Source organism: Rhynchophorus ferrugineus, unplaced genomic scaffold (genome assembly GCF_030347505.1).
Source record: "Rhynchophorus ferrugineus isolate W39M unplaced genomic scaffold, kcgeb_rfMv2 rfM10, whole genome shotgun sequence".
Lineage (NCBI taxonomy): Eukaryota > Metazoa > Arthropoda > Insecta > Coleoptera > Curculionidae > Rhynchophorus > Rhynchophorus ferrugineus.
The window spans coordinates 20,447,444-20,735,801 of record NW_027472589.1 but is presented as its reverse complement, the minus strand read 5'-3'; positions in this window follow the sequence as shown (position 1 = coordinate 20,735,801).

The following is a 288,358-nucleotide window of genomic DNA, read 5'->3' as shown; positions in this document are numbered from 1 at the left end:
TGCTAATTACGTTGCCGATTGCCAAATTGCATTATCTCTTATAGTTTCCGAGATATGGACTATCGACATCTTGCAATATTGGCTCTGCTTCTAACTTGGGCCAGAATTGTAAAATGGTCTTATGAATTAGCGATTTCGTTGTAATTCACATTCCAAGTAATATTCGGCATGCTAATTACACTGCCGATGGCCAAATTGCATTATCTCTTATAGTTTCCGAGATATGGACTATCGACATCTTGCAATATTGGCTCTGCTTCTAACTTGGGCCAGAATTGCAAAATGGTCTTATGAATTAGCGATTTCGTTGTAATTCACATTCCAAGTAATATTCGGCATGCTAATTACGTTGCCGATTGCCAAATTGCATTATCTCTTATAGTTTCCGAGATATGGACTATCGACATTTTACAATATTTGCTCTGCTTCTAACTTGGGTCAAAATTGTAAAATGGTCTTATGAATTAGCAATTTCGCTCCAATTCACATTCCAAGTAATATTCGGCATGCTAATTACGTTGCCGATTGCCAAATTGCATTATCTCTTATAGTTTCCGAGATATGGACTATCGACATTTTGCAATATTGGCTCTGCTTCTAACTTGGGCCAGAATTGTAAAATGGTCTTATGAATTAGCGATTTCGTTGTAATTCACATTCCAAGTAATATTCGGCATGCTAATTACGTTGCCGATTGCCAAATTGCATTATCTCTTATAGTTTCCGAGATATGGACTATCGACATCTTGCAATATTGGCTCTGCTTCTAACTTGGGCCAGAATTGTAAAATGGTCTTATGAATTAGCGATTTCGTTGTAATTCACATTCCAAGTAATATTCGGCATGCTAATTACGTTGCCGATTGCCAAATTGCATTATCTCTTATAGTTTCCGAGATATGGACTATCGACATTTTACAATATTTGCTCTGCTTCTAACTTGGGTCAAAATTGTAAAATGGTCTTATGAATTAGCAATTTCGCTCCAATTCACATTCCAAGTAATATTCGGCATGCTAATTACGTTGCCGATTGCCAGATTGCATTATCTCTTATAGTTTCCGAGATATGGACTATCGACATCTTGCAATATTGGCTCTGCTTCTAACTTGGGCCAGAATTGTAAAATGGTATTATGAATTAGCGATTTCGTTGTAATTCACATTACAAGTAATATTCGGCATGCTAATTACGTTGCCGATTGCCAAATTGCATTATCTCTTATAGTTTCCGAGATATGGACTATCGACATCTTGCAATATTGGCTCTGCTTCTAACTTGGGCCAGAATTGCAAAATGGTCTTATGAATTAGCGATTTCGTTGTAATTCACATTCCAAGTAATATTCGGCATGCTAATTACGTTGCCGATTGCCAAATTGCATTATCTCTTATAGTTTCCGAGATATGGACTATCGACATTTTACAATATTTGCTCTGCTTCTAACTTGGGTCAAAATTGTAAAATGGTCTTATGAATTAGCAATTTCGCTCCAATTCACATTCCAAGTAATATTCGGCATGCTAATTACGTTGCCGATTGCCAAATTGCATTATCTCTTATAGTTTCCGAGATATGGACTATCGACATTTTGCAATATTGGCTCTGCTTCTAACTGGGCCAGAATTGTAAAATGTTCTTATGAATTAGCGATTTCGTTGTAATTCACATTCCAAGTAATATTCGGCATGCTAATTACGTTGCCGATTGCCAAATTGCATTATCTCTTATAGTTTCCGAGATATGGACTATCGACATCTTGCAATATTGGCTCTGCTTCTAACTTGGGCCAGAATTGTAAAATGGTCTTATGAATTAGCGATTTCGTTGTAATTCACATTCCAAGTAATATTCGGCATGCTAATTACGTTGCCGATTGCCAAATTGCATTATCTCTTATAGTTTCCGAGATATGGACTATCGACATTTTACAATATTTGCTCTGCTTCTAACTTGGGTCAAAATTGTAAAATGGTCTTATGAATTAGCAATTTCGCTCCAATTCACATTCCAAGTAATATTCGGCATGCTAATTACGTTGCCGATTGCCAGATTGCATTATCTCTTATAGTTTCCGAGATATGGACTATCGACATCTTGCAATATTGGCTCTGCTTCTAACTTGGGCCAGAATTGTAAAATGGTATTATGAATTAGCGATTTCGTTGTAATTCACATTACAAGTAATATTCGGCATGCTAATTACGTTGCCGATTGCCAAATTGCATTATCTCTTATAGTTTCCGAGATATGGACTATCGACATCTTGCAATATTGGCTCTGCTTCTAACTTGGGCCAGAATTGTAAAATGGTCTTATGAATTAGCGATTTCGTTGTAATTCACATTCCAAGTAATATTCGGCATGCTAATTACACTGCCGATGGCCAAATTGCATTATCTCTTATAGTTTCCGAGATATGGACTATCGACATTTTACAATATTGGCTTTTCTTCTAACTTGGGTCAAAATTCTAAATTGGTCTTATGAATTAGCGATTTCGCTCCAGTTCACATTCCAAGTAATATTCGGCATGCTAATTACGTTGCCGATTGCCAAATTGCATTATCTCTTATAGTTTCCGAGATATGGACTATCGACATCTTGCAATATTGGCTCTGCTTCTAACTTGGGCCAGAATTGTAAAATGGTATTATGAATTAGCGATTTCGTTGTAATTCACATTACAAGTAATATTCGGCATGCTAATTACGTTGCCGATTGCCAAATTGCATTATCTCTTATAGTTTCCGAGATATGGACTATCGACATCTTGCAATATTGGCTCTGCTTCTAACTTGGGCCAGAATTGTAAAATGGTCTTATGAATTAGCGATTTCGTTGTAATTCACATTCCAAGTAATATTCGGCATGCTAATTACACTGCCGATGGCCAAATTGCATTATCTCTTATAGTTTCCGAGATATGGAGTATCGACATTTTACAATATTGGCTTTTCTTCTAACTTGGGTCAAAATTCTAAATTGGTCTTATGAATTAGCGATTTCGCTCCAGTTCACATTCCAAGTAATATTCGGCATGCTAATTACGTTGCCGATTGCCAAATTGCATTATCTCTTATAGTTTCCGAGATATGGACTATCGACATTTTACAATATTGGCTCTTCTACTAACTTGGGTCAAAATTGTAAAATTGTCTTATGAATTAGCGATTTCGCTCCAGTTCACATTCCAAGTAATATTCGGCATGCTAATTACGTTGCCGATTGCCAAATTGCATTATCTCTTATAGTTTCCGAGATATGGACTATCGACATCTTGCAATATTGGCTCTGCTTCTAACTTGGGCCAGAATTGTAAAATGGTCTTATGAATTAGCGATTTCGTTGTAATTCACATTCCAAGTAATATTCGGCATGCTAATTACGTTGCCGATTGCCAAATTGCATTATCTCTTATAGTTTCCGAGATATGGACTATCGACATCTTGCAATATTGGCTCTGCTTCTAACTTGGGCCAGAATTGCAAAATGGTCTTATGAATTAGCGATTTCGTTGTTATTCACATTCCAAGTAATATTCGGCATGCTAATTACGTTGCCGATTGCCAAATTGCATTATCTCTTATAGTTTCCGAGATATGGACTATCGACATTTTACAATATTTGCTCTGCTTCTAACTTGGGTCAAAATTGTAAAATGGTCTTATGAATTAGCAATTTCGCTCCAATTCACATTCCAAGTAATATTCGGCATGCTAATTACGTTGCCGATTGCCAGATTGCATTATCTCTTATAGTTTCCGAGATATGGACTATCGACATCTTGCAATATTGGCTCTGCTTCTAACTTGGGCCAGAATTGTAAAATGGTATTATGAATTAGCGATTTTGTTGTAATTCACATTACAAGTAATATTCGGCATGCTAATTACGTTGCCGATTGCCAAATTGCATTATCTCTTATAGTTTCCGAGATATGGACTATCGACATCTTGCAATATTGGCTCTGCTTCTAACTTGGGCCAGAATTGCAAAATGGTCTTATGAATTAGCGATTTCGTTGTAATTCACATTCCAAGTAATATTCGGCATGCTAATTACACTGCCGATGGCCAAATTGCATTATCTCTTATAGTTTCCGAGATATGGACTATCGACATTTTACAATATTGGCTTTTCTTCTAACTTGGGTCAAAATTCTAAATTGGTCTTATGAATTAGCGATTTCGCTCCAGTTCACATTCCAAGTAATATTCGGCATGCTAATTACGTTGCCGATTGCCAAATTGCATTATCTCTTATAGTTTCCGAGATATGGACTATCGACATTTTACAATATTGGCTCTTCTACTAACTTGGGTCAAAATTGTAAAATGGTCTTATGAATTAGCGATTTCGCTCCAGTTCACATTCCAAGTAATATTCGGCATGCTAATTACGTTGCCGATTGCCTAATTGCATTATCTCTTATAGTTTCCGAGATATGGACTATCGACATTATACAATATTGGCTCTTCTTCTAACTTGGGTCAAAATTGTAAAATGGTCTTATGAATTAGCGATTTCGCTCCAGTTCACATTCCAAGTAATATTCGGCATGCTAATTACGTTGCCGATTGCCAAATTGCATTATCTCTTATAGTTTCCGAGATATGGACTATCGACATCTTGCAATATTGGCTCTGCTTCTAACTTGGGCCAGAATTGTAAAATGGTCTTATGAATTAGCGATTTCGCTCCAATTCACATTCCAAGTAATATTCGGCATGCTAATTACGTTGCCGATTGCCAAATTGCATTATCTCTTATAGTTTCCGAGATATGGACTATCGACATCTTGGAATATTGGCTCTGCTTCTAACTTGGGCCAGAATTGTAAAATGGTCTTATGAATTAGCGATTTCGTTGTAATTCACATTCCAAGTAATATTCGGCATGCTAATTACGTTGCCGATTGCCAAATTGCATTATCTCTTATAGTTTCCGAGATATGGACTATCGACATTTTACAATATTGGCTCTTCTTCTAACTTGGGTCGAAATTGTAAAATGGTCTTATGAATTAGCGATTTCGCTCCAGTTCACATTCCAAGTAATATTCGGCATGCTAATTACGTTGCCGATTGCCAAATTGCATTATCTCTTATAGTTTCCGAGATATGGACTATCGACATCTTGCAATATTGGCTCTGCTTCTAACTTGGGCCAGAATTGTAAAATGGTATTATGAATTAGTGATTTTGTTGTAATTCACATTACAAGTAATATTCGGCATGCTAATTACATTGCCGGTTGCCAAATTGCATTATCTCTTATAGTTTCCGATATATGGACTATCGACATCTTGCAATATTGGCTCTGCTTCTAACTTGGGCCAGAATTGTAAAATGGTCTTATGAATTAGCGATTTCGTTGTAATTCACATTCCAAGTAATATTCGGCATGCTAATTACACTGCCGATGGCCAAATTGCATTATCTCTTATAGTTTCCGAGAAATGGACTATCGACATTTTACAATATTGGCTTTTCTTCTAACTTGGGTCAAAATTCTAAATTGGTCTTATGAATTAGCGATTTCGCTCCAGTTCACATTCCAAGTAATATTCGGCATGCTAATTACGTTGCCGATTGCCAAATTGCATTATCTCTTATAGTTTCCGAGATATGGACTATCGACATCTTGCAATATTGGCTCTGCTTCTAACTTGGGCCAGAATTGTAATATGGTCTTATGAATTAGCGATTTCGCTCCAATTCACATTCCAAGTAATATTCGGCATGCTAATTACGTTGCCGATTGCGTAATTGCATTATCTCTTATAGTTTCCAAGATATGGACTATCGACATCTTGCAATATTGGCTCTGCTTCTAACTTGGGCCAGAATTGTAAAATGGTCTTATGAATTAGCGATTTCGTTGTAATTCACATTCCAAGTAATATTCGGCATGCTAATTACGTTGCCGATTGCCAAATTGCATTATCTCTTATAGTTTCCGAGATATGAACTATCGACATCTTGGAATATTGGCTCTGCTTCTAACTTGGGCCAGAATTGTAAAATGGTCTTATGAATTAGCGATTTCGTTGTAATTCACATTCCAAGTAATATTCGGCATGCTAATTACGTTGCCGATTGCCAAATTGCATTATCTCTTATAGTTTCCGAGATATGGACTATCGACATTTTACAATATTGGCTCTTCTTCTAACTTGGGTCGAAATTGTAAAATGGTCTTATGAATTAGCGATTTCGCTCCAGTTCACATTCCAAGTAATATTCGGCATGCTAATTACGTTGCCGATTGCCAAATTGCATTATCTCTTATAGTTTCCGAGATATGGACTATCGACATCTTGCAATATTGGCTCTGCTTCTAACTTGGGCCAGAATTGTAAAATGGTATTATGAATTAGCGATTTTGTTGTAATTCACATTACAAGTAATATTCGGCATGCTAATTACGTTGCCGATTGCCAAATTGCATTATCTCTTATAGTTTCCGAGATATGGACTATCGACATCTTGCAATATTGGCTCTGCTTCTAACTTGGGCCAGAATTGTAAAATGGTCTTATGAATTAGCGATTTCGTTGTAATTCACATTCCAAGTAATATTCGGCATGCTAATTACACTGCCGATGGCCAAATTGCATTATCTCTTATAGTTTCCGAGATATGGACTATCGACATCTTGCAATATTGGCTCTGCTTCTAACTTGGGCCAGAATTGCAAAATGGTCTTATGAATTAGCGATTTCGTTGTAATTCACATTCCAAGTAATATTCGGCATGCTAATTACGTTGCCGATTGCCAAATTGCATTATCTCTTATAGTTTCCGAGATATGGACTATCGACATTTTACAATATTTGCTCTGCTTCTAACTTGGGTCAAAATTGTAAAATGGTCTTATAAATTAGCAATTTCGCTCCAATTCACATTCCAAGTAATATTCGGCATGCTAATTACGTTGCCGATTGCCAAATTGCATTATCCCTTATAGTTTCCGTGATATGGACTATCGACATTTTGCAATATTGGCTCTGCTTCTAACTTGGGCCAGAATTGTAAAATGGTCTTATGAATTAGCGATTTCGTTGTAATTCACATTCCAAGTAATATTCGGCATGCTAATTACGTTGCCGATTGCCAAATTGCATTATCTCTTATAGTTTCCGAGATATGGACTATCGACATCTTGCAATATTGGCTCTGCTTCTAACTTGGGCCAGAATTGTAAAATGGTCTTATGAATTAGCGATTTCGTTGTAATTCACATTCCAAGTAATATTCGGCATGCTAATTACGTTGCCGATTGCCAAATTGCATTATCTCTTATAGTTCCCGAGATATGGACTATCGACATTTTACAATATTTGCTCTGCTTCTAACTTGGGTCAAAATTGTAAAATGGTCTTATGAATTAGCAATTTCGCTCCAATTCACATTCCAAGTAATATTCGGCATGCTAATTACGTTGCCGATTGCCAGATTGCATTATCTCTTATAGTTTCCGAGATATGGACTATCGACATCTTGCAATATTGGCTCTGCTTCTAACTTGGGCCAGAATTGTAAAATGGTATTATGAATTAGCGATTTCGTTGTAATTCACATTACAAGTAATATTCGGCATGCTAATTACGTTGCCGATTGCCAAATTGCATTATCTCTTATAGTTTCCGAGATATGGACTATCGACATCTTGCAATATTGGCTCTGCTTCTAACTTGGGCCAGAATTGCAAAATGGTCTTATGAATTAGCGATTTCGTTGTAATTCACATTCCAAGTAATATTCGGCATGCTAATTACGTTGCCGATTGCCAAATTGCATTATCTCTTATAGTTTCCGAGATATGGACTATCGACATTTTACAATATTTGCTCTGCTTCTAACTTGGGTCAAAATTGTAAAATGGTCTTATGAATTAGCAATTTCGCTCCAATTCACATTCCAAGTAATATTCGGCATGCTAATTACGTTGCCGATTGCCAAATTGCATTATCTCTTATAGTTTCCGAGATATGGACTATCGACATTTTGCAATATTGGCTCTGCTTCTAACTGGGCCAGAATTGTAAAATGTTCTTATGAATTAGCGATTTCGTTGTAATTCACATTCCAAGTAATATTCGGCATGCTAATTACGTTGCCGATTGCCAAATTGCATTATCTCTTATAGTTTCCGAGATATGGACTATCGACATCTTGCAATATTGGCTCTGCTTCTAACTTGGGCCAGAATTGTAAAATGGTCTTATGAATTAGCGATTTCGTTGTAATTCACATTCCAAGTAATATTCGGCATGCTAATTACGTTGCCGATTGCCAAATTGCATTATCTCTTATAGTTTCCGAGATATAGACTATCGACATTTTACAATATTTGCTCTGCTTCTAACTTGGGTCAAAATTGTAAAATGGTCTTATGAATTAGCAATTTCGCTCCAATTCACATTCCAAGTAATATTCGGCATGCTAATTACGTTGCCGATTGCCAGATTGCATTATCTCTTATAGTTTCCGAGATATGGACTATCGACATCTTGCAATATTGGCTCTGCTTCTAACTTGGGCCAGAATTGTAAAATGGTATTATGAATTAGCGATTTCGTTGTAATTCACATTACAAGTAATATTCGGCATGCTAATTACGTTGCCGATTGCCAAATTGCATTATCTCTTATAGTTTCCGAGATATGGACTATCGACATCTTGCAATATTGGCTCTGCTTCTAACTTGGGCCAGAATTGTAAAATGGTCTTATGAATTAGCGATTTCGTTGTAATTCACATTCCAAGTAATATTCGGCATGCTAATTACACTGCCGATGGCCAAATTGCATTATCTCTTATAGTTTCCGAGATATGGACTATCGACATTTTACAATATTGGCTTTTCTTCTAACTTGGGTCAAAATTCTAAATTGGTCTTATGAATTAGCGATTTCGCTCCAGTTCACATTCCAAGTAATATTCGGCATGCTAATTACGTTGCCGATTGCCAAATTGCATTATCTCTTATAGTTTCCGAGATATGGACTATCGACATTTTACAATATTGGCTCTTCTACTAACTTGGGTCAAAATTGTAAAATTGTCTTATGAATTAGCGATTTCGCTCCAGTTCACATTCCAAGTAATATTCGGCATGCTAATTACGTTGCCGATTGCCAAATTGCATTATCTCTTATAGTTTCCGAGATATGGACTATCGACATTATACAATATTGGCTCTTCTTCTAACTTGGGTCAAAATTGTAAAATGGTCTTATGAATTAGCGATTTCGCTCCAGTTCACATTCCAAGTAATATTCGGCATGCTAATTACGTTGCCGATTGCCAAATTGCATTATCTCTTATAGTTTCCGAGATATGGACTATCGACATCTTGCAATATTGGCTCTGCTTCTAACTTGGGCCAGAATTGTAAAATGGTCTTATGAATTAGCGATTTCGCTCCAATTCACATTCCAAGTAATATTCGGCATGCTAATTACATTGCCGATTGCCAAATTGCATTATCTCTTATAGTTTCCGAGATATGGACTATCGACATCTTGGAATATTGGCTCTGCTTCTAACTTGGGCCAGAATTGTAAAATGATCTTATGAATTAGCGATTTCGTTGTAATTCACATTCCAAGTAATATTCGGCATGCTAATTACGTTGCCGATTGCCAAATTGCATTATCTCTTATAGTTTCCGAGATATGGACTATCGACATTTCACAATATTGGCTCTTCTTCTAACTTGGGCCAGAATTGTAAAATGGTCTTATGAATTAGCGATTTCGCTCCAATTCACATTCCAAGTAATATTCGGCATGCTAATTACGTTGCCGATTGCCAAATTGCATTATCTCTTATAGTTTCCGAGATATGGACTATCGACATCTTGGAATATTGGCTCTGCTTCTAACTTGGGCCAGAATTGTAAAATGGTCTTATGAATTAGCGATTTCGTTGTAATTCACATTCCAAGTAATATTCGGCATGCTAATTACGTTGCCGATTGCCAAATTGCATTATCTCTTATAGTTTCCGAGATATGGACTATCGACATTTCACAATATTGGCTCTTCTTCTAACTTGGGTCGAAATTGTAAAATGGTCTTATGAATTAGCGATTTCGCTCCAGTTCACATTCCAAGTAATATTCGGCATGCTAATTACGTTGCCGATTGCCAAATTGCATTATCTCTTATAGTTTCCGAGATATGGACTATCGACATCTTGCAATATTGGCTCTGCTTCTAACTTGGGCCAGAATTGTAAAATGGTATTATAAATTAGTGATTTTGTTGTAATTCACATTACAAGTAATATTCGGCATGCTAATTACATTGCCGATTGCCAAATTGCATTATCTCTTATAGTTTCCGATATATGGACTATCGACATCTTGCAATATTGGCTCTGCTTCTAACTTGGGCCAGAATTGTAAAATGGTTTTATGAATTAGCGATTTCGTTGTAATTCACATTCCAAGTAATATTCGGCATGCTAATTACACTGCCGATGGCCAAATTGCATTATCTCTTATAGTTTCCGAGAAATGGACTATCGACATTTTACAATATTGGCTTTTCTTCTAACTTGGGTCAAAATTCTAAATTGGTCTTATGAATTAGCGATTTCGCTCCAGTTCACATTCCAAGTAATATTCGGCATGCTAATTACGTTGCCGATTGCCAAATTGCATTAACTCTTATAGTTTCCGAGATATGGACTATCGACATCTTGCAATATTGGCTCTGCTTCTAACTTGGGCCAGAATTGTAAAATGGTCTTATGAATTAGCGATTTCGCTCCAATTCACATTCCAAGTAATATTCGGCATGCTAATTACGTTGCCGATTGCCAAATTGCATTATCTCTTATAGTTTCCAAGATATGGACTATCGACATCTTGCAATATTGGCTCTGCTTCTAACTTGGGCCAGAATTGTAAAATGGTCTTATGAATTAGCGATTTCGTTGTAATTCACATTCCAAGTAATATTCGGCATGCTAATTACGTTGCCGATTGCCAAATTGCATTATCTCTTATAGTTTCCGAGATATGAACTATCGACATCGTGGACGAACCTGGCTCTGCTTCTAACTTGGGCCAGAATTGTAAAATGGTCTTATGAATTAGCGATTTCGTTGTAATTCACATTCCAAGTAATATTCGGCATGCTAATTACGTTGCCGATTGCCAAATTGCATTATCTCTTATAGTTTCCGAGATATGGACTATCGACATTTTACAATATTGGCTCTTCTTCTAACTTGGGTCGAAATTGTAAAATGGTCTTATGAATTAGCGATTTCGCTCCAGTTCACATTCCAAGTAATATTCGGCATGCTAATTACGTTGCCGATTGCCAAATTGCATTATCTCTTATAGTTTCCGAGATATGGACTATCGACATCTTGCAATATTGGCTCTGCTTCTAACTTGGGCCAGAATTGTAAAATGGTATTATGAATTAGCGATTTTGTTGTAATTCACATTACAAGTAATATTCGGCATGCTAATTACGTTGCCGATTGCCAAATTGCATTATCTCTTATAGTTTCCGAGATATGGACTATCGACATCTTGCAATATTGGCTCTGCTTCTAACTTGGGCCAGAATTGTAAAATGGTCTTATGAATTAGCGATTTCGTTGTAATTCACATTCCAAGTAATATTCGGCATGCTAATTACACTGCCGATGGCCAAATTGCATTATCTCTTATAGTTTCCGAGATATGGACTATCGACATCTTGCAATATTGGCTCTGCTTCTAACTTGGGCCAGAATTGCAAAATGGTCTTATGAATTAGCGATTTCGTTGTAATTCACATTCCAAGTAATATTCGGCATGCTAATTACGTTGCCGATTGCCAAATTGCATTATCTCTTATAGTTTCCGAGATATGGACTATCGACATTTTACAATATTTGCTCTGCTTCTAACTTGGGTCAAAATTGTAAAATGGTCTTATGAATTAGCAATTTCGCTCCAATTCACATTCCAAGTAATATTCGGCATGCTAATTACGTTGCCGATTGCCAAATTGCATTATCTCTTATAGTTTCCGAGATATGGACTACCGACATTTTGCAATATTGACTCTGCTTCTAACTTGGGCCAGAATTGTAAAATGGTCTTATGAATTAGCGATTTCGTTGTAATTCACGTTCCAAGTAATATTCGGCATGCTAATTACGTTGCCGATTGCCAAATTGCATTATCTCTTATAGTTTCCGAGATATGGACTATCGACATCTTGCAATATTGGCTCTGCTTCTAACTTGGGCCAGAATTGTAAAATGGTCTTATGAATTAGCGATTTCGTTGTAATTCACATTCCAAGTAATATTCGGCATGCTAATTACGTTGCCGATTGCCAAATTGCATTATCTCTTATAGTTTCCGAGATATGGACTATCGACATCTTGCAATATTGGCTCTGCTTCTAACTTGAGCCAGAATTGTAAAATGGTCTTATGAATTAGCGATTTCGCTCCAATTCACATTCCAAGTAATATTCGGCATGCTAATTACGTTGCCGATTGCCAAATTGCATTATCTCTTATAGTTTCCCAGATATGGACTATCGACATCTTGCAATATTGGCTCTGCTTCTAACTTGGGCCAGAATTGCAAAATGGTCTTATGAATTAGCGATTTCGTTGTAATTCACATTCCAAGTAATATTCGGCATGCTAATTACGTTGCCGATTGCCAAATTGCATTATCTCTTATAGTTTCCGAGATATGGACTATCGACATTTTACAATATTTGCTCTGCTTCTAACTTGGGTCAAAATTGTAAAATGGTCTTATGAATTAGCAATTTCGCTCCAATTCACATTCCAAGTAATATTCGGCATGCTAATTACGTTGCCGATTGCCAGATTGCATTATCTCTTATAGTTTCCGAGATATGGACTATCGACATCTTGCAATATTGGCTCTGCTTCTAACTTGGGCCAGAATTGTAAAATGGTATTATGAATTAGCGATTTTGTTGTAATTCACATTACAAGTAATATTCGGCATGCTAATTACGTTGCCGATTGCCAAATTGCATTATCTCTTATAGTTTCCGAGATATGGACTATCGACATCTTGCAATATTGGCTCTGCTTCTAACTTGGGCCAGAATTGTAAAATGGTCTTATGAATTAGCGATTTCGTTGTAATTCACATTCCAAGTAATATTCGGCATGCTAATTACACTGCCGATGGCCAAATTGCATTATCTCTTATAGTTTCCGAGATATGGACTATCGACATTTTACAATATTGGCTTTTCTTCCAACTTGGGTCAAAATCCTAAATTGGTCTTATGAATTAGCGATTTCGCTCCAGTTCACATTCCAAGTAATATTCGGCATGCTAATTACGTTGCCGATTGCCAAATTGCATTATCTCTTATAGTTTCCGAGATATGGACTATCGACATCTTGCAATATTGGCTCTGCTTCTAACTTGGGCCAGAAATTTAAAATGGTCTTATGAATTAGCGATTTCGCTCCAATTCACATTCCAAGTAATATTCGGCATGCTAATTACGTTGCCGATTGCCAAATTGCATTATCTCTTATAGTTTCCAAGATATGGTCTATCGACATCTTGCAATATTGGCTCTGCTTCTAACTTGGGCCAGAATTGTAAAATGGTCTTATGAATTAGCGATTTCGTTGTAATTCACATTCCAAGTAATATTCGGCATGCTAATTACGTTGCCGATTGCCAAATTGTATTATCTCTTATAGTTTCCGAGATATGGACTATCGACATTTTACAATATTGGCTCTGCTTCTAACTTGGGTCAAAATTGTAAAATGGTCTTATGAATTAGCAATTTCGCTCCAATTCACATTCCAAGTAATATTCGGCATGCTAATTACGTTGCCGATTGCCAAGTTGCATTATCTCTTATAGTTTCCGAGATATGGACTATCGACATTATACAATATTGGCTCTTCTTCTAACTTGGGTCAAAATTGTAAAATGGTCTTATGAATTAGCGATTTCGCTCCAGTTCACATTCCAAGTAATATTCGGCATGCTAATTACGTTGCCGATTGCCAAATTGCATTATCTCTTATAGTTTCCGAGATATGGACTATCGACATTTTACAATATTGGCTCTTCTTCTAACTTGGGTCAAAATTGTAAAATGGTCTTATGAATTAGCGATTTCGCTCCAGTTCACATTCCAAGTAATATTCGGCATGCTAATTACGTTGCCGATTGCCAAATTGCATTATCTCTTATAGTTTCCGAGATATGGACTATCGACATTATACAATATTGGCTCTTCTTCTAACTTGGGTCAAAATTGTAAAATGGTCTTATGAATTAGCGATTTCGCTCCAGTTCACATTCCAAGTAATATTCGGCATGCTAATTACGTTGCCGATTGCCAAATTGCATTATCTCTTATAGTTTCCGAGATATGGACTATCGACATCTTGCAATATTGGCTCTGCTTCTAACTTGGGCCAGAATTGTAAAATGGTCTTATGAATTAGCGATTTCGCTCCAATTCACATTCCAAGTAATATTCGGCATGCTAATTACGTTGCCGATTGCCAAATTGCATTATCTCTTATAGTTTCCGAGATATGGACTATCGACATCTTGGAATATTGGCTCTGCTTCTAACTTGGGCCAGAATTGTAAAATGGTCTTATGAATTAGCGATTTCGTTGTAATTCACATTCCAAGTAATATTCGGCATGCTAATTACGTTGCCGATTGCCAAATTCCATTATCTCTTATAGTTTCCGAGATATGGACTATCGACATTTTACAATATTGGCTCTTCTTCTAACTTGGGTCGAAATTGTAAAATGGTCTTATGAATTAGCGATTTCGCTCCAGTTCACATTCCAAGTAATATTCGGCATGCTCATTACGTTGCCGATTGCCAAATTGCATTATCTCTTATAGTTTCCGAGATATGGACTATCGACATCTTGCAATATTGGCTCTGCTTCTAACTTGGGCCAGAATTGTAAAATGGTCTTATGAATTAGCGATTTCGTTGTAATTCACATTCCAAGTAATATTCGGCATGCTAATTACACTGCCGGTGGCCAAATTGCATTATCTCTTATAGTTTCCGAGATATGGACTATCGACATTTTAGAATATTGGCTTTTCTTCTAACTTGGGTGAAAATTCTAAATTGGTCTTATGAATTAGCGATTTCGCTCCAGTTCACATTCCAAGTAATATTCGGCATGCTAATTACGTTGCCGATTGCCAAATTACATTATCTCTTATAGTTTCCGAGATATGGACTATCGACATCTTGCAATATTGGCTCTGCTTCTAACTTGGGCCAGAATTGTTAAATGGTCTTATGAATTAGCGATTTCGCTCCAATTCACATTCCAAGTAATATTCGGCATGCTAATTACGTTGCCGATTGCCAAATTGCATTATCTCTTATAGTTTCCAAGATATGGACTATCGACATCTTGCAATATTGGCTCTGCTTCTAACTTGGGCCAGAATTGTAAAATGGTCTTATGAATTAGCGATTTCGTTGTAATTCACATTCCAAGTAATATTCGACATGCTAATTACGTTGCCGATTGCCAAATTGCATTATCTCTTATAGTTTCCGAGATATGGACTATCGACATTTTACAATATTGGCTCTGCTTCTAACTTGGGTCAAAATTGTAAAATGGTCTTATGAATTAGCAATTTCGCTCCAATTCACATTCCAAGTAATATTCGGCATGCTAATTACGTTGCCGATTGCCAAGTTGCATTATCTCTTATAGTTTCCGAGATATGGACTATCGACATTATACAATATTGGCTCTTCTTCTAACTTGGGTCAAAATTGTAAAATGGTCTTATGAATTAGCGATTTCGCTCCAGTTCACATTCCAAGTAATATTCGGCATGCTAATTACGTTGCCGATTGCCAAATTGCATTATCTCTTATAGTTTCCGAGATATGGACTATCGACATTTTACAATATTGGCTCTTCTTCTAACTTGGGTCAAAATTGTAAAATGGTCTTATGAATTAGCGATTTCGCTCCAGTTCACATTCCAATTAATATTCGGCATGCTAATTACGTTGCCGATTGCCAAATTGCATTATCTCTTATAGTTTCCGAGATATGGACTATCGACATTATACAATATTGGCTCTTCTTCTAACTTGGGTCAAAATTGTAAAATGGTCTTATGAATTAGCGATTTCGCTCCAGTTCACATTCCAAGTAATATTCGGCATGCTAATTACGTTGCCGATTGCCAAATTGCATTATCTCTTATAGTTTCCGAGATATGGACTATCGACATCTTGCAATATTGGCTCTGCTTCTAACTTGGGCCAGAATTGTAAAATGGTCTTATGAATTAGCGATTTCGCTCCAATTCACATTCCAAGTAATATTCGGCATGCTAATTACGTTGCCGATTGCCAAATTGCATTATCTCTTATAGTTTCCGAGATATGGACTATCGACATCTTGGAATATTGGCTCTGCTTCTAACTTGGGCCAGAATTGTAAAATGGTCTTATGAATTAGCGATTTCGTTGTAATTCACATTCCAAGTAATATTCGGCATGCTAATTACGGTGCCGATTGCCAAATTGCATTATCTCTTATAGTTTCCGAGATATGGACTATCGACATTTTACAATATTGGCTCTTCTTCTAACTTGGGTCAAAATTGTAAAATGGTCTTATGAATTAGCGATTTCGCTCCAGTTCACATTCCAAGTAATATTCGGCATGCTAATTACTTTGCCGATTGCCAAATTGCATTATCTCTTATAGTTTCCGAGATATGGACTATCGACATTTTACAATATTGGCTCTTCTTCTAACTTGGGTCAAAATTGTAAAATGGTCTTATGAATTAGCGATTTCGCTCCAGTTCACATTCCAAGTAATATTCGGCATGCTAATTACATTGCCGATTGCCAAATTGCATTATCTCTTATAGTTTCCGAGATATGGACTATCGACATCTTGCAATATTGGCTCTGCTTCTAACTTGGGCCAGAATTGTAAAATGGTCTTATGAATTAGCAATTTCGCTCCAATTCACATTCCAAGTAATATTCGGCATTCTAATTACGTTGCCGATTGCCAAATTGCATTATCTCTTATAGTTTCCGAGATATGGACTATCGACATCTTGCAATATTGGCTCTGCTTCTAACTTGGGCCAGAATTGTAAAATGGTCTTATGAATTAGCGATTTCGCTCCAATTAACATTCCAAGTAATATTCGGCATGCTAATTACGTTGCCGATTGCCAAATTGCATTATCTCTTATAGTTTCCGAGATATGGACTATCGACATCTTGCAATATTGGCTCTGCTTCCAACTTGGGCCAGAATTGTAAAATGGTCTTATGAATTAGCGATTTCGTTGTAATTCACATTCCAAGTAATATTCGGCATGCTAATTACGTTGCCGATTGCCAAATTGCATTATCTCTTATAGTTTCCGAGATATGGACTATCGACATCTTGCAATATTGGCTCTGTTCTAACTTGGGCCAGAATTGTAAATTGGTCTTATGAATTAGCGATTTCGTTGTAATTCACATTCCAAGTAATATTCGGCATGCTAATTACGTTGCCGATTGCCAAATTGCATTATCTCTCATAGTTTCCGAGATATGGACTATCGACATTTTACAATATTGGCTCTGCTTCTAACTTGGGTCAAAATTGTAAAATGGTCTTATGAATTAGCAATTTCGTTCCAATTCACATTCCAAGTAATACTCGGCATGCTAATTACGTTGCCGATTGCCAAATTGCATTATCTCTTATAGTTTCCGAGATATGGACTATCGACATCTTGCAATATTGGCTCTGCTTCTAACTTGGGCCAGAATTGTAAAATGGTCTTATGAATTAGCGATTTCGCTCCAATTAACATTCCAAGTAATATTCGGCATGCTAATTACGTTGCCGATTGCCAAATTGCATTATCTCTTATAGTTTCCGAAATATGGACTATCGACATCTTGCAATATTGGCTCTGCTTCCAACTTGGGCCAGAATTGTAAAATGGTCTTATGAATTAGCGATTTCGTTGTAATTCACATTCCAAGTAATATTCGGCATGCTAATTACGTTGCCGATTGCCAAATTGCATTATCTCTTATAGTTTCCGAGATATGGACTATCGACATCTTGCAATATTGGCTCTGTTCTAACTTGGGCCAGAATTGTAAATTGGTCTTATGAATTAGCGATTTCGTTGTAAATCACATTCCAAGTAATATTCGGCATGCTAATTACGTTGCCGATTGCCAAATTGCATTATCTCTCATAGTTTCCGAGATATGGACTATCGACATTTTACAATATTGGCTCTGCTTCTAACTTGGGTCAAAATTGTAAAATGGTCTTATGAATTAGCAATTTCGTTCCAATTCACATTCCAAGTAATACTCGGCATGCTAATTACGTTGCCGATTGCCAAATTGCATTATCTCTTATAGTTTCCGAGATATGGACTATCGACATCTTGCAATATTGGCTCTGTTCTAACTTGGGCCAGAATTGTAAATTGGTCTTATGAATTAGCGATTTCGTTGTAATTCACATTCCAAGTAATATTCGGCATGCTAATTACGTTGCCGATTGCCAAATTGCATTATCTCTTATAGTTTCCGAGATATGGACTATCGACATCTTGCAATATTGGCTCTGCTTCTAACTTGGGCCAGAATTGTAAAATGGTCTTATGAATTAGCGATTTCGCTCCAATTCACATTCCAAGTAATATTCGGCATGCTAATTACGTTGCCGATTGCCAAATTGCATTATCTCTTATAGTTTCCGAGATATGGACTATCGACATCTTGCAATATTGGCTCTGCTTCTAACTTGGGCCAGAATTGTAAAATGGTCTTATGAATTAGCGATTTCGTTGTAATTCACATTCCAAGTAATATTCGGCATGCTAATTACGTTGCCGATTGCCAAATTGCATTATCTCTTATAGTTTCCGAGATATGGACTATCGACATCTTGCAATATTGGCTCTGTTCTAACTTGGGCCAGAATTGTAAATTGGTCTTATGAATTAGCGATTTCGTTGTAATTCACATTCCAAGTAATATTCGGCATGCTAATTACGTTGCCGATTGCCAAATTACATTATCTCTCATAGTTTCCGAGATATGGACTATCGACATTTTACAATATTGGCTCTGCTTCTAACTTGGGTCAAAATTGTAAAATGGTCTTATGAATTAGCAATTTCGTTCCAATTCACATTCCAAGTAATACTCGGCATGCTAATTACGTTGGTGATTGCCAAATTGCATTATCTCTTATAGTTTCCGAGATATGGACTATCGACATCTTGCAATATTGGCTCTGTTCTAACTTGGGCCAGAATTGTAAATTGGTCTTATGAATTAGCGATTTCGTTGTAATTCACATTCCAAGTAATATTCGGCATGCTAATTACGTTGCCGATTGCCAAATTGCATTATCTCTTATAGTTTCCGAGATATGGACTATCGACATCTTGCAATATTGGCTCTGCTTCTAACTTGGGCCAGAATTGTAAAATGGTCTTATGAATTAGCGATTTCGTTGTAATTCACATTCCAAGTAATATTCGGCATGCTAATTACGTTGCCGGTTGCCAAATTGCATTATCTCTTATAGTTTCCGAGATATGGACTATCGACATCTTGCAATATTGGCTCTGCTTCTAACTTGGGCCAGAATTGTAAAATGGTCTTATGAATTAGCGATTTCGTTGTAATTCACATTCCAAGTAATATTCGGCATGCTAATTACGTTGCCGATTGCCAAATTGCATTATCTCTTATAGTTTCCGAGATATGGACTATCGACATCTTGCAATATTGGCTCTGCTTCTAACTTGGGCCAGAATTGTAAAATGGTCTTATGAATTAGCGATTTCGTTGTAATTCACATTCCAAGTAATATTCGGCATGCTAATTACGTTGCCGATTGCCAAATTGCATTACCTCTTATAGTTTCCGATATATGGACTATCGACATTTTACAATATTGGCTCTTCTTCTAACTTGGGCCAAAATTGTAAAATGGTCTTATGAATTAGCGATTTCGCTCCAGTTCACATTCCAAGTAATATTCGGCATGCTAATTACGTTGCCGATTGCCAAATTGCATTATCTCTTATAGTTTCCGAGATATGGACTATCGACATCTTGCAATATTGGCTCTGCTTCTAACTTGGGCCAGAATTGTAAAATGGTCTTATGAATTAGCGATTTCGCTCCAATTCACATTCCAAGTAATATTCGGCATGCTAATTACGTTGCCAATTGCCAAATTGCATTATCTCTTATAGTTTCCGAGATATGGACTATCGACATCTTGCAATATTGGCTCTGCTTCTAACTTGGGCCAGAATTGTAAAATGGTCTTATGAATTAGCGATTTCGTTGTAATTCACATTCCAAGTAATATTCGGCATGCTAATTACGTTGCCGATTGCCAAATTGCATTATCTCTTATAGTTTCCGAAATATGGACTATCGACATTTTACAATATTGGCTCTGCTTCTAACTTGGGCCAAAATTGTAAAATGGTCTTATGAATTAGCAATTTCGCTCCAATTCACATTCCAAGTAATATTCGGCATGCTAATTACATTGCCGATTGCCAGATTTCATTATCTCTTATAATTTCCGAGATATGGACTATCGACATCTTGCAATATTGGCTCTGTTTCTAACTTGAGCCAGAATTGTAAAATGGTCTTATGAATTAGAGATTTCGTTGTAATTCACATTCCAAGTAATATTCGGCATGCTAATTACGTTGCCGATTGCCAAATTGCATTATCTCTTATAGTTTCCGAGATATGGACTATCGACATTTTACTATATTGGCTCTTCTTCTAACTTGGGTCAAAATTGTAAAATGGTCTTATGAATTAGCGATTTCGCTCCAGTTCACATTCCAAGTAATATTCGGCATGCTAATTACGTTGCCGATTGCCAAATTGCATTATCTCTTATAGTTTCTTTACTAATTTGGGCCCAAGTTAGAAGCAGAGCCTAAGGTGTAAATAATCGATAGTCCATATCTCGGAAACTATAAGAGATAATGCAATTTGGCAACCGGCAATGTAATTAGCATGCCGAATATTACTTGGAAGGTGAATTGGAACGAAATCGCCAATAGATAAGACCATTTTACAATTTGGGCCAAAGTTAGAAGCAGAGCCTAAGGTGTAAATTATCGATAGTCCATATCTCGGAAACTATAAGAGATAATGCAATTTGGCAACCGGCAATGTAATTAGCATGCCGAATATTACTTGGAATGTGAATTGGAACGAAATCGCCAATAGATAAGACGATTTTACAATTTGGGCCCAAGTTAGAAGCAGAGCATAAGGTGTAAATTATCGATAGTCCATATCTCGGAAACTATAAAAGATAATGCAATTTGGCAACCGGCAATTTAATTAGCATGCCGAAAATTACTTGGAATGTGAATTGGAACGAAATCGCCAATAGATAAGACCATTTTACAATTTGGGCCCAAGTTAGAAGCAGAGCCTAAGGTGTAAATTATCGATAGTCCATATCTCGGAAACTATAAGAGATAATGCGATTTGGCAACCGGCAATGTAATTAGCATGCCGAATATTACTTGGAATGTGAATTGGAACGAAATCGCCAATAGATAAGACCGTTTTACAATTTGGGCCCAAGTTAGAAGCAGAGCCTAAGGTGTAAATTATCGATAGTCCATATCTCGGAAACTATAAGAGATAATGCAATTTGGCAACCGGCAATGTAATTAGCATGCCGAGTATTACTTGGAATGTGAATTGGAACGAAATCGCCAATAGATAAGGCCATTTTACAATTTGGGCCCAAGTTAGAAGCAGAGCCTAAGGTGTAAATTATCGATAGTCCATATCTCGGAAACTATAAGAGATAATGCAATTTGGCAACCGGCAATGTAATTAGCATGCCGAATATTACTTGGAATGTGAATTGGAACGAAATCGCCAATAGATAAGACCATTTTACAATTTGGGCCCAAGTTAGAAGCAGAGCCTAAGGTGTAAATTATCGATAGTCCATATCTCGGAAACTATAAGAGATAATGCAATTTGGCAACCGGCAATGTAATTAGCATGCCGAATATTACTTGGAATGTGAATTGGAACGAAATCGCCAATAGATAAGACCATTTTACAATTTGGGCCCAAGTTAGAAGCAGAGCCTAAGGTGTAAATTATCGATAGTCCATATCTCGGAAACTATAAGAGATAATGCAATTTGGCAACCGGCAATGTAATTAGCATGCCACATATTACTTGGAATGTGAATTGGAACGAAATCGCCAATAGATAAGACCATTTTACAGTTTGGGCCCAAGTTAGAAGCAGAGCCTAAGGTTAAAAATAATCGATAGTCCATATCTCGGAAACTATAAGAGATAATGCAATTTGACAACCGGCAATGTAATTAGCATGCCGAATATTACTTGGAATGTGAATTGGAACGAAATCGCCAATAGATAAGACCATTTTACAATTTGGGCCCAAGTTAGAAGCAGAGCCTAAGGTGTAAATTATCGATAGTCCATATCTCGGAAACTATAAGAGATAATGCAACTTGGCCACCGGCAATGTAATTAGCATGCCGAATATTACTTGGAATGTGAATTGGAACGAAATCGCCAATAGATAAGACCATTTTACAATTTGGGCCCAAGTTAGGAGCAGAGCCTAAGGTGTAAATTATCGATAATCCATATCTCGGAAACTATAAGAGATAATGCAATTTGGCAACCGGCAATGTAATTAGCATGCCGAATATTACTTGGAATGTGAATTGGAACGAAGTCGCCAATAGATAAGACCATTTTACAATTTGGGCCCAAGTTAGAAGCAGAGCCTAAGGTGTAAATTATCGATAGTCCATATCACGGAAACTATAAGAGATAATGCAATTTGGCAACCGGCAATGTAATTTGCATGCCGAATATTACTTGGAAAGTGAATTGGAACGAAATCGCCAATAGATAAGACCATTTTACAATTTGGGCCCAAGTTAGAAGCAGAGCCTAAGGTGTAAATTATCGATAGTCCATATCTCGGAAACTATAAGAGATAATGCAATTTGGCAACCGGCAATTTAATTAGCATGCCGAATATTACTTGGAATGTGAATTGGAACGAAATCGCCAATAGATAAGACTATTTTACAATTTGGGCCCAAGTTAGAAGCAGAGCCTAAGTTGTAAATTATCGATAGTCCATATCTCGGAAACTATAAGAGATAATGCAATTTGGCAACCGGCAATTTAATTAGCATGCCGAATATTACTTGGAATATGAATTGGAACGAAATCGCCAATAGATAAGACCATTTTAAAATTTGGGCCCAAGTTAGAATCAGAGCCTAAGGTGTAAATTATCGATAGTCCATATCTCGGAAACTATAAGAGATAATGCAATTTGGCAACAGGCAATGTAATTAGCATGCCGAATATTACTTGGAATGTGAATTGGAACGAAATCGCCAATAGATAAGGCCATTTTACAATTTGGGCCCAAGTTAGAAGCAGAGCCTAAGGTGTAAATTATCGATAGTCCATATCTCGGAAACTATAAGAGATAATGCAATTTGGCAACCGGCAATGTAATTAGCATGCCGAATATTACTTGGAATGTGAATTGGAACGAAATCGCCAATAGATAAGACTATTTTACAATTTGGGCCCAAGTTAGAAGCAGAGCCTAAGTTGTAAATTATCGATAGTCCATATCTCGGAAACTATAAGAGATAATGCAATTTGGCAACCGGCAATGTAATTAGCATGCCGAATATTACTTGGAATGTGAAGTGAAACGAAATCGCCAATAGATAAGACCATTTTACAATTTGGGCCCAAGTTAGAAGCAGAGCGTAAGGTGTAAATTATCGATAGTCCATATCTCGGAAACTATAAGAGATAATGCAATTTTTCAACCGGCAATGTAATTAGCATGCCGAATATTACTTGGAATGTGAATTGGAACGAAATCGCCAATAGATAAGACCATTTTACAATTTGGGCCCAAGTTAGAATCAGAGCCTAAGGTGTAAATTATCGATAGTCCATATCTCGGAAACTATAAGAGATAATGCAATTTGGCAAACGGCAATGTAATTAGCATGCCGAATATTACTTGGAATGTGAATTGGAACGAAATCGCCAATAGATAAGACCATTTTGCAATTTGGGCCCAAGTTAGAAGCAGAGCCTAAGGTGTAAATTATCGATAGTCCATATCTCGGAAACTATAAGAGATAATGCAATTTGGCAACCGGTAATGTAATAAGCATGCCGAATATTACTTGAAATGTGAATTGGAACGAAATCGCCAATAGATAAGACCATTTTACAATTTGGGCCCAAGTTAGAAGCAGAGCCTAGGGTGTAAATTATCGATAGTCCATATCTCGGAAACTATAAGAGATAATGCAATTTGGCAACCGGCAATATAATTAGCATGCCGAATATTACTTGGAATGTGAATTGGAACGAAATCGCCAATAGATAAGACCATTTTACAATTTGTTCCCAAGTTAGAAGCAGAGCCTAAGGTGTAAATTATCGATAGTCCATATCTCGGAAACTATAAGAGATAATGCAATTTGGCAACCGGCAATGTAATTAGCATGCCGAATATTACTTGGAATGTGAAGTGAAACGAAATCGCCAATAGATAAGACCATTTTACAATTTGGGCCCAAGTTAGAAGCAGAGCGTAAGGTGTAAATTATCGATAGTCCATATCTCGGAAACTATAAGAGATAATGCAATTTTTCAACCGGCAATGTAATTAGCATGCCGAATATTACTTGGAATGTGAATTGGAACGAAATCGCCAATAGATAAGACCATTTTACAATTTGGGCCCAAGTTAGAAGCAGAGCCTAAGGTGTAAATTATCGATAGTCCATATCTCGGAAACTATAAGAGATAATGCAATTTGGCAACCGGCAATGTAATTAGCATGCCGAATATTACTTGGAATGTGAATTGGAACGAAATCGCCAATAGATAAGACTATTTTACAATTTGGGCCCAAGTTAGAAGCAGAGCCTAAGTTGTAAATTATCGATAGTCCATATCTCGGAAACTATAAGAGATAATGCAATTTGGCAACCGGCAATGTAATTAGCATGCCGAATATTACTTGGAATGTGAAGTGAAACGAAATCGCCAATAGATAAGACCATTTTACAATTTGGGCCCAAGTTAGAAGCAGAGCGTAAGGTGTAAATTATCGATAGTCCATATCTCGGAAACTATAAGAGATAATGCAATTTTTCAACCGGCAATGTAATTAGCATGCCGAATATTACTTGGAATGTGAATTGGAACGAAATCGCCAATAGATAAGACCATTTTACAATTTGGGCCCAAGTTAGAATCAGAGCCTAAGGTGTAAATTATCGATAGTCCATATCTCGGAAACTATAAGAGATAATGCAATTTGGCAAACGGCAATGTAATTAGCATGCCGAATATTACTTGGAATGTGAATTGGAACGAAATCGCCAATAGATAAGACCATTTTGCAATTTGGGCCCAAGTTAGAAGCAGAGCCTAAGGTGTAAATTATCGATAGTCCATATCTCGGAAACTATAAGAGATAATGCAATTTGGCAACCGGTAATGTAATAAGCATGCCGAATATTACTTGAAATGTGAATTGGAACGAAATCGCCAATAGATAAGACCATTTTACAATTTGGGCCCAAGTTAGAAGCAGAGCCTAGGGTGTAAATTATCGATAGTCCATATCTCGGAAACTATAAGAGATAATGCAATTTGGCAACCGGCAATATAATTAGCATGCCGAATATTACTTGGAATGTGAATTGGAACGAAATCGCCAATAGATAAGACCATTTTACAATTTGTTCCCAAGTTAGAAGCAGAGCCTAAGGTGTAAATTATCGATAGTCCATATCTCAGAAACTATAAGAGATAATGCAATTTGGCAACCGGCAATGTAATTAGCATGCCGAATATTACTTGAAATGTGAATTGGAACGAAATCGCCAATAGATAAGACCATTTTACAATTTGGGCCCAAGTTAGAAGCAGAGCCTAAGGTGTAAATTATCGATAGTCCATATCTTGGAAACTATAAGAGATAATGCAATTTGGCAACCGGCAATGTAATTAGCATGCCGAATATTACTTGGAATGTGAATTGTAACGAAATCGCCAATAGATAAGACCATTTTGCAATTTGGGCCCAAGTTAGAAGCAGAGCCTAAGGTGTAAATTATCGATAGTCCATATCTCGGAAATTATAAGAGATAATGCAATTTGGCAACCGGCAATGTAGTTAGCATGCCGAATATTACTTGGAATGTGAATTGGAACGAAATCGCCAATAGATAAAACCATTTTACAATTTGGGCCCAAGTTAGAAGCAGAGCCTAAGGTGTAAATTATCGATAGTCCATATCTCGGAAACTATAAGAGATAATGCAATTTGGCAACCGGCAATGTAATTAGCATGCCGAATATTACTTGGAATGTGAATTGGAACGAAATCGCCAATAGATAAGACCATTTTACAATTTGGGCCCAAGTTAGAAGCAGAGCCTAAGGTGTAAATTATCGATAGCCCATATCTCGGAAACTATAAGAGATAATGCAATTTGGCAACCGGCAATGTAATTAGCATGCCGAATATTACTTGGAATGTGAATTGGAACGAAATCGCCAATAGATAAGACCATTTTACAATTTGGGCCCAAGTTAGAAGCAGAGCCTAAGGTGTAAATTATCGATAGTCCATATCTCGGAAACTATAAGAGATAATGCAACCTGGCCACCGGCAATGTAATTAGCATGCCGAATATTACTTGGAATGTGAATTGGAACGAAATCGCCAATAGGTAAGACCATTTTACAATTTGGGCCCAAGTTAGAAGCAGAGCCTAAGGTGTAAATTATCGATAGTCCATATCTCGGAAACTATAAGAGATAATGCAATTTGGCAACCGGCAATGTAATTAGCATGCCGAATATTACTTGGAATGTGAATTGGAACGAAATCGCCAATAGATAAGACCATTTTACAATTTGGGCCCAAGTTAGAAGCAGAGCCTAAGGTGTAAATTATCGACAGTCCATATCTCGGAAACTATAAGAGATAATGCAATTTCGCAACCGGCAATGTAATTAGCATGCCGAATATTACTTGGAATGTGAATTGGGACGAAATCGCCAATAGATAAGACCATTTTACAATTTGGGCCCAAGTTAGAAGCAGAGCCTAAGGTGTAAATTATCGATAGTCCATATCTCGGAAACTATAAGAGATAATGCAATTTGGCAACCGGCAATGTAATTAGCATGCCGAATATTACTTGGAATGTGAATTGGAACGAAATCGCCAATAGATAAGACCATTTTACAATTTGGGCCCAAGTTAGAAGCAGAGCCTAAGGTGTAAATTATCGATAGTCCATATCTCGGAAACTATAAGAGATAATGCAATTTGGCAACCGGCAATGTAATTAGCATGCCAAATATTACTTGGAATGTGAATTGGAACGAAATCGCCAATAGATAAGACCATTTTACAGTTTGGGCCCAAGTTAGAAGCAGAGCCTAAGGTTAAAAATAATCGATAGTCCATATCCCGGAAACTATAAGAGATAATGCAATTTGGCAACCGGCAATGTAATTAGCATGCCGAATATTACTTGGAATGTGAAGTGAAACGAAATCGCCAATAGATAAGACCATTTTACAATTTGGGCCCAAGTTAGAAGCAGAGCCTAAGGTGTAAATTATCGATAGTCCATATCTCGGAAACTATAAGAGATAATGCAATTTGGCAACCGGCAATGTAATTAGCATGCCGAATATTACTTGGAATGTGAATTGGAACGAAATCGCCAATAGATAAGACCATTTTACAATTTGGGCCCAAGTTAGAAGCAGAGCCTAAGGTGTAAATTATCGATAGTCCATATCTCGGAAACTATAAGAGATAATGCAATTTGGCAACCGGCAATGTAATTAGCATGCCGAATATTACTTGGAATGTGAATTGGAACGAAATCGCCAATAGATAAGACTATTTTACAATTTGGGCCCAAGTTAGAAGCAGAGCCTAAGTTGTAAATTATCGATAGTCCATATCTCGGAAACTATAAGAGATAATGCAATTTGGCAACCGGCAATGTAATTAGCATGCCGAATATTACTTGGAATGTGAAGTGAAACGAAATCGCCAATAGATAAGACCATTTTACAATTTGGGCCCAAGTTAGAAGCAGAGCGTAAGGTGTAAATTATCGATAGTCCATATCTCGGAAACTATAAGAGATAATGCAATTTTTCAACCGGCAATGTAATTAGCATGCCGAATATTACTTGGAATGTGAATTGGAACGAAATCGCCAATAGATAAGACCATTTTACAATTTGGGCCCAAGTTAGAATCAGAGCCTAAGGTGTAAATTATCGATAGTCCATATCTCGGAAACTATAAGAGATAATGCAATTTGGCAAACGGCAATGTAATTAGCATGCCGAATATTACTTGGAATGTGAATTGGAACGAAATCGCCAATAGATAAGACCATTTTGCAATTTGGGCCCAAGTTAGAAGCAGAGCCTAAGGTGTAAATTATCGATAGTCCATATCTCGGAAACTATAAGAGATAATGCAATTTGGCAACCGGTAATGTAATAAGCATGCCGAATATTACTTGAAATGTGAATTGGAACGAAATCGCCAATAGATAAGACCATTTTACAATTTGGGCCCAAGTTAGAAGCAGAGCCTAGGGTGTAAATTATCGATAGTCCATATCTCGGAAACTATAAGAGATAATGCAATTTGGCAACCGGCAATATAATTAGCATGCCGAATATTACTTGGAATGTGAATTGGAACGAAATCGCCAATAGATAAGACCATTTTACAATTTGTTCCCAAGTTAGAAGCAGAGCCTAAGGTGTAAATTATCGATAGTCCATATCTCAGAAACTATAAGAGATAATGCAATTTGGCAACCGGCAATGTAATTAGCATGCCGAATATTACTTGGAATGTGAATTGGAACGAAATCGCCAATAGATAAGACCATTTTACAATTTGGGCCCAAGTTAGAAGCAGAGCCTAAGGTGTAAATTATCGATAGTCCATATCTTGGAAACTATAAGAGATAATGCAATTTGGCAACCGGCAATGTAATTAGCATGCCGAATATTACTTGGAATGTGAATTGTAACGAAATCGCCAATAGATAAGACCATTTTGCAATTTGGGCCCAAGTTAGAAGCAGAGCCTAAGGTGTAAATTATCGATAGTCCATATCTCGGAAATTATAAGAGATAATGCAATTTGGCAACCGGCAATGTAGTTAGCATGCCGAATATTACTTGGAATGTGAATTGGAACGAAATCGCCAATAGATAAAACCATTTTACAATTTGGGCCCAAGTTAGAAGCAGAGCCTAAGGTGTAAATTATCGATAGTCCATATCTCGGAAACTATAAGAGATAATGCAATTTGGCAACCGGCAATGTAATTAGCATGCCGAATATTACTTGGAATGTGAATTGGAACGAAATCGCCAATAGATAAGACCATTTTACAATTTGGGCCCAAGTTAGAAGCAGAGCCTAAGGTGTAAATTATCGATAGCCCATATCTCGGAAACTATAAGAGATAATGCAATTTGGCAACCGGCAATGTAATTAGCATGCCGAATATTACTTGGAATGTGAATTGGAACGAAATCGCCAATAGATAAGACCATTTTACAATTTGGGCCCAAGTTAGAAGCAGAGCCTAAGGTGTAAATTATCGATAGTCCATATCTCGGAAACTATAAGAGATAATGCAACCTGGCCACCGGCAATGTAATTAGCATGCCGAATATTACTTGGAATGTGAATTGGAACGAAATCGCCAATAGGTAAGACCATTTTACAATTTGGGCCCAAGTTAGAAGCAGAGCCTAAGGTGTAAATTATCGATAGTCCATATCTCGGAAACTATAAGAGATAATGCAATTTGGCAACCGGCAATGTAATTAGCATGCCGAATATTACTTGGAATGTGAATTGGAACGAAATCGCCAATAGATAAGACCATTTTACAATTTGGGCCCAAGTTAGAAGCAGAGCCTAAGGTGTAAATTATCGACAGTCCATATCTCGGAAACTATAAGAGATAATGCAATTTCGCAACCGGCAATGTAATTAGCATGCCGAATATTACTTGGAATGTGAATTGGGACGAAATCGCCAATAGATAAGACCATTTTACAATTTGGGCCCAAGTTAGAAGCAGAGCCTAAGGTGTAAATTATCGATAGTCCATATCTCGGAAACTATAAGAGATAATGCAATTTGGCAACCGGCAATGTAATTAGCATGCCGAATATTACTTGGAATGTGAATTGGAACGAAATCGCCAATAGATAAGACCATTTTACAATTTGGGCCCAAGTTAGAAGCAGAGCCTAAGGTGTAAATTATCGATAGTCCATATCTCGGAAACTATAAGAGATAATGCAATTTGGCAACCGGCAATGTAATTAGCATGCCAAATATTACTTGGAATGTGAATTGGAACGAAATCGCCAATAGATAAGACCATTTTACAGTTTGGGCCCAAGTTAGAAGCAGAGCCTAAGGTTAAAAATAATCGATAGTCCATATCCCGGAAACTATAAGAGATAATGCAATTTGGCAACCGGCAATGTAATTAGCATGCCGAATATTACTTGGAATGTGAAGTGAAACGAAATCGCCAATAGATAAGACCATTTTACAATTTGGGCCCAAGTTAGAAGCAGAGCGTAAGGTGTAAATTATCGATAGTCCATATCTCGGAAACTATAAAAGATAATGCAATTTGGCAACCGGCAATGTAATTAGCATGCCGAATATTACTTGGAATGTGAATTGGAACGAAATCGCCAATAGATAAGACCATTTTACAATTTAGACCCAAGTTAGAAGCAGAGCCTAAGGTGTAAATTATCGATAGTCCATATCTCGGAAACTATAAAAGATAATGCAATTTGGCAACCGGCAATGTAATTAGCATGCCGAATATTACTTGGAATGTGAATTGGAACGAAATCGCTAATAGATAAGACGATTTTACAATTTGGGCCCAAGTTAAAAGCAGAGAATAAGGTGTAAATTATCGATAGTCCATATCTCGGAAACTATAATAGATAATGCAATTTGGCAACCGGCAATTTAATTAGCATGCCGAATATTACTTGGAATGTGAATTGGAACGAAATCGCCAATAGATAAGACCATTTTACAATTTGGGCCCAAGTTAGAAGCAGAGCCTAAGGTGTAAATTATCGATAGTCCATATCTCGGAAACTATAAGAGATAATGCAATTTGGCAACCGGCAATGTAATTAGCATGCCGAATATTACTTGGAATGTGAATTTGAACGAAATCGCCAATAGATAAGACCATTTTAAAATTTGGGCCCAAGTTAGAAGCAGAGCCTAAGGTGAAAATTATCGATAGTCCATATCTCGGAAACTATCAGAGATAATGCAATTTGGCAACCGGCAATGTAATTAGCATGCCGAATATTACTTGGAATGTGAATTGGAACGAAATCGCCAATAGATAAGACCATTTTACAATTTGGGCCCAAGTTAGAAGCAGAGCCTAAGATGTAAATTATCGATAGTCCATATCTCGGAAACTATAAGAGATAATGCAATTTGGCAACCGGCAATGTAATTAGCATGCCGAATATTACTTGGAATGTGAATTGGAACGAAATCGCCAATAGATAAGACCATTTTACAATTTGGGCCCAAGTTAGAAGCAGAGCCTAAGGTGTAAATTATCGACAGTCCATATCTCGGAAACTATAAGAGATAATGCAATTTCGCAACCGGCAATGTAATTAGCATGCCGAATATTACTTGGAATGTGAATTGGGACGAAATCGCCAATAGATAAGACCATTTTACAATTTGGGCCCAAGTTAGAAGCAGAGTCTAAGGTGTAAATTATCGATAGTCCATATCTCGGAAACTATAAGAGATAATGCAATTTGGCAACCGGCAATGTAATTAGCATGCCGAATATTACTTGGAATGTGAATTGGAACGAAATCGCCAATAGGTAAGACCATTTTACAATTTGGGCCCAAGTTAGAAGCAGAGCCTAAGGTGTAAATTATCGATAGTCCATATCTCGGAAACTATAAGGGATAATGCAATTTGGCAACCGGCAATGTAATTGGCATGCCAAATATTACTTGGAATGTGAATTGGAACGAAATCGCCAATAGATAAGACCATTTTACAGTTTGGGCCCAAGTTAGAAGCAGAGCCTAAGGTTAAAAATAATCGATAGTCCATATCCCGGAAACTATAAGAGATAATGCAATTTGGCAACCGGCAATGTAATTAGCATGCCGAATATTACTTGGAATGTGAATTGAAACGAAATCGCCAATAGATAAGACCATTTTACAATTTGGGCCCAAGTTAGAAGCAGAGCCTAAGGTGTAAATTATCGATAGTCCATATCTCGGAAACTATAAAAGATAATGCAATTTGGCAACCGGCAATGTAATTAGCATGCCGAATATTACTTGGAATGTGAATTGGAACGAAATCGCCAATAGATAAGACCATTTTAAAATTTGGGCCCAAGTTAGAAGCAGAGCCTAAGGTGTAAATTATCGATAGTCCATATCTGGGAAACTATAAGAGATAATGCAATTTGGCAACCGGCAATGTAATTAGCATGCCGAATATTACTTGGAATGTGAATTGGAACGAAATCGCCAATAGATAAGACCATTTTACAATTTGGGCCCAAGTTAGAAGCAGAGCCTAAGGTGTAAATAATCGAGAGTCCATATCTCGGAAACTATAAGAGATAATGCAATTTGGCAACCGGCAATGTAATTAGCATGCCGAATATTACTTGGAATGTGAATTGGAACGAAATCGCCAATAGATAAGACCATTTTACATTTTGGGCCCAAGTTAGAAGCAAAACCTAAGGTGTAAATTATCGATAGTCCATATCTCGGAAACTATAAAAGATAATGCAATTTGGCAACCGGCAATGTAATTAGCATGCCGAATATTACTTGGAATGTGAATTGGAACGAAATCGCCAATAGGTAAGACCATTTTACAATTTGGGCCCAAGTTAGAAGCAGAGCCTAAGGTGTAAATTATCGATAGTCCATATCTCGGAAACTATAAGAGATAATTCAATTTGGCAACCGGCAATGTAATTAGCATGCCAAATATTACTTGGAATGTGAATTGGAACGAAATCGCCAATAGATAAGACCATTTTACCATTTGGGCCCAAGTTAGAAGCAGAGCCTAAGGTGTAAATTATCGATAGTCCATATCTCGGAAACTATAAGAGATAATGCAATTTGGCAACCGGCAATGTAATTAGCATGCCGGATATTACTTGGAATGTGAATTGGAACGAAATCGCCAATAGATAAGACGATTTTACAATTTGGGCCCAAGTTAGAAGCAGAGCCTAAGGTGTAAATTATCGATAGTCCATATCTCGGAAACTATAAGAGATAATGCAATTTGGCAACCGGCAATGTAATTAGCATGCCGAATATTACTTAGAATGTGAATTGGAACGAGATCGCTAATAGATAAGACCATTTTACAATTTGGGCCCAAGTTAGTAGCAGAGCCTAAGGTGTAAATTATCGATAGTCCATATCTCAGGAACTATAAGAGATAATGCAATTTGGCAACCGGCAATGTAATTAGCATGCCGAATATTACTTGGAATGTGAATTGGAACGAAATCGCCAATAGATAAGACCATTTTACAATTTGGGCCCAAGTTAGAAGCAGAGCCTATGGTGTAAATTATCGATAGTCCATATCTCAGAAACTATAAGAGATAATGCAATTTGGCAACCGGCAATGTAATTAGCATGCCGAATATTACTTGGAATGTGAATTGGAACGAAATCGCCAATAGATAAGGCCATTTTACAATTTGGGCCCAAGTTAGAAGCAGAGCCTAAGGTGTAAATTATCGATAGTCCATATCTCGGAAACTATAAAAGATAATGCAGTTTGGCAACCGGCAATGTAATTAGCATGCCGAATATTACTTGGAATGTGAATTTGAACGAAATCGCCAATAGATAAGACCATTTTACAATTTGGGCCCAAGTTAGAAGCAGAGCCTAAGGTGTAAATTATCGATAGTCCATATCTGGGAAACTATAAGAGATAATGCAATTTGGCAACCGGCAATGTAATTAGCATGCCGAATATTACTTGGAATGTGAATTGGAACGAAATCGCCAATAGGTAAGACCATTTTACAATTTGGGCCCAAGTTAGAAGCAGAGCCTAAGGTGTAAATTATCGATAGTCCATATCTCGGAAACTATAAGAGATAATGCAATTTGGCAACCGGCAATGTAATTAGCATGTATAGCATATCTCTTATAGTTTCCGAGATATGGACTATCGACATTTTACAATATTGGCTCTTCTTCTAACTTGGGCCAAAATTGTAAAATGGTCTTATGAATTAGCGATTTCGCTCCAGTTCACATTCCAAGTAATATTCGGGATGCTAATTACGTTGCCGATTGCCAAATTGCATTATCTCTTATAGTTTCCGAGATATGGACTATCGACATCTTGCAATATTGGCTCTGCTTCTAACTTGGGCCAGAATTGTAAAATGGTCTTATGAATTAGCGATTTCGCTCCAATTCACATTCCAAGTAATATTCGGCATGCTAATTACGTTGCCGATTGCCAAATTGCATTATCTCTTATAGTTTCCGAGATATGGACTATCGACATCTTGCAATATTGGCTCTGCTTCTAACCTGGGCCAGAATTGTAAAATGGTTTTATGAATTAGCGATTTCGCTCCAATTCACATTCCAAGCAATATTCGGCATGCTAATTACGTTGCCGATTGCCAAATTGCATTATCTCTTATAGTTTCCGAGATATGGACTATCGACATCTTGCAATATTGGCTCTGCTTCTAACTTGGGCCAGAATTGTAAAATGGTCTTATGAATTAGCGATTTCGTTGTAATTCACATTCCAAGTAATATTCGGCATGCTAATTACGTTGCCGATTGCCAAATTGCATTATCTCTTATAGTTTCCGAGATATGGACTATCGACATCTTGCAATATTGGCTCTGCTTCTAACTTGGGCCAGAATTGTAAAATGGTCTTATGAATTAGCGATTTCGTTGTAATTCACATTCCAAGTAATATTCGACATGCTAATTACGTTGCCGATTGCCAAATTGCATTATCTCTTATAGTTTCCGAGATATGGACTATCGACATCTTGCAATATTGGCTCTGCTTCTAACTTGGGCCAGAATTGTAAAATGGTCTTATGAATTAGCGATTTCGCTCCAATTCACATTCCAAGTAATATTCGGCATGCTAATTACGTTGCCGATTGCCAAATTGCATTATCTCTTATAGTTTCCGAGATATGGACTATCGACATCTTGCAATATTGGCTCTGCTTCTAACTTGGGCCAGAATTGTAAAATGGTCTTATGAATTAGCGATTTCGTTGTAATTCACATTCCAAGTAATATTCGGCATGCTAATTACGTTGCCGATTGCCAAATTGCATTATCTCTTATAGTTTCCGAGATATGGACTATCGACATCTTGCAATATTGGCTCTGCTTCTAACTTGGGCCAGAATTGTAAAATGGTCTTATGAATTAGCGATTTCGTTGTAATTCACATTCCAAGTAATATTCGACATGCTAATTACGTTGCCGATTGCCAAATTGCATTATCTCTTATAGTTTTCGAGATATGGACTATCGACATCTTGCAATATTGGCTCTGCTTCTAACTTGGGCCAGAATTGTAAAATGGTCTTATGAATTAGCGATTTCGCTCCAATTCACATTCCAAGTAATATTCGGCATGCTAATTACGTTGCCGATTGCCAAATTGCATTCTCTCTTATAGTTTCCGAGATATGGACTATCGACATCTTGCAATATTGGCTCTGCTTCTAACTTGGGCCAGAATTGTAAAATGGTCTTATGAATTAGCGATTTCGTTGTAATTCACATTCCAAGTAATATTCGGCATGCTAATTACATTGCCGGTTGCCAAATTGCATTATCTCTTATAGTTTCCGAGATATGGACTATCGATAATTTACACCTTAGGCTCTGCTTCTAACTTGGGCCCAAATTGTAAAATGGTCTTATCTATTGGCGATTTCGTTCCAGTTCATCCATCGATCCATGGACGAACCTAATATTCGGCATGCTAATTACATTGCCGGTTGCCAAATTGCATTATCTCTTATAGTTTTCGAGATATGGACTATCGATAATTTACACCTTAGGCTCTGCTTCTAACTTGGGCCCAAATTGTAAAATGGTCTTATCTATTGGCGATTTCGTTCCAATTCACATTCCAAGTAATATTCGGCATGCTAATTACATTGCCGGTTGCCAAATTGCATTATCTCTTATAGTTTCCGAGATATGGACTATCGATAATTTACACCTTAGGCTCTGCTTCTAACTTGGGCCCAAATTGTAAAATGGTCTTATCTATTGGCGATTTCGTTCCAATTCACATTCCAAGTAGTATTCGGCATGCTAATTACATTGCCGGTTGCCAAATTGCATTATCTCTTATAGTTTCCGAGATATGGACTATCGATAATTTACACCTTAGGCTCTGCTTCTAACTTGGGCCCAAATTGTAAAATGGTCTTATCTATTGGCGATTTTGTTCCAATTCACATTCCAAGTAATATTCGGCATGCTAATTACATTGCCGGTTGCCAAATTGCATTATCTCTTATAGTTTCCGAGATATGGACTATCGATAATTTACACCTTAGGCTCTGCTTCTAACTTGGGCCCAAATTGTAAAATGGTCTTATCTATTGGCGATTTCGTTGCAATTCACATCCCAAGTAATATTCGGCATGCTAATTACATTGCCGGTTGCCAAATTGCGTTATCTCTTATAGTTTCCGAGATATGGACTATCGATAATTTACACCTTAGGCTCTGCTTCTAACTTGGGCCCAAATTGTAAAATGGTCTTATCTATTGGCGATTTCGTTCCAATTCACATTCCAAGTAATATTCGGCATGCTAATTACATTGCCGGTTGCCAAATTGCATTATCTCTTATAGTTTCCGAGATATGGACTATCGATAATTTACACCATAGGCTCTGCTTCTAACTTGGGCCCAAATTGTAAAATGGCCTTATCTATTGGCGATTTCGTTCCAATTCACATTCCAAGTAATATTCGGCATGCTAATTACATTGCCGGTTGCCAAATTGAATTATCTCTTATAGTTTCCGAGATATGGACTATCGATAATTTACACCTTAGGCTCTGCTTCTAACTTGGGCCCAAATTGTAAAATGGTCTTACCTATTGGCGATTTCGTTCCAATTCACATTCCAAGTAATATTCGGCATGCTAATTACATTGCCGGTTGCCAAATTGCATTATCTCTTATAGTTTCCGAGATATGGACTATCGATAATTTACACCTTAGGCTCTGCTTCTAACTTGGGCCCAAATTGTAAAATGGCCTTATCTATTGGCGATTTCGTTCCAATTCACATTCCAAGTAATATTCGGCATGCTAATTACATTGCCGGTTGCCAAATTTCATTATCTCTTATAGTTTCAGAGATATGGACTATCGATAATTTACACCTTAGGCTCTGCTTCTAACTTGGGCCCAAATTGTAAAATGGCCTTATCTATTGGCGATTTCGTTCCAATTCACATTCCAAGTAGGTTCGGCATGCTAATTACATTGCCGGTTGCCAAATTGCATTATCTCTTATAGTTTCCGAGATATGGACTATCGATAATTTACACCTTAGGCTCTGCTTCTAACTTGGGCCCAAATAGTAAAATGGTCTTATCTATTGGCGATTTCGTCCCAATTCACATTCCAAGTGATATTCGACATGCTAATTACATTGCCGGTTTCGAAATTGCATTATCTCTTATAGTTTCCGAGATATGGACTATCAATAATTTACACCTTAGCCTCTGCTTCTAACTTGGGCCCAAATTGTAAAATGGTCTTATCTATTGGCGATTTCGTCCCAATTCACATTCCAAGTGATATTCGGCATGCTAATTACATTGCCGGTTTCGAAATGGCATTATCTCTTATAGTTTACGAGATATGGACTATCAATAATTTACACCTTAGGCTCTGCTTCTAACTTGGGCCCAAATTGTAAAATGGTCTTATCTATTGGCGATTTCGTTGCAATTCACATTCCAAGTAATATTCGGCATGCTAATTACATTGCCGGTTGCCAAATTGCATTATCTCTTATAGTTTCCGAGATATGGACTATCGATAATTTACACCTTAGGCTCTGCTTCTAACTTGGGCCCAAATTGTAAAATGGTCTTATCTATTGGCGATTTCGTTCCAATTCACATTCCAAGTAATATTCGGCATGCTAATTACATTGCCGGTTGCCAAATTGCATTATCTCTTATAGTTTCCGAGATATGGACTATCGATAATTTACACCTTAGGCTCTGCTTCTAACTTGGGCCCAAATTGTAAAATGGTCTTATCTATTGGCGATTTCGTTCCAATTCACATTCCAAGTAATATTCGGCATGCTAATTACATTGCCGGTTGCCAAATTGCATTATCTCTTATAGTTTCCGAGATATGGACTATCGATAATTTACACCTTAGGCTCTGCTTCTAACTTGGGCCCAAATTGTAAAATGGTCTTACCTATTGGCGATTTCGTTCCAATTCACACTCCAAGTAATATTCGGCATGCTAATTACATTGCCGGTTGCGAAATTGCATTATCTCTTATAGTTTCCGAGATATGGACTATCAATAATTTACACCTTAGGCTCTGCTTCTAACTTGGGCCCAAATTGTAAAATGGTCTTATCTATTGGCGATTTCGTTCCAATTCACATTCCAAGTAATATTCGGCATGCTAATTACATTGCCGGTTGCCAAATTGCATTATCTCTTATAGTTTCCGAGATATGGACTATCGATAATTTACACCTTAGGCTCTGCTTCTAACTTGGGCCCAAATTGTAAAATGGTCTTATCTATTGGCGATTTCGTTCCAATTCACATTCCAAGTAATATTCGGCATGCTAATTACATTGCCGGTTGCCAAATTGCATTATCCCTTATAGTTTCCGAGATATGGACTATCGATAATTTACACCTTAGGCTCTGCTTCTAACTTGGGCCCAAATTGTAAAATGGTCTTATCTATTGGCGATTTCGTTCCAATTCACGTTCCAAGTTATATTCGGCATGCTAATTACGTTGCCGATTGCCAAATTGCATTCTCTCTTATAGTTTCCGAGATATGGACTATCGACATCTTGCAATATTGGCTCTGCTTCTAACTTGGGCCAGAATTGTAAAATGGTCTTATGAATTAGCGATTTCGTTGTAATTCACATTCCAAGTAATATTCGGCATGCTAATTACATTGCCGGTTGCCAAATTGCATTATCTCTTATAGTTTCCGAGATATGGACTATCGATAATTTACACCTTAGGCTCTGCTTCTAACTTGGGCCCAAATTGTAAAATGGTCTTATCTATTGGCGATTTCGTTCCAATTCACATTCCAAGTAATATTCGGCATGCTAATTACATTGCCGGTTGCCAAATTGAATTATCTCTTATAGTTTCCGAGATATGGACTATCGATTATTTACACCTTAGGCTCTGCTTCTAACTTGGGCCCAAATTGTAAAATGGTCTTACCTATTGGCGATTCCGTTCCAATTCACATTCCAAGTAATATTCGGCATGCTAATTACATTGCCGGTTGCCAAATTGCATTATCTCTTATAGTTTCCGAGATATGGACTATCGATAATTTACACCTTAGGCTCTGCTTCTAACTTGGGCCCAAATTGTAAAATGGTCTTATCTATTGGCGATTTCGTTCCAATTCACATTCCAAGTAATATTCGGCATGCTAATTACATTGCCGGTTGCCAAATTGCATTATCTCTTATAGTTCCCGAGATATGGACTATCGATAATTTACACCTTAGGCTCTGCTTCTAACTTGGGCCCAAATTGTAAAATGGTCTTATCTATTGGCGATTTCGTTCCAATTCACATTCCAAGTAATATTCGGCATGCTAATTACATTGCCGGTTGCCAAATTTCATTATCTCTTATAGTTTCAGAGATATGGACTATCGATAATTTACACCTTAGGCTCTGCTTCTAACTTGGGCCCAAATTGTAAAATGGTCTTATCTATTGGCGATTTCGTTCCAATTCACACTCCAAGTAGTATTCAGCATGCTAATTACATTGCCGGTTGCCAAATTGCATTATCTCTTATAGTTTCCGAGATATGGACTATCGATAATTTACACCTTAGGCTCTGCTTCTAACTTGGGCCCAAATAGTAAAATGGTCTTATCTATTGGCGATTTCGTTCCAATTCACATTCCAAGTAATATTCGGCATGCTAATTACATTGCCGGTTGCCAAATTGCATTATCTCTTATAGTTTCCGAGATATGGACTATCGATAATTTACACCTTAGGCTCTGCTTCTAACTTGGGCCCAAATTGTAAAATGGTCTTATCTATTGGCGATTTCGTTCCAATTCACGTTCCAAGTTATATTCGGCATGCTAATTACGTTGCCGATTGCCAAATTGCATTATCTCTTATAGTTTCCGAGATATGGACTATCGACATCTTGCAATATTGGCTCTGCTTCTAACTTGGGCCAGAATTGTAAAATGGTCTTATGAATTAGCGATTTCGTTGTAATTCACATTCCAAGTAATATTCGGCATGCTAATTACATTGCCGGTTGCCAAATTGCATTATCTCTTATAGTTTCCGAGATATGGACTATCGATAATTTACACCTTAGGCTCTGCTTCTAACTTGGGCCCAAATTGTAAAATGGTCTTATCTATTGGCGATTTCGTTCCAATTCACATTCCAAGTAATATTCGGCATGCTAATTACATTGCCGGTTGCCAAATTGAATTATCTCTTATAGTTTCCGAGATATGGACTATAGATTATTTACACCTTAGGCTCTGCTTCTAACTTGGGCCCAAATTGTAAAATGGTCTTACCTATTGGCGATTTCGTTCCAATTCACATTCCAAGTAATATTCGGCATGCTAATTACATTGCCGGTTGCCAAATTGCATTATCTCTTATAGTTTCCGAGATATGGACTATCGATAATTTACACCTTAGGCTCTGCTTCTAACTTGGGCCCAAATTGTAAAATGGTCTTATCTATTGGCGATTTCGTTCCAATTCACATTCCAAGTAATATTCGGCATGCTAATTACATTGCCGGTTGCCAAATTGCATTATCTCTTATAGTTCCCGAGATATGGACTATCGATAATTTACACCTTAGGCTCTGCTTCTAACTTGGGCCCAAATTGTAAAATGGTCTTATCTATTGGCGATTTCGTTCCAATTCACATTCCAAGTAATATTCGGCATGCTAATTACATTGCCGGTTGCCAAATTTCATTATCTCTTATAGTTTCAGAGATATGGACTATCGATAATTTACACCTTAGGCTCTGCTTCTAACTTGGGCCCAAATTGTAAAATGGTCTTATCTATTGGCGATTTCGTTCCAATTCACACTCCAAGTAGTATTCAGCATGCTAATTACATTGCCGGTTGCCAAATTGCATTATCTCTTATAGTTTCCGAGATATGGACTATCGATAATTTACACCTTAGGCTCTGCTTCTAACTTGGGCCCAAATAGTAAAATGGTCTTATCTATTGGCGATTTCGTCCCAATTCACATTCCAAGTGATATTCGGCATGCTAATTACATTGCCGGTTTCGAAATTGCATTATCTCTTATAGTTTCCGAGATATGGACTATCAATAATTTACACCTTAGGCTCTGCTTCTAACTTGGGCCCAAATTGTAAAATGGTCTTATCTATTGGCGATTTCGTCCCAATTCACATTCCAAGTGATATTCGGCATGCTAATTACATTGCCGGTTTCGAAATTGCATTATCTCTTATAGTTTACGAGATATGGACTATCAATAATTTACACCTTAGGCTCTGCTTCTAACTTGGGCCCAAATTGTAAAATGGTCTTATCTATTGGCGATTTCGTTGCAATTCACATTCCAAGTAATATTCGGCATGCTAATTACATTGCCGGTTGCCAAATTGCATTATCTCTTATAGTTTCCGAGATATGGACTATCGATAATTTACACCTTAGGCTCTGCTTCTAACTTGGGCCCAAATTGTAAAATGGTCTTATCTATTGGCGATTTCGTTCCAATTCACATTCCAAGTAATATTCGGCATGCTAATTACATTGCCGGTTGCCAAATTGCATTATCTCTTATAGTTTCCGAGATATGGACTATCGATAATTTACACCTTAGGCTCTGCTTCTAACTTGGGCCCAAATTGTAAAATGGTCTTATCTATTGGCGATTTCGTTCCAATTCACATTCCAAGTAATATTCGGCATGCTAATTACATTGCCGGTTGCCAAATTGCATTATCTCTTATAGTTTCCGAGGTATGGACTATCGATAATTTACACCTTAGGCTCTGCTTCTAACTTGGGCCCAAATTGTAAAATGGTCTTACCTATTGGCGATTTCGTTCCAATTCACACTCCAAGTAATATTCGGCATGCTAATTACATTGCCGGTTGCGAAATTGCATTATCTCTTATAGTTTCCGAGATATGGACTATCAATAATTTACACCTTAGGCTCTGCTTCTAACTTGGGCCCAAATTGTAAAATGGTCTTATCTATTGGCGATTTCGTTCCAATTCACATTCCAAGTAATATTCGGCATGATAATTACATTGCCGGTTGCCAAATTGCATTATCTCTTATAGTTTCCGAGATATGGACTATCGATAATTTACACCTTAGGCTGTGCTTCTAACTTGGGCCCAAATTGTAAAATGGTCTTATCTATTGGCGATTTCGTTCCAATTCACATTCCAAGTAATATTCGGCATGCTAATTACATTGCCGGTTGCCAAATTGCATTATCTCTTATAGTTTCCGAGATATGGACTATCGATAATTTACACCTTAGGCTCTGCTTCTAACTTGGGCCCAAATTGTAAAATGGTCTTATCTATTGGCGATTTCGTCCCAATTCACATTCCAAGTGATATTCGGCATGCTAATTACATTGCCGGTTGCGAAATTGCATTATCTCTTATAGTTTCCGTGATATGGACTATCAATAATTTACACCTTAGGCTCTGCTTCTAACTTGGGCCCAAATTGTAAAATGGTCTTATCTATTGGCGATTTCGTTCCAATTCACATTCCAAGTAATATTCGGCATGCTAATTACATTGCCGGTTGCCAAATTGCATTATCTCTTATAGTTTCCGAGATATGGACTATCGATAATTTACAGCTTAGGCTCTGCTTCTAACTTGGGCCCAAATTGTAAAATGGTCTTATCTATTGGCGATTTCGTTCCAATTCACACTCCAAGTAATATTCGGCATGCTAATTACATTGCCGGTTGCGAAATTGCATTATCTCTTATAGTTTCCGAGATATGGACTATCAATAATTTACACCTTAGGCTCTGCTTCTAACTTGGGCCCAAATTGTAAAATGGTCTTATCTATTGGCGATTTCGTTCCAATTCACATTCCAAGTAATATTCGGCATGCTAATTACATTGCCGGTTGCCAAATTGCATTATCTCTTATAGTTTCCGAGATATGGACTATCGATAATTTACACCTTAGGCTGTGCTTCTAACTTGGGCTCAAATTGTAAAATGGTCTTATCTATTGGCGATTTCGTTCCAATTCACATTCCAAGTAATATTCGGCATGCTAATTACATTGCCGGTTGCCAAATTGCATTATCTCTTATAGTTTCCGAGATATGGACTATCGATAATTTACACCTTAGGCTCTGCTTCTAACTTGGGCCCAAATTGTAAAATGGTCATATCTATTGGCGATTTCGTCCCAATTCACATTCCAAGTGATATTCGGCATGCTAATTACATTGCCGGTTGGGAAATTGCATTATCTCTTATAGTTTCCGTGATATGGACTATCAATAATTTACACCTTAGGCTCTGCTTCTAACTTGGGCCCAAATTGTAAAATGGTCTTATCTATTGGCGATTTCGTTCCAATTCACATTCCAAGTAATATTCGGCATGCTAATTACATTGCCGGTTGCCAAATTGCATTATCTCTTATAGTTTCCGAGATATGGACTATCGATAATTTACAGCTTAGGCTCTGCTTCTAACTTGGGCCCAAATTGTAAAATGGTCTTATCTATTGGCGATTTCGTTCCTATTCACATTCCAAGTTATATTCGGCATGCTAATTACATTGCCGGTTGCCAAATTGCATTATCTCTTATAGTTTCCGAGATATGGACTATCGATAATTTACACCTTAGGCTCTGCTTCTAACTTGGGCCCAAATTGTAAAATGGTCTTATCTATTGGCGATTTCGTTCCAATTCACATTCCAAGTAATATTCGGCATGCTAATTACATTGCCGGTTTCCAAATTGCATTATCTCTTATAGTTTCCGAGATATGGACTATCGATAATTTACACCTTAGGCTCTGCTTCTAACTTGGGCCCAAATTGTAAAATGGTCTTATCTATTGGCGATTTCGTTCCAATTCACACTCCAAGTAATATTCGGCATGCTAATTACAATGCCGGTTGCGAAATTGCATTATCTCTTATAGTTTCCGAGATATGGACTATCAATAATTTACACCTTAGGCTCTGCTTCTAACTTGGGCCCAAATTGTAAAATGGTCTTATCTATTGGCGATTCCGTTCCAATTCACATTCCAAGTAATATTCGGCATGCTAATTACATTGCCGGTTGCCAAATTGCATTATCTCTTATAGTTTCCGAGATATGGACTATCGATAATTTACACCTTAGGCTCTGCTTCTAACTTGGGCCCAAATTGTAAAATGGTCTTATCTATTGGCGATTTCGTTCCAATTCACATTTCAAGTAATATTCGGCATGCTAATTACATTGCCGGTTGCCAAATTGCATTATCTCTTATAGTTTCCGAGATATGGACTATCGATAATTTACACCTTAGGCTCTGCTTCTAACTTGGGCCCAAATTGTAAAATGGTCTTATCTATTGGCGATTTCGTTCCAATTCACATTCCAAGTAATATTCGGCATGCTAATTACATTGCCGGTTGCCAAATTGCATTATCTCTTATAGTTTCCGAGATATGGACTATCGATAATATACACCTTAGGCTCTGCTTCTAACTTGGGCCCAAATTGTAAAATGGTCTTCTCTATTGGCGATTTCGTTCCAATTCACATTCCAAGTAATATTCGGCAGGCTAATTACATTGCCGGTTGCCAAATTGCATTATCTCTTATAGTTTCCGAGATATGGACTATAGATAATTTACACCTTAGGCTCTGCTTCTAACTTGGGCCCAAATTGTAAAATGGTCTTATCTATTGGCGATTTCGTTCCAATTCACATTCCAAGTAATATTCGGCATGCTAATTACATTGCCGGTTGCCAAATTGCATTATCTCTTATAGTTTCCGAGATATGGACTATCGATAATTTACACCTTAGGCTCTGCTTCTAACTTGGGCCCAAATTGTAAAATGGTCTTCTCTATTGGCGATTTCGTTCCAATTCACATTCCAAGTAATATTCGGCATGCTAATTACATTGCCGGTTGCCAAATTGCATTATCTCTTATAGCTTCCGAGATATGGACTATCGATAATTTACACCTTAGGCTCTGCTTCTAACTTGGGCCCAAATTGTAAAATGGTCTTATCTATTGGCGATTTCGTTCCAATTCACATTCCAAGTAATATTCGGCATGCTAATTACATTGCCGGTTGCCAAATTGCATTATCTCTTATAGTTTCCGAGATATGGACTATCGATAATTTAAACCTTAGGCTCTGCTTCTAACTTGGGCCCAAATTGTAAAATGGTCTTCTCTATTGGCGATTTCGTTCCAATTCACATTCCAAGTAATATTCGGCATGCTAATTACATTGCCGGTTGCCAAATTGCATTATCTCTTATAGTTTCCGAGATATGGACTATCGATAATTTACACCTTAGGCTCTGCTTCTAACTTGGGCCCAAATTGTAAAATCGTCTTATCTATTGGCGATTTCGTTCCAATTCACATTCCAAGTAATATTCGGCATGCTAATTACATTGCCGGTTGCCAAATTTCATTATCTCTTATAGTTTCAGAGATATGGACTATCGATAATTTACACCTTAGGCTCTGCTTCTAACTTGGGCCCAAATTGTAAAATGGTCTTATCTATTGGCGATTTCGTTCCAATTCACACTCCAAGTAGTATTCAGCATGCTAATTACATTGCCGGTTGCCAAATTGCATTATCTCTTATAGTTTCCGAGATATGGACTATCGATAATTTACACCTTAGGCTCTGCTTCTAACTTGGGCCCAAATAGTAAAATGGTCTTATCTATTGGCGATTTCGTCCCAATTCACATTCCAAGTGATATTCGGCATGCTAATTACATTGCCGGTTTCGAAATTGCATTATCTCTTATAGTTTCCGAGATATGGACTATCAATAATTTACACCTTAGGCTCTGCTTCTAACTTGGGCCCAAATTGTAAAATGGTCTTATCTATTGGCGATTTCGTCCCAATTCACATTCCAAGTGATATTCGGCATGCTAATTACATTGCCGGTTTCGAAATTGCATTATCTCTTATAGTTTACGAGATATGGACTATCAATAATTTACACCTTAGGCTCTGCTTCTAACTTGGGCCCAAATTGTAAAATGGTCTTATCTATTGGCGATTTCGTTGCAATTCACATTCCAAGTAATATTCGGCATGCTAATTACATTGCCGGTTGCCAAATTGCATTATCTCTTATAGTTTCCGAGATATGGACTATCGATAATTTACACCTTAGGCTCTGCTTCTAACTTGGGCCCAAATTGTAAAATGGTCTTATCTATTGGCGATTTCGTTCCAATTCACATTCCAAGTAATATTCGGCATGCTAATTACATTGCCGGTTGCCAAATTGCATTATCTCTTATAGTTTCCGAGATATGGACTATCGATAATTTACACCTTAGGCTCTGCTTCTAACTTGGGCCCAAATTGTAAAATGGTCTTATCTATTGGCGATTCCGTTCCAATTCACATTCCAAGTAATATTCGGCATGCTAATTACATTGCCGGTTGCCAAATTGCATTATCTCTTATAGTTTCCGAGATATGGACTATCGATAATTTACACCTTAGGCTCTGCTTCTAACTTGGGCCCAAATTGTAAAATGGTCTTATCTATTGGCGATTTCGTTCCAATTCACATTTCAAGTAATATTCGGCATGCTAATTACATTGCCGGTTGCCAAATTGCATTATCTCTTATAGTTTCCGAGATATGGACTATCGATAATTTACACCTTAGGCTCTGCTTCTAACTTGGGCCCAAATTGTAAAATGGTCTTATCTATTGGCGATTTCGTTCCAATTCACATTCCAAGTAATATTCGGCATGCTAATTACATTGCCGGTTGCCAAATTGCATTATCTCTTATAGTTTCCGAGATATGGACTATCGATAATTTACACCTTAGGCTCTGCTTCTAACTTGGGCCCAAATTGTAAAATGGTCTTCTCTATTGGCGATTTCGTTCCTATTCACATTCCAAGTAATATTCGGCAGGCTAATTACATTGCCGGTTGCCAAATTGCATTATCTCTTATAGTTTCCGAGATATGGACTATCGATAATTTACACCTTAGGCTCTGCTTCTAACTTGGGCCCAAATTGTAAAATGGTCTTATCTATTGGCGATTTCGTTCCAATTCACATTCCAAGTAATATTCGGCATGCTAATTACATTGCCGGTTGCCAAATTGCATTATCTCTTATAGTTTCCGAGATATGGACTATCGATAATTTACACCTTAGGCTCTGCTTCTAACTTGGGCCCAAATTGTAAAATGGTCTTCTCTATTGGCGATTTCGTTCCAATTCACATTCCAAGTAATATTCGGCATGCTAATTACATTGCCGGTTGCCAAATTGCATTATCTCTTATAGCTTCCGAGATATGGACTATCGATAATTTACACCTTAGGCTCTGCTTCTAACTTGGGCCCAAATTGTAAAATGGTCTTATCTATTGGCGATTTCGTTCCAATTCACATTCCAAGTAATATTCGGCATGCTAATTACATTGCCGGTTGCCAAATTGCATTATCTCTTATAGTTTCCGAGATATGGACTATCGATAATTTAAACCTTAGGCTCTGCTTCTAACTTGGGCCCAAATTGTAAAATGGTCTTCTCTATTGGCGATTTCGTTCCAATTCACATTCCAAGTAATATTCGGCATGCTAATTACATTGCCGGTTGCCAAATTGCATTATCTCTTATAGTTTCCGAGATATGGACTATCGATAATTTACACCTTAGGCTCTGCTTCTAACTTGGGCCCAAATTGTAAAATCGTCTTATCTATTGGCGATTTCGTTCCAATTCACATTCCAAGTAATATTCGGCATGCTAATTACATTGCCGGTTGCCAAATTTCATTATCTCTTATAGTTTCAGAGATATGGACTATCGATAATTTACACCTTAGGCTCTGCTTCTAACTTGGGCCCAAATTGTAAAATGGTCTTATCTATTGGCGATTTCGTTCCAATTCACACTCCAAGTAGTATTCAGCATGCTAATTACATTGCCGGTTGCCAAATTGCATTATCTCTTATAGTTTCCGAGATATGGACTATCGATAATTTACACCTTAGGCTCTGCTTCTAACTTGGGCCCAAATAGTAAAATGGTCTTATCTATTGGCGATTTCGTCCCAATTCACATTCCAAGTGATATTCGACATGCTAATTACATTGCCGGTTTCGAAATTGCATTATCTCTTATAGTTTCCGAGATATGGACTATCAATAATTTACACCTTAGGCTCTGCTTCTAACTTGGGCCCAAATTGTAAAATGGTCTTATCTATTGGCGATTTCGTCCCAATTCACATTCCAAGTGATATTCGGCATGCTAATTACATTGCCGGTTTCGAAATTGCATTATCTCTTATAGTTTACGAGATATGGACTATCAATAATTTACACCTTAGGCTCTGCTTCTAACTTGGGCCCAAATTGTAAAATGGTCTTATCTATTGGCGATTTCGTTGCAATTCACATTCCAAGTAATATTCGGCATGCTAATTACATTGCCGGTTGCCAAATTGCATTATCTCTTATAGTTTCCGAGATATGGACTATCGATAATTTACACCTTAGGCTCTGCTTCTAACTTGGGCCCAAATTGTAAAATGGTCTTATCTATTGGCGATTTCGTTCCAATTCACATTCCAAGTAATATTCGGCATGCTAATTACATTGCCGGTTGCCAAATTGCATTATCTCTTATAGTTTCCGAGATATGGACTATCGATAATTTACACCTTAGGCTCTGCTTCTAACTTGGGCCCAAATTGTAAAATGGTCTTATCTATTGGCGATTTCGTTCCAATTCACATTCCAAGTAATATTCGGCATGCTAATTACATTGCCGGTTGCCAAATTGCATTATCTCTTATAGTTTCCGAGATATGGACTATCGATAATTTACACCTTAGGCTCTGCTTCTAACTTGGGCCCAAATTGTAAAATGGTCTTACCTATTGGCGATTTCGTTCCAATTCACACTCCAAGTAATATTCGGCATGCTAATTACATTGCCGGTTGCGAAATTGCATTATCTCTTATAGTTTCCGAGATATGGACTATCAATAATTTACACCTTAGGCTCTGCTTCTAACTTGGGCCCAAATTGTAAAATGGTCTTATCTATTGGCGATTTCGTTCCAATTCACATTCCAAGTAATATTCGGCATGCTAATTACATTGCCGGTTGCCAAATTGCATTATCTCTTATAGTTTCCGAGATATGGACTATCGATAATTTACACCTTAGGCTGTGCTTCTAACTTGGGCCCAAATTGTAAAATGGTCTTATCTATTGGCGATTTCGTTCCAATTCACATTCCAAGTAATATTCGGCATGCTAATTACATTGCCGGTTGCCAAATTGCATTATCTCTTATAGTTTCCGAGATATGGACTATCGATAATTTACACCTTAGGCTCTGCTTCTAACTTGGGCCCAAATTGTAAAATGGTCTTATCTATTGGCGATTTCGTCCCAATTCACATTCCAAGTGATATTCGGCATGCTAATTACATTGCCGGTTGCGAAATTGCATTATCTCTTATAGTTTCCGTGATATGGACTATCAATAATTTACACCTTAGGCTCTGCTTCTAACTTGGGCCCAAATTGTAAAATGGCCTTATCTATTGGCGATTTCGTTCTAATTCACATTCCAAGTAATATTCGGCATGCTAATTACATTGCCGGTTGCCAAATTGCATTATCTCTTATAGTTTCCGAGATATGGACTATCGATAATTTACAGCTTAGGCTCTGCTTCTAACTTGGGCCCAAATTGTAAAATGGTCTTATCTATTGGCGATTTCGTTCCAATTCACACTCCAAGTAATATTCGGCATGCTAATTACATTGCCGGTTGCGAAATTGCATTTTCTCTTATAGTTTCCGAGATATGGACTATCAATAATTTACACCTTAGGCTCTGCTTCTAACTTGGGCCCAAATTGTAAAATGGTCTTATCTATTGGCGATTTCGTTCCAATTCACATTCCAAGTAATATTCGGCATGCTAATTACATTGCCGGTTGCCAAATTGCATTATCTCTTATAGTTTCCGAGATATGGACTATCGATAATTTACACCTTAGGCTGTGCTTCTAACTTGGGCCCAAATTGTAAAATGGTCTTATCTATTGGCGATTTCGTTCCAATTCACATTCCAAGTAATATTCGGCATGCTAATTACATTGCCGGTTGCCAAATTGCATTATCTCTTATAGTTTCCGAGATATGGACTATCGATAATTTACACCTTAGGCTCTGCTTCTAACTTGGGCCCAAATTGTAAAATGGTCTTATCTATTGGCGATTTCGTCCCAATTCACATTCCAAGTGATATTCGGCATGCTAATTACATTGCCGGTTGCGAAATTGCATTATCTCTTATAGTTTCCGTGATATGGACTATCAATAATTTACACCTTAGGCTCTGCTTCTAACTTGGGCCCAAATTGTAAAATGGTCTTATCTATTGGCGATTTCGTTCCAATTCACATTCCAAGTAATATTCGGCATGCTAATTACATTGCCGGTTGCCAAATTGCATTATCTCTTATAGTTTCCGAGATATGGACTATCGATAATTTACAGCTTAGGCTCTGCTTCTAACTTGGGCCCAAATTGTAAAATGGTCTTATCTATTGGCGATTTCGTTCCTATTCACATTCCAAGTTATATTCGGCATGCTAATTACATTGCCGGTTGCCAAATTGCATTATCTCTTATAGTTTCCGAGATATGGACTATCGATAATTTACACCTTAGGCTCTGCTTCTAACTTGGGCCCAAATTGTAAAATGGTCTTATCTATTGGCGATTTCGTTCCAATTCACATTCCAAGTAATATTCGGCATGCTAATTACATTGCCGGTTGCCAAATTGCATTATCTCTTATAGTTTCCGAGATATGGACTATCGATAATTTATACCTTAGGCTCTGCTTCTAACTTGGGCCCAAATTGTAAAATGGTCTTATCTATTGGCGATTTCGTTCCAATTCACACTCCAAGTAATATTCGGCATGCTAATTACATTGCCGGTTGCGAAATTGCATTATCTCTTATAGTTTCCGAGATATGGACTATCAATAATTTACACCTTAGGCTCTGCTTCTAACTTGGGCCCAAATTGTAAAATGGTCTTATCTATTGGCGATTCCGTTCCAATTCACATTCCAAGTAATATTCGGCATGCTAATTACATTGCCGGTTGCCAAATTGCATTATCTCTTATAGTTTCCGAGATATGGACTATCGATAATTTACACCTTAGGCTCTGCTTCTAACTTGGGCCCAAATTGTAAAATGGTCTTATCTATTGGCGATTTCGTTCCAATTCACATTCCAAGTAATATTCGGCATGCTAATTACATTGCCGGTTGCCAAATTGCATTATCTCTTATAGTTTCCGAGATATGGACTATCGATAATTTACACCTTAGGCTCTGCTTCTAACTTGGGCCCAAATTGTAAAATGGTCTTCTCTATTGGCGATTTCGTTCCAATTCACATTCCAAGTAATATTCGGCAGGCTAATTACATTGCCGGTTGCCAAATTGCATTATCTCTTATAGTTTCCGAGATATGGACTATCGATAATTTACACCTTAGGCTCTGCTTCTAACTTGGGCCCAAATTGTAAAATGGTCTTATCTATTGGCGATTTCGTTCCAATTCACATTCCAAGTAATATTCGGCATGCTAATTACATTGCCGGTTGCCAAATTGCATTATCTTTTATAGTTTCCGAGATATGGACTATCGATAATTTACACCTTAGGCTCTGCTTCTAACTTGGGCCCAAATTGTAAAATGGTCTTCTCTATTGGCGATTTCGTTCCAATTCACATTCCAAGTAATATTCGGCATGCTAATTACATTGCCGGTTGCCAAATTGCATTATCTCTTATAGCTTCCGAGATATGGACTATCGATAATTTACACCTTAGGCTCTGCTTCTAACTTGGGCCCAAATTGTAAAATGGTCTTCTCTATTGGCGATTTCGTTCCAATTCACATTCCAAGTAATATTCGGCATGCTAATTACATTGCCGGTTGCCAAATTGCATTATCTCTTATAGTTTCCGAGATATGGACTATCGATAATTTACACCTTAGGCTCTGCTTCTAACTTGGGCCCAAATTGTAAAATCGTCTTATCTATTGGCGATTTCGTTCCAATTCACATTCCAAGTAATATTCGGCATGCTAATTACATTGCCGGTTGCCAAATTGCATTATCTCTTATAGTTTCCGAGATATGGACTATCGGTAATTTACACCTTAGGCTCTGCTTCTAACTTGGGCCCAAATTGTAAAATTGTCTTATCTATTGGCGATTTCGTTCCAATTCACATTCCAAGTAATATCCGGCATGCTAATTACATTGCCGGTTGCCAAATTGAATTATCTCTTATAGTTTCCGAGATATGGACTATCGATAATTTACACCTTAGGCTCTGCTTCTAACTTGGGCCCAAATTGTAAAATGGTCTTACCTATTGGCGATTTCGTTCCAATTCACATTCCAAGTAATATTCGGCATGCTAATTACATTGCCGGTTGCCAAATTGCATTATCTCTTATAGTTTCCGAGATATGGACTATCGATAATTTACACCTTAGGCTCTGCTTCTAACTTGGGCCCAAATTGTAAAATGGTCTTATCTATTGGCGATTTCGTTCCAATTCACATTCCAAGTAATATTCGGCATGCTAATTACATTGCCGGTTGCCAAATTGCATTATCTCTTATAGTTTCCGAGATATGGACTATCGATAATTTACACCTTAGGCTCTGCTTCTAACTTGGGCCCAAATTGTAAAATGGTCTTATCTATTGGCGATTTCGTTCCAATTCACACTCCAAGTAATATTCGGCATGCTAATTACATTGCCGGTTGCGAAATTGCATTATCTCTTATAGTTTCCGAGATATGGACTATCAATAATTTACACCTTAGGCTCTGCTTCTAACTTGGGCCCAAATTGTAAAATGGTCTTATCTATTGGCGATTCCGTTCCAATTCACATTCCAAGTAATATTCGGCATGCTAATTACATTGCCGGTTGCCAAATTGCATTATCTCTTATAGTTTCCGAGATATGGACTATCGATAATTTACACCTTAGGCTCTGCTTCTAACTTGGGCCCAAATTGTAAAATGGTCTTATCTATTGGCGATTTCGTTCCAATTCACATTTCAAGTAATATTCGGCATGCTAATTACATTGCCGGTTGCCAAATTGCATTATCTCTTATAGTTTCCGAGATATGGACTATCGATAATTTACACCTTAGGCTCTGCTTCTAACTTGGGCCCAAATTGTAAAATGGTCTTATCTATTGGCGATTTCGTTCCAATTCACATTCCAAGTAATATTGGGCATGCTAATTACATTGCCGGTTGCCAAATTGCATTATTTCTTATAGTTTCCGAGATATGGACTATCGATAATTTACCCCTTAGGCTCTGCTTCTAACTTGGGCCCAAATTGTAAAATGGTCTTCTCTATTGGCGATTTCGTTCCAATTCACATTCCAAGTAATATTCGGCAGGCTAATTACATTGCCGGTTGCCAAATTGCATTATCTCTTATAGTTTCCGAGATATGGACTATCGATAATTTACACCTTAGGCTCTGCTTCTAACTTGGGCCCAAATTGTAAAATGGTCTTATCTATTGGCGATTTCGTTCCAATTCACATTCCAAGTAATATTCGGCATGCTAATTACATTGCCGGTTGCCAAATTGCATTATCTCTTATAGCTTCCGAGATATGGACTATCGATAATTTACACCTTAGGCTCTGCTTCTAACTTGGGCCCAAATTGTAAAATGGTCTTATCTATTGGCGATTTCGTTCCAATTCACATTCCAAGTAATATTCGGCATGCTAATTACATTGCCGGTTGCCAAATTGCATTATCTCTTATAGTTTCCGAGATATGGACTATCGATAATTTACACCTTAGGCTCTGCTTCTAACTTGGGCCCAAATTGTAAAATGGTCTTCTCTATTGGCGATTTCGTTCCAATTCACATTCCAAGTAATATTCGGCATGCTAATTACATTGCCGGTTGCCAAATTGCATTATCTCTTATAGTTTCCGAGATATGGACTATCGATAATTTACACCTTAGGCTCTGCTTCTAACTTGGGCCCAAATTGTAAAATCGTCTTATCTATTGGCGATTTCGTTCCAATTCACATTCCAAGTAATATTCGGCATGCTAATTACATTGCCGGTTGCCAAATTGCATTATCTCTTATAGTTTCCGAGATATGGACTATCGGTAATTAACACCTTAGGCTCTGCTTCTAACTTGGGCCCAAATTGTAAAATTGTCTTATCTATTGGCGATTTCGTTCCTATTCACATTCCAAGTAATATCCGGCATGCTAATTACATTGCCGGTTGCCAAATTGAATTATCTCTTATAGTTTCCGAGATATGGACTATCGATAATTTACACCTTAGGCTCTGCTTCTAACTTGGGCCCAAATTGTAAAATGGTCTTACCTATTGGCGATTTCGTTCCAATTCACATTCCAAGTAATATTCGGCATGCTAATTACATTGCCGGTTGCCAAATTGCATTATCTCTTATAGTTTCCGAGATATGGACTATCGATAATTTACACCTTAGGCTCTGCTTCTAACTTGGGCCCAAATTGTAAAATGGTCTTATCTATTGGCGATTTCGTTCCAATTCACACTCCAAGTAATATTCGGCATGCTAATTACATTGCCGGTTGCGAAATTGCATTATCTCTTATAGTTTCCGAGATATGGACTATCAATAATTTACACCTTAGGCTCTGCTTCTAACTTGGGCCCAAATAGTAAAATGGTCTTATCTATTGGCGATTTCGTCCCAATTCACATTCCAAGTGATATTCGGCATGCTAATTACATTGCCGGTTTCGAAATTGCATTATCTCTTATAGTTTCCGAGATATGGACTATCAATAATTTACACCTTAGGCTCTGCTTCTAACTTGGGCCCAAATTGTAAAATGGTCTTATCTATTGGCGATTTCGTCCCAATTCACATTCCAAGTGATATTCGGCATGCTAATTACATTGCCGGTTGCCAAATTGCATTATCTCTTATAGTTTCCGAGATATGGACTATCGATAATTTACACCTTAGGCTCTGCTTCTAACTTGGGCCCAAATTGTAAAATGGTCTTATCTATTGGCGATTTCGTTCCAATTCACACTCCAAGTAATATTCGGCATGCTAATTACATTGCCGGTTGCGAAATTGCATTATCTCTTATAGTTTCCGAGATATGGACTATCAATAATTTACACCTTAGGCTCTGCTTCTAACTTGGGCCCAAATAGTAAAATGGTCTTATCTATTGGCGATTTCGTCCCAATTCACATTCCAAGTGATATTCGGCATGCTAATTACATTGCCGGTTTCGAAATTGCATTATCTCTTATAGTTTCCGAGATATGGACTATCAATAATTTACACCTTAGGCTCTGCTTCTAACTTGGGCCCAAATTGTAAAATGGTCTTATCTATTGGCGATTTCGTCCCAATTCACATTCCAAGTGATATTCGGCATGCTAATTACATTGCCGGTTTCGAAATTGCATTATCTCTTATAGTTTACGAGATATGGACTATCAATAATTTACACCTTAGGCTCTGCTTCTAACTTGGGCCCAAATTGTAAAATGGTCTTATCTATTGGCGATTTCGTTCCAATTCACATTCCAAGTAATATTCGGCATGCTAATTACATTGCCGGTTGCCAAATTGCATTATCTCTTATAGTTTCCGAGATATGGACTATCGATAATTTACACCTTAGGCTCTGCTTCTAACTTGGGCCCAAATTGTAAAATGGTCTTACCTATTGGCGATTTCGTTCCAATTCACACTCCAAGTAATATTCGGCATGCTAATTACATTGCCGGTTGCGAAATTGCATTATCTCTTATAGTTTCCGAGATATGGACTATCAATAATTTACACCTTAGGCTCTGCTTCTAACTTGGGCCCAAATTGTAAAATGGTCTTATCTTTTGGCGATTTCGTTCCAATTCACATTCCAAGTAATATTCGGCATGCTAATTACATTGCCGGTTGCCAAATTGCATTATCTCTTATAGTTTCCGAGATATGGACTATCGATAATTTACACCTTAGGCTCTGCTTCTAACTTGGGCCCACATTGTAAAATGGTCTTATCTATTGGCGATTTCGTCCCAATTCACATTCCAAGTGATATTCGGCATGCTAATTACATTGCCGGTTGCGAAATTGCATTATCTCTTATAGTTTCCGAGATATGGACTATCAATAATTTACACCTTAGGCTCTGCTTCTAACTTGGGCCCAAATTGTAAAATGGTCTTATCTATTGGCGATTTCGTTCCAATTCACATTCCAAGTAATATTCGGCATGCTAATTACATTGCCGGTTGCCAAATTGCATTATCTCTTATAGTTTCCGAGATATGGACTATCGATAATTTACACCTTAGGCTCTGCTTCTAACTTGGGCCCAAATTGTAAAATGGTCTTATCTATTGGCGATTTCGTCCCAATTCACATTCCAAGTGATATTCGGCATGCTAATTACATTGCCGGTTGCGAAATTGCATTATCTCTTATAGTTTCCGAGATATGGACTATCAATAATTTACACCTTAGGCTCTGCTTCTAACTTGGGCCCAAATTGTAAAATGGTCTTATCTATTGGCGATTTCGTTCCAATTCACATTCCAAGTAATATTCGGCATGCTAATTACATTGCCGGTTGCCAAATTGCATTATCTCTTATAGTTTCCGAGATATGGACTATCGATAATTTACACCTTAGGCTCTGCTTCTAACTTGGGCCCAAATTGTAAAATGGTCTTATCTATTGGCGATTTCGTTCCAATTCACATTCCAAGTAATATTCGGCATGCTAATTACATTGCCGGTTGCCAAATTGCATTATCTCTTATAGTTTCCGAGATATGGACTATCGATAATTTACACCTTAGGCTCTGCTTCTAACTTGGGCCCAAATTGTAAAATGGTCTTATCTATTGGCGATTTCGTTCCAATTCACACACCAAGTAATATTCGGCATGCTAATTACATTGCCGGTTGCGAAATTGCATTATCTCTTATAGTTTCCGAGATATGGACTATCAATAATTTACACCTTAGGCTCTGCTTCTAACTTGGGCCCAAATTGTAAAATGGTCTTATCTATTGGCGATTCCGTTCCAATTCACATTCCAAGTAATATTCGGCATGCTAATTACGTTGCCGATTGCCAAATTGCATTCTCTCTTATAGTTTCCGAGATATGGACTATCGACATCTTGCAATATTGGCTCTGCTTCTAACTTGGGCCAGAATTGTAAAATGGTCTTATGAATTAGCGATTTCGTTGTAATTCACATTCCAAGTAATATTCGGCATGCTAATTACATTGCCGGTTGCCAAATTGCATTATCTCTTATAGTTTCCGAGATATGGACTATCGATAATTTACACCTTAGGCTCTGCTTCTAACTTGGGCCCAAATTGTAAAATGGTCTTATCTATTGGCGATTTCGTTCCAATTCACATTCCAAGTAATATTCGGCATGCTAATTACATTGCCGGTTGCCAAATTGAATTATCTCTTATAGTTTCCGAGATATGGACTATCGATAATTTACACCTTAGGCTCTGCTTCTAACTTGGGCCCAAATTGTAAAATGGTCTTACCTATTGGCGATTTCGTTCCAATTCACATTCCAAGTAATATTCGGCATGCTAATTACATTGCCGGTTGCCAAATTGCATTATCTCTTATAGTTTCCGAGATATGGACTATCGATAATTTACACCTTAGGCTCTGCTTCTAACTTGGGCCCAAATTGTAAAATGGTCTTATCTATTGGCGATTTCGTTCCAATTCACATTCCAAGTAATATTCGGCATGCTAATTACATTGCCGGTTGCCAAATTGCATTATCTCTTATAGTTCCCGAGATATGGACTATCGATAATTTACACCTTAGGCTCTGCTTCTAACTTGGGCCCAAATTGTAAAATGGTCTTATCTATTGGCGATTTCGTTCCAATTCACATTCCAAGTAATATTCGGCATGCTAATTACATTGCCGGTTGCCAAATTTCATTATCTCTTATAGTTTCAGAGATATGGACTATCGATAATTTACAACTTAGGCTCTGCTTCTAACTTGGGCCCAAATTGTAAAATGGTCTTATCTATTGGCGATTTCGTTCCAATTCACACTCCAAGTAGTATTCAGCATGGTAATTACATTGCCGGTTGCCAAATTGCATTATCTCTTATAGTTTCCGAGATATGGACTATCGATAATTTACACCTTAGGCTCTGCTTCTAACTTGGGCCCAAATAGTAAAATGGTCTTATCTATTGGCGATTTCGTCCCAATTCACATTCCAAGTGATATTCGGCATGCTAATTACATTGCCGGTTTCGAAATTGCATTATCTCTTATAGTTTACGAGATATGGACTATCAATAATTTACACCTTAGGCTCTGCTTCTAACTTGGGCCCAAATTGTAAAATGGTCTTATCTATTGGCGATTTCGTTGCAATTCACATTCCAAGTAATATTCGGCATGCTAATTACATTGCCGGTTGCCAAATTGCATTATCTCTTATAGTTTACGAGATATGGACTATCGATAATTTACACCTTAGGCTCTGCTTCTAACTTGGGCCCAAATTGTAAAATGGTCTTATCTATTGGCGATTTCGTCCCAATTCACATTCCAAGTGATATTCGGCATACTAATTACATTGCCGGTTGCCAAATTGAATTATCTCTTATAGTTTCCGAGATATGGACTATCGATAATTTACACCTTAGGCTCTGCTTCTAACTTGGGCCCAAATTGTAAAATGGTCTTATCTATTGGCGATTTCGTTCCAATTCACATTCCAAGTAATATTCGGCATGCTAATTACATTGCCGGTTGCCAAATTGAATTATCTCTTATAGTTTCCGAGATATGGACTATCGATAATTTACACCTTAGGCTCTGCTTCTAACTTGGGCCCAAATTGTAAAATGGTCTTACCTATTGGCGATTTCGTTCCAATTCACATTCCAAGTAATATTCGGCATGCTAATTACATTGCCGGTTGCCAAATTGCATTATCTCTTATAGTTTCCGAGATATGGACTATCGATAATTTACACCTTAGGCTCTGCTTCTAACTTGGGCCCAAATTGTAAAATGGTCTTATCTATTGGCGATTTCGTTCCAATTCACATTCCAAGTAATATTCGGCATGCTAATTACATTGCCGGTTGCCAAATTGCATTATCTCTTATAGTTCCCGAGATATGGACTATCGATAATTTACACCTTAGGCTCTGCTTCTAACTTGGGCCCAAATTGTAAAATGGTCTTATCTATTGGCGATTTCGTTCCAATTCACATTCCAAGTAATATTCGGCATGCTAATTACATTGCCGGTTGCCAAATTTCATTATCTCTTATAGTTTCAGAGATATGGACTATCGATAATTTACAACTTAGGCTCTGCTTCTAACTTGGGCCCAAATTGTAAAATGGTCTTATCTATTGGCGATTTCGTTCCAATTCACACTCCAAGTAGTATTCAGCATGCTAATTACATTGCCGGTTGCCAAATTGCATTATCTCTTATAGTTTCCGAGATATGGACTATCGATAATTTACACCTTAGGCTCTGCTTCTAACTTGGGCCCAAATAGTAAAATGGTCTTATCTATTGGCGATTTCGTCCCAATTCACATTCCAAGTGATATTCGGCATGCTAATTACATTGCCGGTTTCGAAATTGCATTATCTCTTATAGTTTACGAGATATGGACTATCAATAATTTACACCTTAGGCTCTGCTTCTAACTTGGGCCCAAATTGTAAAATGGTCTTATCTATTGGCGATTTCGTTGCAATTCACATTCCAAGTAATATTCGGCATGCTAATTACATTGCCGGTTGCCAAATTGCATTATCTCTTATAGTTTACGAGATATGGACTATCGATAATTTACACCTTAGGCTCTGCTTCTAACTTGGGCCCAAATTGTAAAATGGTCTTATCTATTGGCGATTTCGTCCCAATTCACATTCCAAGTGATATTCGGCATACTAATTACATTGCCGGTTGCCAAATTGAATTATCTCTTATAGTTTCCGAGATATGGACTATCGATAATTTACACCTTAGGCTCTGCTTCTAACTTGGGCCCAAATTGTAAAATGGTCTTATCTATTGGCGATTTCGTTCCAATTCACATTCCAAGTAATATTCGGCATGCTAATTACATTGCCGGTTGCCAAATTGAATTATCTCTTATAGTTTCCGAGATATGGACTATCGATAATTTACACCTTAGGCTCTGCTTCTAACTTGGGCCCAAATTGTAAAATGGTCTTACCTATTGGCGATTTCGTTCCAATTCACATTCCAAGTAATATTCGGCATGCTAATTACATTGCCGGTTGCCAAATTGCATTATCTCTTATAGTTTCCGAGATATGGACTATCGATAATTTACACCTTAGGCTCTGCTTCTAACTTGGGCCCAAATTGTAAAATGGTCTTACCTATTGGCGATTTCGTTCCAATTCACACTCCAAGTAATATTCGGCATGCTAATTACATTGCCGGTTGCGAAATTGCATTATCTCTTATAGTTTCCGAGATATGGACTATCAATAATTTACACCTTAGGCTCTGCTTCTAACTTGGGCCCAAATTGTAAAATGGTCTTATCTTTTGGCGATTTCGTTCCAATTCACATTCCAAGTAATATTCGGCATGCTAATTACATTGCCGGTTGCCAAATTGCATTATCTCTTATAGTTTCCGAGATATGGACTATCGATAATTTACACCTTAGGCTCTGCTTCTAACTTGGGCCCAAATTGTAAAATGGTCTTATCTATTGGCGATTTCGTTCCAATTCACATTCCAAGTAATATTCGGCATGCTAATTACATTGCCGGTTGCCAAATTGCATTATCTCTTATAGCTTCCGAGATATGGACTATCGATAATTTACACCTTGGGCTCTGCTTCTAACTTGGGCCCAAATTGTAAAATGGTCTTATCTATTGGCGATTTCGTTCCAATTCACATTCCAAGTAATATTCGGCATGCTAATTACATTGCCGGTTGCCAAATTGCATTATCTCTTATAGTTTCCGAGATATGGACTATCGATAATTTACACCTTAGGCTCTGCTTCTAACTTGGGCCCAAATTGTAAAATGGTCTTCTCTATTGGCGATTTCGTTCCAATTCACATTCCAAGTAATATTCGGCATGCTAATTACATTGCCGGTTGCCAAATTGCATTATCTCTTATAGTTTCCGAGATATGGACTATCGATAATTTACACCTTAGGCTCTGCTTCTAACTTGGGCCCAAATTGTAAAATCGTCTTATCTATTGGCGATTTCGTTCCAATTCACATTCCAAGTAATATTCGGCATGCTAATTACATTGCCGGTTGCCAAATTGCATTATCTCTTATAGTTTCCGAGATATGGACTATCGGTAATTTACACCTTAGGCTCTGCTTCTAACTTGGGCCCAAATTGTAAAATTGTCTTATCTATTGGCGATTTCGTTCCAATTCACATTCCAAGTAATATCCGGCATGCTAATTACATTGCCGGTTGCCAAATTGAATTATCTCTTATAGTTTCCGAGATATGGACTATCGATAATTTACACCTTAGGCTCTGCTTCTAACTTGGGCCCAAATTGTAAAATGGTCTTACCTATTGGCGATTTCGTTCCAATTCACATTCCAAGTAATATTCGGCATGCTAATTACATTGCCGGTTGCCAAATTGCATTATCTCTTATAGTTTCCGAGATATGGACTATCGATAATTTACACCTTAGGATCTGCTTCTAACTTGGGCCCAAATTGTAAAATGGTCTTATCTATTGGCGATTTCGTTCCAATTCACACTCCAAGTAATATTCGGCATGCTAATTACATTGCCGGTTGCGAAATTGCATTGTCTCTTATAGTTTCCGAGATATGGACTATCAATAATTTACACCTTAGGCTCTGCTTCTAACTTGGGCCCAAATAGTAAAATGGTCTTATCTATTGGCGATTTCGTCCCAATTCACATTCCAAGTGATATTCGGCATGCTAATTACATTGCCGGTTTCGAAATTGCATTATCTCTTATAGTTTCCGAGATATGGACTATCAATAATTTACACCTTAGGCTCTGCTTCTAACTTGGGCCCAAATTGTAAAATGGTCTTATCTATTGGCGATTTCGTCCCAATTCACATTCCAAGTGATATTCGGCATGCTAATTACATTGCCGGTTGCCAAATTGCATTATCTCTTATAGTTTCCGAGATATGGACTATCGATAATTTACACCTTAGGCTCTGCTTCTAACTTGGGCCCAAATTGTAAAATGGTCTTATCTATTGGCGATTTCGTTCCAATTCACACTCCAAGTAATATTCGGCATGCTAATTACATTGCCGGTTGCGAAATTGCATTATCTCTTATAGTTTCCGAGATATGGACTATCAATAATTTACACCTTAGGCTCTGCTTCTAACTTGGGCCCAAATAGTAAAATGGTCTTATCTATTGGCGATTTCGTCCCAATTCACATTCCAAGTGATATTCGGCATGCTAATTACATTGCCGGTTTCGAAATTGCATTATCTCTTATAGTTTCCGAGATATGGACTATCAATAATTTACACCTTAGGCTCTGCTTCTAACTTGGGCCCAAATTGTAAAATGGTCTTATCTATTGGCGATTTCGTCCCAATTCACATTCCAAGTGATATTCGGCATGCTAATTACATTGCCGGTTTCGAAATTGCATTATCTCTTATAGTTTACGAGATATGGACTATCAATAATTTACACCTTAGGCTCTGCTTCTAACTTGGGCCCAAATTGTAAAATGGTCTTATCTATTGGCGATTTCGTTCCAATTCACATTCCAAGTAATATTCGGCATGCTAATTACATTGCCGGTTGCCAAATTGCATTATCTCTTATAGTTTCCGAGATATGGACTATCGATAATTTACACCTTAGGCTCTGCTTCTAACTTGGGCCCAAATTGTAAAATGGTCTTACCTATTGGCGATTTCGTTCCAATTCACACTCCAAGTAATATTCGGCATGCTAATTACATTGCCGGTTGCGAAATTGCATTATCTCTTATAGTTTCCGAGATATGGACTATCAATAATTTACACTTTAGGCTCTGCTTCTAACTTGGGCCCAAATTGTAAAATGGTCTTATCTTTTGGCGATTTCGTTCCAATTCACATTCCAAGTAATATTCGGCATGCTAATTACATTGCCGGTTGCGAAATTGCATTATCTCTTATAGTTTCCGAGATATGGACTATCAATAATTTACACCTTAGGCTCTGCTTCTAACTTGGGCCCAAATTGTAAAATGGTCTTATCTATTGGCGATTTCGTTCCAATTCACATTCCAAGTAATATTCGGCATGCTAATTACATTGCCGGTTGCCAAATTGCATTATCTCTTATAGTTTCCGAGATATGGACTATCGATAATTTACACCTTAGGCTCTGCTTCTAACTTGGGCCCAAATTGTAAAATGGTCTTATCTATTGGCGATTTCGTCCCAATTCACATTCCAAGTGATATTCGGCATGCTAATTACATTGCCGGTTGCGAAATTGCATTATCTCTTATAGTTTCCGAGATATGGACTATCAATAATTTACACCTTAGGCTCTGCTTCTAACTTGGGCCCAAATTGTAAAATGGTCTTATCTATTGGCGATTTCGTTCCAATTCACATTCCAAGTAATATTCGGCATGCTAATTACATTGCCGGTTGCCAAATTGCATTATCTCTTATAGTTTCCGAGATATGGACTATCGATAATTTACACCTTAGGCTCTGCTTCTAACTTGGGCCCAAATTGTAAAATGGTCTTATCTATTGGCGATTTCGTTCCAATTCACATTCCAAGTAATATTCGGCATGCTAATTACATTGCCGGTTGCCAAATTGCATTATCTCTTATAGTTTCCGAGATATGGACTATCGATAATTTACACCTTAGGCTCTGCTTCTAACTTGGGCCCAAATTGTAAAATGGTCTTATCTATTGGCGATTTCGTTCCAATTCACACTCCAAGTAATATTCGGCATGCTAATTACATTGCCGGTTGCGAAATTGCATTATCTCTTATAGTTTCCGAGATATGGACTATAAATAATTTACACCTTAGGCTCTGCTTCTAACTTGGGCCCAAATTGTAAAATGGTCTTATCTATTGGCGATTCCGTTCCAATTCACATTCCAAGTAATATTCGGCATGCTAATTACGTTGCCGATTGCCAAATTGCATTATCTCTTATAGTTTCCGAGATATGGACTATCGACATCTTGCAATATTGGCTCTGCTTCTAACTTGGGCCAGAATTGTAAAATGGTCTTATGAATTAGCGATTTCGTTGTAATTCACATTCCAAGTAATATTCGGCATGCTAATTACATTGCCGGTTGCCAAATTGCATTATCTCTTATAGTTTCCGAGATATGGACTATCGATAATTTACACCTTAGGCTCTGCTTCTAACTTGGGCCCAAATTGTAAAATGGTCTTATCTATTGGCGATTTCGTTCCAATTCACATTCCAAGTAATATTCGGCATGCTAATTACATTGCCGGTTGCCAAATTGAATTATCTCTTATAGTTTCCGAGATATGGACTATCGATAATTTACACCTTAGGCTCTGCTTCTAACTTGGGCCCAAATTGTAAAATGGTCTTACCTATTGGCGATTTCGTTCCAATTCACATTCCAAGTAATATTCGGCATGCTAATTACATTGCCGGTTGCCAAATTGCATTATCTCTTATAGTTTCCGAGATATGGACTATCGATAATTTACACCTTAGGCTCTGCTTCTAACTTGGGCCCAAATTGTAAAATGGTCTTATCTATTGGCGATTTCGTTCCAATTCACATTCCAAGTAATATTCGGCATGCTAATTACATTGCCGGTTGCCAAATTGCATTATCTCTTATAGTTCCCGAGATATGGACTATCGATAATTTACACCTTAGGCTCTGCTTCTAACTTGGGCCCAAATTGTAAAATGGTCTTATCTATTGGCGATTTCGTTCCAATTCACATTCCAAGTAATATTCGGCATGCTAATTACATTGCCGGTTGCCAAATTTCATTATCTCTTATAGTTTCAGAGATATGGACTATCGATAATTTACAACTTAGGCTCTGCTTCTAACTTGGGCCCAAATTGTAAAATGGTCTTATCTATTGGCGATTTCGTTCCAATTCACACTCCAAGTAGTATTCAGCATGCTAATTACATTGCCGGTTGCCAAATTGCATTATCTCTTATAGTTTCCGAGATATGGACTATCGATAATTTACACCTTAGGCTCTGCTTCTAACTTGGGCCCAAATAGTAAAATGGTCTTATCTATTGGCGATTTCGTCCCAATTCACATTCCAAGTGATATTCGGCATGCTAATTACATTGCCGGTTTCGAAATTGCATTATCTCTTATAGTTTACGAGATATGGACTATCAATAATTTACACCTTAGGCTCTGCTTCTAACTTGGGCCCAAATTGTAAAATGGTCTTATCTATTGGCGATTTCGTTGCAATTCACATTCCAAGTAATATTCGGCATGCTAATTACATTGCCGGTTGCCAAATTGCATTATCTCTTATAGTTTACGAGATATGGACTATCGATAATTTACACCTTAGGCTCTGCTTCTAACTTGGGCCCAAATTGTAAAATGGTCTTATCTATTGGCGATTTCGTCCCAATTCACATTCCAAGTGATATTCGGCATGCTAATTACATTGCCGGTTTCGAAATTGCATTATCTCTTATAGTTTACGAGATATGGACTATCAATAATTTACACCTTAGGCTCTGCTTCTAACTTGGGCCCAAATTGTAAAATGGTCTTATCTATTGGCGATTTCGTTGCAATTCACATTCCAAGTAATATTCGGCATGCTAATTACATTGTCGGTTGCCAAATTGCATTATCTCTTATAGTTTACGAGATATGGACTATCGATAATTTACACCTTAGGCTCTGCTTCTAACTTGGGCCCATATTGTAAAATGGTCTTATCTATTGGCGATTTCGTTCCAATTCACATTCCAAGTAATATTCGGCATGCTAATTACATTGCCGGTTGCCAAATTGAATTATCTCTTATAGTTTCCGAGATATGGACTATCGATAATTTACACCTTAGGCTCTGCTTCTAACTTGGGCCCAAATTGTAAAATGGTCTTACCTATTGGCGATTTCGTTCCAATTCACACTCCAAGTAATATTCGGCATGCTAATTACATTGCCGGTTGCGAAATTGCATTATCTCTTATAGTTTCCGAGATATGGACTATCAATAATTTACACCTTAGGCTCTGCTTCTAACTTGGGCCCAAATTGTAAAATGGTCTTATCTATTGGCGATTTCGTTCCAATTCACATTCCAAGTAATATTCGGCATGCTAATTACATTGCCGGTTGCCAAATTGCATTATCTCTTATAGTTTCCGAGATATGGACTATCGATAATTTACACCTTAGGCTCTGCTTCTAACTTGGGCCCAAATTGTAAAATGGTCTTATCTATTGGCGATTTCGTCCCAATTCACATTCCAAGTGATATTCGGCATGCTAATTACATTGCCGGTTGCGAAATAGCATTATCTCTTATAGTTTCCGTGATATGGACTATCAATAATTTACACCTTAGGCTCTGCTTCTATCTTGGGCCCAAATTGTAAAATGGTCTTATCTATTGGCGATTTCGTTCCAATTCACATTCCAAGTAATATTCGGCATGCTAATTACATTGCCGGTTGCCAAATTGCATTATCTCTTATAGTTTCCGAGATATGGACTATCGATAATTTACAGCTTAGGCTCTGCTTCTAACTTGGGCCCAAATTGTAAAATGGTCTTATCTATTGGCGATTTCGTTCCTATTCACATTCCAAGTTATATTCGGCATGCTAATTACATTGCCGGTTGCCAAATTGCATTATCTCTTATAGTTTCCGAGATATGGACTATCGATAATTTACACCTTAGGCTCTGCTTCTAACTTGGGCCCAAATTGTAAAATGGTCTTATCTATTGGCGATTTCGTTCCAATTCACATTCCAAGTAATATTCGGCATGCTAATTACATTGCCGGTTGCCAAATTGCATTATCTCTTATAGTTTCCGAGATATGGACTATCGATAATTTACACCTTAGGCTCTGCTTCTAACTTGGGCCCAAATTGTAAAATGGTCTTATCTATTGGCGATTTCGTTCCAATTCACACTCCAAGTAATATTCGGCATGCTAATTACATTGCCGGTTGCGAAATTGCATTATCTCTTATAGTTTCCGAGATATGGACTATCAATAATTTACACCTTAGGCTCTGCTTCTAACTTGGGCCCAAATTGTAAAATGGTCTTATCTATTGGCGATTCCGTTCCAATTCACATTCCAAGTAATATTCGGCATGCTAATTACATTGCCGGTTGCCAAATTGCATTATCTCTTATAGTTTCCGAGATATGGACTATCGATAATTTACACCTTAGGCTCTGCTTCTAACTTGAGCCCAAATTGTAAAATGGTCTTATCTATTGGCGATTTCGTTCCAATTCACATTTCAAGTAATATTCGGCATGCTAATTACATTGCCGGTTGCCAAATTGCATTATCTCTTATAGTTTCCGAGATATGGACTATCGATAATTTACACCTTAGGCTCTGCTTCTAACTTGGGCCCAAATTGTAAAATGGTCTTATCTATTGGCGATTTCGTTCCAATTCACATTCCAAGTAATATTCGGCATGCTAATTACATTGCCGGTTGCCAAATTGCATTATCTCTTATAGTTTCCGAGATATGGACTATCGATAATTTACACCTTAGGCTCTGCTTCTAACTTGGGCCCAAATTGTAAAATGGTCTTCTCTATTGGCGATTTCGTTCCAATTCACATTCCAAGTAATATTCGGCAGGCTAATTACATTGCCGGTTGCCAAATTGCATTATCTCTTATAGTTTCCGAGATATGGACTATCGATAATTTACACCTTAGGCTCTGCTTCTAACTTGGGCCCAAATTGTAAAATGGTCTTATCTATTGGCGATTTCGTTCCAATTCACATTCCAAGTAATATTCGGCATGCTAATTACATTGCCGGTTGCCAAATTGCATTATCTCTTATAGTTTCCGAGATATGGACTATCGATAATTTACACCTTAGGCTCTGCTTCTAACTTGGGCCCAAATTGTAAAATGGTCTTCTCTATTGGCGATTTCGTTCCAATTCACATTCCAAGTAATATTCGGCATGCTAATTACATTGCCGGTTGCCAAATTGCATTATCTCTTATAGCTTCCGAGATATGGACTATCGATAATTTACACCTTAGGCTCTGCTTCTAACTTGGGCACAAATTGTAAAATGGTCTTATCTATTGGCGATTTCGTTCCAATTCACATTCCAAGTAATATTCGGCATGCTAATTACATTGCCGGTTGCCAAATTGCATTATCTCTTATAGTTTCCGAGATATGGACTATCGATAATTTACACCTTAGGCTCTGCTTCTAACTTGGGCCCAAATTGTAAAATGGTCTTCTCTATTGGCGATTTCGTTCCAATTCACATTCCAAGTAATATTCGGCATGCTAATTACATTGCCGGTTGCCAAATTGCATTATCTCTTATAGTTTCCGAGATATGGACTATCGATAATTTACACCTTAGGCTCTGCTTCTAACTTGGGCCCAAATTGTAAAATCGTCTTATCTATTGGCGATTTCGTTCCAATTCACATTCCAAGTAATATTCGGCATGCTAATTACATTGCCGGTTGCCAAATTGCATTATCTCTTATAGTTTCCGAGATATGGACTATCGGTAATTTACACCTTAGGCTCTGCTTCTAACTTGGGCCCAAATTGTAAAATTGTCTTATCTATTGGCGGTTTCGTTCCAATTCACATTCCAAGTAATATCCGGCATGCTAATTACATTGCCGGTTGCCAAATTGAATTATCTCTTATAGTTTCCGAGATATGGACTATCGATAATTTACACCTTAGGCTCTGCTTCTAACTTGGGCCCAAATTGTAAAATGGTCTTACCTATTGGCGATTTCGTTCCAATTCACATTCCAAGTAATATTCGGCATGCTAATTACATTGCCGGTTGCCAAATTGCATTATCTCTTATAGTTTCCGAGATATGGACTATCGATAATTTACACCTTAGGCTCTGCTTCTAACTTGGGCCCATATTGTAAAATGGTCTTATCTATTGGCGATTTCGTTCCAATTCACATTCCTAGTAATATTCGGCATGCTAATTACATTGCCGGTTGCCAAATTGCATTATCTCTTATAGTTTCCGAGATATGGACTATCGATAATTTACACCTTAGGCTCTGCTTCTAACTTGGGCCCAAATTCTAAAATGGTCTTATCTATTTTCGATTTCATTCCAATTCACATTCCAAGTAATATTCGGCATGCTAATTACATTGCCGGTTGCCAAATTGCATTATCTCTTATAGTTTCCGAGATATGGACTATCGATAATTTACACCTTAGGCTCTGCTTCTAACTTGGGCCCAAATTCTAAAATGGTCTTATCTATTTTCGATTTCATTCCAATTCACATTCCAAGTAATATTCGGCATGCTAATTACATTGCCGGTTGCCAAATTGCATTATCTCTTATAGTTTCCGAGATATGGACTATCGATAATTTACACCTTAGGCTCTGCTTCTAACTTGGGCCCATATTGTAAAATGGTGTTATCTATTGGCGATTTCGTTCCAATTCACATTCCAAGTAATATTCGGCATGCTAATTACATTGCCGGTTGCCAAATTGCATTATCTCTTATAGTTTCCGAGATATGGACTATCGATAATTTACACCTTAGGCTCTGCTTCTAACTTGGGCCCAAATTCTAAAATGGTCTTATCTATTTTCGATTTCATTCCAATTCACATTCCAAGTAATATTCGGCATGCTAATTACATTGCCGGTTGCCAAATTGCATTATCTCTTATAGTTCCCGAGATATGGACTATCGATAATTTACACCTTAGGCTCTGCTTCTAACTTGGGCCCAAATTGTAAAATGGTCTTATCTATTGGCGATTTCGTTCCAATTCACATTCCAAGTAATATTCGGCATGCTAATTACATTGCCGGTTGCCAAATTTCATTATCTCTTATAGTTTCAGAGATATGGACTATCGATAATTTACACCTTAGGCTCTGCTTCTAACTTGGGCCCAAATTGTAAAATGGTCTTATCTATTGGCGATTTCGTTCCAATTCACACTCCAAGTAGTATTCAGCATGCTAATTACATTGCCGGTTGCCAAATTGCATTATCTCTTATAGTTTCCGAGATATGGACTATCGATAATTTACACCTTAGGCTCTGCTTCTAACTTGGGCCCAAATAGTAAAATGGTCTTATCTATTGGCGATTTCGTCCCAATTCACATTCCAAGTGATATTCGGCATGCTAATTACATTGCCGGTTTCGAAATTGCATTATCTCTTATAGTTTCCGAGATATGGACTATCAATAATTTACACCTTAGGCTCTGCTTCTAACTTGGGCCCAAATTGTAAAATGGTCTTATCTATTGGCGATTTCGTCCCAATTCACATTCCAAGTGATATTCGGCATGCTAATTACATTGCCGGTTTCGAAATTGCATTATCTCTTATAGTTTACGAGATATGGACTATCAATAATTTACACCTTAGGCTCTGCTTCTAACTTGGGCCCAAATTGTAAAATGGTCTTATCTATTGGCGATTTCGTTGCAATTCACATTCCAAGTAATATTCGGCATGCTAATTACATTGCCGGTTGCCAAATTGCATTATCTCTTATAGTTTCCGAGATATGGACTATCGATAATTTACACCTTAGGCTCTGCTTCTAACTTGGGCCCAAATTGTAAAATGGTCTTATCTATTGGCGATTTCGTTCCAATTCACATTCCAAGTAATATTCGGCATGCTAATTACATTGCCGGTTGCCAAATTGCATTATCTCTTATAGTTTCCGAGATATGGACTATCGATAATTTACACCTTAGGCTCTGCTTCTAACTTGGGCCCAAATTGTAAAATGGTCTTATCTATTGGCGATTTCGTTCCAATTCACATTCCAAGTAATATTCGGCATGCTAATTACATTGCCGGTTGCCAAATTGCATTATCTCTTATAGTTTCCGAGATATGGACTATCGATAATTTACACCTTAGGCTCTGCTTCTCACTTGGGCCCAAATTGTAAAATGGTCTTACCTATTGGCGATTTCGATCCAATTCACACTCCAAGTAATATTCGGCATGCTAATTACATTGCCGGTTGCGAAATTGCATTATCTCTTATAGTTTCCGAGATATGGACTATCAATAATTTACACCTTAGGCTCTGCTTCTAACTTGGGCCCAAATTGTAAAATGGTCTTATCTATTGGCGATTTCGTTCCAATTCACATTCCAAGTAATATTCGGCATGCTAATTACATTGCCGGTTGCCAAATTGCATTATTTCTTATAGTTTCCGAGATATGGACTATCGATAATTTACACCTTAGGCTGTGCTTCTAGCTTGGGCCCAAATTGTAAAATGGTCTTATCTATTGGCGATTTCGTTCCAATTCACATTCCAAGTAATATTCGGCATGCTAATTACATTGCCGGTTGCCAAATTGCATTATCTCTTATAGTTTCCGAGATATGGACTATCGATAATTTACACCTTAGGCTCTGCTTCTAACTTGGGCCCAAATTGTAAAATGGTCTTATCTATTGGCGATTTCGTCCCAATTCACATTCCAAGTGATATTCGGCATGCTAATTACATTGCCGGTTGCGAAATTGCATTATCTCTTATAGTTTCCGTGATATGGACTATCAATAATTTACACCTTAGGCTCTGCTTCTAACTTGGGCCCAAATTGTAAAATGGTCTTATCTATTGGCGATTTCGTTCCAATTCACATTCCAAGTAATATTCGGCATGCTAATTACATTGCCGGTTGCCAAATTGCATTATCTCTTATAGTTTCCGAGATATGGACTATCGATAATTTACAGCTTAGGCTCTGCTTCTAACTTGGGCCCAAATTGTAAAATGGTCTTATCTATTGGCGATTTCGTTCCAATTCACATTCCAAGTTATATTCGGCATGCTAATTACATTGCCGGTTGCCAAATTGCATTATCTCTTATAGTTTCCGAGATATGGACTATCGATAATTTACACCTTAGGCTCTGCTTCTAACTTGGGCCCAAATTGTAAAATGGTCTTATCTATTGGCGATTTCGTTCCAATTCACATTCCAAGTAATATTCGGCATGCTAATTACATTGCCGGTTGCCAAATTGCATTATCTCTTATAGTTTCCGAGATATGGACTATCGATAATTTACACCTTAGGCTCTGCTTCTAACTTGGGCCCAAATTGTAAAATGGTCTTATCTATTGGCGATTTCGTTCCAATTCACACTCCAAGTAATATTCGGCATGCTAATTACATTGCCGGTTGCGAAATTGCATTATCTCTTATAGTTTCCGAGATATGGACTATCAATAATTTACACCTTAGTCTCTGCTTCTAACTTGGGCCCAAATTGTAAAATGGTCTTATCTATTGGCGATTCCGTTCCAATTCACATTCCAAGTAATATTCGGCATGCTAATTACATTGCCGGTTGCCAAATGGCATTATCTCTTATAGTTTCCGAGATATGGACTATCGATAATTTACACCTTAGGCTCTGCTTCTAACTTGGGCCCAAATTGTAAAATGGTCTTATCTATTGGCGATTTCGTTCCAATTCACATTTCAAGTAATATTCGGCATGCTAATTACATTGCCGGTTGCCAAATTGCATTATCTCTTATAGTTTCCGAGATATGGACTATCGATAATTTACACCTTAGGCTCTGCTTCTAACTTGGGCCCAAATTGTAAAATGATCTTCTCTATTGGCGATTTCGTTCCAATTCACATTCCAAGTAATATTCGGCAGGCTAATTACATTGCCGGTTGCCAAATTGCATTATCTCTTATAGTTTCCGAGATATGGACTATCGATAATTTACACCTTAGGCTCTGCTTCTAACTTGGGCCCAAATTGTAAAATGGTCTTATCTATTGGCGATTTCGTTCCAATTCACATTCTAAGTAATATTCGGCATGCTAATTACATTGCCGGTTGCCAAATTGCATTATCTCTTATAGTTTCCGAGATATGGACTATCGATAATTTACACCTTAGGCTCTGCTTCTAACTTGGGCCCAAATTGTAAAATGGTCTTCTCTATTGGCGATTTCGTTCCAATTCACATTCCAAGTAATATTCGGCATGCTAATTACATTGCCGGTTGCCAAATTGCATTATCTCTTATAGCTTCCGAGATATGGACTATCGATAATTTACACCTTAGGCTCTGCTTCTAACTTGGGCCCAAATTGTAAAATGGTCTTATCTATTGGCGATTTCGTTCCAATTCACATTCCAAGTAATATTCGGCATGCTAATTACATTGCCGGTTGCCAAATTGCATTATCTCTTATAGTTTCCGAGATATGGACTATCGATAATTTACACCTTAGGCTCTGCTTCTAACTTGGGCCCAAATTGTAAAATGGTCTTCTCTATTGGCGATTTCGTTCCAATTCACATTCCAAGTAATATTCGGCATGCTAATTACATTGCCGGTTGCCAAATTGCATTATCTCTTATAGTTTCCGAGATATGGACTATCGATAATTTACACCTTAGGCTCTGCTTCTAACTGGGGCCCAAATTGTAAAATCGTCTTATCTATTGGCGATTTCGTTCCAATTCACATTCCAAGTAATATTCGGCATGCTAATTACATTGCCGGTTGCCAAATTGCATTATCTCTTATAGTTTCCGAGATATGGACTATCGGTAATTTACACCTTAGGCTCTGCTTCTAACTTGGGCCCAAATTGTAAAATTGTCTTATCTATTGGCGATTTCGTTCCAATTCACAATCCAAGTAATATCCGGCATGCTAATTACATTGCCGGTTGCCAAATTGAATTATCTCTTATAGTTTCCGAGATATGGACTATCGATAATTTACACCTTAGGCTCTGCTTCTAACTTGGGCCCAAATTGTAAAATGGTCTTACCTATTGGCGATTTCGTTCCAATTCACATTCCAAGTAATATTCGGCATGCTAATTACATTGCCGGTTGCCAAATTGCATTATCTCTTATAGTTTCCGAGATATGGACTATCGATAATTTACACCTTAGGCTCTGCTTCTAACTTGGGCCCATATTGTAAAATGGTCTTATCTATTGGCGATTTCGTTCCAATTCACATTCCAAGTAATATTCGGCATGCTAATTACATTGCCGGTTGCCAAATTGCATTATCTCTTATAGTTTCCGAGATATGGACTATCGATAATTTACACCTTAGGCTCTGCTTCTAACTTGGGCCCAAATTCTAAAATGGTCTTATCTATTTTCGATTTCATTCCAATTCACATTCCAAGTAATATTCGGCATGCTAATTACATTGCCGGTTGCCAAATTGCATTATCTCTTATAGTTTCCGAGATATGGACTATCGATAATTTACACCTTAGGCTCTGCTTCTAACTTGGGCCCAAATTGTAAAATGGTCTTATCTATTGGCGATTTCGTTCCAATTCACATTCCAAGTAATATTCGGCATGCTAATTACATTGCCGGTTGCCAAATTGCATTATCTCTTATAGTTTCCGAGATATGGACTATCGATAATTTACACCTTAGGCTCTGCTTCTAACTTGGGCCCAAATTGTAAAATCGTCTTATCTATTGGCGATTTCGTTCCATTTCACATTCCAAGTAATATTCGGCATGCTAATTACATTGCCAGTTGCCAAATTGCATTATCTCTTATAGTTTCCGAGATATGGACTATCGATAATTTACACCTTAGGCTCTGCTTCTAACTTGGGCCCAAATTGTAAAATGGTCTTATCTATTGGCGATTTCGTCCCAATTCACATTCCAAGTGATATTCGGCATGCTAATTACATTGCCGGTTGCGAAATTGCATTATCTCTTATAGTTTCCGAGATATGGACTATCAATAATTTACACCTTAGGCTCTGCTTCTAACTTGGGCCCAAATTGTAAAATGGTCTTATCTATTGGCGATTTCGTCCCAATTCACATTCCAAGTGATATTCGGCATGCTAATTACATTGCCGGTTGCGAAATTGCATTATCTCTTATAGTTTCCGAGATATGGACTATCAATAATTTACACCTTAGGCTCTGCTTCTAACTTGGGCCCAAATTGTAAAATGGTCTTATCTATTGGCGATTTCGTTCCAATTCACATTTCAAGTAATATTCGGCATGCTAATTACATTGCAGGTTGCCAAATTGCATTATCTCTTGTAGTTTCCGAGATATGGACTATCGATAATTTACACCTTAGGCTCTGCTTCTAACTTGGGCCCAAATTGTAAAATGGTCTTATCTATTGGCGATTTCGTTCCAATTCACATTCCAAGTAATATTCGGCATGCTAATTACATTACCGGTTGCCAAATTGCATTATCTCTTATAGTTTCCGAGATATGGACTATCGATAATTTACACCTTAAGCTCTGCTTCTAACTTGGGCCCAAATTGTAAAATGGTCTTATCTATTGGCGATTTCGTTCCAATTCACATTCCAAGTAATATTCGGCATGCTAATTACATTGCCGGTTGCCAAATTGCATTATCTCTTATAGTTTCCGAGATATGGACTATCGATAATTTACACCTTAGGCTCTGCTTCTAACTTGGGCCCATATTGTAAAATGGTCTTATCTATTGGCGATTTCGTTCCAATTCACATTCCAAGTAATATTCGGCATGCTAATTACATTGCCGGTTGCCAAATTGCATTATCTCTTATAGTTTCCGAGATATGGACTATCGATAATTTACACCTTAGGCTCTGCTTCTAACTTGGGCCCATATTGTAAAATGGTCTTATCTATTGGCGATTTCGTTCCAATTCACATTCCAAGTAATATTCGGCATGCTAATTACATTGCCGGTTGCCAAATTGCATTATCTCTTATAGTTTCCGAGATATGGACTATCGATAATTTACATCTTAGGCTCTGCTTCTAACTTGGGCCCAAATTGTAAAATGGTCTTATCTATTGGCGATTTCGTTCCAATTCACATTCCAAGTAATATTCGGCATGCTAATTACATTGCCGGTTGCCAAATTGCATTATCTCTTATAGTTTCCGAGATATGGACTATCGATAATTTACACCTTAGGCTCTGCTTCTAACTTGGGCCCAAATTCTAAAATGGTCTTATCTATTTTCGATTTCATTCCAATTCACATTCCAAGTAATATTCGGCATGCTAATTACATTGCCGGTTGCCAAATTGCATTATCTCTTATAGTTTCCGAGATATGGACTATCGATAATTTACACCTTAGGCTCTGCTTCTAACTTGGGCCCAAATTGTAAAATGGTCTTGTCTATTGGCGATTTCGTTCCAATTCACATTCCAAGTAATATTCGGCATGCTAATTACATTGCCGGTTGCCAAATTGCATTATCTCTTATAGTTTCCGAGATATGGACTATCGATAATTTACACCTTAGGCTCTGCTTCTAACTTGGGCCCATATTGTAAAATGGTCTTATCTATTGGCGATTTCGTTCCATTTCACAATCCAAGTAATATTCGGCATGCTAATTACATTGCCGGTTGCCAAATTGCATTATCTCTTATAGTTTCCGAGATATGGACTATCGATAATTTACACCTTAGGCTCTGCTTCTAACTTGGGCCCAAATTGTAAAATGGTCTTATCTATTGGCGATTTCGTCCCAATTCACATTCCAAGTGATATTCGGCATGCTAATTACATTGCCGGTTGCGAAATTGCATTATCTCTTATAGTTTCCGAGATATGGACTATCAATAATTTACACCTTAGGCTCTGCTTCTAACTTGGGCCCAAATTGTAAAATGGTCTTATCTATTGGCGATTTCGTTCCAATTCACATTTCAAGTAATATTCGGCATGCTAATTACATTGCAGGTTGCCAAATTGCATTATCTCTTGTAGTTTCCGAGATATGGACTATCGATAATTTACACCTTAGGCTCTGCTTCTAACTTGGGCCCAAATTGTAAAATGGTCTTATCTATTGGCGATTTCGTTCCATTTCACATTCCAAGTAATATTCGGCATGCTAATTACATTACCGGTTGCCAAATTGCATTATCTCTTATAGTTTCCGAGATATGGACTATCGATAATTTACACCTTAAGCTCTGCTTCTAACTTGGGCCCAAATTGTAAAATGGTCTTATCTATTGGCGATTTCGTTCCAATTCACATTCCAAGTAATATTCGGCATGCTAATTACATTGCCGGTTGCCAAATTGCATTATCTCTTATAGTTTCCGAGATATGGACTATCGATAATTTACACCTTAGGCTCTGCTTCTAACTTGGGCCCAAATTTTAAAATGGTCTTATCTATTGGCGATTTCGTTCCAATTCACATTCCAAGTAATATTCGGCATGCTAATTACATTGCCGGTTGCCAAATTGCATTATCTCTTATAGTTTCCGAGATATGGACTATCGATAATTTACACCTTAGGCTCTGCTTCTTGGGCCCAAATTGTAAAATGGTCTTATCTATTGGCGATTTCGTTCCAATTCACACTCCAAGTAATATTCGGCATGCTAATTACATTGCCGGTTGCGAAATTGCATTATCTCTTATAGTTTCCGAGATATGGACTATCAATAATTTACACCTTAGGCTCTGCTTCTAACTTGGGCCCAAATTGTAAAATGGTCTTATCTATTGGCGATTTCGTTCCAATTCACATTCCAAGTAATATTCGGCATGCTAATTACATTGCCGGTTGCCAAATTGCATTATCTCTTATAGTTTCCGAGATATGGACTATCGATAATTTACACCTTAGGCTCTGCTTCTAACTTGGGCCCAAATTGTAAAATGGTCTTATCTATTGGCGATTTCGTTCCAATTCACATTCCAAGTAATATTCGGCATGCTAATTACATTGCCGGTTGCCAAATAGCATTATCTCTTATAGTTTCCGAGATATGGACTATCGATAATTTACACCTTAGGCTCTGCTTCTAACTTGGGCCCAAATTGTAAAATGGTCTTATCTATTGGCGATTTCGTTCCAATTCACATTCCAAGTAATATTCGGCATGCTAATTACATTGCCGGTTGCCAAATTGCATTATCTCTTATAGTTTCCGAGATATGGACAATCGATAATTTACACCTTAGGCTCTGCTTCTAACTTGGGCCCAAATTGTAAAATGGTCTTCTCTATTGACGATTTCGTTCCAATTCACATTCCAATTAATATTCGGCATGCTAATTACATTGCCGGTTGCCAAATTGCATTATCTCTTATAGTTTCCGAGATATGGACTATCGATAATTTACACCTTAGGCTCTGCTTCTAACTTGGGCCCAAATTGTAAAATGGTCTTATCTATTATCGATTTCGTTCCAATTCACATTCCAAGTAATATTCGGCATGCTAATTACATTGCCGGTTGCCAAATTGCATTATCTCTTATAGTTTCCGAGATATGGACTATCGATAATTTACACCTTAGGCTCTGCTTCTAACTTGGGCCCAAATTGTAAAATGGTCTTCTCTATTGGCGATTTCGTTCCAATTCATATTCCAAGTAATATTCGGCATGCTAATTACATTGCCGGTTGCCAAATTGCATTATCTCTTATAGTTTCCGAGATATGGACTATCGATAATTTACACCTTAAGCTCTGCTTCTAACTTGGGCCCAAATTGTAAAATGGTCTTATCTATTGGCGATTTCGTTCCAATTCACATTCCAAGTAATATTCGGCATGCTAATTACATTGCCGGTTGCCAAATTGAATTATCTCTTATAGTTTCCGAGATATGGACTATCGATAATTTACACCTTAGGCTCTGCTTGTAACTTGGGCCCAAATTGTAAAATGGTCTTACCTATTGGCGATTTCGTTCCAATTCACATTCCAAGTAATATTCGGCATGCTAATTACATTGCCGGTTGCCAAATTGCATTATCTCTTATAGTTTCCGAGATATGAACTATCGATAATTTACACCTTAGGCTCTGCTTCTAACTTGGGCCCAAATTGTAAAATGGTCTTATCTATTGGCGATTTCGTTCCAATTCACATTCCAATTAATATTCGGCATGCTAATTACATTGCCGGTTGCCAAATTGCATTATCTCTTATAGTTTCCGAGATATGGACTATCGATAATTTACACCTTAGGCTCTGCTTCTAACTTGGGCCCAAATTGTAAAATGGTCTTATCTATTGGCGATTTCGTTTCAATTCACATTCCAAGTAATATTCGGCATGCTAATTACATTGCCGGTTGTCAAATTGCATTATCTCTTATAGTTTCCGAGATATGGACTATCGATAATTTACACCTTAGGCTCTGCTTCTAACTTGGGCCCAAATTGTAAAATGGTTTTATCTATTGGCGATTTCGTTCCATTTCACATTCCAATTAATATTCGGCATGCTAATTACATTGCCGGTTGCCAAATTGCATTATCTCTTATAGTTTCCGAGATATGGACTATCGATAATTTACACCTTAGGCTCTGCTTCTAACTTGGGCCCAAATTGTAAAATGGTCTTATCTATTGGCGATTTCGTTTCAATTCACATTCCAAGTAATATTCGGCATGCTAATTACATTGCCGGTTGTCAAATTGCATTATCTCTTATAGTTTCCGAGATATGGACTATCGATAATTTACACCTTAGGCTCTGCTTCTAACTTGGGCCCAAATTGTAAAATGGTCTTATCTATTTGCGATTACGTTCCAATTCACATTCCAAGTAATATTCGGCATGCTAATTACATTGCCGGTTGCCAAATTGCATTTTCTCTTATAGTTTCCGAGATATGGACTATCGATTATTTACACCTTAGGCTCTGCTTCTAACTTGGGCCCAAATTGTAAAATGGTCTTATCTATTGGCGATTTCATTCCAATTCACATTCCAAGTGATATTCGGCATGCTAATTACATTGCCGGTTGCCAAATTGAATTATCTCTTATAGTTTCCGAGATATGGACTATCGATAATTTACACCTTAGGCTCTGCTTCTAACTTGGGCCCAAATTGTAAAATGGTCTTATCTATTGGCGATTTCGTTTCAATTCACACCCCAAGTAATATTCGGCATGCTAATTACATTGCCGGTTGCGAAATTGCATTATCTCTTATAGTTTCCGAGATATGGACTATCAATAATTTACACCTTAGGCTCTGCTTCTAACTTGGGCCCAAATTGTAAAATGGTCTTATCTATTGGCGATTTCGTTCCAATTCACATTCCAAGTAATATTCGGCATGCTAATTACATTGCCGGTTGCCAAATTGCATTATCTCTTATAGTTTCCGAGATATGGACTATCGATAATTTACAAATTAGGCTCTGCTTCTAACTTGGGCCCAAATTGTAAAATGGTCTTATCTATTGGCGATTTCGTTCCAATTCACATTCCAAGTAATATTCGGCATGCTTATTACATTGCCGGTTGCCAAATTGCATTATCTCTTATAGTTTCCGAGATATGGACTATCGATAATTTACACCTTAGGCTCTGCTTCTAACTTGGGCCCAAATTGTAAAATGGTCTTCTCTATTGGCGATTTCGTTCCAATTCACATTCCAAGTAATATTCGACATGCTAATTACATTGCCGGTTGCCAAATTGCATTATCTCTTATAGTTTCCGAGATATGGACTATCGATAATTTACACCTTAGGCTCTGCTTCTAACTTGGGCCCAAATTGTAAAATGGTCTTATCTATTGACGATTTCGTTCCAATTCACATTCCAAGTAATATTCGGCATGCTAATTACATTGCCGGTTGCCAAATTGCATTATCTCTTATAGTTTCCGAGATATGGACTATCGATAATTTACACCTTAGGCTCTGCTTCTAACTTGGGCCCAAATTGTAAAATGGTCTTCTCTATTGGCGATTTCGTTCCAATTCACATTCCAAGTAATATTCGGCATGCTAATTACATTGCCGGTTGCCAAATTGCATTATCTCTTATAGTTTCCGAGATATGGACTATCGATAATTTACACCTTAGGCTCTGCTTCTAACTTGGGCCCAAATTGTAAAATGGTCTTCTCTATTGGCGATTTCGTTCCAATTCACATTCCAAGTAATATTCGGCATGCTAATTACATTGCCGGTTGCCAAATTGCATTATCTCTTATAGTTTCCGAGATATGGACTATCGATAATTTACACCTTAGGCTCTGCTTCTAACTTGGGCCCAAATTGTAAAATGGTCTTATCTATTGACGATTTCGTTCCAATTCACATTCCAAGTAATATTCGGCATGCTAATTACATTGCCGGTTGCCAAATTGCATTATCTCTTATAGTTTCCGAGATATGGACTATCGATAATTTACACCTTAGGCTCTGCTTCTAACTTGGACCCAAATTGTAAAATGGTCTTCTCTATTGGCGATTTCGTTCCAATTCACATTCCAAGTAATATTCGGCATGCTAATTACATTGCCGGTTGCCAAATTGCATTATCTCTTATAGTTTCCGAGATATGGACTATCAATAATTTACACCTTAGGCTCTGCTTCTAACTTGGGCCCAAATTGTAAAATGGTCTTATCTATTGGCGATTTCGTTCCAATTCACATTCCAAGTAATATTCGGCATGCTAATTACATTGCCGGTTGCCAAATTGAATTATCTCTTATAGTTTCCGAGATATGGACTATCGATAATTTACACCTTAGGCTCTGCTTCTAACTTGGGCCCAAATTGTAAAATGGTCTTCTCTATTGGCGATTTCGTTCCAATTCACATTCCAAGTAATATTCGGCATGCTAATTACATTGCCGGTTGCCAAATTGCATTATCTCTTATAGTTTCCGAGATATGGACTATCAATAATTTACACCTTAGGCTCTGCTTCTAACTTGGGCCCAAATTGTAAAATGGTCTTATCTATTGGCGATTTCGTTCCAATTCACATTCCAAGTAATATTCGGCATGCTAATTACATTGCCGGTTGCCAAATTGAATTATCTCTTATAGTTTCCGAGATATGGACTATCGATAATTTACACCTTAGGCTCTGCTTCTAACTTGGGCCCAAATTGTAAAATGGTCTTACCTATTGGCGATTTCATTCCAATTCACATTCCAAGTAATATTCGGCATGCTAATTACATTGCCGGTTGCCAAATTGCATTATCTTTTATAGTTTCCGAGATATGGACTATCGATAATTTACACCTTAGGCTCTGCTTCTAACTTGGGCCCAAATTGTAAAATGGTCTTATCTATTGGCGATTTCGTTCCAATTCACATTCCAAGTAATATTCGGCATGCTAATTACATTGCCGGTTGCCAAATTGCATTATTTCTTATAGTTTCCGAGATATGGACTATCGATAATTTACACCTTAGGCTCTGCTTCTAATTTGGGCCCAAATTGTAAAATGGTCTTATCTATTGGCGATTTCGTTCCAATTCACATTCCAAGTAATATTCGGCATGCTAATTACATTGCCGGTTGCCAAATTGCATTATCTCTTATAGTTTCCGAGATATGGACTATCGATAATTTACACCTTAGGCTCTGCTTCTAACTTGGGCCCAAATTGTAAAATGGTCTTATCTATTGGCGATTTCGTTCCAATTCACACTCCAAGTAATATTCGGCATGCTAATTACATTGCCGGTTGCGAAATTGCATTATCTCTTATAGTTTCCGAGATATGGACTATCAATAATTTACACCTTAGGCTCTGCTTCTAACTTGGGCCCAAATTGTAAAATGGTCTTATCTATTGGCGATTTCGTTCCAATTCACATTCCAAGTAATATTCGGCATGCTAATTACATTGCCGGTTGCCAAATTGCATTATCTCTTATAGTTTCCGAGATATGGACTATCGATAATTTACACCTTAGGCTCTGCTTCTAACTTGGGTCCAAATTGTAAAATGGCCTTATCTATTGGCGATTTCGTTCCAATTCACATTCCAAGTAATATTCGGCATGCAAATTACATTGCCGGTTGCCAAATTGCATTATCTCTTATAGTTTCCGAGATATGGACTATCGATAATTTACACCTTAGGCTTTGCTTCTAACTTGGGCCCAAATTGTAAAATGGTCTTATCTATTGGCGATTTCGTTCCAATTCACATTCCAAGTAATATTCGGCATGCTAATTACATTGCCGGTTGCCAAATTGCATTATCTCTTATAGTTTCCGAGATATGGACTATCGATAATTTACACCTTAGGCTCTGCTTCTAACTTGGGCCCAAATTGTAAAATGGCCTTATCTATTGGCGATTTCGTTCCAATTCACATTCCAAGTAATATTCGGCATGCTAATTACATTGCCGGTTGCCAAATTGCATTATCTCTTATAGTTTCCGAGATATGGACTATCGATAATTTACACCTTAGGCTCTGCTTCTAACTTGGTTCCAAATTGTAAAATGGTCTTATCTATTGGCGATTTCGTTCCAATTCACATTCCAAGTAATATTCAGCATGCTAATTACATTGTCGGTTGCCAAATTGCATTATCTCTTATAGTTTCCGAGATATGGACTATCGATAATTTACACCTTAGGCTCTGCTTCTAACTTGGGCCCAAATTGTAAAATGGTCTTATCTATTGGCGATTTCGTTCCAATTCACATTCCAAGTAATATTCGGCATGCTAATTACATTGCCGGTTGCCAAATTGCATTATCTCTTATAGTTTCCGGGATATGGACTATCGATAATTTACACCTTAGGCTCTGCTTCTAACTTGGGCCCAAATTGTAAAATGGTCTTATCTATTGGCGATTTCGTTCCAATTCACACTCCAAGTAATATTCGGCATGCTAATTACATTGCCGGTTGCAAAATTGCATTATCTCTTATAGTTTCCGAGATATGGACTATCAATAATTTACACCTTAGGCTCTGCTTCTAACTTGGGCCCAAATTGTAAAATGGTCTTATCTATTGGCGATTTCGTTCCAATTCACATTCCAAGTAATATTCGGCATGCTAATTACATTGCCGGTTGCCAAATTGCATTATCTCTTATAGTTTCAGAGATATGGACTATCGATAATTTACACCTTAGGCTCTGCTTCTAACTTGGGCCCAAATTTTAAAATGGTCTTATCTATTGGCAATTTCGTTCCAATTCACATTCCAAGTAATATTCGGCATGCTAATTACATTGCCGGTTGCCAAATTGCATTATCTCTTATAGTTTCCGAGATATGGACTATCGATAATTTACACCTTAGGGTCTGCTTCTAACTTGGGCCCAAATTGTAAAATGGTCTTATCTATTGGCGATTTCGTTCCAATTCACATTCCAATTAATATTCGGCATGCTAATTACATTGCCGGTTGCCAAATTGCATTATCTCTTATAGTTTCCGAGATATGGACTATCGATAATTTACACCTTAGGCTCTGCTTCTAACTTGGGCCCAAATTGTAAAATGGTCTTATCTATTGGCGATTTCGTTCCAATTCACATTCCAAGTAATATTCGGCATGCTAATTACATTGCCGGTTGTCAAATTGCATTATCTCTTATAGTTTCCGAGATATGGACTATCGATAATTTACACCTTAGGCTCTGCTTCTAACTTGGGCCCAAATTGTAAAATGGTCTTATCTATTTGCGATTTCGTTCCAATTCACATTCCAAGTAACATTCGGCATGCTAATTACATTGACGTTTGCCAAATTGCATTATCTCTTATAGTTTCCGAGATATGGACTATCGATAATTTACACCTTAGGCTCTGCTTCTAACTTGGGCCCAAATTGTAAAATGGTCTTATCTATTGGCGATTTCATTCCAATTCACATTCCAAGTAATATTCGGCATGCTAATTACATTGCCGGTTGCCAAATTGAATTATCTCTTATAGTTTCCGAGATATGGACTATCGATAATTTACACCTTAGGCTCTGCTTCTAACTTGGGCCCAAATTGTAAAATGGTCTTACCTATTGGCGATTTCGTTCCAATTCACATTCCAAGTAGTATTCGGCATGCTAATTACATTGCCGGTTGCCAAATTGCATTATCTCTTATAGTTTCCGAGATATGGACTATCGATAATTTACACCTTAGGCTCTGCTTCTAACTTGGGCCCAAATTGTAAAATGGTCTTATCTATTGGCGATTTCGTTCCAATTCACATTCCCAGTAATATTCGGCATGCTAATTACATTGCCGGTTGCCAAATTGCATTATCTCTTATAGTTTCCGAGATATGGACTATCGATAATTTACACCTTAGGCTCTGCTTCTAACTGGGGCCCAAATTGTAAAATGGTCTTATCTATTGGCGATTTCATTCCAATTCACATTCCAAGTGATATTCGGCATGCTAATTACATTGCCGGTTGCCAAATTGAATTATCTCTTATAGTTTCCGAGATATGGACTATCGATAATTTACACCTTAGGCTCTGCTTCTAACTTGGGCCCAAATTGTAAAATGGTCTTACCTATTGGCGATTTCGTTCCAATTCACATTCCAAGTAATATTCGGCATGCTAATTACATTGCCGGTTGCCAAATTGAATTATCTCTTATAGTTTCCGAGATATGGACTATCGATAATTTACACCTTAGGCTCTGCTTCTAACTTGGGTCCAAATTGTAAAATGGTCTTATCTATTGGCGATTTCGTTCCAATTCACATTCCAAGTAATATTCGGCATGCTAATTACATTGCCGGTTGCCAAATTGCATTATCTCTTATAGTTTCCGAGATATGGACTATCGCTAATTTACACCTTAGGCTCTGCTTCTAACTTGGGCCCAAATTGTAAAATGGTCTTATCTATTGGCGATTTCGTTCCAATTCACATTCCAAGTAATATTCGGCATGCTAATTACATTGCCGGTTGCCAAATTGCATTATCTCTTATAGTTTCCGAGATATGGACTATCGATAATTTACACCTTAGGCTCTGCTTCTAACTTGGGCCCAAATTGTAAAATGGTCTTCTCTATTGGCGATTTCGTTCCAATTCAAATTCCAAGTAATATTCGGCATGCTAATTACATTGCCGGTTGCCAAATTGCATTATCTCTTATAGTTTCCGAGATATGGACTATCGATAATTTACACCTTAGGCTCTGCTTCTAACTTGGGCCCAAATTGTAAAATGGTCTTATCTATTGGCGATTTCGTTCCAATTCACATTCCAAGTAATATTCGGCATGCTAATTACATTGACGGTTGCCAAATTGCATTATCTCTTATAGTTTCCGAGATATGGACTATCGATAATTTACACCTTAGGCTCTGCTTCTAACTTGGGCCCAAATTGTAAAATGGTCTTATCTATTGGCGATTTCGTTCCAATTCACATTCCAATTAATATTCGGCATGCTAATTACATTGCCGGTTGCCAAATTGCATTATCTCTTATAGTTTCCGAGATATGGACTATCGATAATTTACACCTTAGGCTCTGCTTCTAACTTGGGCCCAAATTGTAAAATAGTCTTATCTATTGGCGATTTCGTTCCAATTCACATTCCAAGTAATATTCGGCATGCTAATTACATTGCCGGTTGTCAAATTGCATTATATCTTATAGTTTCCGAGATATGGACTATCGATAATTTACACCTTAGGCTCTGCTTCTAACTTGGGCCCAAATTGTAAAATGGTCTTATCTATTTGCGATTTCGTTCCAATTCACATTCCAAGTAATATTCGGCATGCTAATTACATTGCCGGTTGCCAAATTGCATTATCTCTTATAGTTTCCGAGATATGGACTATCGATAATTTACACCTTAGGCTCTGCTTCTAACTTGGGCCCAAATTGTAAAATGGTCTTATCTATTGGCGATTTCATTCCCATTCACATTCCAAGTAATATTCGGCATGCTAATTACATTGACGGTTGCCAAATTGAATTATCTCTTATAGTTTCCGAGATATGGACTATCGATAATTTACACCTTAGGCTCTGCTTCTAACTTGGGCCCAAATTGTAAAATGGTCTTACCTATTGGCGATTTCGTTCCAATTCACATTCCAAGTAGTATTCGGCATGCTAATTACATTGCCGGTTTCCAAATTGCATTATCTCTTATAGTTTCCGAGATATGGACTATCGATAATTTACACCTTAGGCTCTGCTTCTAACTTGGGCCCAAATTGTAAAATGGTCTTATCTATTGGCGATTTCGTTCCAATTCACATTCCAAGTAATATTCGGCATGCTAATTACATTGCCGGTTGCCAAATTGCATTATCTCTTATAGTTTCCGAGATATGGACTATCGATAATTTACACCTTAGGCTCTGCTTCTAACTTGGGCCCAAATTGTAAAATGGTCTTATCTATTGGCGATTTCATTCCAATTCACATTCCAAGTGATATTCGGCATGCTAATTACATTGCCTTTTGCCAAATTGAATTATCTCTTATAGTTTCCGAGATATGGACTATCGATAATTTACACCTTAGGCTCTGCTTCTAACTTGGGCCCAAATTGTAAAATGGTCTTACCTATTGGCGATTTCGTTCCAATTCACATTCCAAGTAGTATTCGGCATGCTAATTACATTGCCGGTTGCCAAATTGCATTATCTCTTATAGTTTCCGAGATATGGACTATCGATAATTTACACCTTAGGCTCTGCTTCTAACTTGGGCCCAAATTGTAAAATGGTCTTATCTATTGGCGATTTCGTTCCAATTCACATTCCAATTAATATTCGGCATGCTAATTACATTGCCAGTTGCCAAATTGCATTATCTCTTATAGTTTCCGAGATATGGACTATCGATAATTTACACCTTAGGCTCTGCTTCTAACTTGGGCCCAAATTGTAAAATAGTCTTATCTATTGGCGATTTCGTTCCAATTCACATTCCAAGTAATATTCGGCATGCTAATTACATTGCCGGTTGTCAAATTGCATTATATCTTATAGTTTCCGAGATATGGACTATCGATAATTTACACCTTAGGCTCTGCTTCTAACTTGGGCCCAAATTGTAAAATGGTCTTATCTATTTGCGATTTCGTTCCAATTCACATTCCAAGTAATATTCGGCATGCTAATTACATTGCCGGTTGCCAAATTGCATTATCTCTTATAGTTTCCGAGATATGGACTATCGATAATTTACACCTTAGGCTCTGCTTCTAACTTGGGCCCAAATTGTAAAATGGTCTTACCTATTGGCGATTTCGTTCCAATTCACATTCCAAGTAGTATTCGGCATGCTAATTACATTGCCGGTTTCCAAATTGCATTATCTCTTATTGTTTCCGAGATATGGACTATCGATAATTTACACCTTAGGCTCTGCTTCTAACTTGGGCCCAAATTGTAAAATGGTCTTATCTATTGGCGATTTCGTTCCAATTCACATTCCAAGTAATATTCGGCATGCTAATTACATTGCCGGTTGCCAAATTGCATTATCTCTTATAGTTTCCGAGATATGGACTATCGATAATTTACACCTTAGGCTCTGCTTCTAACTTGGGCCCAAATTGTAAAATGGTCTTATCTATTGGCGATTTCATTCCAATTCACATTCCAAGTGATATTCGGCATGCTAATTACATTGCCTTTTGCCAAATTGAATTATCTCTTATAGTTTCCGAGATATGGACTATCGATAATTTACACCTTAGGCTCTGCTTCTAACTTGGGCCCAAATTGTAAAATGGTCTTACCTATTAACGATTTCGTTCCAATTCACATTCCAAGTAATATTCGGCATGCTAATTACATTGCCGGTTGCCAAATTGCATTATCTCTTATAGTTTCCGAGATATGGACTATCGATAATTTACACCTTAGGCTCAGCTTCTAACTTGGGCCCAAATTGTAAAATGGTCTTATCTATTGGCGATTTCGTTCCAATTCACATTCCAAGTAATATTCGGCATGCTAATTACATTGCCGGTTGCCAAATTGCATTATCTCTTATAGTTTCCGAGATATGGACTATCGATTATTTACACCTTAGGCTCTGCTTCTAACTTGGGCCCAAATTGTAGAATGGTCTTATCTATTGGCGATTTCGTCCTAATTCACATTCCAAGTGATATTCGGCATGCTAATTACATTGCCGGTTGCGAAATTGCATTATCTCTTATAGTTTCCGAGATATGGACTATCAATAATTTACACCTTAGGCTCTGCTTCTAACTTGGGCCCAAATTGTAAAATGGTCTTATCTATTGGCGATTTCGTTCCAATTCACATTCCAAGTAATATTCGGCATGCTAATTACATTGCCGGTTGCCAAATTGCATTATCTCTTATAGTTTCCGAGATATGGACTATCGATAATTTACACCTTAGGCTCTGCTTCTAACTTGGGCCCAAATTGTAAAATGGTCTTATCTATTGGCGATTTCGTTCCAATTCACATTCCAAGTAATACTCGGCATGCTAATTACATTGCCGGTTGCCAAATTGCATTATCTCTTATAGTTTCCGAGATATGGACTATCGATAATTTACACCTTAGGCTCTGCTTCTAACTTGGGCCCAAATTGTAAAATGGTCTTATCTATTGGCGATTTCGTTCCAATTCACATTCCAAGTAATATTCGGCATGCTAATTACATTGCCGGTTGCCAAATTGCATTATCTCTTATAGTTTCCGAGATATGGTCTATCGATAATTTACACCTTAGGCTCTGCTTCTAACTTGGGCCCAAATTGTAAAATGGTCTTATCTATTGGCGATTTCGTTCCAATTCACATTCCAAGTAATATTCGGCATGCTAATTACATTGCCGGTTGCCAAATTGCATTATCTCTTATAGTTTCCGAGATATGGACTATCGATAATTTACACCTTAGGCTCTGCTTCTAACTTGGGCCCAAATTGTAAAATGGTCTTATCTATTGGCGATTTCGTTCCAATTCACACTCCAAGTAATATTCGGCATGCTAATTACATTGCCGGTTGCGAAATTGCATTATCTCTTATAGTTTCCCAGATATGGACTATCAATAATTTACACCTTAGGCTCTGCTTCTAACTTGGGCCCAAATTGTAAAATGGTCTTATCTATTGGCGATTTCGTTCCAATTCACATTCCAAGTAATATTCGGCATGCTAATTACATTGCCGGTTGCCAAATTGCATTATCTCTTATAGTTTCCGAGATATGGACTATCGATAATTTACACCTTAGGCTCTGCTTCTAACTTGGGCCCAAATTGTAAAATGGCCTTATCTATTGGCGATTTCGTCCCAATTCATATTCCAAGTAATATTCGGCATGCTAATTACATTGCCGGTTGCGAAATTGCATTATCTCTTATAGTTTCAGAGATATGGACTATCGATAATTTACACCTTAGGCTCTGCTTCTAACTTGGGCCCAAATTGTAAAATGGTCTTATCTATTGGCAATTTCGTTCCAATACACATTCCAAGTAATATTCGGCATGCTAATTACATTGCCGGTTGCCAAATTGCATTATCTCTTATAGTTTCCGAGATATGGACTATCGATAATTTACACCTTAGGCTCTGCTTCTAACTTGGGCCCAAATTGTAAAATGGTCTTATCTATTGGCGATTTCGTTCCAATTCACATTCCAAGTAATATTCGGCATGCTAATTACATTGCCGGTTGCCAAATTGCATTATCTCTTATAGTTTCCGAGATATGGACTATCGATAATTTACACCTTAGGCTCTGCTTCTAACTTGGGCCCAAATTGTAAAATGGTCTTATCTATTGGCTATTTCGTTCCCATTCACATTCCAAGTAATATTCGGCATGCTAATTACATTGCCGGTTGCCAAATTGCATTATCTCTTATAGTTTCCGAGATATGGACTATCGATAATTTACACCATAGGCTCTGCTTCTAACTTGGGCCCAAATTGTAAAATGGTCTTATCTATTGGCGATTTCGTTCCAATTCACATTCCAAGTAATATTCGGCATGCTAATTACATTGCCGGTTGTCAAATTGCATTATCTCTTATAGTTTCCGAGATATGGACTATCGATAATTTACACCTTAGGCTCTGCTTCTAACTTGGGCCCAAATTGTAAAATGGTCTTATCTATTTGCGATTTCGTTCCAATTCACATTCCAAGTAACATTCGGCATGCTAATTACATTGACGTTTGCCAAATTGCATTATCTCTTATAGTTTCCGAGATATGGACTATCGATAATTTACACCTTAGGCTCTGCTTCTAACTTGGGCCCAAATTGTAAAATGGTCTTATCTATTGGCGATTTCATTCCAATTCACATTCCAAGTAATATTCGGCATGCTAATTACATTGCCGGTTGCCAAATTGAATTATCTCTTATAGTTTCCGAGATATGGACTATCGATAATTTACACCTTAGGCTCTGCTTCTAACTTGGGCCCAAATTGTAAAATGGCCTTACCTATTGGCGATTCCGTTCCAATTCACATTCCAAGTAGTATTCGGCATGCTAATTACATTGCCGGTTGCCAAATTGCATTATCTCTTATAGTTTCCGAGATATGGACTATCGATAATTTACACCTTAGGCTCTGCTTCTAACTTGGGCCCAAATTGTAAAATGGTCTTATCTATTGGCGATTTCGTTCCAATTCACATTCCAAGTAATATTCGGCATGCTAATTACATTGCCGGTTGCCAAATTGCATTATCTCTTATAGTTTCCGAGATATAGACTATCGCTAATTTACACCTTAGGCTCTGCTTCTAACTTGGGCCCAAATTGTAAAATGGTCTTATCTATTGGCGATTTCGTTCCAATTCACATTCCAAGTAATATTCGGCATGCTAATTACATTGACGGTTGCCAAATTGCATTATCTCTTATAGTTTCCGAGATATGGACTATCGATAATTTACACCTTAGGCTCTGCTTCTAACTTGGGCCCAAATTGTAAAATGGTCTTCTCTATTGGCGATTTCGTTCCAATTCACATTCCAAGTAATATTCGGCATGCTAATTACATTGCCGGTTGCCAAATTGCATTATCTCTTATAGTTTCCGAGATATGGACTATCAATAATTTACACCTTAGGCTCTGCTTCTAACTTGGGCCCAAATTGTAAAATGGTCTTATCTATTGGCGATTTCGTTCCAATTCACATTCCAAGTAATATTCGGCATGCTAATTACATTGCCGGTTGCCAAATTGAATTATCTCTTATAGTTTCCGAGATATGGACTATCGATAATTTACACCTTAGGCTCTGCTTCTAACTTGGGCCCAAATTGTAAAATGGTCTTACCTATTGGCGATATCGTTCCAATTCACATTCCAAGTAATATTCGGCATGCTAATTACATTGCCGGTTGCCAAATTGCATTATCTCTTATAGTTTCCGAGATATGGACTATCGATAATTTACACCTTAGGCTCTGCTTCTAACTTGGGCCCAAATTGTAAAATGGTCTTATCTATTGGCGATTTCGTTCCAATTCACATTCCAATTAATATTCGGCATGCTAATTACATTGCCGGTTGCCAAATTGCATTATCTCTTATAGTTTCCGAGATATGGACTATCGATAATTTACACCTTAGGCTCTGCTTCTAACTTGGGCCCAAATTGTAAAATAGTCTTATCTATTGGCGATTTCGTTCCAATTCACATTCCAAGTAATGTTCGGCATGCTAATTACATTGCCGGTTGTCAAATTGCATTATATCTTATAGTTTCCGAGATATGGACTATCGATAATTTACACCTTAGGCTCTGCTTCTAACTTGGGCCCAAATTGTAAAATGGTCTTATCTATTTGCGATTTCGTTCCAATTCACATTCCAAGTAATATTCGGCATGCTAATTACATTGCCGGTTGCCAAATTGCATTATCTCTTATAGTTTCCGAGATATGGACTATCGATAATTTACACCTTAGGCTCTGCTTCTAACTTGGGCCCAAATTGTAAAATGGTCTTACCTATTGGCGATTTCGTTCCAATTCACATTCCAAGTAGTATTCGGCATGCTAATTACATTGCCGGTTTCCAAATTGCATTATCTCTTATTGTTTCCGAGATATGGACTATCGATAATTTACACCTTAGGCTCTGCTTCTAACTTGGGCCCAAATTGTAAAATGGTCTTATCTATTGGCGATTTCGTTCCAATTCACATTCCAAGTAATATTCGGCATGCTAATTACATTGCCGGTTGCCAAATTGCATTATCTCTTATAGTTTCCGAGATATGGACTATCGATAATTTACACCTTAGGCTCTGCTTCTAACTTGGGCCCAAATTGTAAAATGGTCTTATCTATTGGCGATTTCATTCCAATTCACATTCCAAGTGATATTCGGCATGCTAATTACATTGCCTTTTGCCAAATTGAATTATCTCTTATAGTTTCCGAGATATGGACTATCGATAATTTACACCTTAGGCTCTGCTTCTAACTTGGGCCCAAATTGTAAAATGGTCTTACCTATTAGCGATTTCGTTCCAATTCACATTCCAAGTAGTATTCGGCATGCTAATTACATTGCCGGTTGCCAAATTGCATTATCTCTTATAGTTTCCGAGATATGGACTATCGATAATTTACACCTTAGGCTCAGCTTCTAACTTGGGCCCAAATTGTAAAATGGTCTTATCTATTGGCGATTTCGTTCCAATTCACATTCCAAGTAATATTCGGCATGCTAATTACATTGCCGGTTGCCAAATTGCATTATCTCTTATAGTTTCCGAGATATGGACTATCGATAATTTACACCTTAGGCTCTGCTTCTAACTTGGGCCCAAATTGTAGAATGGTCTTATCTATTGGCGATTTCGTCCTAATTCACATTCCAAGTGATATTCGGCATGCTAATTACATTGCCGGTTGCGAAATTGCATTATCTCTTATAGTTTCCGAGATATGGACTATCAATAATTTACACCTTAGGCTCTGCTTCTAACTTGGGCCCAAATTGTAAAATGGTCTTATCTATTGGCGATTTCGTTCCAATTCACATTCCAAGTAATATTCGGCATGCTAATTACATTGCCGGTTGCCAAATTGCATTATCTCTTATAGTTTCCGAGATATGGACTATCGATAATTTACACCTTAGGCTCTGCTTCTAACTTGGGCCCAAATTGTAAAATGGTCTTATCTATTGGCGATTTCGTTCCAATTCACATTCCAAGTAATATTCGGCATGCTAATTACATTGCCGGTTGCCAAATTGCATTATCTCTTATAGTTTCCGAGATATGGACTATCGATAATTTACACCTTAGGCTCTGCTTCTAACTTGGGCCCAAATTGTAAAATGGTCTTATCTATTTGCGATTTCGTTCCAATTCACATTCCAAGTAATATTCGGCATGCTAATTACATTGCCGGTTGCCAAATTGCATTATCTCTTATAGTTTCCGAGATATGGTCTATCGATAATTTACACCTTAGGCTCTGCTTCTAACTTGGGCCCAAATTGTAAAATGGTCTTATCTATTGGCGATTTCGTTCCAATTCACATTCCAAGTAATATTCGGCATGCTAATTACATTGCCGGTTGCCAAATTGCATTATCTCTTATAGTTTCCGAGATATGGACTATCGATAATTTACACCTTAGGCTCTGCTTCTAACTTGGGCCCAAATTGTAAAATGGTCTTATCTATTGGCGATTTCGTTCCAATTCACACTCCAAGTAATATTCGGAATGCTAATTACATTGCCGGTTGCGAAATTGCATTATCTCTTATAGTTTCCCAGATATGGACTATCAATAATTTACACCTTAGGCTCTGCTTCTAACTTGGGCCCAAATTGTAAAATGGTCTTATCTATTGGCGATTTCGTTCCAATTCACATTCCAAGTAATATTCGGCATGCTAATTACATTGCCGGTTGCCAAATTGCATTATCTCTTATAGTTTCCGAGATATGGACTATCGATAATTTACACCTTAGGCTCTGCTTCTAACTTGGGCCCAAATTGTAAAATGGCCTTATCTATTGGCGATTTCGTCCCAATTCATATTCCAAGTAATATTCGGCATGCTAATTACATTGCCGGTTGCGAAATTGCATTATCTCTTATAGTTTCAGAGATATGGACTATCGATAATTTACACCTTAGGCTCTGCTTCTAACTTGTGCGCAAATTGTAAAATGGTCTTATCTATTGGCAATTTCGTTCCAATTCACATTCCAAGTAATATTCGGCATGCTAATTACATTGCCGGTTGCCAAATTGCATTATCTCTTATAGTTTCCGAGATATGGACTATCGATAATTTACACCTTAGGCTCTGCTTCTAACTTGGGCCCAAATTGTAAAATGGTCTTATCTATTGGCGATTTCGTTCCAATTCACATTCCAAGTAATATTCGGCATGCTAATTACATTGCCGGTTGCCAAATTGCATTATCTCTTATAGTTTCCGAGATATGGACTATCGATAATTTACACCTTAGGCTCTGCTTCTAATTTGGGCCCAAATTGTAAAATGGTCTTATCTATTGGCGATTTCATTCCAATTCACATTCCAAGTGATATTCGGCATGCTAATTACATTGCCTTTTGCCAAATTGAATTATCTCTTATAGTTTCCGAGATATGGACTATCGATAATTTACACCTTAGGCTCTGCTTCTAACTTGGGCCCAAATTGTAAAATGGTCTTACCTATTAGCGATTTCGTTCCAATTCACATTCCAAGTAGTATTCGGCATGCTAATTACATTGCCGGTTGCCAAATTGCATTATCTCTTATAGTTTCCGAGATATGGACTATCGATAATTTACACCTTAGGCTCAGCTTCTAACTTGGGCCCAAATTGTAAAATGGTCTTATCTATTGGCGATTTCGTTCCAATTCACATTCCAAGTAATATTCGGCATGCTAATTACATTGCCGGTTGCCAAATTGCATTATCTCTTATAGTTTCCGAGATATGGACTATCGATAATTTACACCTTAGGCTCTGCTTCTAACTTGGGCCCAAATTGTAGAATGGTCTTATCTATTGGCGATTTCGTCCTAATTCACATTCCAAGTGATATTCGGCATGCTAATTACATTGCCGGTTGCGAAATTGCATTATCTCTTATAGTTTCCGAGATATGGACTATCAATAATTTACACCTTAGGCTCTGCTTCTAACTTGGGCCCAAATTGTAAAATGGTCTTATCTATTGGCGATTTCGTTCCAATTCACATTCCAAGTAATATTCGGCATGCTAATTACATTGCCGGTTGCCAAATTGCATTATCTCTTATAGTTTCCGAGATATGGACTATCGATAATTTACACCTTAGGCTCTGCTTCTAACTTGGGCCCAAATTGTAAAATGGTCTTATCTATTGGCGATTTCGTTCCAATTCACATTCCAAGTAATATTCGGCATGCTAATTACATTGCCGGTTGCCAAATTGCATTATCTCTTATAGTTTCCGAGATATGGACTATCGATAATTTACACCTTAGGCTCTGCTTCTAACTTGGGCCCAAATTGTAAAATGGTCTTATCTATTTGCGATTTCGTTCCAATTCACATTCCAAGTAATATTCGGCATGCTAATTACATTGCCGGTTGCCAAATTGCATTATCTCTTATAGTTTCCGAGATATGGTCTATCGATAATTTACACCTTAGGCTCTGCTTCTAACTTGGGCCCAAATTGTAAAATGGTCTTATCTATTGGCGATTTCGTTCCAATTCACATTCCAAGTAATATTCGGCATGCTAATTACATTGCCGGTTGCCAAATTGCATTATCTCTTATAGTTTCCGAGATATGGACTATCGATAATTTACACCTTAGGCTCTGCTTCTAACTTGGGCCCAAATTGTAAAATGGTCTTATCTATTGGCGATTTCGTTCCAATTCACACTCCAAGTAATATTCGGAATGCTAATTACATTGCCGGTTGCGAAATTGCATTATCTCTTATAGTTTCCCAGATATGGACTATCAATAATTTACACCTTAGGCTCTGCTTCTAACTTGGGCCCAAATTGTAAAATGGTCTTATCTATTGGCGATTTCGTTCCAATTCACATTCCAAGTAATATTCGGCATGCTAATTACATTGCCGGTTGCCAAATTGCATTATCTCTTATAGTTTCCGAGATATGGACTATCGATAATTTACACCTTAGGCTCTGCTTCTAACTTGGGCCCAAATTGTAAAATGGCCTTATCTATTGGCGATTTCGTCCCAATTCATATTCCAAGTAATATTCGGCATGCTAATTACATTGCCGGTTGCGAAATTGCATTATCTCTTATAGTTTCAGAGATATGGACTATCGATAATTTACACCTTAGGCTCTGCTTCTAACTTGTGCGCAAATTGTAAAATGGTCTTATCTATTGGCAATTTCGTTCCAATTCACATTCCAAGTAATATTCGGCATGCTAATTACATTGCCGGTTGCCAAATTGCATTATCTCTTATAGTTTCCGAGATATGGACTATCGATAATTTACACCTTAGGCTCTGCTTCTAACTTGGGCCCAAATTGTAAAATGGTCTTATCTATTGGCGATTTCGTTCCAATTCACATTCCAAGTAATATTCGGCATGCTAATTACATTGCCGGTTGCCAAATTGCATTATCTCTTATAGTTTCCGAGATATGGACTATCGATAATTTACACCTTAGGCTCTGCTTCTAACTTGGGCCCAAATTGTAAAATGGTCTTATCTATTGGCTATTTCGTTCCCATTCACATTCCAAGTAATATTCGGCATGCTAATTACATTGCCGGTTGCCAAATTGCATTATCTCTTATAGTTTCCGAGATATGGACTATCGATAATTTACACCATAGGCTCTGCTTCTAACTTGGGCCCAAATTGTAAAATGGTCTTATCTATTGGCGATTTCGTTCCAATTCACATTCCAAGTAATATTCGGCATGCTAATTACATTGCCGGTTGCCAAATTGCATTATCTCTTATAGTTTCCGAGATATGGACTATCGATAACTTACACCTTAGGCTCTGCTTCTAACTTGGGCCCAAATTGTAAAATGGTTTTATCTATTGGCGATTTCGTTCCAATTCACATTCCAAGTAATATTCGGCATGCTAATTACATTGCCGGTTGCCAAATTGCATTATCTCTTATAGTTTCCGAGATATGGACTATCGATAATTTACACCTTAGGCTCTGCTTCTAACTTGGGCCCAAATTGTAAAATGGTCTTATCTATTGGCGATTTCGTTCCAATTCACATTCCAAGTAATATTCGGCATGCTAATTACATTGCCGGTTGCCAAATTGCATTATCTCTTATAGTTTCCGAGATATGGACTATCGATAATTTACACCTTAGGCTCTGCTTCTAACTTGGGCCCAAATTGTAAAATGGTCTTATCTATTGGCGATTTCGTTCCAATTCACATTCCAAGTAATATTCGGCATGCTAATTACATTGCCGGTTGCCAAATTGCATTATCTCTTATAGTTTCCGAGATATGGACTATCGATAATTTACACCTTAGGCTCTGCTTCTAACTTGGGCCCAAATTGTAAAATGGTCTTATCTATTTGCGATTTCGTTCCAATTCACATTCCAAGTAATATTCGGCATGCTAATTACATTGCCGGTTGCCAAATTGCATTATCTCTTATAGTTTCCGAGATATGGTCTATCGATAATTTACACCTTAGGCTCTGCTTCTAACTTGGGCCCAAATTGTAAAATGGTCTTATCTATTGGCGATTTCGTTCCAATTCACATTCCAAGTAATATTCGGCATGCTAATTACATTGCCGGTTGCCAAATTGCATTATCTCTTATAGTTTCCGAGATATGGACTATCGATAATTTACACCTTAGGCTCTGCTTCTAACTTGGGCCCAAATTGTAAAATGGTCTTATCTATTGGCGATTTCGTTCCAATTCACACTCCAAGTAATATTCGGAATGCTAATTACATTGCCGGTTGCGAAATTGCATTATCTCTTATAGTTTCCCAGATATGGACTATCAATAATTTACACCTTAGGCTCTGCTTCTAACTTGGGCCCAAATTGTAAAATGGTCTTATCTATTGGCGATTTCGTTCCAATTCACATTCCAAGTAATATTCGGCATGCTAATTACATTGCCGGTTGCCAAATTGCATTATCTCTTATAGTTTCCGAGATATGGACTATCGATAATTTACACCTTAGGCTCTGCTTCTAACTTGGGCCCAAATTGTAAAATGGCCTTATCTATTGGCGATTTCGTCCCAATTCATATTCCAAGTAATATTCGGCATGCTAATTACATTGCCGGTTGCGAAATTGCATTATCTCTTATAGTTTCAGAGATATGGACTATCGATAATTTACACCTTAGGCTCTGCTTCTAACTTGTGCGCAAATTGTAAAATGGTCTTATCTATTGGCAATTTCGTTCCAATTCACATTCCAAGTAATATTCGGCATGCTAATTACATTGCCGGTTGCCAAATTGCATTATCTCTTATAGTTTCCGAGATATGGACTATCGATAATTTACACCTTAGGCTCTGCTTCTAACTTGGGCCCAAATTGTAAAATGGTCTTATCTATTGGCGATTTCGTTCCAATTCACATTCCAAGTAATATTCGGCATGCTAATTACATTGCCGGTTGCCAAATTGCATTATCTCTTATAGTTTCCGAGATATGGACTATCGATAATTTACACCTTAGGCTCTGCTTCTAACTTGGGCCCAAATTGTAAAATGGTCTTATCTATTGGCGATTTCATTCCAATTCACATTCCAAGTGATATTCGGCATGCTAATTACATTGCCTTTTGCCAAATTGAATTATCTCTTATAGTTTCCGAGATATGGACTATCGATAATTTACACCTTAGGCTCTGCTTCTAACTTGGGCCCAAATTGTAAAATGGTCTTACCTATTGGCGATTTCGTTCCAATTCACATTCCAAGTAGTATTCGGCATGCTAATTACATTGCCGGTTGCCAAATTGCATTATCTCTTATAGTTTCCGAGATATGGACTATCGATAATTTACACCTTAGGCTCAGCTTCTAACTTGGGCCCAAATTGTAAAATGGTCTTATCTATTGGCGATTTCGTTCCAATTCACATTCCAAGTAATATTCGGCATGCTAATTACATTGCCGGTTGCCAAATTGCATTATCTCTTATAGTTTCCGAGATATGGACTATCGATAATTTACACCTTAGGCTCTGCTTCTAACTTGGGCCCAAATTGTAGAATGGTCTTATCTATTGGCGATTTCGTCCTAATTCACATTCCAAGTGATATTCGGCATGCTAATTACATTGCCGGTTGCGAAATTGCATTATCTCTTATAGTTTCCGAGATATGGACTATCAATAATTTACACCTTAGGCTCTGCTTCTAACTTGGGCCCAAATTGTAAAATGGTCTTATCTATTGGCGATTTCGTTCCAATTCACATTCCAAGTAATATTCGGCATGCTAATTACATTGCCGGTTGCCAAATTGCATTATCTCTTATAGTTTCCGAGATATGGACTATCGATAATTTACACCTTAGGCTCTGCTTCTAACTTGGGCCCAAATTGTAAAATGGTCTTATCTATTGGCGATTTCGTTCCAATTCACATTCCAAGTAATATTCGGCATGCTAATTACATTGCCGGTTGCCAAATTGCATTATCTCTTATAGTTTCCGAGATATGGACTATCGATAATTTACACCTTAGGCTCTGCTTCTAACTTGGGCCCAAATTGTAAAATGGTCTTATCTATTTGCGATTTCGTTCCAATTCACATTCCAAGTAATATTCGGCATGCTAATTACATTGCCGGTTGCCAAATTGCATTATCTCTTATAGTTTCCGAGATATGGTCTATCGATAATTTACACCTTAGGCTCTGCTTCTAACTTGGGCCCAAATTGTAAAATGGTCTTATCTATTGGCGATTTCGTTCCAATTCACATTCCAAGTAATATTCGGCATGCTAATTACATTGCCGGTTGCCAAATTGCATTATCTCTTATAGTTTCCGAGATATGGACTATCGATAATTTACACCTTAGGCTCTGCTTCTAACTTGGGCCCAAATTGTAAAATGGTCTTATCTATTGGCGATTTCGTTCCAATTCACACTCCAAGTAATATTCGGAATGCTAATTACATTGCCGGTTGCGAAATTGCATTATCTCTTATAGTTTCCCAGATATGGACTATCAATAATTTACACCTTAGGCTCTGCTTCTAACTTGGGCCCAAATTGTAAAATGGTCTTATCTATTGGCGATTTCGTTCCAATTCACATTCCAAGTAATATTCGGCATGCTAATTACATTGCCGGTTGCCAAATTGCATTATCTCTTATAGTTTCCGAGATATGGACTATCGATAATTTACACCTTAGGCTCTGCTTCTAACTTGGGCCCAAATTGTAAAATGGCCTTATCTATTGGCGATTTCGTCCCAATTCATATTCCAAGTAATATTCGGCATGCTAATTACATTGCCGGTTGCGAAATTGCATTATCTCTTATAGTTTCAGAGATATGGACTATCGATAATTTACACCTTAGGCTCTGCTTCTAACTTGTGCGCAAATTGTAAAATGGTCTTATCTATTGGCAATTTCGTTCCAATTCACATTCCAAGTAATATTCGGCATGCTAATTACATTGCCGGTTGCCAAATTGCATTATCTCTTATAGTTTCCGAGATATGGACTATCGATAATTTACACCTTAGGCTCTGCTTCTAACTTGGGCCCAAATTGTAAAATGGTCTTATCTATTGGCGATTTCGTTCCAATTCACATTCCAAGTAATATTCGGCATGCTAATTACATTGCCGGTTGCCAAATTGCATTATCTCTTATAGTTTCCGAGATATGGACTATCGATAATTTACACCTTAGGCTCTGCTTCTAACTTGGGCCCAAATTGTAAAATGGTCTTATCTATTGGCTATTTCGTTCCCATTCACATTCCAAGTAATATTCGGCATGCTAATTACATTGCCGGTTGCCAAATTGCATTATCTCTTATAGTTTCCGAGATATGGACTATCGATAATTTACACCATAGGCTCTGCTTCTAACTTGGGCCCAAATTGTAAAATGGTCTTATCTATTGGCGATTTCGTTCCAATTCACATTCCAAGTAATATTCGGCATGCTAATTACATTGCCGGTTGCCAAATTGCATTATCTCTTATAGTTTCCGAGATATGGACTATCGATAACTTACACCTTAGGCTCTGCTTCTAACTTGGGCCCAAATTGTAAAATGGTTTTATCTATTGGCGATTTCGTTCCAATTCACATTCCAAGTAATATTCGGCATGCTAATTACATTGCCGGTTGCCAAATTGCATTATCTCTTATAGTTTCCGAGATATGGACTATCGATAATTTACACCTTAGGCTCTGCTTCTAACTTGGGCCCAAATTGTAAAATGGTCTTATCTATTGGCGATTTCGTTCCAATTCACATTCCAAGTAATATTCGGCATGCTAATTACATTGCCGGTTGCCAAATTGCATTATCTCTTATAGTTTCCGAGATATGGACTATCGATAATTTACACCTTAGGCTCTGCTTCTAACTTGGGCCCAAATTGTAAAATGGTCTTATCTATTGGCGATTTCGTTCCAATTCACATTCCAAGTAATATTCGGCATGCTAATTACATTGCCGGTTGCCAAATTGCATTATCTCTTATAGTTTCCGAGATATGGACTATCGATAATTTACACCTTAGGCTCTGCTTCTAACTTGGGCCCAAATTGTAAAATGGTCTTATCTATTGGCGATTTCGTTCCAATTCACATTCCAATTAATATTCGGCATGCTAATTACATTGCCGGTTGCCAAATTGCATTATCTCTTATAGTTTCCGAGATATGGACTATCGATAATTTACACCTTAGGCTCTGCTTCTAACTTGGGCCCAAATTGTAAAATGGTCTTATCTATTGGCGATTTCGTTCCAATTCACATTCCAAGTAATATTCGGCATGCTAATTACATTGCCGGTTGCCAAATTGCATTATCTCTTATAGTTTCCGAGATATGGTCTATCGATAATTTACACCTTAGGCTCTGCTTCTAACTTGGGCCCAAATTGTAAAATGGTCTTATCTATTGGCGATTTCGTTCCAATTCACACTCCAAGTAATATTCGGCATGCTAATTACATTGCCGGTTGCGAAATTGCATTATCTCTTATAGTTTCCGAGATATGGACTATCAATAATTTACACCTTAGGCTCTGCTTCTAACTTGGGCCCAAATAGTAAAATGGTCTTATCTATTGGCGATTTCGTCCCAATTCACATTCCAAGTGATATTCGGCATGCTAATTACATTGCCGGTTTCGAAATTGCATTATCTCTTATAGTTTACGAGATATGGACTATCAATAATTTACACCTTAGGCTCTGCTTCTAACTTGGGCCCAAATTGTAAAATGGTCTTATCTATTGGCGATTTCGTTGCAATTCACATTCCAAGTAACATTCGGCATGCTAATTACATTGCCGGTTGCCAAATTGCATTATCTCTTATAGTTTCCGAGATATGGACTATCGATAATTTACACCTTAGGCTCTGCTTCTAACTTGGGCCCAAATTGTAAAATGGTCTTATCTATTGGCGATTTCGTTCCAATTCACATTCCAAGTAATATTCGGCATGCTAATTACATTGCCGGTTGCCAAATTGCATTATCTCTTATAGTTTCCGAGATATGGACTATCGATAATTTACACCTTAGGCTCTGCTTCTAACTTGGGCCCAAATTGTAAAATGGTCTTATCTATTGGCGATTTCGTTCCAATTCACATTCCAAGTAATATTCGGCATGCTAATTACATTGCCGGTTGCCAAATTGCATTATCTCTTATAGTTTCCGAGATATGGACTATCGATAATTTACACCTTAGGCTCTGCTTCTAACTTGGGCCCAAATTGTAAAATGGTCTTACCAATTGGCGATTTCGTTCCAATTCACACTCCAAGTAATATTCGGCATGCTAATTACGTTGCCGATTGCCAAATTGCATTATCTCTTATAGTTTCCGAGATATGGACTATCGACATTTTACAATATTGGCTCTGCTTCTAACTTGAGCCAGAATTGTAAAGTGGTCTTATGAATTAGCGATTTCGCTCCAGTTCACATTCCAAGTAATATTCGGCATGCTAATTACGTTGCCGATTGCCAGATTGCATTATCTCTTATAGTTTCCGAGATATGGACTATCGACATCTTGCAATATTGGCTCTGCTTCTAACTTGAGCCAGAATTGTAAAGTGGTCTTATGAATTAGCGATTTCGCTCCAGTTCACATTCCAAGTAATATTCGGCATGCTAATTACCTTGCCGATTGCCAAATTGCATTATCTCTTATAGTTTCCGAGATATGGACTATCGACATCTTGCAATATTGGCTTTGCTTCTAACTTGGGCCAGAATTGTAAAATGGTCTTATGAATTAGCGGTTTCGTTGTAATTCACATTCCAAGTAATATTCGGCATGCTAATTACGTTGCCGATTGCCAAATTGCATTATCTCTTATAGTTTCCGAGATATGGACTATCGACATCTTGCAATATTGGCTCTGCTTCTAACTTGGGCCAGAATTGTAAAATGGTCTTATGAATTAGCGATTTCGTTGTAATTCACATTCCAAGTAATATTCGGCTTGCTAATTACGTTGCCGATTGCCAAATTGCATTATCTCTTATAGTTCCGAGATATGGACTATCGACATTTTACAATATTGGCTCTGCTTCTAACTTGGGTCAAAATTGTAAAATGGTCTTATGAATTAGCAATTTCGCTCCAATTCACATTCCAGGTAATATTCGGCATGCTAATTACGTTGCCGATTGCCAGATTGCATTATCTCTTATAGTTTCCGAGATATGGACTATCGACATCTTGCAATATTGGCTCTGCTTCTAACTTGAGCCAGAATTGTAAAATGGTCTTATGAATTAGCGATTTCGCTCCAGTTCACATTCCAAGTAATATTCGGCATGCTAATTACGTTGCCGATTGCCAAATTGCATTATCTCTTATAGATTCCGAGATATGGACTATCGACATCTTGCAATATTGGCTCTGCTTCTAACTTGGGCCAGAATTGTAAAATGGTCTTATGAATTAGCGATTTCGCTCCAATTCACATTCCAAGTAATATTCGGCATGCTAATTACGTTGCCGATTGCCAAATTGCATTATCTCTTATAGATTCCGAGATATGGACTATCGACATCTTGCAATATTGGCTCTGCTTCTAACTTGGGCCAGAATTGTAAAATGGTCTTATGAATTAGCGATTTCGCTCCAATTCACATTCCAAGTAATATTTGGCATGCTAATTACGTTGCCGATTGCCAAATTGCATTATCTCTTATAGATTCCGAGATATGGACTATCGACATCTTGCAATATTGGCTCTGCTTCTAACTTGAGCCAGAATTGTAAAATGGTCTTATGAATTAGCGATTTCGCTCCAGTTCACATTCCAAGTAATATTCGGCATGCTAATTACGTTGCCGATTGCCAAATTGCATTATCTCTTATAGATTCCGAGATATGGACTATCGACATCTTGCAATATTGGCTCTGCTTCTAACTTGGGCCAGAATTGTAAAATGGTCTTATGAATTAGCGATTTCGCTCCAATTCACATTCCAAGTAATATTCGGCATGCTAATTACGTTGCCGATTGCCAAATTGCATTATCTCTTATAGTTTCCGAGATATGGACTATCGATATCTTGCAATATTGGCTCTGCTTCTAACTTGGGCCAGAATTGTAAAATGGTCTTATGAATTAGCGATTTTGTTGTAATTCACATTCCAAGTAATATTCGTCATGTTAATTACGTTGCCGATTGCCAAATTGCATTATCTCTTATAGTTTCCGAGATATGGACTATCGACATCTTGCAATATTGGCTCTGCTTCTAACTTGGGCCAGAATTGTAAAATGGTCTTATGAATTAGCGATTTCGTTGTAATTTACATTCCAAGTAATATTCGGCATGCTAATTACACTGCCGATGGCCAAATTGCATTATCTCTTATAGTTTCCGAGATATGGACTATCGATAATTTACACCTTAGGCTCTGCTTCTAACTTGGGCCAGAATTGTAAAATGGTCTTATGAATTAGCGATTTCGTTGTAATTCACATTCCAAGTAATATTCGGCATGCTAATTACATTGCCGGTTGCCAAATTGCATTACCTCTTATAGTTTCCGAGATATGGACTATCGATAACTTACACCTTAGGCTCTGCTTCTAACTTGGGCCCAAATTGTAAAATGGTCTTATCTATTGGCGATTTCGTTCCAATTCACATTCCAAGTAATATTCGGCATGCTAATTACATTGCCGGTTGCCAAATTGCATTATCTCTTATAGTTTCCGAGATATGGACTATCGATAATTTACACCTTAGGCTCTGCTTCTAACTTGGGCCCAAATTGTAAAATGGTCTTATCTATTGGCGATTTCGTTCCAATTCACATTCCAAGTAATATTCGGCATGCTAATTACATTGCCGGTTGCCAAATTGCATTATCTCTTATAGTTTCCGAGATATGGACTATCGATAATTTACACCTTAGGCTCTGCTTCTAACTTGGGCCCAAATTGTAAAATGGTCTTATCTATTGGCGATTTTGTTCCAATTCACATTCCAATTAATATTCGGCATGCTAATTACATTGCCAGTTGCCAAATTGCATTATCTCTTATAGTTTCCGAGATATGGACTATCGATAATTTACACCTTAGGCTCTGCTTCTAACTTGGGCCCAAATTGTAAAATGGTCTTATCTATTGGCGATTTCGTTCCAATTCACATTCCAAGTAATATTCGGCATGCTAATTACATTGCCGGTTGCCAAATTGCATTATCTCTTATAGTTTCCGAGATATGGTCTATCGATAATTTACACCTTAGGCTCTGCTTCTAACTTGGGCCCAAATTGTAAAATGGTCTTATCTATTGGCGATTTCGTTCCAATTCACACTCCAAGTAATATTCGGCATGCTAATTACATTGCCGGTTGCGAAATTGCATTATCTCTTATAGTTTCCGAGATATGGACTATCAATAATTTACACCTTAGGCTCTGCTTCTAACTTGGGCCCAAATAGTAAAATGGTCTTATCTATTGGCGATTTCGTCCCAATTCACATTCCAAGTGATATTCGGCATGCTAATTACATTGCCGGTTTCGAAATTGCATTATCTCTTATAGTTTACGAGATATGGACTATCAATAATTTACACCTTAGGCTCTGCTTCTAACTTGGGCCCAAATTGTAAAATGGTCTTATCTATTGGCGATTTCGTTGCAATTCACATTCCAAGTAACATTCGGCATGCTAATTACATTGCCGGTTGCCAAATTGCATTATCTCTTATAGTTTCCGAGATATGGACTATCGATAATTTACACCTTAGGCTCTGCTTCTAACTTGGACCCAAATTGTAAAATGGTCTTATCTATTGGCGATTTCGTTCCAATTCACATTCCAAGTAATATTCGGCATGCTAATTACATTGCCGGTTGCCAAATTGCATTATCTCTTATAGTTTCCGAGATATGGACTATCGATAATTTACACCTTAGGCTCTGCTTCTAACTTGGGCCCAAATTGTAAAATGGTCTTATCTATTGGCGATTTCGTTCCAATTCACATTCCAAGTAATATTCGGCATGCTAATTACATTGCCGGTTGCCAAATTGCATTATCTCTTATAGTTTCCGAGATATGGACTATCGATAATTTACACCTTAGGCTCTGCTTCTAACTTGGGCCCAAATTGTAAAATGGTCTTACCTATTGGCGATTTCGTTCCAATTCACACTCCAAGTAATATTCGGCATGCTAATTACGTTGCCGATTGCCAAATTGCATTATCTCTTATAGTTTCCGAGATATGGACTATCGACATTTTACAATATTGGCTCTGCTTCTAACTTGAGCCAGAATTGTAAAGTGGTCTTATGAATTAGCGATTTCGCTCCAGTTCACATTCCAAGTAATATTCGGCATGCTAATTACGTTGCCGATTGCCAGATTGCATTATCTCTTATAGTTTCCGAGATATGGACTATCGACATCTTGCAATATTGGCTCTGCTTCTAACTTGAGCCAGAATTGTAAAGTGGTCTTATGAATTAGCGATTTCGCTCCAGTTCACATTCCAAGTAATATTCGGCATGCTAATTACCTTGCCGATTGCCAAATTGCATTATCTCTTATAGTTTCCGAGATATGGACTATCGACATCTTGCAATATTGGCTTTGCTTCTAACTTGGGCCAGAATTGTAAAATGGTCTTATGAATTAGCGGTTTCGTTGTAATTCACATTCCAAGTAATATTCGGCATGCTAATTACGTTGCCGATTGCCAAATTGCATTATCTCTTATAGTTTCCGAGATATGGACTATCGACATCTTGCAATATTGGCTCTGCTTCTAACTTGGGCCAGAATTGTAAAATGGTCTTATGAATTAGCGATTTCGTTGTAATTCACATTCCAAGTAATATTCGGCTTGCTAATTACGTTGCCGATTGCCAAATTGCATTATCTCTTATAGTTCCGAGATATGGACTATCGACATTTTACAATATTGGCTCTGCTTCTAACTTGGGTCAAAATTGTAAAATGGTCTTATGAATTAGCAATTTCGCTCCAATTCACATTCCAGGTAATATTCGGCATGCTAATTACGTTGCCGATTGCCAGATTGCATTATCTCTTATAGTTTCCGAGATATGGACTATCGACATCTTGCAATATTGGCTCTGCTTCTAACTTGAGCCAGAATTGTAAAATGGTCTTATGAATTAGCGATTTCGCTCCAGTTCACATTCCAAGTAATATTCGGCATGCTAATTACGTTGCCGATTGCCAAATTGCATTATCTCTTATAGATTCCGAGATATGGACTATCGACATTTTACAATATTGGCTTTTCTTCTAACTTGGGTCAAAATTGTAAATTGGTCTTATGAATTAGCGATTTCGCTTCAGTTCACATTCCAAGTAATATTCGTCATGCTAATTACGTTGCCGATTGCCAAATTGCATTATCTCTTATAGTTTCCGAGATATGGACTATCGACATCTTGCAATATTGGCTCTGCTTCTAACTTGGGCCAGAATTGTAAAATGGTCTTATGAATTAGCGATTTCGCTCCAATTCACATTCCAAGTAATATTCGGCATGCTAATTACGTTGCCGATTGCCAAATTGCATTATCTCTTATAGTTTCCGAGATATGGACTATCGACATCTTGCAATATTGGCTCTGCTTCTAACTTGGGCCAGAATTGTAAAATGGTCTTATGAATTAGCGATTTCGTTGTAATTCACATTCCAAGTAATATTCGGCATGCTAATTACGTTGCCGATTGCCAAATTGCATTATCTCTTATAGTTTCCGAGATATGGACTATCGACATTTTACAATATTGGCTCTTCTTCTAACTTGGGTCAAAATTGTAAAATGGTCTTATGAGTTAGCGATTTCGCTCCAGTTCACATTCCAAGTAATATTCGGCATGCTAATTACGTTGCCGATTGCCAAATTGCATTATCTCTTATAGTTTCCGAGATAAGGACTGTCGACATCTTGCAATATTGGCTCTGCTTCTAACTTGGGCCAGAATTGTAAAATGGTCTTATGAATTAGCGGTTTCGTTGTAATTCACATTCCAAGTAATATTTGGCATGCTAATTACGTTGCCGATTGCCAAATTGCATTATCTCTTATAGTTTCCGAGATATGGACTATCGACATCTTGCAATATTGGCTCTGCTTCTAACTTGGGCCAGAATTGTAAAATGGTCTTTTGAATAAGCGATTTCGTTGTAATTCACATTCCAAGTAATATTCGGCATGCTAATTACGTTGCCGATTGCCAAATTGCATTATCTCTTATAGTTCCGAGATATGGACTATCGACATTTTACAATATTGGCTCTGCTTCTAACTTGGGTCAAAATTGTAAAATGGTCTTATGAATTAGCAATTTCGCTCCAATTCACATTCCAGGTAATATTCGGCATGCTAATTACGTTGCCGATTGCCAGATTGCATTATCTCTTATAGTTTCCGAGATATGGACTATCGACATCTTGCAATATTGGCTCTGCTTCTAACTTGAGCCAGAATTGTAAAATGGTCTTATGAATTAGCGATTTCGCTCCAGTTCACATTCCAAGTAATATTCGGCATGCTAATTACGTTGCCGATTGCCAAATTGCATTATCTCTTATAGTTTCCGAGATATGGACTATCGATAATTTACACCTTAGGCTCTGCTTCTAACTTGGGCCCAAATTGTAAAATGGTCTTACCTATTGGCGATTTCGTTCCAATTCACACTCCAAGTAATATTCGGCATGCTAATTACGTTGCCGATTGCCAAATTGCATTATCTCTTATAGTTTCCGAGATATGGACTATCGACATTTTACAATATTGGCTCTTCTTCTAACTTGGGTCAAAATTGTAAAATGGTCTTATGAGTTAGCGATTTCGCTCCAGTTCACATTCCAAGTAATATTCGGCATGCTAATTACGTTGCCGATTGCCAAATTGCATTATCTCTTATAGTTTCCGAGATATGGACTGTCGACATCTTGCAATATTGGCTCTGCTTCTAACTTGGGCCAGAATTGTAAAATGGTCTTATGAATTAGCGGTTTCGTTGTAATTCACATTCCAAGTAATATTTGGCATGCTAATTACGTTGCCGATTGCCAAATTGCATTATCTCTTATAGTTTCCGAGATATGGACTATCGACATCTTGCAATATTGGCTCTGCTTCTAACTTGGGCCAGAATTGTAAAATGGTCTTATGAATAAGCGATTTCGTTGTAATTCACATTCCAAGTAATATTCGGCATGCTAATTACGTTGCCGATTGCCAGATTGCATTATCTCTTATAGTTTCCGAGATATGGACTATCGACATTTTACAATATTGGCTCTTCTTCTAATTTGGGTCAAAATTGTAAAATGGTCTTATGAGTTAGCGATTTCGCTCCAGTTCACATTCCAAGTAATATTCGGCATGCTAATTACGTTGCCGATTGCCAAATTGCATTATCTCTTATAGTTTCCGAGATATGGACTGTCGACATCTTGCAATATTGGCTCTGCTTCTAACTTGGGCCAGAATTGCAAAATGGTCTTATGAATTAGCGATTTCGTTGTAATTCACATTCCAAGTAATATTCGGCATGCTAATTACGTTGCCGATTGCCAAATTGCATTATCTCTTATAGTTTCCGAGATATGGACTATCGACATCTTGCAATATTAGCTCTGCTTCTAACTTGGGCCAGAATTGTAAAATGGTCTTATGAATTAGCGATTTCGTTGTAATTCACATTCCAAGTAATATTCGGCATGCTAATTACGTTGCCGATTGCCAAATTGCATTATCTCTTATAGTTTCCGAGATATGGACTATCGACATCTTGCAATATTGGCTCTGCTTCTAACTTGGGCCAGAATTGTAAATTGGTCTTATGAATTAGCGATTTCGTTGTAATTCACATTCCAAGTAATATTCGGCATGCTAATTACGTTGCCGATTGCCAAATTGCATTATCTCTTATAGTTTCCGAGATATGGACTATCGACATTTTACAATATTGGCTCTGCTTCTAACTTGGGTCAAAATTGAAAAATGGTCTTATGAATTAGCGATTTCGCTCCAATTCACATTCCAAGTAATATTCGGCATGCTAATTACGTTGCGGATTGCCAAATTGCATTATCTCTTATAGTTTCCGAGATATGGACTATCGACATCTTGCAATATTGGTTCTGCTTCTAACTTGGGCCAGAATTGTAAAATGGTCTTATGAGTTAGCGATTTCGTTGTAATTCACATTCCAAGTAATATTCGGCATGCTAATTACGTTGCCGATTGCCAAATTGCATTATCTCTTATAGTTTCCGAGATATGGACTATCGACATCTTGCAATATTGGCTCTGCTTCTAACTTGGGCCAGAATTGTAAAATGGTCTTATGAATTAGCGATTTCGTTGTAATTCACATTTCAAGTAATATTCGGCATGCTAATTACGTTGCCGATTGCCAAATTGCATTATCACTTATAGTTTCCGAGATATGGACTATCGACATCTTGCAATATTGGCTCTGCTTCTAACTTGGGCCAGAATTGTAAAATGGTCTTATGAATTAGCGATTTCGTTGTAATTCACATTCCAAGTAATATTCGGCATGCTAATTACGTTGCCGATTGCCAAATTGCATTATCTCTTATAGTTTCCGAGATATGGACTATCGACATTTTACAATATTGGCTCTGCTTCTAACTTGGGTCAAAATTGTAAAATGGTCTTATGAATTAGCAATTTCGCTCCAATTCACATTCCAAGTAATATTCGGCATGCTAATTACGTTGCCGATTGCCAGATTGCATTTTCTCTTATAGTTTCCGAGATATGGACTATCGACATCTTGCAATATTGGCTCTGCTTCTAACTTGAGCCAGAATTGTAAAATGGTCTTATGAATTAGCGATTTCGTTGTAATTCACATTCCAAGTAATATTCGGCATGCTAATTACGTTGCCAATTGCCAAATTGCATTATCTCTTATAGTTTCCGAGATATGGACTATCGACATTTTACAATATTGGCTCTTCTTCTAACTTGGGTCAAAATTGTAAAATGGTCTTATGAATTAGCGATTTCGCTCCAGTTCACATTCCAAGTAATATTCGGCATGCTAATTACGTTGCCGATTGCCAAATTGCATTATCTCTTATAGTTTCCGAGATATGGACTATCGACATCTTGCAATATTGGCTCTGCTTCTAACTTGGGCCAGAATTGTAAAATGGTCTTATGAATTAGCGATTTCGCTCCAATTCACATTCCAAGTAATATTCCGCATGCTAATTACGTTGCCGATTGCCAAATTGCATTATCTCTTATAGTTTCCGAGATATGGACTATTGACATTTTACAATATTGGCTCTGCTTCTAACTTGGGTCAAAATTGTAAAATGGTCTTATGAATTAGCAATTTCGCTCCAATTCACATTCCAAGTAATATTCGGCATGCTAATTACGTTGCCGATTGCCAAATTGCATTATCTCTTATAGTTTCCGAGATATGGACTATCGACATTTTACAATATTGGCTCTGCTTCTAACTTGGGTCAAAATTGTAAAATGGTCTTATGAATTAGCAATTTCGCTCCAATTCACATTCCAAGTAATATTCGGTATGCTAATTACGTTGCGGATTGCCAAATTGCATTATCTCTTATAGTTTCCGAGATATGGACTATCGACATCTTGCAATATTGGTTCTGCTTCTAACTTGGGCCAGAATTGTAAAATGGTCTTATGAGTTAGCGATTTCGTTGTAATTCACATTCCAAGTAATATTCGGCATGCTAATTACGTTGCCGATTGCCAAATTGCATTATCTCTTATAGTTTCCGAGATATGGACTATCGACATCTTGCAATATTGGCTCTGCTTCTAACTTGGGCCAGAATTGTAAAATGGTCTTATGAATTAGCGATTTCGTTGTAATTCACATTTCAAGTAATATTCGGCATGCTAATTACGTTGCCGATTGCCAAATTGCATTATCTCTTATAGTTTCCGAGATATGGACTATCGACATCTTGCAATATTGGCTCTGCTTCTAACTTGGGCCAGAATTGTAAAATGGTCTTATGAATTAGCGATTTCGTTGTAATTCACATTCCAAGTAATATTCGGCATGCTAATTACGTTGCCGATTGCCAAATTGCATTATCTCTTATAGTTTCCGAGATATGGACTATCGACATTTTACAATATTGGCCCTTCTTCTAACTTGGGTCAAAATTGTAAAATGGTCTTATGAATTAGCGATTTCGCTCCAGTTCACATTCCAAGTAATATTCGGCATGCTAATTACGTTGCCGATTGCCAAATTGCATTATCTCTTATAGTTTCCGAGATATGGACTATCGACATCTTGCAATATTGGCTCTGCTTCTAACTTGGGCCAGAATTGTAAAATGGTCTTATGAATTAGCGGTTTCGCTCCAATTCACATTCCAAGTAATATTCGGCATGCTAATTACGTTGCCGATTGTCAAATTGCATTTTCTCTTATAGTTTCCGAGATATGGACTATCGACATCTTGCAATATTGGCTCTGCTTCTAACTTGGGCCAGAATTGTAAAACGGTCTTATGAATTAGCGATTTCGTTGTAATCCACATTCCAAGTAATATTCGGCATGCTAATTACGTTTCCGATTGCCAAATTGCATTATCTCTTATAGTTTCCGAGATATGGACTATCGACATTTTACAATATTGGCTCTTCTTCTAACTTGGGTCAAAATTGTAAAATGGTCTTATGAATTAGCGATTTCGCTCCAGTTCACATTCCAAGTAATATTCGGCATGCTAATTACGTTGCCGATTGCCAAATTGCATTATCTCTTATAGTTTCCGAGATATGGACTATCGACATCTTGCAATATTGGCTCTGCTTCTAACTTGGGCCAGAATTGTAAAATGGTCTTATGAATTAGCGGTTTCGCTCCAATTCACATTCCAAGTAATATTCGGCATGCTAATTACGTTGCCGATTGTCAAATTGCATTTTCTCTTATAGTTTCCGAGATATGGACTATCGACATCTTGCAATATTGGCTCTGCTTCTAACTTGGGCCAGAATTGTAAAATGGTCTTATGAATTAGCGATTTCGTTGTAATCCACATTCCAAGTAATATTCGGCATGCTAATTACGTTTCCGATTGCCAAATTGCATTATCTCTTATAGTTTCCGAGATATGGACTATCGACATTTTACAATATTGGCTCTTCTTCTAACTTGGGTCAAAATTGTAAAATGGTCTTATGAATTAGCGATTTCGCTCCAGTTCACATTCCAAGTAATATTCGGCATGCTAATTACGCTGCCGATTGCCAAATTGCATTATCTCTTATAGTTTCCGAGATATGGACTATCGACATCTTGCAATATTGGCTCTGCTTCTAACTTGGGCCAGAATTGTAAAATGGTCTTATGAATTAGCGATTTCGTTGTAATTCACATTCCAAGTAATATTCGGCATGCTAATTACGTTGCCGATTGCCAAATTGCATTATCTCTTATAGTTTCCGAGATATGGACTATCGACATCTTGCAATATTGGCTCTGCTTCTAACTTAGGCCAGAATTTTAAAATGGTCTTATGAATTAGCGATTTCGTTGTAATTCACATTCCAAGTAATATTCGGCATGCTAATTACGTTGCCGATTGCCAAATTGCATTATCTCTTATAGTTTCCGAGATATGGACTATTGACATTTTACAATATTGGCTCTGCTTCTAACTTGGGTCAAAATTGTAAAATGGTCTTATGAATTAGCAATTTCGCTCCAATTCACATTCCAAGTAATATTCGGCATGCTAATTACGTTGCCGATTGCCAAATTGCATTATCTCTTATAGTTTCCGAGATATGGACTATTGACATTTTACAATATTGGCTCTGCTTCTAACTTGGGTCAAAATTGTAAAATGGTCTTATGAATTAGCAATTTCGCTCCAATTCACATTCCAAGTAATATTCGGCATGCTAATTACGTTGCCGATTGCCAAATTGCATTATCTCTTATAGTTTCCGAGATATGGACTATCGACTACAATATTGGCTCTGCTTCTAACTTGGGTCAAAATTGTAAAATGGTCTTATGAATTAGCAATTTCGCTCCAATTCACATTCCAAGTAATATTCGGTATGCTAATTACGTTGCGGATTGCCAAATTGCATTATCTCTTATAGTTTCCGAGATATGGACTATCGACATCTTGCAATATTGGTTCTGCTTCTAACTTGGGCCAGAATTGTAAAATGGTCTTATGAGTTAGCGATTTCGTTGTAATTCACATTCCAAGTAATATTCGGCATGCTAATTACGTTGCCGATTGCCAAATTGCATTATCTCTTATAGTTTAAGAGATATGGACTATCGACATCTTGCAATATTGGCTCTGCTTCTAACTTGGGCCAGAATTGTAAAATGGTCTTATGAATTAGCGATTTCGTTGTAATTCACATTTCAAGTAATATTCGGCATGCTAATTACGTTGCCGATTGCCAAATTGCATTATCTCTTATAGTTTCCGAGATATGGACTATCGACATCTTGCAATATTGGCTCTGCTTCTAACTTGGGCCAGAATTGTAAAACGGTCTTATGAATTAGCGATTTCGTTGTAATTCACATTCCAAGTAATATTCGGCATACTAATTACGTTGCCGATTGCCAAATTGCATTATCTCTTATAGTTTCCGAGATATGGACTATCGACATTTTACAATATTGGCTCTTCTTCTAACTTGGGTCAAAATTGTAAAATGGTCTTATGAATTAGCGATTTCGCTCCAGTTCACACTCCAAGTAATATTCGGCATGCTAATTACGTTGCCGATTGCCAAATTGCATTATCTCTTATAGTTTCCGAGATATGGACTATCGACATCTTGCAATATTGGCTCTGCTTCTAACTTGGGCCAGAATTGTAAAATGGTCTTATGAATTAGCGATTTCGCTCCAATTCACATTCCAAGTAATATTCGGCATGCTAATTACGTTGCCGATTGTCAAATTGCATTTTCTCTTATAGTTTCCGAGATATGGACTATCGACATCTTGCAATATTGGCTCTGCTTCTAACTTGGGCCAGAATTGTAAAATGGTCTTTTGAATTAGCGATTTCGTTGTAATCCACATTCCAAGTAATATTCGGCATGCTAATTACGTTTCCGATTGCCAAATTGCATTATCTCTTATAGTTTCCGAGATATGGACTATCGACATTTTACAATATTGGCTCTTCTTCTAACTTGGGTCAAAATTGTAAAATGGTCTTATAAATTAGCGATTTCGCTCCAGTTCACATTCCAAGTAATATTCGGCATGCTAATTACGTTGCCGATTGCCAAATTGCATTATCTCTTATAGTTTCCGAGATATGGACTATCGACATCTTGCAATATTGGCTCTGCTTCTAACTTGGGCCAGAATTGTAAAATGGTCTTATGAATTAGCGATTTCGTTGTAATTCACATTCCAAGTAACATTCGGCATGCTAATTAAGTTGCCGATTGCCAAATTGCATTATCTCTTATAGTTTCCGAGATATGGACTATCGACATCTTGCAATATTGGCTCTGCTTCTAACTTGGGCCAGAATTGTAAAATGGTCTTATGAATTAGCGATTTCGTTGTAATTCACATTCCAAGTAATATTCGGCATGCTAATTACGTTGCCGATTGCCAAATTGCATTATCTCTTATAGTTTCCGAGATATGGACTATCGACATCTTGCAATATTGGCTCTGCTTCTAACTTGGGCCAGAATAGTAAAATGGTCTTATGAATTAGCGATTTCGTTGTAATTCACATTCCAAGTAATATTCGGCATGCTAATTACGTTGCCGATTGCCAAATTGCATTATCTCTTATAGTTTCCGAGATATGGACTATCGACATCTTGCAATATTGGCTCTGCTTCTAACTTAGGCCAGAATTTTAAAATGGTCTTATGAATTAGCGATTTCGTTGTAATTCACATTCCAAGTAATATTCGGCATGCTAATTACGTTGCCGATTGCCAAATTGCATTATCTCTTATAGTTTCCGAGATATGGACTATTGACATTTTACAATATTGGCTCTGCTTCTAACTTGGGTCAAAATTGTAAAATGGTCTTATGAATTAGCAATTTCGCTCCAATTCACATTCCATGTAATATTCGGCATGCTAATTACGTTGCCGATTGCCAAATTGCATTATCTCTTATAGTTTCCGAGATATGGACTATCGACATCTTGAAATATTGGCTCTGCTTCTAACTTGCGCCAGAATTGTAAAATGGTCTTATGAATTAGCGATTTCGTTGTAATTCACATTCCAAGTAATATTCGGCATGCTAATTACGTTGCCGATTGCCAAATTGCATTATCTCTTATAGTTTCCGAGATATGGACTATCGACATCTTGCAATATTGGCTCTGCTTCTAACTTGGGCCAGAATTGTAAAATGGTCTTATGAATTAGCGATTTCGTTGTAATTCACATTCCAGGTAATATTCGGCATGCTAATTACGTTGCCGATTGCCAAATTGCATTATCTCTTATAGTTTCCGAGATATGGACTATCGACATTTTACAATATTGGCTCTGCTTCTAACTTGGGCCAAAATTGTCAAATGGTCTTATGAATTAGCAATTTCGCTCCAATTCACATTCCAAGTAATATTCGGCATGCTAATTACGTTGCCGATTGCCAGATTGCATTATCTCTTATAGTTTCCGAGTTATGGACTATCGACATCTTGCAATATTGGCTCTGCTTCTAACTTGAGCCAGAATTGTAAAATGGTCTTATGAATTAGCGATTTCGTTGTAATTCACATTCCAAGTAATATTCGACATGCTAATTACGTTGCCGATTGCCAAATTGCATTATCTCTTATAGTTTCCGAGATATGGACTATCGACATTTTACAATATTGGCTCTTCTTCTAACTTGGGTCAAAATTGTAAAATGGTCTTATGAATTAGCGATTTCGCTCCAGTTCACATTCCAAGTAATATTCGGCATGCTAATTACGTTGCCGATTGCCAAATTGCATTATCTCTTATAGTTTCCGAGATATGGACTATCGACATCTTGCAATATTGGCTCTGCTTCTAACTTGGGCCAGAATTGTAAAATGGTCTTATGAATTAGCGATTTCGCTCCAATTCACATTCCAAGTAATATTCGGCATGCTAATTACACTGCCGATGGCCAAATTGCATTATCTCTTATAGTTTCCGAGATATGGACTATCGACATTTTACAATATTGGCTCTTCCTATAACTTGGGTCAAAATTGTAAATTGGTCTTATGAATTAGCGATTTCGTTGTAATTCACATTCCAAGTAATATCCGGCATGCGAATTACGTTGCCGATTGCCAAATTGCATTATCTCTTATAGTTTCCGAGATATGGACTACCGACATTTTACAATATTGGCTCTGCTTCTAACTTGGGTCAAAATTGTAAAATGGTCTTATGAATTAGCAATTTCGCTCCAATTCACATTCCAAGTAATATTCGGCATGCTAATTACGTTGCCGATTGCCAAATTGCATTATCTCTTATAGTTTCCGAGATATGGACTATCGACATCTTGCAATATTGGCTCTGCTTCTAACTTGGGTCAAAATTGTAAAATGGTCTTATGAATTAGCAATTTCGCTCCAATTCACATTCCAAGTAATATTCGGCATGCTAATTACGTTGCCGATCGCCAAATTGCATTATCTCTTATAGTTTCCGAGATATGGACTATCGACATCTTGCAATATTGGCTCTGCTTCTAACTTGGGCCAGAATTGTAAAATGGTCTTATGAATTAGCGATTTCGTTGTAATTCACATTCCAAGTAATATTCGGCATGCTAATTACGTTGCCGATTGCCAAATTGCATTATCTCTTATAGTTTCCGAGATATGGACTATCGACATTTTACAATATTGGCTCTGCTTCTAACTTGGGTCAAAATTGTAAAATGGTCTTATGAATTAGCAATTTCGCTCCAATTCACATTCCAAGTAATATTCGGCATGCTAATTACGTTGCCGATTGCCAGATTGCATTATCTCTTATAGTTTCCGAGATATGGACTATCGACATCTTGCAATATTGGCTCTGCTTCTAACTTGAGCCAGAATTGTAAAATGGTCTTATGAATTAGCGATTTCGCTCCAGTTCACATTCTAAGTAATATTCGGCATGCTAATTACGTTGCCGATTGCCAAATTGCATTATCTCTTATAGTTTCCGAGATATGGACTATCGACTTCTTGCAATATTGGCTCTGCTTCTAACTTGGGCCAGAATTGTAAAATGGTCTTATGAATTAGCGATTTCGCTCCAATTCACATTCCAAGTAATATTCGGCATGCTAATTACGTTGCCGATTGCCAAATTGCATTATCTCTTATAGTTTCCGAGATATGGATTATCGATATCTTGCAATATTGGCTCTGCTTCTAACTTGGGCCAGAATTGTAAAATGGTCTTATGAATTAGCGATTTTGTTGTAATTCACATTCCAAGTAATATTCGGCATGCTAATTACGTTGCCGATTGCCAAATTGCATTATCTCTTATAGTTTCCGAGATATGGACTATCGACATCTTGCAATATTGGCTCTGCTTCTAACTTGGGCCAGAATTGTAAAATGGTCTTATGAATTAGCGATTTCGTTGTAATTCACATTCCAAGTAATATTCGGCATGCTAATTACAATGCCGATGGCCAAATTGCATTATCTCTTATAGTTTCCGAGATATGGACTATCGACATTTTACAATATTGGCTTTTCTTCTAACTTGGGTCAAAATTGTAAATTGGTCTTATGAATTAGCGATTTCGCTCCAGTTCACATTCCAAGTAATATTCGGCATGCTAATTACGTTGCCGATTGCCAAATTGCATTATCTCTTATAGTTTCCGAGATATGGACTATCGACATCTTGCAATATTGGCTCTGCTTCTAACTTGGGCCAGAATTGTAAAATGGTCTTATGAATTAGCGATTTCGCTCCAATTCACATTCCAAGTAATATTCGGCATGCTAATTACGTTGCCGATTGCCAAATTGCATTATCTCTTATAGTTTCCGAGATATGGACTATCGACATCTTGCAATATTGGCTCTGCTTCTAACTTGAGCCAGAATTGTAAAATGGTCTTATGAATTAGCGATTTCGTTGTAATTCACATTCCAAGTAATATTCGGCATGCTAATTACGTTGCCGATTGCCAAATTGCATTATCTCTTATAGTTTCCGAGATATGGACTATCGACATTTTACAATATTGGCTCTGCTTTTAACTTGGGTCAAAATTGTAAATTGGTCTTATGAATTAGCAATTTCGCTCCAATTCACATTCCAAGTAATATTCGGCGTGCTAATTACGTTGCCGATTGCCAGATTGCATTATCTCTTATAGTTTCCGAGATATGGACTATCGACATCTTGCAATATTGGCTCTGCTTCTAACTTGAGCCAGAATTGTAAAATGGTCTTATGAATTAGCGATTTCGTTGTAATTCACATTCCAAGTAATATTCGGCATGCTAATTACGTTTCCGATTGCCAAATTGCATTATCTCTTATAGTTTCCGAGATATGGACTATCGACATCTTGCAATATTGGCTCTGCTTCTAACTTGGGCCAGAATTGTAAAATGGTCTTATGAATTAGCGATTTCGCTCCAATTCACATTCCAAGTAATATTCGGCATGCTAATTACGTTGCCGATTGCCAAATTGCATTATCTCTTATAGTTTCCGAGATGTGGACTATCGACATCTTGCAATATTGGCTCTGCTTCTAACTTGGGCCAGAATTGTAAAATGGTCTTATGAATTAGCGATTTCGTTGTAATTCACATTCCAAGTAATATTCGGCATGCTAATTACGTTGCCGATTGCCAAATTGCATTATCTCTTATAGTTTCCGAGATATGGACTATCGACATTTTACAATATTGGCTCTTCTTCTAACTTTGGTCAAAATTGTAAAATGGTCTTATGAGTTAGCGATTTCGCTCCAGTTCACACTCCAAGTAATATTCGGCATGCTAGTTACGTTGCCGATTGCCAAATTGCATTATCTCTTATAGTTTCCGAGATATGGACTGTCGACATCTTGCAATATTGGCTCTGCTTCTAACTTGGGCCAGAATTGTAAAATGGTCTTATGAATTAGCGATTTCGTTGTAATTCACATTCCAAGTAATATTCGGCATGCTAATTACGTTGCCGATAGCCAAATTGCATTATCTCTTATAGTTTCCGAGATATGGACTATCGACATCTTGCAATATTGGCTCTGCTTCTAACTTGGGCCAGAATTGTAAAATGGTCTTATGAATTAGCGATTTCGTTGTAATTCACATTCCAAGTAATATTCGGCATGCTAATTACGTTGCCGATTGCCAAATTGCATTATCTCTTATAGTTTCCGAGAACTGGACTATCGACATCTTGCAATATTGGCTCTGCTTCTAACTTGGGCCAGAATTGTAAAATGGTCTTATGAATTAGCGATTTCGTTGTAATTCACATTCCAAGTAATATTCGGCATGCTAATTACGTTGCCGATTGCCAAATTGCATTATCTCTTATAGTTTCCGAGATATGGACTATCGACATTTTACAATATTGGCTCTGCTTCTAACTTGGGTCAAAATTGTAAAATGGTCTTATGAATTAGCAATTTCGCTCCAATTCACATTCCAAGTAATATTCGGCATGCTAATTACGTTGCCGATTGCCAAATTGCATTATCTCTTATAGTTTCCGAGATATGGACTATCGACATCTTGCAATATTGGTTCTGCTTCTATCTTGGGCCAGAATTGTAAAATGGTCTTATGAGTTAGCGATTTCGTTGTAATTCACATTCCAAGTAATATTCGGCATGCTAATTACGTTGCCGATTGCCAAATTGCATTATCTCTTATAGTTTCCGAGATATGGACTATCGACATCTTGCAATATTGGCTCTGCTTCTAACTAGGGCCAGAATTGTAAAATGGTCTTATGAATTAGCGATTTCGTTGTAATTCACATTCCAAGTAATATTCGGCGTGCTAATTACGTTGCCGATAGCCAAATTGCATTATCTCTTATAGTTTCCGAGATATGGACTATCGACATCTTGCAATATTGGCTCTGCTTCTAACTTGGGCCAGAATTGTAAAATGGTCTTATGAATTAGCGATTTCGCTCCAATTCACATTCCAAGTAATATTCGGCATGCTAATTACGTTGCCGATTGCCAAATTGCATTATCTCTTATAGTTTCCGAGATATGGACTATCGACATCTTGCAATATTGGCTCTGCTTCTAACTTGGGCCAGAATTGTAAAATGGTCTTATGAATTAGCGATTTCGTTGTAATTCACATTCCAAGTAATATTCGGCATGCTAATTACGTTGCCGATTGCCAAATTGCATTATCTCTTATAGTTTCCGAGATATGGACTATCGACATTTTACAATATTGGCTCTGCTTTTAACTTGGGTCAAAATTGTAAATTGGTCTTGTGAATTAGCAATTTCGCTCCAATTCACATTCCAAGTAATATTCGGCGTGCTAATTACGTTGCCGATTGCCAAATTGCATTATCTCTTATAGTTTCCGAGATATGGACTACCGACATTTTACAATATTGGCTCTGCTTTTAACTTGGGTCAAAATTGTAAATTGGTCTTATGAATTAGCAATTTCGCTCCAATTCACATTCCAAGTAATATTCGGCATGCTAATTACGTTGCCGATTGCCAAATTGCATTATCTCTTATAGTTTCCGAGATATGGACTATCGACATTTTACAATATTGGCTCTGCTTTTAACTTGGGTCAAAATTGTAAATTGGTCTTATGAATTAGCAATTTCGCTCCAATTCACATTCCAAGTAATATTCGGCGTGCTAATTACGTTGCCGATTGCCAAATTGCATTATCTCTTATAGTTTCCGAGATATGGACTATCGACATTTTACAATATTGGCTCTGCTTTTAACTTGGGTCAAAATTGTAAATTGGTCTTATGAATTAGCGATTTCGCTCCAATTCACATTCCAAGTAATATTCGGCATGCGAATTACGTTGCCGATTGCCAAATTGCATTATCTCTTATAGTTTCCGAGATATGGACTACCGACATTTTACAATATTGGCTCTGCTTCTAACTTGGGTCAAAATTGTAAAATGGTCTTATGAATTAGCAATTTCGCTCCAATTCACATTCCAAGTAATATTCGGCATGCTAATTACGTTGCCGATTGCCAAATTGCATTATCTATTATAGTTTAAGAGATATGGACTATCGACATCTTACAATATTGGCTCTGCTTCTAACTTGGGCCAGAATTGTAAAATGGTCTTATGAATTAGCGATTTCGCTCCAATTCACATTCCAAGTAATATTCGGCATGCTAATTACGTTGCCGATTGCCAAATTGCATTATCTCTTATAGTTTCCGAGATATGGACTATCGACATCTTGCAATTTTGGCTCTGCTTCTAACTTGGGCCAGAATTGTAAAATGGTCTTATGAATTAGCGATTTCGTTGTAATTCACATTCCAAGTAATATTCGGCGTGCTAATTACGTTGCCGATAGCCAAATTGCATTATCTCTTATAGTTTCCGAGATATGGACTATCGACATCTTGCAATATTGGCTCTGCTTCTAACTTGGGCCAGAATTGTAAAATGGTCTTATGAATTAGCGATTTCGCTCCAATTCACATTCCAAGTAATATTCGGCATGCTAATTACGTTGCCGATTGCCAAATTGCATTATCTCTTATAGTTTCCGAGATATGGACTATCGACATCTTGCAATATTGGCTCTGCTTCTAACTTGGGCCAGAATTGTAAAATGGTCTTATGAATTAGCGATTTCGTTGTAATTCACATTCCAAGTAATATTCGGCATGCTAATTACGTTGCCGATTGCCAAATTGCATTATCTCTTATAGTTTCCGAGATATGGACTATCGACATTTTACAATATTGGCTCTGCTTTTAACTTGGGTCAAAATTGTAAATTGGTCTTATGAATTAGCAATTTCGCTCCAATTCACATTCCAAGTAATATTCGGCGTGCTAATTACGTTGCCGATTGCCAGATTGCATTATCTCTTATAGTTTCCGAGATATGGACTATCGACATCTTGCAATATTGGCTCTGCTTCTAACTTGAGCCAGAATTGTAAAATGGTCTTATGAATTAGCGATTTCGTTGTAATTCACATTACAAGTAATATTCGGCATGCTAATTACGTTTCCGATTGCCAAATTGCATTATCTCTTATAGTTTCCGAGATATGGACTATCGACATCTTGCAATATTGGCTCTGCTTCTAACTTGGGCCAGAATTGTAAAATGGTCTTATGAATTAGCGATTTCGTTGTAATTCACATTCCAAGTAATATTCGGCATGCTAATTACAATGCCGATGGCCAAATTGCATTATCTCTTATAGTTTCCGAGATATGGACTATCGACATTTTACAATATTGGCTTTTCTTCTAACTTGGGTCAAAATTGTAAATTGGTCTTATGAATTAGCGATTTCGCTCCAGTTCACATTCCAAGTAATATTCGGCATGCTAATTACGTTGCCGATTGCCAAATTGCATTATCTCTTATAGTTTCCGAGATATGGACTATCGACATCTTGCAATATTGGCTCTGCTTCTAACTTGGGCCAGAATTGTAAAATGGTCTTATGAATTAGCGATTTCGCTCCAATTCACATTCCAAGTAATATTCGGCATGCTAATTACGTTGCCGATTGCCAAATTGCATTATCTCTTATAGTTTCCGAGATATGGACTATCGACATCTTGCAATATTGGCTCTGCTTCTAACTTGAGCCAGAATTGTAAAATGGTCTTATGAATTAGCGATTTCGTTGTAATTCACATTCCAAGTAATATTCGGCATGCTAATTACGTTGCCGATTGCCAAATTGCATTATCTCTTATAGTTTCCGAGATATGGACTATCGACATTTTACAATATTGGCTCTGCTTTTAACTTGGGTCAAAATTGTAAATTGGTCTTATGAATTAGCAATTTCGCTCCAATTCACATTCCAAGTAATATTCGGCGTGCTAATTACGTTGCCGATTGCCAGATTGCATTATCTCTTATAGTTTCCGAGATATGGACTATCGACATCTTGCAATATTGGCTCTGCTTCTAACTTGAGCCAGAATTGTAAAATGGTCTTATGAATTAGCGATTTCGTTGTAATTCACATTCCAAGTAATATTCGGCATGCTAATTACGTTTCCGATTGCCAAATTGCATTATCTCTTATAGTTTCCGAGATATGGACTATCGACATCTTGCAATATTGGCTCTGCTTCTAACTTGGGCCAGAATTGTAAAATGGTCTTATGAATTAGCGATTTCGCTCCAATTCACATTCCAAGTAATATTCGGCATGCTAATTACGTTGCCGATTGCCAAATTGCATTATCTCTTATAGTTTCCGAGATGTGGACTATCGACATCTTGCAATATTGGCTCTGCTTCTAACTTGGGCCAGAATTGTAAAATGGTCTTATGAATTAGCGATTTCGTTGTAATTCACATTCCAAGTAATATTCGGCATGCTAATTACGTTGCCGATTGCCAAATTGCATTATCTCTTATAGTTTCCGAGATATGGACTATCGACATTTTACAATATTGGCTCTTCTTCTAACTTTGGTCAAAATTGTAAAATGGTCTTATGAGTTAGCGATTTCGCTCCAGTTCACACTCCAAGTAATATTCGGCATGCTAGTTACGTTGCCGATTGCCAAATTGCATTATCTCTTATAGTTTCCGAGATATGGACTGTCGACATCTTGCAATATTGGCTCTGCTTCTAACTTGGGCCAGAATTGTAAAATGGTCTTATGAATTAGCGATTTCGTTGTAATTCACATTCCAAGTAATATTCGGCATGCTAATTACGTTGCCGATAGCCAAATTGCATTATCTCTTATAGTTTCCGAGATATGGACTATCGACATCTTGCAATATTGGCTCTGCTTCTAACTTGGGCCAGAATTGTAAAATGGTCTTATGAATTAGCGATTTCGTTGTAATTCACATTCCAAGTAATATTCGGCATGCTAATTACGTTGCCGATTGCCAAATTGCATTATCTCTTATAGTTTCCGAGAACTGGACTATCGACATCTTGCAATATTGGCTCTGCTTCTAACTTGGGCCAGAATTGTAAAATGGTCTTATGAATTAGCGATTTCGTTGTAATTCACATTCCAAGTAATATTCGGCATGCTAATTACGTTGCCGATTGCCAAATTGCATTATCTCTTATAGTTTCCGAGATATGGACTATCGACATTTTACAATATTGGCTCTGCTTCTAACTTGGGTCAAAATTGTAAAATGGTCTTATGAATTAGCAATTTCGCTCCAATTCACATTCCAAGTAATATTCGGCATGCTAATTACGTTGCCGATTGCCAAATTGCATTATCTCTTATAGTTTCCGAGATATGGACTATCGACATCTTGCAATATTGGTTCTGCTTCTATCTTGGGCCAGAATTGTAAAATGGTCTTATGAGTTAGCGATTTCGTTGTAATTCACATTCCAAGTAATATTCGGCATGCTAATTACGTTGCCGATTGCCAAATTGCATTATCTCTTATAGTTTCCGAGATATGGACTATCGACATCTTGCAATATTGGCTCTGCTTCTAACTAGGGCCAGAATTGTAAAATGGTCTTATGAATTAGCGATTTCGTTGTAATTCACATTCCAAGTAATATTCGGCGTGCTAATTACGTTGCCGATAGCCAAATTGCATTATCTCTTATAGTTTCCGAGATATGGACTATCGACATCTTGCAATATTGGCTCTGCTTCTAACTTGGGCCAGAATTGTAAAATGGTCTTATGAATTAGCGATTTCGCTCCAATTCACATTCCAAGTAATATTCGGCATGCTAATTACGTTGCCGATTGCCAAATTGCATTATCTCTTATAGTTTCCGAGATATGGACTATCGACATCTTGCAATATTGGCTCTGCTTCTAACTTGGGCCAGAATTGTAAAATGGTCTTATGAATTAGCGATTTCGTTGTAATTCACATTCCAAGTAATATTCGGCATGCTAATTACGTTGCCGATTGCCAAATTGCATTATCTCTTATAGTTTCCGAGATATGGACTATCGACATTTTACAATATTGGCTCTGCTTTTAACTTGGGTCAAAATTGTAAATTGGTCTTATGAATTAGCAATTTCGCTCCAATTCACATTCCAAGTAATATTCGGCGTGCTAATTACGTTGCCGATTGCCAAATTGCATTATCTCTTATAGTTTCCGAGATATGGACTACCGACATTTTACAATATTGGCTCTGCTTTTAACTTGGGTCAAAATTGTAAATTGGTCTTATGAATTAGCAATTTCGCTCCAATTCACATTCCAAGTAATATTCGGCATGCTAATTACGTTGCCGATTGCCAAATTGCATTATCTCTTATAGTTTCCGAGATATGGACTATCGACATTTTACAATATTGGCTCTGCTTTTAACTTGGGTCAAAATTGTAAATTGGTCTTATGAATTAGCAATTTCGCTCCAATTCACATTCCAAGTAATATTCGGCGTGCTAATTACGTTGCCGATTGCCAAATTGCATTATCTCTTATAGTTTCCGAGATATGGACTATCGACATTTTACAATATTGGCTCTGCTTTTAACTTGGGTCAAAATTGTAAATTGGTCTTATGAATTAGCAATTTCGCTCCAATTCACATTCCAAGTAATATTCGGCATGCTAATTACGTTGCCGATTGCCAAATTGCATTATCTCTTATAGTTTCCGAGATATGGACTACCGACATTTTACAATATTGGCTCTGCTTCTAACTTGGGTCAAAATTGTAAAATGGTCTTATGAATTAGCAATTTCGCTCCAATTCACATTCCAAGTAATATTCGGCATGCTAATTACGTTGCCGATTGCCAAATTGCATTATCTATTATAGTTTAAGAGATATGGACTATCGACATCTTACAATATTGGCTCTGCTTCTAACTTGGGCCAGAATTGTAAAATGGTCTTATGAATTAGCGATTTCGCTCCAATTCACATTCCAAGTAATATTCGGCATGCTAATTACGTTGCCGATTGCCAAATTGCATTATCTCTTATAGTTTCCGAGATATGGACTATCGACATCTTGCAATTTTGGCTCTGCTTCTAACTTGGGCCAGAATTGTAAAATGGTCTTATGAATTAGCGATTTCGTTGTAATTCACATTCCAAGTAATATTCGGCGTGCTAATTACGTTGCCGATAGCCAAATTGCATTATCTCTTATAGTTTCCGAGATATGGACTATCGACATCTTGCAATATTGGCTCTGCTTCTAACTTGGGCCAGAATTGTAAAATGGTCTTATGAATTAGCGATTTCGCTCCAATTCACATTCCAAGTAATATTCGGCATGCTAATTACGTTGCCGATTGCCAAATTGCATTATCTCTTATAGTTTCCGAGATATGGACTATCGACATCTTGCAATATTGGCTCTGCTTCTAACTTGGGCCAGAATTGTAAAATGGTCTTATGAATTAGCGATTTCGTTGTAATTCACATTCCAAGTAATATTCGGCATGCTAATTACGTTGCCGATTGCCAAATTGCATTATCTCTTATAGTTTCCGAGATATGGACTATCGACATTTTACAATATTGGCTCTGCTTTTAACTTGGGTCAAAATTGTAAATTGGTCTTATGAATTAGCAATTTCGCTCCAATTCACATTCCAAGTAATATTCGGCGTGCTAATTACGTTGCCGATTGCCAGATTGCATTATCTCTTATAGTTTCCGAGATATGGACTATCGACATCTTGCAATATTGGCTCTGCTTCTAACTTGAGCCAGAATTGTAAAATGGTCTTATGAATTAGCGATTTCGTTGTAATTCACATTACAAGTAATATTCGGCATGCTAATTACGTTTCCGATTGCCAAATTGCATTATCTCTTATAGTTTCCGAGATATGGACTATCGACATCTTGCAATATTGGCTCTGCTTCTAACTTGGGCCAGAATTGTAAAATGGTCTTATGAATTAGCGATTTCGCTCCAATTCACATTCCAAGTAATATTCGGCATGCTAATTACGTTGCCGATTGCCAAATTGCATTATCTCTTATAGTTTCCGAGATATGGACTATCGACATCTTGCAATATTGGCTCTGCTTCTAACTTGGGCCAGAATTGTAAAATGGTCTTATGAATTAGCGATTTCGTTGTAATTCACATTCCAAGTAATATTCGGCATGCTAATTACGTTGCCGATTGCCAAATTGCATTATCTCTTATAGTTTCCGAGATATGGACTATCGACATTTTACAATATTGGCTCTTCTTCTAACTTTGGTCAAAATTGTAAAATGGCCTTATGAGTTAGCGATTTCGCTCCAGTTCACACTCCAAGTAATATTCGGCATGCTAGTTACGTTGCCGATTGCCAAATTGCATTATCTCTTATAGTTTCCGAGATATGGACTGTCGACATCTTGCAATATTGGCTCTGCTTCTAACTTGGGCCAGAATTGTAAAATGGTCTTATGAATTAGCGATTTCGTTGTAATTCACATTCCAAGTAATATTCGGTATGCTAATTACGTTGCCGATAGCCAAATTGCATTATCTCTTATAGTTTCCGAGATATGGACTATCGACATCTTGCAATATTGGCTCTGCTTCTAACTTGGGCCAGAATTGTAAAATGGTCTTATGAATTAGCGATTTCGCTCCAATTCACATTCCAAGTAATATTCGGCATGCTAATTACGTTGCCGATTGCCAAATTGCATTATCTCTTATAGTTTCCGAGATGTGGACTATCGACATCTTGCAATATTGGCTCTGCTTCTAACTTGGGCCAGAATTGTAAAATGGTCTTATGAATTAGCGATTTCGTTGTAATTCACATTCCAAGTAATATTCGGCATGCTAATTACGTTGCCGATTGCCAAATTGCATTATCTCTTATAGTTTCCGAGATATGGACTATCGACATTTTACAATATTGGCTCTTCTTCTAACTTTGGTCAAAATTGTAAAATGGTCTTATGAGTTAGCGATTTCGCTCCAGTTCACACTCCAAGTAATATTCGGCATGCTAGTTACGTTGCCGATTGCCAAATTGCATTATCTCTTATAGTTTCCGAGATATGGACTGTCGACATCTTGCAATATTGGCTCTGCTTCTAACTTGGGCCAGAATTGTAAAATGGTCTTATGAATTAGCGATTTCGTTGTAATTCACATTCCAAGTAATATTCGGCATGCTAATTACGTTGCCGATAGCCAAATTGCATTATCTCTTATAGTTTCCGAGATATGGACTATCGACATCTTGCAATATTGGCTCTGCTTCTAACTTGGGCCAGAATTGTAAAATGGTCTTATGAATTAGCGATTTCGTTGTAATTCACATTCCAAGTAATATTCGGCATGCTAATTACGTTGCCGATTGCCAAATTGCATTATCTCTTATAGTTTCCGAGAACTGGACTATCGACATCTTGCAATATTGGCTCTGCTTCTAACTTGGGCCAGAATTGTAAAATGGTCTTATGAATTAGCGATTTCGTTGTAATTCACATTCCAAGTAATATTCGGCATGCTAATTACGTTGCCGATTGCCAAATTGCATTATCTCTTATAGTTTCCGAGATATGGACTATCGACATTTTACAATATTGGCTCTGCTTCTAACTTGGGTCAAAATTGTAAAATGGTCTTATGAATTAGCAATTTCGCTCCAATTCACATTCCAAGTAATATTCGGCATGCTAATTACGTTGCCGATTGCCAAATTGCATTATCTCTTATAGTTTCCGAGATATGGACTATCGACATCTTGCAATATTGGTTCTGCTTCTATCTTGGGCCAGAATTGTAAAATGGTCTTATGAGTTAGCGATTTCGTTGTAATTCACATTCCAAGTAATATTCGGCATGCTAATTACGTTGCCGATTGCCAAATTGCATTATCTCTTATAGTTTCCGAGATATGGACTATCGACATCTTGCAATATTGGCTCTGCTTCTAACTAGGGCCAGAATTGTAAAATGGTCTTATGAATTAGCGATTTCGTTGTAATTCACATTCCAAGTAATATTCGGCGTGCTAATTACGTTGCCGATAGCCAAATTGCATTATCTCTTATAGTTTCCGAGATATGGACTATCGACATCTTGCAATATTGGCTCTGCTTCTAACTTGGGCCAGAATTGTAAAATGGTCTTATGAATTAGCGATTTCGCTCCAATTCACATTCCAAGTAATATTCGGCATGCTAATTACGTTGCCGATTGCCAAATTGCATTATCTCTTATAGTTTCCGAGATATGGACTATCGACATCTTGCAATATTGGCTCTGCTTCTAACTTGGGCCAGAATTGTAAAATGGTCTTATGAATTAGCGATTTCGTTGTAATTCACATTCCAAGTAATATTCGGCATGCTAATTACGTTGCCGATTGCCAAATTGCATTATCTCTTATAGTTTCCGAGATATGGACTATCGACATTTTACAATATTGGCTCTGCTTTTAACTTGGGTCAAAATTGTAAATTGGTCTTATGAATTAGCAATTTCGCTCCAATTCACATTCCAAGTAATATTCGGCGTGCTAATTACGTTGCCGATTGCCAAATTGCATTATCTCTTATAGTTTCCGAGATATGGACTACCGACATTTTACAATATTGGCTCTGCTTTTAACTTGGGTCAAAATTGTAAATTGGTCTTATGAATTAGCAATTTCGCTCCAATTCACATTCCAAGTAATATTCGGCATGCTAATTACGTTGCCGATTGCCAAATTGCATTATCTCTTATAGTTTCCGAGATATGGACTATCGACAATTTACAATATTGGCTCTGCTTTTAACTTGGGTCAAAATTGTAAATTGGTCTTATGAATTAGCAATTTCGCTCCAATTCACATTCCAAGTAATATTCGGCGTGCTAATTACGTTGCCGATTGCCAAATTGCATTATCTCTTATAGTTTCCGAGATATGGACTATCGACATTTTACAATATTGGCTCTGCTTTTAACTTGGGTCAAAATTGTAAATTGGTCTTATGAATTAGCAATTTCGCTCCAATTCACATTCCAAGTAATATTCGGCATGCTAATTACGTTGCCGATTGCCAAATTGCATTATCTCTTATAGTTTCCGAGATATGGACTACCGACATTTTACAATATTGGCTCTGCTTCTAACTTGGGTCAAAATTGTAAAATGGTCTTATGAATTAGCAATTTCGCTCCAATTCACATTCCAAGTAATATTCGGCATGCTAATTACGTTGCCGATTGCCAAATTGCATTATCTATTATAGTTTAAGAGATATGGACTATCGACATCTTGCAATATTGGCTCTGCTTCTAACTTGGGCCAGAATTGTAAAATGGTCTTATGAATTAGCGATTTCGCTCCAATTCACATTCCAAGTAATATTCGGCATGCTAATTACGTTGCCGATTGCCAAATTGCATTATCTCTTATAGTTTCCGAGATATGGACTATCGACATCTTGCAATTTTGGCTCTGCTTCTAACTTGGGCCAGAATTGTAAAATGGTCTTATGAATTAGCGATTTCGTTGTAATTCACATTCCAAGTAATATTCGGCGTGCTAATTACGTTGCCGATAGCCAAATTGCATTATCTCTTATAGTTTCCGAGATATGGACTATCGACATCTTGCAATATTGGCTCTGCTTCTAACTTGGGCCAGAATTGTAAAATGGTCTTATGAATTAGCGATTTCGCTCCAATTCACATTCCAAGTAATATTCGGCATGCTAATTACGTTGCCGATTGCCAAATTGCATTATCTCTTATAGTTTCCGAGATATGGACTATCGACATCTTGCAATATTGGCTCTGCTTCTAACTTGGGCCAGAATTGTAAAATGGTCTTATGAATTAGCGATTTCGTTGTAATTCACATTCCAAGTAATATTCGGCATGCTAATTACGTTGCCGATTGCCAAATTGCATTATCTCTTATAGTTTCCGAGATATGGACTATCGACATTTTACAATATTGGCTCTGCTTTTAACTTGGGTCAAAATTGTAAATTGGTCTTATGAATTAGCAATTTCGCTCCAATTCACATTCCAAGTAATATTCGGCGTGCTAATTACGTTGCCGATTGCCAGATTGCATTATCTCTTATAGTTTCCGAGATATGGACTATCGACATCTTGCAATATTGGCTCTGCTTCTAACTTGAGCCAGAATTGTAAAATGGTCTTATGAATTAGCGATTTCGTTGTAATTCACATTACAAGTAATATTCGGCATGCTAATTACGTTTCCGATTGCCAAATTGCATTATCTCTTATAGTTTCCGAGATATGGACTATCGACATCTTGCAATATTGGCTCTGCTTCTAACTTGGGCCAGAATTGTAAAATGGTCTTATGAATTAGCGATTTCGCTCCAATTCACATTCCAAGTAATATTCGGCATGCTAATTACGTTGCCGATTGCCAAATTGCATTATCTCTTATAGTTTCCGAGATATGGACTATCGACATCTTGCAATATTGGCTCTGCTTCTAACTTGGGCCAGAATTGTAAAATGGTCTTATGAATTAGCGATTTCGTTGTAATTCACATTCCAAGTAATATTCGGCATGCTAATTACGTTGCCGATTGCCAAATTGCATTATCTCTTATAGTTTCCGAGATATGGACTATCGACATTTTACAATATTGGCTCTTCTTCTAACTTTGGTCAAAATTGTAAAATGGTCTTATGAGTTAGCGATTTCGCTCCAGTTCACACTCCAAGTAATATTCGGCATGCTAGTTACGTTGCCGATTGCCAAATTGCATTATCTCTTATAGTTTCCGAGATATGGACTGTCGACATCTTGCAATATTGGCTCTGCTTCTAACTTGGGCCAGAATTGTAAAATGGTCTTATGAATTAGCGATTTCGTTGTAATTCACATTCCAAGTAATATTCGGTATGCTAATTACGTTGCCGATAGCCAAATTGCATTATCTCTTATAGTTTCCGAGATATGGACTATCGACATCTTGCAATATTGGCTCTGCTTCTAACTTGGGCCAGAATTGTAAAATGGTCTTATGAATTAGCGATTTCGTTGTAATTCACATTCCAAGTAATATTCGGCATGCTAATTACGTTGCCGATTGCCAAATTGCATTATCTCTTATAGTTTCCGAGATATGGACTATCGACATCTTGCAATATTGGCTCTGCTTCTAACTTGGGCCAGAATTGTAAAATGGTCTTATGAATTAGCGATTTCGTTGTAATTCACATTCCAAGTAATATTCGGCATGCTAATTACGTTGCCGATTGCCAAATTGCATTATCTCTTATAGTTTCCGAGATATGGACTATCGACATTTTACAATATTGGCTCTGCTTCTAACTTGGGTCAAAATTGTAAAATGGTCTTATGAATTAGCAATTTCGCTCCAATTCACATTCCAAGTAATATTCGGCATGCTAATTACGTTGCCGATTGCCAAATTGCATTATCTCTTATAGTTTCCGAGATATGGACTATCGACATCTTGCAATATTGGTTCTGCTTCTATCTTGGGCCAGAATTGTAAAATGGTCTTATGAGTTAGCGATTTCGTTGTAATTCACATTCCAAGTAATATTCGGCATGCTAATTACGTTGCCGATTGCCAAATTGCATTATCTCTTATAGTTTCCGAGATATGGACTATCGACATCTTGCAATATTGTCTCTGCTTCTAACTAGGGCCAGAATTGTAAAATGGTCTTATGAATTAGCGATTTCGTTGTAATTCACATTCCAAGTAATATTCGGCATGCTAATTACGTTGCCGATTGCCAAATTGCATTATCTCTTATAGTTTCCGAGATATGGACTATCGACATCTTGCAATATTGGCTCTGCTTCTAACTTGGGCCAGAATTGTAAAATGGTCTTATGAATTAGCGATTTCGTTGTAATTCACATTCCAAGTAATATTCGGCATGCTAATTACGTTGCCGATTGCCAAATTGCATTATCTCTTATAGTTTCCGAGATATGGACTATCGACATTTTACAATATTGGCTCTGCTTCTAACTTGGGTCAAAATTGTAAAATGGTCTTATGAATTAGCAATTTCGCTCCAATTCACATTCCAAGTAATATTCGGCATGCTAATTACGTTGCCGATTGCCAGATTGCATTATCTCTTATAGTTTCCGAGATATGGACTATCGACATCTTGCAATATTGGCTCTGCTTCTAACTTGAGCCAGAATTGTAAAATGGTCTTATGAATTAGCGATTTCGTTGTAATTCACATTCCAAGTAATATTCGGCATGCTAATTACGTTGCCGATTGCCAAATTGCATTATCTCTTATAGTTTCCGAGATATGGACTATCGACATTTTACAATATTGGCTCTTCCTCTAACTTGGGTCAAAATTGTAAATTGGTCTTATGAATTAGCGATTTCGTTGTAATTCACATTCCAAGTAATATTCGGCATGCGAATTACGTTGCCGATTGCCAAATTGCATTATCTCTTATAGTTTCCAAGATATGGACTACCGACATTTTACAATATTGGCTCTGCTTCTAACTTGGGTCAAAATTGTAAAATGGTCTTATGAATTAGCAATTTCGCTCCAATTCACATTCCAAGTAATATTCGGCATGCTAATTACGTTGCCGATTGCCAAATTGCATTATCTCTTATAGTTTCCGAGATATGGACTACCGACATTTTACAATATTGGCTCTGCTTCTAACTTGGGTCAAAATTGTAAAATGGTCTTATGAATTAGCAATTTCGCTCCAATTCACATTCCAAGTAATATTCGGCATGCTAATTACGTTGCCGATTGCCAAATTGCATTATCTATTATAGTTTAAGAGATATGGACTATCGACATCTTACAATATTGGCTCTGCTTCTAACTTGGGCCAGAATTGTAAAATGGTCTTATGAATTAGCGATTTCGCTCCAATTCACATTCCAAGTAATATTCGGCATGCTAATTACGTTGCCGATTGCCAAATTGCATTATCTCTTATAGTTTCCGAGATATGGACTATCGACATCTTGCAATTTTGACTCTGCTTCTAACTTGGGCCAGAATTGTAAAATGGTCTTATGAATTAGCGATTTCGTTGTAATTCACATTCCAAGTAATATTCGGCGTGCTAATTACGTTGCCGATAGCCAAATTGCATTATCTCTTATAGTTTCCGAGATATGGACTATCGACATCTTGCAATATTGGCTCTGCTTCTAACTTGGGCCAGAATTGTAAAATGGTCTTATGAATTAGCGATTTCGTTGTAATTCACATTCCAAGTAATATTCGGCATGCTAATTACGTTGCCGATTGCCAAATTGCATTATCTCTTATAGTTTCCGAGATATGGACTATCGACATTTTACAATATTGGCTCTGCTTCTAACTTGGGTCAAAATTGTAAAATGGTCTTATGAATTAGCAATTTCGCTCCAATTCACATTCCAAGTAATATTCGGCATGCTAATTACGTTGCCGATTGCCAGATTGCATTATCTCTTATAGTTTCCGAGATATGGACTATCGACATCTTGCAATATTGGCTCTGCTTCTAACTTGAGCCAGAATTGTAAAATGGTCTTATGAATTAGCGATTTCGCTCCAGTTCACATTCTAAGTAATATTCGGCATGCTAATTACGTTGCCGATTGCCAAATTGCATTATCTCTTATAGTTTCCGAGATATGGACTATCGACATCTTGCAATATTGGCTCTGCTTCTAACTTGGGCCAGAATTGTAAAATGGTCTTATGAATTAGCGATTTCGCTCCAATTCACATTCCAAGTAATATTCGGCATGCTAATTACGTTGCCGATTGCCAAATTGCATTATCTCTTATAGTTTCCGAGATATGGACTATCGATATCTTGCAATATTGGCTCTGCTTCTAACTTGGGCCAGAATTGTAAAATGGTCTTATGAATTAGCGATTTTGTTGTAATTCACATTCCAAGTAATATTCGGCATGCTAATTACGTTGCCGATTGCCAAATTGCATTATCTCTTATAGTTTCCGAGATATGGACTATCGATATCTTGCAATATTGGCTCTGCTTCTAACTTGGGCCAGAATTGTAAAATGGTCTTATGAATTAGCGATTTTGTTGTAATTCACATTCCAAGTAATATTCGGCATGCTAATTACGTTGCCGATTGCCAAATTGCATTATCTCTTATAGTTTCCGAGATATGGACTATCGACATCTTGCAATATTGGCTCTGCTTCTAACTTGGGCCAGAATTATAAAATGGTCTTATGAATTAGCGATTTCGTTGTAATTCACATTCCAAGTAATATTCGGCATGCTAATTACAATGCCGATGGCCAAATTGCATTATCTCTTATAGTTTCCGAGATATGGACTATCGACATCTTGCAATATTGGCTCTGCTTCTAACTTGGGCCAGAATTGTAAAATGGTCTTATGAATTAGCGATTTCGCTCCAATTCACATTCCAAGTAATATTCGGCATGCTAATTACACTGCCGATGGCCAAATTGCATTATCTCTTATAGTTTCCGAGATATGGACTATCGACATTTTACAATATTGGCTCTTCTTCTAACTTGGGTCAAAATTGTAAATTGGTCTTATGAATTAGCGATTTCGTTGTAATTCACATTCCAAGTAATATTCGGCATGCGAATTACGTTGCTGATTGCCAAATTGCATTATCTCTTATAGTTTCCGAGATATGGACTATCGACATCTTGCAATATTGGCTCTGCTTCTAACTTGGGCCAGAATTGTAAAATGGTCTTATGAATTAGCGATTTCGTTGTAATTCACATTCCAAGTAATATTCGGCATGCTAATTACGTTGCCGATTGCCAAATTGCATTATCTCTTATAGTTTCCGAGATATGGACTATCGACATCTTGCAATTTTGGCTCTGCTTCTAACTTGGGCCAGATTTGTAAAATGGTCTTATGAATTAGCGATTTCGTTGTAATTCACATTCCAAGTAATATTCGGCATGCTAATTACGTTGCCGATTGCCAAATTGCATTATCTCTTATAGTTTCCGAGATATGGACTATCGACATCTTGCAATATTGGCTCTGCTTCTAACTTGGGCCAGAATTGTAAAATGGTCTTATGAATTAGCGATTTCGTTGTAATTCACATTCCAAGTAATATTCGGCATGCTAATTACGTTGCCGATTGCCAAATTGCATTATCTCTTATAGTTTCCGAGATATGGACTATCGACATTTTACAATATTGGCTCTGCTTCTAACTTGGGTCAAAATTGTAAAATGGTCTTATGAATTAGCAATTTCGCTCCAATTCACATTCCAAGTAATATTCGGCATGCTAATTACGTTGCCGATTGCCAGATTGCATTATCTCTTATAGTTTCCGAGATATGGACTATCGACATCTTGCAATATTGGCTCTGCTTCTAACTTGGGCCAGAATTGTAAAATGGTCTTATGAATTAGCGATTTCGTTGTAATTCACATTCCAAGTAATATTCGGCATGCTAATTACGTTGCCGATTGCCAAATTGCATTATCTCTTATAGTTTCCGAGATATGGACTATCGACATTTTACAATATTGGCTCTGCTTCTAACTTGGGTCAAAATTGTAAAATGGTCTTATGAATTAGCAATTTCGCTCCAATTCACATTCCAAGTAATATTCGGCATGCTAATTACGTTGCCGATTGCCAGATTGCATTATCTCTTATAGTTTCCGAGATATGGACTATCGACTTCTTGCAATATTGGCTCTGCTTCTAACTTGGGCCAGAATTGTAAAATGGTCTTATGAATTAGCGATTTCGCTCCAATTCACATTCCAAGTAATATTCGGCATGCTAATTACGTTGCCGATTGCCAAATTGCATTATCTCTTATAGTTTCCGAGATATGGATTATCGATATCTTGCAATATTGGCTCTGCTTCTAACTTGGGCCAGAATTGTAAAATGGTCTTATGAATTAGCGATTTTGTTGTAATTCACATTCCAAGTAATATTCGGCATGCTAATTACGTTGCCGATTGCCAAATTGCATTATCTCTTATAGTTTCCGAGATATGGACTATCGACATCTTGCAATATTGGCTCTGCTTCTAACTTGGGCCAGAATTGTAAAATGGTCTTATAAATTAGCGATTTCGTTGTAATTCACATTCCAAGTAATATTCGGCATGCTAATTACAATGCCGATGGCCAAATTGCATTATCTCTTATAGTTTCCGAGATATGGACTATCGACATTTTACAATATTGGCTTTTCTTCTAACTTGGGTCAAAATTGTAAATTGGTCTTATGAATTAGCGATTTCGCTCCAGTTCACATTCCAAGTAATATTCGGCATGCTAATTACGTTGCCGATTGCCAAATTGCATTATCTCTTATAGTTTCCGAGATATGGACTATCGACATCTTGCAATATTGGCTCTGCTTCTAACTTGGGCCAGAATTGTAAAATGGTCTTATGAATTAGCGATTTCGCTCCAATTCACATTCCAAGTAATATTCGGCATGCTAATTACGTTGCCGATTGCCAAATTGCATTATCTCTTATAGTTTCCGAGATATGGACTATCGACATCTTGCAATATTGGCTCTGCTTCTAACTTGGGCCAGAATTGTAAAATGGTCTTATGAATTAGCGATTTCGTTGTAATTCACATTCCAAGTAATATTCGGCATGCTAATTACGTTGCCGATTGCCAAATTGCATTATCTCTTATAGTTTCCGAGATATGGACTATCGACATTTTACAATATTGGCTCTGCTTTTAACTTGGGTCAAAATTGTAAATTGGTCTTATGAATTAGCAATTTCGCTCCAATTCACATTCCAAGTAATATTCGGCGTGCTAATTACGTTGCCGATTGCCAGATTGCATTATCTCTTATAGTTTCCGAGATATGGACTATCGACATCTTGCAATATTGGCTCTGCTTCTAACTTGAGCCAGAATTGTAAAATGGTCTTATGAATTAGCGATTTCGTTGTAATTCACATTCCAAGTAATATTCGGCATGCTAATTACGTTTCCGATTGCCAAATTGCATTATCTCTTGTAGTTTCCGAGATATGGACTATCGACATCTTGCAATATTGGCTCTGCTTCTAACTTGGGCCAGAATTGTAAAATGGTCTTATGAATTAGCGATTTCGCTCCAATTCACATTCCAAGTAATATTCGGCATGCTAATTACGTTGCCGATTGCCAAATTGCATTATCTCTTATAGTTTCCGAGATATGGACTATCGACATCTTGCAATATTGGCTCTGCTTCTAACTTGGGCCAGAATTGTAAATTGGTCTTATGAATTAGCGATTTCGTTGTAATTCACATTCCAAGTAATATTCGGCGTGCTAATTACGTTGCCGATAGCCAAATTGCATTATCTCTTATAGTTTCCGAGATATGGACTATCGACATCTTGCAATATTGGCTCTGCTTCTAACTTGGGCCAGAATTGTAAAATGGTCTTATGAATTAGCGATTTCGTTGTAATTCACATTCCAAGTAATATTCGGCATGCTAATTACGTTGCCGATTGCCAAATTGCATTATCTCTTATAGTTTCCGAGATATGGACTATCGACATTTTACAATATTGGCTCTGCTTCTAACTTGGGTCAAAATTGTAAAATGGTCTTATGAATTAGCAATTTCGCTCCAATTCACATTCCAAGTAATATTCGGCATGCTAATTACGTTGCCGATTGCCAGATTGCATTATCTCTTATAGTTTCCGAGATATGGACTATCGACATCTTGCAATATTGGCTCTGCTTCTAACTTGAGCCAGAATTGTAAAATGGTCTTATGAATTAGCGATTTCGCTCCAGTTCACATTCTAAGTAATATTCGGCATGCTAATTACGTTGCCGATTGCCAAATTGCATTATCTCTTATAGTTTCCGAGATATGGACTCTGCTTCTAACTTGGGCCAGAATTGTAAAATGGTCTTATGAATTAGCGATTTCGCTCCAATTCACATTCCAAGTAATATTCGGCATGCTAATTACGTTGCCGATTGCCAAATTGCATTATCTCTTATAGTTTCCGAGATATGGACTATCGATATCTTGCAATATTGGCTCTGCTTCTAACTTGGGCCAGAATTGTAAAATGGTCTTATGAATTAGCGATTTTGTTGTAATTCACATTCCAAGTAATATTGGGCATGCTAATTACGTTGCCGATTGCCAAATTGCATTATCTCTTATAGTTTCCGAGATATGGACTATCGATATCTTGCAATATTGGCTCTGCTTCTAACTTGGGCCAGAATTGTAAAATGGTCTTATGAATTAGCGATTTTGTTGTAATTCACATTCCAAGTAATATTCGGCATGTTAATTACGTTGCCGATTGCCAAATTGCATTATCTCTTATAGTTTCCGAGATATGGACTATCGACATCTTGCAATATTGGCTCTGCTTCTAACTTGGGCCAGAATTATAAAATGGTCTTATGAATTAGCGATTTCGTTGTAATTCACATTCCAAGTAATATTCGGCATGCTAATTACAATGCCGATGGCCAAATTGCATTATCTCTTATAGTTTCCGAGATATGGACTATCGACATTTTACAATATTGGCTTTTCTTCTAACTTGGGTCAAAATTGTAAATTGGTCTTATGAATTAGCGATTTCGCTCCAGTTCACATTCCAAGTAATATTCGGCATGCTAATTACGTTGCCGATTGCCAAATTGCATTATCTCTTATAGTTTCCGAGATATGGACTATCGACATCTTGCAATATTGGCTCTGCTTCTAACTTGGGCCAGAATTGTAAAATGGTCTTATGAATTAGCGATTTCGCTCCAATTCACATTCCAAGTAATATTCGGCATGCTAATTACACTGCCGATGGCCAAATTGCATTATCTCTTATAGTTTCCGAGATATGGACTATCGACATTTTACAATATTGGCTCTTCTTCTAACTTGGGTCAAAATTGTAAATTGGTCTTATGAATTAGCGATTTCGTTGTAATTCACATTCCAAGTAATATTCGGCATGCGAATTACGTTGCTGATTGCCAAATTGCATTATCTCTTATAGTTTCCGAGATATGGACTATCGACATCTTCCAATATTGGCTCTGCTTCTAACTTGGGCCAGAATTGTAAAATGGTCTTATGAATTAGCGATTTCGTTGTAATTCACATTCCAAGTAATATTCGGCATGCTAATTACGTTGCCGATTGCCAAATTGCATTATCTCTTATAGTTTCCGAGATATGGACTATCGACATCTTGCAATTTTGGCTCTGCTTCTAACTTGGGCCAGATTTGTAAAATGGTCTTATGAATTAGCGATTTCGTTGTAATTCACATTCCAAGTAATATTCGGCATGCTAATTACGTTGCCGATTGCCAAATTGCATTATCTCTTATAGTTTCCGAGATATGGACTATCGACATCTTGCAATATTGGCTCTGCTTCTAACTTGGGCCAGAATTGTAAAATGGTCTTATGAATTAGCGATTTCGTTGTAATTCACATTCCAAGTAATATTCGGCATGCTAATTACGTTGCCGATTGCCAAATTGCATTATCTCTTATAGTTTCCGAGATATGGACTATCGACATTTTACAATATTGGCTCTGCTTCTAACTTGGGTCAAAATTGTAAAATGGTCTTATGAATTAGCAATTTCGCTCCAATTCACATTCCAAGTAATATTCGGCATGCTAATTACGTTGCCGATTGCCAGATTGCATTATCTCTTATAGTTTCCGAGATATGGACTATCGACATCTTGCAATATTGGCTCTGCTTCTAACTTGGGCCAGAATTGTAAAATGGTCTTATGAATTAGCGATTTCGTTGTAATTCACATTCCAAGTAATATTCGGCATGCTAATTACGTTGCCGATTGCCAAATTGCATTATCTCTTATAGTTTCCGAGATATGGACTATCGACATTTTACAATATTGGCTCTGCTTCTAACTTGGGTCAAAATTGTAAAATGGTCTTATGAATTAGCAATTTCGCTCCAATTCACATTCCAAGTAATATTCGGCATGCTAATTACGTTGCCGATTGCCAGATTGCATTATCTCTTATAGTTTCCGAGATATGGACTATCGACATCTTGCAATATTGGCTCTGCTTCTAACTTGAGCCAGAATTGTAAAATGGTCTTATGAATTAGCGATTTCGCTCCAGTTCACATTCTAAGTAATATTCGGCATGCTAATTACGTTGCCGATTGCCAAATTGCATTATCTCTTATAGTTTCCGAGATATGGACTATCGACTTCTTGCAATATTGGCTCTGCTTCTAACTTGGGCCAGAATTGTAAAATGGTCTTATGAATTAGCGATTTCGCTCCAATTCACATTCCAAGTAATATTCGGCATGCTAATTACGTTGCCGATTGCCAAATTGCATTATCTCTTATAGTTTCCGAGATATGGATTATCGATATCTTGCAATATTGGCTCTGCTTCTAACTTGGGCCAGAATTGTAAAATGGTCTTATGAATTAGCGATTTTGTTGTAATTCACATTCCAAGTAATATTCGGCATGCTAATTACGTTGCCGATTGCCAAATTGCATTATCTCTTATAGTTTCCGAGATATGGACTATCGACATCTTGCAATATTGGCTCTGCTTCTAACTTGGGCCAGAATTGTAAAATGGTCTTATAAATTAGCGATTTCGTTGTAATTCACATTCCAAGTAATATTCGGCATGCTAATTACAATGCCGATGGCCAAATTGCATTATCTCTTATAGTTTCCGAGATATGGACTATCGACATTTTACAATATTGGCTTTTCTTCTAACTTGGGTCAAAATTGTAAATTGGTCTTATGAATTAGCGATTTCGCTCCAGTTCACATTCCAAGTAATATTCGGCATGCTAATTACGTTGCCGATTGCCAAATTGCATTATCTCTTATAGTTTCCGAGATATGGACTATCGACATCTTGCAATATTGGCTCTGCTTCTAACTTGGGCCAGAATTGTAAAATGGTCTTATGAATTAGCGATTTCGCTCCAATTCACATTCCAAGTAATATTCGGCATGCTAATTACGTTGCCGATTGCCAAATTGCATTATCTCTTATAGTTTCCGAGATATGGACTATCGACATCTTGCAATATTGGCTCTGCTTCTAACTTGGGCCAGAATTGTAAAATGGTCTTATGAATTAGCGATTTCGTTGTAATTCACATTCCAAGTAATATTCGGCATGCTAATTACGTTGCCGATTGCCAAATTGCATTATCTCTTATAGTTTCCGAGATATGGACTATCGACATTTTACAATATTGGCTCTGCTTTTAACTTGGGTCAAAATTGTAAATTGGTCTTATGAATTAGCAATTTCGCTCCAATTCACATTCCAAGTAATATTCGGCGTGCTAATTACGTTGCCGATTGCCAGATTGCATTATCTCTTATAGTTTCCGAGATATGGACTATCGACATCTTGCAATATTGGCTCTGCTTCTAACTTGAGCCAGAATTGTAAAATGGTCTTATGAATTAGCGATTTCGTTGTAATTCACATTCCAAGTAATATTCGGCATGCTAATTACGTTTCCGATTGCCAAATTGCATTATCTCTTGTAGTTTCCGAGATATGGACTATCGACATCTTGCAATATTGGCTCTGCTTCTAACTTGGGCCAGAATTGTAAAATGGCCTTATGAATTAGCGATTTCGCTCCAATTCACATTCCAAGTAATATTCGGCATGCTAATTACGTTGCCGATTGCCAAATTGCATTATCTCTTATAGTTTCCGAGATATGGACTATCGACATCTTGCAATATTGGCTCTGCTTCTAACTTGGGCCAGAATTGTAAATTGGTCTTATGAATTAGCGATTTCGTTGTAATTCACATTCCAAGTAATATTCGGCATGCTAATTACGTTGCCGATTGCCAAATTGCATTATCTCTTATAGTTTCCGAGATATGGACTATCGACATTTTACAATATTGGCTCTTCTTCTAACTTTGGTCAAAATTGTAAAATGGTCTTATGAGTTAGCGATTTCGCTCCAGTTCACACTCCAAGTAATATTCGGCATGCTAGTTACGTTGCCGATTGCCAAATTGCATTATCTCTTATAGTTTCCGAGATATGGACTGTCGACATCTTGCAATATTGGCTCTGCTTCTAACTTGGGCCAGAATTGTAAAATGGTCTTATGAATTAGCGATTTCGTTGTAATTCACATTCCAAGTAATATTCGGCATGCTAATTACGTTGCCGATAGCCAAATTGCATTATCTCTTATAGTTTCCGAGATATGGACTATCGACATCTTGCAATATTGGCTCTGCTTCTAACTTGGGCCAGAATTGTAAAATGGTCTTATGAATTAGCGATTTCGTTGTAATTCACATTCCAAGTAATATTCGGCATGCTAATTACGTTGCCGATTGCCAAATTGCATTATCTCTTATAGTTTCCGAGATATGGACTATCGACATCTTGCAATATTGGCTCTGCTTCTAACTTTGGCCAGAATTGTAAAATGGTCTTATGAATTAGCGATTTCGTTGTAATTCACATTCCAAGTAATATTCGGCATGCTAATTACGTTGCCGATTGCCAAATTGCATTATCTCTTATAGTTTCCGAGATATGGACTATCGACATTTTACAATATTGGCTCTGCTTCTAACTTGGGTCAAAATTGTAAAATGGTCTTATGAATTAGCAATTTCGCTCCAATTCACATTCCAAGTAATATTCGGCATGCTAATTACGTTGCCGATTGCCAAATTGCATTATCTCTTATAGTTTCCGAGATATGGACTATCGACATCTTGCAATATTGGTTCTGCTTCTATCTTGGGCCAGAATTGTAAAATGGTCTTATGAGTTAGCGATTTCGTTGTAATTCACATTCCAAGTAATATTCGGCATGCTAATTACGTTGCCGATTGCCAAATTGCATTATCTCTTATAGTTTCCGAGATATGGACTATCGACATCTTGCAATATTGGCTCTGCTTCTAACTTGGGCCAGAATTGTAAAATGGTCTTATGAATTAGCGATTTCGTTGTAATTCACATTCCAAGTAATATTCGGCATGCTAATTACGTTGCCGATTGCCAAATTGCATTATCTCTTATAGTTTCCGAGATATGGACTATCGACATCTTGCAATATTGGCTCTGCTTCTAACTTGGGCCAGAATTGTAAAATGGTCTTATGAATTAGCGATTTCGTTGTAATTCACATTCCAAGTAATATTCGGCATGCTAATTACGTTGCCGATTGCCAAATTGCATTATCTCTTATAGTTTCCGAGATATGGACTATCGACATCTTGCAATATTGGCTCTGCTTCTAACTTGAGCCAGAATTGTAAAATGGTCTTATGAATTAGCGATTTCGTTGTAATTCACATTCCAAGTAATATTCGGCATGCTAATTACGTTGCCGATTGCCAAATTGCATTATCTCTTATAGTTTCCGAGATATGGACTATCGACATTTTACAATATTGGCTCTTCCTCTAACTTGGGTCAAAATTGTAAATTGGTCTTATGAATTAGCGATTTCGTTGTAATTCACATTCCAAGTAATATTCGGCATGCGAATTACGTTGCCGATTGCCAAATTGCATTATCTCTTATAGTTTCCGAGATATGGACTACCGACATTTTACAATATTGGCTCTGCTTCTAACTTGGGTCAAAATTGTAAAATGGTCTTATGAATTAGCAATTTCGCTCCAATTCACATTCCAAGTAATATTCGGCATGCTAATTACGTTGCCGATTGCCAAATTGCATTATCCCTTATAGTTTCCGAGATATGGACTACCGACATTTTACAATATTGGCTCTGCTTCTAACTTGGGTCAAAATTGTAAAATGGTCTTATGAATTAGCAATTTCGCTCCAATTCACATTCCAAGTAATATTCGGCGTGCTAATTACGTTGCCGATTGCCAAATTGCATTATCTATTATAGTTTAAGAGATATGGACTATCGACATCTTACAATATTGGCTTTGCTTCTAACTTGGGCCAGAATTGTAAAATGGTCTTATGAATTAGCGATTTCGCTCCAATTCACATTCCAAGTAATATTCGGCATGCTAATTACGTTGCCGATTGCCAAATTGCATTATCTCTTATAGTTTCCGAGATATGGACTATCGACATCTTGCAATATTGGCTCTGCTTCTAACTTGGGCCAGAATTGTAAAATGGTCTTATGAATTAGCGATTTCGTTGTAATTCACATTCCAAGTAATATTCGGCATGCTAATTACGTTGCCGATTGCCAAATTGCATTATCTCTTATAGTTTCCGAGATATGGACTATCGACATTTTACAATATTGGCTCTGCTTCTAACTTGGGTCAAAATTGTAAAATGGTCTTATGAATTAGCAATTTCGCTCCAATTCACATTCCAAGTAATATTCGGCATGCTAATTACGTTGCCGATTGCCAGATTGCATTATCTCTTATAGTTTCCGAGATATGGACTATCGACATCTTGCAATATTGGCTCTGCTTCTAACTTGAGCCAGAATTGTAAAATGGTCTTATGAATTAGCGATTTCGCTCCAGTTCACATTCTAAGTAATATTCGGCATGCTAATTACGTTGCCGATTGCCAAATTGCATTATCTCTTATAGTTTCCGAGATATGGACTATCGACATCTTGCAATATTGGCTCTGCTTCTAACTTGGGCCAGAATTGTAAAATGGTCTTATGAATTAGCGATTTCGCTCCAATTCACATTCCAAGTAATATTCGGCATGCTAATTACGTTGCCGATTGCCAAATTGCATTATCTCTTATAGTTTCCGAGATATGGACTATCGATATCTTGCAATATTGGCTCTGCTTCTAACTTGGGCCAGAATTGTAAAATGGTCTTATGAATTAGCGATTTTGTTGTAATTCACATTCCAAGTAATATTCGGCATGCTAATTACGTTGCCGATTGCCAAATTGCATTATCTCTTATAGTTTCCGAGATGTGGACTATCGATATCTTGCAATATTGGCTCTGCTTCTAACTTGGGCCAGAATTGTAAAATGGTCTTATGAATTAGCGATTTTGTTGTAATTCACATTCCAAGTAATATTCGGTATGCTAATTACGTTGCCGATTGCCAAATTGCATTATCTCTTATAGTTTCCGAGATATGGACTATCGACATCTTGCAATATTGGCTCTGCTTCTAACTTGGGCCAGAATTATAAAATGGTCTTATGAATTAGCGATTTCGTTGTAATTCACATTCCAAGTAATATTCGGCATGCTAATTACAATGCCGATGGCCAAATTGCATTATCTCTTATAGTTTCCGAGATATGGACTATCGACATTTTACAATATTGGCTTTTCTTCTAACTTGGGTCAAAATTGTAAATTGGTCTTATGAATTAGCGATTTCGCTCCAGTTCACATTCCAAGCAATATTCGGCATGCTAATTACGTTGCCGATTGCCAAATTGCATTATCTCTTATAGTTTCCGAGATATGGACTATCGACATCTTGCAATATTGGCTCTGCTTCTAACTTGGGCCAGAATTGTAAAATGGTCTTATGAATTAGCGATTTCGCTCCAATTCACATTCCAAGTAATATTCGGCATGCTAATTACACTGCCGATGGCCAAATTGCATTATCTCTTATAGTTTCCGAGATATGGACTATCGACATTTTACAATATTGGCTCTTCTTCTAACTTGGGTCAAAATTGTAAATTGGTCTTATGAATTAGCGATTTCGTTGTAATTCACATTCCAAGTAATATTCGGCATGCGAATTACGTTGCTGATTGCCAAATTGCATTATCTCTTATAGTTTCCGAGATATGGACTATCGACATCTTGCAATATTGGCTCTGCTTCTAACTTGGGCCAGAATTGTAAAATGGTCTTATGAATTAGCGATTTCGTTGTAATTCACATTCCAAGTAATATTCGGCATGCTAATTACGTTGCCGATTGCCAAATTGCATTATCTCTTATAGTTTCCGAGATATGGACTATCGACATCTTGCAATATTGGCTCTGCTTCTAACTTGGGCCAGATTTGTAAAATGGTCTTATGAATTAGCGATTTCGTTGTAATTCACATTCCAAGTAATATTCGGCATGCTAATTACGTTGCCGATTGCCAAATTGTATTATCTCTTATAGTTTCCGAGATATGGACTATCGACATCTTGCAATATTGGCTCTGCTTCTAACTTGGGCCAGAATTGTAAAATGGTCTTATGAATTAGCGATTTCGTTGTAATTCATATTCCAAGTAATATTCGGCATGCTAATTACGTTGCCGATTGCCAAATTGCATTATCTCTTATAGTTTCCGAGATATGGACTATCGAAATTTTACAATATTGGCTCTGCTTCTAACTTGGGTCAAAATTGTAAAATAGTCTTATGAATTAGCAATTTCGCTCCAATTCACATTCCAAGTAATATTCGGCATGCTAATTACGTTGCCGATTGCCAGATTGCATTATCTCTTATAGTTTCCGAGATATGGACTATCGACATCTTGCAATATTGGCTCTGCTTCTAACTTGAGCGAGAATTGTAAAAAGGTCTTATGAATTAGCGATTTCGTTATAATTCACATTCCAAGTAATATTCGGCATGCTAATTACGTTGCCGATTGCCAAATTGCATTATCTCTTATAGTTTCCGTGATATGGACTATCGACATCTTGCAATATTGGCTCTGATTCTAACTTGGGTCAAAATTGTAAAATGGTCTTATGAATTAGCAATTTCGCTCCAATTCACATTCCAAGTAATATTCGGCATGCTAATTACGTTGCCGATTGCCAAATTGCATTATCTATTATAGTTTAAGAGATATGGACTATCGACATCTTACAATATTGGCTTTGCTTCTAACTTGGGCCAGAATTGTAAAATGGTCTTATGAATTAGCGATTTCGCTCCAATTCACATTCCAAGTAATATTCGGCATGCTAATTACGTTGCCGATTGCCAAATTGCATTATCTCTTATAGTTTCCGAGATATGGACTATCGACATCTTGCAATATTGGCTCTGCTTCTAACTTGGGCCAGAATTGTAAAATGGTCTTATGAATTAGCGATTTCGTTGTAATTCACATTCCAAGTAATATTCGGCATGCTAATTACGTTGCCGATTGCCAAATTGCATTATCTCTTATAGTTTCCGAGATATGGACTATCGACATTTTACAATATTGGCTCTGCTTCTAACTTGGGTCAAAATTGTAAAATGGTCTTATGAATTAGCAATTTCGCTCCAATTCACATTCCAAGTAATATTCGGCATGCTAATTACGTTGCCGATTGCCAGATTGCATTATCTCTTATAGTTTCCGAGATATGGACTATCGACATCTTGCAATATTGGCTCTGCTTCTAACTTGAGCCAGAATTGTAAAATGGTCTTATGAATTAGCGATTTCGCTCCAGTTCACATTCTAAGTAATATTCGGCATGCTAATTACGTTGCCGATTGCCAAATTGCATTATCTCTTATAGTTTCCGAGATATGGACTATCGACATCTTGCAATATTGGCTCTGCTTCTAACTTGGGCCAGAATTGTAAAATGGTCTTATGAATTAGCGATTTCGCTCCAATTCACATTCCAAGTAATATTCGGCATGCTAATTACGTTGCCGATTGCCAAATTGCATTATCTCTTATAGTTTCCGAGATATGGACTATCGATATCTTGCAATATTGGCTCTGCTTCTAACTTGGGCCAGAATTGTAAAATGGTCTTATGAATTAGCGATTTTGTTGTAATTCACATTCCAAGTAATATTCGGCATGCTAATTACGTTGCCGATTGCCAAATTGCATTATCTCTTATAGTTTCCGAGATATGGACTATCGATATCTTGCAATATTGGCTCTGCTTCTAACTTGGGCCAGAATTGTAAAATGGTCTTATGAATTAGCGATTTTGTTGTAATTCACATTCCAAGTAATATTCGGCATGCTAATTACGTTGCCGATTGCCAAATTGCATTATCTCTTATAGTTTCCGAGATATGGACTATCGACATCTTGCAATATTGGCTCTGCTTCTAACTTGGGCCAGAATTATAAAATGGTCTTATGAATTAGCGATTTCGTTGTAATTCACATTCCAAGTAATATTCGGCATGCTAATTACAATGCCGATGGCCAAATTGCATTATCTCTTATAGTTTCCGAGATATGGACTATCGACATTTTACAATATTGGCTTTTCTTCTAACTTGGGTCAAAATTGTAAATTGGTCTTATGAATTAGCGATTTCGCTCCAGTTCACATTCCAAGCAATATTCGGCATGCTAATTACGTTGCCGATTGCCAAATTGCATTATCTCTTATAGTTTCCGAGATATGGACTATCGACATCTTGCAATATTGGCTCTGCTTCTAACTTTGGCCAGAATTGTAAAATGGTCTTATGAATTAGCGATTTCGCTCCAATTCACATTCCAAGTAATATTCGGCATGCTAATTACACTGACGATGGCCAAATTGCATTATCTCTTATAGTTTCCGAGATATGGACTATCGACATTTTACAATATTGGCTCTTCTTCTAACTTGGGTCAAAATTGTAAATTGGTCTTATGAATTAGCGATTTCGTTGTAATTCACATTCCAAGTAATATTCGGCATGCGAATTACGTTGCTGATTGCCAAATTGCATTATCTCTTATAGTTTCCGAGATATGGACTATCGACATCTTGCAATATTGGCTCTGCTTCTAACTTGGGCCAGAATTGTAAAATGGTCTTATGAATTAGCGATTTCGTTGTAATTCACATTCCAAGTAATATTCGGCATGCTAATTACATTGCCGGTTGCCAAATTGCATTATCTCTTATAGTTTCCGAGATATGGACTATCGACATCTTGCAATATTGGCTCTGCTTCTAACTTGGGCCAGATTTGTAAAATGGTCTTATGAATTAGCGATTTCGTTGTAATTCACATTCCAAGTAATATTCGGCATGCTAATTACGTTGCCGATTGCCAAATTGCATTATCTCTTATAGTTTCCGAGATATGGACTATCGACATCTTGCAATATTGGCTCTGCTTCTAACTTGGGCCAGAATTGTAAAATGGTCTTATGAATTAGCGATTTCGTTGTAATTCACATTCCAAGTAATATTCGGCATGCTAATTACGTTGCCGATTGCCAAATTGCATTATCTCTTATAGTTTCCGAGATATGGACTATCGAAATTTTACAATATTGGCTCTGCTTCTAACTTGGGTCAAAATTGTAAAATAGTCTTATGAATTAGCAATTTCGCTCCAATTCACATTCCAAGTAATATTCGGCATGCTAATTACGTTGCCGATTGCCAGATTGCATTATCTCTTATAGTTTCCGAGATATGGACTATCGACATCTTGCAATATTGGCTCTGCTTCTAACTTGAGCGAGAATTGTAAAAAGGTCTTATGAATTAGCGATTTCGTTGTAATTCACATTCCAAGTAATATTCGGCATGCTAATTACGTTGCCGATTGCCAAATTGCATTATCTCTTATAGTTTCCGAGATATGGACTATCGACATCTTGCAATATTGGCTCTGATTCTAACTTGGGCCAGATTTGTAAAATGGTCTTATGAATTAGCGATTTCGTTGTAATTCACAATCCAAGTAATATTCGGCATGCTAATTACGTTGCCGATTGCCAAATTGCATTATCTCTTATAGTTTCCGAGATATGGACTATCGACATTTTACAATATTGGCTCTGCTTCTAACTTGGGTCAAAATTGTAAAATGGTCTTATGAATTAGCAATTTCGCTCCAATTCACATTCCAAGTAATATTCGGCATGCTAATTACGTTGCCGATTGCCAGATTGCATTATCTCTTATAGTTTCCGAGATATGGACTATCGACATCTTGCAATATTGGCTCTGCTTCTAACTTGAGCCAGAATTGTAAAATGGTCTTATGAATTAGCGATTTCGTTGTAATTCACATTCCAAATAATATTCGGCATGCTAATTACGTTGCCGATTGCCAAATTGCATTATCTCTTATAGTTTCGGAGATATGGACTATCGACATTTTACAATATTGGCTCTTCTTCTAACTTGGGTCAAAATTGTAAAATGGTCTTATGAATTAGCGATTTCGCTCCAGTTCACATTCCAAGTAATATTCGGCATGCTAATTACGTTGCCGATTGCCAAATTGCATTATCTCTTATAGTTTCCGAGATATGGACTATCGACATTTTACAATATTGGCTCTGCTTCTAACTTGGGTCAAAATTGTAAAATGGTCTTATGAATTAGCAATTTCGCTCCAATTTACATTCCAAGTAATATTCGGCATGCTAATTACGTTGCCGATTGCCAGATTGCATTATCTCTTATAGTTTCCGAGATATGGACTATCGACATCTTGCAATATTGGCTCTGCTTCTAACTTGAGCCAGAATTGTAAAGTGGTCTTATGAATTAGCGATTTCGCTCCAGTTCACATTTCAAGTAATATTCGGCATGCTAATTACGTTGCCGATTGCCAAATTGCATTATCTCTTATAGTTTCCGAGATATGGACTATCGACATCTTGCAATATTGGCTCTGCTTCTAACTTGGGCCAGAATTGTAAAATGGTCTAATGAATTAGCGATTTCGTTGTAATTCACATTCCAAGTAATGTTCGGCATGCTAATTACGTTGCCGATTGCCAAATTGCATTATCTCTTATAGTTTCCGAGAAATGGACTATCGACATTTTACAATATTGGCTCTGCTTCTAACTTGGGTCAAAATTGTAAAATGGTCTTATGAATTAGCGATTTCGCTCCAGTTCACAATCCAAGTAATATTCGGCATGCTAATTACGTTGCCGATTGCCAAATTGCATTATCTCTTATAGTTTCCGAGATATGGACTATCGACATCTTGCAATATTGGCTCTGCTTCTAACTTGGGCCGGAATTGTAAAATGGTCTTAAGAATTAGCGATTTCGCTCCAATTCACATTCCAAGTAATATTCGGCATGCTAATTACGTTGCCGATTGCCAAATTGCATTATCTCTTATAGTTTAAGAGATATGGACTATCGACATCTTGCAATTTTGGCTCTGCTTCTAACTTGGGCCAGAATTGTAAAATGGTCTTATGAATTAGCGATTTCGTTGTAATTCACATTCCAAGTAATATTCGGCATGCTAATTACGTTGCCGATTGCCAAATTGCATTATCTCTTATAGTTTCCGAGATATGGACTATCGACATCTTGCAATATTGGCTCTGCTTCTAACTTGGGCCAGAATTGTAAAATGGTCTTATGAATTAGCGATTTCGTTGTAATTCACATTCCAAGTAATATTCGGCTTGCTAATTACGTTGCCGATTGCCAAATTGCATTATCTCTTATAGTTCCGAGATATGGACTATCGACATTTTACAATATTGGCTCTGCTTCTAACTTGGGTCAAAATTGTAAAATGGTCTTATGAATTAGCAATTTCGCTCCAATTCACATTCCAAGTAATATTCGGCATGCTAATTACGTTGCCGATTGCCAGATTGCATTATCTTTTATAGTTTCCGAGATATGGACTATCGACATCTTGCAATATTGGCTCTGCTTCTAACTTGAGCCAGAATTGTAAAATGGTCTTATGAATTAGCGATTTCGCTCCAGTTCACATTCCAAGTAATATTCGGCATGCTAATTACGTTGCCGATTGCCAAATTGCATTATCTCTTATAGTTTCCGAGATATGGACTATCGACATCTTGTAATATTGGCTCTGCTTCTAACTTGGGCCAGAATTGTAAAATGGTCTTATGAATTAGCGATTTCGCTCCAATTCACATTCCAAGTAATATTCGGCATGCTAATTACGTTGCCGATTGCCAGATTGCATTATCTCTTATAGTTTCCGAGATATGGACTATCGACATCTTGCAATATTGGCTCTGCTTCTAACTTGAGCCAGAATTGTAAAATGGTCTTATGAATTAGCGATTTCGTTGTAATTCACATTCCAAATAATATTCGGCATGCTTATTACGTTGCCGATTGCCAGATTGCATTATCTTTTATAGTTTCCGAGATATGGACTATCGACATCTTGCAATATTGGCTCTGCTTCTAACTTGAGCCAGAATTGTAAAATGGTCTTATGAATTAGCGATTTCGCTCCAGTTCACATTCCAAGTAATATTCGGCATGCTAATTACGTTGCCGATTGCCAAATTGCATTATCTCTTATAGTTTCCGAGATATGGACTATCGACATCTTGTAATATTGGCTCTGCTTCTAACTTGGGCCAGAATTGTAAAATGGTCTTATGAATTAGCGATTTCGCTCCAATTCACATTCCAAGTAATATTCGGCATGCTAATTACGTTGCCGATTGCCAGATTGCATTATCTCTTATAGTTTCCGAGATATGGACTATCGATATCTTGCAATATTGGCTCTGCTTCTAACTTGGGCCAGAATTGTAAAATGGTCTTATGAATTAGCGATTTCGTTGTAATTCACATTCCAAGTAATATTCGGCATGCTAATTACGTTGCCGATTGCCAAATTGCATTATCTCTTATAGTTTCCGAGATATGGACTATCGACATTTTACAATATTGGCTCTGCTTCTAACTTGGGTCAAAATTGTAAAATGGTCTTATGAATTAGCAATTTCGCTCCAATTCACATTCCAAGTAATATTCGGCATGCTAATTACGTTGCCGATTGCCAGATTGCATTATCTCTTATAGTTTCCGAGATATGGACTATCGACATCTTGCAATATTGGCTCTGCTTCTAACTTGAGCCAGAATTGTAAAATGGTCTTATGAATTAGCGATTTCGTTGTAATTCACATTCCAAATAATATTCGGCATGCTTATTACGTTGCCGATTGCCAAATTGCATTATCTCTTATAGTTTCGGAGATATGGACTATCGACATTTTACAATATTGGCTCTTCTTCTAACTTGGGTCAAAATTGTAAAATGGTCTTATGAATTAGCGATTTCGCTCCAGTTCACATTCCAAGTAATATTCGGCATGCTAATTACGTTGCCGATTGCCAAATTGCATTATCTCTTATAGTTTCCGAGATATGGACTATCGACATTTTACAATATTGGCTCTGCTTCTAACTTGGGTCAAAATTGTAAAATGGTCTTATGAATTAGCTATTTCGCTCCAGTTCACATTCCAAGTAATATTCGGCATGCTAATTACGTTGCCGATTGCCAAATTGCATTATCTCTTATAGTTTCCGAGATATGGACTATCGACATCTTGCAATATTGGCTCTGCTTCTAACTTGAGCCAGAATTGTAAAATGGTCTTATGAATTAGCGATTTCGTTGTAATTCACATTCCAAATAATATTCGGCATGCTTATTACGTTGCCGATTGCCAGATTGCATTATCTTTTATAGTTTCCGAGATATGGACTATCGACATCTTGCAATATTGGCTCTGCTTCTAACTTGAGCCAGAATTGTAAAATGGTCTTATGAATTAGCGATTTCGCTCCAGTTCACATTCCAAGTAATATTCGGCATGCTAATTACGTTGCCGATTGCCAAATTGCATTATCTCTTATAGTTTCCGAGATATGGACTATCGACATCTTGTAATATTGGCTCTGCTTCTAACTTGGGCCAGAATTGTAAAATGGTCTTATGAATTAGCGATTTCGCTCCAATTCACATTCCAAGTAATATTCGGCATGCTAATTACGTTGCCGATTGCCAGATTGCATTATCTCTTATAGTTTCCGAGATATGGACTATCGATATCTTGCAATATTGGCTCTGCTTCTAACTTGGGCCAGAATTGTAAAATGGTCTTATGAATTAGCGATTTCGTTGTAATTCACATTCCAAGTAATATTCGGCATGCTAATTACGTTGCCGATTGCCAAATTGCATTATCTCTTATAGTTTCCGAGATATGGACTATCGACATTTTACAATATTGGCTCTGCTTCTAACTTGGGTCAAAATTGTAAAATGGTCTTATGAATTAGCAATTTCGCTCCAATTCACATTCCAAGTAATATTCGGCATGCTAATTACGTTGCCGATTGCCAGATTGCATTATCTCTTATAGTTTCCGAGATATGGACTATCGACATCTTGCAATATTGGCTCTGCTTCTAACTTGAGCCAGAATTGTAAAATGGTCTTATGAATTAGCGATTTCGTTGTAATTCACATTCCAAATAATATTCGGCATGCTTATTACGTTGCCGATTGCCAAATTGCATTATCTCTTATAGTTTCGGAGATATGGACTATCGACATTTTACAATATTGGCTCTTCTTCTAACTTGGGTCAAAATTGTAAAATGGTCTTATGAATTAGCTATTTCGCTCCAGTTCACATTCCAAGTAATATTCGGCATGCTAATTACGTTGCCGATTGCCAAATTGCATTATCTCTTATAGTTTCCGAGATATGGACTATCGACATTTTACAATATTGGCTCTGCTTCTAACTTGGGTCAAAATTGTAAAATGGTCTTATGAATTAGCAATTTCGCTCCAATTCACATTCCAAGTAATATTCGGCATGCTAATTACGTTGCCGATTGCCAGATTGCATTATCTCTTATAGTTTCCGAGATATGGACTATCGACATCTTGCAATATTGGCTCTGCTTCTAACTTGAGCCAGAATTGTAAAGTGGTCTTATGAATTAGCGATTTCGCTCCAGTTCACATTCCAAGTAATATTCGGCATGCTAATTACGTTGCCGATTGCCAAATTGCATTATCTCTTATAGTTTCCGAGATATGGACTATCGACATCTTGCAATATTGGCTCTGCTTCTAACTTGGGCCAGAATTGTAAAATGGTCTTATGAATTAGCGATTTCGTTGTAATTCACATTCCAAGTAATATTCGGCATGCTAATTACGTTGCCGATTGCCAAATTGCATTATCTCTTATAGTTTCCGAGAAATGGACTATCGACATTTTACAATATTGGCTCTGCTTCTAACTTGGGTCAAAATTGTAAAATGGTCTTATGAATTAGCGATTTCGCTCCAGTTCACAATCCAAGTAATATTCGGCATGCTAATTACGTTGCCGATTGCCAAATTGCATTATCTCTTATAGTTTCCGAGATATGGACTATCGACATCTTGCAATTTTGGCTCTGCTTCTGACTTGGGCCAGAATTGTAAAATGGTCTTATGAATTAGCGATTTCGTTGTAATTCACATTCCAAGTAATATTCGGCATGCTAATTACGTTGCCGATTGCCAAATTGCATTATCTCTTATAGTTTCCGAGATATGGACTATCGACATCTTGCAATATTGGCTCTGCTTCTAACTTGGGCCAGAATTGTAAAATGGTCTTATGAATTAGCGATTTCGTTGTAATTCACATTCCAAGTAATATTCGGCTTGCTAATTACGTTGCCGATTGCCAAATTGCATTATCTCTTATAGTTCCGAGATATGGACTATCGACATTTTACAATATTGGCTCTGCTTCTAACTTGGGTCAAAATTGTAAAATGGTCTTATGAATTAGCAATTTCGCTCCAATTCACATTCCAGGTAATATTCGGCATGATAATTACGTTGCCGATTGCCAGATTGCATTATCTCTTATAGTTTCCGAGATATGGACTTTCGACATCTTGCAATATTGGCTCTGCTTCTAACTTGAGCCAGAATTGTAAAATGGTCTTATGAATTAGCGATTTCGCTCCAGTTCACATTCCAAGTAATATTCGGCATGCTAATTACGTTGCCGATTGCCAAATTGCATTATCTCTTATAGTTTCCGAGATATGGACTATCGACATCTTGCAATATTGGCTCTGCTTCTAACTTGGGCCAGAATTGTAAAATGGTCTTATGAATTAGCGATTTCGCTCCAATTCACATTCCAAGTAATATTCGGCATGCTAATTACGTTGCCGATTGCCAAATTGCATTATCTCTTAAAGTTTCCGAGATATGGACTATCGATATCTTGCAATATTGGCTCTGCTTCTAACTTGGGCCAGAATTGTAAAATGGTCTTATGAATTAGCGATTTTGTTGTAATTCACATTCCAAGTAATATTCGGCATGTTAATTACGTTGCCGATTGCCAAATTGCATTATCTCTTATAGTTTCCGAGATATGGACTATCGACATCTTGCAATATTGGCTCTGCTTCTAACTTGGGCCAGAATTGTAAAATGGTCTTATGAATTAGCGATTTCGTTGTAATTCACATTCCAAGTATTATTCGGCATGCTAATTACACTGCCGATGGCCAAATTGCATTATCTCTTATAGTTTCCGAGATATGGACTATCGACATTTTACAATATTGGCTTTTCTTCTAACTTGGGTCAAAATTGTAAATTGGTCTTATGAATTAGCGATTTCGCTTCAGTTCACATTCCAAGTAATATTCGGCATGCTAATTACGTTGCCGATTGCCAAATTGCATTATCTCTTATAGTTTCCGAGATATGGACTATCGACATCTTGCAATATTGGCTCTGCTTCTAACTTGGGCCAGAATTGTAAAATGGTCTTATGAATTAGCGATTTCGCTCCAATTCACATTCCAAGTAATATTCGGCATGCTAATTACGTTGCCGATTGCCAAATTGCATTATCTCTTATAGTTTCCGAGATATGGACTATCGACATCTTGCAATATTGGCTCTGCTTCTAACTTGGGCCAGAATTGTAAAGTGGTCTTATGAATTAACGATTTCGTTGTAATTCACATTCCAAGTAATATTCGGCATGCTAATTACGTTGCCGATTGCCAAATTGCATTATCTCTTATAGTTTCCGAGATATGGACTATCGACATTTTACAATATTGGCTCTTCTTCTAACTTGGGTCAAAATTGTAAAATGGTCTTATGAATTAGCGATTTCGCTCCAGTTCACATTCCAAGTAATATTCGGCATGCTAATTACGTTGCCGATTGCCAAATTGCATTATCTCTTATAGTTTCCGAGATATGGACTATCGACATCTTGCAATATTGGCTCTGCTTCTAACTTGGGCCAGAATTGTAAAATGGTCTTATGAATTAGCGATTTCGCTCCAATTCACATTCCAAGTAATATTCGGCATGCTAATTACGTTGCCGATTGCCAAATTGCATTATCTCTTATAGTTTCCGAGATATGGACTATCGACATCTTGCAATATTGGCTCTGCTTCTAACTTGGGCCAGAATTGTAAAATGGTCTTATGAATTAGCGATTTCGTTGTAATTCACATTCCAAGTAATATTCGGCATGCTAATTACGTTGCCGATTGCCAAATTGCATTATCTCTTATAGTTTCCGAGATATGGACTATCGACATTTTACAATATTGGCTCTTCTTCTAACTTGGGTCAAAATTGTAAAATGGTCTTATGAGTTAGCGATTTCGCTCCAGTTCACATTCCAAGTAATATTCGGCATGCTAATTACGTTGCCGATTGCCAAATTGCATTATCTCTTATAGTTTCCGAGATATTGACTATCGACATCTTGCAATATTGGCTCTGCTTCTAACTTGGGCCAGAATTGTAAAATGGTCTTATGAATAAGCGATTTCGTTATAATTCACATTCCAAGTAATATTCGGCATGCTAATTACGTTGCCGATTGCCAAATTGCATTATCTCTTATAGTTTCCGAGATATGGACTATCGACATTTTACAATATTGGCTCTTCTTCTAACTTGGGTCAAAATTGTAAAATGGTCTTATGAGTTAGCGATTTCGCTCCAGTTCACATTCCAAGTAATATTCGGCATGCTAATTACGTTGCCGATTGCCAAATTGCATTATCTCTTATAGTTTCCGAGATATGGACTGTCGACATCTTGCAATATTGGCTCTGCTTCTAACTTGGGCCAGAATTGCAAAATGGTCTTATGAATTAGCGATTTCGTTGTAATTCACATTCCAAGTAATATTCGGCATGCTAATTACGTTGCCGATTGCCAAATTGCATTATCTCTTATAGTTTCCGAGATATGGACTATCGACATCTTGCAATATTAGCTCTGCTTCTAACTTGGGCCAGAATTGTAAAATGGTCTTATGAATTAGCGATTTCGTTGTAATTCACATTCCAAGTAATATTCGGCATGCTAATTACGTTGCCGATTGCCAAATTGCATTATCTCTTATAGTTTCCGAGATATGGACTATCGACATCTTGCAATATTGGCTCTGCTTCTATCTTGGGCCAGAATTGTAAATTGGTCTTATGAATTAGCGATTTCGTTGTAATTCACATTCCAAGTAATATTCGGCATGCTAATTACGTTGCCGATTGCCAAATTGCATTATCTCTTATAGTTTCCGAGATATGGACTATCGACATTTTACAATATTGGCTCTGCTTCTAACTTGGGTCAAAATTGTAAAATGGTCTTATGAATTAGCAATTTCGCTCCAATTCACATTCCAAGTAATATTCGGCATGCTAATTACGTTGCGGATTGCCAAATTGCATTATCTCTTATAGTTTCCGAGATATGGACTATCGACATCTTGCAATATTGGTTCTGCTTCTAACTTGGGCCAGAATTGTAAAATGGTCTTATGAGTTAGCGATTTCGTTGTAATTCACATTCCAAGTAATATTCGGCATGCTAATTACGTTGCCGATTGCCAAATTGCATTATCTCTTATAGTTTCCGAGATATGGACTATCGACATCTTGCAATATTGGCTCTGCTTCTATCTTGGGCCAGAATTGTAAAATGGTCTTATGAATTAGCGATTTCGTTGTAATTCACATTTCAAGTAACATTCGGCATGCTAATTACGTTGCCGATTGCCAAATTGCATTATCTCTTATAGTTTCCGAGATATGGACTATCGACATCTTGCAATATAGGCTCGGCTTCTAACTTGGGCCAGAATTGTAAAATGGTCTTATGAATTAGCGATTTCGTTGTAATTCACATTCCAAGTAATATTCGGCATGCTAATTACGTTGCCGATTGCCAAATTGCATTATCTCTTATAGTTTCCGAGATATGGACTATCGACATTTTACAATATTGGCTCTGCTTCTAACTTGGGTCAAAATTGAAAATGGTCTTATGAATTAGCAATTTCGCTCCAATTCACATTCCAAGTAATATTCGGCATGCTAATTACGTTGCCGATTGCCAGATTGCATTTTCTCTTATAGTTTCCGAGATATGGACTATCGACATCTTGCAATATTGGCTCTGCTTCTAACTTGAGCCAGAATTGTAAAATGGTCTTATGAATTAGCGATTTCGTTGTAATTCACATTCCAAGTAATATTCGGCATGCTAATTACGTTGCCGATTGCCAAATTGCATTATCTCTTATAGTTTCCGAGATATGGACTATCGACATTTTACAATATTGGCTCTTCTTCTAACTTGGGTCAAAATTGTAAAATGGTCTTATGAATTAGCGATTTCGCTCCAGTTCACATTCCTAGTAATATTCGGCATGCTAATTACGTTGCCGATTGCCAAATTGCATTATCTCTTATAGTTTCCGAGATATGGACTATCGACATCTTGCAATATTGGCTCTGCTTCTAACTTGGGCCAGAATTGTAAAATGGTCTTATGAATTAGCGATTTCGCTCCAATTCACATTCCAAGTAATATTCGGCATGCTAATTACGTTGCCGATTGTCAAATTGCATTTTCTCTTATAGTTTCCGAGATATGGACTATCGACATCTTGCAATATTGGCTCTGCTTCTAACTTGGGCCAGAATTGTAAAATGGTCTTATGAATTAGCGATTTCGTTGTAATCCACATTCCAAGTAATATTGCGCATGCTAATTACGTTTCCGATTGCCAAATTGCATTATCTCTTATAGTTTCCGAGATATGGACTATCGACATTTTACAATATTGGCTCTTCTTCTAACTTGGGCCAAAATTGTAAAATGGTCTTATGAATTAGCGATTTCGCTCCAGTTCACATTCCAAGTAATATTCGGCATGCTAATTACGTTGCCGATTGCCAAATTGCATTATCTCTTATAGTTTCCGAGATATGGACTATCGACATCTTGCAATATTGGCTCTGCTTCTAACTTGGGCCAGAATTGTAAAATGGTCTTATGAATTAGCGATTTCGTTGTAATTCACATTCCAAGTAACATTCGGCATGCTAATTAAGTTGCCGATTGCCAAATTGCATTATCTCTTATAGTTTCCGAGATATGGACTATCGACATCTTGCAATATTGGCTCTGCTTCTAACTTGGGCCAGAATTGTAAAATGGTCTTATGAATTAGCGATTTCGTTGTAATTCACATTCCAAGTAATATTCGGCATGCTAATTACGTTGCCGATTGCCAAATTGCATTATCTCTTATAGTTTCCGAGATATGGACTATCGACATCTTGCAATATTGGCTCTGCTTCTAACTTGGGCCAGAATTATAAAATGGTCTTATGAATTAGCGATTTCGTTGTAATTCACATTCCAAGTAATATTCGGCATGCTAATTACGTTGCCGATTGCCAAATTGCATTATCTCTTATAGTTTCCGAGATATGGACTATCGACATCTTGCAATATTGGCTCTGCTTCTAACTTAGGCCAGAATTTTAAAATGGTCTTATGAATTAGCGATTTCGTTGTAATTCACATTCCAAGTAATATTCGGCATGCTAATTACGTTGCCGATTGCCAAATTGCATTATCTCTTATAGTTTCCGAGATATGGACTATTGACATTTTACAATATTGGCTCTGCTTCTAACTTGGGTCAAAATTGTAAAATGGTCTTATGAATTAGCAATTTCGCTCCAATTCACATTCCAAGTAATATTCGGCATGCTAATTACGTTGCCGATTGCCAAATTGCATTATCTCTTATAGTTTCCGAGATATGGACTATCGACATTTTACAATATTGGCTCTTCCTATAACTTGGGTCAAAATTGTAAATTGGTCTTATGAATTAGCGATTTCGTTGTAATTCACATTCCAAGTAATATCCGGCATGCGAATTACGTTGCCGATTGCCAAATTGCATTATCTCTTATAGTTTCCGAGATATGGACTACCGACATTTTACAATATTGGCTCTGCTTCTAACTTGGGTCAAAATTGTAAAATGGTCTTATGAATTAGCAATTTCGCTCCAATTCACATTCCAAGTAATATTCGGCATGCTAATTACGTTGCCGATTGCCAAATTGCATTATCTCTTATAGTTTCCGAGATATGGACTATCGACATTTTACAATATTGGCTCTGCTTCTAACTTGGGTCAAAATTGTAAAATGGTCTTATGAATTAGCAATTTCGCTCCAATTCACATTCCAAGTAATATTCGGCATGCTAATTACGTTGCCGATTGCCAGATTGCATTATCTCTTATAGTTTCCGAGATATGGACTATCGACATCTTGCAATATTGGCTCTGCTTCTAACTTGAGCCAGAATTGTAAAGTGGTCTTATGAATTAGCGATTTCGCTCCAGTTCACATTCCAAGTAATATTCGGCATGCTAATTACGTTGCCGATTGCCAAATTGCATTATCTCTTATAGTTTCCGAGATATGGACTATCGACATCTTGCAATATTGGCTCTGCTTCTAACTTGGGCCAGAATTGTAAAATGGTCTAATGAATTAGCGATTTCGTTGTAATTCACATTCCAAGTAATATTCGGCATGCTAATTACGTTGCCGATTGCCAAATTGCATTATCTCTTATAGTTTCCGAGAAATGGACTATCGACATTTTACAATATTGGCTCTGCTTCTAACTTGGGTCAAAATTGTAAAATGGTCTTATGAATTAGCGATTTCGCTCCAGTTCACAATCCAAGTAATATTCGGCATGCTAATTACGTTGCCGATTGCCAAATTGCATTATCTCTTATAGTTTCCGAGATATGGACTATCGACATCTTGCAATATTGGCTCTGCTTCTAACTTGGGCCGGAATTGTAAAATGGTCTTAAGAATTAGCGATTTCGCTCCAATTCACATTCCAAGTAATATTCGGCATGCTAATTACGTTGCCGATTGCCAAATTGCATTATCTCTTATAGTTTCCGAGATATGGACTATCGACATCTTGCAATTTTGGCTCTGCTTCTAACTTGGGCCAGAATTGTAAAATGGTCTTATGAATTAGCAATTTCGCTCCAATTCACATTCCAAGTAATATTCGGCATGCTAATTACGTTGCCGATTGCCAGATTGCATTATCTTTTATAGTTTCCGAGATATGGACTATCGACATCTTGCAATATTGGCTCTGCTTCTAACTTGAGCCAGAATTGTAAAATGGTCTTATGAATTAGCGATTTCGCTCCAGTTCACATTCCAAGTAATATTCGGCATGCTAATTACGTTGCCGATTGCCAAATTGCATTATCTCTTATAGTTTCCGAGATATGGACTATCGACATCTTGTAATATTGGCTCTGCTTCTAACTTGGGCCAGAATTGTAAAATGGTCTTATGAATTAGCGATTTCGCTCCAATTCACATTCCAAGTAATATTCGGCATGCTAATTACGTTGCCGATTGCCAGATTGCATTATCTCTTATAGTTTCCGAGATATGGACTATCGACATCTTGCAATATTGGCTCTGCTTCTAACTTGAGCCAGAATTGTAAAATGGTCTTATGAATTAGCGATTTCGTTGTAATTCACATTCCAAATAATATTCGGCATGCTTATTACGTTGCCGATTGCCAGATTGCATTATCTTTTATAGTATCCGAGATATGGACTATCGACATCTTGCAATATTGGCTCTGCTTCTAACTTGAGCCAGAATTGTAAAATGGTCTTATGAATTAGCGATTTCGCTCCAGTTCACATTCCAAGTAATATTCGGCATGCTAATTACGTTGCCGATTGCCAAATTGCATTATCTCTTATAGTTTCCGAGATATGGACTATCGACATCTTGTAATATTGGCTCTGCTTCTAACTTGGGCCAGAATTGTAAAATGGTCTTATGAATTAGCGATTTCGCTCCAATTCACATTCCAAGTAATATTCGGCATGCTAATTACGTTGCCGATTGCCAGATTGCATTATCTCTTATAGTTTCCGAGATATGGACTATCGATATCTTGCAATATTGGCTCTGCTTCTAACTTGGGCCAGAATTGTAAAATGGTCTTATGAATTAGCGATTTCGTTGTAATTCACATTCCAAGTAATATTCGGCATGCTAATTACGTTGCCGATTGCCAAATTGCATTATCTCTTATAGTTTCCGAGATATGGACTATCGACATTTTACAATATTGGCTCTGCTTCTAACTTGGGTCAAAATTGTAAAATGGTCTTATGAATTAGCAATTTCGCTCCAATTCACATTCCAAGTAATATTCGGCATGCTAATTACGTTGCCGATTGCCAGATTGCATTATCTCTTATAGTTTCCGAGATATGGACTATCGACATCTTGCAATATTGGCTCTGCTTCTAACTTGAGCCAGAATTGTAAAATGGTCTTATGAATTAGCGATTTCGTTGTAATTCACATTCCAAATAATATTCGGCATGCTTATTACGTTGCCGATTGCCAAATTGCATTATCTCTTATAGTTTCGGAGATATGGACTATCGACATTTTACAATATTGGCTCTTCTTCTAACTTGGGTCAAAATTGTAAAATGGTCTTATGAATTAGCGATTTCGCTCCAGTTCACATTCCAAGTAATATTCGGCATGCTAATTACGTTGCCGATTGCCAAATTGCATTATCTCTTATAGTTTCCGAGATATGGACTATCGACATTTTACAATATTGGCTCTGCTTCTAACTTGGGTCAAAATTGTAAAATGGTCTTATGAATTAGCAATTTCGCTCCAATTCACATTCCAAGTAATATTCGGCATGCTAATTACGTTGCCGATTGCCAGATTGCATTATCTCTTATAGTTTCCGAGATATGGACTATCGACATCTTGCAATATTGGCTCTGCTTCTAACTTGAGCCAGAATTGTAAAGTGGTCTTATGAATTAGCGATTTCGCTCCAGTTCACATTCCAAGTAATATTCGGCATGCTAATTACGTTGCCGATTGCCAAATTGCATTATCTCTTATAGTTTCCGAGATATGGACTATCGACATCTTGCAATATTGGCTCTGCTTCTAACTTGGGCCAGAATTGTAAAATGGTCTTATGAATTAGCGATTTCGTTGTAATTCACATTCCAAGTAATATTCGGCATGCTAATTACGTTGCCGATTGCCAAATTGCATTATCTCTTATAGTTTCCGAGAAATGGACTATCGACATTTTACAATATTGGCTCTGCTTCTAACTTGGGTCAAAATTGTAAAATGGTCTTATGAATTAGCGATTTCGCTCCAGTTCACAATCCAAGTAATATTCGGCATGCTAATTACGTTGCCGATTGCCAAATTGCATTATCTCTTATAGTTTCCGAGATATGGACTATCGACATCTTGCAATTTTGGCTCTGCTTCTGACTTGGGCCAGAATTGTAAAATGGTCTTATGAATTAGCGATTTCGTTGTAATTCACATTCCAAGTAATATTCGGCATGCTAATTACGTTGCCGATTGCCAAATTGCATTATCTCTTATAGTTTCCGAGATATGGACTATCGACATCTTGCAATATTGGCTCTGCTTCTAACTTGGGCCAGAATTGTAAAATGGTCTTATGAATTAGCGATTTCGTTGTAATTCACATTCCAAGTAATATTCGGCTTGCTAATTACGTTGCAGATTGCCAAATTGCATTATCTCTTATAGTTCCGAGATATGGACTATCGACATTTTACAATATTGGCTCTGCTTCTAACTTGGGTCAAAATTGTAAAATGGTCTTATGAATTAGCAATTTCGCTCCAATTCACATTCCAGGTAATATTCGGCATGATAATTACGTTGCCGATTGCCAGATTGCATTATCTCTTATAGTTTCCGAGATATGGACTTTCGACATCTTGCAATATTGGCTCTGCTTCTAACTTGAGCCAGAATTGTAAAATGGTCTTATGAATTAGCGATTTCGCTCCAGTTCACATTCCAAGTAATATTCGGCATGCTAATTACGTTGCCGATTGCCAAATTGCATTATCTCTTATAGTTTCCGAGATATGGACTATCGACATCTTGCAATATTGGCTCTGCTTCTAACTTGGGCCAGAATTGTAAAATGGTCTTATGAATTAGCGATTTCGCTCCAATTCACATTCCAAGTAATATTCGGCATGCTAATTACGTTGCCGATTGCCAAATTGCATTATCTCTTAAAGTTTCCGAGATATGGACTATCGACATCTTGCAATATTGGCTCTGCTTCTAACTTGGGCCAGAATTGTAAAATGGTCTTATGAATTAGCGATTTCGCTCCAATTCACATTCCAAGTAATATTCGGCATGCTAATTACGTTGCCGATTGCCAAATTGCATTATCTCTTATAGTTTCCGAGATATGGACTATCGACATCTTGCAATATTGGCTCTGCTTCTAACTTGGGCCAGAATTGTAAAATGGTCTTATGAATTAGCGATTTCGTTGTAATTCACATTCCAAGTATTATTCGGCATGCTAATTACACTGCCGATGGCCAAACTGCATTATCTCTTATAGTTTCCGAGATATGGACTATCGACATTTTACAATATTGGCTTTTCTTCTAACTTGGGTCAAAATTGTAAATTGGTCTTATGAATTAGCGATTTCGCTTCAGTTCACATTCCAAGTAATATTCGGCATGCTAATTACGTTGCCGATTGCCAAATTGCATTATCTCTTATAGTTTCCGAGATATGGACTATCGACATCTTGCAATATTGGCTCTGCTTCTAACTTGGGCCAGAATTGTAAAGTGGTCTTATGAATTAACGATTTCGTTGTAATTCACATTCCAAGTAATATTCGGCATGCTAATTACGTTGCCGATTGCCAAATTGCATTATCTCTTATAGTTTCCGAGATATGGACTATCGACATTTTACAATATTGGCTCTTCTTCTAACTTGGGTCAAAATTGTAAAATGGTCTTATGAATTAGCGATTTCGCTCCAATTCACATTCCAAGTAATATTCGGCATGCTAATTACGTTGCCGATTGCCAAATTGCATTATCTCTTATAGTTTCCGAGATATGGACTATCGACATCTTGCAATATTGGCTCTGCTTCTAACTTGGGCCAGAATTGTAAAGTGGTCTTATGAATTAACGATTTCGTTGTAATTCACATTCCAAGTAATATTCGGCATGCTAATTACGTTGCCGATTGCCAAATTGCATTATCTCTTATAGTTTCCGAGATATGGACTATCGACATTTTACAATATTGGCTCTTCTTCTAACTTGGGTCAAAATTGTAAAATGGTCTTATGAATTAGCGATTTCGCTCCAGTTCACATTCCAAGTAATATTCGGCATGCTAATTACGTTGCCGATTGCCAAATTGCATTACCTCTTATAGTTTCCGAGATATGGACTATCGACATCTTGCAATATTGGCTCTGCTTCTAACTTGGGCCAGAATTGTAAAATGGTCTTATGAATTAGCGATTTCGCTCCAATTCACATTCCAAGTAATATTCGGCATGCTAATTACGTTGCCGATTGCCAAATTGCATAATCTCTTATAGTTTCCGAGATATGGACTATCGACATCTTGCAATATTGGCTCTGCTTCTAACTTGGGCCAGAATTGTAAAATGGTCTTATGAATTAGCGATTTCGTTGTAATTCACATTCCAAGTAATATTCGGCATGCTAATTACGTTGCCGATTGCCAAATTGCATTATCTCTTATAGTTTCCGAGATATGGACTATCGACATCTTGTAATATTGGCTCTGCTTCTAACTTGGGCCAGAATTGTAAAATGGTCTTATGAATTAGCGATTTCGCTCCAATTCACATTCCAAGTAATATTCGGCATGCTAATTACGTTGCCGATTGCCAGATTGCATTATCTCTTATAGTTTCCGAGATATGGACTATCGACATCTTGCAATATTGGCTCTGCTTCTAACTTGAGCCAGAATTGTAAAATGGTCTTATGAATTAGCGATTTCGCTCCAGTTCACATTCCAAGTAATATTCGGCATGCTAATTACGTTGCCGATTGCCAAATTGCATTATCTCTTATAGTTTCCGAGATATGGACTATCGACATCTTGTCAATATTGGCTCTGCTTCTAACTTGGGCCAGAATTGTAAAATGGTCTTATGAATTAGCGATTTCGCTCCAATTCACATTCCAAGTAATATTCGGCATGCTAATTACGTTGCCGATTGCCAGATTGCATTATCTCTTATAGTTTCCGAGATATGGACTATCGACATCTTGCAATATTGGCTCTGCTTCTAACTTGAGCCAGAATTGTAAAATGGTCTTATGAATTAGCGATTTCGTTGTAATTCACATTCCAAATAATATTCGGCATGCTTATTACGTTGCCGATTGCCAGATTGCATTATCTTTTATAGTTTCCGAGATATGGACTATCGACATCTTGCAATATTGGCTCTGCTTCTAACTTGAGCCAGAATTGTAAAATGGTCTTATGAATTAGCGATTTCGCTCCAGTTCACATTCCAAGTAATATTCGGCATGCTAATTACGTTGCCGATTGCCAAATTGCATTATCTCTTATAGTTTCCGAGATATGGACTATCGACATCTTGTAATATTGGCTCTGCTTCTAACTTGGGCCAGAATTGTAAAATGGTCTTATGAATTAGCGATTTCGCTCCAATTCACATTCCAAGTAATATTCGGCATGCTAATTACGTTGCCGATTGCCAGATTGCATTATCTCTTATAGTTTCCGAGATATGGACTATCGATATCTTGCAATATTGGCTCTGCTTCTAACTTGGGCCAGAATTGTAAAATGGTCTTATGAATTAGCGATTTCGTTGTAATTCACATTCCAAGTAATATTCGGCATGCTAATTACGTTGCCGATTGCCAAATTGCATTATCTCTTATAGTTTCCGAGATATGGACTATCGACATTTTACAATATTGGCTCTGCTTCTAACTTGGGTCAAAATTGTAAAATGGTCTTATGAATTAGCAATTTCGCTCCAATTCACATTCCAAGTAATATTCGGCATGCTAATTACGTTGCCGATTGCCAGATTGCATTATCTCTTATAGTTTCCGAGATATGGACTATCGACATCTTGCAATATTGGCTCTGCTTCTAACTTGAGCCAGAATTGTAAAATGGTCTTATGAATTAGCGATTTCGTTGTAATTCACATTCCAAATAATATTCGGCATGCTTATTACGTTGCCGATTGCCAAATTGCATTATCTCTTATAGTTCCGAGATATGGACTATCGACATTTTACAATATTGGCTCTGCTTCTAACTTGGGTCAAAATTGTAAAATGGTCTTATGAATTAGCAATTTCGCTCCAATTCACATTCCAAGTAATATTCGGCATGCTAATTACGTTGCCGATTGCCAGATTGCATTATCTTTTATAGTTTCCGAGATATGGACTATCGACATCTTGCAATATTGGCTCTGCTTCTAACTTGAGCCAGAATTGTAAAATGGTCTTATGAATTAGCGATTTCGCTCCAGTTCACATTCCAAGTAATATTCGGCATGCTAATTACGTTGCCGATTGCCAAATTGCATTATCTCTTATAGTTTCCGAGATATGGACTATCGACATCTTGTAATATTGGCTCTGCTTCTAACTTGGGCCAGAATTGTAAAATGGTCTTATGAATTAGCGATTTCGCTCCAATTCACATTCCAAGTAATATTCGGCATGCTAATTACGTTGCCGATTGCCAGATTGCATTATCTCTTATAGTTTCCGAGATATGGACTATCGACATCTTGCAATATTGGCTCTGCTTCTAACTTGAGCCAGAATTGTAAAATGGTCTTATGAATTAGCGATTTCGTTGTAATTCACATTCCAAATAATATTCGGCATGCTTATTACGTTGCCGATTGCCAGATTGCATTATCTTTTATAGTATCCGAGATATGGACTATCGACATCTTGCAATATTGGCTCTGCTTCTAACTTGAGCCAGAATTGTAAAATGGTCTTATGAATTAGCGATTTCGCTCCAGTTCACATTCCAAGTAATATTCGGCATGCTAATTACGTTGCCGATTGCCAAATTGCATTATCTCTTATAGTTTCCGAGATATGGACTATCGACATCTTGTAATATTGGCTCTGCTTCTAACTTGGGCCAGAATTGTAAAATGGTCTTATGAATTAGCGATTTCGCTCCAATTCACATTCCAAGTAATATTCGGCATGCTAATTACGTTGCCGATTGCCAGATTGAATTATCTCTTATAGTTTCCGAGATATGGACTATCGATATCTTGCAATATTGGCTCTGCTTCTAACTTGGGCCAGAATTGTAAAATGGTCTTATGAATTAGCGATTTCGTTGTAATTCACATTCCAAGTAATATTCGGCATGCTAATTACGTTGCCGATTGCCAAATTGCATTATCTCTTATAGTTTCCGAGATATGGACTATCGACATTTTACAATATTGGCTCTGCTTCTAACTTGGGTCAAAATTGTAAAATGGTCTTATGAATTAGCAATTTCGCTCCAATTCACATTCCAAGTAATATTCGGCATGCTAATTACGTTGCCGATTGCCAGATTGCATTATCTCTTATAGTTTCCGAGATATGGACTATCGACATCTTGCAATATTGGCTCTGCTTCTAACTTGAGCCAGAATTGTAAAATGGTCTTATGAATTAGCGATTTCGTTGTAATTCACATTCCAAATAATATTCGGCATGCTTATTACGTTGCCGATTGCCAAATTGCATTATCTCTTATAGTTTCGGAGATATGGACTATCGACATTTTACAATATTGGCTCTTCTTCTAACTTGGGTCAAAATTGTAAAATGGTCTTATGAATTAGCGATTTCGCTCCAGTTCACATTCCAAGTAATATTCGGCATGCTAATTACGTTGCCGATTGCCAAATTGCATTATCTCTTATAGTTTCCGAGATATGGACTATCGACATTTTACAATATTGGCTCTGCTTCTAACTTGGGTCAAAATTGTAAAATGGTCTTATGAATTAGCAATTTCGCTCCAATTCACATTCCAAGTAATATTCGGCATGCTAATTACGTTGCCGATTGCCAGATTGCATTATCTCTTATAGTTTCCGAGATATGGACTATCGACATCTTGCAATATTGGCTCTGCTTCTAACTTGAGCCAGAATTGTAAAGTGGTCTTATGAATTAGCGATTTCGCTCCAGTTCACATTCCAAGTAATATTCGGCATGCTAATTACGTTGCCGATTGCCAAATTGCATTATCTCTTATAGTTTCCGAGATATGGACTATCGACATCTTGCAATATTGGCTCTGCTTCTAACTTGGGCCAGAATTGTAAAATGGTCTTATGAATTAGCGATTTCGTTGTAATTCACATTCCAAGTAATATTCGGCATGCTAATTACGTTGCCGATTGCCAAATTGCATTATCTCTTATAGTTTCCGAGAAATGGACTATCGACATTTTACAATATTGGCTCTGCTTCTAACTTGGGTCAAAATTGTAAAATGGTCTTATGAATTAGCGATTTCGCTCCAGTTCACAATCCAAGTAATATTCGGCATGCTAATTACGTTGCCGATTGCCAAATTGCATTATCTCTTATAGTTTCCGAGATATGGACTATCGACATCTTGCAATTTTGGCTCTGCTTCTGACTTGGGCCAGAATTGTAAAATGGTCTTATGAATTAGCGATTTCGTTGTAATTCACATTCCAAGTAATATTCGGCATGCTAATTACGTTGCCGATTGCCAAATTGCATTATCTCTTATAGTTTCCGAGATATGGACTATCGACATCTTGCAATATTGGCTCTGCTTCTAACTTGGGCCAGAATTGTAAAATGGTCTTATGAATTAGCGATTTCGTTGTAATTCACATTCCAAGTAATATTCGGCTTGCTAATTACGTTGCAGATTGCCAAATTGCATTATCTCTTATAGTTCCGAGATATGGACTATCGACATTTTACAATATTGGCTCTGCTTCTAACTTGGGTCAAAATTGTAAAATGGTCTTATGAATTAGCAATTTCGCTCCAATTCACATTCCAGGTAATATTCGGCATGATAATTACGTTGCCGATTGCCAGATTGCATTATCTCTTATAGTTTCCGAGATATGGACTTTCGACATCTTGCAATATTGGCTCTGCTTCTAACTTGAGCCAGAATTGTAAAATGGTCTTATGAATTAGCGATTTCGCTCCAGTTCACATTCCAAGTAATATTCGGCATGCTAATTACGTTGCCGATTGCCAAATTGCATTATCTCTTATAGTTTCCGAGATATGGACTATCGACATCTTGCAATATTGGCTCTGCTTCTAACTTGGGCCAGAATTGTAAAATGGTCTTATGAATTAGCGATTTCGCTCCAATTCACATTCCAAGTAATATTCGGCATGCTAATTACGTTGCCGATTGCCAAATTGCATTATCTCTTAAAGTTTCCGAGATATGGACTATCGACATCTTGCAATATTGGCTCTGCTTCTAACTTGGGCCAGAATTGTAAAATGGTCTTATGAATTAGCGATTTCGCTCCAATTCACATTCCAAGTAATATTCGGCATGCTAATTACGTTGCCGATTGCCAAATTGCATTATCTCTTATAGTTTCCGAGATATGGACTATCGACATCTTGCAATATAGGCTCTGCTTCTAACTTGGGCCAGAATTGTAAAATGGTCTTATGAATTAGCGATTTCGTTGTAATTCACATTCCAAGTATTATTCGGCATGCTAATTACACTGCCGATGGCCAAACTGCATTATCTCTTATAGTTTCCGAGATATGGACTATCGACATTTTACAATATTGGCTTTTCTTCTAACTTGGGTCAAAATTGTAAATTGGTCTTATGAATTAGCGATTTCGCTTCAGTTCACATTCCAAGTAATATTCGGCATGCTAATTACGTTGCCGATTGCCAAATTGCATTATCTCTTATAGTTTCCGAGATATGGACTATCGACATCTTGCAATATTGGCTCTGCTTCTAACTTGGGCCAGAATTGTAAAGTGGTCTTATGAATTAACGATTTCGTTGTAATTCACATTCCAAGTAATATTCGGCATGCTAATTACGTTGCCGATTGCCAAATTGCATTATCTCTTATAGTTTCCGAGATATGGACTATCGACATTTTACAATATTGGCTCTTCTTCTAACTTGGGTCAAAATTGTAAAATGGTCTTATGAATTAGCGATTTCGCTCCAATTCACATTCCAAGTAATATTCGGCATGCTAATTACGTTGCCGATTGCCAAATTGCATTATCTCTTATAGTTTCCGAGATATGGACTATCGACATCTTGCAATATTGGCTCTGCTTCTAACTTGGGCCAGAATTGTAAAGTGGTCTTATGAATTAACGATTTCGTTGTAATTCACATTCCAAGTAATATTCGGCATGCTAATTACGTTGCCGATTGCCAAATTGCATTATCTCTTATAGTTTCCGAGATATGGACTATCGACATTTTACAATATTGGCTCTTCTTCTAACTTGGGTCAAAATTGTAAAATGGTCTTATGAATTAGCGATTTCGCTCCAGTTCACATTCCAAGTAATATTCGGCATGCTAATTACGTTGCCGATTGCCAAATTGCATTACCTCTTATAGTTTCCGAGATATGGACTATCGACATCTTGCAATATTGGCTCTGCTTCTAACTTGGGCCAGAATTGTAAAATGGTCTTATGAATTAGCGATTTCGCTCCAATTCACATTCCAAGTAATATTCGGCATGCTAATTACGTTGCCGATTGCCAAATTGCATAATCTCTTATAGTTTCCGAGATATGGACTATCGACATCTTGCAATATTGGCTCTGCTTCTAACTTGGGCCAGAATTGTAAAATGGTCTTATGAATTAGCGATTTCGTTGTAATTCACATTCCAAGTAATATTCGGCATGCTAATTACGTTGCCGATTGCCAAATTGCATTATCTCTTATAGTTTCCGAGATATGGACTATCGACATCTTGTAATATTGGCTCTGCTTCTAACTTGGGCCAGAATTGTAAAATGGTCTTATGAATTAGCGATTTCGCTCCAATTCACATTCCAAGTAATATTCGGCATGCTAATTACGTTGCCGATTGCCAGATTGCATTATCTCTTATAGTTTCCGAGATATGGACTATCGACATCTTGCAATATTGGCTCTGCTTCTAACTTGAGCCAGAATTGTAAAATGGTCTTATGAATTAGCGATTTCGCTCCAGTTCACATTCCAAGTAATATTCGGCATGCTAATTACGTTGCCGATTGCCAAATTGCATTATCTCTTATAGTTTCCGAGATATGGACTATCGACATCTTGTAATATTGGCTCTGCTTCTAACTTGGGCCAGAATTGTAAAATGGTCTTATGAATTAGCGATTTCGCTCCAATTCACATTCCAAGTAATATTCGGCATGCTAATTACGTTGCCGATTGCCAGATTGCATTATCTCTTATAGTTTCCGAGATATGGACTATCGACATCTTGCAATATTGGCTCTGCTTCTAACTTGAGCCAGAATTGTAAAATGGTCTTATGAATTAGCGATTTCGTTGTAATTCACATTCCAAATAATATTCGGCATGCTTATTACGTTGCCGATTGCCAGATTGCATTATCTTTTATAGTTTCCGAGATATGGACTATCGACATCTTGCAATATTGGCTCTGCTTCTAACTTGAGCCAGAATTGTAAAATGGTCTTATGAATTAGCGATTTCGCTCCAGTTCACATTCCAAGTAATATTCGGCATGCTAATTACGTTGCCGATTGCCAAATTGCATTATCTCTTATAGTTTCCGAGATATGGACTATCGACATCTTGTAATATTGGCTCTGCTTCTAACTTGGGCCAGAATTGTAAAATGGTCTTATGAATTAGCGATTTCGCTCCAATTCACATTCCAAGTAATATTCGGCATGCTAATTACGTTGCCGATTGCCAGATTGCATTATCTCTTATAGTTTCCGAGATATGGACTATCGATATCTTGCAATATTGGCTCTGCTTCTAACTTGGGCCAGAATTGTAAAATGGTCTTATGAATTAGCGATTTCGTTGTAATTCACATTCCAAGTAATATTCGGCATGCTAATTACGTTGCCGATTGCCAAATTGCATTATCTCTTATAGTTTCCGAGATATGGACTATCGACATTTTACAATATTGGCTCTGCTTCTAACTTGGGTCAAAATTGTAAAATGGTCTTATGAATTAGCAATTTCGCTCCAATTCACATTCCAAGTAATATTCGGCATGCTAATTACGTTGCCGATTGCCAGATTGCATTATCTCTTATAGTTTCCGAGATATGGACTATCGACATCTTGCAATATTGGCTCTGCTTCTAACTTGAGCCAGAATTGTAAAATGGTCTTATGAATTAGCGATTTCGTTGTAATTCACATTCCAAATAATATTCGGCATGCTTATTACGTTGCCGATTGCCAAATTGCATTATCTCTTATAGTTTCGGAGATATGGACTATCGACATTTTACAATATTGGCTCTTCTTCTAACTTGGGTCAAAATTGTAAAATGGTCTTATGAATTAGCGATTTCGCTCCAGTTCACATTCCAAGTAATATTCGGCATGCTAATTACGTTGCCGATTGCCAAATTGCATTATCACTTATAGTTTCCGAGATATGGACTATCGACATTTTACAATATTGGCTCTGCTTCTAACTTGGGTCAAAATTGTAAAATGGTCTTATGAATTAGCAATTTCGCTCCAATTCACATTCCAAGTAATATTCGGCATGCTAATTACGTTGCCGATTGCCAGATTGCATTATCTCTTATAGTTTCCGAGATATGGACTATCGACATCTTGCAATATTGGCTCTGCTTCTAACTTGAGCCAGAATTGTAAAGTGGTCTTATGAATTAGCGATTTCGCTCCAGTTCACATTCCAAGTAATATTCGGCATGCTAATTACGTTGCCGATTGCCAAATTGCATTATCTCTTATAGTTTCCGAGATATGGACTATCGACATCTTGCAATATTGGCTCTGCTTCTAACTTGGGCCAGAATTGTAAAATGGTCTTATGAATTAGCGATTTCGTTGTAATTCACATTCCAAGTAATATTCGGCATGCTAATTACGTTGCCGATTGCCAAATTGCATTATCTCTTATAGTTTCCGAGAAATGGACTATCGACATTTTACAATATTGGCTCTGCTTCTAACTTGGGTCAAAATTGTAAAATGGTCTTATGAATTAGCGATTTCGCTCCAGTTCACAATCCAAGTAATATTCGGCATGCTAATTACGTTGCCGATTGCCAAATTGCATTATCTCTTATAGTTTCCGAGATATGGACTATCGACATCTTGCAATTTTGGCTCTGCTTCTGACTTGGGCCAGAATTGTAAAATGGTCTTATGAATTAGCGATTTCGTTGTAATTCACATTCCAAGTAATATTCGGCATGCTAATTACGTTGCCGATTGCCAAATTGCATTATCTCTTATAGTTTCCGAGATATGGACTATCGACATCTTGCAATATTGGCTCTGCTTCTAACTTGGGCCAGAATTGTAAAATGGTCTTATGAATTAGCGATTTCGTTGTTATTCACATTCCAAGTAATATTCGGCTTGCTAATTACGTTGCCGATTGCCAAATTGCATTATCTCTTATAGTTCCGAGATATGGACTATCGACATTTTACAATATTGGCTCTGCTTCTAACTTGGGTCAAAATTGTAAAATGGTCTTATGAATTAGCAATTTCGCTCCAATTCACATTCCAGGTAATATTCGGCATGATAATTACGTTGCCGATTGCCAGATTGCATTATCTCTTATAGTTTCCGAGATATGGACTTTCGACATCTTGCAATATTGGCTCTGCTTCTAACTTGAGCCAGAATTGTAAAATGGTCTTATGAATTAGCGATTTCGCTCCAGTTCACATTCCAAGTAATATTCGGCATGCTAATTACGTTGCCGATTGCCAAATTGCATTATCTCTTATAGTTTCCGAGATATGGACTATCGACATCTTGCAATATTGGCTCTGCTTCTAACTTGGGCCAGAATTGTAAAATGGTCTTATGAATTAGCGATTTCGCTCCAATTCACATTCCAAGTAATATTCGGCATGCTAATTACGTTGCCGATTGCCAAATTGCATTATCTCTTAAAGTTTCCGAGATATGGACTATCGATATCTTGCAATATTGGCTCTGCTTCTAACTTGGGCCAGAATTGTAAAATGGTCTTATGAATTAGCGATTTCGCTCCAATTCACATTCCAAGTAATATTCGGCATGTTAATTACGTTGCCGATTGCCAAATTGCATTATCTCTTATAGTTTCCGAGATATGGACTATCGACATCTTGCAATATTGGCTCTGCTTCTAACTTGGGCCAGAATTGTAAAATGGTCTTATGAATTAGCGATTTCGTTGTAATTCACATTCCAAGTATTATTCGGCATGCTAATTACACTGCCGATGGCCAAATTGCATTATCTCTTATAGTTTCCGAGATATGGACTATCGACATTTTACAATATTGGCTTTTCTTCTAACTTGGGTCAAAATTGTAAATTGGTCTTATGAATTAGCGATTTCGCTTCAGTTCACATTCCAAGTAATATTCGGCATGCTAATTACGTTGCCGATTGCCAAATTGCATTATCTCTTATAGTTTCCGAGATATGGACTATCGACATCTTGCAATATTGGCTCTGCTTCTAACTTGGGCCAGAATTGTAAAATGGTCTTATGAATTAGCGATTTCGCTCCAATTCACATTCCAAGTAATATTCGGCATGCTAATTACGTTGCCGATTGCCAAATTGCATTATCTCTTATAGTTTCCGAGATATGGACTATCGACATCTTGCAATATTGGCTCTGCTTCTAACTTGGGCCAGAATTGTAAAGTGGTCTTATGAATTAACGATTTCGTTGTAATTCACATTCCAAGTAATATTCGGCATGCTAATTACGTTGCCGATTGCCAAATTGCATTATCTCTTATAGTTTCCGAGATATGGACTATCGACATTTTACAATATTGGCTCTTCTTCTAACTTGGGTCAAAATTGTAAAATGGTCTTATGAATTAGCGATTTCGCTCCAGTTCACATTCCAAGTAATATTCGGCATGCTAATTACGTTGCCGATTGCCAAATTGCATTATCTCTTATAGTTTCCGAGATATGGACTATCGACATCTTGCAATATTGGCTCTGCTTCTAACTTGGGCCAGAATTGTAAAATGGTCTTATGAATTAGCGATTTCGCTCCAATTCACATTCCAAGTAATATTCGGCATGCTAATTACGTTGCCGATTGCCAAATTGCATTATCTCTTATAGTTTCCGAGATATGGACTATCGACATCTTGCAATATTGGCTCTGCTTCTAACTTGGGCCAGAATTGTAAAATGGTCTTATGAATTAGCGATTTCGTTGTAATTCACATTCCAAGTAATATTCGGCATGCTAATTACGTTGCCGATTGCCAAATTGCATTATCTCTTATAGTTTCCGAGATATGGACTATCGACATTTTACAATATTGGCTCTTCTTCTAACTTGGATCAAAATTGTAAAATGGTCTTATGAGTTAGCGATTTCGCTCCAGTTCACATTCCAAGTAATATTCGGCATGCTAATTACGTTGCCGATTGCCAAATTGCATTATCTCTTATAGTTTCCGAGATATTGACTATCGACATCTTGCAATATTGGCTCTGCTTCTAACTTGGGCCAGAATTGTAAAATGGTCTTATGAATAAGCGATTTCGTTATAATTCACATTCCAAGTAATATTCGGCATGCTAATTACGTTGCCGATTGCCAAATTGCATTATCTCTTATAGTTTCCGAGATATGGACTATCGACATTTTACAATATTGGCTCTTCTTCTAACTTGGGTCAAAATTGTAAAATGGTCTTATGAGTTAGCGATTTCGCTCCAGTTCACATTCCAAGTAATATTCGGCATGCTAATTACGTTGCCGATTGCCAAATTGCATTATCTCTTATAGTTTCCGAGATATGGACTGTCGACATCTTGCAATATTGGCTCTGCTTCTAACTTGGGCCAGAATTGCAAAATGGTCTTATGAATTAGCGATTTCGTTGTAATTCACATTCCAAGTAATATTCGGCATGCTAATTACGTTGCCGATTGCCAAATTGCATTATCTCTTATAGTTTCCGAGATATGGACTATCGACATCTTGCAATATTAGCTCTGCTTCTAACTTGGGCCAGAATTGTAAAATGGTCTTATGAATTAGCGATTTCGTTGTAATTCACATTCCAAGTAATATTGGGCATGCTAATTACGTTGCCGATTGCCAAATTGCATTATCTTTTATAGTTTCCGAGATATGGACTATCGACATCTTGCAATATTGGCTCTGCTTCTATCTTGGGCCAGAATTGTAAATTGGTCTTATGAATTAGCGATTTCGTTGTAATTCACATTCCAAGTAATATTCGGCATGCTAATTACGTTGCCGATTGCCAAATTGCATTATCTCTTATAGTTTCCGAGATATGGACTATCGACATTTTACAATATTGGCTCTGCTTCTAACTTGGGTCAAAATTGTAAAATGGTCTTATGAATTAGCAATTTCGCTCCAATTCACATTCCAAGTAATATTCGGCATGCTAATTACGTTGCGGATTGCCAAATTGCATTATCTCTTATAGTTTCCGAGATATGGACTATCGACATCTTGCAATATTGGTTCTGCTTCTAACTTGGGCCAGAATTGTAAAATGGTCTTATGAGTTAGCGATTTCGTTGTAATTCACATTCCAAGTAATATTCGGCATGCTAATTACGTTGCCGATTGCCAAATTGCATTATCTCTTATAGTTTCCGAGATATGGACTATCGACATCTTGCAATATTGGCTCTGCTTCTATCTTGGGCCAGAATTGTAAAATGGTCTTATGAATTAGCGATTTCGTTGTAATTCACATTTCAAGTAATATTCGGCATGCTAATTACGTTGCCGATTGCCAAATTGCATTATCTCTTATAGTTTCCGAGATATGGACTATCGACATCTTGCAATATTGGCTCGGCTTCTAACTTGGGCCAGAATTGTAAAATGGTCTTATGAATTAGCGATTTCGTTGTAATTCACATTCCAAGTAATATTCGGCATGCTAATTACGTTGCCGATTGCCAAATTGCATTATCTCTTATAGTTTCCGAGATATGGACTATCGACATTTTACAATATTGGCTCTGCTTCTAACTTGGGTCAAAATTGAAAATGGTCTTATGAATTAGCAATTTCGCTCCAATTCACATTCCAAGTAATATTCGGCATGCTAATTACGTTGCCGATTGCCAGATTGCATTTTCTCTTATAGTTTCCGAGATATGGACTATCGACATCTTGCAATATTGGCTCTGCTTCTAACTTGAGCCAGAATTGTAAAATGGTCTTATGAATTAGCGATTTCGTTGTAATTCACATTCCAAGTAATATTCGGCATGCTAATTACGTTGCCGATTGCCAAATTGCATTATCTCTTATAGTTTCCGAGATATGGACTATCGACATTTTACAATATTGGCTCTTCTTCTAACTTGGGTCAAAATTGTAAAATGGTCTTATGAATTAGCGATTTCGCTCCAGTTCACATTCCTAGTAATATTCGGCATGCTAATTACGTTGCCGATTGCCAAATTGCATTATCTCTTATAGTTTCCGAGATATGGACTATCGACATCTTGCAATATTGGCTCTGCTTCTAACTTGCGCCAGAATTGTAAAATGGTCTTATGAATTAGCGATTTCGCTCCAATTCACATTCCAAGTAATATTCGGCATGCTAATTACGTTGCCGATTGCCAAATTGCATTATCTCTTATAGTTTCCGAGATATGGACTATCGACATCTTGCAATATTGGCTCTGCTTCTAACTTGGGCCAGAATTGTAAAATGGTCTTATGAATTAGCGATTTCGTTGTAATTCACATTCCAAGTAACATTCGGCATGCTAATTAAGTTGCCGATTGCCAAATTGCATTATCTCTTATAGTTTCCGAGATATGGACTATCGACATCTTGCAATATTGGCTCTGCTTCTAACTTGGGCCAGAATTGTAAAATGGTCTTATGAATTAGCGATTTCGTTGTAATTCACATTCCAAGTAATATTCGGCATGCTAATTACGTTGCCGATTGCCAAATTGCATTATCTCTTATAGTTTCCGAGATATGGACTATCGACATCTTGCAATATTGGCTCTGCTTCTAACTTGGGCCAGAATTGTAAAATGGTCTTATGAATTAGCGATTTCGTTGTAATTCACATTCCAAGTAATATTCGGCATGCTAATTACGTTGCCGATTGCCAAATTGCATTATCTCTTATAGTTTCCGAGATATGGACTATCGACATCTTGCAATATTGGCTCTGCTTCTAACTTAGGCCAGAATTTTAAAATGGTCTTATGAATTAGCGATTTCGTTGTAATTCACATTCCAAGTAATATTCGGCATGCTAATTACGTTGCCGATTGCCAAATTGCATTATCTCTTATAGTTTCCGAGATATGGACTATTGACATTTTACAATATTGGCTCTGCTTCTAACTTGGGTCAAAATTGTAAAATGGTCTTATGAATTAGCAATTTCGCTCCAATTCACATTCCAAGTAATATTCGGCATGCTAATTACGTTGCCGATTGCCAAATTGCCTTATCTCCTATAGTTTCCGAGATATGGACTATTGACATTTTACAATATTGGCTCTGCTTCTAACTTGGGTCAAAATTGTAAAATGGTCTTATGAATTAGCAATTTCGCTCCAATTCACATTCCAAGTAATATTCGGCATGCTAATTACGTTGCCGATTGCCAAATTGCATTATCTCTTATAGTTTCCGAGATATGGACTATCGACATTTTACAATATTGGCTCTTCCTATAACTTGGGTCAAAATTGTAAATTGGTCTTATGAATTAGCGATTTCGTTGTAATTCACATTCCAAGTAATATCCGGCATGCGAATTACGTTGCCGATTGCCAAATTGCATTATCTCTTATAGTTTCCGAGATATGGACTACCGACATTTTACAATATTGGCTCTGCTTCTAACTTGGGTCAAAATTGTAAAATGGTCTTATGAATTAGCAATTTCGCTCCAATTCACATTCCAAGTAATATTCGGCATGCTAATTACGTTGCCGATTGCCAAATTGCATTATCTCTTATAGTTTCCGAGATATGGACTACCGACATTTTACAATATTGGCTCTGCTTCTAACTTGGTTCAAAATTGTAAAATGGTCTTATGAATTAGCAATTTCGCTCCAATTCACATTCCAAGTAATATTCGGCATGCTAATTACGTTGCCGATCGCCAAATTGCATTATCTCTTATAGTTTCCGAGATATGGACTATCGACATCTTGCAATATTGGCTCTGCTTCTAACTTGGGCCAGAATTGTAAAATGGTCTTATGAATTAGCGATTTCGTTGTAATTCACATTCCAAGTAATATTCGGCATGCTAATTACGTTGCCGATTGCCAAATTGCATTATCTCTTATAGTTTCCGAGATATGGACTATCGACATTTTACAATATTGGCTCTGCTTCTAACTTGGGTCAAATTGTAAAATGGTCTTATGAATTAGCAATTTCGCTCCAATTCTCATTCCAAGTAATATTCGGCATGCTAATTACGTTGCCGATTGCCAGATTGCATTATCTCTTATAGTTTCCGAGATATGGACTATCGACATCTTGCAATATTGGCTCTGCTTCTAACTTGAGCCAGAATTGTAAAATGGTCTTATGAATTAGCGATTTCGCTCCAGTTCACATTCTAAGTAATATTTGGCATGCTAATTACGTTGCCGATTGCCAAATTGCATTATCTCTTATAGTTTCCGAGATATGGACTATCGACTTCTTGCAATATTGGCTCTGCTTCTAACTTGGGCCAGAATTGTAAAATGGTCTTATGAATTAGCGATTTCGCTCCAATTCACATTCCAAGTAATATTCGGCATGCTAATTACGTTGCCGATTGCCAAATTGCATTATCTCTTATAGTTTCCGAGATATGGACTATCGACATCTTGCAATATTGGCTCTGCTTCTAACTTGGGCCAGAATTGTAAAATGGTCTTATGAATTAGCGATTTCGTTGTAATTCACATTCCAAGTAATATTCGGCATGCTAATTACGTTGCCGATTGCCAAATTGCATTATCTCTTATAGTTTCCGAGATATGGACTATCGACATTTTACAATATTGGCTCTGCTTTTAACTTGGGTCAAAATTGTAAATTGGTCTTATGAATTAGCAATTTCGCTCCAATTCACATTCCAAGTAATATTCGGCGTGCTAATTACGTTGCCGATTGCCAGATTGCATTATCTCTTATAGTTTCCGAGATATGGACTATCGACATCTTGCAATATTGGCTCTGCTTCTAACTTGAGCCAGAATTGTAAAATGGTCTTATGAATTAGCGATTTCGTTGTAATTCACATTCCAAGTAATATTCGGCATGCTAATTACGTTTCCGATTGCCAAATTGCATTATCTCTTGTAGTTTCCGAGATATGGACTATCGACATCTTGCAATATTGGCTCTGCTTCTAACTTGGGCCAGAATTGTAAAATGGTCTTATGAATTAGCGATTTCGCTCCAATTCACATTCCAAGTAATATTCGGCATGCTAATTACGTTGCCGATTGCCAAATTGCATTATCTCTTATAGTTTCCGAGATATGGACTATCGACATCTTGCAATATTGGCTCTGCTTCTAACTTGGGCCAGAATTGTAAATTGGTCTTATGAATTAGCGATTTCGTTGTAATTCACATTCCAAGTAATATTCGGCATGCTAATTACGTTGCCGATTGCCAAATTGCATTATCTCTTATAGTTTCCGAGATATGGACTATCGACATTTTACAATATTGGCTCTTCTTCTAACTTTGGTCAAAATTGTAAAATGGTCTTATGAGTTAGCGATTTCGCTCCAGTTCACACTCCAAGTAATATTCGGCATGCTAGTTACGTTGCCGATTGCCAAATTGCATTATCTCTTATAGTTTCCGAGATATGGACTGTCGACATCTTGCAATATTGGCTCTGCTTCTAACTTGGGCCAGAATTGTAAAATGGTCTTATGAATTAGCGATTTCGTTGTAATTCACATTCCAAGTAATATTCGGCATGCTAATTACGTTGCCGATAGCCAAATTGCATTATCTCTTATAGTTTCCGAGATATGGACTATCGACATCTTGCAATATTGGCTCTGCTTCTAACTTGGGCCAGAATTGTAAAATGGTCTTATGAATTAGCGATTTCGTTGTAATTCACATTCCAAGTAATATTCGGCATGCTAATTACGTTGCCGATTGCCAAATTGCATTATCTCTTATAGTTTCCGAGATATGGACTATCGACATCTTGCAATATTGGCTCTGCTTCTAACTTTGGCCAGAATTGTAAAATGGTCTTATGAATTAGCGATTTCGTTGTAATTCACATTCCAAGTAATATTCGGCATGCTAATTACGTTGCCGATTGCCAAATTGCATTATCTCTTATAGTTTCCGAGATATGGACTATCGACATTTTACAATATTGGCTCTGCTTCTAACTTGGGTCAAAATTGTAAAATGGTCTTATGAATTAGCAATTTCGCTCCAATTCACATTCCAAGTAATATTCGGCATGCTAATTACGTTGCCGATTGCCAAATTGCATTATCTCTTATAGTTTCCGAGATATGGACTATCGACATCTTGCAATATTGGTTCTGCTTCTATCTTGGGCCAGAATTGTAAAATGGTCTTATGAGTTAGCGATTTCGTTGTAATTCACATTCCAAGTAATATTCGGCATGCTAATTACGTTGCCGATTGCCAAATTGCATTATCTCTTATAGTTTCCGAGATATGGACTATCGACATCTTGCAATATTGGCTCTGCTTCTAACTTGGGCCAGAATTGTAAAATGGTCTTATGAATTAGCGATTTCGTTGTAATTCACATTCCAAGTAATATTCGGCATGCTAATTACGTTGCCGATTGCCAAATTGCATTATCTCTTATAGTTTCCGAGATATGGACTATCGACATCTTGCAATATTGGCTCTGCTTCTAACTTGGGCCAGAATTGTAAAATGGTCTTATGAATTAGCGATTTCGTTGTAATTCACATTCCAAGTAATATTCGGCATGCTAATTACGTTGCCGATTGCCAAATTGCATTATCTCTTATAGTTTCCGAGATATGGACTATCGACATCTTGCAATATTGGCTCTGCTTCTAACTTGAGCCAGAATTGTAAAATGGTCTTATGAATTAGCGATTTCGTTGTAATTCACATTCCAAGTAATATTCGGCATGCTAATTACGTTGCCGATTGCCAAATTGCATTATCTCTTATAGTTTCCGAGATATGGACTATCGACATTTTACAATATTGGCTCTTCCTCTAACTTGGGTCAAAATTGTAAATTGGTCTTATGAATTAGCGATTTCGTTGTAATTCACATTCCAAGTAATATTCGGCATGCGAATTACGTTGCCGATTGCCAAATTGCATTATCTCTTATAGTTTCCGAGATATGGACTACCGACATTTTACAATATTGGCTCTGCTTCTAACTTGGGTCAAAATTGTAAAATGGTCTTATGAATTAGCAATTTCGCTCCAATTCACATTCCAAGTAATATTCGGCATGCTAATTACGTTGCCGATTGCCAAATTGCATTATCCCTTATAGTTTCCGAGATATGGACTACCGACATTTTACAATATTGGCTCTGCTTCTAACTTGGGTCAAAATTGTAAAATGGTCTTATGAATTAGCAATTTCGCTCCAATTCACATTCCAAGTAATATTCGGCATGCTAATTACGTTGCCGATTGCCAAATTGCATTATCTATTATAGTTTAAGAGATATGGACTATCGACATCTTACAATATTGGCTTTGCTTCTAACTTGGGCCAGAATTGTAAAATGGTCTTATGAATTAGCGATTTCGCTCCAATTCACATTCCAAGTAATATTCGGCATGCTAATTACGTTGCCGATTGCCAAATTGCATTATCTCTTATAGTTTCCGAGATATGGACTATCGACATCTTGCAATATTGGCTCTGCTTCTAACTTGGGCCAGAATTGTAAAATGGTCTTATGAATTAGCGATTTCGTTGTAATTCACATTCCAAGTAATATTCGGCATGCTAATTACGTTGCCGATTGCCAAATTGCATTATCTCTTATAGTTTCCGAGATATGGACTATCGACATTTTACAATATTGGCTCTGCTTCTAACTTGGGTCAAAATTGTAAAATGGTCTTATGAATTAGCAATTTCGCTCCAATTCACATTCCAAGTAATATTCGGCATGCTAATTACGTTGCCGATTGCCAGATTGCATTATCTCTTATAGTTTCCGAGATATGGACTATCGACATCTTGCAATATTGGCTCTGCTTCTAACTTGAGCCAGAATTGTAAAATGGTCTTATGAATTAGCGATTTCGCTCCAGTTCACATTCTAAGTAATATTCGGCATGCTAATTACGTTGCCGATTGCCAAATTGCATTATCTCTTATAGTTTCCGAGATATGGACTATCGACATCTTGCAATATTGGCTCTGCTTCTAACTTGGGCCAGAATTGTAAAATGGTCTTATGAATTAGCGATTTCGCTCCAATTCACATTCCAAGTAATATTCGGCATGCTAATTACGTTGCCGATTGCCAAATTGCATTATCTCTTATAGTTTCCGAGATATGGACTATCGATATCTTGCAATATTGGCTCTGCTTCTAACTTGGGCCAGAATTGTAAAATGGTCTTATGAATTAGCGATTTTGTTGTAATTCACATTCCAAGTAATATTCGGCATGCTAATTACGTTGCCGATTGCCAAATTGCATTATCTCTTATAGTTTCCGAGATGTGGACTATCGATATCTTGCAATATTGGCTCTGCTTCTAACTTGGGCCAGAATTGTAAAATGGTCTTATGAATTAGCGATTTTGTTGTAATTCACATTCCAAGTAATATTCGGTATGCTAATTACGTTGCCGATTGCCAAATTGCATTATCTCTTATAGTTTCCGAGATATGGACTATCGACATCTTGCAATATTGGCTCTGCTTCTAACTTGGGCCAGAATTATAAAATGGTCTTATGAATTAGCGATTTCGTTGTAATTCACATTCCAAGTAATATTCGGCATGCTAATTACAATGCCGATGGCCAAATTGCATTATCTCTTATAGTTTCCGAGATATGGACTATCGACATTTTACAATATTGGCTTTTCTTCTAACTTGGGTCAAAATTGTAAATTGGTCTTATGAATTAGCGATTTCGCTCCAGTTCACATTCCAAGCAATATTCGGCATGCTAATTACGTTGCCGATTGCCAAATTGCATTATCTCTTATAGTTTCCGAGATATGGACTATCGACATCTTGCAATATTGGCTCTGCTTCTAACTTGGGCCAGAATTGTAAAATGGTCTTATGAATTAGCGATTTCGCTCCAATTCACATTCCAAGTAATATTCGGCATGCTAATTACACTGCCGATGGCCAAATTGCATTATCTCTTATAGTTTCCGAGATATGGACTATCGACATTTTACAATATTGGCTCTTCTTCTAACTTGGGTCAAAATTGTAAATTGGTCTTATGAATTAGCGATTTCGTTGTAATTCACATTCCAAGTAATATTCGGCATGCGAATTACGTTGCTGATTGCCAAATTGCATTATCTCTTATAGTTTCCGAGATATGGACTATCGACATCTTGCAATATTGGCTCTGCTTCTAACTTGGGCCAGAATTGTAAAATGGTCTTATGAATTAGCGATTTCGTTGTAATTCACATTCCAAGTAATATTCGGCATGCTAATTACATTGCCGATTGCCAAATTGCATTATCTCTTATAGTTTCCGAGATATGGACTATCGACATCTTGCAATATTGGCTCTGCTTCTAACTTGGGCCAGATTTGTAAAATGGTCTTATGAATTAGCGATTTCGTTGTAATTCACATTCCAAGTAATATTCGGCATGCTAATTACGTTGCCGATTGCCAAATTGCATTATCTCTTATAGTTTCCGAGATATGGACTATCGACATCTTGCAATATTGGCTCTGCTTCTAACTTGGGCCAGAATTGTAAAATGGTCTTATGAATTAGCGATTTCGTTGTAATTCACATTCCAAGTAATATTCGGCATGCTAATTACGTTGCCGATTGCCAAATTGCATTATCTCTTATAGTTTCCGAGATATGGACTATCGAAATTTTACAATATTGGCTCTGCTTCTAACTTGGGTCAAAATTGTAAAATAGTCTTATGAATTAGCAATTTCGCTCCAATTCACATTCCAAGTAATATTCGGCATGCTAATTACGTTGCCGATTGCCAGATTGCATTATCTCTTATAGTTTCCGAGATATGGACTATCGACATCTTGCAATATTGGCTCTGCTTCTAACTTGAGCGAGAATTGTAAAAAGGTCTTATGAATTAGCGATTTCGTTGTAATTCACATTCCAAGTAATATTCGGCATGCTAATTACGTTGCCGATTGCCAAATTGCATTATCTCTTATAGTTTCCGTGATATGGACTATCGACATCTTGCAATATTGGCTCTGATTCTAACTTGGGTCAAAATTGTAAAATGGTCTTATGAATTAGCAATTTCGCTCCAATTCACATTCCAAGTAATATTCGGCATGCTAATTACGTTGCCGATTGCCAAATTGCATTATCTATTATAGTTTAAGAGATATGGACTATCGACATCTTACAATATTGGCTTTGCTTCTAACTTGGGCCAGAATTGTAAAATGGTCTTATGAATTAGCGATTTCGCTCCAATTCACATTCCAAGTAATATTCGGCATGCTAATTACGTTGCCGATTGCCAAATTGCATTATCTCTTATAGTTTCCGAGATATGGACTATCGACATCTTGCAATATTGGCTCTGCTTCTAACTTGGGCCAGAATTGTAAAATGGTCTTATGAATTAGCGATTTCGTTGTAATTCACATTCCAAGTAATATTCGGCATGCTAATTACGTTGCCGATTGCCAAATTGCATTATCTCTTATAGTTTCCGAGATATGGACTATCGACATTTTACAATATTGGCTCTGCTTCTAACTTGGGTCAAAATTGTAAAATGGTCTTATGAATTAGCAATTTCGCTCCAATTCACATTCCAAGTAATATTCGGCATGCTAATTACGTTGCCGATTGCCAGATTGCATTATCTCTTATAGTTTCCGAGATATGGACTATCGACATCTTGCAATATTGGCTCTGCTTCTAACTTGAGCCAGAATTGTAAAATGGTCTTATGAATTAGCGATTTCGCTCCAGTTCACATTCTAAGTAATATTCGGCATGCTAATTACGTTGCCGATTGCCAAATTGCATTATCTCTTATAGTTTCCGAGATATGGACTATCGACATCTTGCAATATTGGCTCTGCTTCTAACTTGGGCCAGAATTGTAAAATGGTCTTATGAATTAGCGATTTCGCTCCAATTCACATTCCAAGTAATATTCGGCATGCTAATTACGTTGCCGATTGCCAAATTGCATTATCTCTTATAGTTTCCGAGATATGGACTATCGATATCTTGCAATATTGGCTCTGCTTCTAACTTGGGCCAGAATTGTAAAATGGTCTTATGAATTAGCGATTTTGTTGTAATTCACATTCCAAGTAATATTCGGCATGCTAATTACGTTGCCGATTGCCAAATTGCATTATCTCTTATAGTTTCCGAGATATGGACTATCGATATCTTGCAATATTGGCTCTGCTTCTAACTTGGGCCAGAATTGTAAAATGGTCTTATGAATTAGCGATTTTGTTGTAATTCACATTCCAAGTAATATTCGGCATGCTAATTACGTTGCCGATTGCCAAATTGCATTATCTCTTATAGTTTCCGAGATATGGACTATCGACATCTTGCAATATTGGCTCTGCTTCTAACTTGGGCCAGAATTATAAAATGGTCTTATGAATTAGCGATTTCGTTGTAATTCACATTCCAAGTAATATTCGGCATGCTAATTACAATGCCGATGGCCAAATTGCATTATCTCTTATAGTTTCCGAGATATGGACTATCGACATTTTACAATATTGGCTTTTCTTCTAACTTGGGTCAAAATTGTAAATTGGTCTTATGAATTAGCGATTTCGCTCCAGTTCACATTCCAAGCAATATTCGGCATGCTAATTACGTTGCCGATTGCCAAATTGCATTATCTCTTATAGTTTCCGAGATATGGACTATCGACATCTTGCAATATTGGCTCTGCTTCTAACTTTGGCCAGAATTGTAAAATGGTCTAATGAATTAGCGATTTCGCTCCAATTCACATTCCAAGTAATATTCGGCATGCTAATTACACTGCCGATGGCCAAATTGCATTATCTCTTATAGTTTCCGAGATATGGACTATCGACATTTTACAATATTGGCTCTTCTTCTAACTTGGGTCAAAATTGTAAATTGGTCTTATGAATTAGCGATTTCGTTGTAATTCACATTCCAAGTAATATTCGGCATGCGAATTACGTTGCTGATTGCCAAATTGCATTATCTCTTATAGTTTCCGAGATATGGACTATCGACATCTTGCAATATTGGCTTTGCTTCTAACTTGGGCCAGAATTGTAAAATGGTCTTATGAATTAGCGATTTCGTTGTAATTCACATTCCAAGTAATATTCGGCATGCTAATTACATTGCCGATTGCCAAATTGCATTATCTCTTATAGTTTCCGAGATATGGACTATCGACATCTTGCAATATTGGCTCTGCTTCTAACTTGGGCCAGATTTGTAAAATGGTCTTATGAATTAGCGATTTCGTTGTAATTCACATTCCAAGTAATATTCGGCATGCTAATTACGTTGCCGATTGCCAAATTGCATTATCTCTTATAGTTTCCGAGATATGGACTATCGACATCTTGCAATATTGGCTCTGCTTCTAACTTGGGCCAGAATTGTAAAATGGTCTTATGAATTAGCGATTTCGTTGTAATTCACATTCCAAGTAATATTCGGCATGCTAATTACGTTGCCGATTGCCAAATTGCATTATCTCTTATAGTTTCCGAGATATGGACTATCGAAATTTTACAATATTGGCTCTGCTTCTAACTTGGGTCAAAATTGTAAAATAGTCTTATGAATTAGCAATTTCGCTCCAATTCACATTCCAAGTAATATTCGGCATGCTAATTACGTTGCCGATTGCCAGATTGCATTATCTCTTATAGTTTCCGAGATATGGACTATCGACATCTTGCAATATTGGCTCTGCTTCTAACTTGAGCGAGAATTGTAAAAAGGTCTTATGAATTAGCGATTTCGTTGTAATTCACATTCCAAGTAATATTCGGCATGCTAATTACGTTGCCGATTGCCAAATTGCATTATCTCTTATAGTTTCCGAGATATGGACTATCGACATCTTGCAATATTGGCTCTGATTCTAACTTGGGCCAGATTTGTAAAATGGTCTTATGAATTAGCGATTTCGTTGTAATTCACAATCCAAGTAATATTCGGCATGCTAATTACGTTGCCGATTGCCAAATTGCATTATCTCTTATAGTTTCCGAGATATGGACTATCGACATTTTACAATATTGGCTCTGCTTCTAACTTGGGTCAAAATTGTAAAATGGTCTTATGAATTAGCAATTTCGCTCCAATTCACATTCCAAGTAATATTCGGCATGCTAATTACGTTGCCGATTGCCAGATTGCATTATCTCTTATAGTTTCCGAGATATGGACTATCGACATCTTGCAATATTGGCTCTGCTTCTAACTTGAGCCAGAATTGTAAAATGGTCTTATGAATTAGCGATTTCGTTGTAATTCACATTCCAAATAATATTCGGCATGCTAATTACGTTGCCGATTGCCAAATTGCATTATCTCTTATAGTTTCGGAGATATGGACTATCGACATTTTACAATATTGGCTCTTCTTCTAACTTGGGTCAAAATTGTAAAATGGTCTTATGAATTAGCGATTTCGCTCCAGTTCACATTCCAAGTAATATTCGGCATGCTAATTACGTTGCCGATTGCCAAATTGCATTATCTCTTATAGTTTCCGAGATATGGACTATCGACATTTTACAATATTGGCTCTGCTTCTAACTTGGGTCAAAATTGTAAAATGGTCTTATGAATTAGCAATTTCGCTCCAATTTACATTCCAAGTAATATTCGGCATGCTAATTACGTTGCCGATTGCCAGATTGCATTATCTCTTATAGTTTCCGAGATATGGACTATCGACATCTTGCAATATTGGCTCTGCTTCTAACTTGAGCCAGAATTGTAAAGTGGTCTTATGAATTAGCGATTTCGCTCCAGTTCACATTTCAAGTAATATTCGGCATGCTAATTACGTTGCCGATTGCCAAATTGCATTATCTCTTATAGTTTCCGAGATATGGACTATCGACATCTTGCAATATTGGCTCTGCTTCTAACTTGGGCCAGAATTGTAAAATGGTCTAATGAATTAGCGATTTCGTTGTAATTCACATTCCAAGTAATATTCGGCATGCTAATTACGTTGCCGATTGCCAAATTGCATTATCTCTTATAGTTTCCGAGAAATGGACTATCGACATTTTACAATATTGGCTCTGCTTCTAACTTGGGTCAAAATTGTAAAATGGTCTTATGAATTAGCGATTTCGCTCCAGTTCACAATCCAAGTAATATTCGGCATGCTAATTACGTTGCCGATTGCCAAATTGCATTATCTCTTATAGTTTCCGAGATATGGACTATCGACATCTTGCAATATTGGCTCTGCTTCTAACTTGGGCCGGAATTGTAAAATGGTCTTAAGAATTAGCGATTTCGCTCCAATTCACATTCCAAGTAATATTCGGCATGCTAATTACGTTGCCGATTGCCAAATTGCATTATCTCTTATAGTTTAAGAGATATGGACTATCGACATCTTGCAATTTTGGCTCTGCTTCTAACTTGGGCCAGAATTGTAAAATGGTCTTATGAATTAGCGATTTCGTTGTAATTCACATTCCAAGTAATATTCGGCATGCTAATTACGTTGCCGATTGCCAAATTGCATTATCTCTTATAGTTTCCGAGATATGGACTATCGACATCTTGCAATATTGGCTCTGCTTCTAACTTGGGCCAGAATTGTAAAATGGTCTTATGAATTAGCGATTTCGTTGTAATTCACATTCCAAGTAATATTCGGCTTGCTAATTACGTTGCCGATTGCCAAATTGCATTATCTCTTATAGTTCCGAGATATGGACTATCGACATTTTACAATATTGGCTCTGCTTCTAACTTGGGTCAAAATTGTAAAATGGTCTTATGAATTAGCAATTTCGCTCCAATTCACAGTCCAAGTAATATTCGGCATGCTAATTACGTTGCCGATTGCCAGATTGCATTATCTTTTATAGTTTCCGAGATATGGACTATCGACATCTTGCAATATTGGCTCTGCTTCTAACTTGAGCCAGAATTGTAAAATGGTCTTATGAATTAGCGATTTCGCTCCAGTTCACATTCCAAGTAATATTCGGCATGCTAATTACGTTGCCGATTGCCAAATTGCATTATCTCTTATAGTTTCCGAGATATGGACTATCGACATCTTGTAATATTGGCTCTGCTTCTAACTTGGGCCAGAATTGTAAAATGGTCTTATGAATTAGCGATTTCGCTCCAATTCACATTCCAAGTAATATTCGGCATGCTAATTACGTTGCCGATTGCCAGATTGCATTATCTCTTATAGTTTCCGAGATATGGACTATCGACATCTTGCAATATTGGCTCTGCTTCTAACTTGAGCCAGAATTGTAAAATGGTCTTATGAATTAGCGATTTCGTTGTAATTCACATTCCAAATAATATTCGGCATGCTTATTACGTTGCCGATTGCCAGATTGCATTATCTTTTATAGTTTCCGAGATATGGACTATCGACATCTTGCAATATTGGCTCTGCTTCTAACTTGAGCCAGAATTGTAAAATGGTCTTATGAATTAGCGATTTCGCTCCAGTTCACATTCCAAGTAATATTCGGCATGCTAATTACGTTGCCGATTGCCAAATTGCATTATCTCTTATAGTTTCCGAGATATGGACTATCGACATCTTGTAATATTGGCTCTGCTTCTAACTTGGGCCAGAATTGTAAAATGGTCTTATGAATTAGCGATTTCGCTCCAATTCACATTCCAAGTAATATTCGGCATGCTAATTACGTTGCCGATTGCCAGATTGCATTATCTCTTATAGTTTCCGAGATATGGACTATCGATATCTTGCAATATTGGCTCTGCTTCTAACTTGGGCCAGAATTGTAAAATGGTCTTATGAATTAGCGATTTCGTTGTAATTCACATTCCAAGTAATATTCGGCATGCTAATTACGTTGCCGATTGCCAAATTGCATTATCTCTTATAGTTTCCGAGATATGGACTATCGACATTTTACAATATTGGCTCTGCTTCTAACTTGGGTCAAAATTGTAAAATGGTCTTATGAATTAGCAATTTCGCTCCAATTCACATTCCAAGTAATATTCGGCATGCTAATTACGTTGCCGATTGCCAGATTGCATTATCTCTTATAGTTTCCGAGATATGGACTATCGACATCTTGCAATATTGGCTCTGCTTCTAACTTGAGCCAGAATTGTAAAATGGTCTTATGAATTAGCGATTTCGTTGTAATTCACATTCCAAATAATATTCGGCATGCTTATTACGTTGCCGATTGCCAAATTGCATTATCTCTTATAGTTTCGGAGATATGGACTATCGACATTTTACAATATTGGCTCTTCTTCTAACTTGGGTCAAAATTGTAAAATGGTCTTATGAATTAGCGATTTCGCTCCAGTTCACATTCCAAGTAATATTCGGCATGCTAATTACGTTGCCGATTGCCAAATTGCATTATCTCTTATAGTTTCCGAGATATGGACTATCGACATTTTACAATATTGGCTCTGCTTCTAACTTGGGTCAAAATTGTAAAATGGTCTTATGAATTAGCAATTTCGCTCCAATTCACATTCCAAGTAATATTCGGCATGCTAATTACGTTGCCGATTGCCAGATTGCATTATCTCTTATAGTTTCCGAGATATGGACTATCGACATCTTGCAATATTGGCTCTGCTTCTAACTTGAGCCAGAATTGTAAAGTGGTCTTATGAATTAGCGATTTCGCTCCAGTTCACATTCCAAGTAATATTCGGCATGCTAATTACGTTGCCGATTGCCAAATTGCATTATCTCTTATAGTTTCCGAGATATGGACTATCGACATCTTGCAATATTGGCTCTGCTTCTAACTTGGGCCAGAATTGTAAAATGGTCTTATGAATTAGCGATTTCGTTGTAATTCACATTCCAAGTAATATTCGGCATGCTAATTACGTTGCCGATTGCCAAATTGCATTATCTCTTATAGTTTCCGAGAAATGGACTATCGACATTTTACAATATTGGCTCTGCTTCTAACTTGGGTCAAAATTGTAAAATGGTCTTATGAATTAGCGATTTCGCTCCAGTTCACAATCCAAGTAATATTCGGCATGCTAATTACGTTGCCGATTGCCAAATTGCATTATCTCTTATAGTTTCCGAGATATGGACTATCGACATTTTACAATATTGGCTCTGCTTCTAACTTGGGTCAAAATTGTAAAATGGTCTTATGAATTAGCAATTTCGCTCCAATTCACATTCCAGGTAATATTCGGCATGATAATTACGTTGCCGATTGCCAGATTGCATTATCTCTTATAGTTTCCGAGATATGGACTTTCGACATCTTGCAATATTGGCTCTGCTTCTAACTTGAGCCAGAATTGTAAAATGGTCTTATGAATTAGCGATTTCGCTCCAGTTCACATTCCAAGTAATATTCGGCATGCTAATTACGTTGCCGATTGCCAAATTGCATTATCTCTTATAGTTTCCGAGATATGGACTATCGACATCTTGCAATATTGGCTCTGCTTCTAACTTGGGCCAGAATTGTAAAATGGTCTTATGAATTAGCGATTTCGCTCCAATTCACATTCCAAGTAATATTCGGCATGCTAATTACGTTGCCGATTGCCAAATTGCATTATCTCTTAAAGTTTCCGAGATATGGACTATCGATATCTTGCAATATTGGCTCTGCTTCTAACTTGGGCCAGAATTGTAAAATGGTCTTATGAATTAGCGATTTCGCTCCAATTCACATTCCAAGTAATATTCGGCATGTTAATTACGTTGCCGATTGCCAAATTGCATTATCTCTTATAGTTTCCGAGATATGGACTATCGACATCTTGCAATATTGGCTCTGCTTCTAACTTGGGCCAGAATTGTAAAATGGTCTTATGAATTAGCGATTTCGTTGTAATTCACATTCCAAGTATTATTCGGCATGCTAATTACACTGCCGATGGCCAAATTGCATTATCTCTTATAGTTTCCGAGATATGGACTATCGACATTTTACAATATTGGCTTTTCTTCTAACTTGGGTCAAAATTGTAAATTGGTCTTATGAATTAGCGATTTCGCTTCAGTTCACATTCCAAGTAATATTCGGCATGCTAATTACGTTGCCGATTGCCAAATTGCATTATCTCTTATAGTTTCCGAGATATGGACTATCGACATCTTGCAATATTGGCTCTGCTTCTAACTTGGGCCAGAATTGTAAAATGGTCTTATGAATTAGCGATTTCGCTCCAATTCACATTCCAAGTAATATTCGGCATGCTAATTACGTTGCCGATTGCCAAATTGCATTATCTCTTATAGTTTCCGAGATATGGACTATCGACATCTTGCAATATTGGCTCTGCTTCTAACTTGGGCCAGAATTGTAAAGTGGTCTTATGAATTAACGATTTCGTTGTAATTCACATTCCAAGTAATATTCGGCATGCTAATTACGTTGCCGATTGCCAAATTGCATTATCTCTTATAGTTTCCGAGATATGGACTATCGACATTTTACAATATTGGCTCTTCTTCTAACTTGGGTCAAAATTGTAAAATGGTCTTATGAATTAGCGATTTCGCTCCAGTTCACATTCCAAGTAATATTCGGCATGCTAATTACGTTGCCGATTGCCAAATTGCATTATCTCTTATAGTTTCCGAGATATGGACTATCGACATCTTGCAATATTGGCTCTGCTTCTAACTTGGGCCAGAATTGTAAAATGGTCTTATGAATTAGCGATTTCGCTCCAATTCACATTCCAAGTAATATTCGGCATGCTAATTACGTTGCCGATTGCCAAATTGCATTATCTCTTATAGTTTCCGAGATATGGACTATCGACATCTTGCAATATTGGCTCTGCTTCTAACTTGGGCCAGAATTGTAAAATGGTCTTATGAATTAGCGATTTCGTTGTAATTCACATTCCAAGTAATATTCGGCATGCTAATTACGTTGCCGATTGCCAAATTGCATTATCTCTTATAGTTTCCGAGATATGGACTATCGACATTTTACAATATTGGCTCTTCTTCTAACTTGGATCAAAATTGTAAAATGGTCTTATGAGTTAGCGATTTCGCTCCAGTTCACATTCCAAGTAATATTCGGCATGCTAATTACGTTGCCGATTGCCAAATTGCATTATCTCTTATAGTTTCCGAGATATTGACTATCGACATCTTGCAATATTGGCTCTGCTTCTAACTTGGGCCAGAATTGTAAAATGGTCTTATGAATAAGCGATTTCGTTATAATTCACATTCCAAGTAATATTCGGCATGCTAATTACGTTGCCGATTGCCAAATTGCATTATCTCTTATAGTTTCCGAGATATGGACTATCGACATTTTACAATATTGGCTCTTCTTCTAACTTGGGTCAAAATTGTAAAATGGTCTTATGAGTTAGCGATTTCGCTCCAGTTCACATTCCAAGTAATATTCGGCATGCTAATTACGTTGCCGATTGCCAAATTGCATTATCTCTTATAGTTTCCGAGATATGGACTGTCGACATCTTGCAATATTGGCTCTGCTTCTAACTTGGGCCAGAATTGCAAAATGGTCTTATGAATTAGCGATTTCGTTGTAATTCACATTCCAAGTAATATTCGGCATGCTAATTACGTTGCCGATTGCCAAATTGCATTATCTCTTATAGTTTCCGAGATATGGACTATCGACATCTTGCAATATTAGCTCTGCTTCTAACTTGGGCCAGAATTGTAAAATGGTCTTATGAATTAGCGATTTCGTTGTAATTCACATTCCAAGTAATATTGGGCATGCTAATTACGTTGCCGATTGCCAAATTGCATTATCTTTTATAGTTTCCGAGATATGGACTATCGACATCTTGCAATATTGGCTCTGCTTCTATCTTGGGCCAGAATTGTAAATTGGTCTTATGAATTAGCGATTTCGTTGTAATTCACATTCCAAGTAATATTCGGCATGCTAATTACGTTGCCGATTGCCAAATTGCATTATCTCTTATAGTTTCCGAGATATGGACTATCGACATTTTACAATATTGGCTCTGCTTCTAACTTGGGTCAAAATTGTAAAATGGTCTTATGAATTAGCAATTTCGCTCCAATTCACATTCCAAGTAATATTCGGCATGCTAATTACGTTGCGGATTGCCAAATTGCATTATCTCTTATAGTTTCCGAGATATGGACTATCGACATCTTGCAATATTGGTTCTGCTTCTAACTTGGGCCAGAATTGTAAAATGGTCTTATGAGTTAGCGATTTCGTTGTAATTCACATTCCAAGTAATATTCGGCATGCTAATTACGTTGCCGATTGCCAAATTGCATTATCTCTTATAGTTTCCGAGATATGGACTATCGACATCTTGCAATATTGGCTCTGCTTCTATCTTGGGCCAGAATTGTAAAATGGTCTTATGAATTAGCGATTTCGTTGTAATTCACATTTCAAGTAATATTCGGCATGCTAATTACGTTGCCGATTGCCAAATTGCATTATCTCTTATAGTTTCCGAGATATGGACTATCGACATCTTGCAATATTGGCTCGGCTTCTAACTTGGGCCAGAATTGTAAAATGGTCTTATGAATTAGCGATTTCGTTGTAATTCACATTCCAAGTAATATTCGGCATGCTAATTACGTTGCCGATTGCCAAATTGCATTATCTCTTATAGTTTCCGAGATATGGACTATCGACATTTTACAATATTGGCTCTGCTTCTAACTTGGGTCAAAATTGAAAATGGTCTTATGAATTAGCAATTTCGCTCCAATTCACATTCCAAGTAATATTCGGCATGCTAATTACGTTGCCGATTGCCAGATTGCATTTTCTCTTATAGTTTCCGAGATATGGACTATCGACATCTTGCAATATTGGCTCTGCTTCTAACTTGAGCCAGAATTGTAAAATGGTCTTATGAATTAGCGATTTCGTTGTAATTCACATTCCAAGTAATATTCGGCATGCTAATTACGTTGCCGATTGCCAAATTGCATTATCTCTTATAGTTTCCGAGATATGGACTATCGACATTTTACAATATTGGCTCTTCTTCTAACTTGGGTCAAAATTGTAAAATGGTCTTATGAATTAGCGATTTCGCTCCAGTTCACATTCCTAGTAATATTCGGCATGCTAATTACGTTGCCGATTGCCAAATTGCATTATCTCTTATAGTTTCCGAGATATGGACTATCGACATCTTGCAATATTGGCTCTGCTTCTAACTTGCGCCAGAATTGTAAAATGGTCTTATGAATTAGCGATTTCGCTCCAATTCACATTCCAAGTAATATTCGGCATGCTAATTACGTTGCCGATTGCCAAATTGCATTATCTCTTATAGTTTCCGAGATATGGACTATCGACATCTTGCAATATTGGCTCTGCTTCTAACTTGGGCCAGAATTGTAAAATGGTCTTATGAATTAGCGATTTCGTTGTAATTCACATTCCAAGTAACATTCGGCATGCTAATTAAGTTGCCGATTGCCAAATTGCATTATCTCTTATAGTTTCCGAGATATGGACTATCGACATCTTGCAATATTGGCTCTGCTTCTAACTTGGGCCAGAATTGTAAAATGGTCTTATGAATTAGCGATTTCGTTGTAATTCACATTCCAAGTAATATTCGGCATGCTAATTACGTTGCCGATTGCCAAATTGCATTATCTCTTATAGTTTCCGAGATATGGACTATCGACATCTTGCAATATTGGCTCTGCTTCTAACTTGGGCCAGAATTGTAAAATGGTCTTATGAATTAGCGATTTCGTTGTAATTCACATTCCAAGTAATATTCGGCATGCTAATTACGTTGCCGATTGCCAAATTGCATTATCTCTTATAGTTTCCGAGATATGGACTATCGACATCTTGCAATATTGGCTCTGCTTCTAACTTAGGCCAGAATTTTAAAATGGTCTTATGAATTAGCGATTTCGTTGTAATTCACATTCCAAGTAATATTCGGCATGCTAATTACGTTGCCGATTGCCAAATTGCATTATCTCTTATAGTTTCCGAGATATGGACTATTGACATTTTACAATATTGGCTCTGCTTCTAACTTGGGTCAAAATTGTAAAATGGTCTTATGAATTAGCAATTTCGCTCCAATTCACATTCCAAGTAATATTCGGCATGCTAATTACGTTGCCGATTGCCAAATTGCCTTATCTCCTATAGTTTCCGAGATATGGACTATTGACATTTTACAATATTGGCTCTGCTTCTAACTTGGGTCAAAATTGTAAAATGGTCTTATGAATTAGCAATTTCGCTCCAATTCACATTCCAAGTAATATTCGGCATGCTAATTACGTTGCCGATTGCCAAATTGCATTATCTCTTATAGTTTCCGAGATATGGACTATCGACATTTTACAATATTGGCTCTTCCTATAACTTGGGTCAAAATTGTAAATTGGTCTTATGAATTAGCGATTTCGTTGTAATTCACATTCCAAGTAATATCCGGCATGCGAATTACGTTGCCGATTGCCAAATTGCATTATCTCTTATAGTTTCCGAGATATGGACTACCGACATTTTACAATATTGGCTCTGCTTCTAACTTGGGTCAAAATTGTAAAATGGTCTTATGAATTAGCAATTTCGCTCCAATTCACATTCCAAGTAATATTCGGCATGCTAATTACGTTGCCGATTGCCAAATTGCATTATCTCTTATAGTTTCCGAGATATGGACTACCGACATTTTACAATATTGGCTCTGCTTCTAACTTGGGTCAAAATTGTAAAATGGTCTTATGAATTAGCAATTTCGCTCCAATTCACATTCCAAGTAATATTCGGCATGCTAATTACGTTGCCGATCGCCAAATTGCATTATCTCTTATAGTTTCCGAGATATGGACTATCGACATCTTGCAATATTGGCTCTGCTTCTAACTTGGGCCAGAATTGTAAAATGGTCTTATGAATTAGCGATTTCGTTGTAATTCACATTCCAAGTAATATTCGGCATGCTAATTACGTTGCCGATTGCCAAATTGCATTATCTCTTATAGTTTCCGAGATATGGACTATCGACATTTTACAATATTGGCTCTGCTTCTAACTTGGGTCAAATTGTAAAATGGTCTTATGAATTAGCAATTTCGCTCCAATTCTCATTCCAAGTAATATTCGGCATGCTAATTACGTTGCCGATTGCCAGATTGCATTATCTCTTATAGTTTCCGAGATATGGACTATCGACATCTTGCAATATTGGCTCTGCTTCTAACTTGAGCCAGAATTGTAAAATGGTCTTATGAATTAGCGATTTCGCTCCAGTTCACATTCTAAGTAATATTTGGCATGCTAATTACGTTGCCGATTGCCAAATTGCATTATCTCTTATAGTTTCCGAGATATGGACTATCGACTTCTTGCAATATTGGCTCTGCTTCTAACTTGGGCCAGAATTGTAAAATGGTCTTATGAATTAGCGATTTCGCTCCAATTCACATTCCAAGTAATATTCGGCATGCTAATTACGTTGCCGATTGCCAAATTGCATTATCTCTTATAGTTTCCGAGATATGGACTATCGACATCTTGCAATATTGGCTCTGCTTCTAACTTGGGCCAGAATTGTAAAATGGTCTTATGAATTAGCGATTTCGTTGTAATTCACATTCCAAGTAATATTCGGCATGCTAATTACGTTGCCGATTGCCAAATTGCATTATCTCTTATAGTTTCCGAGATATGGACTATCGACATTTTACAATATTGGCTCTGCTTTTAACTTGGGTCAAAATTGTAAATTGGTCTTATGAATTAGCAATTTCGCTCCAATTCACATTCCAAGTAATATTCGGCGTGCTAATTACGTTGCCGATTGCCAGATTGCATTATCTCTTATAGTTTCCGAGATATGGACTATCGACATCTTGCAATATTGGCTCTGCTTCTAACTTGAGCCAGAATTGTAAAATGGTCTTATGAATTAGCGATTTCGTTGTAATTCACATTCCAAGTAATATTCGGCATGCTAATTACGTTTCCGATTGCCAAATTGCATTATCTCTTGTAGTTTCCGAGATATGGACTATCGACATCTTGCAATATTGGCTCTGCTTCTAACTTGGGCCAGAATTGTAAAATGGTCTTATGAATTAGCGATTTCGCTCCAATTCACATTCCAAGTAATATTCGGCATGCTAATTACGTTGCCGATTGCCAAATTGCATTATCTCTTATAGTTTCCGAGATATGGACTATCGACATCTTGCAATATTGGCTCTGCTTCTAACTTGGGCCAGAATTGTAAATTGGTCTTATGAATTAGCGATTTCGTTGTAATTCACATTCCAAGTAATATTCGGCATGCTAATTACGTTGCCGATTGCCAAATTGCATTATCTCTTATAGTTTCCGAGATATGGACTATCGACATTTTACAATATTGGCTCTTCTTCTAACTTTGGTCAAAATTGTAAAATGGTCTTATGAGTTAGCGATTTCGCTCCAGTTCACACTCCAAGTAATATTCGGCATGCTAGTTACGTTGCCGATTGCCAAATTGCATTATCTCTTATAGTTTCCGAGATATGGACTGTCGACATCTTGCAATATTGGCTCTGCTTCTAACTTGGGCCAGAATTGTAAAATGGTCTTATGAATTAGCGATTTCGTTGTAATTCACATTCCAAGTAATATTCGGCATGCTAATTACGTTGCCGATAGCCAAATTGCATTATCTCTTATAGTTTCCGAGATATGGACTATCGACATCTTGCAATATTGGCTCTGCTTCTAACTTGGGCCAGAATTGTAAAATGGTCTTATGAATTAGCGATTTCGTTGTAATTCACATTCCAAGTAATATTCGGCATGCTAATTACGTTGCCGATTGCCAAATTGCATTATCTCTTATAGTTTCCGAGATATGGACTATCGACATCTTGCAATATTGGCTCTGCTTCTAACTTTGGCCAGAATTGTAAAATGGTCTTATGAATTAGCGATTTCGTTGTAATTCACATTCCAAGTAATATTCGGCATGCTAATTACGTTGCCGATTGCCAAATTGCATTATCTCTTATAGTTTCCGAGATATGGACTATCGACATTTTACAATATTGGCTCTGCTTCTAACTTGGGTCAAAATTGTAAAATGGTCTTATGAATTAGCAATTTCGCTCCAATTCACATTCCAAGTAATATTCGGCATGCTAATTACGTTGCCGATTGCCAAATTGCATTATCTCTTATAGTTTCCGAGATATGGACTATCGACATCTTGCAATATTGGTTCTGCTTCTATCTTGGGCCAGAATTGTAAAATGGTCTTATGAGTTAGCGATTTCGTTGTAATTCACATTCCAAGTAATATTCGGCATGCTAATTACGTTGCCGATTGCCAAATTGCATTATCTCTTATAGTTTCCGAGATATGGACTATCGACATCTTGCAATATTGGCTCTGCTTCTAACTTGGGCCAGAATTGTAAAATGGTCTTATGAATTAGCGATTTCGTTGTAATTCACATTCCAAGTAATATTCGGCATGCTAATTACGTTGCCGATTGCCAAATTGCATTATCTCTTATAGTTTCCGAGATATGGACTATCGACATCTTGCAATATTGGCTCTGCTTCTAACTTGGGCCAGAATTGTAAAATGGTCTTATGAATTAGCGATTTCGTTGTAATTCACATTCCAAGTAATATTCGGCATGCTAATTACGTTGCCGATTGCCAAATTGCATTATCTCTTATAGTTTCCGAGATATGGACTATCGACATCTTGCAATATTGGCTCTGCTTCTAACTTGAGCCAGAATTGTAAAATGGTCTTATGAATTAGCGATTTCGTTGTAATTCACATTCCAAGTAATATTCGGCATGCTAATTACGTTGCCGATTGCCAAATTGCATTATCTCTTATAGTTTCCGAGATATGGACTATCGACATTTTACAATATTGGCTCTTCCTCTAACTTGGGTCAAAATTGTAAATTGGTCTTATGAATTAGCGATTTCGTTGTAATTCACATTCCAAGTAATATTCGGCATGCGAATTACGTTGCCGATTGCCAAATTGCATTATCTCTTATAGTTTCCGAGATATGGACTACCGACATTTTACAATATTGGCTCTGCTTCTAACTTGGGTCAAAATTGTAAAATGGTCTTATGAATTAGCAATTTCGCTCCAATTCACATTCCAAGTAATATTCGGCATGCTAATTACGTTGCCGATTGCCAAATTGCATTATCCCTTATAGTTTCCGAGATATGGACTACCGACATTTTACAATATTGGCTCTGCTTCTAACTTGGGTCAAAATTGTAAAATGGTCTTATGAATTAGCAATTTCGCTCCAATTCACATTCCAAGTAATATTCGGCATGCTAATTACGTTGCCGATTGCCAAATTGCATTATCTATTATAGTTTAAGAGATATGGACTATCGACATCTTACAATATTGGCTTTGCTTCTAACTTGGGCCAGAATTGTAAAATGGTCTTATGAATTAGCGATTTCGCTCCAATTCACATTCCAAGTAATATTCGGCATGCTAATTACGTTGCCGATTGCCAAATTGCATTATCTCTTATAGTTTCCGAGATATGGACTATCGACATCTTGCAATATTGGCTCTGCTTCTAACTTGGGCCAGAATTGTAAAATGGTCTTATGAATTAGCGATTTCGTTGTAATTCACATTCCAAGTAATATTCGGCATGCTAATTACGTTGCCGATTGCCAAATTGCATTATCTCTTATAGTTTCCGAGATATGGACTATCGACATTTTACAATATTGGCTCTGCTTCTAACTTGGGTCAAAATTGTAAAATGGTCTTATGAATTAGCAATTTCGCTCCAATTCACATTCCAAGTAATATTCGGCATGCTAATTACGTTGCCGATTGCCAGATTGCATTATCTCTTATAGTTTCCGAGATATGGACTATCGACATCTTGCAATATTGGCTCTGCTTCTAACTTGAGCCAGAATTGTAAAATGGTCTTATGAATTAGCGATTTCGCTCCAGTTCACATTCTAAGTAATATTCGGCATGCTAATTACGTTGCCGATTGCCAAATTGCATTATCTCTTATAGTTTCCGAGATATGGACTATCGACATCTTGCAATATTGGCTCTGCTTCTAACTTGGGCCAGAATTGTAAAATGGTCTTATGAATTAGCGATTTCGCTCCAATTCACATTCCAAGTAATATTCGGCATGCTAATTACGTTGCCGATTGCCAAATTGCATTATCTCTTATAGTTTCCGAGATATGGACTATCGATATCTTGCAATATTGGCTCTGCTTCTAACTTGGGCCAGAATTGTAAAATGGTCTTATGAATTAGCGATTTTGTTGTAATTCACATTCCAAGTAATATTCGGCATGCTAATTACGTTGCCGATTGCCAAATTGCATTATCTCTTATAGTTTCCGAGATGTGGACTATCGATATCTTGCAATATTGGCTCTGCTTCTAACTTGGGCCAGAATTGTAAAATGGTCTTATGAATTAGCGATTTTGTTGTAATTCACATTCCAAGTAATATTCGGTATGCTAATTACGTTGCCGATTGCCAAATTGCATTATCTCTTATAGTTTCCGAGATATGGACTATCGACATCTTGCAATATTGGCTCTGCTTCTAACTTGGGCCAGAATTATAAAATGGTCTTATGAATTAGCGATTTCGTTGTAATTCACATTCCAAGTAATATTCGGCATGCTAATTACAATGCCGATGGCCAAATTGCATTATCTCTTATAGTTTCCGAGATATGGACTATCGACATTTTACAATATTGGCTTTTCTTCTAACTTGGGTCAAAATTGTAAATTGGTCTTATGAATTAGCGATTTCGCTCCAGTTCACATTCCAAGCAATATTCGGCATGCTAATTACGTTGCCGATTGCCAAATTGCATTATCTCTTATAGTTTCCGAGATATGGACTATCGACATCTTGCAATATTGGCTCTGCTTCTAACTTGGGCCAGAATTGTAAAATGGTCTTATGAATTAGCGATTTCGCTCCAATTCACATTCCAAGTAATATTCGGCATGCTAATTACACTGCCGATGGCCAAATTGCATTATCTCTTATAGTTTCCGAGATATGGACTATCGACATTTTACAATATTGGCTCTTCTTCTAACTTGGGTCAAAATTGTAAATTGGTCTTATGAATTAGCGATTTCGTTGTAATTCACATTCCAAGTAATATTCGGCATGCGAATTACGTTGCTGATTGCCAAATTGCATTATCTCTTATAGTTTCCGAGATATGGACTATCGACATCTTGCAATATTGGCTCTGCTTCTAACTTGGGCCAGAATTGTAAAATGGTCTTATGAATTAGCGATTTCGTTGTAATTCACATTCCAAGTAATATTCGGCATGCTAATTACATTGCCGGTTGCCAAATTGCATTATCTCTTATAGTTTCCGAGATATGGACTATCGACATCTTGCAATATTGGCTCTGCTTCTAACTTGGGCCAGATTTGTAAAATGGTCTTATGAATTAGCGATTTCGTTGTAATTCACATTCCAAGTAATATTCGGCATGCTAATTACGTTGCCGATTGCCAAATTGCATTATCTCTTATAGTTTCCGAGATATGGACTATCGACATCTTGCAATATTGGCTCTGCTTCTAACTTGGGCCAGAATTGTAAAATGGTCTTATGAATTAGCGATTTCGTTGTAATTCACATTCCAAGTAATATTCGGCATGCTAATTACGTTGCCGATTGCCAAATTGCATTATCTCTTATAGTTTCCGAGATATGGACTATCGAAATTTTACAATATTGGCTCTGCTTCTAACTTGGGTCAAAATTGTAAAATAGTCTTATGAATTAGCAATTTCGCTCCAATTCACATTCCAAGTAATATTCGGCATGCTAATTACGTTGCCGATTGCCAGATTGCATTATCTCTTATAGTTTCCGAGATATGGACTATCGACATCTTGCAATATTGGCTCTGCTTCTAACTTGAGCGAGAATTGTAAAAAGGTCTTATGAATTAGCGATTTCGTTGTAATTCACATTCCAAGTAATATTCGGCATGCTAATTACGTTGCCGATTGCCAAATTGCATTATCTCTTATAGTTTCCGTGATATGGACTATCGACATCTTGCAATATTGGCTCTGATTCTAACTTGGGTCAAAATTGTAAAATGGTCTTATGAATTAGCAATTTCGCTCCAATTCACATTCCAAGTAATATTCGGCATGCTAATTACGTTGCCGATTGCCAAATTGCATTATCTATTATAGTTTAAGAGATATGGACTATCGACATCTTACAATATTGGCTTTGCTTCTAACTTGGGCCAGAATTGTAAAATGGTCTTATGAATTAGCGATTTCGCTCCAATTCACATTCCAAGTAATATTCGGCATGCTAATTACGTTGCCGATTGCCAAATTGCATTATCTCTTATAGTTTCCGAGATATGGACTATCGACATCTTGCAATATTGGCTCTGCTTCTAACTTGGGCCAGAATTGTAAAATGGTCTTATGAATTAGCGATTTCGTTGTAATTCACATTCCAAGTAATATTCGGCATGCTAATTACGTTGCCGATTGCCAAATTGCATTATCTCTTATAGTTTCCGAGATATGGACTATCGACATTTTACAATATTGGCTCTGCTTCTAACTTGGGTCAAAATTGTAAAATGGTCTTATGAATTAGCAATTTCGCTCCAATTCACATTCCAAGTAATATTCGGCATGCTAATTACGTTGCCGATTGCCAGATTGCATTATCTCTTATAGTTTCCGAGATATGGACTATCGACATCTTGCAATATTGGCTCTGCTTCTAACTTGAGCCAGAATTGTAAAATGGTCTTATGAATTAGCGATTTCGCTCCAGTTCACATTCTAAGTAATATTCGGCATGCTAATTACGTTGCCGATTGCCAAATTGCATTATCTCTTATAGTTTCCGAGATATGGACTATCGACATCTTGCAATATTGGCTCTGCTTCTAACTTGGGCCAGAATTGTAAAATGGTCTTATGAATTAGCGATTTCGCTCCAATTCACATTCCAAGTAATATTCGGCATGCTAATTACGTTGCCGATTGCCAAATTGCATTATCTCTTATAGTTTCCGAGATATGGACTATCGATATCTTGCAATATTGGCTCTGCTTCTAACTTGGGCCAGAATTGTAAAATGGTCTTATGAATTAGCGATTTTGTTGTAATTCACATTCCAAGTAATATTCGGCATGCTAATTACGTTGCCGATTGCCAAATTGCATTATCTCTTATAGTTTCCGAGATATGGACTATCGATATCTTGCAATATTGGCTCTGCTTCTAACTTGGGCCAGAATTGTAAAATGGTCTTATGAATTAGCGATTTTGTTGTAATTCACATTCCAAGTAATATTCGGCATGCTAATTACGTTGCCGATTGCCAAATTGCATTATCTCTTATAGTTTCCGAGATATGGACTATCGACATCTTGCAATATTGGCTCTGCTTCTAACTTGGGCCAGAATTATAAAATGGTCTTATGAATTAGCGATTTCGTTGTAATTCACATTCCAAGTAATATTCGGCATGCTAATTACAATGCCGATGGCCAAATTGCATTATCTCTTATAGTTTCCGAGATATGGACTATCGACATTTTACAATATTGGCTTTTCTTCTAACTTGGGTCAAAATTGTAAATTGGTCTTATGAATTAGCGATTTCGCTCCAGTTCACATTCCAAGCAATATTCGGCATGCTAATTACGTTGCCGATTGCCAAATTGCATTATCTCTTATAGTTTCCGAGATATGGACTATCGACATCTTGCAATATTGGCTCTGCTTCTAACTTTGGCCAGAATTGTAAAATGGTCTTATGAATTAGCGATTTCGCTCCAATTCACATTCCAAGTAATATTCGGCATGCTAATTACACTGCCGATGGCCAAATTGCATTATCTCTTATAGTTTCCGAGATATGGACTATCGACATTTTACAATATTGGCTCTTCTTCTAACTTGGGTCAAAATTGTAAATTGGTCTTATGAATTAGCGATTTCGTTGTAATTCACATTCCAAGTAATATTCGGCATGCGAATTACGTTGCTGATTGCCAAATTGCATTATCTCTTATAGTTTCCGAGATATGGACTATCGACATCTTGCAATATTGGCTTTGCTTCTAACTTGGGCCAGAATTGTAAAATGGTCTTATGAATTAGCGATTTCGTTGTAATTCACATTCCAAGTAATATTCGGCATGCTAATTACATTGCCGATTGCCAAATTGCATTATCTCTTATAGTTTCCGAGATATGGACTATCGACATCTTGCAATATTGGCTCTGCTTCTAACTTGGGCCAGATTTGTAAAATGGTCTTATGAATTAGCGATTTCGTTGTAATTCACATTCCAAGTAATATTCGGCATGCTAATTACGTTGCCGATTGCCAAATTGCATTATCTCTTATAGTTTCCGAGATATGGACTATCGACATCTTGCAATATTGGCTCTGCTTCTAACTTGGGCCAGAATTGTAAAATGGTCTTATGAATTAGCGATTTCGTTGTAATTCACATTCCAAGTAATATTCGGCATGCTAATTACGTTGCCGATTGCCAAATTGCATTATCTCTTATAGTTTCCGAGATATGGACTATCGAAATTTTACAATATTGGCTCTGCTTCTAACTTGGGTCAAAATTGTAAAATAGTCTTATGAATTAGCAATTTCGCTCCAATTCACATTCCAAGTAATATTCGGCATGCTAATTACGTTGCCGATTGCCAGATTGCATTATCTCGTATAGTTTCCGAGATATGGACTATCGACATCTTGCAATATTGGCTCTGCTTCTAACTTGAGCGAGAATTGTAAAAAGGTCTTATGAATTAGCGATTTCGTTGTAATTCACATTCCAAGTAATATTCGGCATGCTAATTACGTTGCCGATTGCCAAATTGCATTATCTCTTATAGTTTCCGAGATATGGACTATCGACATCTTGCAATATTGGCTCTGATTCTAACTTGGGCCAGATTTGTAAAATGGTCTTATGAATTAGCGATTTCGTTGTAATTCACAATCCAAGTAATATTCGGCATGCTAATTACGTTGCCGATTGCCAAATTGCATTATCTCTTATAGTTTCCGAGATATGGACTATCGACATTTTACAATATTGGCTCTGCTTCTAACTTGGGTCAAAATTGTAAAATGGTCTTATGAATTAGCAATTTCGCTCCAATTCACATTCCAAGTAATATTCGGCATGCTAATTACGTTGCCGATTGCCAGATTGCATTATCTCTTATAGTTTCCGAGATATGGACTATCGACATCTTGCAATATTGGCTCTGCTTCTAACTTGAGCCAGAATTGTAAAATGGTCTTATGAATTAGCGATTTCGTTGTAATTCACATTCCAAATAATATTCGGCATGCTAATTACGTTGCCGATTGCCAAATTGCATTATCTCTTATAGTTTCGGAGATATGGACTATCGACATTTTACAATATTGGCTCTTCTTCTAACTTGGGTCAAAATTGTAAAATGGTCTTATGAATTAGCGATTTCGCTCCAGTTCACATTCCAAGTAATATTCGGCATGCTAATTACGTTGCCGATTGCCAAATTGCATTATCTCTTATAGTTTCCGAGATATGGACTATCGACATTTTACAATATTGGCTCTGCTTCTAACTTGGGTCAAAATTGTAAAATGGTCTTATGAATTAGCAATTTCGCTCCAATTTACATTCCAAGTAATATTCGGCATGCTAATTACGTTGCCGATTGCCAGATTGCATTATCTCTTATAGTTTCCGAGATATGGACTATCGACATCTTGCAATATTGGCTCTGCTTCTAACTTGAGCCAGAATTGTAAAGTGGTCTTATGAATTAGCGATTTCGCTCCAGTTCACATTTCAAGTAATATTCGGCATGCTAATTACGTTGCCGATTGCCAAATTGCATTATCTCTTATAGTTTCCGAGATATGGACTATCGACATCTTGCAATATTGGCTCTGCTTCTAACTTGGGCCAGAATTGTAAAATGGTCTAATGAATTAGCGATTTCGTTGTAATTCACATTCCAAGTAATATTCGGCATGCTAATTACGTTGCCGATTGCCAAATTGCATTATCTCTTATAGTTTCCGAGAAATGGACTATCGACATTTTACAATATTGGCTCTGCTTCTAACTTGGGTCAAAATTGTAAAATGGTCTTATGAATTAGCGATTTCGCTCCAGTTCACAATCCAAGTAATATTCGGCATGCTAATTACGTTGCCGATTGCCAAATTGCATTATCTCTTATAGTTTCCGAGATATGGACTATCGACATCTTGCAATATTGGCTCTGCTTCTAACTTGGGCCGGAATTGTAAAATGGTCTTAAGAATTAGCGATTTCGCTCCAATTCACATTCCAAGTAATATTCGGCATGCTAATTACGTTGCCGATTGCCAAATTGCATTATCTCTTATAGTTTAAGAGATATGGACTATCGACATCTTGCAATTTTGGCTCTGCTTCTAACTTGGGCCAGAATTGTAAAATGGTCTTATGAATTAGCGATTTCGTTGTAATTCACATTCCAAGTAATATTCGGCATGCTAATTACGTTGCCGATTGCCAAATTGCATTATCTCTTATAGTTTCCGAGATATGGACTATCGACATCTTGCAATATTGGCTCTGCTTCTAACTTGGGCCAGAATTGTAAAATGGTCTTATGAATTAGCGATTTCGTTGTAATTCACATTCCAAGTAATATTCGGCTTGCTAATTACGTTGCCGATTGCCAAATTGCATTATCTCTTATAGTTCCGAGATATGGACTATCGACATTTTACAATATTGGCTCTGCTTCTAACTTGGGTCAAAATTGTAAAATGGTCTTATGAATTAGCAATTTCGCTCCAATTCACAGTCCAAGTAATATTCGGCATGCTAATTACGTTGCCGATTGCCAGATTGCATTATCTTTTATAGTTTCCGAGATATGGACTATCGACATCTTGCAATATTGGCTCTGCTTCTAACTTGAGCCAGAATTGTAAAATGGTCTTATGAATTAGCGATTTCGCTCCAGTTCACATTCCAAGTAATATTCGGCATGCTAATTACGTTGCCGATTGCCAAATTGCATTATCTCTTATAGTTTCCGAGATATGGACTATCGACATCTTGTAATATTGGCTCTGCTTCTAACTTGGGCCAGAATTGTAAAATGGTCTTATGAATTAGCGATTTCGCTCCAATTCACATTCCAAGTAATATTCGGCATGCTAATTACGTTGCCGATTGCCAGATTGCATTATCTCTTATAGTTTCCGAGATATGGACTATCGACATCTTGCAATATTGGCTCTGCTTCTAACTTGAGCCAGAATTGTAAAATGGTCTTATGAATTAGCGATTTCGTTGTAATTCACATTCCAAATAATATTCGGCATGCTTATTACGTTGCCGATTGCCAGATTGCATTATCTTTTATAGTTTCCGAGATATGGACTATCGACATCTTGCAATATTGGCTCTGCTTCTAACTTGAGCCAGAATTGTAAAATGGTCTTATGAATTAGCGATTTCGCTCCAGTTCACATTCCAAGTAATATTCGGCATGCTAATTACGTTGCCGATTGCCAAATTGCATTATCTCTTATAGTTTCCGAGATATGGACTATCGACATCTTGTAATATTGGCTCTGCTTCTAACTTGGGCCAGAATTGTAAAATGGTCTTATGAATTAGCGATTTCGCTCCAATTCACATTCCAAGTAATATTCGGCATGCTAATTACGTTGCCGATTGCCAGATTGCATTATCTCTTATAGTTTCCGAGATATGGACTATCGATATCTTGCAATATTGGCTCTGCTTCTAACTTGGGCCAGAATTGTAAAATGGTCTTATGAATTAGCGATTTCGTTGTAATTCACATTCCAAGTAATATTCGGCATGCTAATTACGTTGCCGATTGCCAAATTGCATTATCTCTTATAGTTTCCGAGATATGGACTATCGACATTTTACAATATTGGCTCTGCTTCTAACTTGGGTCAAAATTGTAAAATGGTCTTATGAATTAGCAATTTCGCTCCAATTCACATTCCAAGTAATATTCGGCATGCTAATTACGTTGCCGATTGCCAGATTGCATTATCTCTTATAGTTTCCGAGATATGGACTATCGACATCTTGCAATATTGGCTCTGCTTCTAACTTGAGCCAGAATTGTAAAATGGTCTTATGAATTAGCGATTTCGTTGTAATTCACATTCCAAATAATATTCGGCATGCTTATTACGTTGCCGATTGCCAAATTGCATTATCTCTTATAGTTTCGGAGATATGGACTATCGACATTTTACAATATTGGCTCTTCTTCTAACTTGGGTCAAAATTGTAAAATGGTCTTATGAATTAGCGATTTCGCTCCAGTTCACATTCCAAGTAATATTCGGCATGCTAATTACGTTGCCGATTGCCAAATTGCATTATCTCTTATAGTTTCCGAGATATGGACTATCGACATTTTACAATATTGGCTCTGCTTCTAACTTGGGTCAAAATTGTAAAATGGTCTTATGAATTAGCAATTTCGCTCCAATTCACATTCCAAGTAATATTCGGCATGCTAATTACGTTGCCGATTGCCAGATTGCATTATCTCTTATAGTTTCCGAGATATGGACTATCGACATCTTGCAATATTGGCTCTGCTTCTAACTTGAGCCAGAATTGTAAAGTGGTCTTATGAATTAGCGATTTCGCTCCAGTTCACATTCCAAGTAATATTCGGCATGCTAATTACGTTGCCGATTGCCAAATTGCATTATCTCTTATAGTTTCCGAGATATGGACTATCGACATCTTGCAATATTGGCTCTGCTTCTAACTTGGGCCAGAATTGTAAAATGGTCTTATGAATTAGCGATTTCGTTGTAATTCACATTCCAAGTAATATTCGGCATGCTAATTACGTTGCCGATTGCCAAATTGCATTATCTCTTATAGTTTCCGAGAAATGGACTATCGACATTTTACAATATTGGCTCTGCTTCTAACTTGGGTCAAAATTGTAAAATGGTCTTATGAATTAGCGATTTCGCTCCAGTTCACAATCCAAGTAATATTCGGCATGCTAATTACGTTGCCGATTGCCAAATTGCATTATCTCTTATAGTTTCCGAGATATGGACTATCGACATCTTGCAATTTTGGCTCTGCTTCTGACTTGGGCCAGAATTGTAAAATGGTCTTATGAATTAGCGATTTCGTTGTAATTCACATTCCAAGTAATATTCGGCATGCTAATTACGTTGCCGATTGCCAAATTGCATTATCTCTTATAGTTTCCGAGATATGGACTATCGACATCTTGCAATATTGGCTCTGCTTCTAACTTGGGCCAGAATTGTAAAATGGTCTTATGAATTAGCGATTTCGTTGTAATTCACATTCCAAGTAATATTCGGCTTGCTAATTACGTTGCCGATTGCCAAATTGCATTATCTCTTATAGTTCCGAGATATGGACTATCGACATTTTACAATATTGGCTCTGCTTCTAACTTGGGTCAAAATTGTAAAATGGTCTTATGAATTAGCAATTTCGCTCCAATTCACATTCCAGGTAATATTCGGCATGATAATTACGTTGCCGATTGCCAGATTGCATTATCTCTTATAGTTTCCGAGATATGGACTTTCGACATCTTGCAATATTGGCTCTGCTTCTAACTTGAGCCAGAATTGTAAAATGGTCTTATGAATTAGCGATTTCGCTCCAGTTCACATTCCAAGTAATATTCGGCATGCTAATTACGTTGCCGATTGCCAAATTGCATTATCTCTTATAGTTTCCGAGATATGGACTATCGACATCTTGCAATATTGGCTCTGCTTCTAACTTGGGCCAGAATTGTAAAATGGTCTTATGAATTAGCGATTTCGCTCCAATTCACATTCCAAGTAATATTCGGCATGCTAATTACGTTGCCGATTGCCAAATTGCATTATCTCTTAAAGTTTCCGAGATATGGACTATCGATATCTTGCAATATTGGCTCTGCTTCTAACTTGGGCCAGAATTGTAAAATGGTCTTATGAATTAGCGATTTTGTTGTAATTCACATTCCAAGTAATATTCGGCATGTTAATTACGTTGCCGATTGCCAAATTGCATTATCTCTTATAGTTTCCGAGATATGGACTATCGACATCTTGCAATATTGGCTCTGCTTCTAACTTGGGCCAGAATTGTAAAATGGTCTTATGAATTAGCGATTTCGTTGTAATTCACATTCCAAGTATTATTCGGCATGCTAATTACACTGCCGATGGCCAAATTGCATTATCTCTTATAGTTTCCGAGATATGGACTATCGACATTTTACAATATTGGCTTTTCTTCTAACTTGGGTCAAAATTGTAAATTGGTCTTATGAATTAGCGATTTCGCTTCAGTTCACATTCCAAGTAATATTCGGCATGCTAATTACGTTGCCGATTGCCAAATTGCATTATCTCTTATAGTTTCCGAGATATGGACTATCGACATCTTGCAATATTGGCTCTGCTTCTAACTTGGGCCAGAATTGTAAAATGGTCTTATGAATTAGCGATTTCGCTCCAATTCACATTCCAAGTAATATTCGGCATGCTAATTACGTTGCCGATTGCCAAATTGCATTATCTCTTATAGTTTCCGAGATATGGACTATCGACATCTTGCAATATTGGCTCTGCTTCTAACTTGGGCCAGAATTGTAAAGTGGTCTTATGAATTAACGATTTCGTTGTAATTCACATTCCAAGTAATATTCGGCATGCTAATTACGTTGCCGATTGCCAAATTGCATTATCTCTTATAGTTTCCGAGATATGGACTATCGACATTTTACAATATTGGCTCTTCTTCTAACTTGGGTCAAAATTGTAAAATGGTCTTATGAATTAGCGATTTCGCTCCAGTTCACATTCCAAGTAATATTCGGCATGCTAATTACGTTGCCGATTGCCAAATTGCATTATCTCTTATAGTTTCCGAGATATGGACTATCGACATCTTGCAATATTGGCTCTGCTTCTAACTTGGGCCAGAATTGTAAAATGGTCTTATGAATTAGCGATTTCGCTCCAATTCACATTCCAAGTAATATTCGGCATGCTAATTACGTTGCCGATTGCCAAATTGCATTATCTCTTATAGTTTCCGAGATATGGACTATCGACATCTTGCAATATTGGCTCTGCTTCTAACTTGGGCCAGAATTGTAAAATGGTCTTATGAATTAGCGATTTCGTTGTAATTCACATTCCAAGTAATATTCGGCATGCTAATTACGTTGCCGATTGCCAAATTGCATTATCTCTTATAGTTTCCGAGATATGGACTATCGACATTTTACAATATTGGCTCTTCTTCTAACTTGGGTCAAAATTGTAAAATGGTCTTATGAGTTAGCGATTTCGCTCCAGTTCACATTCCAAGTAATATTCGGCATGCTAATTACGTTGCCGATTGCCAAATTGCATTATCTCTTATAGTTTCCGAGATATTGACTATCGACATCTTGCAATATTGGCTCTGCTTCTAACTTGGGCCAGAATTGTAAAATGGTCTTATGAATAAGCGATTTCGTTATAATTCACATTCCAAGTAATATTCGGCATGCTAATTACGTTGCCGATTGCCAAATTGCATTATCTCTTATAGTTTCCGAGATATGGACTATCGACATTTTACAATATTGGCTCTTCTTCTAACTTGGGTCAAAATTGTAAAATGGTCTTATGAGTTAGCGATTTCGCTCCAGTTCACATTCCAAGTAATATTCGGCATGCTAATTACGTTGCCGATTGCCAAATTGCATTATCTCTTATAGTTTCCGAGATATGGACTGTCGACATCTTGCAATATTGGCTCTGCTTCTAACTTGGGCCAGAATTGCAAAATGGTCTTATGAATTAGCGATTTCGTTGTAATTCACATTCCAAGTAATATTCGGCATGCTAATTACGTTGCCGATTGCCAAATTGCATTATCTCTTATAGTTTCCGAGATATGGACTATCGACATCTTGCAATATTAGCTCTGCTTCTAACTTGGGCCAGAATTGTAAAATGGTCTTATGAATTAGCGATTTCGTTGTAATTCACATTCCAAGTAATATTCGGCATGCTAATTACGTTGCCGATTGCCAAATTGCATTATCTCTTATAGTTTCCGAGATATGGACTATCGACATCTTGCAATATTGGCTCTGCTTCTATCTTGGGCCAGAATTGTAAATTGGTCTTATGAATTAGCGATTTCGTTGTAATTCACATTCCAAGTAATATTCGGCATGCTAATTACGTTGCCGATTGCCAAATTGCATTATCTCTTATAGTTTCCGAGATATGGACTATCGACATTTTACAATATTGGCTCTGCTTCTAACTTGGGTCAAAATTGTAAAATGGTCTTATGAATTAGCAATTTCGCTCCAATTCACATTCCAAGTAATATTCGGCATGCTAATTACGTTGCGGATTGCCAAATTGCATTATCTCTTATAGTTTCCGAGATATGGACTATCGACATCTTGCAATATTGGTTCTGCTTCTAACTTGGGCCAGAATTGTAAAATGGTCTTATGAGTTAGCGATTTCGTTGTAATTCACATTCCAAGTAATATTCGGCATGCTAATTACGTTGCCGATTGCCAAATTGCATTATCTCTTATAGTTTCCGAGATATGGACTATCGACATCTTGCAATATTGGCTCTGCTTCTATCTTGGGCCAGAAATGTAAAATGGTCTTATGAATTAGCGATTTCGTTGTAATTCACATTTCAAGTAATATTCGGCATGCTAATTACGTTGCCGATTGCCAAATTGCATTATCTCTTATAGTTTCCGAGATATGGACTATCGACATCTTGCAATATAGGCTCGGCTTCTAACTTGGGCCAGAATTGTAAAATGGTCTTATGAATTAGCGATTTCGTTGTAATTCACATTCCAAGTAATATTCGGCATGCTAATTACGTTGCCGATTGCCAAATTGCATTATCTCTTATAGTTTCCGAGATATGGACTATCGACATTTTACAATATTGGCTCTGCTTCTAACTTGGGTCAAAATTGAAAATGGTCTTATGAATTAGCAATTTCGCTCCAATTCACATTCCAAGTAATATTCGGCATGCTAATTACGTTGCCGATTGCCAGATTGCATTTTCTCTTATAGTTTCCGAGATATGGACTATCGACATCTTGCAATATTGGCTCTGCTTCTAACTTGAGCCAGAATTGTAAAATGGTCTTATGAATTAGCGATTTCGTTGTAATTCACATTCCAAGTAATATTCGGCATGCTAATTACGTTGCCGATTGCCAAATTGCATTATCTCTTATAGTTTCCGAGATATGGACTATCGACATTTTACAATATTGGCTCTTCTTCTAACTTGGGTCAAAATTGTAAAATGGTCTTATGAATTAGCGATTTCGCTCCAGTTCACATTCCTAGTAATATTCGGCATGCTAATTACGTTGCCGATTGCCAAATTGCATTATCTCTTATAGTTTCCGAGATATGGACTATCGACATCTTGCAATATTGGCTCTGCTTCTAACTTGGGCCAGAATTGTAAAATGGTCTTATGAATTAGCGATTTCGCTCCAATTCACATTCCAAGTAATATTCGGCATGCTAATTACGTTGCCGATTGTCAAATTGCATTTTCTCTTATAGTTTCCGAGATATGGACTATCGACATCTTGCAATATTGGCTCTGCTTCTAACTTGGGCCAGAATTGTAAAATGGTCTTATGAATTAGCGATTTCGTTGTAATCCACATTCCAAGTAATATTGCGCATGCTAATTACGTTTCCGATTGCCAAATTGCATTATCTCTTATAGTTTCCGAGATATGGACTATCGACATTTTACAATATTGGCTCTTCTTCTAACTTGGGCCAAAATTGTAAAATGGTCTTATGAATTAGCGATTTCGCTCCAGTTCACATTCCAAGTAATATTCGGCATGCTAATTACGTTGCCGATTGCCAAATTGCATTATCTCTTATAGTTTCCGAGATATGGACTATCGACATCTTGCAATATTGGCTCTGCTTCTAACTTGGGCCAGAATTGTAAAATGGTCTTATGAATTAGCGATTTCGTTGTAATTCACATTCCAAGTAACATTCGGCATGCTAATTAAGTTGCCGATTGCCAAATTGCATTATCTCTTATAGTTTCCGAGATATGGACTATCGACATCTTGCAATATTGGCTCTGCTTCTAACTTGGGCCAGAATTGTAAAATGGTCTTATGAATTAGCGATTTCGTTGTAATTCACATTCCAAGTAATATTCGGCATGCTAATTACGTTGCCGATTGCCAAATTGCATTATCTCTTATAGTTTCCGAGATATGGACTATCGACATCTTGCAATATTGGCTCTGCTTCTAACTTGGGCCAGAATTATAAAATGGTCTTATGAATTAGCGATTTCGTTGTAATTCACATTCCAAGTAATATTCGGCATGCTAATTACGTTGCCGATTGCCAAATTGCATTATCTCTTATAGTTTCCGAGATATGGACTATCGACATCTTGCAATATTGGCTCTGCTTCTAACTTAGGCCAGAATTTTAAAATGGTCTTATGAATTAGCGATTTCGTTGTAATTCACATTCCAAGTAATATTCGGCATGCTAATTACGTTGCCGATTGCCAAATTGCATTATCTCTTATAGTTTCCGAGATATGGACTATTGACATTTTACAATATTGGCTCTGCTTCTAACTTGGGTCAAAATTGTAAAATGGTCTTATGAATTAGCAATTTCGCTCCAATTCACATTCCAAGTAATATTCGGCATGCTAATTACGTTGCCGATTGCCAAATTGCATTATCTCTTATAGTTTCCGAGATATGGACTATCGACATTTTACAATATTGGCTCTTCCTATAACTTGGGTCAAAATTGTAAATTGGTCTTATGAATTAGCGATTTCGTTGTAATTCACATTCCAAGTAATATCCGGCATGCGAATTACGTTGCCGATTGCCAAATTGCATTATCTCTTATAGTTTCCGAGATATGGACTACCGACATTTTACAATATTGGCTCTGCTTCTAACTTGGGTCAAAATTGTAAAATGGTCTTATGAATTAGCAATTTCGCTCCAATTCACATTCCAAGTAATATTCGGCATGCTAATTACGTTGCCGATTGCCAAATTGCATTATCTCTTATAGTTTCCGAGATATGGACTATCGACATTTTACAATATTGGCTCTGCTTCTAACTTGGGTCAAAATTGTAAAATGGTCTTATGAATTAGCAATTTCGCTCCAATTCACATTCCAAGTAATATTCGGCATGCTAATTACGTTGCCGATTGCCAGATTGCATTATCTCTTATAGTTTCCGAGATATGGACTATCGACATCTTGCAATATTGGCTCTGCTTCTAACTTGAGCCAGAATTGTAAAGTGGTCTTATGAATTAGCGATTTCGCTCCAGTTCACATTCCAAGTAATATTCGGCATGCTAATTACGTTGCCGATTGCCAAATTGCATTATCTCTTATAGTTTCCGAGATATGGACTATCGACATCTTGCAATATTGGCTCTGCTTCTAACTTGGGCCAGAATTGTAAAATGGTCTAATGAATTAGCGATTTCGTTGTAATTCACATTCCAAGTAATATTCGGCATGCTAATTACGTTGCCGATTGCCAAATTGCATTATCTCTTATAGTTTCCGAGAAATGGACTATCGACATTTTACAATATTGGCTCTGCTTCTAACTTGGGTCAAAATTGTAAAATGGTCTTATGAATTAGCGATTTCGCTCCAGTTCACAATCCAAGTAATATTCGGCATGCTAATTACGTTGCCGATTGCCAAATTGCATTATCTCTTATAGTTTCCGAGATATGGACTATCGACATCTTGCAATATTGGCTCTGCTTCTAACTTGGGCCGGAATTGTAAAATGGTCTTAAGAATTAGCGATTTCGCTCCAATTCACATTCCAAGTAATATTCGGCATGCTAATTACGTTGCCGATTGCCAAATTGCATTATCTCTTATAGTTTCCGAGATATGGACTATCGACATCTTGCAATTTTGGCTCTGCTTCTAACTTGGGCCAGAATTGTAAAATGGTCTTATGAATTAGCGATTTCGTTGTAATTCACATTCCAAGTAATATTCGGCATGCTAATTACGTTGCCGATTGCCAAATTGCATTATCTCTTATAGTTTCCGAGATATGGACTATCGACATCTTGCAATATTGGCTCTGCTTCTAACTTGGGCCAGAATTGTAAAATGGTCTTATGAATTAGCGATTTCGTTGTAATTCACATTCCAAGTAATATTCGGCTTGCTAATTACGTTGCCGATTGCCAAATTGCATTATCTCTTATAGTTCCGAGATATGGACTATCGACATTTTACAATATTGGCTCTGCTTCTAACTTGGGTCAAAATTGTAAAATGGTCTTATGAATTAGCAATTTCGCTCCAATTCACATTCCAAGTAATATTCGGCATGCTAATTACGTTGCCGATTGCCAGATTGCATTATCTTTTATAGTTTCCGAGATATGGACTATCGACATCTTGCAATATTGGCTCTGCTTCTAACTTGAGCCAGAATTGTAAAATGGTCTTATGAATTAGCGATTTCGCTCCAGTTCACATTCCAAGTAATATTCGGCATGCTAATTACGTTGCCGATTGCCAAATTGCATTATCTCTTATAGTTTCCGAGATATGGACTATCGACATCTTGTAATATTGGCTCTGCTTCTAACTTGGGCCAGAATTGTAAAATGGTCTTATGAATTAGCGATTTCGCTCCAATTCACATTCCAAGTAATATTCGGCATGCTAATTACGTTGCCGATTGCCAGATTGCATTATCTCTTATAGTTTCCGAGATATGGACTATCGACATCTTGCAATATTGGCTCTGCTTCTAACTTGAGCCAGAATTGTAAAATGGTCTTATGAATTAGCGATTTCGTTGTAATTCACATTCCAAATAATATTCGGCATGCTTATTAAGTTGCCGATTGCCAGATTGCATTATCTTTTATAGTATCCGAGATATGGACTATCGACATCTTGCAATATTGGCTCTGCTTCTAACTTGAGCCAGAATTGTAAAATGGTCTTATGAATTAGCGATTTCGCTCCAGTTCACATTCCAAGTAATATTCGGCATGCTAATTACGTTGCCGATTGCCAAATTGCATTATCTCTTATAGTTTCCGAGATATGGACTATCGACATCTTGTAATATTGGCTCTGCTTCTAACTTGGGCCAGAATTGTAAAATGGTCTTATGAATTAGCGATTTCGCTCCAATTCACATTCCAAGTAATATTCGGCATGCTAATTACGTTGCCGATTGCCAGATTGCATTATCTCTTATAGTTTCCGAGATATGGACTATCGATATCTTGCAATATTGGCTCTGCTTCTAACTTGGGCCAGAATTGTAAAATGGTCTTATGAATTAGCGATTTCGTTGTAATTCACATTCCAAGTAATATTCGGCATGCTAATTACGTTGCCGATTGCCAAATTGCATTATCTCGTATAGTTTCCGAGATATGGACTATCGACATTTTACAATATTGGCTCTGCTTCTAACTTGGGTCAAAATTGTAAAATGGTCTTATGAATTAGCAATTTCGCTCCAATTCACATTCCAAGTAATATTCGGCATGCTAATTACGTTGCCGATTGCCAGATTGCATTATCTCTTATAGTTTCCGAGATATGGACTATCGACATCTTGCAATATTGGCTCTGCTTCTAACTTGAGCCAGAATTGTAAAATGGTCTTATGAATTAGCGATTTCGTTGTAATTCACATTCCAAATAATATTCGGCATGCTTATTACGTTGCCGATTGCCAAATTGCATTATCTCTTATAGTTTCGGAGATATGGACTATCGACATTTTACAATATTGGCTCTTCTTCTAACTTGGGTCAAAATTGTAAAATGGTCTTATGAATTAGCGATTTCGCTCCAGTTCACATTCCAAGTAATATTCGGCATGCTAATTACGTTGCCGATTGCCAAATTGCATTATCTCTTATAGTTTCCGAGATATGGACTATCGACATTTTACAATATTGGCTCTGCTTCTAACTTGGGTCAAAATTGTAAAATGGTCTTATGAATTAGCAATTTCGCTCCAATTCACATTCCAAGTAATATTCGGCATGCTAATTACGTTGCCGATTGCCAGATTGCATTATCTCTTATAGTTTCCGAGATATGGACTATCGACATCTTGCAATATTGGCTCTGCTTCTAACTTGAGCCAGAATTGTAAAGTGGTCTTATGAATTAGCGATTTCGCTCCAGTTCACATTCCAAGTAATATTCGGCATGCTAATTACGTTGCCGATTGCCAAATTGCATTATCTCTTATAGTTTCCGAGATATGGACTATCGACATCTTGCAATATTGGCTCTGCTTCTAACTTGGGCCAGAATTGTAAAATGGTCTTATGAATTAGCGATTTCGTTGTAATTCACATTCCAAGTAATATTCGGCATGCTAATTACGTTGCCGATTGCCAAATTGCATTATCTCTTATAGTTTCCGAGAAATGGACTATCGACATTTTACAATATTGGCTCTGCTTCTAACTTGGGTCAAAATTGTAAAATGGTCTTATGAATTAGCGATTTCGCTCCAGTTCACAATCCAAGTAATATTCGGCATGCTAATTACGTTGCCGATTGCCAAATTGCATTATCTCTTATAGTTTCCGAGATATGGACTATCGACATCTTGCAATTTTGGCTCTGCTTCTGACTTGGGCCAGAATTGTAAAATGGTCTTATGAATTAGCGATTTCGTTGTAATTCACATTCCAAGTAATATTCGGCATGCTAATTACGTTGCCGATTGCCAAATTGCATTATCTCTTATAGTTTCCGAGATATGGACTATCGACATCTTGCAATATTGGCTCTGCTTCTAACTTGGGCCAGAATTGTAAAATGGTCTTATGAATTAGCGATTTCGTTGTAATTCACATTCCAAGTAATATTCGGCTTGCTAATTACGTTGCAGATTGCCAAATTGCATTATCTCTTATAGTTCCGAGATATGGACTATCGACATTTTACAATATTGGCTCTGCTTCTAACTTGGGTCAAAATTGTAAAATGGTCTTATGAATTAGCAATTTCGCTCCAATTCACATTCCAGGTAATATTCGGCATGATAATTACGTTGCCGATTGCCAGATTGCATTATCTCTTATAGTTTCCGAGATATGGACTTTCGACATCTTGCAATATTGGCTCTGCTTCTAACTTGAGCCAGAATTGTAAAATGGTCTTATGAATTAGCGATTTCGCTCCAGTTCACATTCCAAGTAATATTCGGCATGCTAATTACGTTGCCGATTGCCAAATTGCATTATCTCTTATAGTTTCCGAGATATGGACTATCGACATCTTGCAATATTGGCTCTGCTTCTAACTTGGGCCAGAATTGTAAAATGGTCTTATGAATTAGCGATTTCGCTCCAATTCACATTCCAAGTAATATTCGGCATGCTAATTACGTTGCCGATTGCCAAATTGCATTATCTCTTATAGTTTCCGAGATATGGACTATCGACATCTTGCAATATTGGCTCTGCTTCTAACTTGGGCCAGAATTGTAAAGTGGTCTTATGAATTAACGATTTCGTTGTAATTCACATTCCAAGTAATATTCGGCATGCTAATTACGTTGCCGATTGCCAAATTGCATTATCTCTTATAGTTTCCGAGATATGGACTATCGACATTTTACAATATTGGCTCTTCTTCTAACTTGGGTCAAAATTGTAAAATGGTCTTATGAATTAGCGATTTCGCTCCAATTCACATTCCAAGTAATATTCGGCATGCTAATTACGTTGCCGATTGCCAAATTGCATTATCTCTTATAGTTTCCGAGATATGGACTATCGACATCTTGCAATATTGGCTCTGCTTCTAACTTGGGCCAGAATTGTAAAGTGGTCTTATGAATTAACGATTTCGTTGTAATTCACATTCCAAGTAATATTCGGCATGCTAATTACGTTGCCGATTGCCAAATTGCATTATCTCTTATAGTTTCCGAGATATGGACTATCGACATTTTACAATATTGGCTCTTCTTCTAACTTGGGTCAAAATTGTAAAATGGTCTTATGAATTAGCGATTTCGCTCCAATTCACATTCCAAGTAATATTCGGCATGCTAATTACGTTGCCGATTGCCAAATTGCATTATCTCTTATAGTTTCCGAGATATGGACTATCGACATCTTGCAATATTGGCTCTGCTTCTAACTTGGGCCAGAATTGTAAAGTGGTCTTATGAATTAACGATTTCGTTGTAATTCACATTCCAAGTAATATTCGGCATGCTAATTACGTTGCCGATTGCCAAATTGCATTATCTCTTATAGTTTCCGAGATATGGACTATCGACATTTTACAATATTGGCTCTTCTTCTAACTTGGGTCAAAATTGTAAAATGGTCTTATGAATTAGCGATTTCGCTCCAGTTCACATTCCAAGTAATATTCGGCATGCTAATTACGTTGCCGATTGCCAAATTGCATTACCTCTTATAGTTTCCGAGATATGGACTATCGACATCTTGCAATATTGGCTCTGCTTCTAACTTGGGCCAGAATTGTAAAATGGTCTTATGAATTAGCGATTTCGCTCCAATTCACATTCCAAGTAATATTCGGCATGCTAATTACGTTGCCGATTGCCAAATTGCATAATCTCTTATAGTTTCCGAGATATGGACTATCGACATCTTGCAATATTGGCTCTGCTTCTAACTTGGGCCAGAATTGTAAAATGGTCTTATGAATTAGCGATTTCGTTGTAATTCACATTCCAAGTAATATTCGGCATGCTAATTACGTTGCCGATTGCCAAATTGCATTATCTCTTATAGTTTCCGAGATATGGACTATCGACATCTTGTAATATTGGCTCTGCTTCTAACTTGGGCCAGAATTGTAAAATGGTCTTATGAATTAGCGATTTCGCTCCAATTCACATTCCAAGTAATATTCGGCATGCTAATTACGTTGCCGATTGCCAGATTGCATTATCTCTTATAGTTTCCGAGATATGGACTATCGACATCTTGCAATATTGGCTCTGCTTCTAACTTGAGCCAGAATTGTAAAATGGTCTTATGAATTAGCGATTTCGCTCCAGTTCACATTCCAAGTAATATTCGGCATGCTAATTACGTTGCCGATTGCCAAATTGCATTATCTCTTATAGTTTCCGAGATATGGACTATCGACATCTTGTAATATTGGCTCTGCTTCTAACTTGGGCCAGAATTGTAAAATGGTCTTATGAATTAGCGATTTCGCTCCAATTCACATTCCAAGTAATATTCGGCATGCTAATTACGTTGCCGATTGCCAGATTGCATTATCTCTTATAGTTTCCGAGATATGGACTATCGACATCTTGCAATATTGGCTCTGCTTCTAACTTGAGCCAGAATTGTAAAATGGTCTTATGAATTAGCGATTTCGTTGTAATTCACATTCCAAATAATATTCGGCATGCTTATTACGTTGCCGATTGCCAGATTGCATTATCTTTTATAGTTTCCGAGATATGGACTATCGACATCTTGCAATATTGGCTCTGCTTCTAACTTGAGCCAGAATTGTAAAATGGTCTTATGAATTAGCGATTTCGCTCCAGTTCACATTCCAAGTAATATTCGGCATGCTAATTACGTTGCCGATTGCCAAATTGCATTATCTCTTATAGTTTCCGAGATATGGACTATCGACATCTTGTAATATTGGCTCTGCTTCTAACTTGGGCCAGAATTGTAAAATGGTCTTATGAATTAGCGATTTCGCTCCAATTCACATTCCAAGTAATATTCGGCATGCTAATTACGTTGCCGATTGCCAGATTGCATTATCTCTTATAGTTTCCGAGATATGGACTATCGACATCTTGCAATATTGGCTCTGCTTCTAACTTGGGCCAGAATTGTAAAATGGTCTTATGAAATAGCGATTTCGTTGTAATTCACATTCCAAGTAATATTCGGCATGCTAATGACGTTGCCGGTTGCCAAATTGCATTATCTCTTATAGTTTCCAAGATATGGACTATCGACATTTTACAATATTGGCTCTGCTTCTAACTTGGGTAAAAATTCTAGAATGGTCTTATGAATTAGCGATTTCGCTCCAATTTACATTCCAAGTAATATTCGGCATGCTAATTACGTTGCCGATTACCAAATTGCATTATCTCTTATAGTTTCCGAGATATGGACTATCGACATCTTGCAATATTGGCTCTGCTTCTAACTTGAGCCAGAATTGTAAAATGGTCTTATGAATTAGCGATTTCGTTGTAATTCACATTCCAAATAATATTCGGCATGCTTATTACGTTGCCGATTGCCAAATTGCATTATCTCTTATAGTTTCGGAGATATGGACTATCGACATTTTACAATATTGGCTCTTCTTCTAACTTGGGTCAAAATTGTAAAATGGTCTTATGAATTAGCGATTTCGCTCCAGTTCACATTCCAAGTAATATTCGGCATGCTAATTACGTTGCCGATTGCCAAATTGCATTATACTTATAGTTTCCGAGATATGGACTATCGACATTTTACAATATTGGCTCTGCTTCTAACTTGGGTCAAAATTGTAAAATGGTCTTATGAATTAGCAATTTCGCTCCAATTCACATTCCAAGTAATATTCGGCATGCTAATTACGTTGCCGATTGCCAGATTGCATTATCTCTTATAGTTTCCGAGATATGGACTATCGACATCTTGCAATATTGGCTCTGCTTCTAACTTGAGCCAGAATTGTAAAGTGGTCTTATGAATTAGCGATTTCGCTCCAGTTCACATTCCAAGTAATATTCGGCATGCTAATTACGTTGCCGATTGCCAAATTGCATTATCTCTTATAGTTTCCGAGATATGGACTATCGACATCTTGCAATATTGGCTCTGCTTCTAACTTGGGCCAGAATTGTAAAATGGTCTTATGAATTAGCGATTTCGTTGTAATTCACATTCCAAGTAATATTCGGCATGCTAATTACGTTGCCGATTGCCAAATTGCATTATCTCTTATAGTTTCCGAGAAATGGACTATCGACATTTTACAATATTGGCTCTGCTTCTAACTTGGGTCAAAATTGTAAAATGGTCTTATGAATTAGCGATTTCGCTCCAGTTCACAATCCAAGTAATATTCGGCATGCTAATTACGTTGCCGATTGCCAAATTGCATTATCTCTTATAGTTTCCGAGATATGGACTATCGACATCTTGCAATTTTGGCTCTGCTTCTGACTTGGGCCAGAATTGTAAAATGGTCTTATGAATTAGCGATTTCGTTGTAATTCACATTCCAAGTAATATTCGGCATGCTAATTACGTTGCCGATTGCCAAATTGCATTATCTCTTATAGTTTCCGAGATATGGACTATCGACATCTTGCAATATTGGCTCTGCTTCTAACTTGGGCCAGAATTGTAAAATGGTCTTATGAATTAGCGATTTCGTTGTTATTCACATTCCAAGTAATATTCGGCTTGCTAATTACGTTGCCGATTGCCAAATTGCATTATCTCTTATAGTTCCGAGATATGGACTATCGACATTTTACAATATTGGCTCTGCTTCTAACTTGGGTCAAAATTGTAAAATGGTCTTATGAATTAGCAATTTCGCTCCAATTCACATTCCAGGTAATATTCGGCATGATAATTACGTTGCCGATTGCCAGATTGCATTATCTCTTATAGTTTCCGAGATATGGACTTTCGACATCTTGCAATATTGGCTCTGCTTCTAACTTGAGCCAGAATTGTAAAATGGTCTTATGAATTAGCGATTTCGCTCCAGTTCACATTCCAAGTAATATTCGGCATGCTAATTACGTTGCCGATTGCCAAATTGCATTATCTCTTATAGTTTCCGAGATATGGACTATCGACATCTTGCAATATTGGCTCTGCTTCTAACTTGGGCCAGAATTGTAAAATGGTCTTATGAATTAGCGATTTCGCTCCAATTCACATTCCAAGTAATATTCGGCATGCTAATTACGTTGCCGATTGCCAAATTGCATTATCTCTTAAAGTTTCCGAGATATGGACTATCGATATCTTGCAATATTGGCTCTGCTTCTAACTTGGGCCAGAATTGTAAAATGGTCTTATGAATTAGCGATTTCGCTCCAATTCACATTCCAAGTAATATTCGGCATGTTAATTACGTTGCCGATTGCCAAATTGCATTATCTCTTATAGTTTCCGAGATATGGACTATCGACATCTTGCAATATTGGCTCTGCTTCTAACTTGGGCCAGAATTGTAAAATGGTCTTATGAATTAGCGATTTCGTTGTAATTCACATTCCAAGTATTATTCGGCATGCTAATTACACTGCCGATGGCCAAATTGCATTATCTCTTATAGTTTCCGAGATATGGACTATCGACATTTTACAATATTGGCTTTTCTTCTAACTTGGGTCAAAATTGTAAATTGGTCTTATGAATTAGCGATTTCGCTTCAGTTCACATTCCAAGTAATATTCGGCATGCTAATTACGTTGCCGATTGCCAAATTGCATTATCTCTTATAGTTTCCGAGATATGGACTATCGACATCTTGCAATATTGGCTCTGCTTCTAACTTGGGCCAGAATTGTAAAATGGTCTTATGAATTAGCGATTTCGCTCCAATTCACATTCCAAGTAATATTCGGCATGCTAATTACGTTGCCGATTGCCAAATTGCATTATCTCTTATAGTTTCCGAGATATGGACTATCGACATCTTGCAATATTGGCTCTGCTTCTAACTTGGGCCAGAATTGTAAAGTGGTCTTATGAATTAACGATTTCGTTGTAATTCACATTCCAAGTAATATTCGGCATGCTAATTACGTTGCCGATTGCCAAATTGCATTATCTCTTATAGTTTCCGAGATATGGACTATCGACATTTTACAATATTGGCTCTTCTTCTAACTTGGGTCAAAATTGTAAAATGGTCTTATGAATTAGCGATTTCGCTCCAGTTCACATTCCAAGTAATATTCGGCATGCTAATTACGTTGCCGATTGCCAAATTGCATTATCTCTTATAGTTTCCGAGATATGGACTATCGACATCTTGCAATATTGGCTCTGCTTCTAACTTGGGCCAGAATTGTAAAATGGTCTTATGAATTAGCGATTTCGCTCCAATTCACATTCCAAGTAATATTCGGCATGCTAATTACGTTGCCGATTGCCAAATTGCATTATCTCTTATAGTTTCCGAGATATGGACTATCGACATCTTGCAATATTGGCTCTGCTTCTAACTTGGGCCAGAATTGTAAAATGGTCTTATGAATTAGCGATTTCGTTGTAATTCACATTCCAAGTAATATTCGGCATGCTAATTACGTTGCCGATTGCCAAATTGCATTATCTCTTATAGTTTCCGAGATATGGACTATCGACATTTTACAATATTGGCTCTTCTTCTAACTTGGATCAAAATTGTAAAATGGTCTTATGAGTTAGCGATTTCGCTCCAGTTCACATTCCAAGTAATATTCGGCATGCTAATTACGTTGCCGATTGCCAAATTGCATTATCTCTTATAGTTTCCGAGATATTGACTATCGACATCTTGCAATATTGGCTCTGCTTCTAACTTGGGCCAGAATTGTAAAATGGTCTTATGAATAAGCGATTTCGTTATAATTCACATTCCAAGTAATATTCGGCATGCTAATTACGTTGCCGATTGCCAAATTGCATTATCTCTTATAGTTTCCGAGATATGGACTATCGACATTTTACAATATTGGCTCTTCTTCTAACTTGGGTCAAAATTGTAAAATGGTCTTATGAGTTAGCGATTTCGCTCCAGTTCACATTCCAAGTAATATTCGGCATGCTAATTACGTTGCCGATTGCCAAATTGCATTATCTCTTATAGTTTCCGAGATATGGACTGTCGACATCTTGCAATATTGGCTCTGCTTCTAACTTGGGCCAGAATTGCAAAATGGTCTTATGAATTAGCGATTTCGTTGTAATTCACATTCCAAGTAATATTCGGCATGCTAATTACGTTGCCGATTGCCAAATTGCATTATCTCTTATAGTTTCCGAGATATGGACTATCGACATCTTGCAATATTAGCTCTGCTTCTAACTTGGGCCAGAATTGTAAAATGGTCTTATGAATTAGCGATTTCGTTGTAATTCACATTCCAAGTAATATTGGGCATGCTAATTACGTTGCCGATTGCCAAATTGCATTATCTTTTATAGTTTCCGAGATATGGACTATCGACATCTTGCAATATTGGCTCTGCTTCTATCTTGGGCCAGAATTGTAAATTGGTCTTATGAATTAGCGATTTCGTTGTAATTCACATTCCAAGTAATATTCGGCATGCTAATTACGTTGCCGATTGCCAAATTGCATTATCTCTTATAGTTTCCGAGATATGGACTATCGACATTTTACAATATTGGCTCTGCTTCTAACTTGGGTCAAAATTGTAAAATGGTCTTATGAATTAGCAATTTCGCTCCAATTCACATTCCAAGTAATATTCGGCATGCTAATTACGTTGCGGATTGCCAAATTGCATTATCTCTTATAGTTTCCGAGATATGGACTATCGACATCTTGCAATATTGGTTCTGCTTCTAACTTGGGCCAGAATTGTAAAATGGTCTTATGAGTTAGCGATTTCGTTGTAATTCACATTCCAAGTAATATTCGGCATGCTAATTACGTTGCCGATTGCCAAATTGCATTATCTCTTATAGTTTCCGAGATATGGACTATCGACATCTTGCAATATTGGCTCTGCTTCTATCTTGGGCCAGAATTGTAAAATGGTCTTATGAATTAGCGATTTCGTTGTAATTCACATTTCAAGTAATATTCGGCATGCTAATTACGTTGCCGATTGCCAAATTGCATTATCTCTTATAGTTTCCGAGATATGGACTATCGACATCTTGCAATATTGGCTCGGCTTCTAACTTGGGCCAGAATTGTAAAATGGTCTTATGAATTAGCGATTTCGTTGTAATTCACATTCCAAGTAATATTCGGCATGCTAATTACGTTGCCGATTGCCAAATTGCATTATCTCTTATAGTTTCCGAGATATGGACTATCGACATTTTACAATATTGGCTCTGCTTCTAACTTGGGTCAAAATTGAAAATGGTCTTATGAATTAGCAATTTCGCTCCAATTCACATTCCAAGTAATATTCGGCATGCTAATTACGTTGCCGATTGCCAGATTGCATTTTCTCTTATAGTTTCCGAGATATGGACTATCGACATCTTGCAATATTGGCTCTGCTTCTAACTTGAGCCAGAATTGTAAAATGGTCTTATGAATTAGCGATTTCGTTGTAATTCACATTCCAAGTAATATTCGGCATGCTAATTACGTTGCCGATTGCCAAATTGCATTATCTCTTATAGTTTCCGAGATATGGACTATCGACATTTTACAATATTGGCTCTTCTTCTAACTTGGGTCAAAATTGTAAAATGGTCTTATGAATTAGCGATTTCGCTCCAGTTCACATTCCTAGTAATATTCGGCATGCTAATTACGTTGCCGATTGCCAAATTGCATTATCTCTTATAGTTTCCGAGATATGGACTATCGACAACTTGCAATATTGGCTCTGCTTCTAACTTGCGCCAGAATTGTAAAATGGTCTTATGAATTAGCGATTTCGCTCCAATTCACATTCCAAGTAATATTCGGCATGCTAATTACGTTGCCGATTGCCAAATTGCATTATCTCTTATAGTTTCCGAGATATGGACTATCGACATCTTGCAATATTGGCTCTGCTTCTAACTTGGGCCAGAATTGTAAAATGGTCTTATGAATTAGCGATTTCGTTGTAATTCACATTCCAAGTAACATTCGGCATGCTAATTAAGTTGCCGATTGCCAAATTGCATTATCTCTTATAGTTTCCGAGATATGGACTATCGACATCTTGCAATATTGGCTCTGCTTCTAACTTGGGCCAGAATTGTAAAATGGTCTTATGAATTAGCGATTTCGTTGTAATTCACATTCCAAGTAATATTCGGCATGCTAATTACGTTGCCGATTGCCAAATTGCATTATCTCTTATAGTTTCCGAGATATGGACTATCGACATCTTGCAATATTGGCTCTGCTTCTAACTTGGGCCAGAATTGTAAAATGGTCTTATGAATTAGCGATTTCGTTGTAATTCACATTCCAAGTAATATTCGGCATGCTAATTACGTTGCCGATTGCCAAATTGCATTATCTCTTATAGTTTCCGAGATATGGACTATCGACATCTTGCAATATTGGCTCTGCTTCTAACTTAGGCCAGAATTTTAAAATGGTCTTATGAATTAGCGATTTCGTTGTAATTCACATTCCAAGTAATATTCGGCATGCTAATTACGTTGCCGATTGCCAAATTGCATTATCTCTTATAGTTTCCGTGATATGGACTATTGACATTTTACAATATTGGCTCTGCTTCTAACTTGGGTCAAAATTGTAAAATGGTCTTATGAATTAGCAATTTCGCTCCAATTCACATTCCAAGTAATATTCGGCATGCTAATTACGTTGCCGATTGCCAAATTGCCTTATCTCCTATAGTTTCCGAGATATGGACTATTGACATTTTACAATATTGGCTCTGCTTCTAACTTGGGTCAAAATTGTAAAATGGTCTTATGAATTAGCAATTTCGCTCCAATTCACATTCCAAGTAATATTCGGCATGCTAATTACGTTGCCGATTGCCAAATTGCATTATCTCTTATAGTTTCCGAGATATGGACTATCGACATTTTACAATATTGGCTCTTCCTATAACTTGGGTCAAAATTGTAAATTGGTCTTATGAATTAGCGATTTCGTTGTAATTCACATTCCAAGTAATATCCGGCATGCGAATTACGTTGCCGATTGCCAAATTGCATTATCTCTTATAGTTTCCGAGATATGGACTACCGACATTTTACAATATTGGCTCTGCTTCTAACTTGGGTCAAAATTGTAAAATGGTCTTATGAATTAGCAATTTCGCTCCAATTCACATTCCAAGTAATATTCGGCATGCTAATTACGTTGCCGATTGCCAAATTGCATTATCTCTTATAGTTTCCGAGATATGGACTACCGACATTTTACAATATTGGCTCTGCTTCTAACTTGGGTCAAAATTGTAAAATGGTCTTATGAATTAGCAATTTCGCTCCAATTCACATTCCAAGTAATATTCGGCATGCTAATTACGTTGCCGATCGCCAAATTGCATTATCTCTTATAGTTTCCGAGATATGGACTATCGACATCTTGCAATATTGGCTCTGCTTCTAACTTGGGCCAGAATTGTAAAATGGTCTTATGAATTAGCGATTTCGTTGTAATTCACATTCCAAGTAATATTCGGCATGCTAATTACGTTGCCGATTGCCAAATTGCATTATCTCTTATAGTTTCCGAGATATGGACTATCGACATTTTACAATATTGGCTCTGCTTCTAACTTGGGTCAAATTGTAAAATGGTCTTATGAATTAGCAATTTCGCTCCAATTCTCATTCCAAGTAATATTCGGCATGCTAATTACGTTGCCGATTGCCAGATTGCATTATCTCTTATAGTTTCCGAGATATGGACTATCGACATCTTGCAATATTGGCTCTGCTTCTAACTTGAGCCAGAATTGTAAAATGGTCTTATGAATTAGCGATTTCGCTCCAGTTCACATTCTAAGTAATATTTGGCATGCTAATTACGTTGCCGATTGCCAAATTGCATTATCTCTTATAGTTTCCGAGATATGGACTATCGACTTCTTGCAATATTGGCTCTGCTTCTAACTTGGGCCAGAATTGTAAAATGGTCTTATGAATTAGCGATTTCGCTCCAATTCACATTCCAAGTAATATTCGGCATGCTAATTACGTTGCCGATTGCCAAATTGCATTATCTCTTATAGTTTCCGAGATATGGACTATCGATATCTTGCAATATTGGCTCTGCTTCTAACTTGGGCCAGAATTGTAAAATGGTCTTATGAATTAGCGATTTTGTTGTAATTCACATTCCAAGTAATATTCGGCATGCTAATTACGTTGCCGATTGCCAAATTGCATTATCTCTTATAGTTTCCGAGATATGGACTATCGACATCTTGCAATATTGGCTCTGCTTCTAACTTGGGCCAGAATTGTAAAATGGTCTTATGAATTAGCGATTTCGTTGTAATTCACATTCCAAGTAATATTCGGCATGCTAATTACAATGCCGATGGCCAAATTGCATTATCTCTTATAGTTTCCGAGATATGGACTATCGACATTTTACAATATTGGCTTTTCTTCTAACTTGGGTCAAAATTGTAAATTGGTCTTATGAATTAGCGATTTCGCTCCAGTTCACATTCCAAGTAATATTCGGCATGCTAATTACGTTGCCGATTGCCAAATTGCATTATCTCTTATAGTTTCCGAGATAGGGACTATCGACATCTTGCAATATTGGCTCTGCTTCTAACTTGGGCCAGAATTGTAAAATGGTCTTATGAATTAGCGATTTCGCTCCAAATCACATTCCAAGTAATATTCGGCATGCTAATTACGTTGCCGATTGCCAAATTGCATTATCTCTTATAGTTTCCGAGATATGGACTATCGACATCTTGCAATATTGGCTCTGCTTCTAACTTGGGCCAGAATTGTAAAATGGTCTTATGAATTAGCGATTTCGTTGTAATTCACATTCCAAGTAATATTCGGCATGCTAATTACGTTGCCGATTGCCAAATTGCATTATCTCTTATAGTTTCCGAGATATGGACTATCGACATTTTACAATATTGGCTCTGCTTTTAACTTGGGTCAAAATTGTAAATTGGTCTTATGAATTAGCAATTTCGCTCCAATTCACATTCCAAGTAATATTCGGCGTGCTAATTACGTTGCCAATTGCCAGATTGCATTATCTCTTATAGTTTCCGAGATATGGACTATCGACCTCTTGCAATATTGGCTCTGCTTCTAACTTGGGCCAGAATTGTAAAATGGTCTTATGAATTAGCGATTTCGCTCCAATTCACATTCCAAGTAATATTCGGCATTCTAATTACGTTGCCGATTGCCAAATTGCATTATCTCTTATAGTTTCCGAGATATGGACTATCGACATCTTGCAATATTGGCTCTGCTTCTAACTTGGGCCAGAATTGTAAAATGGTCTTATGAATTAGCGATTTCGTTGTAATTCACATTCCAAGTAATATTCGGCATGCTAGTTACGTTGCCGATTGCCAAATTGCATTATTTCTTATAGTTTCCGAGATATGGACTGTCGACATCTTGCAATATTGGCTCTGCTTCTAACTTGGGCCAGAATTGTAAAATGGTCTTATGAATTAGCGATTTCGTTGTAATTCACATTCCAAGTAATATTCGGCATGCTAATTACGTTGCCGATTGCCAAATTGCATTATCTCTTATAGTTTCCGAGATATGGACTATCGACATCTTGCAATATTGGCTCTGCTTCTAACTTGGGCCAGAATTGTAAAATGGTCTTATGAATTAGCGATTTCGTTGTAATTCACATTCCAAGTAATATTCGGCATGCTAATTACGTTGCCGATTGCCAAATTGCATTATCTCTTATAGTTTCCGAGATATGGACTATCGACATTTTACAATATTGGCTCTGCTTCTTACTTGGGTCAAAATTGTAAAATGGTCTTATGAATTAGCAATTTCGCTCCAATTCACATTCCAAGTAATATTCGGCATGCTAATTACGTTGCCGATTGCCAAATTGCATTATCTCTTATAGTTTCCGAGATATGGACTATCGACATCTTGCAATATTGGTTCTGCTTCTATCTTGGGCCAGAATTGTAAAATGGTCTTATGAGTTAGCGATTTCGTTGTAATTCACATTCCAAGTAATATTCGGCATGCTAATTACGTTGCCGATTGCCAAATTGCATTATCTCTTATAGTTTCCGAGATATGGACTATCGACATCTTGCAATATTGGCTCTGCTTCTAACTTGGGCCAGAATTGTAAAATGGTCTTATGAATTAGCGATTTCGTTGTAATTCACATTCCAAGTAATATTCGGCATGCTAATTACGTTGCCGATTGCCAAATTGCATTATCTCTTATAGTTTCCGAGATATGGACTATCGACATCTTGCAATATTGGCTCTGCTTCTAACTTGGGCCAGAATTGTAAAATGGTCTTATGAATTAGCGATTTCGTTGTAATTCACATTCCAAGTAATATTCGGCATGCTAATTACGTTGCCGATTGCCAAATTGCATTATCTCTTATAGTTTCCGAGATATGGACTATCGACATTTTACAATATTGGCTCTGCTTCTTACTTGGGTCAAAATTGTAAAATGGTCTTATGAATTAGCAATTTCGCTCCAATTCACATTCCAAGTAATATTCGGCATGCTAATTACGTTGCCGATTGCCAAATTGCATTATCTCTTATAGTTTCCGAGATATGGACTATCGACATCTTGCAATATTGGTTCTGCTTCTATCTTGGGCCAGAATTGTAAAATGGTCTTATGAGTTAGCGATTTCGTTGTAATTCACATTCCAAGTAATATTCGGCATGCTAATTACGTTGCCGATTGCCAAATTGCATTATCTCTTATAGTTTCCGAGATATGGACTATCGACATCTTGCAATATTGGCTCTGCTTCTAACTTGGGCCAGAATTGTAAAATGGTCTTATGAATTAGCGATTTCGTTGTAATTCACATTCCAAGTAATATTCGGCATGCTAATTACGTTGCCGATTGCCAAATTGCATTATCTCTTATAGTTTCCGAGATATGGACTATCGACATCTTGCAATATTGGCTCTGCTTCTAACTTGGGCCAGAATTGTAAAATGGTCTTATGAATTAGCGATTTCGTTGTAATTCACATTCCAAGTAATATTCGGCATGCTAATTACGTTGCCGATTGCCAAATTGCATTATCTCTTATAGTTTCCGAGATATGGACTATCGACATTTTACAATATTGGCTCTGCTTCTTACTTGGGTCAAAATTGTAAAATGGTCTTATGAATTAGCAATTTCGCTCCAATTCACATTCCAAGTAATATTCGGCATGCTAATTACGTTGCCGATTGCCAAATTGCATTATCTCTTATAGTTTCCGAGATATGGACTATCGACATCTTGCAATATTGGTTCTGCTTCTATCTTGGGCCAGAATTGTAAAATGGTCTTATGAGTTAGCGATTTCGTTGTAATTCACATTCCAAGTAATATTCGGCATGCTAATTACGTTGCCGATTGCCAAATTGCATTATCTCTTATAGTTTCCGAGATATGGACTATCGACATCTTGCAATATTGGCTCTGCTTCTAACTTGGGCCAGAATTGTAAAATGGTCTTATGAATTAGCGATTTCGTTGTAATTCACATTCCAAGTAATATTCGGCATGCTAATTACGTTGCCGATTGCCAAATTGCATTATCTCTTATAGTTTCCGAGATATGGACTATCGACATCTTGCAATATTGGCTCTGCTTCTAACTTGGGCCAGAATTGTAAAATGGTCTTATGAATTACCGATTTCGTGGTAATTCACATTCCAAGTAATATTCGGCATGCTAATTACGTTGCCGATTGCCAAATTGCATTATCTCTTATAGTTTCCGAGATATGGACTATCGACATTTTACAATATTGGCTCTGCTTCTAACTTGGGTCAAAATTGTAAAATGGTCTTATGAATTAGCAATTTCGCTCCAATTCACATTCCAAGTAATATTCGGCATGCTAATTACGTTGCCGATTGCCAGACTGCATTATCTCTTATAGTTTCCGAGATATGGACTATCGACATCTTGCAATATTTTCTCTGCTTCTAACTTGAGCCAGTATTGTAAAATGGTCTTATGAATTAGCGATTTCGTTGAAATTCACATTCCAAGTAATATTCGGCATGCTAATTACATTGCCGATTGCCAAATTGCATTATCTCTTATAGTTTCCGAGATATGGACTATCGACATTTTACAATATTGGCTCTTCCTCTAACTTGGGTCAAAATTGTAAATTGGTCTTATGAATTAGCGATTTCGTTGTAATTCACATTCCAAGTAATATTCGGCATGCGAATTACGTTGCCGATTGCGAAATTGCATTATCTCTTATAGTTTCCGAGATATGGACTACCGACATTTTACAATATTGGCTCTGCTTCTAACTTGGGTCAAAATTGTAAAATGGTCTTATGAATTAGCAATTTCGCTCCAATTCACATTCCAAGTAATATTCGGCATGCTAATTACGTTGCCGATTGCCAAATTGCATTATCTCTTATAGTTTCCGAGATATGGACTACCGACATTTTACAATATTGGCTCTGCTTCTAACTTGGGTCAAAATTGTAAAATGGTCTTATGAATTAGCAATTTCGCTCCAATTCACATTCCAAGTAATATTCGGCATGCTAATTACGTTGCCGATTGCCAAATTGCATTATCTCTTATAGTTTCCGAGATATGGACTATCGACATCTTGCAATATTGGCTCTGCTTCTAACTTGGGCCAGAATTGTAAAATGGTCTTATGAATTAGCGATTTCGTTGTAATTCACATTCCAAGTAATATTCGGCATGCTAATTACGTTGCCGATTGCCAAATTGCATTATCTCTTATAGTTTCCGAGATATGGACTATCGACATCTTGCAATATTGGCTCTGCTTCTAACTTGGGCCAGAATTGTAAAATGGTCTTATGAATTAGCGATTTCGTTGTAATTCACATTCCAAGTAATATTCGGCATGCTAATTACGTTGCCGATTGCCAAATTGCATTATCTCTTATAGTTTCCGAGATATGGACTATCGACATTTTACAATATTGGCTCTGCTTCTAACTTGGGTCAAAATTGTAAAATGGTCTTATGAATTAGCAATTTCGCTCCAATTCACATTCCAAGTAATATTCGGCATGCTAATTACGTTGCCGATTGCCAAATTGCATTATCTCTTATAGTTTCCGAGATATGGACTATCGACATCTTGCAATATTGGTTCTGCTTCTATCTTTGGCCAGAATTGTAAAATGGCCTTATGAGTTAGCGATTTCGTTGTAATTCACATTCCAAGTAATATTCGGCATGCTAATTACGTTGCCGATTGCCAAATTGCATTATCTCTTATAGTTTCCGAGATATGGACTATCGACATCTTGCAATATTGGCTCTGCTTCTAACTTGGGCCAGAATTGTAAAATGGTCTTATGAATTAGCGATTTCGTTGTAATTCACATTCCAAGTAATATTCGGCATGCTAATTACGTTGCCGATTGCCAGATTGCATTATCTCTTATAGTTTCCGAGATATGGACTATCGACATCTTGCAATATTGGCTCTGCTTCTAACTTGAGCCAGAATTGTAAAATGGTCTTATGAATTAGCGATTTCGCTCCAATTCACATTCCAAGTAATATTCGGCATGCTAATTACACTGCCGATGGCCAAATTGCATTATCTCTTATAGTTTCCGAGATATGGACTATCGACATTTTACAATATTGGCTCTTCCTCTAACTTGGGTCAAAATTGTAAATTGGTCTTATGAATTAGCGATTTCGTTGTAATTCACATTCCAAGTAATATTCGGCATGCGAATTACGTTGCCGATTGCCAAATTGCATTATCTCTTATAGTTTCCGAGATATGGACTACCGACATTTTACAATATTGGCTCTGCTTCTAACTTGGGTCAAAATTGTAAAATGGTCTTATGAATTAGCAATTTCGCTCCAATTCACATTCCAAGTAATATTCGGCATGCTAATTACGTTGCCGATTGCCAAATTGCATTATCTCTTATAGTTTCCGAGATATGGACTATCGACATTTTACAATATTGGCTCTGCTTCTAACTTGGGTCAAAATTGTAAAATGGTCTTATGAATTAGCAATTTCGCTCCAATTCACATTCCAAGTAATATTCGGCATGCTAATTACGTTGCCGATTGCCAAATTGCATTATCTCTTATAGTTTCCGAGATATGGACTATCGACATCTTGCAATATTGGTTCTGCTTCTATCTTGGGCCAGAATTGTAAAATGGCCTTATGAGTTAGCGATTTCGTTGTAATTCACATTCCAAGTAATATTCGGCATGCTAATTACGTTGCCGATTGCCAAATTGCATTATCTCTTATAGTTTCCGAGATATGGACTATCGACATCTTGCAATATTGGCTCTGCTTCTAACTTGGGCCAGAATTGTAAAATGGTCTTATGAATTAGCGATTTCGTTGTAATTCACATTCCAAGTAATATTCGGCATGCTAATTACGTTGCCGATTGCCAGATTGCATTATCTCTTATAGTTTCCGAGATATGGACTATCGACATCTTGCAATATTGGCTCTGCTTCTAACTTGAGCCAGAATTGTAAAATGGTCTTATGAATTAGCGATTTCGCTCCAATTCACATTCCAAGTAATATTCGGCATGCTAATTACACTGCCGATGGCCAAATTGCATTATCTCTTATAGTTTCCGAGATATGGACTATCGACATTTTACAATATTGGCTCTTCCTCTAACTTGGGTCAAAATTGTAAATTGGTCTTATGAATTAGCGATTTCGTTGTAATTCACATTCCAAGTAATATTCGGCATGCGAATTACGTTGCCGATTGCCAAATTGCATTATCTCTTATAGTTTCCGAGATATGGACTACCGACATTTTACAATATTGGCTCTGCTTCTAACTTGGGTCAAAATTGTAAAATGGTCTTATGAATTAGCAATTTCGCTCCAATTCACATTCCAAGTAATATTCGGCATGCTAATTACGTTGCCGATTGCCAAATTGCATTATCTCTTATAGTTTCCGAGATATGGACTACCGACATTTTACAATATTGGCTCTGCTTCTAACTTGGGTCAAAATTGTAAAATGGTCTTATGAATTAGCAATTTCGCTCCAATTCACATTCCAAGTAATATTCGGCATGCTAATTACGTTGCCGATTGCCAAATTGCATTATCTCTTATAGTTTCCGAGATATGGACTATCGACATCTTGCAATATTGGCTCTGCTTCTAACTTGGGCCAGAATTGTAAAATGGTCTTATGAATTAGCGATTTCGTTGTAATTCACATTCCAAGTAATATTCGGCATGCTAATTACGTTGCCGATTGCCAAATTGCATTATCTCTTATAGTTTCCGAGATATGGACTATCGACATCTTGCAATATTGGCTCTGCTTCTAACTTGGGCCAGAATTGTAAAATGGTCTTATGAATTAGCGATTTCGCTCCAATTCACATTCCAAGTAATATTCGGCATGCTAATTACGTTGCCGATTGCCAAATTGCATTATCTCTTATAGTTTCCGAGATATGGACTATCGACATTTTACAATATTGGCTCTGCTTCTAACTTGGGTCAAAATTGTAAAATAGTCTTATGAATTAGCGATTTCGCTCCAGTTCACATACCAAGTAATATTCGGCATGCTAATTACGTTGCCGATTGCCAAATTGCATTATCTATTATAGTTTCCGAGATATGGACTATCGACATCTTGCAATATTGGCTCTGCTTCTAACTTGGGCCAGAATTGTAAAATGGTCTTATGAATTAGCGATTTCGCTCCAATTCACATTCCAAGTAATATTCGGCATGCTAATTACGTTGCCGATTGCCAAATTGCATTATCTCTTATAGTTTCCGAGATATGGACTATCGACATCTTGCAATATTGGCTTTGCTTCTAACTTGGGCCGGAATTGTAAAATGGTCTTATGAATTAGCGATTTCGTTGTAATTCACATTCCAAGTAATATTCGGCATGCTAATTACGTTGCCGATTGCCAAATTGCATTATCTCTTATAGTTTCCGAGATATGGACTATCGACATTTTACAATATTGGCTCTGTTTCTAACTTGGGTCAAAATTGTAAAATGGTCTTATGAAATAGCAATTTCGCTCCAATTCACATTCCAAGTAATATTCGGCATGCTAATTACGTTGCCGATTGCCAAATTGCATTATCTCTTATAGTTTCCGAGATATGGACTATCGACATCTTGCAATATTGGCTTTGCTTCTAACTTGGGCCGGAATTGTAAAATGGTCTTATGAATTAGCGATTTCGTTGTAATTCACATTCCAAGTAATATTCGGCATGCTAATTACGTTGCCGATTGCCAAATTGCATTATCTCTTATAGTTTCGGAGATATGGACTATCGACATTTTACAATATTGGCTCTTCTTCTAACTTGGGTCAAAATTGTAAAATGGTCTTATGAATTAGCGATTTCGCTCCAGTTCACATTCCAAGTAATATTCGGCATGCTAATTACGTTGCCGATTGCCAAATTGCATTATCTCTTATAGTTTCCGAGATATGGACTATCGACATCTTGCAATATTGGCACTGCTTCTAACTTGGGCCAGAATTGTAAAATGGTCTTATGAATTAGCGATTTCGCTCCAATTCACATTCCAAGTAATATTCGGCATGCTAATTACGTTGCCGATTGCCAAATTGCATTATCTCTTATAGTTTCCGAGATATGGACTATCGACATCTTGCAATATTGGCTCTGCTTCTAACTTGGACCAGAATTGTAAAATGGTCTTATGAATTAGCGATTTCGTTGTAATTCACATTCCAAGTAATATTCGGCATGCTAATTACGTTGCCGATTGCCAAATTGCATTATCTCTTATAGTTTCCGAGATATGGACTATCGACATCTTGCAATATTGGCTCTGCTTCTAACTTGGGCCAGAATTGTAAAATGGTCTTATGAATTAGCGATTTCGTTGTAATTCACATTCCAAGTAATATTCGGCATGCTAATTACGTTGCCGATTGCCAAATTGCATTATCTCTTATAGTTTCCGAGATATGGACTATCCACATTTGACAATATTGGCTCTGCTTCTAACTTGGGTCAAAATTGTAAAATGGTCTTATGAATTAGCAATTTCGCTCCAATTCACATTCCAAGTAATATTCGGCATGCTAATTACGTTGCCGATTGCCAGATTGCATTATCTCTTATAGTTTCCGAGATATGGACTATCGACATCTTGCAATATTGGCTCTGCTTCTAACTTGAGCCAGAATTGTAAAATGGTCTTATGAATTAGCGATTTCGCTCCAGTTCACATTCCAAGTAATATTCGGCATGCTAATTACGTTGCCGATTGCCAAATTGCATTATCTCTTATAGTTTCCGAGATATGGGCTATCGACATCTTGCAATATTGGCTCTGCTTCTAACTTGGGCCAGAATTGTAAAATGGTCTTATGAATTAGCGATTTCGTTGTAATTCACATTCCAAGTAATATTCGGCATGCTAATTACGTTGCCGATTGCCAAATTGCATTATCTCTTATAGTTTCCGAGATATGGACTATCGACATTTTACAATATTGGCTCTGCTTCTAACTTGGGTCAAAATTGTAAAATAGTCTTATGAATTAGCGATTTCGCTCCAGTTCACATACCAAGTAATATTCGGCATGCTAATTACGTTGCCGATTGCCAAATTGCATTATCTATTATAGTTTCCGAGATATGGACTATCGACATCTTGCAATATTGGCTCTGCTTCTAACTTGGGCCAGAATTGTAAAATGGTCTTATGAATTAGCGATTTCGCTCCAATTCACATTCCAAGTAATATTCGGCATGCTAATTACGTTGCCGATTGCCAAATTGCATTATCTCTTATAGTTTCCGAGATATGGACTATCGACATCTTGCAATTTTGGCTCTGCTTCTAACTTGGGCCAGAATTGTAAAATGGTCTTATGAATTAGCGATTTCGTTGTAATTCACATTCCAAGTAATAATCGGCATGCTAATTACGTTGCCGATAGCCAAATTGCATTATCTCTTATAGTTTCCGAGATATGGACTATCGACATCTTGCAATATTGGCTCTGCTTCTAACTTGGGCCAGAATTGTAAAATGGTCTTATGAATTAGCGATTTCGTTGTAATTCACATTCCAAGTAATATTCGGCATGCTAATTACGTTGCCGATTGCCAAATTGCATTATCTCTTATAGTTTCCGATATATGGACTATCGACATTTTACAATATTGGCTCTGCTTCTAACTTGGGTCAAAATTGTAAAATGGTCTTATGAATTAGCAATTTCGCTCCAATTCACATTCCAAGTAATATTCGGCATGCTAATTACGTTGCCAATTGCCAGATTGCATTATCTCTTATAGTTTCCGAGATATGGACTATCGACATCTTGCAATATTGGCTCTGCTTCTAACTTGAGCCAGAATTGTAAAATGGTCTTATGAATTAGCGATTTCGCTCCAGTTCACATTCTAAGTAATATTCGGCATGCTAATTACGTTGCCGATTGCCAAATTGCATTATCTCTTATAGTTTCCGAGATATGGACTATCGACTTCTTGCAATATTGGCTCTGCTTCTAACTTGGGCCAGAATTGTAAAATGGTCTTATGAATTAGCGATTTCGCTCCAATTCACATTCCAAGTAATATTCGGCATGCTAATTACGTTGCCGATTGCCAAATTGCATTATCTCTTATAGTTTCCGAGATATGGACTATCGACATCTTGCAATATTGGCTCTTCTTCTAACTTTGGTCAAAATTGTAAAATGGTCTTATGAGTTAGCGATTTCGCTCCAGTTCACATTCCAAGTAATATTCGGCATGCTAGTTACGTTGCCGATTGCCAAATTGCATTATCTCTTATAGTTTCCGAGATATGGACTGTCGACATCTTGCAATATTGGCTCTGCTTCTAACTTGGGCCAGAATTGTAAAATGGTCTTATGAATTAGCGATTTCGTTGTAATTCACATTCCAAGTAATATTCGGCATGCTAATTACGTTGCCGATTGCCAAATTGCATTATCTCTTATAGTTTCCGAGATATGGACTATCGACATCTTGCAATATTGGCTCTGCTTCTAACTTGGGCCAGAATTGTAAAATGGTCTTATGAATTAGCGATTTCGTTGTAATTCACATTCCAAGTAATATTCGGCATGCTAATTACGTTGCCGATTGCCAAATTGCATTATCTCTTATAGTTTCCGAGATATGGACTATCGACATCTTGCAATATTGGCTCTGCTTCTAACTTGGGCCAGAATTGTAAAATGGTCTTATGAATTAGCGATTTCGTTGTAATTCACATTCCAAGTAATATTCGGCATGCTAATTACGTTGCCGATTGCCAAATTGCATTATCTCTTATAGTTTCCGAGATATGGACTATCGACATTTTACAATATTGGCTCTGCTTCTAACTTGGGTCAAAATTGTAAAATGGTCTTATGAATTAGCAATTTCGCTCCAATTCACATTCCAAGTAATATTCGGCATGCTAATTACGTCGCCGATTGCCAAATTGCATTATCTCTTATAGTTTCCGAGATATGGACTATCGACATCTTGCAATATTGGTTCTGCTTCTAACTTGGGCCAGAATTGTAAAATGGTCTTATGAGTTAGCGATTTCGTTGTAATTCACATTCCAAGTAATATTCGGCATGCTAATTACGTTGCCGATTGCCAAATTGCATTATCTCTTATAGTTTCCGAGATATGGACTATCGACATCTTGCAATATTGGCTCTGCTTCTAACTTGGGCCAGAATTGTAAAATGGTCTTATGAATTAGCGATTTTGTTGTAATTCACATTCCAAGTAATATTCGGCATGCTAATTACGTTGCCGATTGCCAAATTGCATTATCTCTTATAGTTTCCGAGATATGGACTATCGACATCTTGCAATATTGGCTCTGCTTCTAACTTGGGCCAGAATTGTAAAATGGTCTTATGAATTAGCGATTTCGTTGTAATTCACATTCCAAGTAATATTCGGCATGCTAATTACGTTGCCGATTGCCAAATTGCATTATCTCTTATAGTTTCCGAGATATGGACTATCGACGTCTTGCAATATTGGCTCTGCTTCTAACTTGGGCCAGAATTGTAAAATGGTCTTATGAATTAGCGATTTCGCTCCAATTCACATTCCAAGTAATATTCGGCATGCTAATTAGGTTGCCGATTGTCAAATTGCATTATCTCTTATAGTTTCCGAGATATGGACTATCGACATCTTGCAATATTGGCTCTGCTTCTAACTTGGGCCAGAATTGTAAAATGGTCTTATGAATTAGCGATTTCGTTGTAATTCACATTCCAAGTAATATTCGGCATGCTAATTACGTTGCCGATTGCCAAATTGCATTATCTCTTATAGTTTCCGAGATATGGACTATCGACATTTTACAATATTGGCTCTGCTTCTAACTTGGGCCAGAATTGTAAAATGGTCTTATGAATTAGCGATTTCGCTCCAGTTCACATTCCAAGTAATATTCGGCATGCTAATTACGTTGCCGATTGCCAAATTGCATTATCTCTTATAGTTTCCGAGATATGGACTATCGACATCTTGCAATATTGGCTCTGCTTCTAACTTGGGCCAGAATTGTAAAATGGTCTTATGAATTAGCGATTTCGCTCCAATTCACATTCCAAGTAATATTCGGCATGCTAATTACGTTGCCGATTGTCAAATTGCATTATCTCTTATAGTTTCCGAGATATGGACTATCGACATCTTGCAATATTGGCTCTGCTTCTAACTTGGGCCAGAATTGTAAAATGGTCTTATGAATTAGCGATTTCGTTGTAATTCACATTCCAAGTAATATTCGGCATGCTAATTACGTTGCCGATTGCCAAATTGCATTATCTCTTATAGTTTCCGAGATATGGACTATCGACATTTTACAATATTGGCTCTTCTTCTAACTTGGGTCAAAATTGTAAAATGGTCTTATGAATTAGCGATTTCGCTCCAGTTCACATTCCAAGTAATATTCGGCATGCTAATTACGTTGCCGATTGCCAAATTGCATTATCTCTTATAGTTTCCGAGATATGGACTATCGACATCTTGCAATATTGGCTCTGCTTCTAACTTGGGCCAGAATTGTAAAATGGTCTTATGAATTAGCGATTTCGCTCCAATTCACATTCCAAGTAATATTCGGCATGCTAATTACGTTGCCGATTGCCAAATTGCATTATCTCTTATAGTTTCCGAGATATGGACTATCGACATCTTGCAATATTGGCTCTGCTTCTAACTTGGGCCAGAATTGTAAAATGGTCTTATGAATTAGCGATTTTGTTGTAATTCACATTCCAAGTAATATTCGGCATGCTAATTACGTTGCCGATTGCCAAATTGCATTATCTCTTATAGTTTCCGAGATATGGACTATCGACATCTTGCAATATTGGCTCTGCTTCTAACTTGGGCCAGAATTGTAAAATGGTCTTATGAATTAGCGATTTTGTTGTAATTCACATTCCAAGTAATATTCGGCATGCTAATTACGTTGCCGATTGCCAAATTGCATTATCTCTTATAGTTTCCGAGATATGGACTATCGACATCTTGCAATATTGGCTCTGCTTCTAACTTGGGCCAGAATTGTAAAATGGTCTTATGAATTAGCGATTTCGTTGTAATTCACATTCCAAGTAATATTCGGCATGCTAATTACACTGCCGATGGCCAAATTGCATTATCTCTTATAGTTTCCGAGATATGGACTATCGACATCTTGCAATATTGGCTCTGCTTCTAACTTGGGCCAGAATTGTAAAATGGTCTTATGAATTAGCGATTTCGCTCCAATTCACATTCCAAGTAATATTCGGCATGCTAATTACGTTGCCGATTGCCAAATTGCATTATCTCTTATAGTTTCCGAGATATGGACTATCGACATCTTGCAATATTGGCTCTGCTTCTAACTTGGGCCAGAATTGTAAAATGGTCTTATGAATTAGCGATTTTGTTGTAATTCACATTCCAAGTAATATTCGGCATGCTAATTACGTTGCCGATTGCCAAATTGCATTATCTCTTATAGTTTCCGAGATATGGACTATCGACATCTTGCAATATTGGCTCTGCTTCTAACTTGGGCCAGAATTGTAAAATGGTCTTATGAATTAGCGATTTCGTTGTAATTCACATTCCAAGTAATATTCGGCATGCTAATTACACTGCCGATGGCCAAATTGCATTATCTCTTATAGTTTCCGAGATATGGACTATCGACATCTTGCAATATTGGCTCTGCTTCTAACTTGGGCCAGAATTGTAAAATGGTCTTATGAATTAGCGATTTCGCTCCAATTCACATTCCAAGTAATATTCGGCATGCTAATTACGTTGCCGATTGTCAAATTGCATTATCTGTTATAGTTTCCGAGATATGGACTATCGACATCTTGCAATATTGGCTCTGCTTCTAACTTGGGCCAGAATTGTAAAATGGTCTTATGAATTAGCGATTTCGTTGTAATTCACATTCCAAGTAATATTCGGCATGCTAATTACGTTTCCGATTGCCAAATTGCATTATCTCTTATAGTTTCCGAGATATGGACTATCGACATTTTACAATATTGGCTCTTCTTCTAACTTGGGTCAAAATTGTAAAATGGTCTTATGAATTAGCGATTTCGCTCCAGTTCACATTCCAAGTAATATTCGGCATGCTAATTACGTTGCCGATTACCAAATTGCATTATCTCTTATAGTTTCCGAGATATGGACTATCGACATCTTGCAATATTGGCTCTGCTTCTAACTTGGGCCAGAATTGTAAAATGGTCTTATGAATTAGCGATTTCGCTCCAATTCACATTCCAAGTAATATTCGGCATGCTAATTACGTTGCCGATTGCCAAATTGCATTATCTCTTATAGTTTCCGAGATATGGACTATCGACATCTTGCAATATTGGCTCTGCTTCTAACTTGGGCCAGAATTGTAAAATGGTCTTATGAATTAGCGATTTTGTTGTAATTCACATTCCAAGTAATATTCGGCATGCTAATTACGTTGCCGATTGCCAAATTGCATTATCTCTTATAGTTTCCGAGATATGGACTATCGACATCTTGCAATATTGGCTCTGCTTCTAACTTGGGCCAGAATTGTAAAATGGTCTTATGAATTAGCGATTTCGTTGTAATTCACATTCCAAGTAATATTCGGCATGCTAATTACACTGCCGATGGCCAATTTGCATTATCTCTTATAGTTTCCGAGATATGGACTATCGACATCTTGCAATATTGGCTCTGCTTCTAACTTGGGTCAAAATTGTAAAATGGTCTTATGAATTAGCAATTTCGCTCCAATTCACATTCCAAGTAATATTCGGCATGCTAATTACGTTGCCGATTGCCAAATTGCATTATCTCTTATAGTTTCCGAGATATGGACTATCGACATCTTGCAATATTGGCTCTGCTTCTAACTTGGGCCAGAATTGTAAAATGGTCTTATGAATTAGCGATTTCGTTGTAATTCACATTCCAAGTAATATTCGGCATGCTAATTACGTTGCCGATTGCCAAATTGCATTATCTCTTATAGTTTCCGAGATATGGACTATCGACATCTTGCAATATTGGCTCTGCTTCTAACTTGGGCCAGAATTGTAAAATGGTCTTATGAATTAGCGATTTCGTTGTAATTCACATTCCAAGTAATATTCGGCATGCTAATTACGTTGCCGATTGCCAAATTGCATTATCTCTTATAGTTTCCGAGATATGGACTATCGACATTTTACAATATTGGCTCTGCTTCTAACTTATGTCAAAATTGTAAAATGGTCTTATGAATTAGCAATTTCGCTCCAATTCACATTCCAAGTAATATTAGGCATGCTAATTACGTTGCCGATTGCCAAATTGAATTATCTCTTATAGTTTCCGAGATATGGACTATCGACATCTTGCAATATTGGTTCTGCTTCTAACTTGGGCCAGAATTGTAAAATGGTCTTATGAGTTAGCGATTTCGTTGTAATTCACATTCCAAGTAATATTCGGCATGCTAATTACGTTGCCGATTGCCAAATTGCATTATCTCTTATAGTTTCCGAGATATGGACTATCGACATCTTGCAATATTGGCTCTGCTTCTAACTTGGGCCAGAATTGTAAAATGGTCTTATGAATTAGCGATTTCGTTGTAATTCACATTCCAAGTAATATTCGGCATGCTAATTACGTTGCCGATAGCCAAATTGCATTATCTCTTATAGTTTCCGAGATATGGACTATCGACATCTTGCAATATTGGCTCTGCTTCTAACTTGGGCCAGAATTGTAAAATGGTCTTATGAATTAGCGATTTCGTTGTAATTCACATTCCAAGTAATATTCGGCATGCTAATTACGTTGCCGATTGCCAAATTGCATTATCTCTTATAGTTTCCGAGATATGGACTATCGACATTTTACAATATTGGCTCTGCTTCTAACTTGGGCCAGAATTGTAAAATGGTCTTATGAATTAGCGATTTCGCTCCAGTTCACATTCCAAGTAATATTCGGCATGCTAATTACGTTGCCGATTGCCAAATTGCATTATCTCTTATAGTTTCCGAGATATGGACTATCGACATCTTGCAATATTGGCTCTGCTTCTAACTTGGGCCAGAATTGTAAAATGGTCTTATGAATTAGCGATTTCGCTCCAATTCACATTCCAAGTAATATTCGGCATGCTAATTACGTTGCCGATTGTCAAATTGCATTATCTCTTATAGTTTCCGAGATATGGACTATCGACATTTTACAATATTGGCTCTTCTTCTAACTTGGGTCAAAATTGTAAAATGGTCTTATGAATTAGCGATTTCACTCCAGTTCACATTCCAAGTAATATTCGGCATGCTAATTACGTTGCCGATTGCCAAATTGCATTATCTCTTATAGTTTCCGAGATATGGACTATCGACATCTTGCAATATTGGCTCTGCTTCTAACTTGGGCCAGAATTGTAAAATGGTCTTATGAATTAGCGATTTCGCTCCAATTCACATTCCAAGTAATATTCGGCATGCTAATTACGTTGCCGATTGTCAAATTGCATTATCTCTTATAGTTTCCGAGATATGGACTATCGACATCTTGCAATATTGGCTCTGCTTCTAACTTGGGCCAGAATTGTAAAATGGTCTTATGAATTAGCGATTTCGTTGTAATTCACATTCCAAGTAATATTCGGCATGCTAATTACGTTGCCGATTGCCAAATTGCATTATCTCTTATAGTTTCCGAGATATGGACTATCGACATTTTACAATATTGGCTCTGCTTCTAACTTGGGCCAGAATTGTAAAATGGTCTTATGAATTAGCGATTTCGCTCCAGTTCACATTCCAAGTAATATTCGGCATGCTAATTACGTTGCCGATTGCCAAATTGCATTATCTCTTATAGTTTCCGAGATATGGACTATCGACATCTTGCAATATTGGCTCTGCTTCTAACTTGGGCCAGAATTGTAAAATGGTCTTATGAATTAGCGATTTCGCTCCAATTCACATTCCAAGTAATATTCGGCATGCTAATTACGTTGCCGATTGTCAAATTGCATTATCTCTTATAGTTTCCGAGATATGGACTATCGACATCTTGCAATATTGGCTCTGCTTCTAACTTGGGCCAGAATTGTAAAATGGTCTTATGAATTAGCGATTTCGTTGTAATTCACATTCCAAGTAATATTCGGCATGCTAATTACGTTGCCGATTGCCAAATTGCATTATCTCTTATAGTTTCCGAGATATGGACTATCGACATTTTACAATATTGGCTCTTCTTCTAACTTGGGTCAAAATTGTAAAATGGTCTTATGAATTAGCGATTTCGCTCCAGTTCACATTCCAAGTAATATTCGGCATGCTAATTACGTTGCCGATTGCCAAATTGCATTATCTCTTATAGTTTCCGAGATATGGACTATCGACATCTTGCAATATTGGCTCTGCTTCTAACTTGGGCCAGAATTGTAAAATGGTCTTATGAATTAGCGATTTCGCTCCAATTCACATTCCAAGTAATATTCGGCATGCTAATTACGTTGCCGATTGCCAAATTGCATTATCTCTTATAGTTTCCGAGATATGGACTATCGACATCTTGCAATATTGGCTCTGCTTCTAACTTGGGCCAGAATTGTAAAATGGTCTTATGAATTAGCGATTTTGTTGTAATTCACATTCCAAGTAATATTCGGCATGCTAATTACGTTGCCGATTGCCAAATTGCATTATCTCTTATAGTTTCCGAGATATGGACTATCGACATCTTGCAATATTGGCTCTGCTTCTAACTTGGGCCAGAATTGTAAAATGGTCTTATGAATTAGCGATTTTGTTGTAATTCACATTCCAAGTAATATTCGGCATGCTAATTACGTTGCCGATTGCCAAATTGCATTATCTCTTATAGTTTCCGAGATATGGACTATCGACATCTTGCAATATTGGCTCTGCTTCTAACTTGGGCCAGAATTGTAAAATGGTCTTATGAATTAGCGATTTCGTTGTAATTCACATTCCAAGTAATATTCGGCATGCTAATTACACTGCCGATGGCCAAATTGCATTATCTCTTATAGTTTCCGAGATATGGACTATCGACATCTTGCAATATTGGCTCTGCTTCTAACTTGGGCCAGAATTGTAAAATGGTCTTATGAATTAGCGATTTCGCTCCAATTCACATTCCAAGTAATATTCGGCATGCTAATTACGTTGCCGATTGTCAAATTGCATTATCTCTTATAGTTTCCGAGATATGGACTATCGACATCTTGCAATATTGGCTCTGCTTCTAACTTGGGCCAGAATTGTAAAATGGTCTTATGAATTAGCGATTTCGTTGTAATTCACATTCCAAGTAATATTCGGCATGCTAATTACGTTGCCGATTGCCAAATTGCATTATCTCTTATAGTTTCCGAGATATGGACTATCGACATTTTACAATATTGGCTCTTCTTCTAACTTGGGTCAAAATTGTAAAATGGTCTTATGAATTAGCGATTTCGCTCCAGTTCACATTCCAAGTAATATTCGGCATGCTAATTACGTTGCCGATTGCCAAATTGCATTATCTCTTATAGTTTCCGAGATATGGACTATCGACATCTTGCAATATTGGCTCTGCTTCTAACTTGGGCCAGAATTGTAAAATGGTCTTATGAATTAGCGATTTCGCTCCAATTCACATTCCAAGTAATATTCGGCATGCTAATTACGTTGCCGATTGCCAAATTGCATTATCTCTTATAGTTTCCGAGATATGGACTATCGACATCTTGCAATATTGGCTCTGCTTCTAACTTGGGCCAGAATTGTAAAATGGTCTTATGAATTAGCGATTTTGTTGTAATTCACATTCCAAGTAATATTCGGCATGCTAATTACGTTGCCGATTGCCAAATTGCATTATCTCTTATAGTTTCCGAGATATGGACTATCGACATCTTGCAATATTGGCTCTGCTTCTAACTTGGGCCAGAATTGTAAAATGGTCTTATGAATTAGCGATTTCGTTGTAATTCACATTCCAAGTAATATTCGGCATGCTAATTACACTGCCGATGGCCAAATTGCATTATCTCTTATAGTTTCCGAGATATGGACTATCGACATCTTGCAATATTGGCTCTGCTTCTAACTTGGGTCAAAATTGTAAAATGGTCTTATGAATTAGCAATTTCGCTCCAATTCACATTCCAAGTAATATTCGGCATGCTAATTACGTTGCCGATTGCCAAATTGCATTATCTCTTATAGTTTCCGAGATATGGACTATCGACATCTTGCAATATTGGCTCTGCTTCTAACTTGGGCCAGAATTGTAAAATGGTCTTATGAATTAGCGATTTCGTTGTAATTCACATTCCAAGTAATATTCGGCATGCTAATTACGTTGCCGATTGCCAAATTGCATTATCTCTTATAGTTTCCGAGATATGGACTATCGACATCTTGCAATATTGGCTCTGCTTCTAACTTGGGCCAGAATTGTAAAATGGTCTTATGAATTAGCGATTTCGTTGTAATTCACATTCCAAGTAATATTCGGCATGCTAATTACGTTGCCGATTGCCAAATTGCATTATCTCTTATAGTTTCCGAGATATGGACTATCGACATTTTACAATATTGGCTCTGCTTCTAACTTGGGTCAAAATTGTAAAATGGTCTTATGAATTAGCAATTTCGCTCCAATTCACATTCCAAGTAATATTAGGCATGCTAATTACGTTGCCGATTGCCAAATTGAATTATCTCTTATAGTTTCCGAGATATGGACTATCGACATCTTGCAATATTGGTTCTGCTTCTAACTTGGGCCAGAATTGTAAAATGGTCTTATGAGTTAGCGATTTCGTTGTAATTCACATTCCAAGTAATATTCGGCATGCTAATTACGTTGCCGATTGCCAAATTGCATTATCTCTTATAGTTTCCGAGATATGGACTATCGACATCTTGCAATATTGGCTCTGCTTCTAACTTGGGCCAGAATTGTAAAATGGTCTTATGAATTAGCGATTTCGTTGTAATTCACATTCCAAGTAATATTCGGCATGCTAATTACGTTGCCGATAGCCAAATTGCATTATCTCTTATAGTTTCCGAGATATGGACTATCGACATCTTGCAATATTGGCTCTGCTTCTAACTTGGGCCAGAATTGTAAAATGGTCTTATGAATTAGCGATTTCGTTGTAATTCACATTCCAAGTAATATTCGGCATGCTAATTACGTTGCCGATTGCCAAATTGCATTATCTATTATAGTTTCCGAGATATGGACTATCGACATTTTACAATATTGGCTCTGCTTCTAACTTGGGTCAAAATTGTAAAATGGTCTTATGAATTAGCAATTTCGCTCCAATTCACATTCCAAGTAATATTCGGCATGCTAATTACGTTGCCGATTGCCAGATTGCATTATCTCTTATAGTTTCCGAGATATGGACTATCGACATCTTGCAATATTGGCTCTGCTTCTAACTTGAGCCAGAATTGTAAAATGGTCTTATGAATTAGCGATTTCGTTGTAATTCACATTCCAAGTAATATTCGGCATGCTAATTACGTTGCCGATTGCCAAATTGCATTATCTCTTATAGTTTCCGAGATATGGACTATCGACATTTTACAATATTGGCTCTTCTTCTAACTTGGGTCAAAATTGTAAAATGGTCTTATGAATTAGCGATTTCGCTCCAGTTCACATTCCAAGTAATATTCGGCATGCTAATTACGTTGCCGATTGCCAAATTGCATTATCTCTTATAGTTTCCGAGATATGGACTATCGACATCTTGCAATATTGGCTCTGCTTCTAACTTGGGCCAGAATTGTAAAATGGTCTTATGAATTAGCGATTTCGTTGTAATTCACATTCCAAGTAATATTCGGCATGCTAATTACGTTGCCGATTGCCAAATTGCATTATCTCTTATAGTTTCCGAGATATGGACTATCGACATTTTACAATATTGGCTCTTCTTCTAACTTGGGTCAAAATTGTAAAATGGTCTTATGAATTAGCGATTTCGCTCCAGTTCACATTCCAAGTAATATTCGGCATGCTAATTACGTTGCCTATTGCCAAATTGCATTATCTCTTATAGTTTCCGAGATATGGACTATCGACATCTTGCAATATTGGCTCTGCTTCTAACTTGGGCCAGAATTGTAAAATGGTTTTATGAATTAGCGATTTCGCTCCAATTCACATTCCAAGTAATATTCGGCATGCTAATTACGTTGCCGATTGCCAAATTGCATTATCTCTTATAGTTTCCGAGATATGGACTATCGACATCTTGCAATATTGGCTCTGCTTCTAACTTGGGCCAGAATTGTAAAATGGTCTTATGAATTAGCGATTTTGTTGTAATTCACATTCCAAGTAATATTCGGCATGCTAATTACGTTGCCGATTGCCAAATTGCATTATCTCTTATAGTTTCCGAGATATGGACTATCGACATCTTGCAATATTGGCTCTGCTTCTAACTTAGGCCAGAATTGTAAAATGGTCTTATGAATTAGCGATTTTGTTGTAATTCACATTCCAAGTAATATTCGGCATGCTAATTACGTTGCCGATTGCCAAATTGCATTATCTCTTATAGTTTCCGAGATATGGACTATCGACATCTTGCAATATTGGCTCTGCTTCTAACTTGGGCCAGAATTGTAAAATGGTCTTATGAATTAGCGATTTCGTTGTAATTCACATTCCAAGTAATATTCGGCATGCTAATTACACTGCCGATGGCCAAATTGCATTATCTCTTATAGTTTCCGAGATATGGACTATCGACATCTTGCAATATTGGCTCTGCTTCTAACTTGGGCCAGAATTGTAAAATGGTCTTATGAATTAGCGATTTCGCTCCAATTCACATTCCAAGTAATATTCGGCATGCTAATTACGTTGCCGATTGTCAAATTGCATTATCTCTTATAGTTTCCGAGATATGGACTATCGACATCTTGCAATATTGGCTCTGCTTCTAACTTGGGCCAGAATTGTAAAATGGTCTTATGAATTAGCGATTTCGTTGTAATTCACATTCCAAGTAATATTCGGCATGCTAATTACGTTGCCGATTGCCAAATTGCATTATCTCTTATAGTTTCCGAGATATGGACTATCGACATTTTACAATATTGGCTCTTCTTCTAACTTGGGTCAAAATTGTAAAATGGTCTTATGAATTAGCGATTTCGCTCCAGTTCACATTCCAAGTAATATTCGGCATGCTAATTACGTTGCCGATTGCCAAATTGCATTATCTCTTATAGTTTCCGAGATATGGACTATCGACATCTTGCAATATTGGCTCTGCTTCTAACTTGGGCCAGAATTGTAAAATGGTCTTATGAATTAGCGATTTCGCTCCAATTCACATTCCAAGTAATATTCGGCATGCTAATTACGTTGCCGATTGCCAAATTGCATTATCTCTTATAGTTTCCGAGATATGGACTATCGACATCTTGCAATATTGGCTCTGCTTCTAACTTGGGCCAGAATTGTAAAATGGTCTTATGAATTAGCGATTTTGTTGTAATTCACATTCCAAGTAATATTCGGCATGCTAATTACGTTGCCGATTGCCAAATTGCATTATCTCTTATAGTTTCCGAGATATGGACTATCGACATCTTGCAATATTGGCTCTGCTTCTAACTTGGGCCAGAATTGTAAAATGGTCTTATGAATTAGCGATTTCGTTGTAATTCACATTCCAAGTAATATTCGGCATGCTAATTACACTGCCGATTGCCAAATTGCATTATCTCTTATAGTTTCCGAGATATGGACTATCGACATCTTGCAATATTGGCTCTGCTTCCAACTTGGGTCAAAATTGTAAAATGGTCTTATGAATTAGCAATTTCGCTCCAATTCACATTCCAAGTAATATTCGGCATGCTAATTACGTTGCCGATTGCCAAATTGCATTATCTCTTATAGTTTCCGAGATATGGACTATCGACATCTTGCAATATTGGCTCTGCTTCTAACTTGGGCCAGAATTGTAAAATGGTCTTATGAATTAGCGATTTCGTTGTAATTCACATTCCAAGTAATATTCGGCATGCTAATTACGTTGCCGATTGCCAAATTGCATTATCTCTTATAGTTTCCGAGATATGGACTATCGACATCTTGCAATATTGGCTCTGCTTCTAACTTGGGCCAGAATTGTAAAATGGTCTTATGAATTAGCGATTTCGTTGTAATTCACATTCCAAGTAATATTCGGCATGCTAATTACGTTGCCGATTGCCAAATTGCATTATCTCTTATAGTTTCCGAGATATGGACTATCGACATTTTACAATATTGGCTCTGCTTCTAACTTGGGTCAAAATTGTAAAATGGTCTTATGAATTAGCAATTTCGCTCCAATTCACATTCCAAGTAATATTAGGCATGCTAATTACGTTGCCGATTGCCAAATTGAATTATCTCTTATAGTTTCCGAGATATGGACTATCGACATCTTGCAATATTGGTTCTGCTTCTAACTTGGGCCAGAATTGTAAAATGGTCTTATGAGTTAGCGATTTCGTTGTAATTCACATTCCAAGTATTATTCGGCATGCTAATTACGTTGCCGATTGCCAAATTGCATTATCTCTTATAGTTTCCGAGATATGGACTATCGACATCTTGCAATATTGGCTCTGCTTCTAACTTGGGCCAGAATTGTAAAATGGTCTTATGAATTAGCGATTTCGTTGTAATTCACATTCCAAGTAATATTCGGCATGCTAATTACGTTGCCGATAGCCAAATTGCATTATCTCTTATAGTTTCCGAGATATGGACTATCGACATCTTGCAATATTGGCTCTGCTTCTAACTTGGGCCAGAATTGTAAAATGGTCTTATGAATTAGCGATTTCGTTGTAATTCACATTCCAAGTAATATTCGGCATGCTAATTACGTTGCCGATTGCCAAATTGCATTATCTCTTATAGTTTCCGAGATATGGACTATCGACATTTTACAATATTGGCTTTGCTTCTAACTTGGGTCAAAATTGTAAAATGGTCTTATGAATTAGCAATTTCGCCCCAATTCACATTCCAAGTAATATTCGGCATGCTAATTACGTTGCCGATTGCCAGATTGCATTATCTCTTATAGTTTCCGAGATATGGACTATCGACATCTTGCAATATTGGCTCTGCTTCTAACTTGAGCCAGAATTGTAAAATGGTCTTATGAATTAGCGATTTCGTTGTAATTCACATTCCAAGTAATATTCGGCATGCTAATTACGTTGCCGATTGCCAAATTGCATTATCTCTTATAGTTTCCGAGATATGGACTATCGACATTTTACAATATTGGCTCTTCTTCTAACTTGGGTCAAAATTGTAAAATGGTCTTATGAATTAGCGATTTCGCTCCAGTTCACATTCCAAGTAATATTCGGCATGCTAATTACGTTGCCGATTGCCAAATTGCATTATCTCTTATAGTTTCCGAGATATGGACTATCGACATCTTGCAATATTGGCTCTCCTTCTAACTTGGCCCAGAATTGTAAAATGGTCTTATGAATTAGCGATTTCGCTCCAATTCACATTCCAAGTAATATTCGGCATGCTAATTACGTTGCCGATTGTCAAATTGCTTTATCTCTTATAGTTTCCGAGATATGGACTATCGACATCTTGCAATATTGGCTCTGCTTCTAACTTGGGCCAGAATTGTAAAATGGTCTTATGAATTAGCGATTTCGTTGTAATTCACATTCCAAGTAATATTCGGCATGCTAATTACGTTGCCGATTGCCAAATTGCATTATCTCTTATAGTTTCCGAGATATGGACTATCGACATTTTACAATATTGGCTCTTCTTCTAACTTGGGCCAGAATTGTAAAATGGTCTTATGAATTAGCGATTTCGTTGTAATTCACATTCCAAGTAATATTCGGCATGCTAATTACGTTGCCGATTGCCAAATTGCATTATCTCTTATAGTTTCCGAGATATGGAGTATCGACATTTTACAATATTGGCTCTTCTTCTAACTTGGGTCAAAATTGTAAAATGGTCTTATGAATTAGCGATTTCGCTCCAGTTCACATTCCAAGTAATATTCGGCATGCTAATTACGTTGCCGATTGCCAAATTGCATAATCTCTTATAGTTTCCGAGATATGGGCTATCGACATCTTGCAATATTGGCTCTGCTTCTAACTTGGGCCAGAATTGTAAGATGGTCTTAGGAATTAGCGATTTCGTTGTAATTCACATTCCAAGTAATATTCGGCATGCTAATTACGTTGCCGATTGCCAAATTGCATTATCTCTTATAGTTTCCGAGATATGGACTATCGACATCTTGCAATATTGGCTCTGCTTCTAACTTGGGCCAGAATTGTAAAATGGTCTTATGAATTAGCGATTTCGTTGTAATTCACATTCCAAGTAATATTCGGCATGCTAATTACGTTGCCGATTGCCAAATTGCATTATCTCTTATAGTTTCCGAGATATGGACTATCGACATCTTGCAATATTGGCTCTGCTTCTAACTTGGGCCAGAATTGTAAAATGGTCTTATGAATTAGCGATTTCGTTGTAATTCACATTCCAAGTAATATTCGGCATGCTAATTACACTGCCGATGGCCAAATTGCATTATCTCTTATAGTTTCCGAGATATGGACTATCGACATTTTACAATATTGGCTTTTCTTCTAACTTGGGCCAGAATTGTAAAATGGTCTTATGAATTAGCGATTTCGTTGTAATTCACATTCCAAGTAATATTCGGCATGCTAATTACGTTGCCGATTGCCAAATTGCATTATCTCTTATAGTTTCCGAGATATGGAGTATCGACATTTTACAATATTGGCTCTTCTTCTAACTTGGGTCAAAATTGTAAAATGGTCTTATGAATTAGCGATATCATTCCAGTTCACATTCCAAGTAATATTCGGCATGCTAATTACGTTGCCGATTGCCAAATTGCATTATCTCTTATAGTTTCCGAGATATGGACTATCGACATCTTGCAATATTGGCTCTGCTTCTAACTTGGGCCAGAATTGTAAAATGGTCTTATGAATTAGCGATTTCGTTGTAATTCACATTCCAAGTAATATTCGGCATGCTAATTACGTTGCCGATTGCCAAATTGCATTATCTCTTATAGTTTCCGAGATATGGACTATCGACATTTTACAATATTGGCTCTGCTTCTAACTTGGGTCAAAATTGTAAAATGGTCTTATGAATTAGCAATTTCGCTCCAATTCACATTCCAAGTAATATTAGGCATGCTAATTACGTTGCCGATTGCCAAATTGAATTATCTCTTATAGTTTCCGAGATATGGACTATCGACATCTTGCAATATTGGTTCTGCTTCTAACTTGGGCCAGAATTGTAAAATGGTTTTATGAGTTAGCGATTTCGTTGTAATTCACATTCCAAGTAATATTCGGCATGCTAATTACGTTGCCGATTGCCAAATTGCATTATCTCTTATAGTTTCCGAGATATGGACTATCGACATCTAGCAATATTGGCTCTGCTTCTAACTTGGGCCAGAATTGTAAAATGGTCTTATGAATTAGCGATTTCGTTGTAATTCACATTCCAAGTAATATTCGGCATGCTAATTACGTTGCCGATAGCCAAATTGCATTATCTCTTATAGTTTCCGAGATATGGACTATCGACATCTTGCAATATTGGCTCTGCTTCTAACTTGGGCCAGAATTGTAAAATGGTCTTATGAATTAGCGATTTCGTTGTAATTCACATTCCAAGTAATATTCGGCATGCTAATTACGTTGCCGATTGCCAAATTGCATTATCTCTTATAGTTTCCGAGATATGGACTATCGACATTTTACAATATTGGCTCTTCTTCTAACTTGGGTCAAAATTGTAAAATGGTCTTATGAATTAGCGATTTCGCTCCAGTTCACATTCCAAGTAATATTCGGCATGCTAATTACGTTGCCGATTGCCAAATTGCATTATCTCTTATAGTTTCCGAGATATGGACTATCGACATCTTGCAATATTGGCTCTGCTTCTAACTTGGGCCAGAATTGTAAAATGGTCTTATGAATTAGCGATTTCGCTCCAATTCACATTCCAAGTAATATTCGGCATGCTAATTACGTTGCCGATTGTCAAATTGCTTTATCTCTTATAGTTTCCGAGATATGGACTATCGACATCTTGCAATATTGGCTCTGCTTCTAACTTGGGCCAGAATTGTAAAATGGTCTTATGAATTAGCGATTTCGTTGTAATTCACATTCCAAGTAATATTCGGCATGCTAATTACGTTGCCGATTGCCAAATTGCATTATCTCTTATAGTTTCCGAGATATGGACTATCGACATTTTACAATATTGGCTCTTCTTCTAACTTGGGCCAGAATTGTAAAATGGTCTTATGAATTAGCGATTTCGTTGTAATTCACATTCCAAGTAATATTCGGCATGCTAATTACGTTGCCGATTGCCAAATTGCATTATCTCTTATAGTTTCCGAGATATGGAGTATCGACATTTTACAATATTGGCTCTTCTTCTAACTTGGGTCAAAATTGTAAAATGGTCTTATGAATTAGCGATTTCGCTCCAGTTCACATTCCAAGTAATATTCGGCATGCTAATTACGTTGCCGATTGCCAAATTGCATTATCTCTTATAGTTTCCGAGATATGGGCTATCGACATCTTGCAATATTGGCTCTGCTTCTAACTTGGGCCAGAATTGTAAGATGGTCTTAGGAATTAGCGATTTCGTTGTAATTCACATTCCAAGTAATATTCGGCATGCTAATTACGTTGCCGATTGCCAAATTGCATTATCTCTTATAGTTTCCGAGATATGGACTATCGACATCTTGCAATATTGGCTCTGCTTCTAACTTGGGCCAGAATTGTAAAATGGTCTTATGAATTAGCGATTTCGTTGTAATTCACATTCCAAGTAATATTCGGCATGCTAATTACACTGCCGATGGCCAAATTGCATTATCTCTTATAGTTTCCGAGATATGGACTATCGACATTTTACAATATTGGCTTTTCTTCTAACTTGGGCCAGAATTGTAAAATGGTCTTATGAATTAGCGATTTCGTTGTAATTCACATTCCAAGTAATATTCGGCATGCTAATTACGTTGCCGATTGCCAAATTGCATTATCTCTTATAGTTTCCGAGATATGGAGTATCGACATTTTACAATATTGGCTCTTCTTCTAACTTGGGTCAAAATTGTAAAATGGTCTTATGAATTAGCGATATCGTTCCAGTTCACATTCCAAGTAATATTCGGCATGCTAATTACGTTGCCGATTGCCAAATTGCATTATCTCTTATAGTTTCCGAGATATGGACTATCGACATCTTGCAATATTGGCTCTGCTTCTAACTTGGGCCAGAATTGTAAAATGGTCTTATGAATTAGCGATTTCGTTGTAATTCACATTCCAAGTAATATTCGGCATGCTAATTACGTTGCCGATTGCCAAATTGCATTATCTCCTATAGTTTCCGAGATATGGACTATCGACATCTTGCAATATTGGCTCTGCTTCTAACTTGGGCCAGAATTGTAAAATGGTCTTATGAATTAGCGATTTCGTTGTAATTCACATTCCAAGTAATATTCGGCATGCTAATTACGTTGCCGATTGCCAAACTGCATTATCTCTTATAGTTTCCGAGATATGGACTATCGACATTTTACAATATTGGCTCTGTTTCTAACTTGGGTCAAAATTGTAAAATTGTCTTATGAATTAGCAATTTCGCTCCAATTCACATTCCAAGTAATATTAGGCGTGCTAATTACGTTGCCGATTGCCTAATTGAATTATCTCTTATAGTTTCCGAGATATGGACTATCGACATCTTGCAATATTGGTTCTGCTTCTAACTTGGGCCAGAATTGTAAAATGGTCTTATGAGTTAGCGATTTCGTTGTAATTCACATTCCAAGTAATATTCGGCATGCTAATTACGTTGCCGATTGCCAAATTGCATTATCTCTTATAGTTTCCGAGATATGGACTATCGACATCTTGCAATATTGGCTCTGCTTCTAACTTGGGCCAGAATTGTAAAATGGTCTTATGAATTAGCGATTTCGTTGTAATTCACATTCCAAGTAATATTCGGCATGCTAATTACGTTGCCGATTGCCAAATTGCATTATCTCTTATAGTTTCCGAGATATGGACTATCGACATCTTGCAATATTGGCTCTGCTTCTAACTTGGGCCAGAATTGTAAAATGGTCTTATGAATTAGCGATTTCGTTGTAATTCACATTCCAAGTAATATTCGGCATGCTAATTACGTTGCCGATTGCCAAATTGCATTATCTCTTATAGTTTCCGAGATATGGACTATCGACATTTTACAATATTGGCTCTGCTTCTAACTTGGGTCAAAATTGTAAAATGGTCTTATGAATTAGCAATTTCGCTCCAATTCACATTCCAAGTAATATTTGGCATGCTAATTACGTTGCCGATTACCAGATTGCATTATCTCTTATAGTTTCCGAGATATGGACTATCGACATCTTGCAATATTGGCTCTGCTTCTAACTTGAGCCAGAATTGTAAAATGGTCTTATGAATTAGCGATTTCGTTGTAATTCACATTCCAAGTAATGTTCGGCATGCTAATTACGTTGCCGATTGCCAAATTGCATTATCTCTTATAGTTTCCGAGATATGGACTATCGACATTTTACAATATTGGCTCTTCTTCTAACTTGGGTCAAAATTGTAAAATGGTCTTATGAATTAGCGATTTCGCTCCAGTTCACATTCCAAGTAATATTCGGAATGCTAATTACGTTGCCGATTGCCAAATTGCATTATCTCTTATAGTTTCCGAGATATGGACTATCGACATCTTGCAATATTGGCTCTGCTTCTAACTTGGGCCAGAATTGTAAAATGGTCTTATGAATTAGCGATTTCGCTCCAATTCACATTCCAAGTAATATTCGGCATGCTAATTACGTTGCCGATTGTCAAATTGCATTATCTCTTATAGTTTCCGAGATATGGACTATCGACATCTTGCAATATTGGCTCTGCTTCTAACTTGGGCCAGAATTGTAAAATGGTCTTATGAATTAGCGATTTCGTTGTAATTCACATTCCAAGTAATATTCGGCATGCTAATTACGTTGCCGATTGCCAAATTGCATTATCTCTTATAGTTTCCGAGATATGGACTATCGACATTTTACAATATTGGCTCTTCTTCTAATTTGGGTCAAAATTGTAAAATGGTCTTATGAATTAGCGATTTCGCTCCAGTTCACATTCCAAGTAATATTCGGCATGCTAATTACGTTGCCGATTGCCAAATTGCATTATCTCTTATAGTTTCCGAGATATGGACTATCGACATCTTGCAATATTGGCTCTGCTTCTAACTTGGGCCAGAATTGTAAAATGGTCTTATGAATTAGCGATTTCGCTCCAATTCACATTCCAGGTAATATTCGGCATGCTAATTACGTTGCCGATTGCCAAATTGCATTATCTCTTATAGTTTCTGAGATATGGACTATCGACATCTTGCAATATTGGCTCTGCTTCTAACTTGGGCCAGAATTGTAAAATGGTCTTATGAATTAGCGATTTTGTTGTAATTCACATTCCAAGTAATATTCGGCATGCTAATTACGTTGCCGATTGCCAAATTGCATTATCTCTTATAGTTTCCGAGATATGGACTATCGACATCTTGCAATATTGGCTCTGCTTCTAACTTGGGCCAGAATTGTAAAATGGTCTTATGAATTAGCGATTTCGTTGTAATTCACATTCCAAGTAATATTCGGCATGCTAATTACACTGCCGATGGCCAAATTGCATTATCTCTTATAGTTTCCGAGATATGGACTATCGACATCTTGCAATATTGGCTCTGCTTCTAACTTGGGTCAAAATTGTAAAATGGTCTTATGAATTAGCAATTTCGCTCCAATTCACATTCCAAGTAATATTCGGCATGCTAATTACGTTGCCGATTGCCAAATTGCATTATCTCTTATAGTTTCCGAGATATGGACTATCGACATCTTGCAATATTGGCTCTGCTTCTAACTTGGGGCAGAATTGTAAAATGGTCTTATGAATTAGCGATTTCGTTGTAATTCACATTCCAAGTAATATTCGGCATGCTAATTACGTTGCCGATTGCCAAATTGCATTATCTCTTATAGTTTCCGAGATATGGACTATCGACATCTTGCAATATTGGCTCTGCTTCTAACTTGGGCCAGAATTGTAAAATGGTCTTATGAATTAGCGATTTCGTTGTAATTCACATTCCAAGTAATATTCGGCATGCTAATTACGTTGCCGATTGCCAAATTGCATTATCTCTTATAGTTTCCGAGATATGGACTATCGACATTTTACAATATTGGCTCTGCTTCTAACTTGGGTCAACATTGTAAATTGGTCTTATGAATTAGCAATTTCGCTCCAATTCACATTCCAAGTAATATTAGGCATGCTAATTACGTTGCCGATTGCCAAATTGAATTATCTCTTATAGTTTCCGAGATATGGACTATCGACATCTTGCAATATTGGTTCTGCTTCTAACTTGGGCCAGAATTGTAAAATGGTCTTATGAGTTAGCGATTTCGTTGTAATTCACATTCCAAGTAATATTCGGCATGCTAATTACGTTGCCGATTGCCAGATTGCATTATCTCTTATAGTTTCCGAGATATGGACTATCGACATCTTGCAATATTGGCTCTGCTTCTAACTTGAGCCAGAATTGTAAAATGGTCTTATGAATTAGCGATTTCGTTGTAATTCACATTCCAAGTAATATTCGGCATGCTAATTACGTTGCCGATTGCCAAATTGCATTATCTCTTATAGTTTCCGAGATATGGACTATCGACATTTTACAATATTGGCTCTTCTTCTAACTTGGGTCAAAATTGTAAAATGGTCTTATGAATTAGCGATTTCGCTCCAGTTCACATTCCAAGTAATATTCGGCATGCTAATTACGTTGCCGATTGCCAAATTGCATTATCTCTTATAGTTTCCGAGATATGGACTATCGACATCTTGCAATATTGGCTCTGCTTCTAACTTGGGCCAGAATTGTAAAATGGTCTTATGAATTAGCGATTTCGCTCCAATTCACATTCCAAGTAATATTCGGCATGCTAATTACGTTGCCGATTGTCAAATTGCATTATCTCTTATAGTTTCCGAGATATGGACTATCGACATCTTGCAATATTGGCTCGGCTTCTAACTTGGGCCAGAATTGTAAAATGGTCTTATGAATTAGCGATTTCGTTGTAATTCACATTCCAAGTAATATTCGGCATGCTAATTACGTTGCCGATTGCCAAATTGCATTATCTCTTATAGTTTCCGAGATATGGACTATCGACATTTTACAATATTGGCTCTTCTTCTAACTTGGGTCAAAATTATAAAATGGTCTTATGAATTAGCGATTTCGCTCCAGTTCACATTCCAAGTAATATTCGGCATGCTAATTACGTTGCCGATTGCCAAATTGCATTATCTCTTATAGTTTCCGAGATATGGACTATCGACATCTTGCAATATTGGCTCTGCTTCTAACTTGGGCCAGAATTGTAAAATGGTCTTATGAATTAGCGATTTTGTTGTAATTCACATTCCAAGTAATATTCGGCATGCTAATTACGTTGCCGATTGCCAAATTGCATTACCTCTTATAGTTTCCGAGATATGGACTATCGACATCTTGCAATATTGGCTCTGCTTCTAACTTGGGCCAGAATTGTAAAATGGTCTTATGAATTAGCGATTTCGTTGTAATTCACATTCCAAGTAATATTCGGCATGCTAATTACACTGCCGATGGCCAAATTGCATTATCTCTTATAGTTTCCGTGATATGGACTATCGACATTTTACAATATTGGCTTTTCTTCTAACTTGGGCCAGAATTGTAAAATGGTCTTATGAATTAGCGATTTCGTTGTAATTCACATTCCAAGTAATATTCGGCATGCTAATTACGTTGCCGATTGCCAAATTGCATTATCTCTTATAGTTTCCGAGATATGGACTATCGACATTTTACAATATTGGCTCTTCTTCTAACTTGGGTCAAAATTGTAAAATGGTCTTATGAATTAGCGATATCGCTCCAGTTCACATTCCAAGTAATATTCGGCATGCTAATTACGTTGCCGATTGCCAAATTGCATTATCTCTTATAGTTTCCGAGATATGGACTATCGACATCTTGCAATATTGGCTCTGCTTCTAACTTGGGCCAGAATTGTAAAATGGTCTTATGAATTAGCGATTTCGTTGTAATTCACATTCCAAGTAATATTCGGCATGCTAATTACGTTGCCGATTGCCAAATTGCATTATCTCTTATAGTTTCCGAGATATGGACTATCGACATTTTACAATATTGGCTCTGCTTCTAACTTGGGTCAAAATTGTAAAATGGTCATATGAATTAGCAATTTCGCTCCAATTCACATTCCAAGTAATATTCGGCATGCTAATTACGTTGCCGATTGCCAGATTGCATTATCTCTTATAGTTTCCGAGATATGGACTATCCACATTTTACAATATTGGCTCTGCTTCTAACTTGGGTCAAAATTGTAAAATGGTCTTATGAATTAGCAATTTCGCTCCAATTCACATTCCAAGTAATATTAGGCATGCTAATTACGTTGCCGATTGCCAAATTGAATTATCTCTTATAGTTTCCGAGATATGGACTATCGACATCTTGCAATATTGGTTCTGCTTCTAACTTGGGCCAGAATTGTAAAATGGTCTTATGAGTTAGCGATTTCGTTGTAATTCACATTCCAAGTAATATTCGGCATGCTAATTACGTTGCCGATTGCCAAATTGCATTATCTCTTATAGTTTCCGAGATATGGACTATCGACATCTTGCAATATTGGCTCTGCTTCTAACTTGGGCCAGAATTGTAAAATGGTCTTATGAATTAGCGATTTCGTTGTAATTCACATTCCAAGTAATATTCGGCATGCTAATTACGTTGCCGATAGCCAAATTGCATTATCTCTTATAGTTTCCGAGATATGGACTATCGACATCTTGCAATATTGGCTCTGCTTCTAACTTGGGTCAAAATTGTAAAATGGTCTTATGAATTAGCAATTTCGCTCCAATTCACATTCCAAGTAATATTCGGCATGCTAATTACGTTGCCGATTGCCAAATTGCATTATCTCTTATAGTTTCCGAGATATGGACTATCGACATCTTGCAATATTGGCTCTGCTTCTAACTTGGGCCAGAATTGTAAAATGGTCTTATGAATTAGCGATTTCGTTGTAATTCACATTCCAAGTAATATTCGGCATGCTAATTACGTTGCCGATTGCCAAATTGCATTATCTCTTATAGTTTCCGAGATATGGACTATCGACATTTTACAATATTGGCTCTGCTTCTAACTTGGGTCAAAATTGTAAAATGGTCTTATGAATTAGCAATTTCGCTCCAATTCACATTCCAAGTAATATTAGGCATGCTAATTACGTTGCCGATTGCCAAATTGAATTATCTCTTATAGTTTCCGAGATATGGACTATCGACATCTTGCAATATTGGTTCTGCTTCTAACTTGGGCCAGAATTGTAAAATGGTCTTATGAGTTAGCGATTTCGTTGTAATTCACATTCCAAGTAATATTCGGCATGCTAATTACGTTGCCGATTGCCAAATTGCATTATCTCTTATAGTTTCCGAGATATGGACTATCGACATCTTGCAATATTGGCTCTGCTTCTAACTTGGGCCAGAATTGTAAAATGGTCTTATGAATTAGCGATTTCGTTGTAATTCACATTCCAAGTAATATTCGGCATGCTAATTACGTTGCCGATAGCCAAATTGCATTATCTCTTATAGTTTCCGAGATATGGACTATCGACATCTTGCAATATTGGCTCTGCTTCTAACTTGGGCCAGAATTGTAAAATGGTCTTATGAATTAGCGATTTCGTTGTAATTCACATTACAAGTAATATTCGGCATGCTAATTACGTTGCCGATTGCCAAATTGCATTATCTCTTATAGTTTCCGAGATATGGACTATCGACATTTTACAATATTGGCTCTGCTTCTAACTTGGGTCAAAATTGTAAAATGCTCTTATGAATTAGCAATTTCGCTCCAATTCACATTCCAAGTAATATTCGGCATGCTAATTACGTTGCCGATTGCCAGATTGCATTATCTCTTATAGTTTCCGAGATATGGACTATCGACATCTTGCAATATTGGCTCTGCTTCTAACTTGAGCCAGAATTGTAAAATGGTCTTATGAATTAGCGATTTCGTTGTAATTCACATTCCAAGTAATATTCGGCATGCTAATTACGTTGCCGATTGCCAAATTGCATTATCTCTTATAGTTTCCGAGATATGGACTATCGACATTTTACAATATTGGCTCTTCTTCTAACTTGGGTCAAAATTGTAAAATGGTCTTATGAATTAGCGATTTCGCTCCAGTTCACATTCCAAATAATATTCGGCATGCTAATTACGTTGCCGATTGCCAAATTGCATTATCTCTTATAGTTTCCGAGATATGGACTATCGACATCTTGCAATATTGGCTCTGCTTCTAACTTGGGCCAGAATTGTAAAATGGTCTTATGAATTAGCGATTTCGCTCCAATTCACATTCCAAGTAATATTCGGCATGCTAATTACGTTGCCGATTGTCAAATTGCATTATCTCTTATAGTTTCCGAGATATGGACTATCGACATCTTGCAATATTGGCTCGGCTTCTAACTTGGGCCAGAATTGTAAAATGGTCTTATGAATTAGCGATTTCGTTGTAATTCACATTCCAAGTAATATTCGGCATGCTAATTACGTTGCCGATTGCCAAATTGCATTATCTCTTATAGTTTCCGAGATATGGACTATCGACATTTTACAATATTGGCTCTTCTTCTAACTTGGGTCAAAATTATAAAATGGTCTTATGAATTAGCGATTTCGCTCCAGTTCACATTCCAAGTAATATTCGGCATGCTAATTACGTTGCCGATTGCCAAATTGCATTATCTCTTATAGTTTCCGAGATATGGACTATCGACATCTTGCAATATTGGCTCTGCTTCTAACTTGGGCCAGAATTGTAAAATGGTCTTATGAATTAGCGATTTTGTTGTAATTCACATTCCAAGTAATATTCGGCATGCTAATTACGTTGCCGATTGCCAAATTGCATTACCTCTTATAGTTTCCGAGATATGGACTATCGACATCTTGCAATATTGGCTCTGCTTCTAACTTGGGCCAGAATTGTAAAATGGTCTTATGAATTAGCGATTTCGTTGTAATTCACATTCCAAGTAATATTCGGCATGCTAATTACACTGCCGATGGCCAAATTGCATTATCTCTTATAGTTTCCGAGATATGGACTATCGACATCTTGCAATATTGGCTCTGCTTCTAACTTGGGGCAGAATTGTAAAATGGTCTTATGAATTAGCGATTTCGTTGTAATTCACATTCCAAGTAATATTCGGCATGCTAATTACGTTGCCGATTGCCAAATTGCATTATCTCTTATAGTTTCCGAGATATGGACTATCGACATCTTGCAATATTGGCTCTGCTTCTAACTTGGGGCAGAATTGTAAAATGGTCTTATGAATTAGCGATTTCGTTGTAATTCACATTCCAAGTAATATTCGGCATGCTAATTACGTTGCCGATTGCCAAATTGCATTATCTCTTATAGTTTCCGAGATATGGACTATCGACATCTTGCAATATTGGCTCTGCTTCTAACTTGGGCCAGAATTGTAAAATGGTCTTATGAATTAGCGATTTCGTTGTAATTCACATTCCAAGTAATATTCGGCATGCTAATTACGTTGCCGATTGCCAAATTGCATTATCTCTTATAGTTTCCGAGATATGGACTATCGACATCTTGCAATATTGGTTCTGCTTCTAACTTGGGCCAGAATTGTAAAATGGTCTTATGAGTTAGCGATTTCGTTGTAATTCACATTCCAAGTAATATTCGGCATGCTAATTACGTTGCCGATTGCCAAATTGCATTATCTCTTATAGTTTCCGAGATATGGACTATCGACATCTTGCAATATTGGCTCTGCTTCTAACTTGGGCCAGAATTGTAAAATGGTCTTATGAATTAGCGATTTCGTTGTAATTCACATTCCAAGTAATATTCGGCATGCTAATTACGTTGCCGATTGCCAGATTGCATTATCTCTTATAATTTCCGAGATATGGACTATCGACATTTTGCAATATTGGCTCTGCTTCTAACTTGATCCAGAATTGTAAAATGGTCTTATGAATTAGAGATTTCGTTGTAATTCACATTCCAAGTAATATTCGGCATGCTAATTACGTTGCCGATTGCCAAATTGCATTATCTCTTATAGTTTCCGAGATATGGACTATCGACATTTTACAATATTGGCTCTGCTTCTAACTTGGGTCAAAATTGTAAAATGGTCATATGAATTAGCAATTTCGCTCCAATTCACATTCCAAGTAATATTCGGCATGCTAATTACGTTGCCGATTGCCAGATTGCATTATCTCTTATAGTTTCCGAGATATGGACTATCGACATTTTACAATATTGGCTCTGCTTCTAACTTGGGTCAAAATTGTAAAATGGTCTTATGAATTAGCAATTTCGCTCCAATTCACATTCCAAGTAATATTAGGCATGCTAATTACGTTGCCGATTGCCAAATTGAATTATCTCTTATAGTTTCCGAGATATGGACTATCGACATCTTGCAATATTGGTTCTGCTTCTAACTTGGGCCAGAATTGTAAAATGGTCTTATGAGTTAGCGATTTCGTTGTAATTCACATTCCAAGTAATATTCGGCATGCTAATTACGTTGCCGATTGCCAAATTGCATTATCTCTTATAGTTTCCGAGATATGGACTATCGACATCTTGCAATATTGGCTCTGCTTCTAACTTGGGCCAGAATTGTAAAATGGTCTTATGAATTAGCGATTTCGTTGTAATTCACATTCCAAGTAATATTCGGCATGCTAATTACGTTGCCGATAGCCAAATTGCATTATCTCTTATAGTTTCCGAGATATGGACTATCGACATCTTGCAATATTGGCTCTGCTTCTAACTTGGGCCAGAATTGTAAAATGGTCTTATGAATTAGCGATTTTGTTGTAATTCACATTCCAAGTAATATTCGGCATGCTAATTACGTTGCCGATTGCCAAATTGCATTACCTCTTATAGTTTCCGAGATATGGACTATCGACATTTTACAATATTGGCTTTTCTTCTAACTTGGGCCAGAATTGTAAAATGGTCTTATGAATTAGCGATTTCGTTGTAATTCACATTCCAAGTAATATTCGGCATGGTAATTACGTTGCCGATTGCCAAATTGCATTATCTCTTATAGTTTCCGAGATATGGACTATCGACATTTTACAATATTGGCTCTTCTTCTAACTTGGGTCAAAATTGTAAAATGGTCTTATGAATTAGCGATATCGCTCCAGTTCACATTCCAAGTAATATTCGGCATGCTAATTACGTTGCCGATTGCCAAATTGCATTATCTCTTATAGTTTCCGAGATATGGACTATCGACATCTTGCAATATTGGCTCTGCTTCTAACTTGGGCCAGAATTGTAAAATGGTCTTATGAATTAGCGATTTCGCTCCAATTCACATTCCAAGTAATATTCGGCATGCTAATTACGTTGCCGATTGCCAAATTGCATTATCTCTTATAGTTTCCGAGATATGGACTATCGACATCTTGCAATATTGGCTCTGCTTCTAACTTGGGCCAGAATTGTAAAATGGTCTTATGAATTAGCGATTTCGTTGTAATTCACATTCCAAGTAATATTCGGCATGCTAATTACGTTGCCGATTGCCAAATTGCATTATCTCTTATAGTTTCCGAGATATGGACTATCGACATTTTACAATATTGGCTCTGCTTCTAACTTGGGTCAAAATTGTAAAATGGTCATATGAATTAGCAATTTCGCTCCAATTCACATTCCAAGTAATATTCGGCATGCTAATTACGTTGCCGATTGCCAGATTGCATTATCTCTTATAATTTCCGAGATATGGACTATCGACATTTTGCAATATTGGCTCTGCTTCTAACTTGATCCAGAATTGTAAAATGGTCTTATGAATTAGAGATTTCGTTGTAATTCACATTCCAAGTAATATTCGGCATGCTAATTACGTTGCCGATTGCCAAATTGCATTATCTCTTATAGTTTCCGAGATATGGACTATCGACATTTTACAATATTGGCTCTGCTTCTAACTTGGGTCAAAATTGTAAAATGGTCATATGAATTAGCAATTTCGCTCCAATTCGCATTCCAAGTAATATTCGGCATGCTAATTACGTTGCCGATTGCCAGATTGCATTATCTCTTATAGTTTCCGAGATATGGACTATCGACATTTTACAATATTGGCTCTGCTTCTAACTTGGGTCAAAATTGTAAAATGGTCTTATGAATTAGCAATTTCGCTCCAATTCACATTCCAAGTAATATTAGGCATGCTAATTACGTTGCCGATTGCCAAATTGAATTATCTCTTATAGTTTCCGAGATATGGACTATCGACATCTTGCAATATTGGTTCTGCTTCTAACTTGGGCCAGAATTGTAAAATGGTCTTATGAGTTAGCGATTTCGTTGTAATTCACATTCCAAGTAATATTCGGCATGCTAATTACGTTGCCGATTGCCAAATTGCATTATCTCTTATAGTTTCCGAGATATGGACTATCGACATCTTGCAATATTGGCTCTGCTTCTAACTTGGGCCAGAATTGTAAAATGGTCTTATGAATTAGCGATTTCGTTGTAATTCACATTCCAAGTAATATTCGGCATGCTAATTACGTTGCCGATAGCCAAATTGCATTATCTCTTATAGTTTCCGAGATATGGACTATCGACATCTTGCAATATTGGCTCTGCTTCTAACTTGGGTCAAAATTGTAAAATGGTCTTATGAATTAGCAATTTCGCTCCAATTCACATTCCAAGTAATATTCGGCATGCTAATTACGTTGCCGATTGCCAAATTGCATTATCTCTTATAGTTTCCGAGATATGGACTATCGACATCTTGCAATATTGGCTCTGCTTCTAACTTGGGGCAGAATTGTAAAATGGTCTTATGAATTAGCGATTTCGTTGTAATTCACATTCCAAGTAATATTCGGCATGCTAATTACGTTGCCGATTGCCAAATTGCATTATCTCTTATAGTTTCCGAGATATGGACTATCGACATCTTGCAATATTGGCTCTGCTTCTAACTTGGGCCAGAATTGTAAAATGGTCTTATGAATTAGCGATTTCGTTGTAATTCACATTCCAAGTAATATTCGGCATGCTAATTACGTTGCCGATTGCCAAATTGCATTATCTCTTATAGTTTCCGAGATATGGACTATCGACATTTTACAATATTGGCTCTGCTTCTAACTTGGGTCAAAATTGTAAAATGGTCTTATGAATTAGCAATTTCGCTCCAATTCACATTCCAAGTAATATTAGGCATGCTAATTACGTTGCCGATTGCCAAATTGAATTATCTCTTATAGTTTCCGAGATATGGACTATCGACATCTTGCAATATTGGTTCTGCTTCTAACTTGGGCCAGAATTGTAAAATGGTCTTATGAGTTAGCGATTTCGTTGTAATTCACATTCCAAGTAATATTCGGCATGCTAATTACGTTGCCGATTGCCAAATTGCATTATCTCTTATAGTTTCCGAGATATGGACTATCGACATCTTGCAATATTGGCTCTTCTTCTAACTTGAGCCAGAATTGTAAAATGGTCTTATGTATTAGCGATTTCGTTGTAGTTCACATTCCAAGTAATATTCGGCATGCTAATTACGTTGCCGATAGCCAAATTGCATTATCTCCTATAGTTTCCGAGGTATGGACTATCGACATCTTGCAATATTGGCTCTGCTTCTAACTTGGGCCAGAATTGTAAAATGGTCTTATGAATTAGCGATTTCGTTGTAATTCACATTCCAAGTAATATTCGGCATGCTAATTACGTTGCCGATTGCCAAATTGCATTATCTCTTATAGTTTCCGAGATATGGACTATCGACATTTTACAATATTGGCTCTGCTTCTAACTTGGGTCAAAATTGTAAAATGCTCTTATGAATTAGCAATTTCGCTCCAATTCACATTCCAAGTAATATTCGGCATGCTAATTACGTTGCCGATTGCCAGATTGCATTATCTCTTATAGTTTCCGAGATATGGACTATCGACATCTTGCAATATTGGCTCGGCTTCTAACTTGGGCCAGAATTGTAAAATGGTCTTATGAATTAGCGATTTCGTTGTAATTCACATTCCAAGTAATATTCGGCAAATTGCATTATCTCTTATAGTTTCCGAGATATGGACTATCGACATTTTACAATATTGGCTCTTCTTCTAACTTGGGTCAAAATTGTAAAATGGTCTTATGAATTAGCGATTTCGCTCCAGTTCACATTCCAAGTAATATTCGGCATGCTAATTACGTTGCCGATTGCCAAATTGCATTATCTCTTATAGTTTCCGAGATATGGACTATCGACATCTTGCAATATTGGCTCTGCTTCTAACTTGGGCCAGAATTGTAAAATGGTCTTATGAATTAGCGATTTCGCTCCAATTCACATTCCAAGTAATATTCGGCATGCTAATTACGTTGCCGATTGTCAAATTGCATTATCTCTTATAGTTTCCGAGATATGGACTATCGACATCTTGCAATATTGGCTCGGCTTCTAACTTGGGCCAGAATTGTAAAATGGTCTTATGAATTAGCGATTTCGTTGTAATTCACATTCCAAGTAATATTCGGCATGCTAATTACGTTGCCGATTGCCAAATTGCATTATCTCTTATAGTTTCCGAGATATGGACTATCGACATTTTACAATATTGGCTCTTCTTCTAACTTGGGTCAAAATTATAAAATGGTCTTATGAATTAGCGATTTCGCTCCAGTTCACATTCCAAGTAATATTCGGCATGCTAATTACGTTGCCGATTGCCAAATTGCATTATCTCTTATAGTTTCCGAGATATGGACTATCGACATCTTGCAATATTGGCTCTGCTTCTAACTTGGGCCAGAATTGTAAAATGGTCTTATGAATTAGCGATTTTGTTGTAATTCACATTCCAAGTAATATTCGGCATGCTAATTACGTTGCCGATTGCCAAATTGCATTACCTCTTATAGTTTCCGAGATATGGACTGTCGACATCTTGCAATATTGGCTCTGCTTCTAACTTGGGCCAGAATTGTAAAATGGTCTTATGAATTAGCGATTTCGTTGTAATTCACATTCCAAGTAATATTCGGCATGCTAATTACACTGCCGATGGCCAAATTGCATTATCTCTTATAGTTTCCGTGATATGAACTATCGACATTTTACAATATTGGCTTTTCTTCTAACTTGGGCCAGAATTGTAAAATGGTCTTATGAATTGGCGATTTCGTTGTAATTCACATTCCAAGTAATATTCGGCATGGTAATTACGTTGCCGATTGCCAAATTGCATTATCTCTTATAGTTTCCGAGATACGGACTATCGACATTTTACAATATTGGCTCTTCTTCTAACTTGGGTCAAAATTGTAAAATGGTCTTATGAATTAGCGATATCGCTCCAGTTCACATTCCAAGTAATATTCGGCATGCTAATTACGTTGCCGATTGCCAAATTGCATTATCTCTTATAGTTTCCGAGATATGGACTATCGACATCTTGCAATATTGGCTCTGCTTCTAACTTGGGCCAGAATTGTAAAATGGTCTTATGAATTAGCGATTTCGCTCCAATTCACATTCCAAGTAATATTCGGCATGCTAATTACGTTGCCGATTGCCAAATTGCATTATCTCTTATAGTTTCCGAGATATGGACTATCGACATCTTGCAATATTGGCTCTGCTTCTAACTTGGGCCAGAATTGTAAAATGGTCTTATGAATTAGCGATTTCGTTGTAATTCACATTCCAAGTAATATTCGGCATGCTAATTACGTTGCCGATTGCCAAATTGCATTATCTCTTATAGTTTCCGAGATATGGACTATCGACATTTTACAATATTGGCTCTGCTTCTAACTTGGGTCAAAATTGTAAAATGGTCATATGAATTAGCAATTTCGCTCCAATTCACATTCCAAGTAATATTCGGCATGCTAATTACGTTGCCGATTGCCAGATTGCATTATCTCTTATAATTTCCGAGATATGGACTATCGACATTTTGCAATATTGGCTCTGCTTCTAACTTGATCCAGAATTGTAAAATGGTCTTATGAATTAGAGATTTCGTTGTAATTCACATTCCAAGTAATATTCGGCATGCTAATTACGTTGCCGATTGCCAAATTGCATTATCTCTTATAGTTTCCGAGATATGGACTATCGACATTTTACTATATTGGCTCTTCTTCTAACTTGGGTCAAAATTGTAAAATGGTCTTATGAATTGGCGATTTCGCTCCAGTTCACATTCCAAGTAATATTCGGCATGCTAATTACGTTGCCGATTGCCAAATTGCATTATCTCTTATAGTTTCCGAGATATGGACTATCGACATCTTGCAATATTGGCTGTGCTTTTAACTTGGGCCAGAATTGTAAAATGGCCTTATGAATTAGCGATTTCGCTCCAATTCACATTCCAAGTAATATTCGGCATTCTAATTACACTACCGATGGCCAAATTGCATTATCTCTTATAGTTTCCGAGATATGGACTATCGACATTTTACAATATTGGCTCTTCCTCTAACTTGGGTCAAAATTGTAAATTGGTCTTATGAATTAGCGATTTCGTTGTAATTCACATTCCAAGTAATATTCGGCATGCGAATTACGTTGCCGATTGCCAAATTGCATTATCTCTTATAGTTTCCGAGATATGGACTACCGACATTTTACAATATTGGCTCTGCTTCTATCTTGGGTCAAAATTGTAAAATGGTCTTATGAATTAGCAATTTCGCTCCAATTCACATTCCAAGTAATATTCGGCATGCTAATTACGTTGCCGATTGCCAAATTGCATTATCTCTTATAGTTTCCGAGATATGGACTACCGACATTTTACAATATTGGCTCTGCTTCTAACTTGGGTCAAAATTGTAAAATGGTCTTATGAATTAGCGATTTCGTTGTAATTCACATTCCAAGTAATATTCGGCATGCGAATTACGTTGCCGATTGCCAAATTGCATTATCTCTTATAGTTTCCGAGATATGGACTACCGACATTTTACAATATTGGCTCTGCTTCTATCTTGGGTCAAAATTGTAAAATGGTCTTATGAATTAGCAATTTCGCTCCAATTCACATTCCAAGTAATATTCGGCATGCTAATTACGTTGCCGATTGCCAAATTGCATTATCTCTTATAGTTTCCGAGATATGGACTATCGACATCTTGCAATATTGGCTCTGCTTCTAACTTGGGCCAGAATTGTAAAATGGTCTTATGAATTAGCGATTTCGTTGTAATTCACATTCCAAGTAATATTCGGCATGCTAATTACGTTGCCGATTGCCAAATTGCATTATCTCTTATAGTTTCCGAGATATGGACTATCGACATCTTGCAATATTGGCTCTGCTTCTAACTTGGGCCAGAATTGTAAAATGGTCTTATGAATTAGCGATTTCGTTGTAATTCACATTCCAAGTAATATTCGGCATGCTAATTACGTTGCCGATTGACAAATTGCATTATCTCTTATAGTTTCCGAGATATGGACTATCGACATTTTACAATATTGGCTCTGCTTCTAACTTGGGTCAAAATTGTAAAATGGTCTTGTGAATTAGCAATTTCGCTCCAATTCACATTCCAAGTAATATTCGGCATGCTAATTACGTTGCCGATTGCCAGATTGCATTATCTCTTATAGTTTCCGAGATATGGACTATCGACATTTTGCAATATTGGCTCTGCTTCTAACTTGGGCCAGAATTGTAAAATGGTCTTATGAATTAGCAATTTCGCTCCAATTCACATTCCAAGTAATATTCGGCATGCTAATTACGTTGCCGATTGCCAAATTGCATTATCTCTTATAGTTTCCGAGATATGGACTATCGACATCTTGCAATTTTGGCTCTGCTTCTAACTTGGGCCAGAATTGTAAAATGGTCTTATGAATTAGCGATTTCGTTGTATTCACATTCCAAGTAATATTCGGCATGCTAATTACGTTGCCGATAGCCAAATTGCATTATCTCTTATAGTTTCCGAGATATGGACTATCGACATCTTGCAATATTGGCTCTGCTTCTAACTTGGGCCAGAATTGTAAAATGGCCTTATGAATTAGCGATTTCGTTGTAATTCACATTCCAAGTAATATTCGGCATGCTAATTACGTTGCCGATTGTCAAATTGCATTATCTCTTATAGTTTCCGAGATATGGACTATCGACATTTTACAATATTGGCTCTGCTTCTAACTTGGGTCAAAATTGTAAAATGGTCTTATGAATTAGCAATTTCGCCCCAATTCACATTCCAAGTAATATTCGGCATGCTAATTACGTTGCCGATTGCCAGATTGCATTATCTCTTATAGTTTCCGAGATATGGACTATCGACATCTTGCAATATTGGCTCTGCTTCTAACTTGAGCCAGAATTGTAAAATGGTCTTATGAATTAGCGATTTCGCTCCAGTTCACATTCTAAGTAATATTCGGCATGCTAATTACGTTGCCGATAGCCAAATTGCATTATCTCTTATAGTTTCCGAGATATGGACTATCGACATCTTGCAATATTGGCTCTGCTTCTAACTTGGGCCAGAATTGTAAAATGGTCTTATGAATTAGCGATTTCGCTCCAATTCACATTCCAAGTAATATTCGGCATGCTAATTACGTTGCCGATTGCCAAATTGCATTATCTCTTATAGTTTCCGAGATATGGACTATCGATATCTTGCAATATTGGCTCTGCTTCTAACTTGGGCCAGAATTGTAAAATGGTCTTATGAATTAGCGATTTTGTTGTAATTCACATTCCAAGTAATATTCGGCATGCTAATTACGTTGCCGATTGCCAAATTGCATTATCTCTTATAGTTTCCGAGATATGGACTATCGACATCTTGCAATATTGGCTCTGCTTCTAACTTGGGCCAGAATTGTAAAATGGTCTTATGAATTAGCGATTTCGTTGTAATTCACATTCCAAGTAATATTCCGCATGCTAATTACAATGCCGATGGCCAAATTGCATTATCTCTTATAGTTTCCGAGATATGGACTATCGACATTTTACAATATTGGCTTTTCTTCTAACTTGGGTCAAAATTGTAAATTGGTCTTATGAATTAGCGATTTCGCTCCAGTTCACATTCCAAGTAATATTCGGCATGCTAATTGCGTTGCCGATTGCCAAATTGCATTATCTCTTATAGTTTCCGAGATATGGACTATCGACATTTTACAATATTGGCTTTTCTTCTAACTTGGGTCAAAATTGTAAATTGGTCTTATGAATTAGCGATTTCGCTCCAGTTCACATTCCAAGTAATATTCGGCATGCGAATTACGTTGCCGATTGCCAAATTGCATTATCTCTTATAGTTTCCGAGATATGGACTACCGACATTTTACAATATTGGCTCTGCTTCTATCTTGGGTCAAAATTGTAAAATGGTCTTATGAATTAGCAATTTCGCTCCAATTCACATTCCAAGTAATATTCGGCATGCTAATTACGTTGCCGATTGCCAAATTGCATTATCTCTTATAGTTTCCGAGATATGGACTATCGACATCTTGCAATATTGGCTCTGCTTCTAACTTGGGCCAGAATTGTAAAATGGTCTTATGAATTAGCGATTTCGTTGTATTTCACATTCCAAGTAATATTCGGCATGCTAATTACGTTGCCGATTGCCAAATTGCATTATCTCTTATAGTTTCCGAGATATGGACTATCGACATCTTGCAATATTGGCTCTGCTTCTAACTTGGGCCAGAATTGTAAAATGGTCTTATGAATTAGCGATTTCGCTCCAATTCACATTCCAAGTAATATTCGGCATGCTAATTACGTTGCCGATTGCCAAATTGCATTATCTCTTATAGTTTCCGAGATATGGACTATCGATATCTTGCAATATTGGCTCTGCTTCTAACTTGGGCCAGAATTGTAAAATGGTTTTATGAATTAGCGATTTTGTTGTAATTCACATTCCAAGTAATATTCGGCATGCTAATTACGTTGCCGATTGCCAAATTGCATTATCTCTTATAGTTTCCGAGATATGGACTATCGACATCTTGCAATATTGGCTCTGCTTCTAACTTGGGCCAGAATTGTAAAATGGTCTTATGAATTAGCGATTTCGTTGTAATTCACATTCCAAGTAATATTCCGCATGCTAATTACAATGCCGATGGCCAAATTGCATTATCTCTTATAGTTTCCGAGATATGGACTATCGACATTTTACAATATTGGCTTTTCTTCTAACTTGGGTCAAAATTGTAAATTGGTCTTATGAATTAGCGATTTCGCTCCAGTTCACATTCCAAGTAATATTCGGCATGCTAATTACGTTGCCGATTGCCAAATTGCATTATCTCTTATAGTTTCCGAGATATGGACTATCGACATTTTACAATATTGGCTTTTCTTCTAACTTGGGTCAAAATTGTAAATTGGTCTTATGAATTAGCGATTTCGCTCCAGTTCACATTCCAAGTAATATTCGGCATGCGAATTACGTTGCCGATTGCCAAATTGCATTATCTCTTATAGTTTCCGAGATATGGACTACCGACATTTTACAATATTGGCTCTGCTTCTATCTTGGGTCAAAATTGTAAAATGGTCTTATGAATTAGCAATTTCGCTCC